This window comes from Archocentrus centrarchus, chromosome 13, assembly GCF_007364275.1.
Source record: "Archocentrus centrarchus isolate MPI-CPG fArcCen1 chromosome 13, fArcCen1, whole genome shotgun sequence".
NCBI classification, from domain to species: domain Eukaryota; kingdom Metazoa; phylum Chordata; class Actinopteri; order Cichliformes; family Cichlidae; genus Archocentrus; species Archocentrus centrarchus.
Genome location: NC_044358.1, coordinates 37,189,536 through 37,477,893, shown reverse-complemented (window position 1 = coordinate 37,477,893; position 288,358 = coordinate 37,189,536). Strand labels below are relative to the sequence as shown.

The following is a 288,358-nucleotide window of genomic DNA, read 5'->3' as shown; positions in this document are numbered from 1 at the left end:
TTAGGAGAGAGGGTACATAGAGACATATATACGAACTCACTCTATGATCATTATAGTAAGATTATCCTGCTGTGTGAAATATGAAGCAAGCAATCAGATGGTTGGCTAGAAAAAAAAATGGAGTTGGTAGGAAACTGCCAGCACTTCGAGCACATAAGCTTCTACACAACCACTTGATTTATATTTTATTCTTTGGTTTTGAACAAAGCCAGGAGGCCGTGTGAAACCCTGCTAGCTAAACTCATCCAGTAATTGAGTTAAGATGGACTATTCACTCTTCAAATTAAAAAGTTTCGAGCACTAAAAATAAAGTGAGGACTCTTTCAATAATAATGTTATTAAAATTTTTATTTCTTATTCAGTTAGCTTTATACAAATTGAGAGAAGTCCTAATTCAATTCTATAGGTTTGGGTTGGACCACCTTTGATATAAATTGTTAGGTTCACTTGTGCACAGTTTTTCAAGGCACTTGGCAGGTATGAGTGGCTGTAGGTTGGGATGAGTTCACTGTGGCAGACTTACCATCTGATGCAGGACTCATCTTGTCACTGAAGACAGTTCTTCATGAATGCCATGCTGAAGAGTTCATTTAGGATCAGTGAGACACTGCATTATGAATAAAAATCTAAGTTTCTAGCACTGTACTGTAAGCAGCCTAGTAACTGCACATTTGCAGCTGAGCTGTATGGTGTCTGAATTACCAGCCAGGATTGCCTTTTTTGAGGTACTATGAAGCACCATGGGTTTCACTCAAGCCTGAGCTGTGTCTGTACACGCCAAACACTAATAGAGTTGACATCAAAGATTTCTCTCCCACTGCGACAGCCTCGCAGATACTCTCTCTCTCTTTCTCTCTCACTCCCTCTCTTGCACCCCTGTACTCACCCTACTGCCCTCCTCCCTTTTTCCTCCTTCCCCCCTTTTTCTATCTCTCCTCTACTTCCCACCTCAGGTGGTGGTGTAGCATGGTGGAGTGTCACCTTGCTCAGCGCCCAGCAGCCTGTGGCTAGATGATGATTTATAGCAGAGGAAAGCTGGGGCTTGGGAGATGAAGTTGGTGGATGGCTTGGTTTAAAATCACTTGTGGCGGTGTATGAAAGCGAGGCATGATGAATGAATGTAGTTTTTGCACGCCAATCAAAATGATCTTTCTCTGAGTTAAAGTAGGTTTTAGATCCATCCAGAGGCCCTGGGCAGCTTTGCCGTCTAATGATCTTTTCATTCTACACTCCCGTGTATTCGAATGGAGATGCGCAGTAGACGATGCCAAACTGAAAAACCTTGAAGATACCCTCAAGAATCAGGCAAGAAAAACACCACAAACATCGAGTGGTTAGTGTTTTTGAAAAGTTAAAAATAAACAGATCATCCTTGGTACACTGGTATCTAACTCAGTTTCTGAGCAAACCTGCTGGAGGTCAAATGCAAATATCTCTTTGTTTTAACTGATACTTTGTCTTCAGACAATGAGCATCCCATAGTGTAGAATTAATTAAGGGAAAAAAAGCATCAGTAATAAGAATGAAGTCTCTCACATGCTGATGGGAGAAGATGAATTGATTTAAAAAAAAAAACAAAGCCCCAGTCTTTATTGATCTCCTTAAGACATTTGTCAGTAAGAATAAATGTACAGAGGCAGTGTAGATGTATAGAAATTAACAATTACTTATGTTTCATATACTATAGCATAAGCAGTCCATGAAGACAGTAATGATTTTCACCTGCTCAGGGTAACAAATAAAATAATTTCTCATTTAAATGCATGTTTTTTTTTTACTGATATCAGAAAGAGCCAAGTATTTCATGCCCAGTATGCTAATACAAAATCCACACCATGTTTATTTTATATGGACAAAATCACGCATATCTGTGGCTATGGGAACCTCCGTGATGTGTTGCTCCCAGTAAGGAAACACTCCCCATGGCTTACTGACTTGCAAAACATATTAAACAGCATGTGTCTCCAGGGCATTCACAGTAACAATGTGGATGGATTTCAGTTTTGTGTTCCATATTACAAAAAAACACCTGAGCACATCATACTTGATAGTAAATCTAAGAGTGTTTCTCAGCATACACTGTCTTTCACATGATTATCGTTTGGAGTAGCATGAATCATAAACCACTCCTTATGTATTTGAACTACAAACAGTATGAGTGAGCAACTTATATCAGCCAAAACTACTCAGCAGCCAGTTGTCCATACTGTATGCATACTGCATGAGTCACACTGTACAACAGCAAGTCACACAGACAGATTGCGCTTTGCTCTCCATCTGAGTCCATTCATATGTCAGTAATATCACAGCTCTGCTCTGACATTTCCCACTGAACATATTGTCAGACATGTAAAACTGGAAATCTAATGGTCAAAGTTACCACACTGTAACCATTTATCATAAATAAGAAACAAGTATTTGACGCAGTGTCTGCGTGATCAGATCCCATTCTTCAGCAATATTCTGCTGGCAGAAATACTTGACTAGGGCATCACACGTGTATGAATCCATTGCTGAAAATACTTCCTAACAAATCGATTTCTATCAGCATAATATTGGCATACAAAGCTGTTTTAGAAAATGACTAGCCCTTAAAAAAATAACCTTTAAAAATGCATTCATGCCACATTTTTCAACAATAAAATAATACCTGTCCTTTAAAGTGTAATGCTGCAAGGTAGAACCCAAGCTCTTTTAAAGGGGCACCACATAACATCTGACTGCGAAACCAGTGAACTGTACATCACAACATGAGTCTCTTCTCATCGCTGAGTTCAACGTTTATGAACCTCAGTGGCTTTGTTCTCGTTGAACTGAATCACTGCTAACAATTCCCAATTTGTTCACAAATACTGTCGTAAAGGCAATTTACAGTTCAGGACTGTGGCCTCGGAAAAGCTGCACAACTTCGGTTTTATTCATATTTTATCATATGGTGTTCCTTGAACCATTCTCCATCAGGATAGTTCAAAGCCCTACGACTGGCCCAGTTCCCTGCATGCGGCGACAATAGCGTCACCACGCAGTAATGAATCAAATTAAGTGGAATGTCAGCTAGGCTAACAGAGCTCTCCTTCTCCTCTCAGCACGAAAAGGAATAGCTTCATGGCGTCAATTTGTCTCTTCCCACCCTTGCTGGCACATATTTTTGCATTTCAACTAAAAAAAGCAGAAAAAAGTATTCTGCTGGCAAAGACATGAGAAGTAGAAGAGAGAAAAATCCAGTCCTGTTGGAAATATATTCTTTATTCATGCCTAACAAGGTAGACAGGGTAGACTGGGGTAGACCAAAGCCTTATTGGTTCAATGTAAATACATACAATAAAATAAATGATATCCCAAAGGAGATTTTGTATCATTACCCCTTTCCCTCTCATTCTTTCTACCTGCCTCTCTGCTGTGAAGATTAAAGTAAAGGTGATGTGAAGGCAGAGTGATACTTTACACTGACAGAGGTAGAGGAACAACACAACAATATGCTGATGATATGGTGATGAGCAAGACAGAAGATGAAAGTGTAAAAGAAGAAGACGGAGTGAAGGAAAGACAATGTTCAAATGAACAAATATAAACAGAGCCTTCTGTACAAATGTGTGAGTGGCTACTCTCATGTCTTTGGTATTCAATAAAACAAATGATCACATTTAGAAAAACCTAAAAAAGCCTCTGAGTGCAGGAACTAAACAAATCCCTTTGTTCCCACTTATTTGTTTGTCTTTTTAATATCAAGCCACCCTCTTTAATTTACATCAAGTGTTTCAAATGCTACTAAATGCTATTATGCTATTATATAGTTTGCGATGTAAAAGTTGAAGATAATTTGTTATTATGGACAATGTCAACAAAGCAATCCAGAAAATGTGTGTGAAGTCAAGTTGAAGCATAATGGATGTTGTCAGTCAAACAAAGCATGTTATGTTATGATGCTGAGGCGCATAGTGCGCAGAGGTCACCAACTTTCTGCAGAGTCAGTCGCTACAGATGTCCAAATTTCGTGTGGCCTTCAGATTAGCTCAAGAACAGTGGGTAGAGCACTTTGGGGAATGGGTTTCCATGGCTGAGCACCTGCATCCAAGCCTCACATCACCAAGCGCAATGCAAAGCATGCCACCACTTGACTCTAGAGCAGTGGAGAGGTGTTCTCTGGAGTGATGTATCACGCTTCTCTGTCTGCCAATCCGATGGATGAGTCTGGGTTTAGTGGTTGCCACAGGAATGGTACTTGTCTGACTGCATTCTGCCAAGTGTAAAGTTTGGTGGAGGGGGGGATTATGGTGTGGGGTTGTTTTTCAGGAGTTGGGTTCGGCCCCTTAGTTCCAGTGAAAGGAACTCTTAATGCTTCAACATACCAAGACATTTTGGACAATTTAATGCTCCCAACTTTGTGGCAACAGTTTGGGGATGGCCCCTTCCTGTTCCAACATGACTACGCACCTGTGCACAAAGCAAGATCCATGAAGACATGGATGAGTGAGTTTGGTGTGGAAGAACTTGACTGGCCTGCACAGAGTCCTGATTTCAACCCGATAGAACACCTTAGGGGCTAAATTAGTGCAAAGACTGTGAACCAGACCTTCTCGAGCAACATCAGTGTCTGACCTCACAAACATTCCCATAAACCTTGTGGAAAGCTTTCCCAGAAGAGTTGAGCTGTTATAGCTGCAAAGAATGGGTCAACATCATATTAAACCCAGTGGATTAAGAATAGGATGTCACTCAGGTTTATATGTATGTGAAAGCAAATACACGAGCAAATACATCTGGCAATATGAAAAAGTTTTAAAGATTGTATATGTATTCCTGGAATGATCTTTTGTTTTCCTTAAGAAAACAAAAGATCCTCACTTTACTAAAAGGTAGATTTGTTAGACATTGGACTGGTTTACAAATGAGTTTGGATACCAAATAGATATGCTTCAATGAATTCATTTGTATTTAAGGTGAGTAGATATATTTTGAGTAGGTGATATGAAAACCTCCAAACATGCTAAATAACCCTTAAAGATACCTGTAAGGCAACATTAAACAAAACAAGTATTAGAGCAGAGGAAGACATGAAGAATCTAGTTTCTAGTTTTGTCAAACCTGATTAGGACAGTTATAAACCAGCCAAGCTTGTAGTTTAAGCATACTAACACCAAGGAATAAAATAAGGACTGTAAGAAGAAAAAGATCAAATGCATTTTTTTCAATAATATTCAGTGCAACAACAGGGGCTAAATCCTGGATAGAAAAATCCCAGGTGTTCACAATCAGAGTGAGGTGGCAAAATGTTTAGAATGACAAAACAAAAAGGAAGACAGTGAGATTATCTGTCACCTTTCACTCTAGTTTTAATCCATGCTTTACAATATTGCTGCCCACAGCCAGAAGGCCATAAACCTGCTTGTTATGGCTGCGTGCTGTATTGTTATGGTTGTGTGGGTGGGATCGCTCTGTGGTCTCTCTCTCTCTCTCTCTCTCTCTCTCTCTCTCTCTCTCTCTCTCTCTCTCTCTCTCTCTCTTTCTCTCTCTCCCTCCACAGTTGGGGCGTCTCCCATCCTAATTAAGAACACAGGATATAAGGAGGCGGGGGTAGGAGGCACTGGTTCATGTGGAAGCTTTGATAGCGGTGGCGAGTGTCCTGTCTGTGGGTCGACCACAGATGTGCTTCGGTGTTCCGGAGAAGTGGGTTTATTTTAGTTAGTTGATTGTGGGTTTATTGTGTGTCTTTTCCCCTGGCAGGACAGGTGGCATCTCCCGTTTGGAGATTGTTTTGTGTTCTGGCTCTTTTTCTTGTAAATAAACAGTATTTATTTTACCGACGGTTTTGTTTTCCTTGTTTGTTTTCTTGATCGTATGTTGCTCCCTCGTCCCCTAGACCCACGAGATGTAACATACGGTTTGTGGGGGCTCATCCGGGATCCCTTCCTTAGGGGGGGATTATCTGGAGGTGTGGTGTGTTGTTGTGTGTTGCGTTGTGTGTTGGACTGCACAACTTCCTCATGACTCATGACTGTCTATAGGAATGATCAAACAGCACTAATACACTGTGAGCCATTTCTCTTCATTTCATATGAGTAAGTGTGTCCAAACTTTTGACTGTGTGTGTGTGTGTGTGTGTGTGTGTGTGTGTGTGTGTGTGTGTGTGTGTGTGTGTGTGTGTGTGTGTGTGTGTGTGTGTGTGTATATAAAATCACGATACTGAGACTATGAACATTGAATTTGCAAACATGCACAAATGCAACCATTTTCTCAATGGTGAAATGTGACTTCAGTTGTGTGTGACATCCTCCAGTGTACATCATCACTGACACTAAGCCGTGATTTTTTCATGGATATATTTCAAAACTGAGATTTGCCATTACAACAACGATCCCTGCTGTCAGTGTGAATGTGAATTTGTCAGTGTGTTCATTCTCTTGCTACCGCATTCTCACCACGAGGTCCGGCACCATTTACAAAAATCATGCTGCTCGAGTCATTGAATTTCAAGAGCTCTGTAAATGGGGAGAGAGAGTCTATTTGCATTGGCAGTCACAAACCAAAAGGTGTATCCAATGTCTTGAGGGCGCAGGGAGAAGATGAATAAGGGAAGCTGCATAGGACTGGCTCTATATATAGCAGGTAATCTGTCATCTCATTTTTGTCGTCTCCCTTCCGCTCATTTTTGCTTTGAGGAATCAGGGATTGATGTTCAGAAGATCAGAGGAAGTAAGAAGGGAATCTCGAAGGCTTGGAGAGAGGAGAATTAGGAGGGCCGGTGTGTACGCGTGTGCGTTTGTGTGCATGAGGAAAGAAGGCGCTTGCACTAAGCGACTGATGACTGCTGTTTTTGGAGACCCAGTTGCAGCTGGCCCAAGTCCAAGCCGAATAGTTCAACTCTCACAACTACAAGAAAGAAAGTAAAAAGGGAAACTGTACATCTAACAGTTTAGCTTCAAAAGATTTCCGCTGATTCCCATCCTACACTGCAAAAATTTCATTTCCTCTCAATCTGCAACACTACTGTTGCCTAGAGTCACATTTCTGAAGTGGATATTGTTTGAACGTCCTGTCAGTCCTGACAGGTTAGATTCCCTGGCAGAGACATAAGTAGAGACAAATATTGTTCACAAGCACACACAGACACACAAAGACACTCAAGAAAACACCCCTGGGAAAAAGCTGAGAGGCGTTATGAAGCTCATTTTGATAAGGTTCACTATGTGGTCACTTCAAAGCACAGATCTAGGAGTGGATAAAATAGGAGCAAAGGGATGGTGGGAGGAAAAAAAAAAAAAGAGAGAGGGGGAGTGAGGAAAAAGACATGAGGCGGGATAAAAAGGCAGGAGCAAACAGCGGTGGAATGAACCAGGGGAAGGCCGGGTAAGATTAAAGAAAACGCAGGGAGGGATTACTCTGCAAAAAGAAAGCGGGAGGCAGATTTGCATGGAAAGATAGCAGGACACACAAGGGTAAAGGCGCAAATACAAGCGCTTGATGTGCGTTCTCACGCGTGCGCGCACACACTCTGCATTCACACACCTGGGGAGTTGAATCTGGAACATTAGCGAGAGGTTTGGGAGGCCGAATCTTATTGCTCTACGCCAACTAAAGCAGCAACTTTTTGCTGAGAGAGAATACTCACACTGATGAGTAGCTAGCTATGGTACGGCCTGCAGGCACAGACTAATACATGTGGGAGAGAGCAGGATCATTAGACTAACCAAAGCATTCATAGACAGTAGATGGTTAGCTAGCTAGCTCCATCTAGAAACACTTCCCCTGAATAATTCACAGAGGTGTAAATAAAATATTATTCCAGTGGCCTTCACCTTAAAAAAAAAAAATTGAAACAAGAAAGCTGCCATGCTGAGTAATGAGTTCTTCTGTAGGAGATGAGTTCAGTTATGACAGCCAAGCAGATGCGTACATAAAAAAGACCTTACCTCAAAATTCAGTTATTCTCATTGATATTCAAAGAGGGGGTTGGGTTGCTTTATTTAAAACAGAATATTTCATCTATGTAGCTGCCTTTGATAATGACACTATAACATGCCATCTCTCCAGATTAAAAAAATAATAATAATAATAATAACGAGAAAGCAATGTTCTCCATCGGCAAGAGCCCAGCAACCGCATAGCTATCCTTTAATTTTCCCAGAGTATCAGAATGATAGCACAACATTTATTGCTTTTCTCCTGGAGCAAAGAGTGCAATATTTTTCTGCATAATGCATGAACATTACAACATGGCCCGAATCATGCCAAAAAACAAATAGCCTCATAATCGATGAGGCCGCGAGCAATTTGTGCGCATTAGATATCAGTCTTCCTCACATGTATAACACAATATTAGGACACGCTGCAACACGGGCAGATGGAGGTTGGCAAGGACAAGAAACCAAAGCACTGACACTGAGTCAGGAGAAGACGAATAGGCCACAGGTCTTTTCCACGTGTCCCACTGGGGCTACAGTGCTACACTGTGGTGATGTAGTCATCACCCTGTGTGCCAAAAACTACAGTTTAGATGAAGTAGAAATCGATACGTACTGCAGCCGATTCCTCACCGTGGCTTCTGTGATTATGACAATCACTCGTGGTGGAAGGAGTATGAATCATATTGCTTTCCTGGCTCAAGGCCTGTGCTTCTGGCACACAAAAACCTTCTCATTTCCAAAAGGTCAATCAATATAAAAACTGGCTCATCTCCCTCTGGTCAGCGTTGTATTTCTTAAATTACACAGTAATCAGTTTTTAATGGGTACCATGGGATATGAAACCCCCTAAGCACAAACAGGGGCAGACTGAGCAGCATTTTAAAACTGAGAATTATAATCTCACATATGAATTTCTTATCCTTATACTTCATGGAGTCATCAGTTGAGGATATTAACTTAGAAAAAGGCAGATGTCAGATGTCAGAGAACATTCTCTGTCACTACTTTATTTTAGGATCCTGTTTTCATATCTTTGCACTGCTCTTGACGTCCAAATGCCAAGGTTGAGAAACTAAAAAGATGTCCCGTGATTGAGCCCCCAGAGACTGATATCTAAGGACAGCTGCTCTTCCTCTTGCCTCTCTCCCTCTTCTTACACTCCTTGCCTTACTCCCTCTGTCAATCTCAGAAAAAACTTTTAACCCCACCCCCCCACTTCCAACCCCCAATAACCCCTCCCACCCCCCTGTCTACAAACTCACCAGATTTCCTCTCCATCTGCTGTCTGTCCTAATAAAGCCCTCTCCCTCTCCTCTCTTTTCTCAAATATTCTTTTTCATTTACTTACAATGACATGATGACTTACTTACAATAGCTCCACTGCGGCAAACAGTCAAGTTTTCATTGCCAGTAGACAGTCAGTCAGTCAGCCAGTGAGACAGAGAGGCGGGCCGTGTGTGTGTGTGTGTGTGTGTGTGTGTGTGTGTGTGTGTGTGTGTATGTTTGATATGTATCAGGAGGTTCCTCTCAGCTCCTATTACTCTGACACAACACGTTCAAAATTAGCCACCTGACACTAGCCACTGCCTGAACCTAAGGGCTTGACCTCGGGCTTATCCACAGTGTCTCCCTCACTTTGCAGGCACGGTGTAAAAATGCAATACCTGAGCAGCAGAAAAGCATCCAAATCTCCCTAAATTTATGTTTTTGCCACCTGTGCAGCAGAAACACAAAAGAGTGCAAATTCCTCATACAAACAGGTGTCTGTGCAACTGAAACAGCATATGCTAAGAGATTTCAGGTTACCCACCCAAGTACTAACTCAAGTTTCAGCATACAGTACAGTAAAAGCACAGCATTCAATAACCTTGTCAAAGGTGCAGACATGGCTTCACTAACTTTGTCATGGCCTATTTAACATTAAGTTCATACCAAATTGCTGCTCCCCTTTGAACCCAACTCACAGTTTATATCCCACTGCTCACAGATACTTAAAGGTGTGATGATTAATGTCTGTGTTGTTGGTGTTAATGAGCAGTGCCCTCTTTCTCCCAATCCTGGCTGGCATCTGCCCGCTTTACACAAGGAGAGAGAAAGTTGCTGGGCCTGGAGGGCAGAGTAAAGACAGCTCACACTGATTATCTGAAATACTAATACATAAATCCATCCAACTATCTCAGCTCACTGTTGGTTTCTGTGGTGAGTTTAAAGAAACAGTCTGACATTTAGTCACTTTTTTACAGCAGTTACACAAGCTGTCTCACACCAGTCATGTCATCCAGTCCAAACATGCTTGTGAGGCGCAATGTGTCCACCTTTGTGTCGACAAAATTCTTAAACCTACTATTTAACACGCTCTATCATTGTTTTTTTTTTTTTGTTTTTTTAACAAAACAACTACAAATTGCACCTTTGAGCGGGAATGTGCAATGCAGAAAGAAATATACTCCAATTGCAGACCACAGAGGACACAGATGACTTCTAGTACTGTATGTGGAAACAATGTTACTTGGAGCTACTGTGTGATGCCAACTATGAGACAGTGCAAGGACAGGTTAATTTAAAGTGGACATCTGATCACACACAGGCCTTTGGGTAATTAAGTGGCGTGAAGTGTTAATTCAAAATGGCATGTGTTTCAACTTTCAACTTTTAACAGGATTATAAAACACATTCTTTAGAAGAGGCATTTGAAAGGTAAGAAAAGGGGGAGTTACTTGTTGCCTCGGTTATAGTCACATTGTGGTAGCAGCTCTTTTTCAGTACAGTAGTGATTTGCTTGGAGAGGATTCCACTCATGCTGCACAGCTCTGACCCCTGTCAGTCTCATAAACACTGGCTTTAGAAAATTTAAGTACGTGTACGTGTGGAAAAGGCGAGGTCAGAGGGTCAGAGAGAGTGTGCGTGAGAGAGAATGAGTGGCAGCTTGTACAGTAAATCCCCCAGGACAGAGCAGATCAGAAACAAGGTGCGTTCCTCTAAATCACCGAACAGTCAGCAGTTCTACGCTGTTACTTACGGGAGCTTGTACTTTAAGATTCTTTGTCATGATAACCAAAACCTCTTCTTGTTATACCTGTGGGATTAAAGGAAGCTACAGTAGATTTGGAGCTCACTTTTAACTCTGTTTTAGTGTCCAAAACTCCTGGGGGGAGGGGGGGGGGGGGGGGTAGCTGCTAACCATGTCTGCCTACTACCCTGTCTTAACCAGGTAGCGCAGAGATGGATTTAGATCTTTAAAAAAACACGAGGGGGAAGCAAACAGTACATTTCTGGGCCCAGCAGCTAAACAATGAGCTCAAACTTTTTGTAAAATCCTGTTTGCCATCTACCATCGACTGGCTGTCATGGTCTTTGTGTGGGATTTATGCTTTCTGTTGTAATCCTCACAGCTCTGCTCTTACAATGCTGAGAGATTTTCTTTTCCATGCCTGCTCCTTCTGTGTGTTCTGGTTGGTCTGAGATATTCTTTGTTCTTTATCCAGTTGCTTTCTGTTTTATTTTGAAGGTTAAGAAGGTTATTTTGTTGAATCTTTTGGAATTTACTGTGTCCAGTGCCCTTTTTTTTTTTATTTTTTTTTATAGGAATTGTAAAGAGGAGCCTTTAGTCTTGTGACATTCACTGGGTCAACTAAGACTTTTACCCTTAACATGACACCAACTTTTTTTGCACTGTCACACTGATTTCACAGAGTTGCTTTAGGGTTTCACAAGTTATTTTCTTTTACTAAAGTCCATAATTGGTCATTGATGATGATATGTACCCACAGTCAGTTTGAGATCCTGGAGCAGGTCTCCTTGTTCCCTCAGTCGCATCTTTTAAATTCGAACAATGGGAGCCACCTCTTCATTCTTTCTGCAGTCCTATACTTCTCCTAGCCTCCCACTCTCGCCTAACTTCCCTGTTCTTCCATTGTCCTCGAACGATATTATATGAACTCTCATTACAGGGGTGGTAATAGACTCTTCAGCACCAAGATCCTCTTTATTATCTGTCAGCTGTGGACTACATCTCTAAGCTGATTAGCCAGAGCTGTCTTTTCAGCATTTCAATTAGGAGCGTTTTGAATAGTCAAGCAGCTTGCACGCCTTATATTCATTACTGACATTCTTAGAGCACTGTGCAATGTTCAAATCCAGTAATCCAAGAAACATATTGCAGCAGTGAGGATGAAAGAGCAACAGAAGAATGACATCATGGCAGATTTTAATATTGGTCTCACAGGCAAATGGCAAAAGTAGCTATTAACAGCAATCCAAAGCAATTTACAGCAGCAGAGACACTTGCAGTTTAGCATAAATGGCCCAGCTGGCAATCTTGTCATGCACACCCATATGCAAGCACACACACACACAAAAACAGTTTTTCATGTGCTTTAAATGACAAATATTTCCAGCTTTATCTTTACCATCATATATTTAGCTCTGTGCTACTGCCTGTCTGTTCCCACTGAAAACTGATAAAAACTGATAAATGTGTGAGTCTGAGTAGCATGACGACAGGCTAAAAACTGAAGTGTCCACTGTAAGCTGTAAACATTTATATGTCCAATTCTGCTGTTCAACCAGGTAAAGGGCCACAAAGGGGGGAAAATGAGAGAGGAGGAAGTGGAAGAGCAGGAAATTGAGGGAGAGGAACGGGAGGAAGAGGTTGTGACTCCTAGTACTAATGGATTTAGGTCAGATGACGAGAATATGATTTTGCTCTGTACGGTGTGTGCGTGTGTGTACACAAGTGGAGAGCTTGGTTTTGTGATGTCATTAACAGTCGAGCCAAAATATGATGATCTCGGGGTATTATCAGTATCTGTTTAAGGTATCCGGCTTTATCAAATACCCACTTGACACAGGAGTCACCATCATGTTTTATCATTCAGTCTCTGTCTGACTCTCTCACTTTCACACACATACACACACCACTCTCCCACTAATCCAGTCAAGGCATTGTTAATCCAGCTGTGTGCCGGTACAGAGATGTGCTGTACATGGCTGACAACCAAGTCACCAATGCTGATGTCATACCTGTGTGCGTTTTGGTCGCCTCAGTTGTCATTGCTGCTGTTGCGAGACACATGCGGCACGCTATTATGTGAATATATCACGAAGTGTAAACCTTGTACTCTGCTCTTTACATTACAGCACACTGAATTTCTCTCTGTAGAGATCCTGAGTGTCACAAATGCTCATGTCGGTGCGCTAAGTGAAATGTTGTTGTCATGTTCTCAGATGTATAATTTGACAAAGAGCTCAGTCTCGCTTAGAGCATCAGTCGGGAGAAGCGAGCAGAGAGAAAAGGGATGCAGTTGTACACACTTGAGGATTTCTGCAATAGTCATATACCATTTGTCACAGAACAGCGGAAGTGGAGTAGCTGGGAGTCAAGTGCCTTTTCCCTGGGCATGTTAGTGGTGCTTGTAGAGGAAGACAAGAGCCTTCCACATTTCAAATGAGGTTTTTCAAGCAAGTGGATTCTTTTTTTTACCGTTATGGTTTCAGTCAGGTCTCCTCCTCTAACCTTAAAACATCTAATATCTCTCACGCAAATGTACTTTTCTCATGTTTTATTCAACAAACAAGTTAAGTTGTATTAAAATAACACAAGAAGTGTTTCATCTCATCATCTTGACTCTGTCTGCTTGGTTCTCAGTTATGGTAAGTAGGTCTGTATTGTTGAAGTGTTCAAAAGATACCTCCACAGTCCCTACTTGATTGTTATAATTTAGTCAATCAGCTCTAAATGCTTAGTTTACAACAGTTACCGCATATGTTTGTCATCAACAATATAGTTGTGGCTCTGGCTGTAAACACAGCACTATCACCCAGTTGATCCATATGACTCAGAAAGTTTTATAGCTGCTCTGCTTTGGAGTACTCTGCAATTTCTGGAGGTTGACCAAAACTGCTTTTTCATTTATAGTTAAATTTGCATTCCTTTTCTTAAGTTGAAAGTGAAAGAGAATAGCACAGTCCCTAACGTGTTTGTTTACGCTACTTTAGGTCCCAGTCATGCAGGCCTAGAGACCATTTGGCACCATTTGTCACCACCAGTCATGAGGAAAAAAAATGTACATTCCCCAGCCAGTTGGCGAGTGGTCACTGGAAGTTGCTGACAGTCTCTATGAAACTGATTCCTAAAGCTCCATTCACACAGGCATAGAGACTGGTCAGTTACCCCCTTGTAACCCACGGCCACTAGGGAAAAGTGTGTATTCTGCAACTGGTTGGCAAGTGGTTGCTGGAGGTTGCTGGCATTTGCTAGCAGTCCCTACTGTAAAATCGGTTGCAAAGACGTATTTGGTGCTGTACCAAAAACCTCCTGGCGATTGCTTTGATCACTAGCAGGTTGCAGAGGTCCCAGTAGTTTTCATGGAAGAAGCAAACTTGTCTGCAAACACTTGCAAACTACTTTGCAAGCAGCGAAACTGAAGAGTGAGATTCAAAATGGAAACAGAAATCATTTGGCAAAAAGTTGTGCCTTACTGCTGCAACCAACTACTTTTACTTTGAAAGCAAACAATCTCCATTTCCAGTCTGCCACAAGCAAACTGCAGTTAACTGCTAGTAATCTAAGCAATCACAAGGAGCTTTCTGGTACAGCACCCGCTTTGCAACCAATTTCACGTGGCAACCAGCCATCAACCCGAGGTTGCCAGGGGTCATCGACCTGTGTGACTGACGCCCTATAGAGGAAACAACAGAACTGAGTATTTTCAGGTAGGCTAATGCAAAAGAAAAGGCACTGGAACCACATAATATTGACATATATTTTAAACTGAGCAATTTAAATGTACATGCATTGGACCATTGTAAATAAGAGATTTCATGCAAAATGTTTTTATTAGGTGATATACTGTAAGAGAATAACATTTTATATGCTACATGTAACCTTTTAACAGAGACATCTAAAAACTGTTTTATATAGCTTATGATTGAATGACTAAATTCACCATTATGTCCCACAATAAGCAGGAAATAAATAATAAATTGAGGCAATATTTACTGAATAGAGATGCCCTCCTATAATCATTGTTATTGCAGAACTTTGCTGCTTTCTTTGAGTGCTGTCCACTCTCATATTGTGGATTGGATTCAAGCACACTAACAGATTCGAGAATTAAATTTTTTTTCAACCCAAGCTTAATGTTATATTTTGTTGTTTTTGTCCTTTTATTTTCAGAGTTCCAATCAGGAAAAAAAAAGTTGGCTTAAAAGGCATATGAGCATGTAGTTATGAAGAAGTTAGGAAAGCCTTTATACATAAATTCAGTGGATTCACAAATAATTAATCTTTGGAGATGTTTTGCTGGAATAATGACGAAATAAATGTAGTACTTTACATTACTAATACAGTGGATTTTTAGGACTTTCTGATTAGAAACTAGAGGATGTAACGTGTTTTCATGGAAGCCCAGATTAGGATTTGACTGTCTGTGTGTGTGGGCACAGAAAGGGATAAATACGGGAAAGCAAAGGAGTGTGCAGACACACCCAAAGAGAATAAGACAGATGAAAAGCTACACTAAAAGGAAGCATGAAGAAGATTTGAAGAAAAAAAAAAGAGTATGGACAGAAAAAAAAGAATGAGTTGGAAAATTAAAAACACAAGAGAAAGAAGGAGCAGTCGGACTGGGATTGAGAGGACTTAGGACGTGGCTGAGATTGAAAGGCTGAATGTGAGAGGAAGAGGGTCAGCACAATTTAAAAAAAAAAACAGCTGGGAGAGATCACAGAGAAATGCTGAAAAAAAAAAAAAAAAGCGGAAATGTAATAGGAAAGAGTGACAGATAGACGGTGAGATACTGAGCACTAAAAATGTAGTAGAGGAGATAACAGATGGTGGGGATTATTCTGGACTAAATACTCTGTGATCTACAGAGGGAAGGCCACAGACATAAACCGTTACAGACTCCATCTGCCAGAAATAGACCAAAAGAGCTGTAGGTGCACTATCACAATAATGATCAAATACTGCCTGGATAGCAAAATCCAAAAACGGCTATATTTGTCATCATAAACAACACAATGAATCTCAGGAAAGATAAAATGCTGATGTTCTGTTATGCTCGTGTGCTTAGTGAAATCACTTGGGAGAAATGTCCTGCCGAGTGTCACAGAATCGGGCCTTTCAAGAAACTCAACAAAATTAAATTTAGAAACTGAAATAGCTGAATGGCAGTCACTTGAAGACCTAAAACATGTGCTAGGTTCACAGTTTTGCAGCAGGTGCTTATGTGCTGGAGCATTTCAAAATGTGTTTGTGTGTGATTATGACTGATACCATAAGACGCCGCTAATCCACATTTTATGTTCGCTGTGATTAGGGCAACAGTCTGCTGTGCTATGTGCATGCATGTGTGTGAGTGTGCAGTGAAAACAAAGACAAACTAGTCCACAAATCTCCCAAATAATGCTGTTATATCCATCCACACACAACCTGGAAACACACACAAATACAGATACAGCTTAATGCCTGCTAATCATCCCGTCTGCCCCTGTGCGCGGGAAGGGAATAAAAGAGCAAAGAAAGAGATCTGAAAGGAAGTTGAGCATTATTTTTACCTTTCCCGATGTGTAGATCAAACCTTGAACCTGCAAAAAAAAAGAGAGAGGAAAACATAATTACTGTTGTGTTTTGTGAGTGAGCATTAGTGTGGCTGAGCCAATCATACAGTGCACCACCACACTGATGAAGCAGTTTAAACAAAAAAATCTAAATTAGCATCTCTCTGCAGGCAGACAGAACCCACGCCGTGCACAGTTCCTCCTTGCATCTTTCTCAATATCCCTCTGCAACTGCCTCTTGAGCAAGGTTCCTGCACAGTAAGTAACTATAGTTTCAGCATTAGGATTGCAAGCATATTGACTTAGTCTATGTGTGCACAAGAGAGAGTCTGTGTCTGTGCATGTGTGTTATTGGCTAATTATCTACCCTGACACGGGGGCAGTTAATTAAATCCTTCCCCGGCAGTAGGCATAAAGTAATTATTGAGCATGGATGCATATCTACCAAAAAAAAGTCATCATTCACATGTGATATAACGCATGTCACGTGTTCACTGCTCCAACACACACATTTAAATGAACTTCCCTTGCAAGCCTGAGAACATGCTGGTAATCAAAATGCAAATCTGAAAGTTTTGCATCATCATCTCATCTTCTGAGTGTTTATACAAACCCCTTCCAATCACCATGAGCTGCTCTTCAATACAAACTGCCACCAAAGTAACATGTTTGTTTTTTTAGATTTTTTTTTTATGTGTTTTTTTGTGAGTGTGTTGACTCGCATGTGACAAGACAGCCAATATCATCTTTAATTGCTGTCGTCATCAAATTTGGCAGCAATCGGCCTATTTGATTTCTGATTTAAGCTGATCGCACCAGTTGGAAGCAACACACTTCCAACTGAGGAGAAGAGCGTCGTAGCAAAAAATCTAATGCCAAAGTCGCGAGGGGGTGAGGGCACATTCGGTATTTTGTCTCAGCTCTGTGGTAAGAGATTTCGTAAAGCATCCACAGAGGACATAACAGAAAGCACTTTGAAGGTATACTTGCATCTTCATTTTTAAACATATTATAGATTCACTCTATGTTTTCATAGACCTCCCAATGCCAATTTGTGCCAACCAACTGTGCAGGCAAAACGACACATTCCCCGCAATTCTCCAAATCACCCCAATTACTGGTTTCCATTCTGAAACTGATTGAACGAGCCTGTCATCGCGTCAGTGTGCAAAACAGATGCCCGCTACATCTGCTGTCGCATTGAGACGGTCCAGTGCTGGACTGATAAGTGGCGTTCTGCTAAGCTGCAGTGAGTGTTTGAGATCTTTACCTTCACTTAAAAGCGCTTTGAATGCTATAATCAGCGATAAAAGCTTTTCACTGACACAACATCTTCAGGGAGAGAAAAAAAAAAAAGGTTTTAACTGGGTATTTCTGTTCGCTTTGCTACTTTCTCGAAGCTTCTTATGTTTTCCAATTTCAAAGATTCACCGTCTTTTCTTTTCAGGCAAAGCACTGCTTCGCTGTCCCACACTGGAGCTGCATTCAAAGTATTCTGAAAAGCGGCAAACACTGGCAGTTACAATCTGTCCTCTGCTGAAAACCTTGATTCTCTCAAGCTGAACAGAGGCTGACCACCCAGGCTACAGGAGCCCTAGAAAACAAGAGCCACTTCTGTGGCATACAAATAAGCTTTACAGTCTTCTATGACACGCACACACGAACACAACAAGATGCCTAAGCTTTCCTGTACAGTTTCATGCATTGCTTAAATACATACAGGATTTAGGTTATTTTACCCATATAGGGGCCCCAGCTTGACTCCCTTTGTGGCTCATATAGCAAACAAATAACACCTCAATACTTCTCTTTTATGTTACCAATCCAAACATTCTGCAGAGAGCTGAGTTCTTATAATCTTGTAAACATAATGTCATGTATTTGGTCAATAGAAAACCATTTTGCACTGCCTGTATGTGTGAAGAGGTTTAAAAAAAAAAAACAAGAAAAACAAGCACACAGTAATAATCTTTCATATTTTCTGCATGAGCTGATGATGCGAGCAGAGGTGTGAGGCTGATGCTTCACACGGCTGATCCTTTACAGTTGCTGACATTCACAAGACCGTCAGCAGCAAGTCTTCACACTACCTGCCACATACGGCTGGAGTGTTCTGCACCTGGAGGCATAATCATTTCAGCAGTTGTTAAGGAGTGCTTGTTCAGATGGCGCAAAGGCTTGTGGGAAAATTGGAAGAGAACTGCTATTTTAACAGTTAATATTTTGCATTCAAATTTTGTGTAACAATAGATGTAAAAAAACAGCGCAGGACCATGAACCGATGAATGAAAGTTCAGTGATTAACGGTGCTCTTTTGTTTTCTGGCTGCCAGAAACAAAAGAGCCAAAATAAAAAATTTGATGTCGTGAGCAACAGGTGACAGTATAAACTGTAGTCCCCCTCTCTAAATGCCATCATTCACTCTGCAACAATGCGATAAGTCACCGTGCGAGTCCACTGCGAGCAGGTTGAATTTAATCTCAACCTCTGAGGCACTTGACAGAGAATTTCAAACCATTACCCGAGCTCAACAATCGCCAGCGGCTGCCAAGTACCTTCAAGGGAATGTCAGTTTCTATGGTAACGACACCACCACCAGTTGTAGACCCCATGAGTGAAAACTTCTTTAACGGCCACAGATCACAAACCTTTCTGGAAGTTTCTCTCGAGCACTGTGTTGACCTCTCTATCTCTAGTTGACTTTTTACTGTTAGCACTGTGTGTGTGTGTGTCCTGTGTTCAGCCGTGTTAGCTAATGCTCACTTGTAGCTCTTTAGTAGTTTCCCTCTGACTCTGAGAGGGCTTCATGGCACTGAACCAAAGGATGTAGAGTTTTTTAAAGTCAGCTGAGAAGCACAAAATTAAATCTTGCCTGTGCGTGATACCAAATACAGCGTAGTTTCTCAGATTGGATCACATTAAAAATGTGTCTATTAGCGTGTGTGCAAATATGAGTACTTCTGTTTAACCATGTGAGATGGCATGATATAGTTTATTTAATTACCTGAAGAAAGATGATGATTAAAACATAACCATTCTGCAATCTTGGTTTATATAGGAATATAAACAGAATACAACCAGTTAGCAACCAGTTGCATCAAGTCCCTGATTGCAGGAGAAAGTCTTGCAGACAAGTTGCGCTCATTGACTGACTGACTGACTGATTAATATTGCAATCTGTCTGTCTATAAATTAACCTTGCAAACCTTTAACAATCTGTCTGGGAGTGATTGCAGTCAGTCTCAGTCAGACTGCAACTGTTTGGAGACAGGCTGCCTCCCACCAGGCGACCACTCAAGGACTAGCCTACCAGCTGGTTACCACAACTACCTGCAATCTACCACTGAAAAAGAAATTCATTGCAATCACTGGACAACCATTTTTTTCTTCGTTGCAAGGATGTTGTGTGACGGACACAAAACAAAGTTTTACTTGAAGCATTTTACTGTTGAATTATGTGCTTAGACGCTCTGCAAATGAACATACAACAAATCTTCGCTGCATCATCATTTGGGGTTTTTTGTTTTGTTTTGTTTTTTCATATTTTCACCTATAATTTGGGAAATAAGCCCAAGGAAATATACCCCACTGACCTATTATCACCATGTGAGTTACAAATTTACTGTTGTTCTTCTTTGTAGCATAATGAAGGAAATTCACCAGGCTATTTATTCTTATTCTAAAAGCAAACTGGTACCAGTAAAACAAACCACTGTGGGGTGTCTTTAGTTTGATTGCTTCCCAAGGACATCACTATTGGCACAGTGAAAATAGAGATAAGAAGAGTAAGAATATACTTACTGCCGAGCATATACGCACAATTAAAATGTGATTTATTTAAATTGTCACAGTGGATCAAAGTATATGCCCTGAACTGGTGCAAAGGGTAAATATTAGCCTCTTGTAACCTAAAGCATCACATCCAATTATTATTAAGCTCATTTTTCTACCGTTAAAGATGTGTATTTGTTGTCTTAGTCTCCCTCACAAACAGTGTTTACCTCTGTCTTCTGAAGGCAACACGGAAGGTAGAGAGCTGCTCAGTGGACACTGAAGAAATGCAGCTTCAAGCAAACAGACATGTGCCTCCCAAAGGCAAACCTTCGCTCATATCTCCCGCTAGTGCTTGTAGCCAGGAGTTGATAAGCAGGTAGAGAGGAAGCCATGTTGGAGACAACATGCCCAAACAAACTCCCACAGGACGCAGAGCGCTTCTTGAAAGCATGCAAACCAGATCTTTAAAAAACACGTTTCTGGCATTCATTCACACATGATTTCATGACCCACAGTGTTCACCCTGATTCTCTCCCCTCCTGGGTTTTAATCAAGTTGTTTGTTTCAGAAAGACTTCATTAGTTTGTTTCTTTGATTGTGTAGCTGTGAATGCCTCCGAGTGAGCGCGTATGCTCATTTAGCATCAAGAAACACACATACTGTCCTTGAGAGTGCCTCAAACAATGTAAACAAGTAAAAAAAAAAAGCCCTCATGACTTCATCACATAGATGATTTTGTTACTGGGAATACAGGTCAGTGCGAGGCAGGTAACAGCGGAGAGGGTGTTAAGAGATGTTTTCCTTTATGGAGAATGATTTGTTTGTTTTACGTTCCAGCTCACAAGCCTCGCGGGCCCTAACCTACATTACAGCACAACGACTATTAATCATTGATGATCAGACCTTTTAATATCGCTCATATAAAATTTATCTACACGTGAATAAAACAAATGAAGACTTCTGTTCTAAAACACTGCATATTCATTTTTTGGAAATTATTACCTGCTGATTACCAAGCGCGTGTTCTGCACAAGTCCTGACCTAAGCAAGTCCTCGCCCGCTTGTTTTCGAGAGTAAAATGCAACAGCAGATTTTGCAAAAGAATTATGATTTCTAGTTAATGATCTTGCAATGCACATTAAGTTAATTACCCTCAGACACCTATCCTTTCTTTAAGGCTATTAACTGTTATGGAACTGTAAGCTGCAGTACTGTGCAAAGGTTTTTGAGCCAGAACTCATTTCTTTATATTTTGCTAGGAAAATGAGAAATGTTCCATGAAAATCCGTCCACATGTTTTACAAATGGCTGTGGACGCTCACTGTATAAGGAGCATTCTGCTGCCACTGATTCTGAGTCCAGTTTTTGTGGTAATTTGGCATGACCTCAGCTTTTCCTCCCTGTTTCTCTTCCTTAAGAATGGCTTCTTGACAGCCGCCCTTCCACTGAAACCATTTCTGATGAGGCTTCAGTGAACAGTAGATGGAGCAACTGAAGATGCATCACTGAGGTCCTGTGTCAGGTCTTTGCTTGATTTGTTTTCCTATTCTTAAGGACATGACTTCCAGATACTGTTCATCTGCTGTAGGCATATTGTTTGTCACAGGCAGCAAGCAACAAATACATATAGAATTTAAAATTGTCTATCATGTATAGACACAACACTGGAGTTAGGTCCCATTTAAATAATTTAACTGCACTGAATTGATTGAAAAAGCAGCCAATGTCCAAAGAAAAACTTTGAAAAGACCTTCAGAAAGGGGAACTTTGCTCAAGACCACTTAAAAAAAAAGCAAAATATAAAGAAATGAGGGATGGACTCATACTGTTGCACAGTACTGTAGTTGTGAACTGCTACAAGTTGGTTATTTTATATGCATATCAAACTACTTTTCACAGTTTGCACCTGTAAATCATTTTAAGACTGCCTTTAGGTGTGAAAACATAAGATTCCCCAGTAACAAGTTCTCAGTGAAACTTATCTAAGAAGCAGTGCTAACACATCTTTCAAACTTTATGAAGTACAGCCATTAATTTTCACCTTTAAGTTCAATGACAATCACTACACTTTCTCAAAACTAAACACTGCTTTTGACACTGGTTTGATAAGTATGATCGACTAGCCTTTCAGCATGTATCAACTTGAATGAATGACCTCTATGGAAACCTGAGTCTCACTGACTGCTTTCAGTACAATGCAATGAACACAATGTATTTTTAGTCAGACACGGCAGCTGTCTCATTTGGCATTTGTGATTATCAGAGACCATTTCTCTGATGTCCTTTTTAACCACTGACAAGAAGCCACTGTACCAGCACTGTGTGTTGTGTGCCATCAATCTTCAAACAATCTCTAGTCTTTGCTGTACTGTACTCAATATTGTCACTTGTAGAAAAAAAGGATCCAATTGTGTCCTCATGTATAAATACGGGCTGGCTCGGTGCCCATTTCAACTTTGACAGCTTTCAGAAAGTCGAGCAGTTCCAAGCAATTTTCAGACATCTCTGAAGTTCAGTTCAGATGATCATTAAACATGCACTGCCTAATCTCACATGCATGTCTGTGAGCATGCCAGGTTCTAAAGCAGGTTGTTCACTATTCAAAGGGTTGTGATACCCATATTGTAAAAATCCCTAGGAGACCCACTGTAATTAAAATGCAGGCATAGGAAGAATTTAGTCGCTCTGGTTTTAAAATGACAAAGACGCAAACAATGCAAGAAGAACTTAACGACTTTTTTGCTTTAAAGGAAATCTTAAGAATAACTACCTTACAACACTGGCATGAATGCACTCCCTTCTACTCTGCATCATTTATCACTTGCATTATTTATCATGTTTACATACTTAACTTTTGCGCTGTTGTTTGCCCAAATCTATTTTAGTTAACTACATTTACTTACAGTACAGTTAATGTGATGGGATCATATCTCTTTGAATGTACTATGGGTGGTGGGGAAATATTGATTATTGATCTCCAAATTTTGCACATTTAAAAATGGAAATCCCACAATCTCCATACTGCAAAAGCTAGTTGGTCTAATTTTCATGCAGCGTTTCACATCAGCAGGATCTCTTTTTTCTGACACATGCATCAAAGACATTTAAAATGTGAGAGATGGTAAGTTCAAATGTCTCATTTTTTTTTTAAAAAAGGGAAAAATAATGAGCCACCTCAGAAATCAAAGCCCTTACAAATTCCACATCTAAGGCCAACGCAGAATAATCATTTAATCCAGACAGTCATTACAACTGCAGAGAGAAACGTCTCGAGAGGTCAATTAACCCAATGAGTGAACTGAGAACTCCCGATGCAGGCATCAAATAAGCCAATATAGCAAAGACAACACCCACACACACACACACACACACACACACACACACACACACACACAGGCCAAGATAATAATGACATGACAAAGAAGCACTTGATAAAATCACATTGACACACAGTTTAATTCTCCCTGTCTCTTAAACATATGCTCTCCCTCTCTCTCTCTCTCTCTCTCTCACACACACACACACACACACACACACACACACACACACACACTGTACATATTACCAAGCAGGTTGTTATCCTTAAATCACAAGTCATCTTTTAATTGGAATAAGTGTGAAAGAAATAAAGGCAGTTAGAGTAGCTCAGTCTGGCAGAGACGCGTCAGAGCATGCGAGTGCTGGAACGAACTTCATATATTCACATATGTTTTAATCATAAGGTCATTTTACAGTCAGCCTGGAAGTGAGGTAGCCAGATTATTTTTGCATTCTCCATCAAAATCAGCCCTCCGTGGAAAGTTTTACGTGATTCACTGTTGGCTTAATTGGAAAGTAGACAAAGACATTGCCTTGATTTTGAGGAAGCAGACTTCCTTGATGTGACTGTATCCTGAAAGTGCCCAAATCAGTCAGTTTTGTCTGATTATGATGGCCCGAATGGTGTGTTTAAGTTCTTACATTAAGATTAAAAAAAAACTTTTGATCATAAAGTAGTTAAAATGTCTATTATTCATTCTGAAATGTGTTCACAGTTGCTAAAGTTCATGTCCACGATCAAAGAGATTCTAAATGTAGCTACCATTTAAAGGATATAACAAACTCTATGAATGTCGTTCCCCAAAAGGATCAACACTGGCAGGCTCATGCTAATGCTGTTTTATTCTGTGTGATTTGTGCTAGCCTTTCCTACAGGGCTCAATCCCAAACCCAAGTTCAGGCCATTGACAGTAACTCATTGTCTTCATCGTATATAACACCTTAACCACCGTGGAGCCATTTTCTGGGTTAGTGCATCGGTATACAACATGCTCATTTACAGTCTTCTTGAGGTTTTATCCACCTTCCCATTTCAAGTATGTGTGAGCTGCACGCAAGTGCTCACAGAAGTCTCAATGTTGCTTATGCAAGCACTTTACAACAGAATGCACATGTGCATGAAGAAGCATGCATTAAAAAAAAAAAAAACCTCCTGACATACACACTCACACACAAACACGCACGCACATATCCTTGCCCTTGCATGCACTGAAATCTTTGATTTGCATGAGCACAGGCAATTGTGCTGTTAGGACCTCTGGCTATTCAGGACTTTAAATTGGTCCCAGTGAGATGTAAGAGCACGGGGCTGACCTCTAACTCTCCACCTATGTGCCAAAGACTTAGAATCAGTCAGCCCGATCAATGGCCCAACAGCAGCCGATGTAGGGGCCTCGTTGTAGTGTATCAGCGGGAAGATGATGATAATGGACAAGGCCATCTGCTTGGTGGTTCTCCTCCGAGCACACGTTTGATTTTAGGGAAAATCTTTCCATTTGACGGTTAAATCGTCTTGGGAGCTGATTAAGGAATCGGAATTGGCCCAACTGTTGTTGTTTTTTATTATCTTTAAGGAGCCTTGTCTCGTTGCCTCTTTTGGGACACAATTAAATTGCTGATTCTATTAAAATAACTTTATTAAAACCTCACTAAAGATGACACTAGTGAAAATACAGTTGGAGCTCTGATAGTTACTGCTCATAATTACTTGTAAGATATCTGCAAAAGTTTGGTATATAAGTGAGCTAAACTCAATGCAATATAAGGCATATTGTGCACTGTACTGTGTTACACTCAGAAGTGATAGCCTACCTTCCTTCAGAAATCCTGTAGACACTGGTGAGTGTCCTACTTCAGCCACCTTTTGTCTGTGCATTGTTTATGACACACGACTATTGCAGGGCCCCCCGCTGTCTCCAAAGTCACCTGAGAACAGCGACAAGACTTCACACCTGACTGCTGAGCGGGCGACAGACATAATGGAAGTTATATTTGGCCTGTCCGTCTGACAAAAAAAGGATCAGCTGCAGAGGTTTGGAATTGGCTGAGGACACAACCAGGCCCAAAGCTGAGCTAAACTCATGAAAACGAGAGCGCAGAATAGACCTGCAGGCCGTGGGTGCAGCAGTAACCAGCATGACATTCTTGTCGTACCAAACTGTAATCATGAACTGAGTGTGTGCAGTTTAGTTTGAGTATTTGTTTTATTGAAGGACATAAGGAACTACACTGGACACAATTCATAAATATGAACTCATAATGTAAATTTGAGTAATAAAAGTGCCACGCAGCTTTTATTATAGTTAAAAATAGATCACTGCACATCATTGCATAGTCTCATCTTACATATAACTTTGGACTACCTCATAAGTATCTAAATCCAATCAGTGCAAAGCCCTCCATCAGTCATTCAGTCTTTCTGAATGGAGTCTTCCCACCTCATTCCAACAGACTGATTCCTCGCCGGCTGCTGAGATGCCAGTACAGATGGACTGAATCGGGATGAGGCCAACAGCAGTGTCTGTGGAGCTAAACTCTTGGCGAATTGTGCCAGCTAAGAACGGCACCACATTGGTGCCTGGCCGATGCGGTGCCGCTCGAGCCCTGGCAGGGAGAACAGGGGCCCCCTTGTTTGGCAGAGGCATGTTGATGGGAAACATAAAGCATTCACATGATAATGAGCAAGTGAATACATGTCGCTCGCACTGCCCTGTTTTCTCTCCCTCAGATACAGTGCATGTCTTTACACAGATGGGGGGGGGGGGCAAAGCACAGACACACACACACAAATCTACTGTACACTGACACAAACACACTAGTGTAGTCACACAAACATGAGCGCTCTATCACAAACCCCAGTGTCTGGTGCAGAACGGCCTGATTGCTGGCCTCATCACCAAGGAGACCAGCATTAAACAGGCGCCTGGCAGAGAGTGACTGGCATTTAGCATTTAGGACCCCACAAAGCTTTCAGGCAGAATATGCAGGCCCTTTTCTCAAAAGGGAGAGAGAGAGTGAGAGGCGAGATTATTCACATGGATGCACACAGAGAAATTAAAAAAAAAAAAAAGGGGGGGGGGGGGGGGGGGGGGGGGGTGGGGGGGTGGTGGGGGGGGGGGGGGGTGTGGGGGGGTGGGGGGGGGGGGGGTGGGGGTAAAAACACTATAACAATCACATTAAAGAGCAGAATGATTTGGGGGGGCAGCAACAGAGGTAAAGCGGACAGCGGGTTCCACCGATAGAAGAGGGACAACATGACTCGAGTGGGAAAGGCAGAAAATGAATCCGTCATTGAGGCTGAGAAGCATAAAGGCAGCCAGGAGGTGAGAAAGAAAGCTGTACACTGACAAGTGCTTTACAGCAGTGACTAAATAGCTGTTGAGAGTGATGCATCTGATATAAAGCATCTGAGCATTAAGAGGCACGTGTGATTTCAGCTGACGTCACAAACGAGGGATGCTATTAATACCTATGCCCACCTGAATCTCCAGCAGGCTAGGGAGAGAAATGTGGTGCAAATGAACTATAAAAATACAAAAAATTTCATTCACAACTCCCCAGGCCAGGAACCGAGAAAGGAAAGGATAAGAGGGAAATGAAGCAGTTGGGCTGTTGAGAGGCCCCTGCCCTATCAACAGAAAGCGGAAGATCGAGGGATAGCGCAAAGCAAATAAGGGTTAAAGGGTTTAACAGAGGGGAGTGGCAAGCTCCAGATGTTTTTGAGCTGAGGGGAACAGTGGAAGGAGTGGAAAAGAGAGGAGAAATTAATTTTGTCATGAATTAAACAGATAACAGAAGGTGTATGAGGTCATCATATCAGCCCCACCGCTGAATTAAGCTTACAGAGCTACTCCATTATAATTTTTTTATGCTTCCATGCCAGCAAAATCATATCTCTCACATGGCCTTGAGGGAATTTCTTCAAATTCTTCATTCTTAGACACAAGGATGAACTGATTAGATTTTGATGGTCAAAAGTTAAAGTTCACAAAGCTAATTTCAGCATAATTCATCACTCCTAGAAGGTTCAAAGTTCAAGTTCGGACAGGCGTGGACATGAACTGCAACATGGCTGGCACAAGGTGACAATGATGTTTTCCTATTTGGAGTTTTGCTTTTCTCCTCCAACTTTTGTTGTCTGTTCCTAATGGAACTTCGCTTCCGTTTCGTCACAGTTCTTCAACCTCATTCTCATTTTGTTTTCTTTCTCTCTAGTTTCTGCCTGTGACTCCCTTAGCCCCCAGATATAACATTTATATAATGCAAAGGAAGTCACAGGTTTTAAAACCACAAAGAACGTTATTATTGACAAAATGACAACTTATTCAAATAAAGCAACAAAATGTAACTATTTTTTTCCACCGCCCTTTTTATGAGGCAGCAATGCTACTGTTGAGGTTGGGTTAGAATTTTAGAAAATGTATCTATTTCAGGTGTAAACTGGTTTGTCTTTCTTTAGATTAGTGAAGCTTCACTGTCATTGTACAGCTGTACTACTTGAGTGTTGATGCTTTAGAACTGCTGCCATGATACTTTTTGAGGGGCAATAATGGGACCATTAAATGAAAATTAAGTTCTTATAAGTCACTGACTGAAACAAGTGTTTGCGGTTGTAAATTTATATTCTTGCGACTGCATTTCTAGACAACTAAACTAGAAAAAATATTGGGCCACACCTCTTAATATTTGAACTTAGATGTTTTCAGTCCCATTGCCAGAGGTATATAAAATCAAGCACCTAACCACGCAGTCTGCCTTTCTGAACATTTGTGAAAGAATGGAACATTATAAAGAGCTCACTGAATTCAAGCGTGGACAGGATGTCACTGATGCAGCAAGTCAGTTTGTGAAATTCGTTCCATCTGAGATAGTCCACAATCAGCTGTAAGTGGTATTATTGCAAAGTGGAAACGTTTAGGTGGCATTTAAGTATCTCGGGGTCTTGTTCATGAGTGAGGGGAGAAGGCAGCAGGAGATTGACAGATGAACTGGTGCAGTCTGCAGTGATGCAGACGCCGTACTAGTCTGAGAGCTGAGCGTCGATCTACGTCCCTACACTCACATATGGGCATGAGCTTTGGGTAATGACAGAAAGACTGAGATCCTGGATACAAGCGGCAGAAATTAGTTTTTCTCTGAAGGCTGGCTGGGCTCAGCCTTAGAGATAGGGTGATGAAATCAGTCATTCAGGAGAGGCACAAAGTAGAGCCGCTACTCCTCCACATCGAAAGGAGCCACTTGAGGTGGTTTGAGCATCTGACTTGGATGCCTCTTGGGTGTCTCCAGGTGAGGTGGGTAGACCCAGGGCACACTGGAGAGATCATATCTCTCGGCTGGCCTGGGAACACCGAGGTGTGAGCTGGATGAGCTAGAACAGAAGGTATCACGACTGTGCAACTTTCTCTGTTAAGCCAGGCTTTCTGCTTCATACAGTGCACACTCATATGAAAAGGGGCAATTCACAGGTCATATCACTCTTCTTCCACTCAAAGTGATCCCTATGAGTGCTGCCTACTCCAATTAGACATATTAGATGATGATGATAAAATGGAGACTGAAAATCTATATTTTTATCTATGTATGTTGCAAAAAAAAAAAAACAAGAAAGTAATGCTCCAGGAATCATTAATCTGGTGATTTTTGCAGTGGTAAACTAAACATTGTAACCCAAGTTAATTATTTTATTGCTGAGTGCTCTCTCAGTACTGCTGTTTATTTCTAATGCTACAGCTGCACATTAAAGCTCTGCAAATTTAAACTGGATCCACTGAAACATTAATGGTTACCATCCTGTAGCCTAATAAAGGAGACGTGGAAATTGCTTTGGTTGTTGGCAGATCAAAGAGAAATAAATTTTATTGATTTAACGGATATTCTTGATGTGTGTTCTGTGTTCTAGTAGCTGCAATTCCAGCAGTGGTAACCAACTTAACAGCAAACTACAATCAAGTAGAACAATGTTTATACATTTTCTGCATCACCAAATTAATACATGCACATTCCTGTGACAACCCAAGGCACAGTTTGCACTTCATTCGGTGGTTTTGGTAAGGAACGGCTTAACGAGTTACACATTCAAAGCATGTTCCCCCAGAGGAGAATCTGTATTCCACTTAAAACATGCTGTAAATAAGATTCAGTGAAAATGTGACACTTCCAGCTGATTTTAAACCAAAACTCAGAACATAACCTACTCCCGGCCAGGTTATGTGTATCACCACAATGATTTAGCCAGGTTAAAAGAGGGCGACTTTTTGACACAGAAAAATCTGACTTCAAGCTTGAGAACCTATTGGTAACCCATTAATCTGGCTTCACTGAACACCCCTCAAAACTCACAAAACAATTGAGTACTATACAGTATGGAAAATGGGGCTGCAGCTTGTACCTATCCTTCATTGTCCGACTCTCTTCATCTATCCCGAGTCCTGTTTCTCCTTCCTTACTGTCAGGTTCAGCCTCAGATTGGCTGCTAAACCAAATGTGAAATCTGCCGATGTTGCTGATTTGTTCTCTCAGATTTACTTTCACCTCAAGTCAACTGGTCCCCAAATACGCTCACTTAAAATTCCTTAACAGTTTAGCTCTTAACCCACTAACCCCATCCTCCCAGAGCCTGTGATGCTTTGATAACCAGCTATGAAACACTATATCATATATGGCTCCTCTCATCTGCAAGGCTAACTTACAGTATTAATTTTTCATCTTAACTCAAACAAGGATTAATTAAAAATGTAGTCATTTTTTTCCTCCCCTTGGTGCATGTCAGTGGCGTAATCTGTTACTGTTCTGGCTCTGCTATGCAAGCTGCGTTTACGAGTCTTTATCTAAAGAGCGTTTTACTGTAACAATGGTGAATAGAGTCTCATGCGGCTGTGCAGGCACGCTGATGACAGTTCCAATGGATCCTGCTATTTCACACGATGCTCATTTCAACAAAGAGTTTTTTTTGTTTTGTTTTTTTGTGCTCTAATACACAACACACATTTCCACATCTCTCTCATCACCCACTGGTACAGTAATAAGGAAAAGCTGCCTCTCTCTCTTCCTGTATCTGCCTCGCTCCATCTCAGTGCCAGTCCCAAAGCATTACTCAGCTCCATTCTGCTTATTTACAATGCACAAAAGAGTAAGCGCCAAACTCAAGCTATCAAAAAGTCAAATTCCAGTGGAGAAATCATTCTCTAAATATGGAGAAATCTTTCAGGAAAGGGACAACGCCCCGCCTTAACAAAGTACTCTCCAGCTGAGTACAGTGGAGTCATCGATCATCTCACATCATCGTTAAAATCCTGTTTCATCTCACAGCTTTAATAAAGGGAAAATGTCGACCGTTTACAGGCCAGAGAAGATGGATTACTTGATATTCTGCCATTGATTATGAGATGTTTATGAAAAGACAGAATGGGACTCACAAGTCCCTTTGAGGATGCTCTATCCTGCTGTCACTGACTGAGCCTGCCTTTGTTCCACAGTTTCTCTCTGCATTAGCATTATATACAGTGATTCTCTATCATCTCACTCCCTCAGCCATCTTTACTGACATCACGTCACTGCAGAGCAATGACAGTGAACTGTAATTGCACATCATTGTTGCTTTGCCATAATTACAGTTGTGATAGTGCACAGGGAGAAAATGACTTAATAGTCTCTGGGTAATTACCCCAATTGACTAGATGGCAGCTAATTGGATTGTTTGACATTGTGTGAATGTGTACATATTTGCATGTGTGAGTCTATGTGCGTGTATGTATATGTGAGCGCTTGACAAAAAAAACAAATAACCACAGGAGACTCCACTTGTGGGAACACAAAGAAGACAAAGTCATATAATCACCCTTTCCAAAGACTGGCATTACATACACAGTCACTTTTAATTGAGGAGTCTATTTGAAATTTTTTCTAATTACTTGGATCATTTCTTAAAAATTGATTGATTATTGCACATCATTCTGACCTTCATTTTAAATTCCTGCACTAAAACCTTAATTTCATGGTGCTAAGAGCATAGCTAAAAAAGTAGCTAATGACAATTTGAAAATAAAATCTGTCCTGATACTATGCTATTTTTATTTTCCTTAAAATTGTTGCCATCTACGCGCCTCACAAGGTTTAAGCATTACAGCCGTCTTTCGGTGTGCCACATGGTTCTTTCCCAAGACGAGACCAATACTAGAGTTTCAAACTCAGTATAATCAGATAATCAGGAAAATATTCAATACCACTTTTACCATGGCGAAAGAATAAAAAAATGTAAAAAGTATATATAATAAGGATTAGAATGGTTCATGCCAGCGTATTCAGTATACAACCCTGTTTATTTCCTGTGCATCTGGTGATCAAAAACACTCAACAATAATAACGCACAAAACATTTTCCTATTTTATCTCATAGCTAATCAACAATGCATAAGCACAATAATTTGTGTATATACACTCAGTATCATTTCAGGCTTCAATAGCAACCAGTGTTCCAGATCTTTATTACAGTCCATGTGTTCTCACACTTTAACTTAAACTTTTGGGTTTGTGCGTTTATATTTTTGTTGAGTACAGTCGTTAAGATAAGCTCCCACAGTTTCTGTTTAGGGGCTGGTAGACTTTTCTCAGCTTCAATCCAACAGATATTACCTTCAACAGGCAAAACAGGAGCAAACATGAGTTAATAAAACAGGGTGCAGTTCTGTACTGAGAATACTTTATAGAGATTACCCGAGATCTCTGATGCTTCTGAGGGTTTGTTCACCCTGCACACATTCGGAACCCTTCAATGGTTTCCAATTTGCACAAGATCTGATTTTAAACAGCATCTGCTGACATATAAATAGCCAAGAGTTCACTCACACAATCATATTTATCTGAGCTCACCATCCATTATGTACCCTGTCACGATTTTCCAATCACAGGCCTGGCTGGCAGGCTGTCATCGACAATCAGGAGGAAATTAGCAGGCAGCAGAGCATTTCCTACAAATCACCACACTAGATCTTGCAGGCCCTTTGGAAAGATAAACTATTGGAAATCTTCAAATCCCATCCACTGTTTGTCACAGAAAAAAAAAAACACTCTAGTCCACAGCTTCTTTTTTGGTGCTATATCATTACAATCACTTCCTGTCTGGTTTGTGATTAAATATATGGGCCTTTCCTCTGCCCCACAATGAACCTGTTATGGGTAATGAGACTTGTCAGAAATGTTTATGACCAAAACAGTAGCAAAACTGTAAAAAACTGAGCAAGAAACATGTATGGAAAGAGTCATTTGCTGTAAACGATAGCTGCAATTTTGTAACTGCCTGTCAGCATGCGTTCACATGCAAGGTCTCGCTGTGTGCCACTGAACTGATCAAATAAAGCCAAAGCTATCTATAATCTATAAGCCAGGGTCACAGAGCAAATGACAGACATAATCTGTAGCAAAGCCTGTCTTAGCAGATGATTTGGGCCTTTGCTCAATAGTTTACACATTGTTCCATATTCACAATCATCTCTTAGCAGGCAAGCTGGGTAGAGATCATCAGACACGGCTCATCAGAGGAGGTGAGCAAGTAAGCAAGTCGCGTCATCGTCAGTCACATAAAAGCAACATGGAGGGTTTCATTCAGTGCTTTTACAATTAAAACACATTAGGAAGTTACACGAGAACGCAACAAATCAAAGGTTTGTTAAATGATTAACCTGGAGTCCCAAATTACAGCTGCTTACAAATGAATGTAGTTCTGATTTGTCTGTTCGTTTCTCATTCCTTAGATTAGCTGAGAAAGTGAGAATGAACGCGATCAACATACACTTTGGTCAATTTGCAGTTACACCAAATCATTCACTGAAACAGACAGTTCCCTTAATATTACCACAGTAACATTTAGTGATATTTTCACAATGGAACCAAGTTTAAAGATTTTCCTTTGGTGTTCTCGCTCTCCTTTAACATTGTCTTTTGCCATCCTCCAATTAAACAGCCATTTCTTTTCTGTTTAGCCAGAAGATTGCCTCCAGCTTCATTTTCCATTAACACTCTCTGCTGTTATTCTTTTCGTCTTGAGCTATTTGCAGGGTGTTTTCAGAAAGCTTGTAATCTCCGCATACAGAGAAACGGGGGGGAAGGCTTTACCTCTCAGACGCACCAACCTTTAATGAGACACAGCATTAGCCTCGAGGTGACAAAATTCTCTTTTCTGAAAAAGATGGACAACTCTGTGTTGCATCGGGATCCCGTGTAAGTCTAACTACTGCACCAGTGGTATTAGGAGGTAAACCAGCCTAGCCAATCAGTCACTGTCACTTCTGTTATGTTTTGGATGCTCATTCGGTCTTGAGCGAGGATACCGTCAATCAAAAAGCCATTAACTTTTTTAAGGGTATCACAATGAAAACAGGGACCTTCTCAAAGACTGTTGGGGTTTTCTGTGATTCTACCGTTAACCATCTTCACAGCTGATGTCACGCGGGATACGCGTAAATATGGACCAACATTCTATTAAGGTGTTATATTTAAAGCTCCTGTAATAGCTGAGATCTACTCAAAAGGCTTTTTTGTAGTACAGTGGACAAATAGGGCACAAACAAACACAAACACACACACACACGCACACAAACTTACTGCGTCAATGGGGTATATGGCAATACTACTATCTGGCATTATCAGTTAAGTCTGGCAAAATACCCTCGTGATGTTAATGCGTGACAGAGAGTGTGTGTGTGTGGTGGTGGTGGTGGTTGTGGGTGGTGTGTGTGTGTCTGTCTGTTTGTGTGCATTCGTTGGTCTGTTTGCATGTGGCCTTGAGATAGTAATGGTGAATTCAGCTTCTCACATTCTTCGATTACCACTTGATAGTACAAACACAAAGCTGTAATCAGGGCACTGGCCAGTGTTTCCCTGCCCCCGCCATCAGTCCCAAGGCTATCAGAGAAGGCAACCAGATAAGACAGTAAAGACGAGGATTAAGGGTCGAAGTGGCATGGCAGCATATGGTGCCCCCTGATAAACATGCCCCTTATACTGCTGTTACACAAACACCACCTATGTGTTTTACACAACAAGCAGGACCCCACTGGATCTACGAAAAGAAATCCTCTCCTGCTTTTTATTTAAACTTTAAAGTTTACCGTGCAGTCTCAAAAACTTTCAGTGGGTAAGACACTGTCTTACCGAACTAAACTTCTCAGAATATGCTCACATGAAAATAGAAATGAGCTGCAGTCCCCACATTAAATGAAAAGACTAGTCTGCCTGATTGATTACAGAGCAAGACTCTAATAATATATGGTCCATGCAGACTCTTCCGCCCACTTTATTGCTGTTATATCATTTACAATAATTTTTTTGATAAATGTGTTACATTGCGTCTTAATTAGCGAAGCATAGATGTTTGACTTAAATAAATGATGAAGACCACTGAATAAAACTGGAAAAGCTATTGTAACTTGAAATTAATGGGTGGGCAAAAACTGTGCTTACAATCTAGTACTACACTGTACACACGAAAATTAAAGGAACACTTTTTAATAAGAGTGTAGCATCAAGTCAGTTAAACTTCTGGGATATTGATCTGGTCAGTTAAGTAGCAGAGAGGGTTAGTAATCAATTTCAGCTGCTTTGGTGTTCATGAAATTAACAACAGGTGCACTAGAGGGGCAACAATGAGACACCCCCAAAACAGGAATGGTTTTACAGGTGGAGGGCACTGACATTTTTCCCTCTTCATCTTTTCTGATGGTTTTTTTCACTAGTTTTGCATTTGGCTTGGTTCAGTGTCCCTACTGGAAGCATAAGGCAATACCTGGACCCCACAGAGGTTGCACAAGTAGTCCAACTCCTCCAGGATGGCAAACCAATACGTGCCATTACAGAAGGTTTGCTGTGTCTCCCAGCACAGTCTCAAGAGCATAAAGGAGATTTCAGGAGACACAGTTACTCTAGGAGAACTGGGCAGGGCCGTAGAAGGTCCCTAACACATCAGCAGGACCGGTATCTGCTCCTTTGTGCAAAAGGGAACAGGATAAGAACTGCCAGAGCCCTACAAAATGACCTCCAACAGGCCACTGATGTGAATGTCTGACCAAACAATCAGAAATAGACTTCATAAGGGTGTCCTGCTACAGTACAGTAGAGCTGTTCCACAATAATATTGGGAAAAAAATGAATGTGATGCAAATATGTCATATTGCAATATCATTGTTATAGCAATGCTATGTGTTTATGTTCCCTAGTATGAACAACAACAAGACAAGCCTGGGTGTGTCTGAGAGTAAGAGCTATGTGTCAGCGTCTGTGACAATTCAGTATCTAAACAGGAGTTATTTCAACTACAGCAACGCACAGAACTTTGCAAAATGTGCAGGATAACTGTTCCCACTAAAGATGGAAGCAACAAATGTGTTTCACCACTTTAGGCAAAAACAGACCGTCAAGTACTTCTGGGTACAAATGAGGAGACACTAGCAGCTGGTGATGTGCTATCCAAACATAAACAGCTCAACCGAGCATCGCTGGAGCGCTCGCTAGTTGCACCTCATATGACAGGAAGAGCAAACGTTGGACGGAAATTACTGATGTGGTTACATGGTGGCAAGCAGGACTTTAAAGAGCTAGATGAAAAGATATAACATCCTGGGTAGAGAATATTTTTCAGTTTTATTATGTGACAATATTGTGCAGGCTTCTGAAAAGTTACAAGGTTAAATTAATTTAGTTATTATTTAGGTAAAGTGTTAAGCAATTATGTTATAGATTTAATTAAAATTTTCTTCAAATATCATGATATAATGTTGAGGCCATTTCGCCCAACCCTAATCTACGGCCAGCTGTGAAACACAATGGAGGCTCTAACATGGTTTGGGGCTGCATTTCAGCCAGTGGTGTTAGGGGTATTGTCAAAAGCAATGTTGGCTAATCTTGATGGAATTAAACAAAAGGCAGAGCTCTGAATGTCTTTCAAGAACCCTGGAGAAATATTCCTGAAGACTACTTAAGGAAATGACAAGAAAGCTGCCTAAGAAACTTCAGGCTGTGTTGAAGAATAAAAGTGGTTGTACCAAATATTGACTTTTGTATGTTATTTTTGTATAATAAACTGCTGCACCCATTTTCAATTTTCCTAGCAAAATATAAAGAAATGAGGGGTGGCTTAATACTTTGGCACAGTACTGTACAACAAATACTCATGCCTTTATTTATAAAGGCTCTTAATAGTCTTTTACACTCTTACATGACTTTGTTGCTGTCTTTGGAAGTGATCAAAAGATTTGTGCTGCCTGTTTTTTATTAGCCTGAAAAATTCCCTTTCGCTCACTTTGCACCTGTAGTGTTGACTAACACGTACATTAATTTATAGCTAACCTAATTTTTACCCCATCAAAATTGTAAGTTTTAATTTAGTCTTGTTTGAGTCAATTCATTGCTTTAATTTTTAACACCTTTAAAATAATTTGTTTCACCCATTTAATTTTTCCATTATTTTTACCCACTTTTTATACTTAAGTCTTATTTGTGTCTCTTTGTGCCTACCATCTCTTTTATAAAAAAAAAATATTCCATCCATTTATTATATTTTTCAACTCTTCTACTAACAACCTTGGATTTTATTGGATGAGGCAGAAATAACATTCCAAAAAAATGAATGAAAAGAAAAGAATCAATGTTGTCAGATCTTGTAAAAGGTGTATGCTATTAAATAAGCTTTCAGCTTTGGTTGAAGTCTCTAAATTGTGCCATTTTAGCCAAATTAGGGTGTCTTTTTCTATCTATGCTGCAGCCAAACCCCTGGTATTCTCTCTGTCTGAAATCAATTCAAAATGCCTTTTTCTAGTCAAAAATATATTTACATCTTTTACTTATTGTTACTGCTGCGAGAATAAAATGCGTTCTTTAATGAGCTGTAGCTAGAAAGCTAATTAGCTAACTATCCTGCAAACTGCTGTGCACTTTTCCCCAATGACTCTTAGTTTGGTAGCTTGTTTACTGCATTAAGGATCAGGGCAGGATGTGTCTTCATGGTTTTAAATTAGATAAAGAAATGTGCTTAGCTGGAAAAAAAAAAGTCACATGGGTTCTTGGTCAAAGTCTGCAGCTCAGTGACTATATTACTCTATGTAAACTCAGTTTATAGTGACATAATACTCCCCATCAATGTATAAGGAATCAGATGAATTCATACAATTGCCATCATTAAAACAGAAAATATAACATTCTCCAACTGGTCTGAGTTCTTCCTGAAGGAAGCACCCAGTACATACGCATGCTGTCGCTGCCAATAAAACACACCATTTAATTTCAGCGGGATGCTTCAAATTGTATTTCAGGAATGTGATTAGATTTTGAACTGCTCATATTTTTAATCTGATTTCCAACCATCGTTGGGCAACAAAATGAACACAGATACATTACCTTTTTTTTTTTTTTTTTTAAATCAGAAGTTAAAATAAGTCCCCCGACAAAAAGGTTACAGTTTCTGTCCCTACCTGAAGACCCTCCAAGCATCAGCATTATCTGAAACTCACACAACATAATGCTAAATTGCATATGCTTACTGATTAATGCAGACATCGACCCTCGATCAAACAAACCAAATAAGCCACTGTTAACTTTGGGTAATTCCATATAGACTTCTCTCAGGCCTCAGGTGACTCTGCGTGTGCCTGAACATGTGTACGCTTTCATCCTCACATATGGGCGACTAACAGCTTTTCTGCATATGTTTGTGTTGGCATGTGCACGTTCTGCAAAAGTATGTCTGTGTTTGCGAGTGTATCTGAATGTGCGTATGTGCACACAGTGCATACAGTGTAAGTGTGTGCTCCCCATTTAGTCAAAGTCCCACCTGGTGCCCCCTCCTGTTCAACTGGATACAACAGAGACAATGTTAGGGTGAAGTCTGCTGTAACAATGCACAGATGGGATCTCTCTCTCTTGCTCGCTCCCTCTCTCCGTGCCACTCTCTCTATCTTTTTCCTCTCGCACAGTGTGCCTAATGCGCCATTCTTCCCGGCTATTCACATGCATCAGATTTGACATGCTCATTCGTTGTCTGGAAGGACAGAACAACCAGGGACCACTTTTCATTCTCATCCTTATCCCTGAAAAGTCATTTTGTGCATCGACAAAGTGTGTGGGAGGACAGAGCAATCGAGAGCAGGGAGAGAGAAATATTTGACTGTGAAAGACAGTCACGGAGAGAGATAGAGAGCGAAAAAAAAGAAAGGGAGTGAAATCGGACAGTGGAAGAGAAGGTAATGCAGAGCAAAAAGCAGGCACAAACACAGCGAGCAAAGCGAGAACAGAGCGAAACATAAAGAGGATATAGGTCACGATAAAGAGAGGAAGAGAAGCTGGACATTTTGGAACAATTTCATCCGAGTGAGCAAGAGGGAGCGTGTGGAAGCATAACACTACTGAGAGAATGAGGCTCTAAGGGCACTGTACAAAAGAGGGACTAATAATGGAACTACAGAGATCTGCTGCCTACAGCCTTTCCTACAGGGAACAGGCAGGCAGTTAACATACATTTACTGAGAGCCAAAGTGTGTCACACCCAAATCTCACCTTGCACTACAAGCAGGTCTCCTTTTTCTTTGTCCTTACTAAATGGCTAAACTGAAAGTAGTGGTTTATATAAGTGCGATGCTGATGCAGCACTGTTGACATTGATGGGTTTGGCTTTTTTTTGGAATAGTTGAGATTATTACCACTTGGTACTGCTGACTTATGGTTATATTTTACCCACCAAAGTACTTATTAAAATCCCAAACATACAAATATCAAAGTCTGCAGTGCAAAGAGCAGACCATCACCAGTAAACGTAGAATAGAACAGTTTAGCTAGCATGATTTTTGTGTTTTATTTTCTTTACTTTATCAGTACGACTGCTTCACTGAAAGCTTACCTAATCTATCACAGTCCATGTGGTCATTTTTAATCTGATATTTAAAAGAGATATGTTGCTATATTTCAGATCTGGCAACAATAAGTGCTGCCAGCATGCTCCCAGGATTGATTCCCAGAACACATTAAATCGAAACCTGTCTTTACCACCCTGCTGTCTTTTGAAGTGTGCTTCTTGATGATTCTGAGAGTACAGACGTTGAACTAAAGAAAAAGCACAAATATGGCAGCAGTGTTTTACCCCAACAGCTAGTTTATGAATTACCTATGGCAGTGAAAAGCCCTGGGCATATTTAATGCAGGAGAATCTGTCCAATTTTTTTTTTTTTTTTTTTTTTACTTTATTCCGCTCTGTTTTCTTTCCCTTTCCAGAAATCTGCATTTTCACCCCATTAGGAAAGTAGCAGCTGGGAGTGTCAGGACAACAGGCACATGACTTCAAGTTGAGTTCATCGGTTCACCCTGACCATGTTCCTCCCAAAGAAGCACATGAACTCATCGTGAAAGATAAAAGATCAAAGGGTTGTCACTCAACTACCATGGTGCTTTCAGGGGGGATTAAAAACATGATTAAGGAAATTTTCTTGACACAGAAAGAAAGAGCTGCGTATCCAGCAGCAAAACGCCTCCAAATGCTGATTGGTTTTCCATCTTTTTTAAACCACATCATATCAGAGACCTCTGACCCTTGGAAGCTTTTAAAAACTCAAGGAGAGCGGTGGTTTCTGTAGGTCCTGTCAGCCAAGTGTCTAACATTCAATATGGTGATTATGGAAAAGCGCAGACAACCCACTGACTGCAACACTATGCAATTTACAAAATTATATTAATCTAGTATATGAAATTATCCATAGAGTATTTTTGGAGCTTGCACAATTATCTGGTGTACAGAACTGAATGGAGCGTCGTGCACTCAAAGCAGGTCACAGGATCGGCACCAGCTCCCAGTGTGACACCAGCCAGTTCAGCCTCTGGGTTCATTCAAGTGCTGTAAGGTCAGTTAGTCTTTGTTTAGATCAATTAAAAATCAATTTCAAATTAGTGATGCAAGGCCACAGTACTCCAGGGAGTAGTTATAAATACCTATATAGTCCTTGCTTCAGAACACACTTGTTTAAAGCTCTGACCTACGGCTGGCTGGTACGTCGATTGGAATATCAGCACATTTTTAAATGAGATATAGGATGAGACAATAATGACTACATAAAGTCATGCCAGTATGTTAACTCGCTGCTCAACCCCTCCATCGGCATTTGTGAACCAGCTAGGACCCACTCATTATTGCTGTAGTGACTTTGTCACTGCAAGCAGCATTTTTTTTTAAGCAAGCAGGTTTTGTGCTGCGTGAGCGAAAGATACACCCTCATAATTTTGTCACCGCATGATCATTATGCATGTAACGATAGCGGCAATCACAGCAGAGTCGCTGTCTCTACCTTTTGTGTCTGGTGATTTTGTCAGTCGCAGAGCGGCGGTGTGTAAGTGGCCGGGAAGCGACTGGATGACAGCTTTATTGGGATTTTGGCAGCATTAACACAGAGCTTAATGTAAGCACAAAGAATAAGACAATAGGAAACAAATGTTAAAGCCTGACATCTGCTGACACCAGGCAGAACTGAGCTACGACACAAAAACATCATGGATAGACTGTGCTGATTTAAGGAGGCTTCCATAAATGCTCTATATCATCTATTGCCATGAACTACAAAACTAAAACGTGATTTTTGCTCTATATTGCCTCGCCTGTCCTCAAACCGCTCACTGCATCCTTCCAGTCAGCGTGCACTTTAAATGCAGCTCCTACTACTGTAAAGGAGCAGTGTGGCATGTGTTCTTGTACTTTGCTAATCACTATTGCTCTGAAATCTCTCAGATAAGAACTTTAAAAGCTTGTATTTAATAGAGTTTGGTGGTTCAAGGCGGGGGAAAAAAAATACTTTTTGAGAGCTGGTTATCACAATAACTTGTGCTTTCAGTACAAAGCCCTCAATTTAATTATGATAGGAACTCACATCAAGGAATTTTCAACTTATAGGAAGTTATTACACAACTAATATGGCTACATACATTATATGAACATAAATGTCCGCGAACATTTAGTGACATAGGTTGGTAGAACCGTGACAAGCCACACTTTCCTCCCATCATACAAAAGTAAAGCCCAAATATGGGTGCCGCCTTCTTGTGCTGCATAGCAGTGAGTGAGTATTGGAGAACTGTGAAGTCCTTAAATGATGTGAGTGGAACTAGTGAGCAATAGCAAGAGAACACAAGACCACATAAAACACTTGTATGGAAGTGACTTGATGTTATTGGTTACTCGGTATCTGAACAGATGCATCAAAAAGCTAACGATAATGTGACAGATGACACAAATTTGTAAACTCAAGCACACCCTGTAGTTTGTTAGGCAAAAATACCTCTCTTTAGCAATGTGTATGCTTCTTTCCCCTTTAATTACTTAATTTATCCCCTCGAATCCCCATTTTTGGAGTTTCTCGCAATCATTTCAGTTCAGTTTAAAACAGTTATATTTTGATCTTGATGTACAGAAGTCTTGAGCCACCCTTCATTTCTTTATATCTTGTTTAACAATGGTATTGAGCAGTAGTTTTGCAGGTTTTCTATAGGCCTTTCAAAGTTTTTCTTTGGACATTGGCAGCTTTTTCGCTCATTTTCAGTCCAGCCCTTGTACCTGACCATTTTCAGAGGAATGTTTTTTCTTTGTTTGTTGTTGTTTGTTTTGTTGTTTGTTTCTTGAACCACTTAACACTGAGCTATGAATCATTCAGACATAAAAAAGCACCTAACTCAAGGGATGAGCATGTTGTGGCTACATATAATAGAAAAGTTAGCAAAGAACCAATTTTAAATTGTATCTTTAGGCACTTTGTTACAAGCAACCTGTTGCAAAAACATTTGTTCCCATTTCTTTAGTTGAATTTATCGAAAATGCCAAAGATAACACAGTTTGACAGGCATAAAAATAGTATTTGTGCGCCAACATGATTATTCCCAAAGAGCTATTAGCCAAAAATTTATCTTGGTGTGGTCTCCATGGAAGGATATCAAGAAGCAGTTTTTAGGGGAAAAGGGAGAAAAGGCCGATGTATCCTAATTACACAAGAACTGGACTTATGCAGAAGAACAGGCCTTATGGTGTGATGAATCCAAATTTGAAATTTTTAGTTCAAATCATCATCAACATGTAAGGAGGAGGTCAGCAGAGAGGTACAACAGTGAGCGTCTACAACCATCTGTGAAACATGGTGGAGGCTCTGTCATGGTTTGGGGCAGCATTTCAGCCAGAGAACTTAACAAAACTGAGGGAATTAGGAACACAGAAAAGTACTATCAGCCATGGATTGGCCTCCCCAGACCCTGGACCTCAACATTATTGAAGCAGTGTGGGATCATTCAATTCAATTTTACTTATGTAACACCAAATCACAACAAACAGTCACCTCAAGGTGCTTTATATTGTAAGGTAAAGACCCTACAATAATTACAGAGAAAGCCTAACAGTCAAAACGACCCACTATGAGCAAGCAATTGGTGACAGTGGGAAGGAAAAACTCCCTTTTAACAGGAAGAAACCTCCAGGTTCAGGGAGGGGCAGCCATCTGCCAAGACCGGTTGGGGCTGAGGGGAGAGAGACAGGACATAAGACACACTGTGGAAGAGAGACAGAGATTAATAAAAACCCGTGATTAAATGTGGAGTGGTGTATAAACAGAGTGAAAAGAGGTGAATGAAAAAGAAATGCTCATCATCTTATGGGATCATAGAGAACAGAACAAAAGGCAGCTGATATCCAAAAAAAGAGCTTTTAATGTCCTTCAAAAAGCCTGGAGAACTATTCCTGAAGACTGTTAACTGACGAGAAAGCCTATATTGACTTACAGGCTTGTTAGAATTGTACAAACTCTGTTTTGCCTTATATGCTGTATTTCCATGTATGTTTGCACATATTTCAATAAACCGCTGAACCTATTTTAGCAAAATATAAAGAAATTAGAAGTGGCTCAAGACTTTGCATAGGACTGTACTTCAGATTTGTCTGTAAGCCATAATTTTTTCTAAGGATATTGTTTTGATATATATATATATATATATATATATATATATATATATATATATATATATATATATATATATATATATATATATATATATATATATATAATGTCAATTGTGGATTAAAAATAAAACAAAATTAGTCATTACTATTTTCTGTGTATTGACAAATTAAGCTCTACACAGGAAAAATGGGGTTAAGAGAGTTTTAAAAAGGCTTTTTTCAGTTTATTTCTGAATTGGTACAATTTAGCTAGTCACAAGGTTATTCACAATTTCACTCAATACAGCAGAGTGAAAATCTCCCTAATGAACCTACAAGACAATCTGATGGTCTGCAGCCGGGAGATTTGGGATTGGTGAAACAAACTGATGAAGTCATTACAGTCCAGGGGAAACCTTGATCCTTTGGGATCAACTGTAATTTATTTGCCTGGGGAATAAGAGGGTCCAAGCACAAATAGCCTGTCTGTTAGTACACACCTGTGAGAATAATGTGTGCATGGGAGCATTTCCTATTGCCATTGATCTGAGCTCATAAAGGCTTACAATGATAAACACAGCACCTATTCTTGGTTATAGAGATCAACTAAACGACCCTCAGGCACTCACTGACTGAAAGCTGCGATATATAACACACACAAGGAAGTAAATGGTGTGGGAGGGCTTGTGTAAATTATAAGTCAATTAATATGAATTGTTAGAGACATGAAAGTTTGAGTGAGCGATTTAAAAATAGGACAGCACCATTTTTAGCAGGTGTGGATAAATGAAGCAGGAAAAGGCTTTTTTTTTTTTTAAGACTTTTACTTACTACAACAAGCCTATGATGAAAAAGGATGGATTTGAAGTTGAGTGGCTGTTTTAAAACAGGTTTAAATAGTTTTTTTTTTTTTTTTTTTTTTTGATGATACTGATGTGTTGCCAGGAAGAATCCTTTGAAAGAGCCCGCAAAGACACAATGCTTATTCTGTTAGATCAAAGTCTGTGGAAAGCCCCAAATTGGGCCTGCAGTTTTCTGACTGGCATGCATGACTTTGCTCAGATTCACTGGATTTAAGAGACTCTTTTTTCCGCTTTCTTTGTACAAGCAGTGCTTTTGAGACAACAGTTCCATAAACTTAAAGCTGTTCTGTTTTTCAAAACACTTTTTTTTTTTTTTTATATATATATAGAGGTTTTAAAAAAAAGAAGTTGTAAAAGTGGTCACTGTACTGCTGTCCCTCCATGTTCCAAACAACTCCCGAGCAACTTATTTGACGACCAAGTCAGGGGCCCTGTCAAACCTCAAGAGCCAGCAAAGCAAAACTGCTCGTGTTGTAGTGCCCTGATAGAGAGGATCTTCAGGGCGTCATGACAAGAGGAAGACATCCGCTTTAAATATGTATAAGCCTTGGGTTCACCCACACACTCCAAAGGAAAACCAAGCTAAAAGACACTCTCATCCGAATGCCTCAACCTGTCACAGTATGTTACAGATGAAGGCGCTGTACACATAAAGCATGTAGATTAAATTATGGTTTGTGGTTTAGTCATGAATGACTTTTTTTCCCCAGCTTTTTGAATGATATCACCTCCTCTGCACCTGTAAACAAACAAACAAAGCCCTTTTGGAGGACCGCGGTGATTCACTTCCATCCTTGAGTCACAAAGCTGAGTTACCTTTTGAAAGATTCCTAAACTAACATCGCTTTTCACAATAACGAAATTGTCGCGCTTAATCCACGATTATCTTTGCGCTTAGAGCAATGATCTTGCGGCTGAAGCGCAGCTGAGATAAAAATGGTTACTGCTCAAAGTGCTGCAGTGTGTCAGAAAATCCAAGTTAAAAAGCTTCAAGACGCACAGTTTCTCTGCTCACAAGGATGCAGCTGTGACAAAGCCGCACATATGAACCTATATATCAAACCTAAAGCGAGATTGATAAGTGCTCTGCCTGCAAGAAGTGCTTCTGGTTTATTAAGCAACACACAATTTCCCAGACACCTTGTTCGTCATCTAACCCAAATGCAATTAAAAGCACTACTGATAGCACTGGTGCATTAACAACATCACCCTGCTTACTACATCCTCGTGATTCACTCGTGTTTCCCTCGTTTGCCACTCTGATTAGAGGTACAACCAACCCCGAAACCTCAGAGCTCCAAACCTCCAAATCTCTGTGAACTGACCACATCAGATGTTTGCCCCAGATGCTTGGCCAACTGCCTTGCAAGCAGAGGCAGCCTGTGGACTCTTTGGGGCCTAGTTTAATGTGTGCTTAAGAGACCATGGGACCAGGCAAATGCTGCTCTCTCTCTCCTCCAAATATCTGCCCATCATTTATTCATTCACACTCCCAGGATGGCCGCTGCTGCCATCATCTGAGGACCGCGTCGTCTGAAGTTCCCCGCGTCTCTGTCGCTCAAACACTGCGCACGCACGCACATGCACTTTGCGAGTGGTCCCAGAGGTCTTTTAATTTTTTGAGAGGCTATTTTTAGCGAGAAAAATAATCGAGGTGGAAAGTTCCATCTGTCCAACACTCTTGTTCCAGCTGCTCCTTTTTAGCAGCAGGCAGAAAGAGTGTGTGTGTGTGTGTGTTTATGTGTGTGTGTGTGTGTGTGTGTGTGTGTTGGGGGGGGGGGCTACTTATCAGATGAAAATGACACAGACGGCATTTTTTTTTTTTTAATCTGCATTAGCAGGAAGAGAGGCGTGTTCTAAGATAGGTACTAGCTAAATCACAGTCCCAAAGAAATAAATTAATAAATAAATAGGAAAAGATCACCTGTGGTTAAAAGGAAATGTTTACGTGCTGAGCTTGACACCACTACCTGCTCTTACTCTGCTACATGTCTGCATGTATGCTCAGGAGTGGAGTCGCAAAGCATCCTTTCTGTATTACCTCCTGTAAAAACAAGTTTTTCATTTTGGTGACTGACCAATACTGGCCTATCACAGCTCTTCGCTCCTCTCTCCTTGCCTTTAACTAGCAGCCAAGTAATCTTACAAAATAAAGCGGTGGTGATTCTAAGCAGCGACAGAAACATTCTGGTAAAGAGTGCTTAAAAACATGCAGTTTTTTCAGTTCTGATACTCACTGAAATATACTGCAATTACTGGTAAAAAAAAGAAAAAAATGTTGAGATTGAGATTGAGTACACAAGAGGAAAGAGGACTTAAACCCAGGAAAAGTGTGCCAAACTTTTGACTTAAACTTCAGCTTTGGGTCATAGACATGATGGCAGTCAGCAATGCAAGCAAAACACAAGTGGTCTACGAAAAAAGGCGAGGTCCAAAAAAATAGACCAAATATCCAAAAGCACAGTAAACATTTAGGGAACACAACACTCCAATCTGGCAAGTGGGGCGAGCTACACAGGAGGTTTTTATACTTGGAGGAATAATGAGCGGACTGAGAACAGGTGGTAAGGAAAACTGGCAGGAAAAGAACGAGGACCACAAAATGAAACTGGAAATGACTTGAACAGTAAATTATAACAATAATCTAAAATCAAAAAGATATAATTGTTTAGCACACTTTTTCATCCAAACAGATCATTGTCATCTGATCTGCAAATCTCCAAAACCACGCTGAGTGCTACTACAGGAAACCGAGTGAAAGTGAGTAGAGTAGATCTCACTTCAAGGACAGACTGAGTTAGAGAGTGAACTGGCAAACACGACAAAACACAACAACAAACACGACAGATAAACCACACTCGCGGTGTGATTTGATGCTGCAACTTTCAGCAGAGCCTCAAAAGGTTAACAAGCTCACAGAGTAAGTGGGAAGGAGAATTGGTCCAAGTTCTGCTTTGAAGCAGACATGAATGCCCTGTGAATGTCAACGAGCTTGAGGAACACACCACGTTGCCTCTATATAATGCTCGAACGCATCTTGTTCTCGCTCTTCATTCCAAACGTGAAGACAGCGGCCTACTCTGAGCACTTCTGTGTATTCACATTTGAAGCGCTCCATAGGAAGCACAGAGCAGGCAAGCAAAGCAAACAAAAGCAGCTGAAAAGTTCAGAGCCACCAGCTCTACTCGAATTCAATTTGCTGAATTGACTGAACCTCGGGACCGGTCCCTGCTACGCCCTCGAGGGGTGTTCTGGGTGCATCTTTAAATCAGGGCATCGTGAACAGAGCAGCTCTGTGTTGGTGTCCGTTGTGACAAATACTGAACTAATCAGTTTATTAGCACAGAGCCTCCGCTGTTGATTCTTCTAACTTTTAGAAACTTTCTTTAAATGATCCCAGCGCTGCAGATCCAGACCAACTCAACCTTTCTTGCCTGGAGTTGTAAGATAAATCCATTTCTAACTGAGAAGAGAGGATACAATATTTATGTGTAACTGGGGAGCGCTGATGGCTGAAGAGGACACGACATGTCCTCTAACTAACGCTGAAATACGAAGGGCCCTGCCACGAATTAGGCCATCCGTGACTGATGCCTGTCCGAGGAACTCGTGAATTTTACTTCCTTCTGTTGCTGTTTTCTGCTTTTTAAAACTTTCCCATCTTTCCTGCTTTTTTCTTTTTACCTCTTTAAACTGTTATGCATGCACAGCTACAGACATATACATGAGACAAAAGTACAAAAGAAAAAAAATACAAATTCAGGTCTCATAGTGTAATATGTGCAAAAGCAATCTGGCGTCTATTAACACTGATCTGATCATTCTAGAGACAATGTCTGACATGAAAAGGTTGAGGTCAATAAACACAGAAGCAACCACGAACAATACAGACTTCGCTGCATCAGAATTTATTTATAGCAACACTGGCAGCTCCCCAGCAAGACAGCAAGAGGAGAGAAGAAATGCTGTCCAGTTGTATCGTCAGAGAGATGCTGAACTCACGCTGCTCCTACAGTTACTTAACCTCCACTCAATGCAAAGGTAAGGTCTTTTGAGCCGGACGGACACGTGGAGTACTCTAGGTGTGTAACCTTGTGTGAAGCTGACAAGACACCACACATGCACTCACCGTAGAGGTTACACAGCCAAATAAGCAAGCAGCGGAGTGAAGCACCTGGGGAATCGGGGCTAAATTCAATCTCACACAATTGTTTGGTTCAAATTGACATGTCAGGCTGCCGTGTGTGTGTGTGTGTGTGCACTGCAAGGTTCAATGCAAATCCTGCATGAGGGTCTGTGGGGAATCAGTCAATATGCAAGCATGTCTGCTCTGACATTTTTTTTTTTTTAAATAAAGATGTGGAAGAACATTTTAATATCAGCAAAGCAGTTCATCCATCTTTAGTCACTGGGGACTTTGCATTAACACGTTTAGTCTATAAATGCTTATTTATGGGGGCTATTAATATTTTTCTTTAATGTAATTTAATCTTGTTAAAGATTAAATTACATTAAACCATTAAGATTAATTGCTTTCTCTCAGCTAAAGTTTTAATAGGACACACTTTTCACAATTTCAAGTTTTGTTTTTGTTTTTTTATAACAAAATATGGCAAACTCACTGAACTTGCAGGCACTCAGCAAGAACATTGCTAAATTACCGCAGGGATAGCACCACTGGACTAAGAAGTGAGGTAAGGTAAACAAAAACATGCATATATAACTGTTGTTTATTCACGCACACAATATAATTCCCATTGGAGAGCTATAGGCACATCCAGTGATTTTCCTTTGGGGATGCTTGTTCTCCTGTGCCGCCTGATCATCATACTTCTCGTTAATCGGGCGGATTACCAGCGCAACCCTCCACCGTCTGCTCCGTTTCTATTTTAGAACAGACACTACTGTACCACGTTTGAAAGTGTATCAGTGGCGGTGGCGTTGCTAAAAGAAAAAAAATATATATAACTATATCAGACCTCGGGTTGTGTAAGGTGGCCACAAGGAAATTCAGGCAGTGCGCGTATGGTTAAGATGTGCACAGTCAAAAGTGCTCTGTGGAGATGGCGACTAGCAAAAGGGAGAAAAGTCATCCTAAACCGCTTTTTTTTTTTTTTTTTTTTTTTTGTGGAAATGCCAGGGATTTGTCAGCGTGATCCAAACACACAGTATTAAGGAAGGGTAGGATCAAATGGCTCTTGGAGAGGCTGAGCCCGTGGGACAATTTAATTCTAGGTACATCTGTTTTTGTAGCACTGATGCACATATGCGGTACTAATGTCTTGCCCAAGTGACACAAAACCTGCATAAACATGTCCCTATTATTATTATTATTATTATTATTATTATTATTATTATAGAAACAGCTAAGTTTCCAAGTGTCATACAACTTACCCTCCATGCAGAAAATGACCATCCAGGCTATCCATAGATCTGAGTTATGGAACTTCACCATGGTTCGTGACTGTTCAGTAGCGACTCACTTTCAGTTTTGCCTCCTTTCTTTATGGAAGTCTTCGCTCACAGTTCCCTTAAAGAGAAGTAACTGTTCCTTATAATAACATGCAAGAAATCTGGGGATTTTACGCAGCGCACACCGACGGCATTTTCAAAACACTACGTGAAATGTCCAAACGTGACAGAAAAAATATCACAGAGCATTTCTATCCACCAGGCACTCCTCTTCACTTCGGATGCTTTTTTTTCACTAACTAGCCTTCCTCCCGTTCTTTGGTAGCCTTTCTGTGGACACTCCAAGACTATTTTCCTTCCCCGACCACTCCAATCAATTTACGCACGCTTGGAGAGAAAAAAAAATCTCCACCTCCTTATGTTCCAAAAATCTGTCCACTCTCGCTTAAAGTAACTTACAAACAGAGCTGAAACTGGCACTTTCCACGCCCGCTTGGTGAGTCTCTCCAACGCGTCTTGTTGCGCTCCATGGTTTTTCGTCTGTTCGGCTGCAGCTGAGTGGACCCGAGCGTAACTGGGAAAGCGTGGGGAAATGTGCCACTTCCGACCGGTGTTTTTCAAAGTAAACGAAAAAGCAGCAAGTGGGACGAACTCAAAAGAAAAAATTATAAAGTCAAATCTTGACAATGCGATTGTCACGAGATGTGAAAAGGGCAGGCGTGTCAGTGTCAGTCCTTCAGTCATGGCTGAATCACGTCATTATGTACAAATGAACTGTACAATCCACTGCATTCAAGAAGTCGGTACATTTTAGCACTGAGGTGTTGAAACAGGATTCCTATCAGATTATATTGGAGTGATATTTGAGGATAAAACACGAGTCTCTCGCCTCACCTTGAAAAGCCTCATATTATTGTGTTGCTATTTATCCAAACTAGAGAATAAGGAAGGTACCGTAGTATCCAGTGTAGTGAGCCTGAGGCACCCCACACGCCTGACCTCAATGAGCTTTTATTTTGTAGGTAACAATCCACTCGCTGTGTCTGTGCGGCTTGACGGCGCTCAGGAGCGCACGATTGAGACAAGCCCGGGCCTGGCTGTTGCTGGGAGACCGCTGACGCCAGACGAAAGAGAGACGTTCGCGCCCTCCTGCGGTGCGTCCACAAAAGTCACAGTAGAATAGAATATACCAGCTTATAATAGATTACAAAGCTTTGCATACTTGTGCAAGAAACACTTTCCTTTTCTGTCACAGTGATGACATTCATCCGCTTCATTGATCGCTGTTGCTGTATTGAACTCTGTGTTACTTTTAATAGTTTGTAATGTAAACTAGAAAAAGTATTTTCCAGAGAAAACGCAATGTGAATGCTGAGAGCTGAAAGATTTTGTCTGGAGCGCCTAGAAATGTGTTAAATACCTGAAACCTAACTTGCTGAACCAGCTTAATAGCGTTCGATTACAAAAATATCAGCCAGCTAAAGTGTGAGAAGTAATAGTACCTAAGTTGAACTTTATTTGCTGAAATTACTTTAAAAAAAATACAACAACAAATTGAAAAAAAATGGAGCTGAAGCACACAAAAATGAAGAAGTGAAATGAGAGAAACAAACCTAAAAAAAAAAAAAAAAAAAAACTTAATTTGAATCCACAAATTAAAAGCCGACTATTTTTAAATGCCCTTCTGTCCCAAACACACAGACACAAAATGCACACACAGATAGACACGTGCACACCTCCTGACCTGTTTACAAGTAAATATGCACGCACACACAGACTCATTCTATATCTGTGTATTTTTGCTGAAGGTATTTTTAAGTACACACACACACACACACACACACACACACACACACACACACACACACACACACACACAGACAAGGGAGTGATCATTAAGGCTGCAGCCTTATTGATTAGGTTATGGCTCATCATTAAGCAATATTAAATTCATACCTGCTGCTCAGGAATATTACTCAAATGTGAACAACATGGTTGCATTATGTTTTGTCCATGGTTCCCTTATGATTATAGTGATATCAGCAGAATCTCAAATGGGTGCATCATGTATTAATATTCCTGTACACACGAGCATAATATGATGATGTTAGTACCTTGTAAGTATGCAATATATATATGGCTTATTGTTATAGATTATATAAATTATGTTGTATTCACCCTTGTACAAGAGTGCAGTTTGTACTTTCTCTAATTTGTTTACCATGGAAATTTTTTGTGTCTATTGCAGGATGCCTACTACCATGAATTCAATAAAAAGAAGAAAATGGATGGATGGATGGATGGATGGATGGATGGATGGATGGATGGATATTATATCTTTAATAACCCGGGGGTGACAAAAAATATTTGGAAAAAAGTTTAGGGCAAGGCCTCCAAATTATGGCAACATACTTTTACAGGAGACAATGAGATGTCTGCTGAGGGGATTTCTATTGTGAAATGGGGCTGTAATGTTATTCTGATGTCTGAATATATTATATATTTGTATTAATCATGGGAGGATATGCTGGGTCTTGTTATTGAAGGACTCTCATACGAAATGTTTTGGTGCTTCTGACAAGCACAAAGTCAGAATAACTGTTTGCTTATAAAGCTATAGTTCATATATATCCTATATATATCCTAATATATCCTAAATATATCCTAATTTATATATATATCCTAATTTCCATTCAGGACACTTCCATCCATCTCAACAACAGTCCAGACACTCCAGTAGACTGGTGGTTAACATTTAATCACCTACCGATCTTTAAAAATGACAGTATTCAGCGTTTCAGGAACAGACGCACTCGGCCTACATCCTATTTTACAAGATAAATATAAGACGCCAATGGCATCACATCCTGAACTGAGAGAATTTTAAAATTGCCAACATCTTGTTTAACACTTGTTGGTCTTTAACTTCAGGTCTAGAACTGGATGCAAAAGGAACTAGGAGCTGTAATCATGCTGGTATAACAGGTAAGTGTGTATCTTTGTCATCAAGCTACAGATGGAGGACAGCGCAGGAAGAATGAACATCCCAACCCACTGTTGGCAACTCCTGGTATAACAAGTGCCCTTAGGAGGAAGGGCTTCCTGCTAGAGAGCCTGGTTCCTCCCAAGATTTCTTCTTACAATAGGAACTCTGTAAGAAGAACCTGAACTGTACTCTTAGGAGTTATCTATTGTGGTTTTAAATTAAATGTTGAGGTATAGGAAGTAAGTGTGTCCTAATTTTTTAAGAATTGTTATTGTAAAACAAAATCTCATCATCCTCTAATTTATGTACCAGCATAGCAGCATTTAGTTTTAAGTAAGTGAAAAATTATAAAAGGTGATAAAGTGGTCTTAAAGCAGCAGGAGAGTTTGTTTTTTTTTAATGGACAAATATAGCAGAATGAAATTGTATTAATGCTGTATTACAATAGTATTATGCCATTATTATATATATCTTATACATATATTCATATCGGTTTTTTATATGAAATTACACAATAGAACTCAGCTAATAACAGTTGCTTTCTACAATTTTAAGCCTGATTAATTGTATTACAACAGCATTTGACCATATTATTAGGTATCATTGTTTATACACATGCAATGTGTATAAATAAGTCTTGCGTTTGAAATAAATCTGTTTTTTTTTTCATGTAAATTTAAGTTGTGTTTTAATTTACTCTTCCATAAAAATACAAAAAGTTTTAATATTTTTACAAACTGACCCAGGTGGGCCAAGGGGACCTGGAAGTTATAGGTGTCTGCTTGGACACGGGGACCAACAAAATAGGCAAAATTGTTCAGGGGACAACCAGGAAACCCAAGGTGGAAATAGAGCAACACTGGGGGCTGGCCGGGTGGCCAGCAGTGGTGATGAAACAATAACGCAAACTAAGAGCACCAGAGTCCAGAAACAGAAAAACGGTTCTAGGGATCGACCATGAGAGAAACCCTCGGGTGGGTTGCCTGGAGCTCATGCTGAAAGAGGCGACAAAGCACCTCCGACCCAACATAACGAACTCTTGTGTGGCTGCCTTAATGGTTATGGCAAGTGATGTGCGGTGAGGTTTTTGACGTGGGGAGGCACTGACACTTGTCTGGAGTCAGATGTTCATATAAACCCAAAATAGAAACTTATATTTCAATTTCACTTATGCTTATGATTAATTATGCTTTAATCAACTCCATACTGTTCAACAATGATAGCAAGAAAAACAAAAAATTAATGTAACTTTTTTTTTTCAAGGTGAGTCGTGAGACTTTAAATAAAGAAAAAAAACATGTATACCTTTATTTGAAGATGAAGTCCATGCGCCTATCCTTGTCCATGAATATCTCCGTTACTCTGCACAGTACTGCTGCAGCACTGCCCCTTGTCTGTGCAGCACAGTGCTTGCCCCATCCCACCCGCCTATTTTCACCGTGCATTTTTGACTGATCACAAAGAATAAACATGTCACATTCATTCAGTATATTAGACAAACTGTAATGCACCAATTGGTCAGCTTTCGCTGATAAGGAAGTTTATGAAAGGGGCCCGTACGCTGAGACCCACGGTTAAGCCTGTTGTTCCCTCCTGGGATTTACCCACAGTTTTGAAGGCACTCTCAGAGCCACCTTTTGAGTGAGAGTGTATTGACATGAAGGTACTTTCACTCAAAATTGCCCTATTGCTGGCTTGGCATCAAGAGGATCAGTGAGTTGCATGTTTTCTCTATGCACACTTCCTATAGTTGTATTATTCATGATATATGCCACATACATTTACTTACATACATTTACTTCCCTGAGAAATTTGTCTGGAAAATAACATAACTGATTAAAAATACAGAAGTTTATAATGTTCCGTGTCATCATGAACTTTGTATTCTGACTGTACAATGAACCACACTGATGAAGACTACACAATGATAGAAATGGAGACTTCAGGGTCACCCTGTTGTTGAAATTCTCTGTTTTTCACATTCTGTTTTGTAAATGATGTAATCAAGACTGATATGCTGTGACTATATGAAAATGTAAGTTGAATTAGAATGTGCCAGTACTTCATGTCATCTCATGGCATGCAGTCTGACCCAGATATCTGAACTGTTTGAAATGGCTTTATTAAATTTAATAATTGGACTCCTTATTCCTGTTTGGTGTCAATTCCTGTTCGATGAAACGAACACGCAGAAACATAAAGGCTTTAACAGCAGCAACACACACTCTTATTATTAAAATTCCTTCACTATCTTCAGTTTTCCCCCGACTATAGTAGGGTGGTCCTGCATTCTAACCCGGCCGTTGTGTCTAAGGTTAGGGACTCTACCTATAGCTGCCCCACTCTTGAGCTATTAGCTTTTCACCCCTCACCATTTGTTGATGAGAGCCAGAAACGGCTTAATTCACTTTGTCCTGTCCGAGCATTACGCATTTATCTGGACAGGACAAAGGGGTTTAGGAAAAGCAACCAGCTCTTAGTGTCCTGGGCCCCTTGCACAAAGCGAAGCCTGTGTCCCACAAGTGGTTGTCACAGGTGGTTGAGGCTATTGTGATGGCGTATGAGAGCCAGGAACTGCAGCCTCCAGTACACCTGCGTGCACATTCCACCAGAGGAATGGCTACCTCATGGGCCCTGTTTAAGGGCGTTTCGGTTTGGGACATCTGCGCAGCTGCTAGTTGGGCATCCCCACACAATTTATTAGGTTTTACTGCCTTGATGTGACTGTGCCCTCACTAGCACACTCTGTCCTTAATGTGGGCTCTTAATGCATGCTAACCTTTTCTTGTTTAGAGTAAGTGTAGGTTGATCTGCCTGAGGTACAGGGATATAGGCTTTGGAGCATGCAATCCGGGAGTGGGCTATATCTCCCATAGTGAGATACCGAGGTTTGAAAGAGAACGTTTGGTTACTGGCATAACCCCGGTTCTCTGAAAACGGAGTGAGATATCTCACTGCACTGCCCTACTTGCATGGGCACATGGAATAAACATATTCATCTACGACCACTTCATGGGCCAATACATAAAACTAACGCCTGTGATGGAGTTAAGAAATTCAAATTAAATTGGCTAAAAATTCACAAAGTGCATAAATATGATGGGGTGGAACTGAAAAATTATAGACATAAATCATGCTGTTTTAACCAAGAACATGGCCATAATGTGAGAATTGGTCAGAAGAACAATGACAAATAGTACAGAAAAATCCAAACTGGAAGCCTTTCATGGAAAGGCACCTTTGTTGTTTTTGTTTTATGCCATTACTGATGTTTTGTTTTGTTTTTCTGAACAGAAATCAAGCCAGGAAAATGTGGCAAACAAGGGAAACCCTTCCCCGTCTCAGCAGAGGTAAACAAATAGATAACTTTTTAAATTTAATGCTGCCAGAGCTGCTTGTTGAGTGGTTTAGTTTGAATTACTTTTTTTTTTTTTACTATTGTATAGTGATTTCACTTTGCCTGTCTGTAATATTCTAATCTTACAGCCTTTTCACCACTTATAATCTAGTTGGCCATAAATATTGCAGTCCATTATTTATATAGCTTTAGAGATGAGTGTTGCAAATGTAGAAAATACAATATGTGATTTTTGTGGTACAAATTTGGGGATTCTATGAGAGTTATTATTTTTATGTGCAATATCCAGGATGTCGTCCTTGTTACAATGATTCAACTGTTGAAAATAGCATTTATACTTTCTTCCTCACCAGTGTTTCAGATGCTCCTGCTGCCACACCAGTTTCAGCCCCACCATAAAAGGTGGAAGAAACAAAAATAAAAGAAGAAGAAGAAATGGCTGATTCGTCTCTTCAGTTGCTGTCAGCTTTGGCTTGACAGAAAGCATCACATTTGCTAATTGTATTCTCTGTGACATTTGCTTGTTAGTTTAAAAAAAAAATTTTAATAACATTTTTTTCTTTCTCTAAAGAAGAGTGACTGCGATTCTGATGCAGAGACCAGGTCAGAAACTGCTCCCTATATTAAGTCTTACATTTTTACATATTTCTTTACACGTTTTCCGAAAATTAAAACTTGCCCACATGTTAGTATGATTTAACCTCAGTTAAGATTCAACTCAGTCAAACTACACTTGCTTCTGTCTTTAATTAGTGAGACCATTGCACCGCAGTCAACAAAGAAGCAATCCTGGTAGCCTTTTAAACTCTTCAAGATATGTTTTGTTTTTTTTGAAAGAATCACTGTCATCAGACATTAAAGATCAGGACTAAATAAGAGCATTTTAGCACAGTTTATTTCCCTGTCTTTCCTTATTGAACCATTCATTTCTTTCTACAGAAAAAAACCAGGTCAGTCCAGCATCCATACCTGAGACATCAAACCAAACAGACCCCAAAAATTCAGCAGATGGAACTAATTCCAGGTAAAGTGAATTTTAAACTGCAAAATTCTGCTGGGGTCCTTGTGGATGCCACTTACATACTTACTGTTCTTGTGAACATTTTTGTAGACTGAACACAACCTGCAATGCAAACCATTCGCTGGTTTACTGCTAATGTTAGCGAGATAATCTGCTTTCTTCTTTCTTCATCCAGCAGTGACCTTAAGGATTTCCTTTAAGAATACATTCGCCACCTACGCTCCTGAGTACAAGGACAGTCGAGAGAAAGTGAGTCAGCTGGTTGGAAATTTAGCTTTTTGCTCAAAGTTTGGATTGTTTATGTTCTGTTTAAAAACTCCTCCATGTGTTTCTGTGTTTTCAGGATGCTCATGAGTTCTTAACATTGCTGCTGCTGAACAACATCCAAGCGATGTCCCCTGAGCTGCAGAAGAATGGGTTTATCTCTAGACCTCATTATGGAAGGCTCTATTCTGGTCATGTTAGAGGCATTCCTGAAACTAAGATCACCAGTTCCCATACAATTGCATTATCACTGATTTTAACACAACTGTTTTGTTAGTGTTTGTGTGTGTGTGCAAATGTTGTGATTGTTTCTAACATGCAGCCTGTTGTCGCTGCACTGTTCTTCAGGACAAAGAGTTGGAGTTTAAGTGTGAGTGCAGAAGGACGACATCGGGACTGAAGTCGTCCTTTGCCAAGGTGAGTGACGTCACATCAGAACTAATCACCTGACCTGAGCAGTTTCCCAACTGTGGTCCATTGATCCAACATACTTCAGCAATCCTTTTCTTTGTTCTTCTGTTTCTGTTTGACCCTCATTCGTCTTTTTTTTGTATCTTTTTGTTTGTCAGAGTTCTCATCTTGCACATCAAGAGGTTTTGCTTCACTCCAACTTACAGACTGAAGAAGCTGTTTGACCCCGTCAGGCTGCAGAGGGAATTGATGGTGTCATCCAATCAGGTAAAAGCAGAACAACATCTCAGAGAACCACCTTAAACATCACGATGACGTGAGACTGTGTGAAACTAACTCTTTGTTCCTTCTCAGGGTGGTGGCTGATATAGTCTTGTTAGTGTCATCAGCCATTATGGAACCACACAGACGGGTAAGAAAATCGGACTTGTTACAGGCAGAGAAGTGTTGATATAATTATACTGTAGATTTAAGTGAAATTTAAATGTTTTAGCAGAACTCATCACTGCATTCATAGAAAAACTGGTTACAAGCTCTTTTTGCTTGTAACCTTATTAATAACTTATTTTTGAATGTCTTGGTCAGTGCTGTAATTCTTTCTTTTGTTTTATTTTGTCCCTAAAAAGCTGGGAGGTTAATTTTTAATGAAGGACTCTCATAAAAAAGCTTTTGATTTGGATTCATATTTTTTAATATCCTTTCAGGACACTACATCTCTAACTCCATCTATCCTGATAACAGTCCAGATGATCCAACAGATCGGTGGCTCACATTTAATGACAAACAAGTCTTTGAAATGACTGGATCCACCATTTGCGAGCATCAAAACCACTTGGCGTACATCCTATTTTATAAGTGCCAAAGTAAGAAGGCAGTGGCATGGCAGTCTGAACTGGGAGAATTTTTAAATATGCCAACACCTTGTTTACCACATGATTTTTGTCTCCGATCTCAGGTCTACAACTGGATGCACCAAGAACCAGCAGTGGTCATCATGCTGAGAAAGGAGAATAGGTCATCAAGCTACAGATGGAGGAAGAATGAACATCCTAAGCCACTGTCGCTGACTCCTGGAGCAACTATTGGTAACCTCATGCCTTAGGAGGAAGGGTTCCTCCCAGAGAACCTGGTTCCTCCCAAGATTTCTTCCTCCAAGAGAGAGTTTTTTTTCTTGCCACTGTCGCCCCACATTCACTGGTCAAGAGAAAAGACCATCTCATCAGCAGAGACATTATTAAAATCCCAGATAGGGTCCACGTCCTGCTGAAAAACTAGTTCTGCACTGATATAAGGCCCAACTTGTTTGTGTTACATTCCTACAAAAAGGGAAGTTAATACAAGCTAAAAAGAAATAACACTTCCCCTGTCCCCCAAAAAAGCATTTTACCCTTTTACTAAGTTTGTGTCCTCACCGATACAGCCGTTGTTCATGGGGGCATTTAGACCAACAAGTGCTAAGATAAAGTTAGAAAAGTTATTACAGAAATTACTAATTTCCAAATCAGTGCATCACCCGTAGAGATGGTTCTTCTCTTGACCAGTGTTTGGCTTGCTCTCTGGGAACAACAAAAATACTTATGTTAAAAAATATATAATTTTTATTTTACATAAGTATTCAAGTAAGTATAAAAATTTGTAAAATTTTATATTTAAAAAAACATAGAAATAATAATAATAATACAAATCAAAAATAAATTTTTTTAATGAAATTTGAAATGAGTCTCAGAAGTTTCAGGATTAACTATTTAATTGCTTAAAAATGGATTTACTTGTTGGAGCAACTCAGGTAAAAATGGTAACACAGATCAACTTTTAGAAAAATATTCCCTCTATCAGCTGCTGCAACTCCTCATGTATACAAACCAGACTCAGCTATCTACGTCCAGCATTATTTGGTCACAATGTTTCAGCAGCAAATAGCGAACAAAGTCACAACAATACCACTGCATTTTCTCCGAAATTACAAATATAAATATGCTAGTGTGTAATTTCACACCACCTGATTAGCATGTCCTGCACCATTGATGGGTTTTGATAAGACATCATTGATCAGTGATAACTTCATGGGGTGAAAACCATTAATTGTAGGATTTTAACAAGTATATTTGCTTCAAAAACCTTATTGTGTCGTGGTTCACAAAGAGAATTCAAACACAAGGCACACTGAAAGTGGTTTCACAAAGTTTAATAAACAAACTCCAGATTAATTCACCACAGCTGAAATAAACCAGATCTTCTTTTAGGCTCAAAGTAAAACTCAGAGAAGAACTGATCACAGGCAAGTAAGTCTTCTGAGATTTCTTTAATAAATCTATTTAAAGTTAAACACTAAAGCTATCTAAAGTTTCCATGAACTTGGCTTTAATGTCATGTCCATGTACGAATGCTGGGGGGAACTCTAGCTTCCTCTGGATTCTGTTGTTAGCCACCAAGCACAAAAGCACCTTTTTGGTTTGTGTGTAGCCATTTCCCTCATTGCTGGGTTTCAAAAATGGCCGGTTTGAGTCTTGGAAAGGAGTTGCTCTCATGACATCACCGCCTGGCCAATCAGTGGCCTGCATTCTATTGACATCACATTTTTTGATCAACTCAGCACACTTGGAACCCCAGCTGAGTACGTACTAAAAAAGTACCTGGTACCAAGTACTAGCACCTAATGGAAAACCCTAAAAACTGAGCCAAGTTGAGCTGAGTTGAACTGAGTAGAAAAGCGGCATTAGAGGACTAAAACGCAGGACACACTAAAGGCAGTTTGACAGACTCCAGTTTCCAGCTGTCTCATACTCAGATACTTGGTGAAACACAGTCTCTACATGTTTTGACTATAAAAGAAGATTCATCAAAATCTAGACTACTGGATTGTTAAAAGCTCACAAATACTAAGGCTGCTTATTGAGACTTAAAACAATAGATTTGTATGTGTGTGTGTTTGTGTTTTCTGTTTTCAGGACGCTAATAAGTTATTAACATTGCTGCTGAATCAGATCCAAACGATGTCCCCTGAGCTGCAGAAGAACGCAGCTCTCCTGGGCCAAAGCTACACCTGCCCAGTGGAAGACCATCTTGGCATGTCCTCATGGAAAATGTGAAGACATGCACGAGGTAAGCTGTGCAGTGTACAGGAGCACTCTGTCAGAAAGGCAGGGCCAGTTACAATATTACAATACACTTCTTTTTCACCTGCGTAATGCTGGAGTCAGTGTGGGACCAGTTCATTTTTGGTAGTGCCCAATAACCAGCACTCATTTTAGTTAGTCAGTGGTTACAACTTTGGGCCCAGCAAGTTTGCGTCACCAGTTTTGTCTTGGTGAACTTTGAAGCAAACATGACATAATGAAAGCTGGTGTATTTTCCACAGGAAACTCTGGTGGAAAGAATCTATGGGCTGCTTTTACCAGTTATAGAGTTTTTCTTGTAGTGGCCACTCTGATAGTTGCTTATTTTACTGGTGAAATCTTTGGGCCTTGCAATTGTGAGGCGCTATTTTTTGGGGGGGAGGGTGGAAATACAATCCTGATTGAGTGTCATGGCTTAAACAGCTTAAACATTCACGTCCATTTACACATAGTTAATGTTTTCCACATGTAAATGCTGAAGACATCCACATTTGGAGGGTCTGGCAGTGGCTTCCACCACCTTCTGTATGTCTCATAGGCACAGATTTTAGCAATTCAATCCACCTCTCGCCCTACAACACCTGGGATAGGCTCCAGGCCCCCCACAACCCTGAAAAGGATAAACGGAAGAGAATGGATGAATGGATGGATGGATGGTTGGATATCCTTAGAAGCTACTCCCTTAGGTTTGGGCAATAAAAGTACTTGATTATGTCAGGAAAAGATCATATAGTTTGGGTTAAAATATAACACCCACCACTTTTTTAAAGCTGCTTTTTCTCAGATGCCACTTTGAGGCTTCAAAAACACAAAGCATGCTTCCTATTAAAATATATGTTTTAAAGTCATGCTGACTTTCATGAAAAAAGGAATTCTTTGTGTTTGTGTACACGAATAAATTGATTGTGCTGAATATTGTGGTCTGACCTGGATTTTAATGTGTAGCTGTGGAGCCCAGACATCACACCCGAAGGATTTCACAAGTTTATCTCTAGACCTCGTTGTGGAAGGCTCCATTTTGGACATGTTAGAGGCATGCCTGAAGGTAAGATCACCAGTTCCCATAAAGTTGCATTATCACTGATCTATCACTGAACTTTTTGCTCCGTTTCCAAAAAGTATCACTTTCCACTTTATTCTCGTGTAAAAGGGAGGCCAAAATGCATCAAAATGAAACGGTGTCGTTTTCTGGAAAAAACACTCAGCTGTCATTTTACTGATGAGAAAGAGAAGCGGAAATGTCTGCAGTTGACAAGGTATGTTACAATCATCTTTAATAGTGAACAGTCATTGGTTATGCCATTGCTGTTTATTTAGGAGCATTTGGACCCGGAAATGACGTCAGACTTAAAGACCAGATTGTTTCTCACTTCCTGTTTAACTTTGGCAGTAGTAATAGTTTGTCTCAAACTTCACACACTTGTTCACTGACTGTACTGTAACAGTAGGATCTACCCCCCACCCACCTCCCATTTAGAGTTGCAACTTAGCCTAATCTCTTTGGATATACTCACTGGTGCAAGAATAACATGCAGACTCCCACTACAGTTTCCACTACAGACAAGAGAGTAGGGGAGACTGAGCAACTTGACCTGTGATGTCACCAAAAATGTTCCGAACTGCCATATTTGTCTGTTCAGAGCTGTCAAACTGCAGTGTTTATAATCAGCGCAAACCTACACAAAGGAGAGGGCAATTTAACGATTCATTCGGGTCATATTGTTCCCTTTTATCAATTATAAAGAATTGAAAAGAATAAAGAAAAACCTCAGGGAAAATTTAAATTTGTTGTATTTGTTGTCTGACTCCTCCGGTGTGAGTTTTGCAGAGATTTGAGGTCGCATTTGTAGTTTTTAACGAGTTTCATCTCGAGGGTATAAAGCTAATGCTAGCATGCTAAGTTAGTTTGTTTTAAAGTGATGTCTTGGAAATGTAGCTTCCAGTATATGTTTTTGTGTAATAGGTTTGTATAGCAAAGGCTGTTAGATGCCTGTTAATATGATTTTAGTGCAAAAGAGTGAAGTATTGAACTATTAATTCTTTTTTATATTGTATTTAAAAACACCAAATGGATCTTGGTTACAAATGAGGATTGTTTTCCTGATTTATTGCTTGATTTTATGTATTATTTTTGCTAAGTTGTATGTGTGTATATATGTGTATATATATATATATATATATATATATATATATATATATATATATATATATATATATATATTAGGGCTGCAACGATTCATCGATTAACTCGATTCTAAAAATTTATCGACACAAATTTACTGTGTCGATGCTTCGTTTAAACTCTGCAGCGCTCAGCTGTCTCGGTGTAAGCGGCGCTCCTCACTAGCATTAGCAGCATTAGTGCTGACGTTTTTTTGTGGGTTTATTGGGGGCTGGCAAACCAACATAGAACTGCATTACCGCCACCTACTGGACTGGAGTGTGAATCACTCACGTATACACAAGCACACATTCTAAAAAGCTCTCCGTCGCTGCGATGGATTTCATTTAACACAGAGTGGATCATCACTAGAGTTGCCACCTGTCTCGTAAAATACAGAACCCCGTATGTTACGGGACTCCGTGGAATACGGCTCCGTAACATGCCGTGTTCCGTACTTTACGGGACGGGTGGCAACTGTCGCTGACATGCATTTCCACGCCTCCACTGCTCTCCACTGTGTGTTGTGCTCGCTGAGAATTTCAGCTGCTATTTTTGTCTTTACTTCAGCTGTAGCTACCAGAACTGGTTTGCTAGCGAGCGCGGGCCATTAGCACTAGCGATGGTTCGGTACCGGAAGGCCCGCCCCCCAGGACCGAGGGGCTCCTTCAAAATATTTTTTATACTTTAATCCCTTATTAGTGACTAATTATAGACCTGCAGTAGAAATGTATTTTCGAGAATGCTTGTGAATACAAAGCATTACACCATTACTCACACATGTGCCATGGCTCCCGCAGCCACTAGTTTTTCAAAACACTCATAGCAGGCAGCGGTTTTAACTGCGCAAGCGCAAAGAGGCGAAGCTGTGACGGTGAGCTCAAGTAGTGAAAAAGGAAACGTTTTTCCAGCGTCCAAAACAGCAGCTTTTTCTTTTAGTAACCACCCTTAAATCTGTGAAACAGCTGGAGGTCCTTCATCAAGCACCTGATCAGCAAGTGTTAAGGTGAAGAAAAGAGAACTTTGTAGCTGCTCCATTCACCGCTGTTTGTTCACATGGTGAGAAACTGCATTACGGAAGTTAAAATATGCAGATAAACTGTTAATAAAAAAAAGTATTTCTTATCCGATTACTCGATTAATCGCTGGAATAATCGATAGAATACTCGATTACTAAAATAATCGTTTTATGCAGCCCTATACTGGACAATGAATAATATCAATGTGCAATGTCTGACATCTTATATCTTCTTTGTCTTGTTGTGTCTTTGCTTATTATTTATCTATTTATTCTTTGCTTGTATATTCCTGACTGTATATTTCTGATTGTATATTCTTGTATATTCTGTATATTTCTGACTGTATATTCTTGTATATTTCCGACTGACAATATTTCCAACTATATCTCTGCTTGTGTGACTATAATGTAAAAAGTGCTACTGGAACTTTAATTTCCCTGACAGAACCCTCCCAAAGGGATTAATAAAGTTTAATCTAATCTAATCTAATCTAATCTAATCTAATATATATATATATATATAAAATACTTTTTGTAACCTCAAACTGATGTTTAAAGGACCAGTTTGTTAATTTTTATTCATTACATTATTATGTTATTCTGAGTTACTGAATGTGCATAAGGCTTTCTAACATGGCCGGAGGAAAGCCGGGCCTAGCAGACACATGACACACCCAGCTTATGGATTTATGTATTCCTGTATTACAGTTGGCTGTCACTAAAAGATCCAGTTCTGTCTCCTGTCTCGTCATTTCACACCAGAACACAACGCAGATTTCAACAGGCATAATACACACACGGGTTACACCAGCCCTAGTTAAATATTTTTTAAAAATTGTATTAGAAATGAGAGAAGTCCAAGCAAACATGGAAAGCTAATGGTGGTCGAATGTTTCTTCTAAGTTGAACTGTGTTTAAGTAGTGAAAAACATACAGAATAGATAATAATAAGATTAATAAGAGTACTGTGAATGCTGAATCGACATTCATACAATATAGAAATAAAGATTTGGATAACAATAATGTGAACGCTCTAACAGCATTCACATTAAGAGTGCAACACAGAAGGAGTCTGTAATTAGACTCACTCAGGTGAGCACTTCACTGAGAAACAAACCCAGCAGTACAGGCTACAGAGGCAGAAATCAGTCTTCTTAATAGTTTTGCATGTAATTAAAAGAACACGGTAATGTGGAATCGATGGTGGTTTTGCAAAAGAAGAAAAACATATAAACATATTTTTTTCGCTAAAGAGCAGCGTTAGGGGAGATGAACTCACAGGCTAAAGGAGCACATCAGTGATTAAATAAGCTACCAAAGATACTGCATCAAACAACCTGCATTCAGGCGTCTAATTACTCTGATCCACTGATCTCACAGCTCATCTCTGCACTAAATGACTGCTTATATCTTTTCTACTTCATAGGAATCGTAGTCTTGTCAGTCTCAGAGCGTCAGAACATCAAAGAAGAAACATGAGTGAAGCATTTGTGAATTTTCTTCACTAATTAGATTTTTCAGGCTTTAGAAAAAGTCAGCGAAAGGCATGATGAGGCCAGCACCATATAGATACCTCTATCCTTTTTTAAAAATGTTTCTGCTCCAAAGTTGCTGGCAGGTGTTCACTGTTTACCACAGCAAACAAAACAGGTGCATATTAGAGCATCTTAAAAAATGCCCTGAGGCTTTCCCCTCACACTCTCTCTCTCCCTCTCTCTCCCTCTCTGCTTGAACTTTAAACTTTCCTCACGTGCACCCACTGCTCCCTTTTTGAAAAGGGCTCGCAGCCTTTGTGATATTCATGAAAGATTCTTCAGGGGCAACGCTGCACCCAGTGCAGTGGACCACATCTTGAAAGCTTGAAGTGTCATGAGTCGGGGCGGGCCATGTTGTTGGGAGTGTTTTCTGTCTTCCAGGTGGTTCATTGGGGAAGGCAGCTGTTCCCGGTTACTCATCAAGGTTAGGAGTATATAGGAGGGGCTGAGACGCTGACTCATCGCCAGATTGTTGTTCTGCTCTTCGTGTGATCCTCCCGAGTGAACCAGCCCTCGCTTCCCGGCTCTGGATTCCTACCTGTGATCGGCGTTTTCACCACCACACCGGAACCCCTTCACCCGGTCCAGCTCCTCCTGTCTTCCCCTGCCTGCCTGCCCCTCGGACCACCTCTCCCTGACTCACTCGCCAGCCTCATCCCCGACCTGACCGTTAAGGTTGAGAGCCCAATTCTCCGTACTTGCCAGAAAGCCCTCACTAACCCCTCTTGTCCCTGTCAGTATTATTTTCTATTAAAGACTCTGTACCGTTCACTGTTGCCTCTGCGTCTGAGTCCGTTTTCTGCCGGCCATCATGACAGAACAATCTGGCCAAACCGTGGACCCAGCAGACGTAACAGTCCTCCACACAGCGATCACGCGCCAGGGTGCGATCCTAGGTGAACATGATCAGGCTCTATCAGTTTTGGTACAACAGACCGGGCAAGTTTCTCGTCACCTACAGCAATTAGATATGTCTCTACAAAACATCCTGGCACGGCTTTCACTCACACCTGAAACACCTTTAGCAGCCGGGGCTGCGCCACCGGTTGCTCCACCCCCATCTCCCGCGTCTTCGGTAGCAGTGGCGGCTGAGGCGGTTCGCGACTTCTCCTCTCCCAACCCAGAGCCTTTCCGGGGGGAGTTAGGTCGCTGTCAGGATTTCCTTTTGCAATGTTCTCTTCTGTTTAAAGGCGCTCCGGGGCGGTTTGCCAATGACTACGGTAAGATTTTGCATCTTGTGAGTTTGTTGCGTGATCGCGCTTTAACCTGGGCGCGTGCGTATCTCTCTGCTAATCCTGTTGAATCTATTTCATTTGATAACTTCATCAGTGCCTTTAAGGCAGTTTTTGATCATCCTCTTCGGGAGGATGAGATTGCTCGTCGGCTTTTTGCACTCCGCCAGGGAGATAAGTCTGTGGCGGAGTTTTCCATTGACTTCCGCGTTTTGGCCGCTGAGTCCGGGTGGGACACAAGACCCCTAAAGGGAGCGTTTTACCAAGCCTTGGCTAGTCCCATTAAGGATGAATTGGCTACTCGCGATGAGCCCGCCACATTAGAGGAGCTGATCGCACTTGCGATAAGAATAGACAACCGCTTGCGGGAACGCGCGCGGGAACGCGGCTACAAGACACGATCACCACGCTCCCGGGTTTCCCTGTCGGATTCGCCCCGCGTTACCGCCTCCTGTTCCGCGGTGGAGGGGATGCCACTCCTCCCGGAGGAACCGGCTGGGGAACCCATGCAGCTAGGCCGGGCTAAATTAACCCCAGAGGAACGGCAACGCAGGCTGTCAGCGCGGCTCTGTATTTATTGTGGTTCACCGGGCCATTTTGTGGCAACCTGTCCTGTGCGGCCAAAAGACAGGGCCCGCCAATAGTCACGGGGATATTGGCGGGTGGTGTGCAGTCCATGACGACGTTCCCCCGCATGCAGCTTAAGGCCACCCTTAGTTTCAACCATGCGGATCTGCCTTTGTTAGCGTTGTTAGACACCGGTGCTGAGCAAAATCTGTTGGACTCTCAAGTAGTTAAGCAGCTAGATATCCCCACAGTTCTCCTCGATCAGCCTGTATCGGTCATTGCTTTAAACGGTCTTAAGCTCTCCTCCATTGCTCGCCAAACTGTCCCCATTCCTCTCACGCTTTCTGGCAACCACAGAGAATCTATCCAGTTTTTTGTTTTTGACTCCCCCCAAAACCCTCTAATCTTAGGTTACCCCTGGTTCGCTTCCCACAATCCCCATATTGATTGGCAACAGCGAAGAGTCTTGAGTTGGAGCCCCTTTTGTTCCTCTCATTGTTTAGGGTCAGCCATTTCCCCCGACTCTCCCATTCAACCTACGCAGGAGACCACTGTACCAGATTTAGCCTCAGTGCCCCCGGTTTATCACGATCTCGCCCCTGTGTTTAGCAAGGCCCGTGCACTGTCGCTCCCCCCTCACCGTCCTTACGACTGTGCTATTGACCTTCTCCCTGGAGCACCTCTTCCTTCCAGTCGGCTTTATCAGCTCTCCGGGCCTGAGCGGCAGGCCATGGAAAGTTACATTAAAGACTCCCTAAGTGCTGGTATCATCCGTCCCTCCTCGTCCCCTCTTGGGGCGGGGTTTCTCTTTGTGGACAAGAAGGATAAGACACTAAGACCTTGCATAGATTATAGGGGCCTGAATCTCATCACCATAAAGAACAAGTATCCTCTCCCTCTATTGAACTCGGCCTTTGACCCTCTTCATCATGCTACAGTGTTTACTAAGTTGGACCTGCGTAATGCATACCATTTAGTCCGAATTAGGGAGGGGGATGAATGGAAGACCGCATTTAACACTCCACTAGGACACTTCGAATATTTAGTAATGCCTTTTGGACTGACAAATGCACCAGCAGTGTTCCAGGCGTTGGTTAATGATGTGCTGCGGGATTTCTTGAACAAGTTTGTTTTTGTTTATTTGGATGACATCCTGATTTTCTCCAGGAACCTCGAGGAACACCGCGGGCATGTGCGGCAGGTGCTTCAGCGCCTCCTTGAAAACAAACTATTCGTCAAGGCAGAGAAATGTGAGTTTGACACTAACAGCATAGCCTTTCTGGGCTACATCATTGAGGAGGGACAAATAAAGACAGATCCAACCAAGGTCAAAGCTGTAGTAGAGTGGCCTACACCCACCTCTAGAAAGGAGTTGCAACGCTTTCTGGGCTTTGCTAACTTCTATCGACGGTTCATCCGCAATTACAGCCAGACTGCGCTGCCTCTAACTTCTCTCACCTCTGTTTCCAGGCCCTTTGTGTGGACTCATGAGGCTGACCGGGCCTTTCAGTGTTTGAAGGAGAGATTTTGCTCTGCACCAGAGCTTGTTCACCCTGACCCCGACAAACAGTTCATCGTTGAGGTGGACGCATCTGAATCAGGAGTGGGTGCTGTCCTCTCTCAACGTGCAGACCCTGGGGGTAAGCTGCACCCTTGTGCCTTTTTCTCCAAACGCTTAACTCCAGCTGAGAGGAACTACGACGTTGGCAACCGTGAGTTACTGGCTATTAAGTTGGCACTGGAACAGTGGAGACACCTATTGGAAGGAGCTGTGCACCCTTTTATAATTTGGACGGATCACCAAAATCTAACTTACCTCCGAACGGCAAAAAGACTGAATGCTAGACAGGCCCGGTGGCAGTTGTTTTTAGGGAGGTTCAATTTCTTGCTCTCATACCGTCCTGGTTCTCGCAATGCTAAACCTGACGCTCTCTCCCGTCAATTTTCCACAGACTCCAGCCCTTCGGTGCCCGAGCCCATTCTACCCCCCTCATGTGTGGTCGGGACACTCACCTGGGAGATCGAGAACCTTATCCACCAGGCACAAGAAGGGGAACCGGATCCAGGAACTGGGCCTCCGGGCCGGCTCTATGTGCCACAGTCTGCCCATTCTAAGGTAATACACTGGGTCCACACCGCCCGGTTTTCTTGCCATCCTGGTGTAAGTCGTACCATCTCTCAGCTTAGGAGACTGTTTTGGTGGCCCTCGCTTGAAAGAGATGCTCGGGCATATGTGTTGTCTTGCTCCATCTGTGCCAGCAGTAAGTCGAGAACTCAACCCTCGTCTGGTTACCTTCATCCTCTCCCCGTTCCGGGCCGGCCCTGGTCCCATATTGCACTAGACTTTGTCACCGGGCTTCCACCCTCAGCAGGCAACACAGTGATTCTCACTGTCATTGACCGGTTCTCAAAAGCGGCCCATTTTCTTCCCTTGCCTAAACTACCTACAGCACTGGAGACAGCGCAGTTAGTTGTCAACCATGTTTTTCGTCTACACGGCATACCAGTAGATATTGTGTCAGACCGAGGGCCACAGTTCTCTTCCCAAGTGTGGAAGGCATTTTGTAAGGCACTAGGAGCTTCAGCCAGCCTTTCCTCCGGCCATCACCCACAGACAAATGGCCAAACTGAGCGCGTTAATCAGGAGCTGGAGGCAGCGCTTCGTTGCGTCACTGCCTCTGAACCTACATCCTGGAGCACTCATCTTCCCTGGATTGAATACGCACACAACACCCACACCTCCTCTGCCACGGGATTTTCTCCATTTGAGGCATCATTAGGCTACCAACCCCCTCTGTTTCCCTCACAGGAGAGCGAGCTCAGTGTGCCTTCTGTCCAACTCCACCTCCGCCGCTGTCATCGGGTGTGGCGGAAGGCTAGAACGGCCCTCCTCCGTACGGCTGACCTAAACCGCCGCATTGCGGACCGCCGGCGCGCCCCGGCGCCCAGGTATCAAGTGGGTCAGAAGGTTTGGCTGTCTTCGCGGGACATTCCTTTAAAGGCCGCTACTCGGAAACTGGCACCCCGATTTCTCGGCCCCTTTAAGGTGGACAGGGTCATCAACCGGTCTGCAGTTCGCCTCCAGCTGCCCCCCTCCTTGCGGGTGCACCCGACATTCCACGTGTCCCAAGTGCGGCCGGTGTCCTCTAGTCCTCTGTGCCCTCCTGCCGTTCCCCCGCCTCCCGCCCGGTTTGTGGATGGGGACCCAGTCTTCACGGTCCGGCGGGTGCTGGATGTGCGTCGCCGGGGGCGGGGCTTCCAGTATTTGGTGGACTGGGCCGGTTATGGCCCGGAGGAGCGGTCATGGATTCCCCGCTCGTTCATTCTGGATCCATCTCTCCTCGCTGACTTCTACCGGCGTCGTCCTGGGGGGCCCGGGCGGCCGCCGAGTGGCGTCCGTTGAGGGGGGGGTGCTGTGATGAGTCGGGGCGGGCCATGTTGTTGGGAGTGTTTTCTGTCTTCCAGGTGGTTCATTGGGGAAGGCAGCTGTTCCCGGTTACTCATCAAGGTTAGGAGTATATAGGAGGGGCTGAGACGCTGACTCATCGCCAGATTGTTGTTCTGCTCTTCGTGTGATCCTCCCGAGTGAACCAGCCCTCGCTTCCCGGCTCTGGATTCCTACCTGTGATCGGCGTTTTCACCACCACACTGGAACCCCTTCACCCGGTCCAGCTCCTCCTGTCTTCCCCTGCCTGCCTGCCCCTCGGACCACCTCTCCCTGACTCACTCGCCAGCCTCATCCCCGACCTGACCGTTAAGGTTGAGAGCCCAATTCTCCGTACTTGCCAGAAAGCCCTCACTAACCCCTCTTGTCCCTGTCAGTATTATTTTCTATTAAAGACTCTGTACCGTTCACTGTTGCCTCTGCGTCTGGGTCCGTTTTCTGCCGGCCATCATGACATGAAGCGGTATACAGTGTTTGCCATCATACCTAAAAGAGTTCTCATTGTCACCCAAAGGCAGAATGAATCAGACTCTGTTATTGTTGTTTAACATGAAAAAAGAAATAATGCAAAACAAACACATTTAACATGAATCATTGCAGGGCTGTGTGAAAATTACTTGGAAAAACCTGCAAAAATGGCTCCCAGCAGTTTCTTAAAGACAAAAGATTTGCCATTTTCTTCTTTCACCTGCTTCCTTTAGGGGTCACCACAGCAGATCATCTGCTTCCTCTTACCTTATTCCTTGCTCTTCTTTCACACCAACCCTCCTCCTATTTTCCTTGACTACATCCATTGCCTGTGGTCTTCCTCTCTTCCTCCTGCCTGTAGGCTCTCTATTCAACATCCTTTATTTATCCACTGTACCTCCTCTACACATGTCCTAACCATCTCAGTCTTGCCTCTAACTTTTAATTCAATTTTATTCAAATTTATTCACATACCACCAAATCTCAACAAACAGTCGCCTGCTCTATATTTGTAAGGTAAAGACCCTACAATAAAAATGACCCCCTGTGAGCAAGCACATGGCAACAGTGGGACAGAAAAAGTCTCTTTTAACAGGAAGAAACTATTGCAAACCTATTGCAGCATAACTAAGGGAAGGTTCAGGGTCACCTGATCCAGTCCTAACCATAATCTTGATCAAAATGGAAAGTTTTAAGCTTAACCTTAAAAACAGAGAGTGTGTCTGTCTTTCGAATCCAGACTGGGAGCTGGTTGTTGCTGCAGCATTTTGGATCAGCTGAAGGCTTTTCAGGATAGCCTGATAATAATGAATTACAGTAGTCCAACCTAGTAAGTAATAAATGCATGAATTAACTTTTCAGCATCACTCTGTGACAGGATATTTCTAATTTTAGAAATGTTACACAAATGCAAGAAAGCAGTCCTGTATATTTGTTTAATATGTGCATTGAAGGTCAAAAATGACTCCAAGATTCCTCACAGTGTTACTGGAGGTCGAGGTAATACCACCTTGTATCCAAAGCACTCAACCTGAGCTCCCTCACTGATGTACTCATTTCTAATCTTGTCCATCCTGATCACTTCCATTGAGGTCTCGCTCCCTCTTCACTCTTCCTGTTATCCTTCTGTCACAAATCACCCCTGACACTCGTCTCCACCCACTCCACCCTACCTGCACTCTCTTCTTCACCTCTTTTGTGCACTGTCTGTTGCCATCTACCTTCACTACCTCTGCTCCTTACCTCTTCATTGTAACACCTGTCTCCCTCTCATTCACACACGTATTCTGTCTTGCTTACCGACCATCATTTATTTATTTTCTTCTCACCAGAGCATACCTCCAAATCTCCAAGTTCACTTTCACCTGCTCCCTACTCTCACTACAGACCACAATGTCATCTGCAAACATCATAGTGCACAGAGACTCCTGCCTAACATCATTTGTCTGTCACCAGTGCAAACAAGAAGGGGCTCAGAGCTGACCCCTGATCTAATCCCACCCCCAACTTGAACCCATTTGTCACTCCCACCACACACCTCTTCGTCCTCTTTATTGCTGCCCTAACTTACCCCTTAATAAGCCAATTCACTGTCATTCATCTGCTCTCCTCTCTCTGTCTTTACCATCATAAATGACAAAGAAATATTGCAGGTACTACTATTTGCAAAAGTCACTCCTGTTCTGAACACCAGAACAGTGGATTTTAAGACAAACAATCAAAATATGATTGAAGTGCAGACTTCAAACTTCAAACAAACAATTAACGCTTTTTACAAGCATTAACTGTTAAAGAATCACAGCCATTTTTATACGTAGTCATCAATTTTTAGGAGCTCAAAAGTAATTGGACAAACTAACATAATTTGAAATATCAGGGCTGTTTTCAATACTTGCATTAAAATTGTTGTCAATGTTTGTTTGAAGTCTAGAATCCATGGACATCACCAAATGCTGTGTTTCCTCCCTTGTGATGCTCTGCCTGACCTTGACTGCAGCTGGCTTCAGTTGCTGCTTGTTTGTGAGCCTGTGTGCATTCAGTTTTGTATTTAATAACTGAAAAGCTGCTCTGTTGGGCTGAGATCAGGTGACTGGCTTGTCCTTTGAAGACTGTTCTGTTTCTTTGCCTTGAGAAACTTGCTTTGGCAGTATGCTTTAGGTCGTTATCCATTTGCTCTATGAAGCAATGTCAGATCAGTTTACAGCATTTGGCTGAATCTGAGCACAGAGTACAGCCTTGTACCCTTCGCATTTCATCAGCAGTCACATCGTCAATAAATACTTGTGACCCGGTTCCACTGGCAGCCATACATGTTCATACTGTAACACTGCCTCCACCATGTTAGACAGATAATATGATATGCTTTGGATCATGACTTGTTTGTTTTTTCCATCTTTCTTTCCATTCCATCTTTCTAGTACAAGTTTGCTTCATCTCTCCAAGGAATGTTTTTTCCAGAACTGTGCAGGCTCTTTGAGATATTTCCTTGCAAAGTCTAATCTGGCCTTCTTGTTCTGGAGTGTAAACAGTGGTTTGCACCTTGTTGTAAACTCTTCATATTCCTGAAGGCATCTCTTGATTGTTGACCTTGACAATGATACACTGGCCTCCTCAAGCATGTTGTTCAGTTGGTAAGATGTTGTGAAGTTGTTTGGATATAAATCTGTCATCACACACTTTAGTCTTTCATTCTTGTTTAAGAATGTGTTCAGATTGTCAGTTAGGGGGTTCAGACTAATGATGTCGTCTCTCACTTGCACTGACATCTCTTTGGGCCTATTATTTAAAATGACAAAAAAGCTATAGCATACAATTTCAACTTCAGATATTATGTCAGCTTCATTTGTCATGAAATAACAAGAGAACAGACATCATCTGGCCATGAAAATGCTTTTAAGTCAATTGTCCCATTGATTTTGAACCTCTGAAAGTGGGGGACTGTGTATAAAAATGGCTGGAATTCCTAAACAGTTCATGCAAAATTTCCATAAAAAATACTTTTAAGGAGAGAGACATTTTTAACACAATTGATTTGGCTGATAGGTCAGAAATATTCCTGTAGCTCAGTCCACTCATTGCTCCGTTCATATTTTTACAGGTTAAAATAAGGTTTAAACATGATGGATAGGTAAAAATGAGTTTCTTCAGCAGCCACAAACAGATGTGCACTTGATGTATTATTGATTCCTTTCAGAAACTGCTCCATTTTTTTTTTTCTGTACCTCCATAAAAGATTCAAAAGACCTGAAGGAGATCTTCGATGCTAAATCTTGTACTACTCCTCTCCTGACAGACCTGGCTGGAGATCACGATAACTTTAATATTGATGTCTAGGAAATGAGTGATCCTTTGCTTTAGTTCTGCATCATGTCTTCTTTGAGTTGTTGTGCCCTTGTTGGCTGTGAGCATTCACCTTCTTCTGATCTTTTTATGGCTGAGTAGTTCTAGTTTATGAGTAGCTGAGCATTTCCATCTCCTGTCACTTTTGCTTCTACTCAGTTTTCTGAGATTTTCTAAGTCTTTCACCAAACATTACATACTTTTTAAAGAACAAACTGTTCAAACATTGTGCAAAATGAAATGCAACAACACAAAAAGAAGATGGGGGGGGGGGGGGATAAAGCAGCGTGCAAGCTGAAAGGGACAGATGCATGCATGTGAGCAGCATTTGGAGCGGCATCAGTGACTCTGATACACGCTTGTGTAGAACAAATGCTCAGTGCTTTACACTGTGACCGTGCCATCAAGGTTAAACTTGCTGAATACGTGTTGGTTAACACGTGCTCAAAGAAGCTGCTGCATGTTATCTTAGGCATACGGTAACATACTGTATTAGCTCAAACCTGCTTTGTCAGCTGCTTTGGACTGCAGCTGACTTTGCTAATATGCAACTTTGTGATTTATGAACAAGTAGACACTTTCTGCAAAGAGTTGGCATACGTAATTTGTTGGCATGTGTTTTTTTTTTTCCATATTAGACTTTTATTACAATTTTATATCACAGGTTATGTTACTGTTTCTGTGGTTTCAGTTTTACAAATATTAGCCAAATATTACTGACAAATATTACTGACAAATATTACTGAATTATGATCAGTTCATGACGCCATCATGTTGCAACTCATTTGTTTATCAAAAAAAAGCATTTTGACCATATCTTGATGAGGTCAACTGACCATCATCATTTTTTTTTTATTTTGACATGAATTAGTAGGTAAATAAATGTGTTATTAATGCCACTTAAGGTGCGGTACCTCAAAAATTTAAAAAGAATGATCAGAGTTACAAGTGTAGTGATTATATAATACACAAATGTGTGCTTAACAAATTTATTAGACTGTCAGAAAAACACATATTTTAGAAATCTGTAACAAAAATGTTTAAAACTAAAATTATATTGTTATTAGGCTGAAACAACTAAATATTTTGTATGGCAGTCTCTTCTGTTATTGAGTTCCAGATAGTTTCTAGCTGTTCCCAGAGTTTCTTTGGATGAAACTTTTGTGCGCTCTATCTTTGAATCCACTAAAATCAAATCTGTTCATTAAGATTCAAGTCCAGACTCTGACTTGGCCAGTCCATCCGTTCCAGCACTCCAGATTCCTTTTTCTTGGTCAAATAATCTCTGTAAAGCTTTGAAATATACTTGGGGTCATTGTCTTGTTGGCATATGAACCCATGATCAGTTTCAGTCTGGAAGGAATTCCATGATGCACCTTCTTGTTCATTCAATTCAGTTTTATTTATATAGCACCAAATGACAACAAACAGTCACCTCAAGGAGCTTTATATTGTAAGGTGAAGACCATAAAATAATACAGAGAAAACCCAACAATCAAATGACCCCCTATGAGCAAGCACTTCATGACAGTGGGAAGGAAAAATTCCCTTTTATCAGGAAGAAACCTCCAGTAGAACCAGGCTCAGGGAGGGGCAGTCATCTGCTGTGACCGGCTGGGGCTGAGGGGAGAGAGAGGACAAAAGACACACTGTGGAAGAGAGCCAGAGATTACGGTCTTTAAGATACGATGGGATCTGAGTATTCAAGACCTTGTATGTAAGAAGAAGGATTTTAAATTCAATTCTGTATTTAACAGGGAGCCAATGAAGAGAAGCTAGTGTGGGAGAAATATGCTCTCTCTTTCATGATAAAATAAAGCCTCATTCATATCCTCCTGCTTCTCAACAGCTGATTGTAAGGCACTCATAGGCTGCTGTCATCAAGCTTCTCCTGAGAGATAACTGAGTCTGAGAAGATTCTGCTTCTCAGACTCAGGCTGCAGATCCTCCACTGGTCCTTCACACACTCGTCTCAGGTGTCACTGTGGAGGCTGGAGCACTTCCCCTGCTCTTTTCAAACTCCAGTTCAGATAATGGATGACTAATGGTCGCCTGTGTTTCAGTGTTTCTTACATCAGTTGATATTTCTTCCACTCTCAGCATTATACTCACTTTCAGACTTCATAGATGACCGGAGAGCAAGGTGAGTACATCTCCACCCTGCGTTCCCCACTCTCTCCAACCACCGGTCAAGGAAATGTGATGCATCCTAACCCTGACCACACAGAGGAAATCTGCTGCTTCTCTGCAGGTGGGTTCAAGAAGCAACACAAGAATCTGAAGATGCACTTTTTTCATTTTAAGCCCATCCCTGAAAATTTGAGCCTTGTCACTGAGCATGTTTGGAGCGTCTAGTTTTGTCCCAATCAGTTCTGTCCCAGTGTGTGCATAGCACCTGCTTCCTGAACCGTACACCATGAAGCTGATGGGCGGAGCTTTTCCATATACATATATGTTCAAACATAAATACAGAAATCTGTCACAGCCTGATAACTCTAATTTGACAGACATTGGTTAAAAATTTAGCTTTTTCTAAGCATATGATATTATATACAAAGTATAACACAACATTTTGATATTAAATAGTGATGTAGACCTTTTTTAAAGTCATCTATTTTAATAGCTGGTAAACACACTAATAAAATGAAGCCTTTAACGTGATTAGTAACATCTATGCTCACTCTTAAAAGGTCCACTGGTGACCACACCAGTTTCCAGTAATCACTGGCCAATTTTTCTATGAAGATCATTTATAAACATATACTGTCACATGGCCAGCTGCACAAACAAGACAGGCACAAATTACTGCTATGATGTTGAAACTTGTGGCTAGAAATTTAGAGTAGTTGTTTAGGGATGCAGACACGGTCAAGATGACCTACTGAAGTTCTAATCGAGCATCAGAATGGGGAAGAAAGGTGATTTGAATTACTTTAAATGTGGTATAGTTGTTGGTGCCAGATGGGCTGGTCTATTTGGGCTGCTGATCTACTGGGATTTTCCCACACAACCACCTCTAGGGTTTACAGAGAATGAGAACATTTCCAGTGAGCAGCGGTTCCCTGGGTGAAAATGTCTTGTTGATGCCAGAGGAGAATGGCCAGACTGTTTTGAGCTGATAGGAAGGCAACATAACTCAGATAATCACTCTTCATAACCAAAGGGCTACAGATGGGCTACATCAGCACAAGACCACACCAGGAGCCACTCCTGACAGCTAAGAACAGGAACCCGAGGCTACAATTTGCATGGACTCATCAAAATTGGATAACAGCAGATTGAAAAACGTTGCCTGGTCTGATTAGTCTCAATTTGTGCTGCAAGATTCAGATTTTAGGGTCAGAATTTGGCATAAACATGAAAGCATGGAGGCATCCTGCCTTGTATCGACTCATGCTGGTGGTGTAATAGTGTGTGGGATATTTTCTTGCCACACTTTGGGCCTCTTAGTACCATTCGAGCATCATTTAAACTCCACAGCCTACCTGAGTATTGTTGCTGATCATGTTCCTCTCTTTATGACCACAGTGTAACCATTTTCTTCCAGCAGGATAACGCACCATGTCACAAGGCTCAAATCATGTGAAGCTGGCTTCTTGATCATGACAATGAGTTCACTGTCCTCGCCAGATCTTGATTCACCAGATCTCAATCCAATAGAGTTCTTTTGGGATGTGATGGAGTCGGAGATTCACGTCATGGATGTGCAGCTGAAAAATCTGCAGCAACTGTGTGATGCTATCATGTTTCCAGCACCTTATTGTAGTAAATGTAGTAAATGTGCACTGGGTAAAGGCTGCCGGTGTACTCCAATGAGGAGCCATAATGATAAAAGATCCCTAAGGTGAAGGGAAAGAAAATTAAATGGGCAGTAGGGTACAGTGTAAAAATGAGCCTGCAGTGAAGGCCTGCCCGCTACTGACCATTTGCCAAGGTGAAGTCAGCTTCACAGCTTGTACCCATCACCCACAGTTTTTGTATTAACAGACAAAAGCACGTGTATGAGTCATGAGACTCGAAAAAGACAGCCCCTCCAATTGAAATGAGGCTGCTGATTATTGTAGACTGCCGAATATTCATTTTTGATGTTGTGTGCCTCCTCTGTCCTCAGTTAACCCATCCACCCATCCATCCACCCATCCATCCATCCAGTGGTATCGAGGCCAATTTTTCAGATCACAGATGGGAGGAAAGAGAAAAGAGCCCCATGGTAACATTTTACTTCCTGTTTCTATTCTCCACTCCAGATCCCAATTTGAGGGAGCTGTAACACACAGCAGTGACACACTAGGAAAACTACTGCTTTAAATACATTTTATTTTAAATGAGAAAACCCTTACTTAAAAAAAAAAGAAACAAAAAGATCCGAGTCTGGTCCACCTCCACACTTCCTGATGGCATCACTCCTGTAAACCTGTGCAGGAACTACATCTGCCAAACACAGAAGAAGTTCCTGCAAAGTTTGTTTCAGTTGTAACCCTTTAATTCCACGAGTTATTTAGTTTTCTTTGTCTCCATTTCCCCCAATTATTCATAAAAGTCACCAGTTTATAAAAAAAAATAGTCCAGTGGTTCATTTGTTCTAGTCCAAACCTAATTTATTTTGAAGAAAAAAACTGTGACAATGACAGACAACAGCAATCTGTTTATTGTTATTTATTATAATAATATATAAATCTTGAAAATACTTTTCAGCTCTCATTTTCTGCTTTAGGTGGAAAGTACCGCCATCTTGTGGTGAAAAATTATAATAGACCGGGGGGGGGGGCAGGGAATCCTGCAGCTCTTCTGTTTGTTGTCAGAACATTAACTTCTAGGAATCCTGTTTTCTTACACACGACATTGACAGAAGGACCAGAAGAAAACCTCACGCACTCACTCAGACGTTAGACGACATTATAACTAACAGAGCAGTCCGGTCCCCCAGGAAGCGTCAGTTCTGAAATGACAAAGGGAATAATGCTGTTCACTGCTGAAAGGAAACATGATTTATGAAAGAACACTTTAACTGCCACAGCTGAGATATTTAATGTATGAATTCATGTCAGAATCGCAGTCATCACGATGACAGCCATTTTTGGCAGCAGGAATATTGTGCGGGTCTGAGTGCAGCATGACTCTCACAACTGACCCGTTTCTCTTCTCTCCCACTCTGCGCTTGACCTTTGCTTTAGTCATATGCATGCAAATCTTTTCATACAAATATGACCAACATGTGCTTTCTTAAACACTGAGCACTGACAGCTATTTAGAGGAGCCCCGTTATGTTCTGTGCCAACAATGCCAAAAGAATCAGAATTTTGACCGGACAGGTAGACCTACCTCTTCATCACTGCTGGAAGATGATGAACTGCTGTTGCCTGATTTGCCCTTCTCCTTCTTCTTTTTGACCTTCTTCTTTCCACCGTCTCCCTTACTTCCAGACCTGTCCTTGCTACTTTCCTAAAATGCCCAAAGTTTACACGAAATAGTTGCTTTTGTCATCAGTATTGTAGATAGTCAAATGAAAAATGAGTGTGTGGCGCAAAAGAGAAGAAAAAGCAGGTTTACAAGAGAACATTTCAGTTTTCATACGATCGTTTTTCTCGTCCTCTGTCATCGACACGCTTAAAATCGCTTAGATCAATCATATTCATACAGTTTTCATCCAGAACGCACACTTTTTTTCTGGAAACGCGACCGCGCACTACCCTGTCCTTCTTCTTGTTCTTGCTCCAGGGCCAACTAATTTCATCCTTCTGTGCGTCCTCCCTCTTTATCTTCTCTCCATCCTTACCCACAGCTGCAAATGACACAGAACTTCTCGAGCATATGGAATCACAGAAAGCTGCGAAACAGATTCAGAGTAAATGTGAGTTTACCTGATGACAGATCGAAACTCATTGTGGCTCCTGCTCGTGCGCCCGGTAAAACCGACTCCGTCCGCGCGCTCCTGTAACGTTTAGAAAATCTGGATTGAACGCACCTAAGTCACGTGATCCAACCACACCACGCCCCGCAAAACGTAGCTCGTTCTTGCTGAGGAGAGTGGGGTAAATTGGCCTCCAAGGCTTTCTGACAGATGATGTTCTTATTTATACGTATTTGATACATAACCATGTTCGCTGGCCTTTCCAGGGTGCACCCTCCATCTCGCTCTATGGCATCTGGAATAAGCTCCAGCAAGAAAATGGATGGATGGATGGATAAAAATAAATATTATTTGAAATATGTAAAATACCTTGTTTCAATATGTTTTAGCAAATACTGAGGGATCTTAGAAGAATCACAGTTTTGTTGCCTCAGTGGGTTTTTTTTTTCTTCGTACTTTTTAAGATAAGATAAGATAAGATAGATAAGATAGTGTTTATTTGTCACATGCACAGTTATACACAGTACAATGCACAGTGAAATGTATTTTGTACCTGCAACCATATTTATACACACACATATAAATAAGAAGAATAAAAATAAAAATAAGTAATTCACACTATACACTATACTCTATATACTATACACTATACACACTTTTACGTGGAATTATAGATTATTATAATATTAACATTGTGCAATGATAGTCCAGTTAGGGCTCAGAGTTGAGCAGACGGATGGCTTGTGGGTAAAAACTCTTCTTCAACCTTTCAGTCTTAGTCCTCAGGCAGCGGTAACGCCGGCCTGATGGGAGCAGGGAGAAGAGAGAGTGTCCGGGGTGGCTGGGCTGTTTTAGGATCTTCATGGCCCTCAGCCTGCACTGCTTGGTGTAAATGTCCTGCAGGTTGGGGAGGGTGGTTCTGATGGTCCGTTCAGCTGAACGAACCACCCTTTTTAGGGCCATGAAGTCCTGCTTGGTGCAGTTTCCCATCCAGGTGGTGATGCTCCCACGCATGATGCTCTCGATGGTGCAGGTGTAAAAGTTCCTGAGCACCTTGAGTGGGAGCTTGAAGTCTCTCAGCCGCCTGAGGAGGTAGAGACGCTGTCTGGCCTTCTTCACAGTGATGTTTATGTGATGAGTCCAGGACAGGTCCTGTGAGATGGTCACTCCCAGGTATTTGAAGGTGTCCACTCTTTCCACCTCAGCACCACTGATGACAAGTGGATGGTAGTCCCTCTGCTGCTTCCTGCTGAAGTCCACGATCAGTTCCTTCGTTTTGCTGACGTTGAGCAGGAGGTGGTTCTCCTGGCACCAGTTCTCAAGGCGGGAGACCTCTCTTAGGTTGTAAAATAAGTACTTTGTAAAAAAAAAAAAAAAAAGGGGTGAAACAGTGGTTGTGTGTACAGTACATAGGTGTGTTTTTCTGAGTTTAGGATTCTTTCTGAATCTACTGGAGTTTGGGTTCCTGCTTGTGCTGTACGTGTTCTAGTGTTTAAAGTTTGGGATTCCTGCTTTGAGTGAATGCTCTTTGAGTGAGAGTGAATTATTTTTGTCACGGCCCAGTTTTTTTGTTTGTTTGTTTTTTGGGGTTTTTTTGCCTTTACTGCAACTCTATAAGTTTCTTTTGTTGTGATCCTGTTTTTTGGGGTCATAAATTCATTGTTAACCTAGTATGCCGAGTGTTAGTGTTACTGTCTGTTTTTCATGGCGCTGTGGATGCCTGTTCACGGTTTACTGTTTGAGCAGTAACTGTGAATGCAGTTATTTCTGTTGCATTCTGTTTTTATTTACATTTTACCTAATCTACCCATTTTGCCCTTTTTTTTTTTTTTGGATTTGGGGTTATGTTCATATGGATTTAATATCACCAGGGTGGGTCAAATCAATGAAAATGGACATTTTAGGGAAACTGGAAATTGCAGAATGCTGAAACTGCACATGCCATGTATGGGTGTTTTTAACTTTATTATTTTTAATGCCACAGTGGTGAGAAAGTTAAAGGGAGACCTCGACACTTTCACAAGAACTGTCTTGTGTTCTCACCACATTTGCCGCAGAGAAGGGTCTCTGAGAATGTCGAAACGGTGAAACGGCGTAAAAGGTCAGTCATCATATGCTTTCTTTTTTTCTGAAACCCATATAGCTCGCGCCTGGCATGCCGCTGCAAGGAGCCGCACAAGCCTGCAGTCTGGGGAGCATCTGCGCGTGCAACAGCCGTGGCTGATTGTGACGTAAATTCGCTCCACCGTGATGACAGGGAACGGACACATATTGTGCACTAAACCCCTCTATAGGCTCCTCTTGTTTGTCAGTTTCTTTTTTATTGTTTTTTTTTTGCTTTGTTTTTAATGTTTTTGTTTATTATTATTATTCACATTAAGGCATGTATTTTGTCAGCGCTGGCTGCGATAATAAATGTTGAATTACTATTGATAATTATAGATGGAAGTTATGATTTTTTTTTTTTTTTTTAATTATATGGCAGTGAGGACAGTGTTTAAAGGTTGTAACTGGTTATATAATGAATCACAACAGCTCCAAAATGTTCTTGCCATTTTCCCTTTAAATAAAATATATTTAAATCATTATGGATGTTTTCATGTCTTAGGCCAAACAGGACATGATATTGTGTGATTGCAGATGCTATTCTCCAATAACAAGTGTTGTAAAGCCTAAAAAAAATAACATTTCCCTGCTGTCTGAGACATTTACTAAGGCTTAATTATCCATTTATTAGTGTCAGACAGGCTAAATATACATTTTAAATTAATCTGTAATTCAAAATTTATGAGGGAATGCTTGGCCCTGATCAAAATTGATTTGGACCATACTGTGAAGGTATGGAATATGAACAGTATGGGTCACATACTCACCTTTGTTACTGAAGGTGGCCTCCTGCAACCTATGTTTGGGTTCTCATTCTTACCCTCCACATACTGTGACAAGTGTTCTTAGTTACTTTTCATCACTCAAAGTATTTTATATTTCTACAAACAAAAACTTTATGGAATTTGGAAAATGACATTTACATTTTTAAAATTGGGGTACCCCATTATTGTCACCATAGTTTGCTCCATGTTGGAGCTCCTGTGTGTCATTCTAGGTGTAAAATTATGTAGCAGTATTATATTAATGATCCTTTGGGGCTCTAAAGTAAATACTGAAAACTGCTGTTGTGTCCACAGTCACAATCTATCCTCCAAAATGACAACACTCACCCCCACAGGGTGGGTTTATCAGAGACTACCTCCAGGATTTGGGAGTGGAGAGAATGAAATGGCCTGCCGGCAGTCCTGACCTTGACCCCACTGAACACTTGTGGGATCAGCTCGGACATGCTGTTTGTGCCAGAGCAACGAGGACAACCACATTGGCTGACTTGCAACAAATGCTGGTTGAAGATTGGGACGCAATCCCACAGCAGTGTGTGACCAAGCTGGTGACCAGCATGAGAAGCATTTTCCTCACAAATGTGACACCATTTAAGGGAAGATGAAGAGGCTTTCCAGCGGTGTAAGATTTATTGCCAAGAAGCATTGTTACAACAAGGAAATAATCAAACAAACACAAATTTCCCTACTTTTTGTGCAAAGTTTATAAAATATTCACATTGTTATTTACTGTCAATAGAAAAAAAAATAGTATAATATTGCTTATACTGAAATTAGCTTCTGTTATTCAATAGTAGGAAATGATAATATAAATAACAAGAGCAAACACAAGCAGCAAAAATCAATTTGTGCTCTTTTATTTCCCAAACCTTTAATGCATTGTGATTGTAAATTGACATTTCCTGCAGTGATTTTTTTTAAACATCTTTTCTCAGCATCCTCTCTAATCAACCAGGAAACACATTAAACATTTTGCATCATTTTGCATGTTGAAAATTTACTGCTCCTATATTGCTCAAAATAAATCACGACACCAGACAGAATCATTAAAGCATATCTCATGATCACACTTAAGCGCTTCCAATGTCATGCAAGCCATTTTTTGACTGGTAAGAAAGATCTATTACATCTTATCATTGGTAAGGCCTGAGGCCTGGCAGCAGATCCTTTAAGGTGGGGTAACTAGTGGGGTGTGTTTCTCCATCTCCAAACCTTTTTGGGCTCTTCATAAAGCTCTCCATGGGGCTGAGAGCTTTGTGAATGGAGGCCCCGTCTCCTGTACTCACTGAGGAGGTAAAGACAGACTGCTTGGAGACAGCTGAAGAACTTAAAGTATTCAGCTTCAAGCCAGGGGACGTAAAAGACACAGAGGGAGCATCACTTGGCGTGGAGCTGCTGCCACTAGCAGTAGAAAGTCCACCACCACCACCTGAGCCTCGCTCAACATCAAGGCGGTCCTGGAAATGATCACCAGCCCATGTGAGGAATAAATGAGAAAGTATGACGACTTTGCAAAAGCTCGTTTTGTTCTTATTGGTTTCACTTCCCAATAAGCAAAAACTCTCATCAGGAGAGAAACAATGAAATTCTGTTAATTTTCTTTCATATAATTTGATGATATTAGCATTTTATAAATAATTTACTTGTTAATCATTCTTCTCGCTCTCCTCCTTTTTATTTTCTTTGTTATTGTCATTGAAACTATCAGAGGAACTCAGACTGGAGCTTGAGTCCTGCTCAAATAGAAAACATTAAAAAATTCATCATCGTGCAATCATAATGACAAAAGGAGCACATATGCCCTTTTCTCCATCACACAGGATAAAATACCTTCTTCTTGTCTTTCTTCTTTTTCTTCTTCTTCTTGTGGTCATCACTACTAGAAGAAGAATCTGAAGAGGAACTGTAAATATGATGAGGTTACCTCATCATAACGCAGACAGGAACCAGAGCTTATGAATATACAAAGAAGCAGGAGGCTGTGCTGGATAAATTCAATATATTCGTTCTCCTTTACCTTTTTCTTGTCTTTCTTCTTCTTTTTCTTTTTCTTCTTCTTCTTCTCATCATTAGAAGAATCACTGGAGGAGTCAGAAGAAGAAGAATCCTGGACAAAAAGAAGGAACACATTTCATCTACAGGAATTACACGGTAGCATATGCTCCGGCTGTAAACATCTTCTTCCTTTCATCTTCGCTATCAGAGGAGGAAGAAGAGCTGGAATCCTGTGAAAGGGTTAAAGGACTCAGGTGGCCATCCTCAGTAGGGTCTGCACTCCTGCTGCTAGAGAGGAAGCATCAAAATCACCAAAACAATAACACTCTAATTGAAACTCTAACTGCCATTTGATCTGTTTAAGAGCTAGAGTGGCATACATACCAGCCAATGTAGAGGACACTTTGTCTTCTTCTGTGGTTTTAAGCTGCCACGGGAAAAGAAAGCAATGATTTTTTTTCTGTTTGTCATAGTTTTCTATATAAAAGCTGGGCGCAGTCACCATGATGTCACCACTCGTGTTTGCAGGCTCCCTTAAAGCATTCAGTCAGCTGTCACCACCTCATTTTTCACAAAATGGGGAGAAACCAAGAAAGCTGGACACTCATTTCCAGGCGTGCTGACAGGACACATGGAGGATCGCCAAACGCCGTCTCCTAGGCCTCATCTTTGCTAAACTGAGTCAATGAAATGAGCCTGTCCTCCATGTTTGTGGTGCTCTTTGGAACATTTTTAATGGAATTATCTGATAAATATTTTGGTTTGCTTTGTTCAAGCCCATCCAAGAGGTTTGTGCTGACTGTTGGTGAGCAAATTTTTTGTGTTTTATTAGAAGGTCAGTACCTTCATCACCTTGATGCTTTCTCTACCCTTATTACTTTTCTACCTTTATCACACACACACACACACACACACACAAAAAAACAGTTAAAAAAAAACTATATGAAAACCATTCGTGGTTCACTGCATTACCATCTCAGGAAACACGATGGAGAGAGCCACAAGCCTGACTTCTGTGCTGTTGGTGAAGGCCTCAGTGGCCTTACTCTCATTCTCAGTGCCCCACTTCATTGATGGAACACGATCCAGCGCTTGCTGCTCTCCCAGCACTCGTTTAAGGAGTGAAGGAGTCACACTCTGTGACTTGTGGACAGCTCCAAAATAGCTGGCAGTTAGTCTCCCTTTCCCAATCAAATGCCAGTTTAGGTCATCACGCTGGCCCTCTGTTGGTCCTGTGACACGGCCATTTGTGCCAGGATAGCCTCAGTTCCCTGATGCCCCACAGTTTTCATAATTTCAGGAACAAGCTTGTCCAAGTATGGAATTCTTTCTTCAGCTGTAGCGACCCGTGCAGTGATGGGTTTTATGTTAATAATCGGTTTTAATAAAATCATTTATGGGGCTGTATAACTAAACTTTATTCCAAAGCCAGCAGGTTTACACGGCAGATGTAAAGCACCAGAATCCTGCTTGAATATAAGAATGCTGAGTTAATATCTCCTGATCTGACTTTTTTTATTGGAAACAAATCAAAATCCCCATAGACGAGAACTGGTTCTTGGGGCTTGCGAGGAGAAGTGTGAGCCAGTCACTGCCAGATCAGGCAGGAGATGGCCACCTCAGTTCCACAGCACTGAAGACTAAGTTTTATTTATATATGAGAATTAATCTAAGAGGAAAATTTTTTTTTTACTGTGGCTTCCCAAGCATAACAGCACCCCCTCACTTCACATTGTCTGTCATGCTAGCCTTGTCTCCACAGGAGGAACACCTGCAGCTAGGCAGCAATGCTGCACTTGTCCTGTCTTGAATTATGAAGGATGTGATACTGAGAGTTGAAACAGCCATGACCACAGGGCAGATGTGCCCACGAGGAAAACCTTTTGCAGAAGTAGTACGTGTGAAAAATGAAATCATACACTGGAGGCCTCATGTTAGTGATGTTAATGGCATGTGACCGTGGCATGCCAGCAAACTTTCCATATTTTATATTCATATTAGTATCCTGAATCTTTAATTCCCACAAAGCTTATTTTCTGCAATAAATCTGTAGAAAGAAATCTACCCAGCTTTATCATCTTTTCTGACTCCAATAATGGGGCTCATAATCCAAAAAAAATGATGTCGATTAGACTTGAAACCAGCAACTGAGACCAAAAGCTCATAGTGAGGAAACAGAGCAAGGGAGCTGAAGGGACATTTTCTCTGATTTCTTTTCTTTTTAAGTAAGTAAGTAGAGGAGTCACTCATGGTTGGCATTAGCGAGAATAGGCTTAAGGTACTTCTGCACTGGCATCATATTTCAGAGCCATCTTTTGTATTCAGCTGTGGTGTTTGTGCATGCAGGTGTAGCGTGAAAGTGTATGTGTGAGTGAATGTTTCACCTCGCCGGCAACATTTTCATCTCCATCAGCACTCGGTTCTGGAATCTCACCACCCGAGGAAATGGAGAAAGTCCAACCATCAACACCATGCACATGTTTGGTTGCCATTTACATTAGTGGTACATGACCATCAATACAGACTAATACAGACAGTATGCAAGAAAAAGTAGAAACACTCACCTGCTGCTGAGTGACCAATATCACTCTCCTATTCATCCTGAAAGCCAGTGTGAGGGCACGCAACTGTACACACTGGGAGCTCGATCACACAGCAGCAAGACTGATGCTTTCACTGCAACTAAAGTCTCTGATTTGAGAGACTGTGTGTGTTTTGCAAGCATGTGTTTTAATTCTGGAGGTTTTAGTGCCTGCACCACATTTCAGGAAAATATCTTCTCATGCCATTCTCTGGCCCTAACATGACCAGACGTTACTATTCATGTTCTCAAGGGGTGTGTTCACTGTTGGGGGAATCCAGGCAATTATTTGCTACAGAGGGAACAAAAATGTTTTTATAGTCATGAACTAGCAAATAATGCAGACACTGCAGAAAGTTTCCTGTTGGCACATATTTTATGTGTTGTGCAGCATCAACAGTGACCTAAAAATCTTTTACATAATTTAGTAGGTTTAAGCTTTTTTGATAAAAAATACTTTTTTTCTCATCCTTCTTCTTTTCTTTTTATCCTTGTCGCTGTCAGAAGATGAAGGGCTGGAATCCTGCATTAATGAAAAAGAAATATTTCAGTTTGTTGTTCAAATAAAGAAAAGGGATTTTAAAATGTCTGCTACTGAGGAGAAACCTCTATGGCACGATGCGCACTTTTTAACTGTACATGTCTGCATAATGATTGTATACTTTGTAACAGTCATGTAAATGTAAGAGGTCAGAGGAGCTTTGGACCAATAACAAACATCCACATGGCTTTAACTTCTTCTTCTTCTTCTTTTCATCCTCACTGTCAGAAGAAGATGAAGAGCTATCTGAAGAAGATGAGCTGGAGTCCTGTATTTAAAACAAGAACTCACGAATAAATAAAAGTAAAATAGAGAGATTAGTCACTTGAAAACTGAGAAAAACAAACAATATCTTCTTTTTCCTGTATTTTTTCTTCCTCTTTTTCTTCTCGTCATCCTCACTGTCAGAAGAAGATGATGAAGAAGAGGAGCTGGAGTCCTGTGAAAGAAAAGAATATATTTAAATCAAAAAAATATATGCATCATTAATGAGTATTTACACAAAAGTAAAATCAGGAGATTAGTCACTTGAAAACTGAGAAGCACAAACAATACCTTCTTTTTCTTCTTTTTCTTCTCATCATCCTCGCTGTCAGAAGAAGATGAAGAAGAAGAGCCGAGTCCTGTGACAAAGGAATAAAAAGTATTCACATATAAATCTATTTCTGCCTTTGCAGAGTTAATACAGACATATCAGGCATGTGACAGTGGTGATGTACAAATCATGCCTTTGTCTTCCTTCTTCTTCTTTTCATCCTCGCTGTCAGAAGATGAACTATCAGATGTGGAGGAAGAAGAATCCTTGGACAGAGGAAGTACAACAGATATTAAATAGCATAAAAAGTGTTGTCCATATATTTATGCTTCATCATTGTCATTACATGGATGGTTTATTGCTTTCTCCTACTCTGGTTTAACAGCTGTTATTGTGAAATTTGTTGCTTTACATGTTTGGGTAACTTCCACATAACTTCTTCTTTTTCTTCTTCTTCTTCTTGTCATCCTCATCATCTGATAACCTGAAATCCTAAAACAAGTAAACAAAACCCACAAAGATAAGTTTGAAAGCAATGCAATGTATGAAATCATAGATTTAAGTACTTTCTCACCTGGCCCAGATCACCTGCAGGCTCTATTTGGCCATCAGGACCTGGTAAGCATAAATGCAACAAAATGCAAAGCATTAAATTTATCACTGTGGAAAAAAACACATATATTATGATGTAAACAGCTCATCCATTATGACCACAGAATGACAACTTGGGACTTACTGTGCATGATCTAGACAAAGTGAAGCAAGACATCAGCCACATGCTGGCTTTGTAAGCTGACCTCAGCGCTACTGTGCAAAAAAAAAGAAAAAAAATTCCTCAAATGCTGAAACTGTTTACAAAGTCAGCATGGAGAGGACTGACGTGCTCATCTCTCAGCTCGCTAAAAGACAGGATAAAAGTGCAGTTTTTAGATTCAATCTGCCTGCCATCCCACCCTAAATATTCTCCAAACCACATTGTTAGACAATATCCTCACCTAAGGTGACCTTCAGTCCCATCTGAGCTGATTTGAAATTGTGCTTTCAGCCAAGGTCTTTGTGAAGCTATTTCTCTGAAGAATTTACATAAACAAAACTGCAAAACTCCTGAAATGTTTTGACAGAAATTATTAATAATGCTGATCTACTCAAGATAATGACATTTTTCAAAGTTTTAAGAGCATCATCATCAGAAGGTAGCCACGTCTTCAGATTCTTTACATTAGAATCAAAGCTTCGAGATTAGCCATCAATCACTGCAATCTACTTGAAGGGGGGGGGGCTGTCATGTTAAAACTTTTGATTTCTAGGGTGTGCTGTTGTCTTTGTTTTTGAAATGTGCAGTATGAACAAAGCAAGACTGAAAGAGCTCTCTACAGCCTTCGAGGGGGGGGGGGGGGGGGTGTCTTTGGCTGCTTGAATCTAGCGAGAAGTTTATTTCATTTTTTTTAAAGACCCAGCAAATTAAGCCCATGGAGCAAAGAGCTTGTTGCAAGGCTCTCAATATCCCGAAAATTTCATCATAGGATCTGTAATGAAGTGCAGTTGTTTGTGTCAGAGTGCATGCATGTGGGTGTGCCAGGAAAAAGCTTTTGGCAGTTTATCAGCAAAACTACTGTTTACCAGTAAACACAGAGGCCAGGAACTAAGTGCTCTTTACAGATGCATCAGCAACATTTTGGTGCAGGCCTCTGTAGGGAGGAATCTCACGCTGACCAGTTTAAAATCTTCCAATATTAGAAGGCAGCCTGCAGCAAGCTATGAACTCTGTGCAATATCAAATACTGCTCGGAGATAATACGAAGCAATCAGTGTGAAAGACAAAGACGAGTCGGAAGTGAATGTTTCTTCCATGAAATATTCACATAAGGATATGTCACTGGTTGAGATTTTTGCTGAACAAATGATTGAAAAACCTTATTTTCCCTCGTGATGTCGTTCAAGCCCACCATCTTTATTTGTTGCCTGCATATACTTCATCAGCACATGCCAATCTGCAACTTACCTCACTATCACTGTCAGAGGAGCTACTGGAAGAAGAGGAGGAGGAGGAAGCTAAAGGCAGTCCAATGAAATATTAGTGTGTGACTTTTTTTTTCGTTTGGTGGCGACTTTTGTTTTTGGCCAGGCAGTGTATTTCACAACAGAAACTTAAGGCAGTGGCATGACATTCTGAACTGAGGGAATCTTAAAACACGCCAACACCTTGTTTACCACATGTGTTTGGTCTTCACTCTCAGGTCTAGAACTGCTTGTAACAGGAGCCAGGAGTGGTCATCACGCTGAGAAAGGAGAATTGGTTGTCAAGTTACAGATGGAGCAAGAATGAACATCCCAAAGCACTGTCACTGACTAAAAAGTAAAATATTCGAAAAAAAAACCTGTAAAAACTGAGAGAAGTAGCAGCAGAAATGGAAATCTAATGGTGGTTGAATGGGTTTTCTAAGTTGAACTGTGTTTAAGTGGTTAGACAGTGAAAAATGTACAGAATAGATAACAATAAAAAGAAATAAATAAAGATTCAGATATCAGTACTGTGAATGCTGAATCAACTGTCACACAATATATAAATAATAAAGTTTTGGATAACAATGATGTGAATGCAGGCAGCATGGTTGAATGGTGGTTAGCACTCTTGCCTCACAACTAGAAGGTCTGGAATCGAATCCATCTTGGCCCATGCCTCTCCCTGTGGAGATAGCGTTCACAGTCCAAAGACATGCAGTCAGGTTCATTGGTGATTCTAAATTGCTCATGGGCATAACTAGTTGCCTTTCTGTGTTAACCCTGCAACTGCAAACCTGTACTGGGTGTGCCTGCCTCTTGCCCTATGAGAGCTTGGATAGGCTCCAGCACCACACAATCCTGAACAGGATAAGTGGAAGAGAAAGGATGGATGGAGTGAGATTAAGAGTGTGGTGTCACTGGAACACTACACTTACTCAGGTGAGCTCTTCACTGAGAAACAAACACAGACTACAGAGCAACAAGGGGTTGTGCTATAGCTCCCCCTGGAAAAGTCATAGCACCCCCAAGAAAATAGCTTGTGTCTGTGTGTGTTGAGAACTGAAATAACAAATTATCCTTCATAGCACCCTCAGTAAAATGCTTAGCCCCCACTTAGCACCTGCAGAAAAAAATATTTCTGGAGCCGCCACTGATGATAGTCTTGTCAGAATATCAAAGGAGAAACATCATTTGTATGAGTGTGTGTGTTTTCAGGATGATCACGGGTTCTTAACATTGCTGATGAAGCAGATGCAGATGCTGACCCCTGACCGTTTGAAGAGGTATACAGTGTTTGGCATCATATCGACTGTAAAAGAGTTCTCAGTGTAACCCAAACACAGAATGAATCAAAGACTCTTTTATTGTTGTCTAACATGAAAAAAGAAACAATTAAAAACATGAATCATTGCACTTTCTTAAAGACAAAATATTGAAAAGATTTATCATCATTAATTATTTTTCACCTGCTTCCTTTCAGAGTCAAAGGATCATCTGCCTCCTCTTACTCTACCTTATCCTTTGTTCATGCCAGCCATCCTCTTATCTTCCTTCACTACACTCATTATCTGTGATCTTCCTCCTGACTGTAGGCTCCACACACCAACATCCTTTGTCCAGTATATCCACAGTTCTTCCTCTGCACATGTTCAAGCCATCTCCGTCTTGCCTAATTTCCACCCGTCCATCCATTCTCTTCCACTTATCCTGTTCAGGGTCGCGATGGGGCCGGAGCCTATCCCAGCTGTCATAGGGCGAGAGGCAGGGTACACCCTGTACAGGTCGCCAGGCTGTCGCAGGGCTAAAACAGAGAGACAGACAACCATTCATACTCATGGACAATTTAGAGTGACCGATTAACCTAACCCCAGAAACTTCTGACTGTGGGAGGAAACCCACGCAGACACAGGGAGAACACCCTCTTGCTGTGTGGAGTTTGCATGTGCATGAAGGTGGAATTGAACCCAGGGCTTCAAGATGTTATTCCAGCTGTGAGGCAGCAGTGCTAACCACAATTCATTATTATCAACCTGATAATAATGAATTGATATAGTAAATAATAAATTGAAGGGTAAATCCTGTTTAAAAAAAAAAGACTCCAAGATTCCCGATAGTGTTACAGGAGGTCAGGGTAATGCCACTTTGTCTTCAAAGCATTTAACACAAGCTCTCTCTGATGCACTTATTTCTAATCTTGTCCATCTTGGTCACTCCCAAAGAAAATCTCAACATCTTCAGCTCTCTCACCTCCAGCTCTGCCTTCTGTCTTTTTGTCAATGTCCCAACTATACATGTCTCACTACCATCGTGTGTACCTCTCCTTTCACTCTTGCTGCTATCCTTCTGTCCCAAATCACTCTTGACACTTGTCTCCGCCCACTCCACACCCCGGATGCACTCTCTTCTTTCCCTCTCTTGCACACTGTTCGTTGCTTTGGGTGGTTGATCCCAGGTATTTACATGTAAACTCATCCACCTTCATCGCCTCTGCTCCTTGCAGGTTCATCTTTATCCCTGTTTCCCTCTTATTCACACACATAGGGCAGGGATGGTAGGGACACGTCCCTACCAATATTTGCTCCCCAGGTGTAATTTGTAATTCATCCTCGAGCCTGCACTGGAAAACAACTCGACTCACGTCCCTACCAGTGTTAATAGCAAACCTTTTTAATGCAGTACATGTATGGGATCTGTCAGTGTGTTGTGGCAGTAAAACGTGAGCAAATTTATTAGGTCTAAATGACTTGGTCCTGTTTCTTCCTAGTCATGTCAGCTGGAATTACCTTTTTAATGCATTTATTTTATTATTTGTGTTTAATTTAAAATGTTTTTATTTATATTTGAATTTGTAAATTTTTAATGTTTTATTTATATATATTTTTTTAGATTATGTTTTTATTTTCAATCTAGTATTTATTTGTAAGAGCTTGTAGAAGTGCACTAGATTTCAAGATATTCACTATTTATTAGGAGGAATAAATGGTGTGTTTACAAAGACAGTGAGTAATTGTGTTAAATAATCCTGATTTCACTGACCAAAGAAATCGTGATTAGGATTTTTTTCCATAATCGAGCAGCCCTAACATTATGTCATTATCCATTTGCTCTATGAAGTGATGTCCCATCACTTAACAGCATTTGGCTGAATCTGAGCAGAGAGTACAGCCTTGTACAATTCACATTTCATCCCGCTACTTCTGTCAGCTGTCAGATCATCAATAAATGGTTGTGACCCGGTTCCAATGGCAGCCATACATGCCCATGGCATAACACTACCACCAGCATGTTAGACAGATAATTTGATATGCTTTATATCATGAGCTGTTTCTCTCCAACTCTCCCATCATTACAAGCTTATCTTTGTTTCACCTGCCCAAAGAATTTTTCTCCCAGAACTGTGCAGGCTCTGTGACTTTGAAAGGGAATCCTTTCTTGCAAAGTCGAATCTGGCCTTCTTGTTCTTGGGTGTAAACAGTGGTTTGCAAACTTTCTGTATTCCTGAAAGCATCTCTTGATTCTAGACCTTGACAGGGATACACTTGCCTCCTCAAGCATGTTGTTCAGTTGGTCAGATGTGAAGTTGTTTTTCTTAACCATTGAAATAAATCTGTCATCACACATGTCAGTTTCAGGTCTTTTATTATTGTTTAAGATTGTCTTAGATTGTCAGGGGCTTCGGCCTTATGATGTTCAAAATGAAAGAAGCTCTAAAATACAATTTCAACTTCAGATATTATGTCAGATGAATTTTTCATGAAATAACAAGAGAAGAGACATCATCTGGCCAGTCAAAAGTTAATTGTCCCATTGTTTTTGAACCTATGAAAATGGGGATAAATTGAATGCTAAAAAAAAATGGTTAAACTGTTCATGCAAAATTTCTATAGAGGCCCTTAAATTACAGCTGAAAGGCTGCACTTAAATTACATACTGGTTATTTGACTTAAAATCCATCATTGTGATGTACAGAGACAAAACTGAGGCAAAAAAAAGTCTGGATAAAACTGTATGTTAATAGCTCATGATAGCGCCCGTTGTGCTTTCAGTTTGGATATTTATCTAATTTGCCAGAACCTACAGAGAAATCCAAATGATCCAAGTAATATGTTAATTAGCTAAGAGAAGTTAAACAAGGAAAATAAGATATTGATATTCTTACAGGTTAAACTAAGGTTTAAACATGATGGATCGGTAAAAGTGAGTTTCTTCAGTAGCCACAAACAGATGCGTGCTTGATGTATAATTGATTCCAATCTGAAAGTACTTCTGTTTCTTTTCTTTATTTTGTACCTCCATAAAAGATTCAAAAGACCTGACGGAGATCTTCGATGCTAAATCTTGTACTACTCCTCTCCTGACAGCCCTGGCTGGAGTTCACGATAACTTAAATATTGATGTCAAGGAAACGAGTGAGCCTTTGCTGCATCATGTCTTCTTCGAGTTGTTGTGCTCTTGTTGGCTGCGAACATTCACCTTCTTCTTGCGATCTTTTTATGGCTGAGTAGTTCTAGTTTATGAGTAGCTGAGCATTTCTGTCTCCTGTCACTTTTGCATGTTTTTCTAAGTCTATTACCAAACGTTCCATTTCTTTTTAAGGAACACACTGTTCAAACTTTGTGCAAAATGAAACACAACAGCACAAAAAGTTGGTGAAGGGGGAGATAAAGCGGGCAGCAGTGTGTGAGCTGAAAGGGACAGGCACAACTTTGTGATGTGTGAACAAGCAGACACTTTCTGCAAATAGCTGGAATAAATTGTTGAAACTAGTGACTGGTTTCTGGAGTGTAAGGGGCTAGTTTGGGTATTGCGGTACCACCCTGGTTTACTTTGCTTTCATGCAGTACAGCTATACACAGAGGTTCAGCACAGGCTCGTGTCCACAGGCGTATGTGTATCACAAATGCAACCTGTGGTCTAGAAAAGGAAGTAAAATAATGGCTTTGATGCAGACAAACTGCAGTTTAATCGTGTTCCTTTAACTGAGGAATAAGTAGCATTCCAATCCACAACATCGTACATCATTCTGCTCTCTGGGTTGCAACTGTTTTAGAACTGATTATCAGGTAGTTTAAAATAAAACCCATGTTTATGAAAACTCTGGTGTCAGTCTTCACTTTATGTTGCGGCTTTTGAGACAGGTCATAACAAAGCATTTAAGATAGAGAAAGCAACACAACATTCTGATATTAAATAACAATGCAGACATTTTTAAAGAAATCAATTTACGACTTGTGCGTGTGTGTGTGTGTGCATGAGTGAACAACTGGTGCGTGTGTGTATGTGTGTATGTGTGTGTGCGTGCGTGTGTGTGGGTGTGTGGACAGCTGGGCCTCGGTTGGTGGCTTGCCGAGCCTTGGCACCTGTGGGACGTGGAGGGCAGGAGTTACCCGTCCCTACCGCTCCACGCTGCTCCCCACTGGTTGTCACTGTGGTGTGGGTGCCCGTGGGTCCCGGGGTGTGTGGCCAGATGTCTCGGCGTGGTTTTTGACCTGCTCCCTTGGCGGCTGTGGCCTGGGGGTGGCTTGGGCCTCTTTGGCGTGTGGGGGGGCTCTGCCGGGTGTCGGGCTGCTCTTGGGCGCTTGGGGCCTCGGGGGCTGCATGCTCGGCTCGTGCTGGGGGTGCCGGCCTGCCGGGGGGGGGGGGGGGGGGGGGGGGGGGCTGCTCGTCGCCTCTAGTTCTCTGGACTCTTGCCCTTTGACTGTTGGGACTCCGTCTGTGGTCTCCTTCCTTCCTCCTCTGGGGAGTGCACACGGTTGCCATCAGGATGTGTGGCCCCAGGTCTTCTGAGCTCCTGGGCTGTGGATGGCCTGGGTCCCCTGGGTCCTTCCCTATTTGCCTCTGGATCATGGGGGGCATGGTTGCGGTTTCTTGCCCTCATTATTGAGTACATTGCATGACAGAGGCGCATACACACACATTTCTACAAACAATAAAATTGTATGTGTGTGTATGGGTGTATGTATGGATGTGTGAGTGTGTGTGAGTATATTTACTTTTCTTCGATTTCCTTTTTTTTTTTTTCTTCCTTGTTGCCTGTCAGACTTGGCATAAATAACTAAATAAAAACATAAATAAATAAAAATACAAACATTAACAAGAATAGCTTATAGAAAACATATAGAGCTGTTCTTGTTAAAGCAAATATGTTTGGTACATCAGTGCATTCGGATCATCATTCCGATTGTGAAAAATGCCAGACATGACAGGCTAAAAAAAAAAAAAAAGAAATCAATTTATATAGCTGGTAAACACTCTAATAAGTTTAATTCTTTAACATGATTAATAACATTTGTTTACTCTTAAAAATGTCCACTGGTGACCACACAGGTTTCCAGTAATCACTGGCCATTGGGTACATTTTATTTATTAAGATCATCAAACCTATATTTTCAAATGGTCAAATGCATGAAAAAAAAAGACAGGCAAGAATTACTGCTGTGTTGTTGAAACAAAATAAAATGACAATCTGAGAAACAACCATGTCAGGATGGCAGGTGAGAGGAGTGTTTTGGTGCAGGAGCTGTATTTTTTTTTTATGCCCCAGTCTTTCCTTATTTGATGCATTTAAAGTTGACCACCTATGCTCAATTTAAACTCTATGTTTTTGTTCTTAGAGTAGCTTTGCATAATTCACTGTCCAAAATCTACATCTGGGTCTTGGTGCAGCCTTTCGGTTGACCTTCTGTCTTCTCCTAACACTTTAAGCGAACTTTACTTTGATTGGCTGCATTTCTCAAAGCTGTGGACCTGAGATAATCAGTGTAAAGTCTGAAACCTAGCATTTAGAACAGTCATTCAGACACGGTCAAGACAACCTGCTGATGTTCCAACCGAGCATCTGCGGAAGGAAGGTGATTTAAATGATTTTAAACACAGAACAATTGTTGATGCCAGACAGGCTGATCTGAATAACTGCTGATGTACTGGGATTTCCCCACACAACCATCTGCAGGGTTTACAGAGGAGAAAATATCAAGTGAGCAGCGGTTTTCTGGTTGGAAATGTCTTGCTGATGGCAGAGGAGAATGGCCAGACAGTTTTGAGCTGATAGGAAGCCAACAGTGACTCAGATCACCACTCAATATAACCAAAGGCCTACAGATGTGCAACAACTGCACAAGACCACACATGGAGCCACTCCTCTCAACTAACAACAGGAACCTGAGGTTGCGTGGCCTCATCCAAATTGCACAACAGAAGACTGAAAAATGTTGCCTGGTCTGATGAGTCTCGATTTGCAACATTCAGATGCTAGGGTCAGAATGTGGGATAAACACCATGAAAAGTATGGAGGCATCCTGTTTAAGGCAGGCCATTTTAACATAAAATCCAGTTCACCATACTTACATTCCAGATATCTGAAATTGATTTATGACTAGATGCACTAGTAAATTAAGATATCGCTAATTATATTTTGACTAGTCAAAATACCTAGTTGAGATATCTCTAACTCTGACTTGTTGAAATAACTTCAGAATTACCATTTACATTTATTCTGTCTATGCTGATGACAGAGTGGGTCAGGCTGATTAAAGTTACTCGTCATGCTCCACACTGACACATACTATCCTCCATGCATCGGATTAAAATAGAGGTTCCACTCTTTATTTACTCATTGCTTTCTTTCCTTACTCACGCATGCGCTAACTCAGAGCGATCATACTCAGAGTTGATGGACCCAACCCTGATCAGCTGTTCTGGAACGGGAAACTCAGAGTTGCAGAGCTGAGCAACTCTGAGTTTGTTAAACACGCTTCCTGGAATAGGGCCCTGTTCACTTAAATCCCATTACTGGAGTTTTAAATGTTCTGGATGTCATTTATGTCAGAGAGGTGATGCAGCTTCAGTTTTCTTCAATAAAGCAAAACCTAATGAAATAAAGAGGCACCGAATTAGCAGCTAAGGCAAAAATAGTCACAGGTTTATTTATTCTAGTCCAAATTAGTTATTTTACCAAAACAAAATGAGCAACAATGACACACATCAGCAATCTGTTATTTATTCTTATGATACATCCATCTTGAAAATAATGCTTTCGCAGGTGGAGAGTACCACCATCTTGTGGTGAAAAACTATAAAGGAGGGAATCCAGCAGGCCTTCTGTTTGTTGTCAGAACATCAGCTTCTAGGAATGAAGGGCAAGAAGAAAACCTGGCACTCTCACTCAGCCGAGATTTTAGAGAGACTACCAGAGCAGAGGTCCCCTGGGAAGCATCATTTCTGAAATGACAAAGGGAATGCCGTTTACTGCCGAAATGAAACATGATTTATGAAAGCACACTAACTGCCACAGCTGAAATATTTAATGAATGCAATTCTGGCAGACAGATTCAATCGCCACACCTTTTTTTTTGCCAGTGGGAATATTGTGAAATTTAGCGTGGCCACAACACGGCTGAGTCCAGCATGACGCTCACAATCTACCCGTTTCTCTTCTCCCCCACTCTGAGCTTGGCCTTGCTTTAGTCATATGCATATAAATAATTTCATACAAATATGATCAACAAGTTGTGTTTTCTTAAGACAGAAGTGTAGGAATTCAACCTCAAGCTGATAAGACTAGCAGGCTCAGTCGCCTAAGAGTGAATGTATCCACAGTGAATTCTAAAACGACAGGCGCGCACACACACACACACACACACACACACACACACACACACACACACACACACACACAAGAGGGTTGGGTGTGTCACATCTGATTAAACTGGAAGTGCTGGTAAAACTGGTTGTTGATGTTTCATATCCAATAAAGAGCTAGAGATTCATGCTACCGCTGAGCTCATTTTTGAGGTTTTTTTGTTGTTGTGGTGGTTGTTAAAACACAGGGACACTTTCACACTTAGCACTGACAGCCCTTTAGAGGTGAGCCGTTTATGTTCACTGTGCCAGCAGTGTAAAAAGAATCAACACAAGCCACTTTCTGAATTTGGATGACAAAGAGATGTCTAAGATTACAGGCAGACATACCTCATCATCACTGCTGGAAGATGAACTGTGGTTGCCTGATTTGTCCTTCTTGTGCTTATTCTTTTTGTCCTTCTTTTTACCATCCTTTTCCTTGTCCTTGTCCTTATGTCCAGACTTGTCCTTTTCCTTGTCCTTACTTCCGGACTTGTCCTTTTCCTTACTTCCGGACTTGTCCTTTTCCTTACTTCCGGACTTGTCCTTGCTTTCCTAAAAACCCAAAGTTTAAATATTGCCTTGTCATTATTATTGTAGTCAGTCAGATGTAAATGAAGAGTGAAGCGCAAAGCAGGCTTAGATTTTAATTTGTTTCGTTTTTCTCGTCATTGTCATCGCCACGCTTAAAAACATTTTAGGCATGCAGTCCTACCTTGTCCTTCTCTTTGTTCTTGCCCCATGGCCAACTTATTTCGTCCTTCTGTGCCTCATCCTTCGTTATCTTTTCTTCATCCTTACCCGCAGCTTAAAAAAAAAAAAAATCACAGAATATCTCAAGCATATGCCTGCATATAAAATTATTAAGCTGTGACATATAAGGGACTGCTACGAAACAAATTCACAGAAAATGTGAGTTTACCTGATGACAGATCGAAACTCATTGCGGCTCCTGCTCGTGTGTTTTCTTCCTTCCCCGACTCGGTAAAACGGACTGTCACTGCATTCCTGGAGCTTTCAGGAAATCTGGATTTCACCGCACCTAAGTCACCTGATCAGACCACGCCCGCAAACGCAACACCTGCGAGTGGGGTAAATTTGCCTCCAAGGCTTTCTGATTGATAGTATTATATTTGTTATTTACACGTATTTGATACATAACCATATTTGCTGGCATGTTCGGGGTGGACCCTCCATCGCGCTCTGTGGCATCTGGGATCATCTCCAGCCGTTCCCACTAAGCAAGAAAATACTTTAATGGATACATGAAAAATATACAAGACCAGACAGTTTTGACTGGTATTGTACATTATTTGAGATATGTAAAATACCTTGTTTCGATATTTTTGGCAGGATCTGGAGGATCTTAGTAGCCTCCAAATGTTTTGTTTGTTTGTTATTTAATTATTATTGGTTTGTACTTTGTAAAACTTTAGGTGAAACTATAGCTGTATTTCAGTACCGTGAATAGGTGCTTTGTTTCTGAGTTCTTTGTGAATTGCGTTATGGGTTCCTGGTTGTTCTTTACTTGTTCGTAATGTTCTTTTAGTGAGTGAATTCTTTTAGTTACAACAGAATTTTAATTTATTTTGCCTTTACTGCGTCTCCGTAAATTTCTCTCTTTTTTTTTAATCGTGTATTTCGGGATTAGTCTAGCATGCTGAGTTTTAGTTTTACTGCAGGCTCCTGTCTGCTTTTCATGGGCTGCGGACGCCTAATTATAATTTCCTGTTTCCCACGAACCCTTGATCCCTCTTTACATTTGGTTTGTATTTTGAGTTAGTTCTCCCAGCGTTTCGCCTCTGTTTTGTCTTTGTCCACCGGTGTCCCTCTGCCGCGTTCTTCATGAAAATATAAATCTCTTGTCTCTGTGTTCAATATTTTACAGCTGCTTACTTCCTGTTTTACTTTCATTTGTGATCTGTCAGTTTTGCTCACCTTTGTTACTGAAGCTGACCTCCCGCATCCTACGTTTGGGTCCTCATTCTTACACTCCGCGCTTTGTGACAAGTGTACTTAGTTACTTTTTAGCACTCAAAGTATTTGGAAAATTATGCTTACATTCTTTGAATATGGGGCACATTATTATTATTATAGCCACAGTGTGCACCATGGTGGAGCTGCTGTGTATCATTATGTAGGGGTATTTTATCAGTGATCACTGGGGGATCTGAAGTAAACATTCAAAGCTGCTGCTGGATATCCCTAGAAAACTATTACTAGAATAAAACTGCTAGACTACTGAGGTGGTGGCCATTATGTTAGACTGAATATCAATAAGACACAGTGTTAACATACAGGAGAACGCATCTGTATCACTCTGCATGGGCTAAAGAATAAACCATCTCCTTTTATGAAAAATATAGCATTTACAGTCAGTAGTTCAACATAGTTCAAAGTAAATTTAGCACAAAAAGTAAAGACATTTGTGTTTGGTAGATTATTTCTTTGTTGTAAGTCTGTTATTTCCACTTAAATGGTACCACACCTGTAAGGAAAACTATTCTCATGCTGGTCACCAGCTTAGTCGAGCATTCCTCTGCCAGCATTATTTCCAAGAATCATTGTTACAACAAAGAAATAAATTGACCAACACAAGTTCCTTACTTTTTGTGATAAATGTGTAAAATATTCCCACTGTAATTTACTGTCAACAGCTATATGGAAATGCTTATAATGAAAACAGCCTCTGATATTTAATGGTAGACAAACACAAACAGGAAACATTAATTTTTGCTCTTTTATTACCCAAACCTTTAGCATGTTGTGATTGTAAATTGACATTTCCTCCACCAGTGGGCTTCCATTTTAAATCCCAGCATCCTCTCTAACTGATTAGGAATCACAGAAAACATTTTGCATCATTTTGTAATTTGAAAATTTAGTGATCCTGTATTGCTCAAAAGAAATCATGAAACCAGGTAGAATAATTAAAGCAAAGCCTTTTTTTTTCAACTGTTAACTAAGATCTATGACATCTTATTATTGGTAAGGCCTGGGGCCCGACAGCAGATCCTTTGAGGACAGGTAACTAGTGGAGCGTGTCGCTCCATCTCCAAACCTCTTTGGGCTCCCCATCAGGCTCTCCATGGGGCTGAGAGCTCTGTGACTGGAGGCCCTGTGTCCTGTATTCGCTGAGGAGGTAAAGGGAGACGGCATGGAGACAGCTGAAGAACTTGGAGGATCCAGCTTCAAGGCGGGGGACGTAAAAGACACAGAGGGAGTGTCACTTGGCTTGGAGCTGCTGCCACTAGCAGCAGAAAGTTGACCACCACCCCCTGAATGGTCGATTTTTGGCTCACTGCTTTGCTCACCGTCAAGGCAGTCCTGGAAAATAACACCACCAGCTCACGTGAGGAATACATTACAACTTCACAAAAGGTGAATTGTTTGTGAGGCCAACAATGAATTAAAGTTTGCTGTGACACGTTCTCTCGTGAAAAAGCAAATCCTTTTGTTCTCGTTGGCATCGCTTTCGAATGAGTCAAAGAGAGAAACAATGAAACAATGAATTTTTCTTTCATATAATCTGATGATAGTAGCATCTTGTACATAATTTACCTGTTCCTCCTTCTGCTTTTTATTTTCTTTGTCACTGTAACAATCAGAGGAGCTTGAGTCCTGCTAAAATAAACATTAAAAACTCATCATCATAGAGTCGTAATACCAAAATGAGCAGACATGCTTTTTTTCTCCATCACACAGGATGAGCTACCTTCTTTTTATCCTTCTTCTTTTTATCCTTCTTCTTTTTATCCTTCTTCTTCTTGTCTTTCTTCTTTTTCTTTTTCTTCTTCTCGTAGTCGTCACTACTAGAAGAAGAATCCGAAGAAGAACTGGAATCCTGGGGTGTAAGTATGACAGCGAGGTTACCCCATCATTCATAACTCAGAGTTTATGAATATACAAGGAACAATTTTACCTTTTTCTTGTCTTTCTTCTTCTTTTTCCTCTTCTTATCCTTCTTCTTTTTCTTCTCATCATCATCATCACTAGAAGAATCACTGGAGGAGTCAGAAGAAGAAGAATCCTGGCCAAAAATAAGGCAAAGATTTAATTTGCAGGAATCACACAGTAGCATATCCTCCAGTTGTCTATGTTTTTACTTCATTTTTCACAGGTGCTTGGCTGTTGTGAATTATCTGATAAGCTTTTCAAAAATGTGGAACATTTTAGTCAAGATTCACAAACTTTAACTTTAAAGAACACTTTATGACTCATAAACCCAAAAACCTGCCCATTCGCACCTTCTTTTTCTTCTTCTTCTTATCTTTCTTTTTCTTCTTCTTCTTATCATTCTTTTTCTTCTTCTTCTTATCTTTCTTCTTCTTTTTCTAAAGAAAAAAAAAATACTTTCTAGATAAATTGTGCAGTCTTTTACTTTGGCTCCCTTTCATAAATTTGGATGCAACTAATACATTTTCAAATCATTATTATAATAATACAATTATATTCATAGGCTGTCTTCATCATCACTTTCAAAGGAAGAAGAGGGTGATAATGATGAAGAAGCAGTAGAATGCTAGAAAGTTCATCAGTCAGTAATAGAAATACATCCCTTTGTGATAAACTGTACATCTGGCACATATTTACCTTCTTTCTCTTCTTCTTTTCGTCTTCACTGTCAGAGGAGGAAGAAGAGCTGGAATCCTGTAAAAGGGTTAAAGGACTACAAATGCTGTTACTGCATTAGATAGGCATAGGCTAGGAAGTTTAAATCCATTCATGGTGCTCCCAGGAATATTTTTACCCTGTGTCAATATAGTAAATGTAAAAAGTAACAATCTTCAATACACAGGTTTGTACAGACACATGATAATTTACCTTTTTCTTCTTCAACTTCTTCTTGTCCTTCTCCTTCCGTCCTTCTCCCTGATGGCAATCCTCAGTGGCATCAGGTAATGTCTCCATTCCCCCTGCTATACAGTAAACATCAATACCACCAAAACAATGGCACTTTTCAGAAACTAATTTGCTCTGTTTAAGAGTTTGAGTGGCATACATACCAGCTAATGTAGCGGAGACTTTGCCTTCTTCTTCAGATTTAAGCTGTTGTGGGAAAAGAAAGCAATTATGTGTTTTTCTGTTTGGCATAGTTTTCTGTGTAAAAGCTTAGCCCCCATGATATTACAATGATGTTTTAGGCTCCCTTAAAGCCTGGAGCCATTGAGCCTTGTCACCATCTCTTTTCTCACAAAATAGAGAGAAACCAAGGTTACTGGACACTTTTGGAAGCAACTGTTCAATCCATCAAGCGGCTAAGTACAGAGCATGAAACATGAAGTCAATCTACGTTCGCATGTGCATTCTTCCAAAGGGTGGTTGGCCTTTGATGAATGGCGTGATTTGGGAGAGGCTCAGAGTAGAGCTGCTGCTCCTTCACATCAAAAGGAGCCAGTTGAGGTGGACCGGACATGTCCTAAATGAAGGAGGCCCCAGGGCAGACCCAGGACACGCTGGAGAGATTATATCTCCTGGCTGGAATGCCTCGCCGCTTAACACTAGAACATGTGAAGTGCACCCACAGTTTATTCATCAGCTGACAAGTTTTAGCTTCACCTTCTCCTCTAAATAAAGTAACTTATTAATATAGCAGCAGTCAAATGCTGAGGCTTCAAATTGTAGGGTCCTAGGGACGTCACAGTGACTGCATCCCTCTTTCTTTTACAGTCTACTCCTAAAACCAAGGAATAACACTTTGCATTTCCATTTGCTTTGTCTTGTTTTGTTTTTGTTTAGTGTGTCCACAGACACACACACACACACACACAAAAAAAAAAAACTGTAAGAAAAAAGTTGACTGTATTACCATCTTGGGAAGCATGTGGTTCTTGAAGAACTTCTCAAGATGCAACACGTTTGACTGCCAGTTATCATCTCGTTCTATGGGGATAATAACGTTGTCTTTTGTAGTCCAAACCACAAAGAAGCAGGTCTGCCTGTCAGTGAGGTGAAGCTGCCCCTGTACTTGGTGCCAGTATGGATGGTCCTTACGCAGGCTGTAAGTATCTCCTTCCTTAATGAGGCAGAAATCCTTGATTTGCAGGGCTTCTGCGATTGTCTTTTCCCTAGCACTATAGGGACACTTCACTTCCAGCACTGCAGAAGGCTCCACCAGACCATCTGGAGATGCTCCCAAAAGTCCTGATGGAGAGAGCCACAAGCCTGACTCCTTGACAGACTTCTTCCTTGTAGTGGTGAAGGCCTCAATGCCCTTAATCTCATTCTCAATCCCCCACTTCACAGCCGGCACATGATCAAGTGCTTGCTGCTCTCCCAGCACTCGTTTAAGGAGTGAACGAGTCACACGCTGTGACTTGAGGACAGCTCCAAAATTGCTGGCAGTTAGTCTCCCTTTCCTAAACAAATGCCAGTTTTTGTTGTTACGCTGACCAACTGTTGCATTCTGAATGCCCCTCTGTTGGTCCTGTGACACGGCCATTTTTGCCAGGATAGCCTCGGTTCCCTGATGCCCCACAGTTTTCACAATTTCAGGAACAAGCTTGTCCAAGTATGGGATACCTGGCATACTTGTTTCAGTGACCTGTGCAGCGATGAGATTTATGTTAATCACTTTTAATAAAACAATTTATGGGGCTGTATAATTAAACTTTATGCCAATGCCAGTGGGTTTACATACCAGATATAAAGCATAAGAAACCGTCTTGAATATAAGGAAGCTGAGCTAACATTTCGATCAGCTTTTATTAAAAAAAATGGAAATCCCCAAAAATGGGAATTGGTTGTTGGGGCTTGTGAGGAGAAATGTGAGCCAATCCCAAACCAGGAGAGAATTAAAGGAAAGAGAGTAAGTGTTACAGAGGTAAACAGGGAGGTGATGGCTAGAATCCCACTGCTGTTTGACAAGAGTGGAGCACTGAAACAGGGATGAACGAGACAGGGATGTGTGTTTATTTAATGCTACAGTGTCTGATATTCGAAGGGTCAAATACAAATCTCTCATCAGTTCATAGTAATTTGATGCTTACTGCAGAAGTGGTGATTTTTTTTTAAAACAAACTGAATAGTTCCGGCTTTATTTTTATATATATAAACACACACACACACACACACAGTATGTCTTCTGTCCTGTCTCTCTCCCCTCAGCCCCAACCAGTCCAGGCAGATGACTGCCCCTCCCTGAGCCTGGTTCTGCCTGAGGTTTCTTCCTGTTAAAAGGCAGTTTTTTCCTTCCCAGTGTTGCCGAATGCTTGCTCATAGGGGGTCGTTTTGAATGTTGAGTTTTTTCTGTAATTATTGTAGGGTCTTAACCCTACAATATGAAACACCTTGAGGTGACTGTTGTGATTTTGTGCTACATAAATAAAATTGAATTAAATAAAATGACCATCATGTTTACGTGGTTAAACTTGAAACTACCAACTGACACCAAAAAACTCATACTGAGGAGACAGAGCAAGTGAGCTGAAGGGTCATTTCGTCTGATTTGTTTTTGTAAGTAGAGAAGTCACTCAGGCTTGGCATTAGCAACAACAGGTTTAAATAACGGTTTCTCCCACAATCCAAAGTCATGCAATTAGTGAGATCAGGTTAATAGTGATTCTAATTTACCCATAAGTGTGAATATGAGTGTGAATGATTGTCTGTCTCTCTGTGTTAGCCCTGCAAAATGCTGGCAGCCTGTACAGGATGTACCCTGCCTCTCGCCTTATGATATTTGGGATAGGCTCCAAGTGTAAATGCATGCATGCAGGTGTAGAATGAGTGAATATTTAAACCTGCCAGCAACCTTTTTATCTTCCTCAGCACTCAGTTCCAGAATCTCACCACCTGAACAAATGGAGAAAGTCCAAATATACTGTATCAACTGTTTGTGGCGACAATGGCTGTCATTTACATTAGTGATACATAATCATCAATACAGCCAGAGTCATCAATAGACAGTAGGAAAGAACAAGTAGAAACACTCGCCTGCTGCTGACAGGCCAATGTTTGCTTGCTTTTCATCCTGAAAGAGCACATATCGTTAGGCTAAAGTAATCGTCACATAGTAAAAAATAATAAAGGTTAAGGTGGTAAGACTCATTTCCAAAAGGTGTGATGGTACATTTTTCAGAAGTGCAACTGGGCAGTGAATCACAGCAGATTGATGTCTTTGCTACAACTAAAGTCTAAAGAGAGACTGTGTGTATTTTGCAATATAAACTCATTCCTGGAGATTTTATTGCATGCGCCACAATTCAGGAAAATATCTACTCATACCCTTCTCTAATTTGACCAGAAGTTACTACTCAAGGGGTGTGTTTGCTGTGGGGGAATCTGTTTTTGCTACAGAGCACAGAGTACACAAATGTTTCTACAGTCATGACCTAACAAATAAGGCAGACACTGCAGAAAGTGTCCTGTTGTTATGTTATGTGCATAAACAATGGCCTAAAATTTACCATATAACTTAGTAGCTTTAAGCTTAAAAAAAAAAAACTTTTTACTTTTTTCTCATCCTTCTTCTTGTCCTTTTTCTTTTTATCTTTGTCGCTGTCAGAAGATAAAGAGCTGGAATCCTGAATTAATGTTAAAGATTTTCAGTTTGCTGTTCAAGTGAAGAAATGAGATTGTTGCATTGCTTATACATCAGGAGCTCTGGGCCACTAACAGACATTCACATTGCCTTACCTTCTTCTTCTTCTTATCTTCGCTGTCAGAAGAAGATGAAGATGAGGAGCTAGAGTCCTATGAAAGAAAAAAAAAAAAATATATATATATATACACACACACACATATAAATATACACATATATATATTACAATTGGTCATTTCAAAACTGAGAACCAACCAATACCTTCTTCTTCTTTTTGTCCTTTTTCTTCTTCTTCTTTTTCTTTTTATCATCATCACTGTCAGAAGAAGATGATGAAGAAGAGCTAGAGTCCTGTGAGAGAAAAGAATAAAATTTATATATATATATATATATATATATATATATATATATATATATATATATATATATATATATATATATATTTATTTATTTATTTATATAAAAACTGGGAACTATTTAAATTTGAGATTGCAAAGTTTTTAAGACACTATGGTTCCAATATTAAAAAAAGTCCAAGAAATCTGAAGAAAATAAAATCATCAGTGGAATTATGTTCTTCTTCAAAAAGAGTCCCTTAGACTTGTCAGATGATGAAAAAATAAATTTAGCCACTTTACAAAATAAGCTGCATAAAATTTACAAAACTCAGGTACAAGGAGCCTTTATAAGATCAAGATTAAAATGGTTAGAAGAAGGTGAGAGTAACTCCTCTTGTTTTGTTTTTTTTTTCAGTTGGAAAAGCATCGTGCTAAATCCAACACACTTCAAGAGTTAAACATAGAAGGGCAAGTATCCTCTGACCCAAAAATTATTGCTAACCATGTCTGCTCTTTTTACAGTAAACTTTATACTCTCAATCACCCAAATGGAAACCTTGAACATTTCTTGAATTCTGTTAATACACAACGTATACTTGACTCTGAACGTGAGAGTTGCGATTCTAATCTAACAATTAATTAAATACTTTTTTCTATAAATCATTTAAAAAAATAACAAATCCCCTGGGTCAGATGGATTAACAGGGGAATTCTACAAGCAATTTGGTGATCAGCTTGCTCCTTTTCTCGCCAAAGTTTTCTCACAGAGTTTTCTCCCCCCTACTTTAAATCATGGGATTATTACCCTCATACCTAAGCCCCAAAAAGACAAATTACTCATTGATAACTGGCATCCTATATGTCTCTTAAATAATGATTATAAAATTCTGGCATCAGTATTTGCAAAAATACTTAAATCAGTACTAAATACAGTTATTGGAGAAACACAATCTGGATTCATGCAAAATAGACACATTTCCAATAATATACGGCTCGTCCTTGATATTCTAGACGATTCAGAATTAATTACTGATAATAGTGTCATACTCTTCTTAGACTTTTACAAAGCATTTGATTCAATTAATCACAACTTTATCTTCAGCTGTCTTGATAAATTTGGATTTGGTCCGTTTTTCTGCAATACAATTAAAACATGGCACCTCCCCTAGGTTCAGTTTATATCGAGGAATCAGGCAAGGCTGCCCAATTTCCCCTTATCTCTTTCTTTTAGCCACTCAGATTCTTGCTGACTTCATTTCTGCAAATCAACTGAAAGGTATTTATGTTTTTGGTAAAGAAATCCGAATTAGTCAGTTAGCTGATGATACTACTCTTTTTTTAAGAGATAGCAGTCAAGTTTCCCCTACTTTAAGCTTAATCCACACTTTTTCTGATGTATCAGGGCTTCACTTGAATATAAACAAATGTGAACTTCTACTGGTTAAAGAATACGCTTTACAATCTGTCTGTAATATTCCTGTTTAAAAAAAAAAGTGTCACTTATTTAGGCATAATTATCTCTAAGAACAATTTGGAAAGGTGTTCATTTAATTTTACTCCCTTAATTGATAAAACCAAAAAAATGGCTTAATTTATGGCTCCAAAGTGATCTGAGCCTTAGAGGACGAGTATTATTATCTAAAGCGGAGGGAATATCACGGCTTACTTACTCTGCGCTCTCCTTGCATTTGGACACTCAAACTCTTAAATCTATTGACCAAATGTTATTCAAATTCTTATGGAAAAATCATATACATTACTTAAGAAAATCTGTGGTAATGAACTCTTATGAAAAAGGAGGATTAAATTTTCTGGATTTCACAAATAATACATTCAAAGTGAAATGGTTAAAGTCGTATCTAAAAAATTCCATCCTCCATCTGGAATATTTTCCCAAATTACATCTTCTCTAGCTTAGGGGGACTCAGTTTCCTCCTCCTCTGTAATTATAATGTAGAGAAAATACCAGTAAAACTCTCTGCATTTCACAAACAAGCACTTCTTTCATGGGCACTCATATATATTCTCCTCATAATTTCTTTATCTGGAATAACCAATATATCTTTTACAAAAACAAATCACTTTTTTACCCTAATTGGTTTAACAATAAAATCCTTCTGGTGGGTCAGCTGTTTAACAAAAATGGGTGTTTACTCAGTTACAGTGAGTTCAACCTCAAGTATAACTTTGATGTAACTTCTAAAGAGTACAATACTGTGTTTGATGCTGTAACTAATGAAATATGTGAACTATTTAGAAATAATGTTATTGATGAAGATACATCCTTGTTAAATGTAACTGATACCACTGTTGGTAAAGTCTGTTTTTCTTCTCCTTATAAGAATAACAAAATTATGCGTGCTGTTTCAACGAGATGTTGTCTCTGTACCTTCAGCTATATATATATATATATATATATATATATATATATATATATATATATATATATATTAAAATTGGTCACTTCAAAACTGCAAAACAAACAATCAATACCTTCTTCTTCTTCTTCTTCTTGTCCTTTTTCTTCTTCTTTTTCTTTTATCATCCTCACTGTCAGAAGAAGATGATGAAGAAGAGCTATCTGAAGAAGAGGAGCTGGAGTCCTGTAAAAGAAAAGAATAAAATTTACACACACACAACACACATACATATACATACACACACACACATATATAAATTCATCACTTCAAACTGCAAAACAAACAATCAATACCTTCTTCTTCTTCTTCTTCTTGTCCTTTTTCTTCTTCTTTTTCTTTTTATCATCCTCACTGTCAGAAGAAGATGATGAAGAAGAGCTGGAGTCCTGTGAAAGAAAAGAATAAAATTTTTCACACACACACACACACACACACACACATATATATATATATATATATATATATATATATATATATATATATATATATAGATATATATATATATATATATATAGATATAGATGTATATAGATATACATACATATATATATATATATACATACATATATATATATATACATATATATATATGTATATATATATATACATACATATATATATATATATACATATATATGTATATATATATATGTGTATATATATATACACATATATATATGTATATATATATATATATATATATATATGGAGCCTATCCCAGCTGTGTGTATATATATGAAACCATCATGAATGAAATTTTAAATAAAAGTAAAATAGGAAACTTAGTCATTTGAAAATTGAGAAACACAATACCTTCTTTTTCTTCTTCTTGTCCCTTTTCTTCTTTTTCTTTTTATCATTTTCACTGTCAGAAGATGATGATGATGATGATGATGACGAAGAGCTATCTGAAGAAGAGGAGCTGGAGTCCTGTGACCAATCCACAGGACAAAAGTATTCACATATAAATTTATTTCTGTCTTTCCAGAATTAATACACACATATCAGGCATGTGACACACATCATCCTCGTTCTCAGAAGACGAGCTATCAGATGAGGAAGAAGAATCCTTGGATGGAGGAAGCATAACAGACATTGGGATTGGGTATAGGAATTTCTTCTAGTCTGCTTGAACAGCTAGCTGTTATTGTACAATTTCCTGTTTTACACGTTTGGCAAAATTCCACATACCTTCTTCATCTTCTTGTCCTTCTTTTTCTTTTTCTTGTCATCTTCATCATCTGAAGAGCTGAAATCCTGAAACAAGTAAAGAAAAAACACAAAGTTTGACAGCAGTCCAAGGCATAAAATTATACATTTAAGTTCTTTATTACCTTGCCCAGGTCCTCTGTAGGCTTGATTTGGCCATCAGGACCTGTTAAGTTTAAATAGAACATAATCTAGTGTATTAATTTCATCACTGTGGGAAAATACACACACACATGTAAACAGCCAGTCTATTATGACCACAGAATTTGGGATTATAGGACCACTTGGGACATACTGAACACGCTCTATACAAAGTAAACCAAGACACCAGCCACAAGCTAGCTTTGTGAGCTGACTGCAGAGCGAGTGTGCAAAAAGCAAAAAAAGACAAATTAAATCAACTACTCACTGGGCATAATTGACAGACTCATCAAAGAGAGACTTTCAAATAATCCATCAGCAGAAGTCTAAAACCAGCTGCAATTGTGAAATATTGTGAATCACCTACCAGCCTGAACTATGACGACATTGTCATGGATATACTCTTTCCCCTCATCTTTTTTCTTCTTCTTTTTCTTCTTCTTCTTTTCATCCTGCAAGAAAATGTTGAATAGAAGCTCAGGCTCTGGCTTTCTTCTACAGCATATCTTTTGTCCCACACAGTCATGGCAGATGACCGCCCCTCCCTGAGCCTGGTTCTACCAGAGGTTTCTTCCTGTTGAAAGAGAGTTTTTCCTTCCCACTGTTGCCAAGTGTTTGCTCATACGGGGTCGTTTTGACTGTTGGGTTTTCTCTGTATTTATTGGGGGGTCTTTACCTTACAACATAAAGCTCCTTGAGCTGAATGTTTGTTGTGATTTGGTGTTATATAAATAAAATGAAATTGAAATTGATTAGTAATATGTGGGGTATTTTCGTTTTAAAAACAGATACATGACTTACAGTCACGACAGGCTGTGTGAGAAGCAAAATACATCAGTGTCACTGGGTGTGCTCCTCTCAGACTCAGCCTGTTGCTGCTATAATGCTTATATAGCGATTATATCACAGTAAAGCTCATCAGTTGGTCAGTCTCATTAGAAATGATCCAGTAGGTGGTAAACTGGTTGCTGCTTGGAAAAATACAACCTTGACGTATCTTTGACCTTTGTCTTTTTTTTTTTTAAATCTTAAAATCTTACAAGAGCAAAGTCACTTGCTTTTACACTCCTGTCATCATGTGCGGTCATCTAAATGTTAACACTGCAAAACTGGACTAGACTGGCATTGATAATCATTGCATACTCGTTAGTTTATTCTTTGAGCTATTTTGAATGCACAAAGTGTTGCCAAAGTTGGTATGGTAAAGACTGACACACTCATCCCTCAGCTTGCTAAAAGACAGGATAAAAGAGCTGTTTTTAGATCCCAGCCTAAATATTCTCTTGAACAGACCACATAGTTAGAGAATATCCTCACCTAAGGCGGTTGCATAATTAAGAGGGACCATCACCCCATCTGAGCAGATTTGAAAGCGCTTTGCACAGATTTTTTTCTGAAGGATTTATGTGAACAAAACTGCAAAACTCTTGAAGGGTAAATCAAGAGTGGTGCACATTCCTAATCGAGCATCAAGACAGCTATAAATAATTACTGCAAGCAGCGTTGTCATGACCAAGTCATGTGATGTCAGCACTTGGCGAATGACATAATCAAAGCGTGTTTGGCGCTGCATGGAAGCAATATTTTTCTGCTTTTGAAAAAGCAAACACAGCCCATGGAAACTATGAGGGAAAGCCTGGATTCTCCTAAAAACAGACTCTATTTATAAAGTGGATCTACTAGAGATAATGACATATGATTTCACACTTTGAAATCAAATCAGATAAGTCACATCAGAAAGTAGCCACATCTTCAGATTCATTATATTAGAATTGAGGGTTGCACATGAGCTATCAATCACTGTAGCCTGCTTAGGGAGGGACCTGCCTTGTTGAAGCTTCTGATTTCTAGGGTCTGCTGTTGTCTGTCTGGCATCAACACACCAAGTTCAAAAGAGGACTTAAGGACTTCAGAAGAAAAAAAATCTTTGGATGCTTGAGTCTACTAAGACCAAAAAAAAAAAAGCCTAGCAAATTAAGCCTAAGGAGCAAAGAGTTTCTTGCAAAAAACAAACAAAAAAAAGGTTTCTGAAAGATCCCCAAAGTGTCACCATCAGGTCTGCCGTTGAGTGCAGCTGCGTCAGAGTGCGTGCATGTGGGTGTGCCAGGAAAATGCTTTTGTCAGTTTATCAGCAAAACTGCTGTTTACCAGTAAACATAGAAGCATAGAAGCAACCAGGAACTAAACACTCTTTACAGATGCATCAGCACTGTAAAGTAGTACTCAGAGACGATATGAGGCAATCATTATGAAAGAGGAAGATGAGCTGGATGCAGAAGTTTCAGCATGATCCTAACTGCTCTAAGATGGTTATTCTGCCATGCTGATTATTGAAAAAGCTCATGTTCTTCGTGAGGTTGTTCAAACATACCATCAATATTTGTTGACTGCATTTACTTGTCCTTGATCAGCACACGCCAATCTCCAACTTACCTCACTATCACTGTCTGAGGAGCTACTAGAAGAAGAGGAGGAAGAGGAGGAGGAGGAGGACGAAGATGAAGAGCAACTGGAGCTCTGTTGGAAAAAAAAAACAGGAAAGTTAATGCTTAACTCTGTGTAGATCTTAAAACAAGTTTATATGCACAGTCACAGTTGTGTTGATGAAGGTATTCGTGAGAATGAATGAGTCCCTCCTAACACACCCAGGGTAGTTTTGTCATATGACAGCAGGTTTTGTGGTTGGTTGCATAAGGGAGAGTTCCTTCAGGCACTTGACAACATACACAAAGGAAAACTTCACAAGCAAGCAAACTATTCTAGCTATGTCATTAAACACTACAGGCAAAAAGTGACAGGTGAGCCACATGAAGAACAAATAGTTCCATTCCTCTCCTGTTTGACTGGTTCTCACTGGATGCAGCCTAAACTGTACTCCATTCCTCTGTAAGATTTCAGCTCCACCTGTGCTCCAATCAGAGTAACATCATAAATTAGCTGCAGTGGTATCCTGGGGGTGCGGTCACCTCAGGCCCTGGACCTGTGTTCCCTGGGCTGCAGGGGAGGTGTAGGGAACTGGGGTGCCTAGTGAGCCAGTAGCTAGCTGGCTCTCTTCCTCCGGGTGGTAGTCTTCTGCCTCCCGGTCTTATTTATCCCGACCCTTCCCCCCCTCCCACTCAGTTAAACATCACATTATGCACACGTAGGTTCTTGGGGGAGGGGGGCTCGTGCTGCAGTGAGTGGGGCCACCTCTTTGGCTCTGCTCGCTGTGCTGCGTGATGTCCCACTCCTCCTTTTTTAACTGCATTATACAGTTCACAACACATCATACTACATATAGGGCCTTGGGGGGCAGGTGTATCACACAGTGGTTAGTGGGTGGCACTGCTGAGGTAGCCCCACTTGTCTGTTCACTGCTGCTTACTCCTCAATTTTATTTACATTTTAGACATTGAGGGCCTTGGGGGGGGCAGTGTGGATGGGCGCTGTTATTCAGTGCTCATATTACATCTGTCCCTCCAATTTTAATAGCACTGCAGTTTTCACACAACCATACACACTCTTCTCAGTACATACACTCACATCTCCCCCCACACGCTGAGTGGGAGGAGGGGGCGGGCGGGTCTTCTCACACCCCAGTTTCATGCACCCCGCCTGGGATGGGGAATGGCTCGTTGTTCGGGGCTGGGTTGGCTGCTTCCCAGGGTTGCCGCTGGCTCTGTGCTGGTGCCCGCTCTACCACACTAGGTGTCCATGTGTGTTACATGTGTGTGAGCATGAGTGTGTGACTGGTGCATGTGGATGTGCATGTGTGTGTGTGTGTGTGCATGTGTGTGTATGAGTGAACGACTGGTGCGTGTGTGTGTGGACAGCTGGGCCTGGGTCTGTGGCTTGCCAAGCCCTGGCACCTGTGGGATGCGGAGGGCGGGAGTTACCCGTCCCTACCGCTCCACGCTGCTCCCCACTGGTCGTCACTGCCGCCCCTGGGGTGTGGACACCCGTGGGTCCTGGGGTGTGTGGCCAGATGTCTCGGCGTGGTTTTTGACCTGCTCCCTTGGCCTGGGGGTGGCTTGGGCCTCTTTGGCGTGTGGGGGGGCTCTGCCGGGTGTCGGGCTGCTCTTGGGCGCTTGGGGCCTCGGGGACCGTGTGCTCGGCTCGTGCTGGGGGTGCCGGCCTGCTGGGGGGTGGGCTGCTCGTCGCCTCTGGCTCTCTGGACTCTTGCCCTTTGACCATGGGGGCTCCGTCTGTGGTCTCCCTCCTTCCTCCTCTGGGGAGTGCACGCGGTTGCCATCAGGATGTGTGGCCTCAGGTCTTCTGAGCTCCTGGGCTGTGGATGGCCTGGGTCCCATTGGTCCTTCCCTATTTGCCTCTGGATCACGGGGGGCATGGTTGCAGTTTCTTGCCCTCATTATTGAGTACATTGCATGACAGAGGCGCATACACACACATTACTACAAACAATAAAATTGTGTGTATGTGTTTGTATATGTATGTGCATGTGGGTGTGTGTATGGATGTGAGTGTGAGTATATCGACTTTTCTTTGATTTCTTTCTTTTTTTTTTTTTCTTCCTTCTTTCCTTTTGCCGCCCCCACCCTTCTCCCCAGGACCTTTTGTTCTTGCCCCTTCCTTGTTGCCTGTCAGACTTGGCATAAATAACTAAATAAAAATATAAATAAATAAAAATACAAACATTAACAAGAATAGCCTATAGAAACTTATAGAGCTGTTCTTGTTAAAGCAAATATGTTTGGTACATCAGTGCATTCGGATCATCATTCCGATTGTGAAAAATGCCAGACATGACAGGCTAAAAAAAAACTAGCTGCAGAGTCGTCTTACTACATAACAGAAAAGACTGAACAAAATCCTATCATAGTCTGTCCCATCTTCATCAGTGGTCCTTTAATGAGCTCTGTGACACTTACTTTCTTCTTCTTCTTCTTCTTCTTCACCTTCTTCTTCTTTTTTTCTTTCTTGCCAATGCCCTCATCTTCACTGTCTGGAGAGCTATCAAAGGAATACAATTCCTGGTAAACACAAAAGAGAAAGTAGATCTATCATCTTTGTTGGGAAATTGAACATATGAACAGAACTGATATCTTGTCAGGTTGAGAAGTCACGTGGGGATGCATTCAAATGTTTGCTTTGTGTCTTCAGCTCGCCTCATCTCCTGCTCCTCCAGGTTTTTTAGATTGACTCTTGTCTCTTTTCTCAGCCTGATCTGCAGGCCCTGCTACCTCAGCAGGGGGTACTGCTGCAGGCTGGACACCTGGAGCTCCATCTGGAGCCAAAACAGTTCAGGAGAGAAGTGTTATGGATGTCCAAGTGAACGACATCAATTACTCTAATATTACACTTTTATAAATTCTGAATATCTCAGCTAGTGAGTTTTTTTGTATTTATAAACTTTTTGGAAGATGAAATAAAACGAGGGCACTGCATGCCCGCACTTCCTTGTTATGGAACTTCCTTAAATTGAGGAATTAAAAATCAGATACCAAGAGCCACCAAAGCTAAAAATTGTGCCTGCATACACTTTTTGGCCATAAATCCAGTGAATAATCTACTTACTAGCAACTGAGGAAAGTGCCACCACACCTTTCACGAACGTTATTTTTTTATTAACTTTAAAAAGCCTTTGCTTTCTATAAACACGTTCCACTAATATAACAAGACCCATGACAAGCAGAACGAATGGATCCGTTGCTTTCTTCCCGCAGTTATTAGTGTGCAGATTTATGAAGGGCCGCATAAAGAACATTTTAAATTGCGCATTATGAGAAAAAAAAAAGTCGAAATGTGAAGTTTGAAATTGTCAAACCACTCCCACGACTGCCACACTCTCTACAAAATACTTCGGTCAAACGAATTAGTGAAACACCTTGATCAGCTGTCGTATTATATCTTGTACGGTATGAGATCCCCTCTGTACTGCACCAAAGTGTAACCATCGATATCCTTGCAACTTGACACCTATTTCAGTTCGCAAAACTCCAGCCAACTCTAGAAAGTTTACTCATCACCGCAGTGTGTTCATGTGCCAAAAGAGAAATCATTTTCTTGTTACTAAAAAACAGTTTCTGAAGTACGAATGCACTGACTCATCTTCACTGCGGTCAAGTGAGCCGTCAATTCACTTACATATAGTATGCTGTAGAGAGTATAGCAGCCGTGGTAGTTGTTTGACTTGAATGGAAAACGTCTTTCTCCACATTTAGACTTTTTTCTCAAAATGCACAATATTTTTTTTTTTTCTTAATGTGGCCCTAGTACTCCTTCGTACAGATAAAAGAAATGCAAATTAGCAGAAAAATCAAACCGTCACTTATCGAACTATAAAAGAAAAAGGCATCCCATTAAGCAAACAGCAAACCTTTGGGAAGGGTGGAGTCCATCTCGGTCCTAATCTCTCAACTGGAACCCAGCTCAATGCGTACAAACCTACCTGATCAGATTTATAACAGCGTGGGTGTGGAGCTCAAGGGTGGGGTAAGAGGTAAGGTGTCGGGATGGCCAAAAGCGGGCACAAGTTTCAAAGTAAAGTTTTGAAAGCAGCTTTCTTGCGGCGCATTTTATTGTTAGCACGTATTTGCTTGAGAGGCTGGTTTAGCTGTGCAAACTGGCTACACTAGTTTTACGACTGGATTGCATTGCGTGCATGAATTTAAAAGTCGGACATCATTGCAGGAGAAAAGTAGCCAGTGCTCCGGTGACTTGCAGTCAGGGGAGACAGGTGAGGCAGTGCCTCAGCTGTCATCAAATAAAATATTAACAATGATAAGAGAAAACACATTTGACCACTTGAATGTTCTATAGAACTGTTTTATAAAACTGTTTTCTGAAGTATTTCAACACGTGAATGGTCAAAATCGCGGAATTTACACACTGCCTGTTCAAACACATGGAAGAATGTGGGGCTAGGCAGTGCAGTGCTGTGTCTCACCTCTGGTGGCGCTGTGTCACAAACGAAGCAGGCGGTTGGCACATGCCCGGTGCTGTCTCTCTTCATGTCGCCAATATACATGTTTGATTACACATGTGCTACACATGCTGATGTTCCACAGTCTGTCTAATAGTCCACTGAATGTATGTGACATCTAACAGGTCGAATTAGTGAATGATCAAAACAGGTTAACAATGCATGGCACCACAATTTAGGAAGTTATAAGTTAACTACATATTGTGCGCCCTTTTGCTGTTTATTTTTTTCCCCTTTGGTTTTTATCTCTGAGTGTATGCTTTTGTTTCTTTATGTTCTGTGGTTATTTGTTACTTTTGTAGATACGTTCTATCTGAAGTTGTGTAAGATCTTAATAGTTAAGCTATATTTGATATTTAATTTGATGATTTATACATTTTTGTCTAATAAAGCTCAAAAAAAAAAAAGGTATTTTGGGCAGGGTATCAGCAGTTCTGCCCTGATGGTCTGTCAGTTATGGTTGTTTGTGGATGAAGCTACAAACCAAAAATGTCACAGAAAAGACCTGTCCCTCTGGGGCAGAGAGGAAAAAGAGAAGATTACACATATCTCTACATATAAGTTACATTTTTGTGCAGATCTCTATCTCTCTCTCTCTCTCTCTCTCTCTCTCTATATATATATATATATATATATATATATATATATATATATATATATATATTTATATATATACACACACACACGCACACACACACACAGACTGAGGCCTTTCGTGGGTCCCCGAGCCTCGTGTTTGAGCCCCCTGACCGTTCTCCGTTTGTTCCTTCATCGTTTCCGTAGTTCAGCAGCTCAGTGAAGTCAGCTACAAAGACTACAGTCCTGACTTCCGGGAATCGTTTTAAATAAAGGGGAAAATGGAGTGCCGCAATACGGCTAGGTTAATAATAAAAAAAAATAATAAAATACTTTCGTTCAAACAATTTTAAAGTTTCATCTGAAATAAAACTAATGAAAAACGAAAAAGAAAAGAGAACGTGCTTATTTACCGATAAGGTCAATTCGAGCTGAGTCAGCAGTTCTACTTTGAAATTTCTACGGAAGTATTTATAAGTGTAACTTGACGTGTGTATGTTAAACGCTGGCGAAGGATGGAATTACGCTTTCTTTTATTAATTACGTTTTGGCGTGTTAAATCCTGAGCTTGTCTCGCCAGTTTGACTTTTTAATTTTGACAGTTTGACTCAGCTGACGGTCGCTTACTGCGGGGAAGACCGCGGCCGGTTACTTTGAGCCTCGTCCGCACGTCTCTCCGCTCCTCTGTCATGTTTCTTTACCCAACACGGTTTGTGTTTTGGGGGATTTTAAAGGGTCTCTCCTTCTTAGTCGGTCGCGCTGTAGTTGGAGGATCAAAGTTAAGCTATGAGTGCTAGTTAAACCTGAATGACTGAGTGGTCGTTATCATGCCGAGTGAAGCGGCGTCGCCTCCGCTGACAGTGACCGTGCTGGCAGCGCTGTGGGTCAGTTTGGGTCGATGCGGTGTTTTCGGATCTCCGGGGCAAGGATGTGATGATGGAAAGGTACAATCTCAATATCCTTGTGTCTGTTGGTGTACACGACACCCGCGTTTCAATTCATGTGGTTTATAATAAGTTGTTAGTGGTTAAAAGGCACTATTCCGTGTGTGTGTGTGTGTGTGTGTGTGTGTGTGTGTGTGTGTGTGTGTGTGTGATAGCTCTCTTTGGACAGGGACCTGCCTGCAGATGCTGTTAATTGGGACTGTGCTTTGTCTGCATGGCCAGAGTCTACTCAGGTAACCGTGGACAAATCATACACCGGTAATCTAACACATTACCACCATAGTCACAGCGGCTCAGACTGGGTGGAGTGAGCTGCATCACACCGGGTGGCAGGAAGTTCAAACAATGATAGGAACGAGATTGCTGTGATTAACCCTGTACATAGAGCAAATAAGCGCATAAAGCTACTTCGTCCTACAGCTTCACACTGCTGCATGTGGTTGTCAGTTGTTCAGGCTGCTTTGTTCCCAGTTTCCTGAATGTTTGGTTTAATTTCTGTTTACAGAGACTTCCGAGTATTGACACAGTGTATGATCCTGAGGTGAGTAAACACCGGGTAGTTTACTTAAGAATCTCATATCTGGAGTTTTTACACAACCTTTGGCCCTGCAAGCATAAAGCATTGCGTGAATGTCTCCTAAAATCTGAGTACAGGGGAATAGTGCTCCAAACACGCCAGATTCATAGTTCACAAATCTGAAGTCAGTCCATCCTTCTATTTTCTTAACCACTTTTCTCAGGTAGGGTCCTGAGGGAGCTGGAGCCTATCCCAGCTGACATGTGAATGAAATAGAAATGAAATCTTTAGCCTGCTGATGTGTTAATTGCTGAAGATTCAGTCTCAGTTAACTAAATTAGATTCTTTGCTCAGTAAAACTAATTTGTGTGAAATTTAGTAGAAGCTGACTTTGTACTTGTCTTGTGCGCTCAATGTTTTCACTTCAGCCGGCCAGGCAGATATGCATGGATAAACCCATCTCCTACTATCATCGCATTCCCAACAGGTGAGTGAACGGTTGGCCAAACAATCAATTCTTTTGTTACGAGCAGCTGACAAACACACAGATTGGTATTCCACTTTCCTTTAAGATTGTTTTACTGCATTAAAGCAATCCACGTACAGTCACTGGCCACTTTATTAGGCGCACTTTGGTAATACAGACTTGGAGCGCCTTTTGCCTTCTTTATGACACATCTCCAACAAGATGATGAAACATTTCTCAAAGCATGCCAAGAAAATATCCCCCACACCGTTACACCACCAGGGGCTTGAAACATTGATTCAAGGCAGGATGGATCCACGCTTTCATGTCGTTTACACCAAATTCTGACCGTACCATCTGAATGTCGCAGCAGAAATGGAGACTCAGAAGACCAGGCAGTGTTTTCCAGTCTTCTGTTGTGCAACTTTGGTGAGCTCGTGTTACTTGTAGCCTGAGTATCCTGTGCTTAACTGACAGGAGTTGCTCCTGTGCTGCTGTAGCTCACCTGCTTCAAGGTTTAACATGTTGTATGTTCAGAGATCAACTTCTGCATACATGTAACAAGTAGTCATTTGAGTTACAGTTGCCTTCACATGAGCTCAAAGTTCTCTGGCCATTCTCCTCAACGAGACCTTTCCACCCAGAGAACTGCCGCTCACTGGATAGTTTCTCTTTCTTTAGACCATTCTCTAGAAACCCTAGAGATAGTTGTGTGGGAAAATCCCACTAGATCAGCAGTTTGTGAAATACTAAAAACAGAAAGCCAGTCTGGCACCAACAACAATGCCACAGTTAAAGTCACTTGAATCACCTGACGCTTGGTTTAAACTAGCAGCTCACTTTGACCATGTCTACGTGCCTAAATGAACTGAGCTGCTGCCTCGTGTGAGTTCACAAAGCGGTTGAACATGTGTACCCAATGAAGTGGCTGGCGAGTGGATGTTAGGGCTTTTGAAGACATTAAAGCCGTGCTTCTGTATTTCTGCTGTAGTGGAGAGTACAGACCAGTAAGAGCAGAGAGTGGAGAGTACCTGTACTGCCCTCCTCAGCGGTGGCTCAATAACTTGCGGGTAAGTTGCACGATCACACGTTTGGTGCTTCCTCCGTCTTTGCATCTCCTGTCACATCACTTTGTCAGCTCAGTACTGTCATCAGAGAGATGTGTGTATATTCAGGATACTAGTGAAGAGACTGAGCTTTTTGTGTAGTAATTTCAGCACGTGTATTTTTCAGTACTCAAGTCACACACAGATTGGTCTTTATTTACCTTAGCAGTTCTTTATTTGTAGCAGGTGTTATAACTGAGTTGACCCTTTATATCCAAGTCCCTAGTCATGTTTAGGTATGATGCCCACCTCATAAATCTCTCACACACACACACACACACACTCTTGTATGCCCTGTTAAAGTCACTGTAGCAACCTGTTAATACTGAGAGGGAGGCATCTTCGGTTTGTCTGCAAAGCTGTTCTAACAGCAGCTGTGGACTGCTGATATGAACAGACTGATCCGTATTAGCGTTCCATCATTTAGGTACTGTAAAATCAAATTATCCTTGTGATGTGTTTGCCTTATTCTTCGCGCTGCAGCCCTGGCGATGTCTGACAGAAAGTAGAGAACAAATATAAACCTAGATTTTACATTGGCATATAGGCTTACTTGGAAATCTATTTTCCTTATTGGTGTTTATGAGGGACAGAAAAAGACTTTGGATGGTCCCTCAAAGCTAAAAATGAGATCTTATTATCTACCCGCTGAGGTCCATGGGATCTTCTGAGAACCCAGATGTAAACATGAAGGTACCACACTAAGCCCCAAATCCAGCTTTATATTACAGGCCTCTGACACTGTAAACATAATGAAACAAAGTACAGTTCATTATGGCTAAATGTGGATAGCATGTTAATGTCTGTGCATAAACCTGAAACTTCTTGGACATCCATCCATTTCTTTATTCAGTTCTGGGTGGCTGGAATAAAATCACTTGAGTATGATAAATCTTGATGAAAGTTGAGTGGAAAATGCTGTGGTGATGGTAGGTGATGGGGGAAGTTTTGGTCATGTGAACCTTTCTGTATTTTGTAGCATGGAGCTGCCGTTTTGCTCTACCATCCGTGCGCCCCGCTCCAAGAGCGTCACATCCTGTCCAGCTTGGCTCGCACCTGTCTGCCACACTACATCCTGACCCCACACCCACAGCTCAATAAACACATGGTAAGAAACACTTTTGCTTTCATTAACCTTTGATCTCATTGGAACATCTGGGACAATTAAAGATGTAATCTGATACCACTGTTTCAGAATTGAGCTTAAGGTCTTTGAGTGCTACAAAATGCAGAAACATTGCCTGCTGTTAGAAGATCTTTGGTGGTGTTGCCTTGTCATTAAACTGTCACTTGTTAGTGAAAATGTCTTTTTAAGAGCACTAACGAACATGCCGTGAATTACAAGATAAGCTTTTAGAATCTGGGAGAAAGGGAGTGACAGTGTCCTCTCTCTGCTCTGTGTTCAGCCTGTAGCTTTGGTGTCCTGGGGTCGCACCTTGGAGCTGTCCACCGCGGCCTCTTTAGACATCTGTGGTTGGCTGGAGATCACACAGACTTCAAGAAAAGAGTCTGATGGTGCGACTCCGATGAGGACGTACACCCTGCTGATGACCTGGTCAGCAGAGGCGCATCGGCTGGAAGAAACCACAAAAATGAAGGTTCACTTATGACTGAGCTGATTTTTTTTTTTTTTTTTTTTTTTTTTTTTTTTTTGTTAAATTATGATGTTTATTTAGATACAGCCAAGTAAAACCAATAAAAAACAGTAATTTCAGGAGTGTGGTATAACTAACATTGGAGTAACTGCTATCCCCAGGATTCCCTGAGGCAGTGTTGTAAGCAGACCATCTGTTCTCTGCTAAGTGGAGCCACAGAGGCACAACAAGAGCCCAGCATGAAGGTCGAACGCTCGAAACAAATGAAAGTGGGAAGCAAAAGCAGGCGGATGAGAGCTGCTTTTACAGACTTTAGAGATGGTCAGAATATCAGCAGCAAGCCTGGACCATCTGCAGAGTCTCTTCAAGTTAAAAGGAAACCCTTGGGTCTTTCTAGCCAAAGAGAAACTCCTCAGATCCAAAATCAAACTCAGAACCATGAACCCAGGCCCAAAGCTCCCTCTGGGTTAAATACATCTGAGACTGAGGATCAGAAAGGCAGGCTAATCCTACAGCCAGCACCACTGCAGCCCAGACCTGAACAATCTGACCTCAGAAGCCTGAACCACTTTGCTGTTTCTGGAAGTGGCGTGAGCAATAAACAAAACCATACTGACAGGCCTGAAGCCCAGACCCTCAGTTTTAAAGATGATGGTACAGTTAAACAGAAGGAAACAGACTCTGCTAAACACAACATCAAAGTGGACAACACTAAAGAGAAAAACCTTATTAAGGACCGCACAACTGATGGCAACATGAAGGAGAATGAAGTTGTAGATGTAAAAGAGAGAGAGCTGGAGCATACGCAGATCCACAGCGCCGTGCACTCTCACCACAAAAGCGAAAGCACTGCCTCAGACTCTGTGTTCAAACCCCAGTCAGAGGATCAGCCACAACAGCACCCACACCCACACAACAGCCGTGATTGCAACAGCTGCACACCAGGTGAACACTGTGACTGCACCAAGGCCTCTGAAGCTGAGGCCCAAGCTGCTGCTGTAGGTAACGGGTTGCAGAGGACCCCGAGGACGGACGAGGCGGTGTGGGCAGCTGCAGCGCTGGGCTTCCTGCTGGTTCTCCTTGCTCTGTCAGTGCTTCACACTCGCCTGTACCGCCACTGGAGGACCACGCCGAGCCTTTACTGGCATGACCCAAGCCAGGACTACGACAGTGTCGCAGGTAGGTGGTCATCAGGGATGATGACAAGAGCTTTTATTGATTACATTAACTAATGAGGTCTTCCTTGGATTATGCCCCAATAAAATTCCAGTGATTTCTGGAAAATAAACTTTTCCTGTTTAGGTGGAGCTTACAAGCCAGCCTTATTTCTGTTTTGTTTGTGTGTTTTTTTTTTTTTTTTTCCTCTTTTTCCAGATGTGATCCGCAGAAGGTTGCGAATTGCAAAGAGACGGCGGAAAAGGGGCAGGAGGCAGGAATGCGTTCTCCTGCCAAGTTCCTCTAGCTCCGATGAACACCCATAGAACAATCAAAGAAACATCCCCAAGACTGTCCACAGTGAACTCAAGTGGCGATGTGAAGAGGAGACCCGAGGGGGAAAAAAAAAAGAGACTCTTAAGCCTTAAATGTTTTTTATAAATAGTTTTATAGTAATTAGTTGCTTTTAACTGCGGTTTTTTTTTTTTTTTTGTATGTGAAATGTAAGTTGCTGTTGTAAGCAACAAAATCAGACATTAATTCTCTTTGAAAGAGGAGTGCCCAAGTTTCTAAACTCTGGAGGTACAGTGACGTTTTATGCTTGCTGAATACGAGCACGTGCTGCCCAGCCACGATGAAAATCAGGCAGTCACACCTGATCCAAACGCTGATAGAGAGAAGAGAGTGTTAGGCATAGATTTTCTAAATGACCTCAAATGTAGTTTTAGTATTTCTGCAGTTCACTATTTTTCCAGTTGAGGCATCAATAATAGATTAATCAGTTTAACTCGGGGGCAGCGGGGCCACACAGCAAGAAGACTCCATCTGGAGGGATGAGGACCCCTCTGTGTGGAGTTTGTGTGCTCTGACAGTTGGGGTGGGCTCCAGCACCACCAACACCACCACCCAACCCCAAACTGGATGAAGAATATCGCTCTGTTTTTCTGGAGAGTAAAGTGTTATCATGGAGGTGTAAAACTATGAGGGGTAGTCAGATTGTGTACTTAATATGGTACACAGCTCCATATTTATATTTTTCAGCTTGCTGATTTACACATCTGACAGTTTAAAATAATATTTGTAATGCAAAATAATGAAAAGGACAATAGATGCACTTTAAGTGTGAGATGATCAGGTTTTTTTTTTTTATCCCAGAAATACTGTACAGTATATTAAACGTGTTGCACTTGTGGCTGAATGTCAGTATGTTGAACTTTATGATGCAAATGACTTAAAGGCAGAAATATTGCCACACAATTGCAGTTTAGAGCAAACACCCATATATTAAAAAAAAAAAATTCAGGCAAACCCAGGACAATTAAATTGTTTTATTATTTTATTACAAATGTACAGCTTATGAGTTTCCATTACGATTGACCTTTTTAAGTCATTGTTTTCCCTACTTTATACAGTTTTTAATGTCTTCTGTTAAAAGATAACTCTCCCGTCTCCCAAACTGTTGAGCTGTGAAGAAACACCGGGACAGTGACAGCACAGGCAGCAGTGCCCCGTCACAGCTGAGAATCAGAAGTGTGTGTGTGTTTCATTCTGGCTGCTAGTTTAATGTTTGTACCTGTGCGTGGCTTGGTCCAACTGATAAGTTCAGGGTGAGTGATGTCAGAATGCATGTGCTAAATTCTGAACAGAATGAAGGCATATAAAGTTTGTAAAGTGTGACAAAACCGACGGAAGCAATAAACATTCACACTAGAGGCACCCTATGTAGTGTGCACTAACTCAGAGGACTCGGCCATGTGCGTTTGAGACCCGCCTCCTGATGGTTTGAGATGACTGTAGTGTTAAGCCCAAGTGCGCTTCAGACCATTCCCCATTCCCATATGCCAAATCCTATCCTGCACCCAATGTACTTGAACTAAGACCTTTGGGAGAGTGCAGTACATAATGTAGATCCTACTTCATCCAGCTGGTGTTTGAAAATAGTGCAACTAAGACCGAAGGAACCACTCAAATGAATCTGCTGTTCTCACGCTTCCCTTCCTGTGGATACGAGTAGGATCGTTAATATGTACAGTATGACTACATAGTAATACCACAGCGTAACCGTCTAACACTTAAACATCTACAAGTACATCAGGTGTCAAGTCTTAAGAGCTGAATGAAGATTTGGTGAACAGATGTCACGGCCTGAAGCCCATTTAGGCCAACGAATAGATAAATATCTCACAAACAAAACCTACAGCTTAATATAAAATATAGCATGAAAATATATGTTCATATATATATATATATATATTTATGGCTCTAGACTAAAACATGGGCAATCATGATTAAAGGGACAAGCTTTTCTGCTGGCCCCTGCGTGTGTCCGTATGTGTGGTAGTGTTTCTGTTGTATCAGCAGTCAGTACAAGATGACCGTAACTCAGCCAGTCATACAGGAGATGATGATGATGATGTGCAAAGGCATTCAATATCAAACAATGATAAAGTTCAAGAGTTTTCAACGCACAATCCAAATTTCCCCCGCAGAGACACGTGTGCAACTATGTCAAAGACAGAGTAACATGGACAGAAATCCCAAGTAGTGATCAGGGTAAAAAAAAAAAAAAAACATTAATAAAACACAAAATATTGGGGAAAACAAAAATGCAAAGAGAAATGAAGAAGTGGGGGTCAGGTGTCAGCTCAAAGTGTTTGGAGCCAATATGGATTTAAGATCTTGTAAAAAGGCAGCAAGACAAGATGAAAATTGAGATGCAACTGTAGTTTGATCTCATCCTTCAGTGTTTCAGGTGAGTAACTGATGATTACATAATGGAGCGAGGTGAGAGAAACCCTCTATTAATTAAAGCCACAAACACTTTGAGAAACCAGCTGCAGGACCATTGGTGAAGGTTTAGAGGAGAATCTTAACTAAAAAGAGGACAGTCCTCCTGGACTGTCCTCTTTTTAGACCGCATTTGTTCGGGATTGAGAGAAGTAGGCTAAACCGCGCAGTATTTTGTTCCCAATGCTGTCTGCCGGCGTTCAGAGGCGGATAGCTAAAAGTAACGACTTCTGTGGCCCAGATGAGCAGGCTGTGACAGAAAACTGCTCATGAGCTTGAAAGTGCTCGCCAGACAGTCTTGAAGGTAAAAATAACACTTGGCAAACTAAATCAAGTGCACCTCAGGAGGCTGTGTGCGTTCCAGGTTGCCAGATCTGGTGCTTTTCCACAGGTCCACTTTCAAAGCTCAACTCCAACACACCGGCATGTCCACTTAATTACACTCAACAGTTGCCAACAAGCATGCAAATAATAGCTGCTGTTTGATCGAAGCACCTATGACTGCTTTTTGAGCAGGACTGGGGCTTCATCCTCACACACAAACGAGATGTTCTTATTATTCTGCTTGGCACTGCAAAAAATGATTATGAGGGTGATTCTGAGATGATTCCACTGGCTCTGGTAGTGAGGCAAATAGTAAGATGAACCAAGGGATTCTGCTCTGACAGAAAAAACAAAAAACAAAAACAAATGCCCCCTCGTCACACCCTCACACCTTTGGCAACTGTTCAACCTCTTGGCCATAAGACGTAATATCACAAAATGAAGGGAAATTAAAAGCTCAACTGTCTCAGAAAAGGAGCGCTTTAGAAATGTCGAGGACCTTTTTCACAGGCTCATTTGTGTCTTGTGTGTGTGTGTGTGTGTGTGTGTGTGTGTGTGTGTGCATGTAGACTTAAATCCCAGTAAGAGGTTAACACACACTCCCAACTTTTCTCCATATTCCCCTAAATGAGAATCATATCTGAGACAATGAAATAAACATACATAAAATCAAAATGACAGTAAAATTATCAATACAAAAAAAACCAAAACAACAATAAGCAAGAAAATCAATAACAATAAATCACAATTATTCCAGTGTAAGGGTTTTGTTTCTGTAAGTCAGTAAAAAAGGTTTCTGTCCACAGGAGGTGCAAATCAAACTGATCTGCACATTCAAAAGGGGAGGAAAAAAAAAAGGAGAGAGGAAAGAAAGGAAAACATGCCAGATCATGCTGTGTACCACCAAAAGCAAGGGGAGGTGATGGGTTAGAAAAACGGCTGGGGCCCCTCCTGCAAATGCTAACCCAGGTAGAAGCGTGGGAATCAGATGGGTTTTGGGGGGGTGGGGGGGGTGTCCTTCTTTGCACCGGACGCTCATCCTGCCTGGGATGGCGTGGGGGGGGGGGATAGAGAGACCAGAGGGTCAAACGACAGAGAGAAAGAAAAGGAGGGGGGACGTCCTGACTCCTCACAGGACGGAGGGACGGAGATGGCGCGTAGGCTGTCGTGGCTGGTCTATCTACTTCTCTCTCGGAGCATACACTGCCTCCCTCCCAAACTGGGAGAGGGAGGGACGATGAGTGACAAGTGAGAATAAATAAAGCAGTCTATGACACGTATGCTCATCACAGTTTAAGCAGTTTATGATACACATCCGATTCCAACAGTTTGCTAAGGTTGCCGCAGGCTGTGGTTCTCATGTTGGAGCCTTCCTCTCATCCTTCCCTACTTTCACTTCCACACGTGTGGAATTTGTCTGTTCATCGTAGTCTTTATATCAAACATTCTCTCTTTGCTTTCATCCAATTCCTTTCCACGCATTTTCCAAACTTTTCTTCTCTTCCTCATGTCTGTCATGCTCCCCTGTCACTTCCCTCCCTCACCCTCCATTCTATAGTGTGATTATATCCCCCCGCCCCCCCCCGCCCCCACCCTTTCTTCCTCTTCTGGAAGCCCCTCCCATCCCTCTTAAACCACACATGCACTGATCCTCCCTCTCTTTTGTTGGGTCACTGTTTCTTCTCACGAGTGGTGATCGTGACCAGTTGCTTGGCAGCCTTGGCAATGTCGTAAGCGCACTGGATGACCTGCTGAGTGAGGAGTTGGTAGTCGACTGCAGGAGCCCCGGGCTCCGAAGGCGCCGCCTTACGGCACTCCACCTGCAGTCGGGAGGCACTGGAAGCCAACAGGCGGAGGGAACAGTGGACCGCATCCAGTGCTGGGCGCTGCAGGGAGATGGAGGCAATCGGAAAAAAAAATATGGATATAAAAATGTTATAAAAAAATAAAGACAAAGAGCGCAACACCCAGATAGAGGAAAAAGAGACAGTGTGAGAAAAAAAAAGCACAGAGCACTTACTTTGGGGAAGAGTGAAGCCATCTCTGTGACAGCAGAGTGGATCTTCTCAGAACACGGTACAAAACTGAAGAGAGAAATTATTCTTTAAAACAGTGATGGAGGCATACTGAAATAGCCCTTCTGTACAACTGTCAGTCCATAGACCTGACATGGTTAAAGACTGCTGTGATAAGGAGGGAGCTGATCCAAGAAGAAAATCTGGTTTAACCAGGAGTTGTCAAAGTTTTGGTGACTCAGGGAAAAAAAATGCACGCAGCAGACAGACTTCAAATAGGTGCTTATAGTGTGCCATTTTGGAGCAGTGCTGTATGTTGGTCATTGTCATTTCTGTACTGGCTTGTAGATTTTTAGTGAAGCTTCTTAAAACAAGCTGTATTTATCAATGCAAGGTTCAGTCTGCTATAAATAAAACGAATAAAGGAGTTGAAGCTGAAGAGAAATGCTCCCCTGCTCTCATATTACAGTAGTGCATTCTTTCCTTATTACACCTATCGTCACAGGCCCTTGGTAACCCTGGTGACTGCAAGTATGAGACTGCAAATACAAGCAGCGAAAGAGGGGTTCTTTTTACCCACAACGTTCTGGAGAGATTATATTTCTTATATGGCTTCCTCTAGTAAAAGCTGGAAAATATTGCTAGTGTAACAGCTTAGCGTGCTGCCACTGAAAAACTGACCTCGGATAAGCCGTGGAAAGCCGTGGACAGTTCCAAGCACCATTAAAAACATTCCCACTGTGCAGCTGTTGATTATCATGCATCAGAATTTATGATTTAAAAAATAAACAGAGGATACTGTCACTGGACGCTCCTTTGGATTAATCTGATGGCACCTGAACATTTTGGTGCACCCTGGTTACTCTTCTGTAAAAGTCATGAAAGGGAAACTTAGTGGACGGGACACAGCACCAGTAAAAACGCCATGTAGTCACATGATCTCCTGTGTCCATGAGTTGCTCAGTTCACTAGTGAATCCCTTTAACATGCCAACAGTAAAGCTTTTAAGACAGGTGTTTTTGGTGCATTTTCACTATTTCTAAACCAGAGATTTTATTTCAACTGTCAACCATATAATCTTTACAGTTTTTAAACATCATCATACTTCCTCTTCTGTTCTTTGCTCTCTGTCTTTCTTGCACAAATGTGTGATTCTGCCTCCCATAATCTTAACAGCACTTTGGTCAACATTCAATTGTTTTTGAACTGCTACATAAATACATTTGATCTGATTTGATATTGAGGCATTTTATGGAAGAGAAAAGGATTTCACTGCTGTTTTTCACCTACCTGTCGTGTTTGAACTCCTGAGCGGCCCTGAGCAGCTCCTGGATGTTCTTAGTCACCTGCTCAGTCTTCAGTATGACATCCTCCGTGCAGGGTAAGGTGGGGTCTGGCTCACCTGCCTCCCCACCCCCACCGCCTCCCTCCTCAGGCTCCCCACGACCTTCCTCTTCACTGCTGCGGCCCATGCTGGAAAGGGAAAACACATTAAAACACATCAATTACCACCTCGTATAGAGGACAGTAGGTGATGGTCACAGATGAGCATTTACAAAGCAAACACGGCCAAATGTCAACAACACCTTCTGTTTTTGTGTTATAAGAAAAACTCATTACATAAATACACTTCAAAATAAAATTCTTAGAAAAGTTGATGCTTTGTGTTAGAAAGTGTAAGAGAGTAAACCTAATAAAAACAAGACTCATCACCGATGGGGATACCTTAACTCCTTGTGGTTTTGGAGTCTATAGACCAGAAAGGTAAAACCCCCACGGACAAACGCTGGACGGACGGATGGGTTTACAACAATATCCTCCCACTTTATTTTGCGCATAAGGATAATAAAAACGGCAGATTTACATTTAAACACTCACCTTACTGAGGTGTCGTACATTTGTGTGTTGTCGTAGTCACTATCAGTGCCACTGCCGTGCTTCTCTGGTTTAGGGACCTTGAAGAAAAACACAGCAGCAACATTATAATTATCACACATCCCAGCTCACGCCTGAAGAGCTTAAGATGTACCTCCTCCCTCAAAATTCCAGTTTCTATTTGTTTCCACTTAAATGTGATGATTTTACGCCATATTTGCTGTTTGGATCTTTCTAACGGGATGTGAGGGAATCTCAGGATTAGAGTCAACTGTAACAGCCCCGTAAGAGACTGATTTTGATGACACAGTTTAAGCCAATAATCTCAACTTTCTGTATAAACTGAGTGCCGGATCACAAAAGGTCAGAAAAACCAAAACAACAGCAGCTCACCATGTATCTACCCATCTCTGCAGATCCAGACAGATACGGTGCCGGACTCCCTGTACTGCCCTTCCTTACCTGTGAGGACAAAGGGGAACACAAGGATGGAGAGAGGATAAGAAAGAGATGGAGGAACAAAAATGAGGCCAGAAAAAGATTAAGAAGAAATTGAAATATTAGCAGAAAGAGAGATGATGAAGTGAAAAAGGGAAATAAGAAGAGTGGGGGGGCAGAGAGAAGAAGTGTTTTTTAAAAACAGCAGGTAATAAGATGAACAAGCCACTGAGAGCAGCACTGAGCAACTCGGCAGCACGCCCATTATCTTAACAAGACTACATGCCTCGTTGCTTATCTAACAGCAAACAAACATACTGTCAACTAAACTAGTCTGTGATTGACTTGTACGCATCACACAGCATCTAAAAGGGAAAGAAAATACTACCCACATTTAACGCTAATGCTGATCTTTGAAAATATAATGCATAATAAGTAGATACATTGTGGGAGAACACTACAAGATGAAAGATGAAATGGCAAACAATGCAATGACAGACAGAATGCTTACATCCAGGGGATGCACGGCTGCACTGCAGTGAGCAAGGAACAGACGGGTGAAGAGACAGACAGACAGACAACAGACAAACAGGTAAATCTTTGTGTAAAGAAACGTTGAACTGGACACCGAATTAGTGCAGTGGTGAGTTGTTGTTGTGTCTGCATTCTGTATCTCTATTAACATGCTGTAAACTAAAGGCTGCTGAACTGCTCACCTGGTTGTCTGCAATATCAGAAACTTACACAAATACGCTGCTGGTTAAACCAAAATTCCTATTTGTTTGTGTGTGCTTCTGTGTGTGAGAGGGAAAGATCCCAGCATTTCCAGATTAAGCAGCTGTCCAGCAGCAGAGAGCAAACTGAGAGGTCAAATGGGCTGAAAAGGTCAAAGTGTGCAGAGCAGGCTAGACAGCAGAGTATCAGAGGCTTTGCCAGGCAGCAGAACAGATTAAACGATCCTTATTTTTTCCCCCCATCGTTCTCCTTCAGGTCACACTTATGCACTCCACCATTTATAAGATTTAAAAGCTCAACATTACAAATCTTTTTGGACACACGACAAAACTTTAAAATGGATTTGTGCACAACTGGATCTTTTGAAAAAGAAGGATTCAGGACTGAGATGCAAGGAGAAAGAAAGGGAAAACGGAAAGATCAGGATCAGACCATCACCTATTTATCAGGCCAAAGACAGGCAATCAGAGCCACCAAAACGAAGGTGGCAAGTGGAATGGGGACAGGGCCGTTCTAACTTACGCTGGCTGTGTTGAGGGGCTGCAGGCGAGGTGCCAGGGAGTCCAGGACTGGGGGACCATGGGCCGTGGGGCCGGGGGCTGCCCCTGGTTCGTACATTGAGAAGGCCTGGCGTTCCCTTCGGTGGGGATGGGAGTGGGGGGCGGCCGAGGAGGGCACCGAAAGCACCGGTGGGTCCCCTCCTGGCCCAAATCCACCCACTCCTCCTCGCATCCCAACCCCTGGCCAGTGACTTCCTGCTCCCCCACCTCCTCCTCCACCAGGTCCCCCTACCCCATGGCCAGCTGTTCCCCCAGCCTGCTGGCCCCCCCGTAGCACACTGTTCTCTGTCTGCATCCGGGTGATCTAAAGGAGAGGAGGAAGGCAGCAGGGAGGGATGAGAGAATGGAGGGAGGGATGGAGTGAGGGAGGAACATGGGAAGGTTGAAGGGAATGGGGGGGGGGGGGGGGGGGGGGGGGGGGGGGGGGGGGGGGGGGGGGGGGATTCAACTGAATTGTCAAAAAACAAGCATCCATATTCAGGCTCATACAGGGCTTCACACATTAAGTCAGTACTGATGGGGGATGCAATACACTCCAATAAGATGGGACTGGGTCCTAGGGAAGGGGTGGAGGTCTACAGTACATACCTGAAAATATACACGATTTGTGTTCAAGGGTCAATGAGGGGAAACTGAAGGCTCATCTGCACTGAGGTACTGATGCCTAGCACCTAATTTGACACATTTGTTATTTGCAGTGTGCTTTTTTTTTTTTTTTTGGAAGGTGCATATTTGCTTCAAATCTTCATCAGTGATGATCAACACATACATGAATAGCATAAGTCGACACTGGCAGCCACTAATGAACATATTAGGGAAATGACAATGATTCACAGGAAAACAAAAGATGCAACAATGACCACCACATTAAGCTCCATCAAAAAGAACAAATAATAAAATGAGAATGGGAACTCGTAGGACCTGAGCTTCATATGGGAATGACAGCAGCTTTACTTTCTATATAGCACTGGAAAGCTGTCACCAAATATATCTTCCGGCTCTGGAAGATAGCAGCGAAAGAAAATAACACCCTGTCAGGAAAAATCAGCTTGCAAAGATATTAATATATTCGACTGCCTCTCCATCATTATCTTCTTTCTGTCTGAATCAACTGCTCTGTCTCTTCTACCAATCTGCCGTGTTTTCTTCAGCACATCGTTACCTGTCAGATCTTTTACTTCTATTTCTTTGTTCATCTTTCTAAGAAACAACACAGTTTTTCTTGCATCTCTCTTCCCTGTCTGCAGTTGCCGATTCAAATTTTAAACCTTTATTTGTTTGACTAGTCACTGCCCATCCTCTCGTTCCACCCTCACTCCTCCTACCTCCTTCTGGAGCCGCCGGAGCTCCTCACTCAGGTTGTTGTTAACCTTCATCAGCTGCTGCACCTTAGCTTCTGAGGAGGCCAAAGCCTTCTTCACCTCCAGATACTCTTGCAGGGTGATGGGACCATCTGACAAGTCCGACGAGTCCATGCTCTGGATCGATGGGACATATGGGCAGATGGTCAAAAGGAGAGAAAGAGGCAGGTAGGCAAATTAAAAAAAAAAAAAGCACAGCCAATCCAAGGAAATTCACATCGTTATACTTCAATGAATTCTTTCAATGTTCTCTATTCAGTGAAAGTCATGCATTAACACCATTCCAAATATGGATGTAATTTATGCATTTTTTTTTTAAGCTGTGGAGAAACAGAGCCATGGCTGTGTGACAGGAAGAGGCCTGGCTTGAAGGCAGGATCACACACATATATGCAGACAGTAGACCTTTAGTTCTTGCTCTTTATACACTATTCCCCCTCACATCATGAAACCCTGCAGCCTGCTCAAATTCAGCCCTCTACCATTCCCTGGAACTAAACAATATAGCCTTTCTGCCTGCCATTCATACACCTCACTCCCCTGCTTCATACTAGTCCAGAGCATACTTCAGTGCAGTGAGCTCTATAAAATAACAAATCCATATGTTTCTTTAGATGAAAAGTCAAAGTAGCCGTAGGCCCTCCAGCTTGCCAGCGGTTTTACCCTGTGAGCAAAACAAGTTCACACAAAAAGAAGCTGGTCACTGGTTTAGCTTCATTTCTACCACTCCCACATCATTTTTCTTTCCTTTGTATCTTACTCTGTCTCCTTCTGTGTTTCCCTCCCATTACACATGCTCTCTCTGTGTATGAACAATGCCTACTCTGACAAGGACCCAAAATAGCTGATGATGTCACTCAGGAGCTATGTGGCAGCCATGACTGTGGCCACTTTCCACAAAGCATGCTGGGAGAAGCAGTCATTTAGGTCATTAAACTGTGAAAAAGCTTTGCTTAGTAATACAGACACAGAGGCAAAGGAAGCTTATGAAAATGGGAAACAACAAGTATGCAAGCAATACAAGTAAGTTAAAGGGAAAGACTCTATTTTATTAAAAATAAGCTATCTGGTTTTGTGTGTCCTTAAAGTGTCTTTAAGTTCTAGACCTTTGCACGGTTGCTCCGTTGTGTGTTGTTGTTGTTCTGTGTGGTAAGCTCGCTGTCTGTGTCTTCATCAGAAGCTACGCTGTCGTAGTCGTGCTGGTCGTCATCAATGCCCAGGTCCAGCGGGTCTGATAAGGAGGAAGAAAAAATGCGCTCATTTATTATAGTTTTCACTGATTATAATATAGCAACGTTCTCTCTTCTCTCAGTTGTTTTTCCTTTCTCCTGGGAATGCTCAAAATAAAACAGTGCTAACTGATTTTGACCAACCATTTTTTTTTCTTAGTGGAGTAGTAATGCATCGATATAAATCAATAAACGGGCATCTACACACCCTGCATATTTATCAGGTTCAGTGGCATTGCCTTAAAACTTTAAAGTCATCAGTGCTACTCTGTCAAGCCCTTCCTCCCAGGCTCACCAGTAGGGCTGAGACCTTTGCCCTGCTGTCTCCTTTTGGCGTCACTCAAGATGTCAATGATGAGGGTAGCAAACTCCCGGGCGTTGAAACGGGCGAGCTTCTGACGACCCTGAGAGAAGAACAAGCCAGGAGCTACTCAAACACATGCACGCACTGTCATCCAAGCCTAAAATGTATTTTTTTCAATCATGAGCTGAGTGTGAGACAAATACAATGGAGCCCATAGTCAGCGGTTTGGTGCCTGTGCAACTACTGTGGTCAGCTAGCATGTGCTGTGGAAAAACACAGTCATACTCTCAATGCACACAGGAACACAACATGTGCAGAGGAACATAAACTGTACAATTAGGTTAGCATCTTGGCATCTGCATAAGAACATAAAATTCCTACCGAAGTGTAAAACCACTCATAACACATCACACTGATTCACAAAATAAAGAAAAAACTTTGACTCTAAAGATGTGAGATTTTTCTGTTTTAACTATAAATAGCAGCGTCTGACCACAGTGAACTGCCCAATCAGGGGAAAGCAAACGTGGCGATGTGGGTGTCTTTCTTTCTGTGTGCGCGTACACTTGGGTTCAACAGTGTTTACATCAGAAACGAGCCACACAGATGACTATAAACTTTGTGAGTGGACTCGAGATTTCCCTCTCTCCCTCACAGAGAGTGTAGAGGGAAGGGGGGGGGGGGGGCACAGAGAAGGATTACGCTCTCACAGCTGAAGAACATCCGTTGCCAATTTCACACTCACTCTCGGGTCATCCCCCCCTCAAAAAAAAAACCAAAAACACAAACTGCCTATCTAAGATATAACTATTTTCTCTTTTTTCCCTCCAAATGTGTTTCTATTCAGTCATCACAAAAGTGTACGAGTATGTGTACATGTGTGTTTACCTGGTTGCGCGTTGCAGAGTATTCGGGATTGACTGGTAGGAAAGGGACTGCACTACGTTCTGTTACCAGAGTGCTGTGGTTCTGAGTTGTAAGCCACACTGGAGACAAAAACATAAAGCAAAAAAATAAAAAAAAATCTGTGAGCGCACATTCAAGCAACAAGGTCACCCACATCCAACGCACAGTCCACCCACCCACACATACACAGAGATATAAACAAAGCACAGGAAAGCTCTTACAACGCAGTTTTGTGCTGTGAGCCCGCCCGCTGTGTGCTGCTGGGGTGCGTCTATGAGTGTATCGCTGCTACTTACCTGCGTGCTTCTGTCAGAAAGCACTATTTGACTCTTGCCGACACTGAAGGAAAGGGAGAGAAGAAAAGGAAAAAGAAAGAGCCGAAGAGGAGGAGAGAGACTTAAGAATTTGCGAGGCACTTCCTCGCTCCAATTCTCCTCCTCCTTGACTCGCTACATTTGGCCTTCCTCTTCAACTGTTTTTCCCTTTTCTCCTCATTCCGTCCTTCAAGTTCATTTCCTTTCAGTGCTCATTTTCCTCCCATCATGTTCACTCCCTAAGCTTCACCTCAGAGTTTATATGTTTTCTAGTTTGTTCAACATCAATTTGTTCCACACAGGGAAAAACACACACACACACACAGACAGACTTATCTTACAGAGTAGAAAAGGAAGCGATAAGGCTCACCTGCATCGTTTTCTCTGCGATCCACCTCGTCGTAGACATCCATCGCTAGTTCCTCAAACAGCCGATTGTTGAGCTGTCACACACACACACACACACACACACACACACACACACACACAAATATCTTATTTTCTACGTTCCGTTCAAAAACTGTACAAAAGCAGCTCAGTCCACTGCTCCTGACTCTGACACCAATCTGTCCTGTACAATGAGCTATGCAAATTTCACAATTCAACTCACCGCTTGGAGCTTCTTCTTGGCAGCCTTGGCCAGTTCTGAGAGGTCGAGACTAAAAAAAATAAAATAAAATAAAATAAAAATAAAAAGACGCCAGTCAGACAGACATCATAAATAAACAGTGGAATAAAGAAACAGAGGGGGAAGGGACAGGGAGGGAGCTATGAGATGGAGATAAGAACAAGAGGTGAGGAGGTGGAGTTTTTCTAGAATGAGGAGGGAAGGTGGGTATATCTGGGGTGGGATCACTTGTTCTAATGGTGACTGCTGGTCAGGGGGCAACAAAAATATAAATATAAGTTGGCTTTCTCACTTTATGCTGCTGTAATCTCAGAGCTGTTAAGATTGTGACACAGTGAGATTGCAGAGATGAAAAGAGCAGTAAAGCGTTACAGACTTTAGATATGCTTAACTTAGTTTAGGACAAACTCTTGCTGTGGCCAGAGATGTCGCTAAGGATACACGCAAAAGTAAAATTTGAATATAACACTAGAGCCACTAGACATCTGGATCATCTACATCTGTCTGAAACAACACAGCTTTATATTCTAGAGATAACTGTTCGATGACATTCAAGAAATGGTAGATGCATTCTGGGATACAAGAGAGATGGAAGTGTACAGAGAGGAGACTGAAATCAAGAAAGAGATTCTGGGGAAAAAAACGAACAAGGAAAGTAAAGATACCTCTGTGTCGGGCACTTAGGACGAGCTCTGGCTCCACCAAGCACAGCAAAATGGAGAACAGAACACGAGTGAGAAGAAGGTAGAAACAGAGAAAGAGGGGGAAGAGAAGCCACATGAAAACAGCTTTAATTGTTGTTATCAAGAGGAACCATTCACCAGAACAGAACAGATGCAAGTGGAGTTAGATGACAGCACAGAAGTAAGACCCACTTCAGTAACAAACAGATTTGGAGGTGCAACGTGTACATTTGTGCAAATGTTTTTGAACTACAACTGAGGAAAACCCAGCTCCCATCAAATGTGTGAAAGATGCTGTGCTAAGAAATTTGCCGTGGCCCGACCACTTGTGCATCTTCCAAATCTACCCTGCAGTTCAGCATTACTTAACTAAGCATGCTTCGTGTATCTACCTCACCAGAGTTACCTGAATTTACAGTGATGGGCCAGGGTAATAAGGACTTCCTTTATCTAACTCCTTTGTGGGGGCTATGGTGCCACCCTGTGGTCAGAACACTAAATTATATCAATAAATACATGCCAGAGAGAGTGAAATGAAGCAGTCTCAGAAGTAAGACAAGTTAGGCAGCTGCAAGTTTACTAATACAATTTTGTTTTCGTGCAATTAAACCACAACAGACATGCACCTGTTTATAATCAACTTTAGACAAAATCAATCATGTGGTCCATACCTGTCTGCCATTTGAGGAATGATATAGTGGCCATTCTTGTGATCTGGAGGGAAGAAGAGGCTTCTTAAGTCTACCACAGTATGCCACTCAAGTCAACTGCTGTGCTTAAAGGCATGCAAGGAGAACAAAGACAGGTAAAGTGGTGCATTAGGTTACCTGGACGCCGACCGCAAAGGTAGAAGGCTAGCCTGTCCGTCAGCTCATACTGACACTCTACCAGACGCTCTGCTAACTCTATATGGCCCGCCTGCCTGGAACACGAACACGAACACGAACACACACACACACACACACACACACACACACACACACACACACACACACACACACACACACACACACACACACACACACACACACACACACACACACACACACACACACACACATTATTCTTTTTTTTGTGTTTTCTTTACCATTAGATGATTCAATTCCAGAGTTGAAAGGGTCTAAATGCAGTTTCTGTATGTGTGCTTTAAATGTCTTGTACCTAGCGTAGTCCATAGGTGTGCGTCCATTAATGTCAGGTGATCCGGGGTCTGCACCATATACCACTAGCAGCTCGGCCTGCAATATCTGACCTGCCTTGGCCGCAACGTGAAGCGGGGTAGTGCCCTTCTCCTGCAGGTGAAGATGGACACACACACATACACAATCACAAGAAGAACCCTGGCATAAAGAGGCCAGCTGAACAGCATGGCTAATTATGAGATGAAATGTGAGTCAGCATGTAGATTTTTCCTGACCGGGTGGAAGAAGTTGGCCTGAGCACCGAGGGACAGGAGCCGAAGACACGTCTCTAAACTTCCTGTCCGCACACTCGAATGAAGTTGCTAATAGAGGGGGGGGGGGGGGGGGGGGGTAAAGACGGGTAGAGAAGAGAGAGAGAAACCAGGAAAGTTAGAGGTGGAAAGATTAAACATCACAGAGAGATAAAAACAAACTGAATTCCCTTATTAGCCCAAAGAGGCACCACAGCGCTAGAGATGATTGTTGCATCCTGCCGTGTCATTCAGATCACTCCCTGCTGAGGTGGGGGTGGGGGGGTGGGTTTATAAGTGAGAGCATCTGTGTGTGTTTGCGCGAGCGCACAGGTACATGTTTATGTGCAACGTCTCCTACCGACACTCATAAATGGAACAACCTTTGTGCTCAGACACGCTGCTCCACAGTACGGCTGTGTCAGCACAGGCTAATTAACCTGAACTCATAACATCCTATCCCTCAGCTGAGTATAGAGTAACATTAGTGCACAGATTAAAGATAATACTGGTTTTCTATTATCATCCACACAAGTGCAGACTCCTTCACTTTAGTGGATAAAAGAAAGTGTGCTCACATATCTACAGAGGACAAAATGCAGTTTTGCCAAGTTAAATTATATCCTGCTTAATGTATGTGCTTGGAAAAAAGAAAAAAAAGAAAAAGAACGACACACATACGCGTCAGTGGCTGTGGAACACTTTTTTCTTACCTTACTGAGATCCTTAGTGGTGACGCCGTCATCATCGCGACAGGGCAGCTTGTGCACGAACGCAAGCATCTGATATTTGGCTCTGATGAACTCTGACTTGGTGGGACTGCACAGGAGGAGAGGGTAAAACGGTTAGCAAAAACCTGAGCCTCAAAGGGAAACCAGTTCATGTGAGAACAAAATATCTTGATGCAATCAATTCCATTACATTACACACACTTCTGATGGCCACTTTGGATTCTTGTGTTTGCAAAAACACCCTTCGGCATCGTGACTGCACACACACAACACACCCACCCCCGAGGGATTTGAAACCTAACTCAAGGAAAGGTGATTTTGCTTTGACTTCATTTTTGCTCTTTCACCCCCTCACTCTCATCAAATAAAAAAGTTAGACACCTTTCTGTGTGAGGTGCGAGGGAGAGGAGGGTTCCTTCACATTTTACTTCCTAATTGCAGACAGTGCTGTAATAACAGAGAAACATCCCCCCCAGCAGTAATAAATGATCTCCACGGTGAGCCAAACTGATGGGTTATGACTTGGTTCCTGCTTGTTTTACATAAATGGATAGAGAAATAAATCTGATGAACACTGCAGAGATGTTTAAGAGGCAGTTAAGAGGCACACTAAACTTCCATTTTCTGCTGAAAAGATATGAGCAAATATTTTTCCTGCGGGTCCCAATCTTATGACTGTCCCAAGCCATATTTCAACCCAAAATGCACTAATGTACTTAGGAATAAATACTGGGCGCAACTGTTCTTCACCACAAAAAGAAATAAATAATATGCTCACAAAGGGACAATAATTCCTCTGTGTCCTAATGTGTATTTTGAGCCTGTATGGCGTGGACTTACTGCACTTTGTCCTGGGGGTTTGGTTTCCTACGGCCACTCTGCACCTGAGCAGGATCCAGGAGACTGTGTTCCCATATGGAGTTGGCCCCGTTACTGGCCAAGGTCTGAACCATCTGAAACACAAACACACGCACACACAGAAGTGACTCGGTGATGGTTTGCTGTCACGAGTAGGTTTTATTAATGTCAGCGTATAAAACAGCGTTGGCAGAGTTTATCATACTGAAGAAAAACTGTGTTAACCTCCCAGCTAAACTGACTGGTAATGACACAAAATTAGATTTCAGCATCATGAAAAAAAAACAAGCATTATTCTCAACTGCGGGACGCTGGGAGCCTGTCTGCTGAAGGCATGACAACTACATCAACCTCTGCAGCGACTATTCTCTGAACCTTTACAAGCTTGAAAACAACTGAGATCCACAGACGTCCTGCTGTTAGAGGTGCAGAGGGCTCAACCCACCATCCTGCCAACATCTAAATGATCTTTTACGCTTACAGATGACAAAAAGTAACGGCAACTTTACATTTTACAGGAAGGGCAACGGGTCCTTGATCCTGAGCCACAATTCATTCCATATGATTGCTAAGTGCTGCACATCGATTATGTGTATGTGTGTATTTCTGCTCAGGTCACAAGACCAATATAACATTACATTCACTAACAGTAGCTAACGTTACACGAAAATAATGCTATTCTAGACCATTAAAATCACATTAGAGGGCTGTACCTCTTTCAGAAAGCAGAAGCCTTACTGTGGACTGCTGATGCTAATGTGCTCACGGTTCTATATGTTTTATAACATCACAGTGTTTGAGTTGTCATGCTATAAGTATGACTCCAGAGTATCACTGAGCCATGATTTCTGGACTGGCCAGAAAATCCCAAAGAATTTAGTTTATTGGCATAGTTCAGTATTATATCATTCACAGTCCAGTGATTTCAGTAATGATTTTCTAACATGTACAATGTGTTACAAAATCAAGCTCTATATTTCCTTCAGTAAAGCCGCAATACAACTCCCAATACACATTTGTGCTCTCCACTGGAATCAAAACTGGTTATAAAACCAGTAAAGCCAAAAACTCCCACACTCCTCATGCCTTCTTAATTACAGGATGAAGCTAAAGCAACACACTAAGCAGCTCAACCTGTATTTTGGTCATACTGAGACAAACACAGACATACAACACGAGCACAGAGAGACGTGCAGATCAAAGTTAAACTATGGTAAAATACGAAATAAACACAAACTGCAGTGAATGTGGATTTGCATCTTCTGAGCTGACTAAGATTTCTGCAGTACTGCTTCTTTCTAAGGCACTATTCTGGGTACTGTATATGCTTCCCCAGCCCTTCCCTATTTCTGCTTCCTTCACTCTTCATTTCTCAGCCTTACCTGCAGTAGGGAGGGAGGCCATCCGCTGTGCCTCAGGTGCTTGACTATGGAGATATGGCGGCCTAAACTGCGGTGGACCGAACAGCATTCATCGCAGATCAGGACCCCTCGATTGATACTGGTCCAGCCTGGATCTGACAGACAGAAAAAAGGTAGCAAACATGAGGGTGTTTGCAAGCATGCTGTGATTGATAATTACACTTTGCAGCTTCGTTAAGAATATTAAGTGCTTTTCATCCAGGCTACATGAACATATGCATAAATATACACACTGCATGATGTGGGTGGTCTAAATTACAGTTTACTAGACAACTATAATGTCATTTTTTTTTCCCCTGGAAGAGATGTACTCTACCCACACTGCTACTCTTTTTAGACTTCATTCAACATCAAGTCAAACATATGTTCCTTTTATAGGTCACAGTTTCTAAGCTCGGTAAGGAGTCTTTAATGAGATATTTGCAAAACCACAGAGTGGATAAAATAAAGATGAGTACCAAAATAAAGAGCAAACAAACAGTGATCCTTTATCACCACGACTCCAATTAAATTTGTAAGTCTTATACATTTCTCAACTTCATGAGCAGCTGTTTTGTGTAACGCACATTAAGAGCAAAGCAGGATGCATATGTCAGAAATGAATCAAAGAGTCATTTTAACAGAACTGTCTTGTAACTGAGAGGATTTTGGGAAAAAAAAAAAAAAAACTGTGTTGCTGAGAGGGAAGAGGTGATAAAGAACAAATTACAATTTTTGTAAATATAAGCTCTGAAAACTGACTTAACTTATGTAGAAATAAAGATGTGAAAGCACAACTATATGGATATAAAAAACCCCACACACAGAGAATCACAGCCAGAGGAGGGTTTGGTGTAAGAATTATTTGAAACCAGTCACTTCAGCACTGATCGCTGATTGTACACCCCGACCGACAGACTGTACGACTTTTAAGATCAATGCTGATATTTGGTAATTTCAAATTGCAATATTCCAATATATCAGCCGATATTTTTTTTCATTTTCTTTCAGACACGTGAAACCCAAAACAGATTTCCTTAACATTTGTTATGGGTAGTTATTTAGTTACACTTTGCCTGCCTCTGCTCGAATCAGTTGGCTAGTTGTGTTTGTTGTGTTCCAAACAGGTTTTACCAACAGGGCAGCTGCAGGCTGCCCACTTTTAAAATGTACGTGGTTCTGCAAATATACAAGTTAGCCCATTCACTCATAAACATCCTGGAACGAGACAAGTTGTACAAGCTGCCATCACCAAATGTCACTAGTTTATGATAGTGGCTTGTTTTTTTTCCATACAAAATTCTAGAGAAAACACTTTTGTTTAAGAGAAGGAACATATGCAGTGAGGAAGTGAGGGGAAGCAGCAAAGGCCAGTGCCAGTCCAAAGACACTCAAAGACCAAGTCTGGATCATGGTTCCACCCTCAGGACCCTGATGTGATGAGCGCCTCACAACTGCAATATCAAAAAAAACAATCCTCTGCACTCTTACATGCACACCATTCACACCCAGACGCACTGGTCTCACTCAGCCTGGGATAAAACTGTCTGGGTATTAGGGTATTAACGGAGCTAAAATAGTCCATCATCAGATGAACTGATGTGCTTACAGTCTTTTTGCCTGCACAAAAAAAAAAAAAAAAAAAAAAAAAGTAGCAGGAAAAGCAAAATGGCTTTGACAAAAGCTATAGCCTAGTTTGGAGCAGCAGCCCGTAGGCTGCAGCAGTTTAATTCCTTAATCTGTGTAATAAATATAAAAACTCCCACAGGCTAGGCTATCTGCTAAATCGATATGAGGCTACGTCATTAAGCTATTATAACTGGATAGAGTATTAGCAGTGCTGTGTTGGTGAACTCTGCAACATGACAAATGTTGTCTAAGGTTTGCCTAATTCATCAGTACTGTATCAACATTTGTTTTTATAAGTGTCTGGTAAGCCTGCACTAAAACATGTGCTAAGATGAGTGTTAGTGGTGGGTAAAATCTGGCACCATGTTGCACACATTTGCATACTTTGACCGTTAAACAGGTTGGTTTCAGGAGAAGAGCTTAGCACAGGCTGGTTTGTGCATCGCAACTCTGACTAACCATTTTTAATAAAGTGTTTAATTGTACTAAGTGTCAGTCTGCTGGTTTTACTCCACTAAGGTATTACTTCTAAATTTAACAAAACACAGCAACGAAAGCAAAGCCCGACAACGCTAACACGACATATGGACTCAGCCCCACTGTTCAACTGTTCTGAATGGTTGCACAAGAGTCTCAATTTCCTAAACAAATGCATCTGTGCTCAATAAAAGTGTTTACTATCGTGACGATGTGATTCATTGTTGCTATAAACTGTGCAGACTGCCATGGTGTGATGTTAAAGGCTCCTGAGGCTTGGCTAGGCATGAGATATCAGTTGTCCTTTGTGGCCATGCCATTGAGTTATCCCCCAGTATGACACAAAGCTGGGTAGTAGGGAGGTGGCCTGTCACCAGTGGCTAGGTCAGCATTTTGCAGAAAGCACTGCGTGCGTGCGTGTGTGTGCACGCATGTCACAAGGAGGGGCTGCATGCAGAGAGATGATGGTCGTAGAAGAAATGCACAGCTTGTAACAGGTACACAAACAAGCCATCTGCCAATGTGAATGACTTATTTTGGCTAGTAAATAAAATAATGCTTTAAAACTTTCTCTTTTCCTAAATAGGACTAATCTGCCATGGATACTTCACAGTAATTATTCTTCAAGTTAATATAGTATTCAAGGAATGGGGTTCAACTGAGTTTCATTAGTGTGTAAAAAGTAACTGAGGGGGACACACACAGAAAAGCCAAACAGATGCTGCGTTCATAACTCAGAAGGGGAAGAGGATCAAATGATAAATGAGAGGCAAGATGCAGAATACAAGGTTTTGAACACTGGACTATAGCATAGACACTTTGCACACCCATAGGCTATCAGGGGTAGCAGCTGTCATAAGGGCAGCTGCTGTGATACATGTACACATGAATGAGCACAAGCAAGGCACACAAGATCACCAATGATCAAGGGTTTCAAGCTACTACAGCAAGTGCATGTGGGGCTACATACAAAAGGTTTTATTGGCATTGCCTCTAAGTCACTTTCTAACAAACACAGATGGGGCCAAAGGAGGAGGGACACTAAACCACAACTACACTATATGGATGCTCACTGTAGTGGACAAAAGCTACACCCTGAACAGTATAGATTATTACCTTTTTTTTTTCTTTTTTTTTAAACTGTGTTTGACTAGATTAAAGATTCCCCTCTGGGCTGGCTTTAAATACATTTTCTTCTGTGAGACTACGGGTATTACTTATTTCAGACTCACAATGAATTGCTCTCTAATTCAGGATGGCTATAAAGTGAATTTTCTTCTCAGCATTAGTCACCGTTTTATTACTAAACTGTGTAATGGGCTGGGAAATAAGCAAGCTAAATAGACACTTTAGGTGAGTTAGGTTTCTGATATTTTACTCTAATTATTTTAAAAAACAAACAAACAAAAAAAAAACAAAAAACTACGAACTAGTAGCCGATGCTTTAGCTAAATCAGCTCAGCAATAACTTGGCGTTTAGCAAAAGTTAGCTAAAGTAGCTAGCGTCATAGCTAAGCTAGCAGTGTAAAAAGAACACAAACTCCAAAAGCCATGGGCAAGTGTTAACAACAGGGTAGAGGCCTTTTAATATAAATGTGGTATTACATGTTGGGACACTCGGGCTAATATGAAAACTTGATAACAGCCAGCTGCATAGTGACTCAAAATCGCCAGCTCGCTAGCCGAGCTAAGCTAACGCGCTCGGAAGTCTGTCCCGGTCACGAAAATCAAAACAAACGTCTCTCGGAGTGGGAAGGCAGCATAAATCTGACACTGCGATTTTCTACTGCCGCAGATAAACCGCTCGTTCTCGCATGTGGCCGTGGTCAAATAAATACACCTATCAAGTTGTTCAATGACTCGCATTAACGCTGAGCAGCTGTTAGCTAAAGATATTTCCCGTTGTGACAACACGCCTATTTTTTCAGTGTTTATTTTGGGCCTAAACGACGCTTTGCAGCCCTGGCCGTTTTCCTGCTCTGCAGACCCTCTGACAATGACAGCAACTTCGACCCTGTTCTCCCACCACGTCGCCCCATCGACGTATTGTTCCAGTCCTGTGGTCTGTTTTCATGTATTTGATTTTATTTTTCTCTGTCCCCCTACCTGGCGCACTGCAGTCAGCGCAGACTTCTGTTCTTTGTAGCTTTCTTGACATCTCGAAAGTGGCTGAAATCGAGAGATGGATGCCGGCGATGATGTGAATATTCGCCCGTCTTCCCCCCCGAGCTACAGACCGACGTCTGCCGTCAACCGATGCGGCCCCTGAATCCCCGGAAGCCGGGTGGTGTTGATCGGCTTTTCCCCGGCCAGCTGACGACTGAGCTTCCCGTTTTTTTTTTGTGTGTGTTTTTTTTTTTTTTTTTTCCAGTGGTGTGTTCGCCCACGTTCACTAATGAACTCCGAGGCTGGATCCAAGTTATGTGAACATAGTTAATCTGTTAGTATAAAAGATCTCATCTCGGAATATTACCCCAGTAAATCTGTTCCCTGCGTTGCCTTCAACTCACCGAGAGACGGCAGCTCGCTACCTGTCACTTTCCGCGCGCGCGCGCGCACACACACATTCCCACCCAACATCCCTCCAACCTAAGACAGGGATGGACAGGGAATGATGACCCTGATATCCTTAAAAGTGAGATATTTTCGACAGAGCAGGACTACAGCAAAGTCAACTACACACTGACTGAAAAGTTGCCAGATGTTAACCAGAAATATCATTGGCTCAGTAGTTTCAGCAGCAACATTAAAGTGAAACACGTTTGTTGCTATCATTGTTTTTTAATTTATCTGTTACACACCTGCTAACACAGTTTATGACACCAACAGAAAAATCTTTTATGAATTACATTTAAAAAAAAAGGCATAGGGCAAAAGCAATTAAAAGTTAGGCTTTAATTTAAAGTTTGATGAATTTTGTTTTTTGCTGGGCACTCCGATGCTCTCTATAGTACGCCCACATCGTGTTCAAAGGACTCGTGTGTGTGTGTGTGTGTGTGTGTGTGTGGGGGGGGGGGGGGGGGGGGGGGGCGTATGCTATGCGGGCCTGGTTCACTTTAAACACGCACATCATTTCGATTTCTTTTTCTTTTTCACGAGGCATGTGTTTTATCACAGCCCTGACAGCGGATTGGCTGAGTGTGCGCCCATTTCATTGCAGCTTGTCAATGCATCTTTCTCAGTCACCACCGGATGGGAGGAGAGGAGGAGGATAGATGCGTTAGAGTAGGCAGGGGAGAAAGAGAGCGAGGAAGAGAAAGCCAGAGGAGGAGGAACGGGTGGATAAGGAATAAAGGTGTAACCCAATCTATTGAGACAATCAAGGGAGGGCTTTTTTTCCCCTTTCTTTCTTTCTTTACTAAATGGTTTCATGTGGCTTTTTTATTCTAAGCAGAGCGAGCAGGGAATCATCCACTGTTTCTGACGCGTAAGGTTGTCCCTACACGCCTTTTGGGCATCACTACCGATGGAGGATGATAGGACTAATTGTATAGCGTGAATCTATGACAAAGTATTCTTACAATCCACAGTGAAGAAAGAGGAGGAGGAGGCAAACTATGATCCGAGGATGATTTCTGCTAAGAAAACTCCGGAGAAGAGTCGTTATCCTATCCACTATCTGGTGTGGCACAACAAACACCGACAACTGGAGAAGGAGCTTGGAACGAACGAGCAGGTGAGACGGGAGGGGGGGGGTCAAACACATTGTTATTTCCCAATATAGACATATTTTACAGGCGATTATAGGTATGTGGATCCATAGCTGTAAATGGTGGTGGAAAAGATGCCATCCACGGAGCACCTCATTTAAGAACCTGGCCAGTATTAGCGCAGTTAATTGTTATAGGGTGGAGGGTGACACTTGTAGACCATATTGTACCCGCGAATCTGCGCTATTTTCTTATTGCCTTTCATTTTTAAATCATAGTGTGACACAACAGGCTATACACACACAGGTACTGAAAATAACCCATCCTCCCAGTAATTGAAATATGTACAGGAAGTTGTGTCAGGAGTTTATTCCGGGAAAAAATATGGGGTTGCACTCTGTGTGTGTTTGTGTGTGTGTGTGTGTGTGCGTGCGTGCGCACGCGCGTGTGTAAGCAGCATTATTGTTACTCAAAAGTGTAGGCTTGCCACCTTCCCTCCAGCACCTAAACCATTTTTGAGTGGGTGAGACAATGCAGATACTGTAGCATGTGGGCGAACAGTTGCCAGCCACCACAGTAAATACAGTAATAGAATCATTAAGGTACACTATGGTCTCCAAAATGTGATATATGCAGTAATGGAGGCATATTTTTCACAGCGGTAAAAAAAAAAAGGGAGGGACCAGATAATACTGTGTGTCATGTGAACAGATTCTGGTGAATTCAAACTATTGTACAGAAAGACTTCCACATTATATAGAAGATGCGCTGCAGGTTACCAGCTTTGAGGGCTTGCATCATGCATCGTTCTCAAGCCATCACATTTCTACACATGTGTACAAACATTTACGCATGCCTACACATGCACACCCGGTACCTTCATGTGGTTATAAAATCATAACCTGGGAAGCCATTTCTTTAGACCAAAATTGTCAGCTATCAGTCCACCAGTTCCCTGTATTTACAGTAACACATTGTGGTAATGACATATACCATTTAAACCCTGACCATAATAATAACAAATTTAAAATACATGGCACACCTCACAGTTAAGAGGCTCTAAGAACAGACCTCTCATATTCAAGTCAGTGTGTTTCATGCATAGAGGGATTGGAAATGAATCGTGAGCTCTTGAGGCAGAGGAGACAAGAACTTTTCAAACCCTGAGAATTTTTATACTGTGCTAGTTGAGCACTTAATTAAAACTGGAAGGGCACTCAGAGAAAACTCTCCTCATTCACATCTAGTCACTAATCATGCAATTTTAAAGAATCTGAAACCAAAAATGGGCTGCCAACGTCGATGATTACACAAAATCTACGGAGAAAACATAGCTCACCAAGGTATGGCAAGTGTGTGTGTGAATGTGTGCAGGCAAGTGGGTGTTCACTCAAAATTGGTTTAGTTGCTAACCTGGGAAAGTGCCTCAGTCAAAGTATGTTTTCAAATGTCAAGACTGTTGGTTGTTTATTTGGGCTTATTAAATTCATACATTTAAAGCAAAAGTGTGGATCTTCAGCCAATGTGTGGTCTGCTGATTGGTCAGTCGCACACTCAGAAATGTCCTAACAAGTACTGGACGGATTCCCATTCAGTGTAGAGCAGATGTTCATGTTCCCCTGAGGATGAATCCCGGTGGGTTCAGTGTTTCTGGTAACAACTCAGTCCCAGTGCCACAGAAGGACTACAAGAATTTTATCCATTTCCTGAAACTGACATATCTGCCTTTAAAAAGGCCTCATTGTTGCAAATTGTGGAATTTATAGTGGCTGCTGTCAAGTGTTACAGGTGCATGCTGACCTGCTGGCACCCTTTTATGGAAGTAGCTTATTAATATTATACTGCTAACCTGTAATTATTAACTGTCTATGCATTACTGGCATAGTTTTTGACTTCCTCCCTTGTGCCTATAATTTGGTACCTGTAGGTACCAAATTATTACACTGTATTTATTATGATATTGTACCAGTATCTGAATTTTTTTTAATGAAGTATTAAATATTAACACATGGCTTGAGCTAATAGTTCACATCATGTTCTCTAAACAGAAACTTTTGGCTATGTTTGGTTCACACAGGCTCAATAAATTTGTCCTCATAGCCCCGCAGTAATTCATTTTTTCAGAAACCCTTGTATCCATAAATATTTTATAATGCAAATTTTATTCCTCTTCTGCTGTGCATTTGTATCCTGGATTTTTATATGACCCATTTTTTTTTTTCTTTTTAAACTAAGCCAACCAGACTGTCTGGTGCTTTATTTTTTACTGCATTAGGACAAACAAAGTGCTAAAAGTGCAGATGAACTTTAGTAAATAAGCACAACTGACCATCTTCAACTTGCAAGTTATTTTTATTGTCATTTGTTGCAGTTACAGTATACGGGGCCATCTCTGCCAGCTGTCATTATACACCCCAGGTTTATATGACATTTAAAACAGCTGTAAAATGTAATTCTGTTTCTTCTTCTTGTTTATATTAGAATGTGGCTTTCAAGCTCTTTAAGAGAATATGATGCCTTTTTTACCCCATATTCCTCGTGTTTTTCATGTCGGCACCAGGTGCGTTCCTTCGGAGTCTAAATCTCGAAGTGTGTGGTGACAGGTAGCAAATATAATCCATGTGGCAGTATGCCCACACGGATTATAATGTACAACCCAGCAAACATTTTCCTCACTTTATGAACTCATATCAACAATTTCAGCAATACAAATTAGTACCCCTCAACTCATTTGTTATAGATTATTTGGCACTCATTATACGGTGAACTCATAGAACCTGGCTCTGGCACATTTTGACGAAACATTTTTTTTGTGTGTGTAATAGCTGCAGGCAGTGATGGAGGTTGAATGATTCAGGAGCAATGAACAAGTTAACTGTAATTTAAATGTAAACTATTCATCTTTCCCCAAGCTTCTAAAATGCCTGCCTGAGTAAATCAGAGCACCAGTGCTACCTAGTATGGCCTACTTGGCCTGTCTGCTGTACATAAGCAGGACACTGTTTGAAATGTATTGGAGTGAACTTTGATTTTCATGCTCAGATATGGGATATTGCTAAAATGAAAATCAAGGCCACTAACCTACTTTTCTCACTGGCCTAGTGTGATGGTTTCCAGCTAGGTTAACCCAATGAGAGAAAACATGGAGGAGGAGGAAACAGAAGTGGCTGACAAAAAAAAATAATGTATGGAGGTAAACATGTAGGTTGCGGGCTATATTTTGTATGCATTGCACTTAGGAGTTCAGATCTGGTTAAAACCAATATTATCCAGTCACTTTATTACACTGTAGTAGAAAGAGCGATGGCTCTAGCTGCAGTAAGCCACCTGGATTCAGTGTAGCCAGAATTAGCAGTATGTTTCAAGATGGGTGTCTGGATTGTTCATGGAGATAATGACTGCATTTTTCAAGATCTGTGTGCCTGTTTGTTTTGTTAGATCGGATTGAACCCTAACCAGACATACAATTGATAAACCTGTTGATTTCTACAAGGAATATAGAAGTGATAAAGAATATTAGAGAGGCACATGCATAATCCCATTTCCCATAGCATCGTATGAGAGGCATTAGGATGTGTCATCATTATGCTGTTACACCCCAGATAACAAAGGCAGTATTTTACAGAACAGTGTAATATCACTGACCTCTGCGTTATTCTTCAGTAATCTATGATCAGACTTATCATTTCACCATGTGCATACATCAAATATCCGGCACAGTTTCTGTTCACAGTCTTATTTCCTTCCTGTAATGCAGTGATTGGATGGTGTAACATGAAAGTGTAGCATGTATATAGAGGTATCGTTTTTGTAACAGGTTAGGCAAGAGCAGGAATGGTAAAATAAATGCCAGCCGACCACAGATAATAACACAAATAGAAAGAAACAGATGGAAAATAAGAAGGAAAACAAGCAGTGGTGGGTAAAAAGGAAAAGAAAAAAGAGAGGATGAGAGATCCTGAGGTGAGAGTCTTAGCTGTTTTTACCACAGCTTCGTATTAAGGAGCGAACTAACAGCCAGCTGGGTAACGAGAGGTGGAATTGGAAATCAAGGAGGCAAACACTGACAGTCTGAACTGAGGAGCGGAGGCACAAACAAGGTAATGACAGGAGTGAAGACAGAGCGCAGAGAAGTGGAGAGGAGGTGGGGAGGAAATAATGACAGACTTTGACCATGAGCAGAGTCTGTCTGGGTTGCACACAGACGTAGAAGCGCAGCGTAATTGAAAAAGAACAGGGCCATGTAAGGAGTGATGGTCTATCTTAGGACAAAGCAAGGAAATGACAGAAAGATTCCTCTGCTGCTGTTTCTTGTCTTCTCTGCGTCCCCCCCCCCCCCCCCCCCCCCCCCCCCCCCCCCTCCCCCCTCAGAGCATGGTTTGATTATGATGCCCTTGGCGAGGTGCTAATGTTACATCAGCATTATAAAATCTCATGCTGGATTGGTAGCTTGAGGGGAATCGAGCCATAAATTGAGGCTCTCGGGTTCATTGCCTTCACTACAGGCCTGAATCTTTACACCGACCATCTGCTATCTGATTGCACCTGTCTACGAAGAGCTACTTCTCTTCCTCCTTCCCAAGTCACATTTCCCCCACTGCATAAAGTTTTCTTTATCCTCTGTCCCTGGTGCTTTCCATCCCTCTTTATCGCCAAGCATCCATCCATCAAACCCACTCCACCCCTCTTACTTTCTTCTGTGTAATAAAAATCCAATTCCAGATTTCAGTGCAGAAAAGCCACAAAGTGATACCATGGGGGCTGGGTTGGGTCATATTTAGTTAAGTTGCTGAAAGCGTTTAACAAATAAAGAGAGAGAGAGAGTGCAAAGAGAGCGCGTTAGCAATAATAAAATGAACTCTAGTGGTCTTTGTTAGGCAGACACGTAAAAGCAGGACTCACAATGCAGTATAGGTTCAATACTTGAACCTTCAGAGGATGCCATTCTGATGCTTCTCTCAATCATTTATTGTGTATCACCTCAAGAACTGGGAAAACATTACTTCTTCTGAACATCTAACTTGGATGTAAAATTGTTGTGTTAACTGATAGCAATAGTGACTGTTTTTCTTAATAAATTACATGGTGAATTTAGTTGTCAGGAATTTATGCTACTAAGCTCAAAAGAAAATAAAACTGGAGAGGCTCATCAGACTGCAACCTCCCCCTGCGGTAATCCATCTGTCTAAGCAACTAAGATTTCCCATCCCACTCCAGCTGCTTTATTAGGTACACCTATTCAACTGCACTTAATATCTATTCAGCCAATCATATGGCAGCAACTCAATGCATTTAGGCATGTAGACATGGTCAAGAAAACCTGGTGAATTCCAAACTGAGCATCAGAATGAGGAAGAAAGGAGTTTTTTTGGGTTTTTTTTACATTTTTGGCCACAGCAGCTTTTATCAACAGTGGAGGGAGACAGGAAATGGGGGAAAGATGCAGGGGAAGACACGAGGGCAAATTGGCAACAGGCCGGGACTCAAACCCATGCCACCTGCACCGCAACGCGGCATATGTATGTGGTCACCGGCTTTACCACTAAGCCACCCGGGCTCCCAAGAAAGGTGATTTAAGTGACTCTGAACTTGGTATGGTTGTTGGTGTGAGACTTCCCAGTACGAGTATTTTAGAAATCACTGACCTAGTGGGATTATTCTCAAATAACCACTTGTTAAAGCCGAGGTATGCAGAAGAGCATCTCTGAATGCATCTCTGAATGAGCATATCAAATCTTGAAGCAGATGGGCTACAACAGCAGAAGACCACACTGGGTGCCACGCCTGTCAGCTAAGAACAGGAAACTGAGGCTACAAATTTCATGGGCTCACCAAAATTGGACAATGGAAAATTGGAACAATCTTGCCTGGTCTGATGAGTCTTGATTTCTGCTGCAACATTCAGATGGTCAGAACTTGGCATAAACAACATGAAATGATGTAAATGTCTAGGGGATATTTTATTGGCAATTAGGTGTACCTAATTGTGTGGCCAGTGAGTGTATTGTGAACCATAGTAGAGAAAAGAATACTAAGCCTTAAGGCTGGTGTGCCAGTCAATCTACACCTGCTCTTACTGGCAGAGCTCCCAGGAGAATGCCTTCGGTTGCAATCACCACCTTTAAAAGATAATTGGATGGAAATATAACTTTATTTTTAAAGTTTAGACATAATATTTAGGGTTTTGCATGAACACAAGAGTTTCAGATTAAAGTGCACAACCATAAATATAAATGTAGTGACAGATGACAACACACCCAGACCTTTGGACTCCAGTGTGCAAATGTTTGAGCTTGTCTGAGTAATGATGCAGAACATTAAACCAAATCAGAACTGTGACATTTCTAAATGTATGGATTTGCCATGTTGCTTTGCAGCTTGGGTTCCAAGGTGCAATGCTAATTATGCTGTTTTCCATCAATTTTAGCAAAACCAAGGCACTTGAACTTGACAGGTACTAATGAATGATGCACACAAACAAAAAGCAAAAGAAAAAAGAAAATCTGCTTTCAATATGAGCAGAAGCTCATGCCACACCGAGTTTACCTGAGATTGCTACATAATTCACAAGCTCACACACACACACACACACACACACACACACACACACACACACACACACACACACACACACACACACACACAAAAGAAAGAAAGTGACAGCTGTGGTTGTTTCACTCCGGTAAGCGACATTATGTGATTATGTTCATTTATAACATATGCACTGACGCTCCCATTCAAGCAGATTTGGTCTGTGAGTATGCCTGCACCTTGCTGTTTCTCTGTCACTCTGCATGCATGTATTTCCCGGTGTTTTGGTAACGTGTGTCAGCTCAGTGCGACAAACAAGTGTCACCACCTTTAGATAACCATCACAGAGGCTTTCTGCTTGCTCCTGTTGCCACTCTGGCAGGTCCACTGACATCCCACACTGTTCGGGCTGTCTTGATTTCTGCCCGCGTCCTCCTGTCTGTCTGCAGATCTACCTGTTGAGATTATAGCTGACAATAAACAGGCTAAGTGCAGTGAAACAGAGAAACATTAGATATTGGTGAAATGTAGGTCACTGTCTTGACTTGATGATTTGGTTTTATTTTCACTGTTAGAAATCACAGCATGCACCAGTACAAGTGGAAATGAATTGTGACTGTTTTTAGAGGAGTGTGAGACTTCTGGAGAGGGTTTGCTCTTCTGTGGGGGCCCTCTGTTTTACTCACTATGTCACCTATCACACAGGATTTTTTAACCACCCTTTAATATATTTTGGAAGCGTTGCTACGATGAGAATGGATCAGGGTTTTGTGGCAGTCTAGCATTTCTCCAAGCCTCCTCTGGATTGAGAATCACAGAAGCAAGAAAGAGAGGAGGGGGAGGAAATGTTATTTTTACACTCCTCCTTCCCATCCCTCTGTTCTTATGCGCCCTGTGCACAAACATTTTGAGAAGGCTGCTGTATGTGAATATGCTCAGTTTGTGTGTGTATGTCTGTGTGTGTCTTTGGTGTTTGTATGAAAGATTGATGTTGGCCTAAGTACCTGCCAAGCTGCATCAGACCAGGCACACATGGGGCGAGGAAGAAAGGGGGAGAGAAAAAGAGGAGTGAGAGAAGGAGCAGATGCCACAGACAGAGATGCCTATCAATAATGCAACTTCCACTGAGCTCCCTATTGAGGGGAGGACAGGAACAAATGAAACAGAAGGGGTTAGCATAAAAAAAGCATAAAAATATAGAGTTTGATTAATAAGGAGCAGATATGGGTTAAGGACAAAGAGAGAGGAAGGAAAAAGAGAAATAGGCAAAATAATGAGTGGATGATGCAAAATTTTAAATAGAAACAAATGGAGAAAAGACAGACACAGATCTGCAAGAGAAAGTTTAAAAAAGGAGTAAAGGCCTTGGAGAAATACAGGAAGAACGCATGTAGAAAATGGAGGCATAGAAGAAAAATATGTGCTGACTCAAAATTGTATGCAAAGACATGCAGAGCTGCCATGGTGAGAAAAAGCAGAAATCCCTACATTTCATTACAAATGTATGAAGTTTTTAATCTTTCAACAGTGTCATCATAATGAGATTATTGTCTTGTTATAATGAAATTAAATGGTTTGACATGGTGCTGATGCTGACACTTCTTCTTTTATAAAAGACCAGGATCTGTGCACACAAGGAGCAAAGCGACATTTGCAAAAGCAACGGGTTAGACGGCAGTTCAAAAAGCAAGTGAGACTGGATGATTCTATGCAAATGGTCACACTCGTGTATTTCTTCAGTAGCAGCAGCAATAGTTTTTCAGATCTCCCATTACACCACATCCCAAAGCTGCTCCATTGGATTGAGCTCTGGTGACTGTGGAGACTGTTTGGGTACTTTAAACTCATTGTCATGTTCAAGAAAGCGATTTGACATAATTTGAGCTTTGTGACATGGCGTGTTATCCTGGTGGAAGCAGCAATCACAAGATGGGTGCACTGTGGTCATTAAAGGGATGGACATGGTCAGCAATAATACTCAGTTAGGCTGTGGCATTTAAACGGTGCTCAATTGTTACTAAGAACCTCAAAGTATGCCAAAAATTTATCCTCCACACCATTATGCCACCAGCAGCCTTAACTGTTGATACAAAGCAGGATGGGCCCATGCTTTCATGTTGTTCATATCAAATTCTGACCCTACCATCCAAATGTCGCAGCAGAAATGGAGATTCAGCAGATCAGACAACATTTTTCCAATTTTTGTCCAATTTTGGTGAGCCTGTGCAAATTTTTGCCTCCGTTTCCTGTTCTTAGCAAACAGTAGTAGGACAGGGTGTGGTCTTCTGCTACTGATGAAATGCTCTTCTGCATACTTTTGGTTATAACAAATGTTATTGTTACCTTCCTATCAGCCCAAAATAGTTTCATTCTCCTCTAACCTCTGGCATAAATGAGTTATTTTTCATGCAGAGAACTGCTGCAAACTGAATATTTTATGGCTTTGAATTTTCTGGGCCATTCTCTGTAAACCCTAGGGATGGTTGTGTGGGAAAATCCCAGTAGATCAGCAGTTTCTGAAAATCTTGGACCACATCATCTGGCACCAACAACCATGCCACATTCAAGTCACTTAAAATCCCCTTTCTTCCTCATTCTGATGCTCACTTCAGCAGGTCTTCTTAACCGTGTCTACATGCCTAAATACTTTGAGTTACTGCCACGGGTATATACTGTAGTGGATGTGTGTGTGGCAGTAGACAGCCTCTTTAACCTCTTTACAACCTCCAGGTCATGAGGTAGTTTTGGGATTAGGGTTCAGCTGATTGGGTTTCAGGGTCCTGGTGCTGACTTTTTTCCACAGAAAGCATTTTGGCAGGAAAACCACAGGTGTTGCAAATCACTTTAAATATGTCTGTATTCCTGTTTCATGTCAGTTAGCACCAAGGTCTATATTACGCATGCTGTCTCACTGTAAAGGCTTCTTGCTGTGAATGTTGCCTGCTGGGCTTACCGTGACAGCTTATTGTTTAAGGTACTGTCTCACCTTTAGTAAACTAACACATTTTACAATTAACTTCTGACATACCAAGCATTGCATGGCAGACCCATCATCACAAACTTTACATGACCATGCTATACCGTCCATTGTAATTTTATTATGAAGAATGGAAGCTCAGAGATAAGTAGGGATAGAATGTCCCTACTGTCACTATGGAACCACACAAGTCAGAGAGGAGCAATTAGATTGCCATGTGTGCGTGTGTGTATGCGTGTGTGTGTGTGTGTGTGTGTTCACTCAAGAAAGAAAAGCCCATTAGTAGTAAACAACTATTTTCTCTAGAGAATTCCTAGTTTGTAAATGGGGAGAGGAAATGTTCTTCATGATGATTTAGCTCAGACTGTGTGTGTGTGTGTGCGTGTGTGTGTGTCTTTGTTTTTCATCTGAACATTGTTCACATGTGAATGAGTAAATATGTCAGTAAGCCTGCGGGTCAGCATGTAGTCGTGGGAGAACATTAGTTCTAAGTGGACTTAAGTGTTGCTTCTGGGTTTATGTGTGTTGCGTGTTTGTGTGTCTGTGTGTGTGTGTGTGTGCGCGCACGCTCATCTACACTTGTCTTGGCCCTTGTCTTCTATCACTAAGGCTTTCTACTGTCATGATCATTACTTTAAACTCGCAGTTTGAATTATAGCTCTCTGTGTGCTCTGCTAACTCTGAGCACTGTCACAATTTATTCCTATCTCTGCTACTTCTGATGCAAATTGGGCCAAATGAGCTGTAGCAAATCTCTGCTGCTACAGAATGACACTGACGCTGTTTTCTCATACTGCTTGAAGGTGTCATCACAACAAATGTCTCACATATTGAATCATTTTGTGTTGAAAATTTGACATGGGCTAGGTGCTGCATTGCTGTGTTAGTTAGAAATTAAGGGGAGCTGATGATAAGGCGTTTCAGTCGATCTATAAATGGGGTGCTTGCCTCTTTTAAATATATGTTTGCCTTTTAGAAAGTCAATGAAAACTAGCAGTTAAGATGTAGAGAAACCATTTGATCAGAATATGTGTGTGGCAGCAAGTTTATTATGCTATCAGTCTAACTTATAAGGTACAAAAATAACAATAAGGCTAACTATTAAACACTAAGAGGCTGATGTGCACTGATTGCAGGGATTTGTCATGCTCACTCAGGCTGACTTGCAGTTACCAACATAATGGGTTTTGCAAATAATACTGTGTGCCTACTATAATGCATCACAGAGAAGTGCTGTAGGAAAACAAATGCAAAGGAGGAAGCTGAAGTGTAGTTTTCCATCCATCCATCCATCCATCCATCCATCCATCCATCCATCCATCCAATCCAGCTGAAAGGTGTAGTCTCTTTAACCTGTCCTGTGTCTACCCCAGGATCTTCTCCCTGTTGGACATGCACAGGCACCTCTGAAACACCTCCAACATGCCTCACCAAAAAGGCTTCAACTAGGTATCCTAGTCAGATGCCTAAACCACCTCAGTTGACTCCTTTCAATGCAGGGGAGCAGCAGCACTACTACTAGTGATCCCAGGAGCTATGTTGTCCAGGGTAATTTGCCCCTGGTTAGAATCTCCCAAGAAAAAACGGTACTAGGTGAGGGGCACAATTAAGTGCTATTCTGATGGCACATTCTGATCATGGTGCAGGCCTGGAAGGGCTCAGCCCAAATACCTAGAATAGACCACCCTCATGTGCAACCACCACCTGCAGGATGAGCCATGGAGACCCAGTGCGTGAGTGGCAGTCAGCAGCGGCTTTGGCCGTCCTATCTCTGGCTGCCAAAATTGTCTTAAGGGACATATATTCTTCTTTTCTCCTAGGAGAAAGGAATTATCTACATTAATGTTCAGAAGTTTGTTCTGTTGTTCCCTGTAATCCTATTATATATTCTATCCATTGTTTTTTTTGCTCTCTGACCTGTCTCCTTCTAAATTCCCCTGTTCGCCTGTAATCATCCCACTGGCATCTTGCCCTGACTTTATTTACCTCTGTTTCTGTCACCTTCCACCTTGCCAAATGTCTCTCTTATTAGCACCCTTCCTTCACCCATTTCTCTCCCTCTCCCTCTCTCTCAGTCTGTGTGCTGCATTTCAGCTGTTGTTCAGCTCTTGTATCCAGAGTAAATTAAATCAAGTATAGCAGTCAAATAAACTTAAACTGATAATCACCAAAATTACGCAGGGACACTTAAAGGGGGGAGCAGGTGTGAGACAGTACAAAGGCCTCATGAAAACAAAATGAAGATGAGAGTGCCCCCCTTTTCCCTTATCTCTTTTCTCTACTATCATCTGTGGTCTTGTCTCTGAGTTTTTTGTGCTTAGAAAAATATGTGTGTTGTTTCTTTAAAAAAACAAAACATCATTTTCATTTGGGGAAAATGGTTTTCACATGTATATTCCTTTATTTTGTTTCTCTCTCTTCCACGTGTTTATATGGCACACACCTTTATTTAGACTGCTCTCTGACTTTGACTGTTCTTCACATTTATGCTACATGAGCCCTCTGCAGTTTCCCATGAGACAGTGTTTGTGATAAAAACACGCACACATGCATGGCATAATATGGAAAATGGCTGCATTTGCATGATGCACAGCTCGTTATTCAGCACACGCAAACAAAGCTGACTGCTCTCTTTCTTCCACTACGTTCTCCTATGATACTCCACTCCTCGCACACTCCCTCTATTCCTCGGCCTACACAGCTCCTGAGGGACTCCCTCATGTTGTTGTCTCCCTTCTAACTCTCGTTTTCCTTCTGTTCTCTTTCCTCACCTCGCCCTGTGTCTTTGTTTGGTGTAGCCATCACTCACAAGAGCCATCATTACTCTTTTCTCTTTAGCTTGCTCTCTATCTTCCCCTGTCTTAGTTAAAGTTTTGCCGACAGGCTTTCGCTCACAACAGAAAATTTCTCTGCCCACGTTATTTGTGTCTTTCTCTTTATCTCCCACTCTTTCTCTTCTGGGTTGCTTATGGAAGAGCTGCGGAGAACACAGAGCTGTTAACCAAAGATGTGGCGATCGCACAGATAGAACTCCCATTAACAGGCTGAAACCATGGTATCATATTCTTATTATTGAGTTATGATTTACCAAACTCAATCCAGAACATATCAAAGCATTTTAAATTATCCTTGTGTTTTTGAAAACTTGTACGTAACTTTGTGTCTCTTTCTGTAGTCATACCCTCCTCCATGTTTTCTTCATTTCCCTTGCAAATAGGACAAACAGAACGCTGCAGTAACTGCTTTCTAGTGTAACCGCTGACTTTCTCTCTATGCTCACAGTGTGGGTTTCTCGGAAACTGCAGTTAGACTGAGCTAGACAGCTGCTACGTCATATTTTATTTGGACATTATCTAAGCGCCTATCATGGCATCTTTCTCATGTGTGCCTGATTCTTTAAAAAATTCCCTTGAATCATCTGCTTTTTTCCACTGCTAGGGCTCAATAAGGACTTTCCCAGGTTTTGTCTGCTCAGCTTCACAGTATTATTATTATTACATATAACTACACCATAACAACAAAACTCACAGTGTTTTTTTTTTTTTAACTCCTGGAAAGAATTTTTTCACAGCTTCCTTAACATCTTTATTAAAGCGCTGATTCTGAGACATGCTACCTTACCTCCAAGAGTAATCCTTAATTAAAATTCAAGGCCACAGCAGACTGTCAGAACTGACCTTGGATCTGCCAAGGCAGTAGATAATGGGGCGTCAGCAGCTCTGTTTAATTGGATGGCAGATCTAAGATCAGTGTGGTAGAAGTTGCTGAAGGGGCACATTGCAAGAAGAAAAGGGAACATTTCTGAGAGGGACGGGAGGTTTCATGCAGAGCAGTACATATGATTTAAATGTAAAACCCTGTGGTTGTGACAGGTTACCTGCCTGGGGTGTAAAAAAAAAAGTGCAGATTGTCATTTACCACTGTGTATTATTCCATATGTGCAAATTTGTGCAATTGTCTGACACTGGGGAAATGCTAAACCCTTTAAGTAGCCCTGTGAAGCTGCAGGTTTTTACTAAGCTCAGAGAAAAGACTACCACTTACAGCTGCAAGCAACAAACATAGCTAGCTCCTGTAATTGTTTGTTGTGTCAAACCAGGAATATGAAACACTCACTGGCAAGTCTCATTTCAGAATTTTTTTGTGCTCACTGTCATGTTGTAGAGCAGATTTAGTGCTGAAATGTGGAAAAGGTCTGATGTTTAGACTGCAGAATAAAACCTGTTTACCCTGATTTGCATTTTTGCATAAGGGAAGGCCTTTGAGACTCCATCTTAATCTAATTCTCAGTGTAAGATTTATTTATGCATTCATTTATGAAAACACATGCACACAGTATCAAACACTACAAGATTGAGTATTGGCAACCTTGGTCTATTCATTAAAATGTGTCAAGAAAGCAGTAAATGTGGGTTTTTTTTCATGATGCCAAGTTATTTCAGTAAGGAGAAAGAAAAATCATTTTCAGTTGAAAGAATTGAACATAATTTATTGAAGTACAGAGTTTGAATAATAAATTATTTGGCAATTCCAACAATCCAGCAATAGGACCCCCACGGGAGCCTAGATGCTGGTGGTGGCAGATGAAGGAGGTGAAGGCTTGGATGAGGGTATCTTACTGGCTACAATGAGGTGGAGATGGGGAGGAGGCAGGCTGAACAAATGAGAGTCTGAAAAGATGATTGGATCACTGAAGGCAGGAAAAAAAATTATTAGGCCAGAGGCAAAAGAGATGTAAAGAATAGCCTGGCAGCCTGAACACCCAGGAGTGCAGGGAGACAAGTGAATACAGATCCTCACTGAATGTAGGAATAAGCTGAATTTCTTGACTCGATAAAGCACGATGCAGGGCCAGTAACACTTCTTTCTTCAGTTTATTTGTTTGTTTGAAAGATGCACCAAATAGCAAAGGCAGCAGTGAGCTAGCATTACAAGCATCTAAAATTGGCAGTAGCTTTCTGCCACATGTTTCACATTTAAGGGTTTTAAAAGCCTCCTGCTTTTTAATTTTCTGTATCAAAGCATTGGTATGATTGATGTGAAAGATTAAAACTAATGTAGTATGGCTGCCTAATGAGCCCTTGTTGACATGCTTCTAAATTCAGAGTGGAGCTGAGAGCTGAAGCGCAGCCTCAAGCAGTAAAAGCTTACTAAGAAAAAAAAAGTGTATTTTTGGTGACAAGGAGGCTGTAGGTTATATATATTTTGCTTAATTGCACAGCAGGTTGAAAAGACACCTGCTTATTGCTGTGACTTGCCCACATCTTTTTCACCAAGACTCAAACTCGAACTCTGAAACTGAAGCTATGTTTCAAGTGTTCAAGAGCAGCAGACAGCATACACAAAATTGTGTGTGTGTGTGTGTGTGTGTGTGTGTGTGTGTGTGTGTGTGTGTGTGTGTGTGTGTGTGTGTGTGTGTGTGTGTGTGTGTGTGTGTGTGTGTGTGTCTAGAGGTCTGTTTAACAAAGCAGATAGTACTGTCTGTGTTTACCTGAACCCAACACATCCAGCCCAGAAAATAAGTAGAATACAGAAGCGTGGTGCCCAGCCATGTAGGAGTGGTGACAGATCAATTAGCACTTGTCACAGGCTCTGCCTGTATCTTTCTGCTGCTGCCATCATAGTTGTGTCTCTATTATATGTTTTTCTGTTGCCACTCCTCTGTCTGAGCCACAAGAGCCTTACACTGATACACAATTAACCCCAATTCCCTCTCATCCCGTTTTGTTTTCCCAACTCTTACACATCCTGCTTATTTTAGAATTTCTCTCATCGTTCTCCTGCATCTTTTTTCCCCCTTCTCCTCCTCCTCCTCCAATTTTTCTATGCAGACTGATTTAGAGTCTCTGGACCCTCGTGGTCGGACTCCTCTGCACCTCGCTGTCACACTGGGTCACCTGGACTGCGCCAGGGTCCTGCTGCAGCACGGGGCTGATGTTAGCAAGGAGAACCGCAATGGTTGGACCGGTGAGTGTGTGCACATGTTGTGTGAAGACAGTGGAGTTTATTTGTGGTAATGTGAGCAGTGCACGGCATAAATAGGCTGCATTTGGGAGGGTGCGGGTATGTGGGGGAAAGATGGCTGTGAAGAAGTATTGAATGAATTTTGCGATTCATGCCAATTTCTTATATCTTAAGATATTTTTTTTAACAACACCACTTCCCGCTGGATTTTTGTTTTCTTTTTTTTCTACAATTGCATCCTGTATTTGTTTGAAAAATAAAAACCAAAATCTCATCTCTGCTGGCACAGTCAGAATTTGGTTTCAGGTTCTTGCAATGGGAGGATAATGGAGTATAAAATCAGGTTGTTACCCTACAGCTCTTGTTTTTGCTGTCATCCCTCTCTTTGGTTGTGGCATAGTGTAGCTTGGTAATGAATTAAATGTAATCCAATAAATCTTTGTTATTTTAAGGAGTCAATATTGAGTATATTTCTTTTATCTCTTTACCTGCTTGCATGTCTGTTGGTGCCATCACAGTTGTCGGCCATGCCTTGTAGAGAGCATGTTTTGTATTGGCCATAGCACGCTAGTAAAATTTTGCTATTTCTGTCCATCAAGCCAGAAAAATAGAGCTGTTATTTTAGTTGTTACTAATGTTACTGACAGCCATTCTTGATTGCACCATTTGCCTATCGCCGTCAAACAATGGAGGGCATTATATCAGCGTGCTAACCAAGCAAACAAACATACTGCCTATGTGGTCATTTTGTCTTCTTTACAATGCCACACACACACACCAGAAAATATAATGTGTGTGTTAGCTCAATTCACAAGGTATACTGTTCTAAGGTTGTTCAGGTGTAGGACAGCTGATCAATGATGGGTGAGCCACAGTAATTGGTCATGCCAGCTTCTCCTTTGGCCCACTTCAGTTTCGGCAGTTCTCGCTGCCCTCTTAAATTGTTCATGTACATAAATTTTAGATGAAGGCTGAGTGATTGGCTCTGTTTTAGTCTCCGTCTCTCGCTCTCTCTCAGTTCTTCAGGAGGCGGTGAGCACCAGAGATCCGGAGCTGGTGCGTCTCGTGCTTCGTTACCGTGACTACCAGAGGACTGCCAAGAGACTGGCGGGCATCCCCGTCCTGCTGGAGAAACTGCGCCAAGTGGGATTTCACACAAACACACACACACACACACACACACACACACACACACACATGCTGTCATACACAGGTTCATGAACAGGGATGCGAATAAGTGTGCATATACTGTGTGCAGAATAGATATGCAAACTATACATCCATATCAGGGCTGTTTTGTCGAAAAATGCATTAATTTGAAATGTAAATGAATCTTTGACATCTTTTCTTTCCTGTGCAATTCTTTTTGAAAGTATTAATAACTTTGTTTAACAAGGGAAATACACTCAAAGGATATGTCTTCATGTTCCACAACACTCTGTCGCTCTCTAATCTGACTCATAGCTATTCCCTAAAGGCTTAAAGTGTGCCCTTTTGAAGGCTCAAAAGCATTGATGGACATGCTCAGGCTACCTGTACAGGAGGTTAATGGTCATAAGCCTGCAGCAGCAGATTGTGTTGTAGCTGCTGCACAAAACGGTGACAGAGGTGCAGGGATCTGCCTTCAAACAGTCTGCCTTCCTGTGTATCTGCTCCTGCTGGCTCCGTGATGCACACAATCATACATGCACTTCAGCATACTCTCATGACAGACACAACACCCTCACACTGTGAAAACAGCAAAGAGCACTGGCACTTGAACACACATGAACCCGCAAGCGTTACACACATCCCATCGTTTTTCATCTGCTGCTGCTCTTAGCCACATCATTGTCCTCTCCATCCCTCCATCCATCACTTCTATTATTAACACAGACACACAAACACCCCCCCCCCCCCCCCCCCCCCCCACACACACACACACACATACACATATCTCTTTTTCAGTCCCCTCATCTTTGGCACAGACAAGGAACCATCCCTGCTGCATTTGTTTGCTTTACCTCTTTTTCTTCTCCTGCACATTGGTATTCTCCTCTCCCTGTCTGTTAATCTTTAACTTCATCACTTTCCACAACTCTCCCTCTATAGCTTCCTCTTTATCGATGCTCAGTGTTTTCTCATTTTTCTTCCTTTCTCTCTCTCTGCTCTCCTCCTCCTCCTCCTCCTCCTCCACTGTCTAACCAGGCCCAAGACTTCTATGTGGAGATGAAATGGGAGTTTACCAGCTGGGGTGAGTCCAGTCCTTGTGTCCAATAATTCAGTAGAGCCAGTACTAACCAGTCAGACCTAATAATTTTATCTTCCTCTGAGGCTAAAGACACCTGTTTTCAATTGCATGTTAAAAAGCATTTGCTTTGTATACCCAGTATGAGTATCCATAGTAGATTTATGACACATTTTATGCTTTCTGTTGTAAACTGTACCATTCTTTCACCTGTAGCTGAGGAAATGTACATGTTTGAATGGCTTAAATTAAAGAAAGTAAAATACAAAAACTACGGTGGCCCCAAGAGATCAAATGCACTGCAGCTGTGACACCAGCAAATAGAAAAATGCTGCAAAAACACACAAAACAAAACTGAAGCTGAATAAAACACAACAGAAATTAAAAAAATAAAACACACAATGGAATTTGAATAAATCCGTTGCATTAATGTCTCCCCAAAAACACTTCCATTGTGTTTTATGTGCTTTTGCAGCATTTTTCTATTTGGTGTTTTCTAAAGTTGCAGTGTGTTTGACCTCGCAGAGCCTCCATAAAAAATAGAAAACTGAGACCTAAAGTAACATTTTGTACATATATCCATTAAAAACAGCATTAAGTCAAAGCATGTCTGTGTTCGCCTCTAGTGCCCCTGGTGTCTCGTATCTGCCCCAGTGACACATACAGAGTTTGGAAGAGTGGCCAGTGTCTCCGTGTTGATACCACCCTGATGGGATTTGAACAGATGACCTGGCAAAGAGGAAACCGGAGCTTCATTTTCAGGGGGCAAGGTGAGAGGCTGAACTCTATTCTTGCTCTGTGAGGTGCGTGCACTGTGCCAAAATGCAGTAACAGAAAATAACATTGACTAGTATTAATATTTAAAAATGTAGGTTAGACAAATGAAACTGGGAGAACAACAAAAGTACCAGTAGTTTTTGTGCTAAGCTAAGCTAACCTGCTGCTGGCTGTGGTGGCTTCATGCAGACCACAGAGACAAGAAGCTGGTGTTGATTTCATATGACTCTCTTAAACAAATACAATGATTGTGTTTCCAAAAGTGTTAAACTATTTATCTACAGGATGAGGCCAGATTTCCTCGGTCTTGTATACCCCTTTGTTTTCTTTTGTCCATTAAATCTCTTCTACTGGGATATTAAATGCATGAAGACAGCACTGTTTTTAATGGGCACAGAGAAATGCCGATAAACATGTAGTTGTATTTACCAGCCAAGGGAGCTTCATTTGACGTGAATATGATGGAGCAGGTGTGACTGTACCTTTCCATTGCTCACATAGGCTGATTGCAAAGCTCTTTCTCCCTCCTGTCTGCAGGCTCCAGCCCCCTGCAACCCTGAAATGGTTGGATGCATCCTTTCCCCCCCTCACTACCTTAAATTATCCCTCCTGTATTGACATTTTTTCACATAAAGATCTTCCTCTAAGTGTTTCTTTATCCTGGGCCATGTTTAATTTGCTCTTTCCTTTCCTCTCTCCATCTACTCCGACATCTGCAGCCTCTTCATTTTAATCCTTCCCTCTCTCACGCTCCTTTCTATGTGTTTTGGCATGTTTGCGTCTTGCAGCATCATGGACTTGTGGACTTCCTTACCGCTCTCTCTCGCACACTGAAATGACTCTAGTTTTTCTCTTCCCATCCCACCCTGTCTTTCTCTCAGACTCCAGTGCAGAGGTGATGGAGGTCGACCATGACAGGCAGCTGGTGTTCTGTGAGACCTTGTGCGTCTCGTCCCTTACAGCGCTCTCGCCGGGCAGGGGGAAGGGTGGTGCCTGCAGCAGCACCACTGCTGGGTTGGGTCTTCTGGGAGTAATGCAGCCCACTGATGAGCAGGTAGCAGCCAGGCTCTCTGCACCAGTGGTGACCACGCAGCTGGACACCCGCAACATCGCATTCGAGAGGTCAGAAGAAATATCACTATAGATTGAAAAAATAGACAGAATGTGTGGTGATAGGCTCTAAAAGGCACAGTCAAAATAACCCTGAAAGGTATGAAGCTCGTACACAGCTTTCATTTCAGTCAAAGGACTTGCTCTGTTAATCTGCTGCTTTTTTATGTTTTGTTTTGTTTTTCCATGTGGCGAAAAATCACTCTTTTGTTCTTAGAATTGAATTTCTGTCAGTGTTTTTCTGTTGCTGCCTCCTACACTGCAACCCACAGCTGAGTGGAACGAGTTCAGGCACGTTCTCTGGTGGCTGTCAAAATGCATTTCACAAAATGTAGAAAAATACAAACCAAAGCCACGGCAGTGGGAGGAAATGGACACAACAAAAAGTTGCATAGAACAAAGTAGTGAATTCCACTGAAGAGCACACATTTTTCTTGTACTGTATCTGGGAATATGCTCCTATCACAAAAGCAAAAATGCCCAAATAAATTTACAGGACTAAACCTGATGTGGAGGAACAAATTAGCTTCAGGGTGCCTGAGTCAAGCTCAGACTACCTTAAAAAAAAAAAAAAGTCAAATGCACTGGTGAACAAAAGGAAATGACTTGGAAAAGAGACAGGTTGGACATAAGGTGACTAGAAACAACACCGGGTGCAGAGATAAAAGAATTCGAAAGGAGGATAGAAGAGAGGGAGAGGTGGACCGAGCAGTGTCACGGAGGACAAAACTCATCCTATTCTGGTCAGGTGGAGAGACAAGACTGATGTGACAGAGAGGAAAGGAGAGGGGTAACAGAAGAGGGAGTTTTGTTTGGACAGAGAGGGATGGAGGGGAGAAAATGTAAAGAGAAGGATGAAACAAAAAATGATGGTGAAAAAATTTAGGGGATGGTAGTGAGGGACAGAAAAGGAGGGTGGGACAGGGAAGTATGGAGGAAGGCACGCAATGAGAAAAATGGAGGGAAAGATGAATGAGACACGAGGATATGGGCGGGAAAGCACAATACCGAAGCCAAGAGAAAGAGATATTTGATGGTTTTTGTGGCAGGAGGAGAAAGAGAGGAAGACAGTGATAGATAGGCGAGTAATGGAAAGGCAGCAGTGGCAGGAAGTGAATGTTAACAGATTAAAAGTGAGAAAGAAGACCGAGAAAAGAATGACTCAGAGAAGTGAGCAGAGGAGGAGAGGTTTGTGGTTTGGGGGGTAATCATCTCTCTGTCAAACCTGCACTTCACTGTCACCTCTGTGCATTTTCCTTGGTCAGCATTCCTGTCTACATGCCAGTAATCTATTTGTGATGCTTTACAGCAAACCGCTTTGTCAAGCATCCCAGACGGGACACCTACCTCCAGAGTTATTACGTCTTTATGCAGCCTTGCACACAAAAACTACAGCGCTGCAGTTTCACAGTTTTAGAGTTGGATTCACAAGTAAAATGGTTTCCAGAACCCTTGACAAGGACCTTGACAGTTGATATGTCCGTCTTTTGCCAGTTTAGTGCTAGATTTGTTAAACAAGGGCTACCAGAGGATGCAAAATGTTTAAATATTTAGGCTACAGGCTATTCCTGATCAGATTGTGAGGAGCAAGTCATATGTGACTTGCTAAGGAGCCATAAAGGTGCCACCATGTTCTCCTTCAAAGACATATTTTCATGTCACTTCCGTGTTGAGGATGCATCAGGACATGTTAGCATTTACGCTACAAAGGATGAGTAGTGAACTGGAAGTGGTTACAAGATTACGATGCGTGCTGGCGATCGTTTATGCTTGCGTTGACTGCTGGTCCTCTTGTGATCTGATTGGCCAAGACGCAGTTTTTTTAGTAGTTATAACCTTATTGACATCATTTAGCATGCTAACATTTTGCAAAGTACAGTTCAGGCTTGTGAGAATGCCAATATTTGCACAGTTTGGGACCTTAACCAAAGTAAAGGAAGAAATTCAATGTTCTGATGACTAGAACAGTTTATCCAACAATGATAGGAGACAGGCATGTGAGCTTTACCCTTAGAAGAATTCTCCCAAAGTTTATTTGTAAAAAAATTAATTAAATAAATATGATATCAGTAATAAACTTCAGATATATATAAGGGCTGAAATGAATGGAATAACCATCCTTGAAAAGTGAGTTTCTGTGCTTTGGTCCGTAAGGAGTTCAGTGACACGAATAGATCATGAAGATGTGATATGGCTCACTAACTTCTGGCAGGTTTGCTAATTGCGCACTGAACCGCTCATCTTCACTGGTGACAAACAAGGGCAATGAAAGCAGTGTTTTCAGGCTGCATTTTATGTGTAAAAGATGATTCTGGGTGCTTGCAGTCAATGGGGAGTTGGTTGATTTTACCCTCCGTGTTTTCAATGTTTAGATGCAACTGAATATTGCTTATAACTGCATTGAGATGAGAGAAAAGTGATCTGAGATGTGCTGTGTTGCAGGAATAAGACGGGCATCCTGGGATGGAGGAGTGAGAAGACTGAGATGGTGAATGGATATGAAGCGAAGGTAAAACAGCTCACTGATCACTCGCACTGTCCTGATAAACCACAGCTGCCAGAAGTCAGTTTGGTATTTCCTGAAGGTTCACTTAACTTGAAGGATTCAATTTCCACAATGAATAATCTCCAGAGTTATTTGATGCTTTAAAAATAAAAAAACATAAATCAAGATTCATGAGCACCTAAAACACCAGATGGCCTTTCAAATCAAGTTAAAAAAATAATACATTACCTTGTTACCTTGACCCCATTTGTTTTCTTTACCCCCTCGAGGGATCAATGGGAGGCAAGTGTCAGACTACCGGGCCATCTGTCACTGGTGGGTTTAAAAGCCCTTCAGATGCGCTCTACAGTAAAATGCTGCTGTCTGGAAGGCAACTATTTTCTGCTTCATTGATTTAGAGTTGCAAACATAAACAGACAACACTTACAGAGCTGCTCTACTCCTGGATGCTTTTAGTTCTTTATTTCAGTCGTGTGTCATCCAGTGTAAACTCAGTATCAGCAGCCTGTTCAATATTTAATCAGTACTTTATTTTTATGGTCACTATTGAGGAATTCTGTATTCTGCTGTGGACTCTAGAAGGAAACACATTGAACTGCAGACTAGCAACCAGGGTACAAAAAAAGGGGATTGTTTTGTTTTTTTGCTGGTATGGTGACAAGTTGATTTTGGAGTTATCACAGCTACACGTGTGCTGAAACAATGAGGACGTAAAGTCTGTCTGGGCAAAAAACAAGAGTTATGTCTCCTCTTTCAGGTGTATGCAGCCTCCAATGTTGAGCTGATTACCAGGACCAGAACTGATCATCTGTCAGACCAGAACAAGAACAAGATAAAAGGTAAGTTACTTCATCATGCCTTCGACCACTGAGGTGGTCTTTCTCTGCAGCTACATCACAGCTGGAGTGGCCAAATTTCTCCATTATCAACTCCACGCTGTTGTAACTCCCCTCCCCCAGCCCAAGTGCAGAGACTTGTCCGATAGAAGAGTCACCGATGAGTAGTCCCTCTCACCTGAGCGCGAGGAGATCACCCCGAGGCTGCGGCTAACAGCCCGTAAAGTTCTCTCGGTGGCTCCGTCTCATTTTCTGGTTCAGATCATAAATCAAACAGGATTAGCAGGTCTCTTTCCCTGGACTGTCGCTGTCAGCCAAGATCAACCATCACACACTCTTCTGAGAGGACTCCTCTCTCCCAGGTCACAATCCCCATCTGCACTCTGCTAATATGCAGGTGGAAAGTGTTCCTGGAAACGCTACACTGACTCCTGAATGAGTGACTCACTCCATTTGCCCTTTCCTTGTGCTACTTTTCATCATTTTGTTAATGCTGGAAAAAAAAAAGAACCCTTTAAGTGCTATCTATATATCCTAGGAGAGACACATACCTACTGTATCATCAGCAGCTGTAGACAGATTAGATGACCGAAGGCTGAAATGTAGATGACTGCTTTGAAAACCACACTACAATGATAGACCTTTGCTCTGCTTTTAGCACTCATTCAGTTTGTGGTTTGATAAAGACAACGACAGCACCAAATCCAAACCACACACTATCAAGCTGGTCACGTTTTCTTTCTTCTTTTTTTTTTTGCGCTCAGATCTAAATGAGCAGCAGCTGTTTTGCTTCATCAGTGTGGATCTTTTTAATCCCTTGATGTCTAATTTTCTCACTCAGTTTATTATTGCGAGGAACAGGATCCTGGAGTTTATTTTTTCAGATTTATATTTAGCTTGTTTTTTTGTTTTGTTTTTTGCACTTAACAGATTTTTGAAATCGACAGGACTCAGACCATTACATGAATTAGAATTGATTTGATTTTTGCAGCTTCTTTAGATGTTAATACGTTTGACTTGATGCCAAATCTTTATCCTCATATATCTTAATGTTAAGTAGACCTACATGGCCTACAAGGTCAGGCCCCATCTTATCTTAAAGACCTCATAGTACCATATCACCCCAATAGAGCACTTCACTCTCAGACTGCTGCCCTACTTGTGGTTCGTAGGATACTTAAAGAGTAGAATGGGAGGCAGAGCCTTCAACTTTCAGGCCCCTCTTCTCTGGAAGCTTAAAACTTTCTTTTTTGATCAAGCTTATAGTTAGAGCTGGATCAGGTGACCCTGAACCCTCCCTTAGTTATGCTGCAATAGATCTAGGCTGCTGGGGGGGGGGTGGTCCCGTGATGGACTGAGTGTCCTTCTTCATTCACCTCTTTTCACTCTGTTTATACACAACTCTGCATTTAATCATTAGTTATTATTAATCTCTGGCTCTTGTCCACAGTGTGTCTTTTGTTCTGTCTCCCTACCCTCACCTCCAAGCAGTCGCTGCAGATGGCTGCCCCTCCCTGAGCCTGGTTCTGCTGGAGTGCTTTGTTTGATAGTTGGGATTTTTCTGTTATTGAAGGGTCTTTATGTTACAGTATAAAGCACCTTGAGGTGACTGTTGTGATTTAGTGCTATATAGAAAAAATTGAATTGAACTGAATTGAATCAAGCTGATGCTTGTCTATAAATGGGCCTCGAAACTACATAAAACTGAAAATGTGTAAATTAATAATTTAAAAGCCCATATACTCATAGAAAGTTGCATATGTATGCAGGATACAAAGTGTTACATGGTGCTTTGAAGCACTGTTTCCTCCATAGTTAGTCAGATGAGCGGCTTATTTCTTTATTTATGTGGATGTGCAGACAGCGATGTCATAGAAACGATGAAACTCTGCTGCTCATGATTGGGGAGGGTTTCTTAATCAGCACCACCCAAAATGAAGTGACCTCATTTGTAAGTCCAGGTGGTGTGGTAATAAGTGTCACCCCACCCAAACTGCATTCTGAACAAGTTCACCGACAGTGTGTTGGTTACAAACACGCTCTTGTAAAACTAATATTTTTTGAGACTCTCTTTAGTTTCATATGATAATGAGCATCTTTTATGACTTATAAACAAATTGAAAGATGCCGGTGTTCACTCTTTGCAGAAAAGGGCTAAATTAGTACCAGTATATACAAGAGGGTGCCACTTAGACAGTTCTGGGTCATGGCACCCAGTTAGCCTAAAGGACAATTCCACCTCATCCCACATGCTGGCAGAGCTGGTTTGAAATGACAGGAGAGTTGGAACACGGGAACACTACAACAAATGCATGGTAATGTTTGACAAGCATGATGTCATGCCATGAGTTGGTTATTCTGGATTGTTGGTGGTGATGAAGATTGAGTGAATGCCTTGTGTGGTCATGTGAGAAAGTAATTCGGGGCTTGTCAGAGTTGGCGACATTACTGTTCATTGCATATGAGATTAGAATAGGAATTAGATGTTAGGACCTTGAATATTCTCAAGATTGTGGTATTGTTTTCTGATTTGTGACAAATATGATTTTTCCTACCATTACTGCTCTGTCTGTTTCCCATAATAATAATGGTTATCTCCAAAAATGATGCCCTCTCTCTTTTTATTGGAGCACTGAATGAAGTCGGCGTCTTGAAGTAGTGGTGCATTAAACTGCCATCTTCCGGGGATGAGATAAGGGACTGAACATTAATACGGGGGAAAAGGGGGAAACTGTCTATGATTTAATGAACTGTGGTCTCTAGGATACTAGGGCTGCAGAGCAGGAAAAGGTCAATTCAAGAGGTGGAAGAAGGAAAAGTAAGAACAATGTTGAGATTAAGGGTTTCTCATTGTCCAGCTGCGGTCTATAATTACTCATGTATCAAATTCTGCTGTAAGATCTACTGATATTCAGACTGGATTTCTTAGGCTGTAGAATTCTGCTTTTTTGCTTCGATTCAATTAAGTTGGCTCAGCTTGGTTTGGTTCATTTCATACAGGCTCCTAGTAGATGATAAGAGTACATTACAAAAGCTTGATATAATGCAATAAGCCTGAGCAGAGCATTATAGAGCAAAATAACACTAGGCAGGGGCGATAAATGAGCCCATACTGAGGGCTGTGCAGTGCATCTAAAGTCAATCTGTAAAACTAACGGGGCACTATGTATATTGTATGTATGTGTTGTGATTATATAAGTACATTTTTATAACTTGCTGTTGCTTCTGCTTCTGCTACTGCGCGCGCGTGTGTGTGTGTGTGTGTGTGTGTGTGTGTGTGTGTGTGTGTGTGTGTGTGTGTGTGTGTGTGTGTGTGTGTGTGTGAGCAGGTGGAAAGACCCCACTGCAGAACTTCCTCGGGATTGCCGAACAACACATGGGGCCTAACAACGGGGTGAGCAGGCGCTTGCTTTGCACGTCATCACGTTAAACATAAAAACAGTCAGCACCGTGACGGTCATTGCTGTTTTGAGGGGAAAATTTTGTCGGGGAAATACCCGCATGTATGAATCCTGACTGTCGAGTTGACTGTGTCAACAGCAGAGGCTCCACACTGCTCTCAAATGTTGATTATGTTTTTTAATTTGTTTCTGCTGCCGAGCACCCATGACTCATACCTCCCTGCTTCTCCTATTTCTGTGTTCTTGCTCTTCACTTGCTTCTTCTCACTGCCCCCCCAACCCCCCACCCCACCCCACCCACACACACACACACACACACACACACTCACACGCACGCTACTGTGTGCTCAGGGATATTTTGGGCAACAAACAAAATTAGTACATAAACAATGACTGGTCCTGGGCTTGTGGTGAGCACTGCAAAGACTTGGAGCAAAAGACCCAAAAACTCTGACTGTTTTGCCAAACTGTAAACTTTAAAGAGGCACTTTGTCTTCTGCTTCACAAGTCTTTGGTGGCCTGTACCATTAATGGGGTTCTACTTTTGGCAGGTTTACTGAAGCCATATGTGACAGTGAGACAGTTATTAGTGCAGCGAGCCATCCACTGTAATGATGACTAGTGAAATAAGAAAACTGCTTTATAATTTTTTTTCTCAACTTCTGACTTGAGCTCAAAGCCTTCAAAGAGTTGTTAAAAAATGCCAGTAGGTAAAAGGAGAGCCTTGAAATCTCCACACAGCAGAGAATAGCAAAGAAAGTGAGTTTGAAAAGCCTCTGGTATTGATTAATAATCCTTTGCATTCCTGCAGACTTAGTCGTTTTTCTACAACTGTAAAAGCTTCACTATCTCTAATATGGTGACATTTCACACCAGCATGTTTTTTTTAAAATTCATTTTATTCATTCCTCGCTTTGTCCAGGCTCTGGTGACCCAGATGTCGTCCCCTGTGGTGACGAACCCTGCCGCGCTGACGGCCGAGGAATACTTCAACCCCAGCTCGACGATGACTCAGAGGGACATCGGCCACCCGTGCCAGCTCACAACCAAGACACAGAGGTGCCACAGACCCACAGAAAAAACAAAAAAAACAGACAGGCAGCCATGCATAGAGCAAAGTCGCCCTCCAAACTGTCAAAGCTGACAAAATGATGGACAGAGAATAGCCCAGAGGAAAAATTGGTCGTCCACAACGGCTGGCTGCTGAGCTCCTGAGGTGAAGGGCAGTCAGATAACAGTGGCAGACAAACACTCATGTTTTTACAAAGCTGGTGGAGAGTCGAGCAATTAGTGGATTTCTGCAGTCTATCACTCAGCTCTGGCTGGATGACTCATGGCGCTCCAGTGTATTAACAAATGCAACCGAACAAAAAAATGAAATGAAAGAACACTTGCAGTGTCACTTAGGAAGAAAAAAGCAACAAAAAAAAGAAGGGTATATATGAACTCAATGAGGGAAGTATAATCAAATAAAAGAATCATTTGACTTGTTTTGTCTGTAACACAGCTGATTATTCCATTGCCCACTAATCGTTTTTCCGGTGTCGCTGTGTGCTTTGGTCTTTCTGACATTTCCAGAAGTCACTTTTATTCTTCTTCAGCAGGTAATGAAAAGTTGGACATCGGGAAGATGATGCGTCTGAGGTTGTAGAGCTGCCTCTCGATCTTGTGTTCATTCATTGGACAAATTAGAATATAAGAATCGATCGACCTCGGTCTGAACACGACTCAGCAGCTTGTGGACAGCCACTGTTAGCTGATGTGATCAATGTCTTTGCGCAGCTTCCTCTGGGCAAACATTTAACTGTCCAAGCAAGAGCATAAATTGCTTCAATTATGCTTTAGACAGAAATGCATTTGCTGATATTTATTAATCAACTCTTCCTTCCTTCCTTATTTTCCCATATGTGTGCTTGTTCCTAGGTTTAAAGCCAAGTTGTGGCTGTGTGAGTCCCATCCTCTTTCCCTGGCAGAACAAGTGGTGCCTATCATCGATCTCATGGCGATCTCGAACGCCCTGTTCGCTAAGCTGCGTGACTTCATCACTCTGCGTTTGCCGCCTGGCTTCCCTGTCAAGATTGGTGAGTACAGGGAGATTGAGATAGATGAAGGGAGGGAGGTTAAAATGTTGGCTGTTTAAATAAAGGGGGAGGGCAGGGGGCTGAAAGGCTTGGAAAAGGGACACAAAGATTAATGGAAAGAAGTTAAGACATGCAGTGAAAGGGAGTAAAAATGACCAAAAAGGCTATAAGATGTATCAATCATAAAAATAGAATAATAGATATAAAGGACACGTATGGTGATTGGATTATGGGGGTGAAACTTCTGTCCTCTCCCTGCAGAGATCCCTCTCTACCACATCCTAAATGCTAGGATCACCTTTAGCAACCTGAATGGCTGTGAGGAGGGAAGTGGTGTCCGTGCTGACAGTGAAGTGGTGGTGGAGGGGGATGGACAGAGGGACACCCCGAGGACAGACACCCCTTCTCCAGGCAGCGACTCCTCTAGCGTCTCCAGCTCTAGTTCCACCAGTAAGTGCCTCAGCTGTAGAGCTGCAGAATACTTTTTTCTGTTTTATAAATTCTTTGTGAGAACATGCAGCAGAGGCAGTTCACAGAGTCTACACATAACCAAAGGTAAAATCTATTGTGGGATTGCTAAGAAGGACCCACTTGCACAGAGTTTTACTGGCCCACCAAAAAAAAGGTGTCATGGTCTGGGGTCCTTTTGTCCCTGTGTGTTTTGTTTTGGCTTTATTTTGTCTGTTCTAGGGTTTTCTTTTGTTGTGGGGTTTGGTTATGTTTTGATTTTCTAGTTCCTTGTGTTTCCCGGTGTTCAGTGTCAGGTCTGTGTCTTTGTTCCCTTGTTTGACTTCCTGTTTTATTTTGATAGTCATCTGGTCTCTGTGTGTTGTGTTCTGTTTTACTTTCCCCTGTTCATTAGTGTTATTTTGTTCACCTGTGTTCTCACCTGTTTCCTCTTCCCTCATTATTCCCTGGTGTATTCAAGGTCTCAGTGTTGTTTAGTTCCTTGTTGTGTCCTTGTCTGCCTAACTGGGAATGTTGGCTTTTGCTGTGTGTTTTGTTTCTCAAGTTTTCTTGTGTAGCTGGCTCCCGTCCGGTTTTGACATGTTCAAGTTTATGAATAAAGTTTAAGTTAAACATTGTTCGAGTCTTGAGGGTGTTGCATTGGGGTCCTCCATCTTGCCTCACCTTGCCAGCTGTGACAAAAAGGTTAATTTTTATATTTTTAAAGATCAATGTAATTTATTAGATTTATATTTTGTATTAATAAATTAGTAAATCTGCAAAATAATGACACTAAAACTGTGTACACCACGTGCCCCCCTTCAGACACACCCCTGCATCCTGCAGGAATCCCTGCAACAGAACATCAAACAGCTGTTGAAATCCTGCAGCAAGTTTAAAGATCATAACAAACTAAATGCAACAGTTTGTCTGCATACAGACAGATTGTATTTTAACATCTATAACTTTACTGTACAGCACAAAAGTGGACATAGCTTCCGTGGCATCACCCATTGGTTTCTGAAGTCTTGTTTTGATGCCTCAAGATAAGTGCCCACCCCACAGATGTTACGAAGAGGGACCGGTCTGACTATGAAAGCACATGCAATTTATGACTGACAAGCTGTCAACCAAGGAGCATGTGGTTCCATACCAAAAATAATCCTTCATTTGAAAACATGGTATGACCAAGATTTATAAAATAAACATAATTTTTCATTCAGTATGACCCAAAACAAGTGACTGAGCCCATAAACGTGTGAGGAAGGTGTTTACAGAGACTTCTATAGGAGTGGAAGTCTTTTCGCAAGACTATTGCCATCTGGTGTCCTTCAGCTAGAGTGCAGGTTTTCAGGAATTTCTGCATCAGCTGCAGAAGCAAACAGCAGTGGTGACTAATACAGCCCTACCTTTAAACCTCAAAAATATCCAAATGGCTGAGTTATAAAAACATGGAACCAGCCTCAAGTGGCTTTTAAAGGAATTACAGTATTTGGCACTTCTGCTTAGGCTTCATTTTTCAGCCCTGCTTGGTGAGGACAGGCTTGTGTGGATTTGGCACTGAGTATCTCATAATGCATTTTGCAGTGGTGGAGGTGATAGGTAACAAGTGAAAATCACATTTTTTGAAATTCTAATATTGTCTCACAGAATGCAGTTTTTCTACACAGAGTGGATGTCATTTTACTGTCTAGTCAAATTGATTTCACAATCAAACAAACTGTCAGTCGAATGCATTTGCATTGGTCTAACTTTTGTCTAACTGATATTTGCTGGGTGTTAACTTGTTTCCAATATTGCACATATTTATGAACTCTCTCAGGCAGCTTTCTTCTCATTTATTTAAATAGTATTCAGGAAGGACATTCAAAGCTCTTCTTTGGATGTTGGCTGCCTTTTGTTCTGCTCTCTGTCAAGATGATCCCACACTGCTTCAATAATGTTGAGCTCTGGGGAGGCCAGTCCATGATTGATAGAGTTCCATTGTGTGGTTTTCTATCCAGGTATGCTTTTACTGCACTGGCAGTGTGTTTGGGATTATTGTCATGCTAAAAAATCTGAAGCTTTCCAGGTGATATTGCATGATGGTTCAAAATCTGACCATACTTTTCTGTGTTCATAACTTTTAACAAGAGCCCCAACACCACTGGTGGAAATGTATCCCCAAACCATGATAGAGCCTCCACCATGTTTTACAGATAGCTGTAAACACTCACTGTTGTATGTCTCTGCTGACCTCCTTCGTACATAATGACCATGATTTGAACCAAAAATTTGCCACTCATTTTCAGTCCAGTTCTTGTGTAATTTGGCATATTTCAGCCTTTCCTCCTGTTTCCCTTAAGAATGGCTTCTTGACAGCCACCCTTCCACTGGTGCATTTTTTATACTTTAGCTATTTGAAATCTGAATGATGTCAAATAGCTAAAGAAAATTCTAGAAAATGGTCAGGTACAAGGACTGGACTGAAAATGAGTGAAAAAGCAGCCAATGTCCAAAGAAAAACTTTGAAAGACCTTCAGAAAGTGGCTCAAGACTTATACACAGTAGACTTTATTATAGAGTACATATCAGACAGTCCTCAGATCAATTCACTGAACTTGTTTCTCCTCAGTGGGTGACGCATATAAATCTTAACTGCCCATTTTGGCTACATCTGTAACGCCTCTATAAGACTGAAACAGTGGACACTTCTAAATTGCACTGTATTCATTCAAATGCCCTATGCTTTTGATATTTACATTTACATGTACAGTAAATAGCACATGTTTGATTCCCTCCCAAAGATGTTTTGTCTTTCTTTTGCTCAGAAAATTCTTTTTTTTTCCCCCCCGCTCCTCTCCTTTAGTCTCCTTTACTGCCAGATAACACTCCTTCGCATCTCTTGCCCTTTGCCTTCCCCCCTGTGTGCTGCAGTGTCCTGTCGAGCCAGCGAGATTCCCCCATGTGTGTTTGAGGCCCCACCTGGATACACCATGCTAGGAGGCAAACAGAGAGACAGCATGAGAGAGGAGGAGGAAGACCTGCTGCAGTTTGCCATACAGCAGAGCTTGCTGGAAGCCGGCTCCGAATACGATCAGGTGGCCTGAATGTGAATGTGAATGTCATCTTCTGCCCTCAAACACCCATTTAGACAGCCTAAATCAGTGCTTAACTGGCTACTCGCTAGATCAAGCTAACCTTAGCTTCCTGAAACAAACATTGCACTACTAGATCATTTTTGATGCTGCTGTAGTGGTTGGAGTGTTTTCCCCAAATCATATAAAGACCAGGACAGAGCAGCTAATATTATCTTACATATGGTGATAGAACGTGTGTCAACACACTGGAAATGCTACCCAATGGATGAGCTAGACATAAACAGTGTAGGCGAACAAACTAGCTAATGGAAAAATTTGGATAATTAGTCAATGAATACACCAGATGACTGACATTTCTCAGGAGTTCACAGTTTGATAACTTGTGCAAAGAAGTTTTACATTTTATGTGGTGCAGACATCAGGTGCTGAACATTAATTTACTATAAAGTCTAATGCTTCTCAAATGGCATCCAATGTACACATCAACAGCTTTAAAGCCTAATGGAGAAGACTCAGCTGATCAAATTTCACATTCACCTCATAAAATCAATGAAATTCTTTCAGGTGTTACATTTACACAATGTTTGATGCACATATTAAAGGACTGCATTAATGATATACATATAGTTCATAGACTAGTCAATCCTGTGTCTACAATAACATTTATTTCTCAGGATGTTACCTTACAAGACTTCAAGTGATCTGTACTTTTTTGATAGTATTTTTGGTTGTGGGGATGCTTTCATTAGAACAACATGTACATGAAAGTCCAACCTCATCACAGCTGCCATTCATGCTTCCAAAGCTATGATTTGACCATGGCTGTTTGGAGGAAGGGGTGCAAGCAAATGGTTAGTGGTTGTGTTGAACATTTCTGAATATGAATTATTAATTTGAAGTATTAGTATTATTATACTTTGTTAGGCGCACCTTGCTAATAGTGGGTTGGACCCCCCTTTTGTCTTCAGAACTGCCTTAATTCTTCATGGCAAAGATTCAACAAGGTGCTGGAAACATTTCTCAGAGATTCTGGCACATACTGAGATGATAGCATCACACACAGTTGCTGCAGAGTTGTTGGCTGCACGTACATGATGTGAATCTCTCGCATCCCAAAAGAGAGATCTGGTGATTCAAGAGCTGATGAGTACAGTGAACTCATTGTCATGATCAAGAAGACAGTTTGACATGATTTGAGCTGTGTGACATGGCACGTTATCCTGCTGGAAGGAGCCATCAGAAGATGACTACATTGTGGCCATAAAAAGATAAACATAACCAGCAACAATAGTCAGGTAGGCTGCGATGTTTAAACAATGCTCATTTGGTACTAAGGGGCCTAAAGTGTGCCAAGAAAATATATTCCCTACACTATTACACCACCAGCAGCAGCGTGAACTGTTAATACAAGGCAAGAGCCATGTTCATGTTGTTTATGCCAAATTCTGACCCTACCATGTTGCAGCACAAATCAAAACTGATCAGACCAGGCAATGTTTTTCCAATTTTTGTCCAATTTTGGTGAGCCTTTGCAAATTTTAGCCTCAGTTTCCTGTTCTTAGCTGACAGGAGCAGGTCACAGTGTGGTCTTCTGCTACTGATGAGATGCTTTTCTGCATACTTTGGTTATAACAAGTTACTGCTTGGTTATTCTCCTCTGACCTCAATGAGGCATTTTTCAACCAGAGAACTGCTGATCACTGGATATTTTCTGTATTTCGGGCCATGCTCTGTAAACCCTAGAGATGGTTGTATTTGAAAATCCCACTAGATCAGGAGTTTCTGAAGTACTCAGACCAGCCTGATTGACACCAACAAGCGTGCCACACTTAAAGTCACTTAGATCCCCTTTCTTCCCCTTTCTGATGCTCAATTTGAAATTCAGCAGGTCGTCTTGACCATATCTACATGCTTAATTGCGAGTTGCTGCCATGTGATTGGCTGATTAAATATTTGTGTTAACAAGCACTTGTACATTCAACTAAATTCAATCCAATTTTAGTTATATAGCACCAAATCACAACAAATAGTTGCTCCAAGGTGCTTTATCTTGTAATGTAAAGACCCTACAATAATTACAGAGAAAAGTCAACAATCAAATGACCCCCTATGAGCAAGCACTTGGCAACAGCGGGAAGGAAAAACCTCCTTTTAACAGGAAGAAACCGCCAGCAGAACCAGGCTCAGGGAGGGGCAGTCATCTGCTGCAACTAGTTGGGGGCCAGGGGAAGGAGACATGCTGTGGAAGAGAGCCAGAGATTAATAACAACTACTGATTAAATGCAGAGTGGTGTACAAGCACAGCTTTATCAAAAATTCAGTTCAATTCAATTTTATTTATATAGCACCAAATAACCAAATAACAGTTGCCTCAAGGTGCTTTATATTGTAAGGTAAAGACCCTGCAATAATTACAAAATGAAGGTTTTAAGCCTAATTTTAGAAATAGAGAGGGTGTCTGTTTCCTGAATCCAAACTGGGAGCTGGTTCCAGAGAAGAGGGGCCTGAAAGCTGAAGGCTCTGCCTCCCATTCTACTCTTAAGTATCCTAGGAACCACAAGTAAGCCAGCAGTCTGAGAGCAAAGAGCTCTATTGGGGTGATATGGTACTATGAGCTCTTTCAAATAAAGATGGTACCTGATTATTCAAGACCTTGTATGTGAGAAGAAGTATTATAAATTCAATTCTGGATTTAACAGGGCCAATGAAGTGAAGCCAATATGGGAGAAATCTGCTCTCTCTTTCTAGTCCCTGTCAGTACTCTCGCTGCAGCATTTTGGATCAACTGAAGAACTTTTTAGGGAGCCTTTAGGATAACCTGATAATAATGAATTACAGTAGTCCAGCCTAGAAGTAATAAATGCATGAATTAGCTTTTCAGTGTCACACTGAGATAGGATGTTTCTAATTCTAGAGCTATGCCTTCTAATAATACTACCTAAGGGAAGCATGTATACTGTAAATAAAATTGGTCCTAGCACAGAACCCTGTGGAACTCCATAATTAACCTTAGTGTGTAAAGAAGACTCCCCATTTACATGAACAAATTTGAGTCTATTAGATAAATATGATTCAAACCACTGCAGTGCAGTACCTTTAATACCTATAGCATGCTCTAATCTTTTAATAAAATATTATGGTCAACAATATCGAAAGTTGCACTGAGATCTAGCAGGACAAGCACAGAGACGAGTCCACCATCAGAGGCTGTAAGAAGATCATTTGTAACCTTCACTAATGCTGTTTCTGTGCTGTAATGAATTCTGACTGAAACTCTTCAAATAAACTGTTCCTTTGCAGATGATCAGTTAGCTGTTTTACAACTACTCTTTCAAGAATTTTGAGATAAAAGGAAGGTTGGAGATTGGCCTATCTTGTGTGAATATATTTATATCTTTGTCAACCTCTGAGGTGCATCTCTGCTACAAAGAGGTTCTGTCTGGAAACAATAGAAAATGACTCACATGCTGCTATGTGCTTGTTGTTCTAATGAAAGGATCGCCAAAACATAAACTAATTTCAATTTATCTTGCTATGTGTTCCAAACATGTTGAATTTGATGTATCACACCAATTCTGTGGCTTTTTTAATAGTGGACAAACCAAGTGCATTAGGAGTTTTCTCATGCTGATATGGTGCTGATGCATTACAGTTATTAGTGACAGTAGAGTATTTGGTGTGTCTGTATCTATGAACAGGCACAGGTAGCAAGTGTGCGCCCCCCCCCCCCCCCCCCCCCCACCGTGCAAATGGCAGCAATAAATTTAACCATAAGTCAAGCAAGACCAGACAAATATACGCAGTGAAGTAGAGAAAAAGGCGACCAGTCTCAAAATAAAAACAATCAATACTGAAGCAAAATCAGTAAGTAGAATAAATTGCCTCTGATGTGTGGAGCACACTGCCTCAGGATCGGTGTTGTCGTAAAATCCCAGAGATCCGGGTCCTGATAGTCCTTGGCCTTCTTCCAGAAGTTACAGAAAGTGAGGTATAAATAGGCTCTGTGAGACAAGTCAGAGAACATCCTCTGAGTTTTCTTAGCTGAAATACACGAGGGGAAAGAGCAGAGGAGACAGGGGCATGGTTGCAGCAGAGGTTTTGTGCTTCAGTTTGTGCACTCATCTCCAGCAGCCTGCTGTACTGAGCACCTCCACTGCTGTGCTGAGAAAGGTGACACTTCTAATTAGTGCTGTGATACTGAAACAGGACAGGTGTTAAAGGATCACACCGCTGACACTGCATGTTTTACAGAATTAACCGCTGTACAAATCTAGCTTACACTGGATCCTGTCATCTTCTAAAAGAAATACCACCTTTTGTTCGCAGCTTCCATATATTTTTGTGACAATGCGAAACTGAATTTGAAATGTTGTGAAAGCTCATTTAAAGTTGAAGCCTGGGAGTTTTTTTTTTTTTAACTCTAATCACACAATGATAATTGAGAATGATTTTTATTTTGATGATTACTAATGGATTTTTTTCACCAAAAAACAGCAACGGAAGGAAATATCGGTTCACTTTGTGAACAGAAAGGCCCCAGCCAGCCACGAGGTTCAAATCCAGGGTTTTCTTGGTGTGAGGCGACAGTGCTAACCACTGCACCACCATGCTCAGTCCTGATTTGTTCAAAGTTTTCCAAATTTCAAAAACACAATTTAAAAAACAGCTTTATAAGTAAAATTATTTTAGTTTGTCGATTTTTGAGCCGCTGAAAATGGGGGAGTGTGCATAAACATGGCCGTAATTCCTAAACCATTCATGCAAAATTCACGGAAGACCCCTTAAGTTAAAACTGAGAGTCTGCACTATTGATTTAAATCCACTGTGGTGGTGCACAGAGGAGAAAGGTAAAAAAAAAAAAAAAAAGTCATTGTCTAAATACTTGAGCACCCAGTTTATATGACAGAAAAAAAGGGAGAGCATAACAGCAAATAAACCATCGCTCATAAATATTCACTGTGATGGGATTTTTCAAATAAACATGCACTCCTGAAATATAATTAGAGGCTACAGAGAGAGTATGAACAAGGTCAGATTAACCCACTCGAGTTTGTCACAAGTTGGGAAGCAGCTTTCAAACACAGGTTTAAAGTCAAATTTATCGTGAGCTGAAACAAATATTATTCAGGCAGGTAAAGAATAATCCACCTTTACCAAAGGCACGGGGAAGAAGAGAGGCGTGAAAGAGGGTTTGCAACTTTGTAACCTAAATAAAATGAGGCCCAAATTTCTCATGAGATTTCCTGATGCCATCTCTCTGGCCACTGGCTCCAGGTGAGAAATATAGTACTAAAGGTCCAAAACTAGATTTTAATGAAAGATCAAGATCAGGTATGACTGCAGAAACCAGCTTAGAGCTCAAGTTTCAAATCTCTGATAATGATGATAATGGCTAGTAATATATGTGGTAGGTGTGCATGTATTTTTTTTTAGTTCAGAAGAATGTGAGGACTAATGTTTAACAAGAGCTTCTTATCTTCATTAATCTCTAGTAGTATTAAAACTGGGTGTGTACTTAAGGAAGGACCCTGGCCAGGATCGATCTTTCATTTTATGAGCAAGCCAGCCGGCTGTCTCTTTACCATACATTAACAGGAAGCTGCCTACAGGGGACGAGGATGCATTTGTTTTCCATTTACCACTTCCTGCGGTGCTCGTTTTCTGACTTCCTGTGCCACCTCCTTTTTGTGTCTAGGTGACCATCTGGGAGGCGCTGACCAACAGCAAACCGGGGACTCACCCTCTGCCCTGCGACCCAAGTCGTGTCGAGAGGTCAGAATTAAACTCTGCTTTGTTTTTATGGAGCCTGCGTGTTTGAGCTAAACCCCTTTGTTATCAGGAGCCGCAAATAAAGTGGGATAAAAGCGTCCGTGAATTGAAGAGAGCAGGACTTTCAGTGTCAGCAGTGAGAGGGGAAAAAAAAAAGCTCCACATAAATCTCCTTGAGTGTCAGGATGAAGGCGATACATCCTGCCATCCCGCCACCGTATTGTCTCTGACTTCCTCTCAGCTCTGTTATGTATTGTTAATCTTCAGTGTCTTGCACTCCTCTGTGTATTCTTTTTTTCTGCGGTTCTTTCCTCCCATCCCTGATTCACATCCTGTATTCCTGTCCCATTCCCTGCTCTATTCTCTTATCCATCCTGCTATTCTCCTCATCTCCTATCTGCTGAGCACCACTGTGTGTGCATGTGTGTGTGTGTGTGTGTGTGTGTGTGTGTGTGTGTGTGTGTGTGTGTGTGCGTGCGTGCGTGTGTGTGTTTGCAGAGAGGGTCGTGGGAGGGGGGATGAGAGAGTTGAGAGTTTCCTGCTTTCTCAGTTGACAGTACTGTAGTTGACTTTAGCCTCTGTTATCTTTAGACTGTTTTTCTCTCTGCATGCCTTCCCTGTTTGCAAATGTGAGTGGCTGCATTCACAGACTGTCTTGTTCTCTTTTTCGCTTTGTGTTTTTTTTTTTCTAAGTCTTTCCATAGCAGTGTTTGCTCGTTCCAAAGTTCAGATGTGAGGCAAAACTGTTGGTCTTGTAGACTGCCAACAAGAGAAAACCTGAACTGCATAGCTTGTCTTGTCTTTTAACTAAATTCTCAATAAATTGCGACCCTAATTTTCCCCAAAAAGCTGGGATGATGTGTAAAATGTAAATAAAAACAGAATGCAATGATTTGCAGATCTCATGAACCCCAATTTTATTTACAATAGAACATAGAAGTCACGTCACATGTGAAAAAATAAGGTCATTTTGAGTTTGATGACAACAGGGTGTCCCAAAAAAGTTAGGGCAGAGCCATGCTTCTTTTAACAACAGTCCACAAACATCTGGGAACTGAGGAGAGCAGCTGCTGGACCTTTGGGAGAGGAATGTTGTCCCATGATCGAGGATTCTAGCTGATCAACAGTCCTTGTCATATTTTTCATTTCACGATGCACCAAAAGTTTTCATTTGAAGAAAGGTCTGCACTGCAGCCAGGCCAGTTCAGCACCTGGACTCCTCTACTATGAAGCCACGCTGTTGTAATGGATGCAGTTTAGTATTGTCCTGCTGGAATATGCAAGGCCTTCCTGGAATAAGACATCATGTGGAAGGGAGCGTATCTTGCTCTAAAAGCTGTGTTTAACTTTCAGCACTGATGGCGCCTTTCCAGATGTGCAAGCTGCCAATTCCATAGGCACTGATGCAGCCACATACCGTCAGAGTGCAAGCTTTGAACTGAGCACTGATAACAAGCAGGACGGCTCCTCTCCTCTTTAGGTATCCATGTTTTCCAGAAAGAATTTGAAATTTTAACACAGCAGTTTTCCACTTTGCCTCAGTTCATTTTAAATAATCCTTGGCCCAGAGAAGATGGTGGTGTTTTTGGATCACGTTCACATATGGCTTCTTCTTTGCATGATCGAGCTTTAACCTACATTGGTGGATGGCACGGTGAACTGTGTTCACAGACGGTGATTTTCTGGAAGTGTTTCTGAGCCCATGCAGTGATTTCCATGACAGAATCATGCCTGTTTTTAATGCGGTGCTGCATGAGGGCCCGAAGATCACGAGCATCCAATGCTGATTTTTGGCCTTGTCCAGTTTTTTGTAGAGTGGTGAGCCTCTGCTCGTTTTTACTTCTTAGAAACCATAAAATGCTGTTTTTATACTCAGTCATGTGACCTGTTGTCAGTTAACCTAGTTAATTGAAAAATGATCCTCTACTTGATACTCTTTAGTACCACTTAGTTTTCCTTTTGTTGCCTTCGTCCCATCTTTTTTGAGATGTGCTGCTGCCATCAAATTCAAAATATTTTAATATTTTTCATGAAATAGTAAAATGTCTCAGTATAAACATGTTTTGTGTTCTACTGTGAATAAAATGTGGATTTATTAGATTTGCAAATCACTGCGTTCTGTTTTTCATTTTCATTTTTCATGGAGTCCCAACTTTTTTGGGGGAATTTGTGCTGTACATAGAAATGATTGAATTTAAGCTAAATTTAAAAGAAAATGAATTATCTGTACACAGCTATCGTCTCTCCTCGGAGGATCAACATTATGATGATCCGTTTTACGCAAATTTTGGACATTGTGCAGAGTCGGGTCCAAGAGTTTGTGCTTCTTCTTCCCACACGTAGCTCTGTGATAGAAATCCTCCATTTGGTTCACACATCGACCCTGGCTGCACAGACCTTGCAGGAGGCAATAATCACTTTCTACAACAACAACAAAAAAATCATCAAATCTTTAAAATTTTAGAGGAAGAAGAAGATGTAACTTGGACTAGATGGGTCCAGGTTTACGCTCAGCAGGTTCCTGCTGATAAGCAAAATGTTGCAATGAAAGATGATCAGCAGTAAAGGGGATTTTCATAACCTGGCAACCCAAAAGCTCATTCTTATTAATGACTTATGAGTCACAGCAAAAGCATTGCTGAATTACTTTCAGCGTGTCTAACGTCTAAAGAAAACTTCCCAGGATGAGGTTCTTAAACCTGTGTTTCTCTGCCCAGGACACCCCAGCACAAGCCCCGCCCACCCACAAGCCTTTGCTCCACCCCCTCCAAAAAGAAGTCGACCACCTGCAGCTACGACGAGCAGCTGCGCATCGCCATGGAGATCTCAGCCCGGGAGCAGCAGGAGGCGGAGCTTCGACAGCAGCAGGAGGAGGAGGAGCTGCAGCGCATCATCCAGCTGTCGCTCATGGAGAAATGAGCCGCCGACCACCCCCCCACCAGGCGGGCCTGCCGGGGTGGGGTCTGGACTGAGGGGGCTTGGAAGGGAATAGGGCAACATTTTCTACTTAAAATCTTTAAGAACACTCTGCAGGTGGCTGGAAATAAAAAAAAATAAAATTAAAAAATCATCTTAGTGGTAACACCTGATCTAGTCCAGTCTGCCCGTCTCTCCCCTCGCCTCAGCCAGACCTTTCCCGTGAAGCCATACGGTTCTGTGGCTGTCCAGCTTCAGACAGCCAGAGAGGGACACACGTTTCCTCTGTCTGGTACCACACGGTACTCTCTTGACCAGTGCCAGTTTACAACCAACAATACATCCAATACTATTTAAGAGGAATTCCTCCTTGGATAAATGATTTCTGTTTGCGCGTGTGTGTCTAAAAACCAGCTCAACACACAAGGGTCAATAAGGTCACCTAAATGGCCCTAAATGTAGTGCATTAGGCCAACTCACTGCTCCAGCACCTACCACACGCTCACTGCTTCCTCCTGCCACTGAGGGTGGGCTTTTCAGTCCTAACTGTGCGTAAAGAGCTGCAGTGCGGAGAACACCTTCTTTATTAAAGGTTGGTCAGGTTTGAGCCGAATGTCGACAAATAATCCGACTAACTCAGATTTTAACGAAGATTTTTAAAATAATGGACTGCTATGTTTCTTGTTCTCTATCTTCTTCTTCTTCTTTTTGATTTGCACAAAATCCAGATGTACTGTACTTGTGGGTGGATCACGTATATGACTGTTAATGGATGTTGAGTTTGAGCACAAAGTAAACCCGGGCCGGGTCTAGTTTTAGCCTGACGCGGGCTTTTCAAGGAGCACAGTTATAATGGGACTCCCAGATGAGCACTCGGTGTACTAACTATACTGTATGTGAACTAGCGCGTTTATTAATAAAAAGCCAATAATGGGACCGAAACTAATGGTTTGTATGTGGATCGTGGATTAGAGAAGAGATTTTTCTGTAAATTTGCATCTTCTCACCTTACATGAGCTGATGGGGTTTTGTGTGTGTTTGTTTCTGTGTAGTCACAGCGCATTACAATATTTCAGCTTGGCCTGCACCCGCTGGGGCCGGGGTTCATTTCCTGCCTTGAGTCCTCCCGCGCTCTCTGATGGGACGCGTACCCTGGAAGAACCACTGTAAAGGCTTTCCACAGCAATTTGAAGTTGCATTGAGCAAAAAAAACCAAAACAAAACAACATGCTTAAAACCAAAATCAAGTGTAAAATCAGCCCCGACCCCAGAAAAAAGAAAAATAAATGAGTTTTTTTTTTTTTTAGATATGTAATATTGGAGGGAACCTAGCCCAACACTGAGGGGCGTGTTTTGTTGTGGAGGACGAGGAGGGCAGGGACAGCTGATGTTCTTTTATTTAAAGGAAGAAATGTAAAACTTTCACACTCCAATATCAGCACAAACTGAGGATATCACCTCTCTATCCTTCTCTCTGTAATTCATAGTTAAGCTTGCCTGGTTGAATTTAAAAAAAAAAAAAAAATGCTTTTTTTGTTTTCTTTTTTTTTACTTTTTAAAAAAATTGTTGCAAAAACAAAAAGCACGGTGTTTTCATGGTGTATGCTGGGAAGTGAATTGAGATGATTCAAATAAAGAAAATCTTTTGGAACAGCAACGTTACAAGTGTGTGTGTGTTTTTCTTAATCCTTTATAAATCCCTTGACCCCCACGCTGCAGCTTTCCACAGTTAAGTTAGTTTTCCGGTCCTCTCCGGTGGAGGACGGTGACAAAAGCAATTTATTTCACGCGAGATTGGGGTGTGCTGCAGCGTCTGTCAGTACCAGAGAGACCTCATCTGTTTTTAGCAGCTGCCACCTCCATCATCGTCCCTGTGACATGGATTCCCACAGCCTAAGTCAGATCTGTTTTTCTTTCCTTTTTTTTTTTTTCCCGTAGTTATTTTAGGCTTGAAAGGGAGAAAAGAAGGCAGCTTAGAGGCTTTAAAACTTCCAAGAAATAGCACTCAGAACAGAGGGAGAGAGTGAAAAAATTAGATATGTGAACCAGCAGTTTGCAACTTTTCTCCCCTGCATGACATTTTGAATAACACCAGGACTGTGGAGGTCCTGAGCTGCAAACGTGTGTGAAGCGAATTTGTAAAGAGCTGCTGATGTAAGTTGCGTTCAGAGCATCAGTATGCAAAGAGGAAGGATGCCAATCTCAGCCTGGATCCAACTTTCTTCTCTTCTGCTCCACTGATTTTTATTCCTCACATTTCCTTCCTCATAACACGCGTGCACACACACACAAACACACGTATTTTATTTGAAATCCTTCTGCTGTGTCTACTGAGGTGGATTTAATTGGTGAAAATGTCAAGGGATTTCTGCTTTCCTCTTGATTCACTTAAAACACCAAAGAGTCTTTTGGTCTTGCTATATGGAGCTTGTGAGTTTTGATGTCTTAGTTATCTCCAGCATCTTTTTTTTAAGGCAGGTTCAGGCCTTTAATGTCAGTCTGGGCCTCATTTATGTGTGTGTGTGTGTGTGTGTGTGTGTGTGTGTGTGTGTGTGTGTGTGTCTGTCTGTCTGTCTCAGCAGGGGCTCCGGTGGCCTACATCTCAGTATTTAATTACCCACACGAAACAGTGGGTAAAATGTCAGCCTGAAATAAGCTGCACTGAACACTGATGGAGATCATTTCCCACTGGAGTTGGCACTGACGTGTTTAAAGGATCAGTTACTTGTAGTTAAAAATGAAAGGTGAAAATGTCTTTCTATTAAAGATGTGCGCTTGTTTTTCACTCATTAGAAGAAGGAATATTTGAGCACAATAGAAAGTGGTAGTAGTAGTACTAGTTTAGTATTTAAGAATATAGGACCTCAAAGTCACCAAATTTTCCAGTTAACTGTAGGTCAGCCTGTCCAGTAGGTGGCGGTACATCTAAAAGCTGGATTAACGTTTTGTCTCTTCTTCTTCTTACAGTAAATGTAAGAGGTTGCAGTGAAGCATGCAAGTCTAAAACAGAGAAAAGGTAGAGTCGCTGCAGTTAAAACAAACTCACCACCTTTATTAACTGCTAAAGCAATGAAATTCTAATAATAAAAAACCCCCAAAAACAATGTATCAGCTTTCTCCTGGTTTAATTAAAAATCTGAATAAAGACATGTCTGCCAGCTTTGAAGACAAAACCACAGAGACAAGTCTACTGAGAACAGTGCAAAAGAATCCTCCCCGGGGTAAGAAACACATCTCAAATAATAAAAAAAAAACTCATCTAAACAGTAAAGTGCATATTTTGAGAAGAAAAAGCCCCTCTGGTTGGAGTTTTAGAAACTCTGAACAGGCAGCGAGGGTCACACATTAAAAAAAAGAAAAAAGGGACACTGATATAGTGAGTACATTATGCACCCTTCAGTCTTGGTTTGGACATTCATATCACTGTACAGACAAATCTGAACACATCCAGTGGTTTACATGCAAATATATATGCTCATCATTCATGTCTTGCATACTATACACATACAATAGAGGATACACAGGGGCTACAGCTGACCTGCTATGCATTCATACACATCATGCAGCCACTTTCACACATATGCACAGCTCCAGTTGCATCTATTCCAGTCCATTGCGCTGAGGTTACATGGTATTGTATAGCAGTGTGACGGCCCGCTGCTGCTTTTTCTCAGCAGATGCTCTGCGAGGACGTCTCGATGAGTGTCCTCTCCCCTGCTGACGGGACGCGGAGACTACGCTACTACTGCTATCTGGCTCCTCCCTCTCTCCTCTTTCACCTGTAGTGGAGGAGGAGAGGCAGTGGGGTGGAGGGGATGTGTCATCACAGGACAAACCTGTTCTTTCAGCACAGGACCTCTGTGCCAGCACTTTCTGCTTCTTCCAGGTGTCGTCCGGGTGAGACTGGGGCAAGGAGGAAGAGTCCCGTGAGTGCGACGATGCCGTTCTGTTGTGCGTCCTCAGGTCCAAGCTGCTGAGGTCATTGGCTGACAGCTCCAGGCAGTCCAGTTTAGCTAAGGAGGCCGATCTCTTCATGAGAGAAGGGGGGGTGAGGCCTGCCTGGCGGATGCGCGCCTCGAGCTCCATGGCTCTGTGCCATGCCGTTGGCTCTACCAAACTCTTCTGCTCTTGTCTCTCTGGGAGCTGCTGCCCCACTTTCAGACCTGGAGGGTTTTCTTCAAAACTCAACCCTTTATAACTTCCTGGCTCTGTGTCCATAGCGTCTCTCAGCCCCTGAGGCTGCCCCAGTTCCTGTGCTCGACTGTCTGCAGTATCCAGGCTGATGCCCTCGTGAAGAAAAGCCTGCAGCTCTCTTAGTGTCTGCTGAATCCTCTCCAGCTCCTGGCTGCCATGAGCCAGCCTCCTCTGGGCATCACAGCTGGGGCCACAGTCCTCTCGCCTGCCCTGAGAACTTTCATCCGTGTCTGACTCCTGCACTGTCACACCACCCAGAGTCATTTGGTTTGAACAGGCCTGCAGGTTTTGGCTATGGAGCTGGCCCTGTCTATGAGACTGGGCTGAGGTATCTTGAGATGATGCTGATAAGTGCTTACTGGAGGCCAGTGATGAGGTCACCGTATGGCTAACTGTGGATGTGTGCACACTGACAGGTATAGCACCAGAGACTTGGCTGATATTTAAATTTGGGGAGCATGAAGGGTCTTGGAGGTCATTTGTGCCTGAGGAATCAAGTCTTTTGTGTGACCCTGTGTGCTTCTCTTCGTCTTTGGACTTAGCATTAGCAGAAACAGCCACGTTCTCTCCCTGAGCGATCCTTTGTTCTGTAGCATGCAGGGGGGAGTGGAGAGGAGGGTGTTCAGTGATCGGAGAGGACACGGACAGTCTGACGGGCGGGTGTTCGGCGCTGGGGGAATGCAGCGGGGACCGCTGAGACGCCGCTATATCCAATTCCTGCCTCAGCTTCTGCTCCAGCTGTTTGGTGGCCCGCCGCACGGAGCCTGCTGGCCAGTCGCACGGCATAACGGAGGGAGACTGGGGGTGTGAAGGTGGAGTGGAAGAGCCGTGCGTGGCTTCGGAAGACTCCGCCTCTTCCTGATGTTCCGGTCGGGTGATCTGAGGGCTGTGAGAGAATGGAGGCAGTGACGAAGATGACGAGGAGGAAGGAGTCGGAAGAGAGGAGGCCGGGTGTGATATGGCTTCGATCTCAGTGACAATATGGCGGACTGATATTCCGTTGTCATGGTGAGGCTGGTCAGGGCTGGCTTTGTCAAAGCTGTCTTCAGACTCCTGAGAGACCAAGAGGTACAAAGACTTTATTAGCCACAGTCATGATGAGCTCTTCCTTTATTCCAAGCCATGACTGATAACATCACTAGTGTATAATATTTGAAAAATAAACCAGTTTACACCCTTTTAAACTCCACAAAATACTAATGAAAACTCTTTAGAGGAGAAGAAAATATTGTCTTGACTATTCTCTCATCTCCCAGCAGGTGTCACTGTGATCAGCTCAGTCTATCTGCTCCCACAGGCCCTCACATTCAGTCAGATTCCAGTTTACTTCCCCTCTAATTAGCACTGCAAATAATATCTGTAGTATTATGTTCTCTGCTAAAAATTTTAAACAAAAAAAAAAAATATCTTCATGGCTGATGATAATAAAGGTAACCCTAAAAAGCAGTGACGAACCTGAAGACCAAAACAGACTGAGGAAGCTGAATGGGGCCTTACCTGACTCGTCTCATTCCTCTGCTCCTCCTCATTTTCACAGACTTCTGTTTCTCTGTCATCTGACAGAGGCGTCTTTTGCTGTGCCTGCTCTGAAAGTGTCCGAATTCGACCATCTTGGGCCAGCCCCAGAAACTTCTCCCGGGCACTAAAGAAATCGATGCTGTCCGTGCTGTGGGTCGATGACCCGTCTGCCTCGCCGCGGCTGTCTAAGGTGCTGCCCATCTCTAACTCACTGGGGTTGTTGTTGTTGTCATCATCACCATCGCTGGGAGCGAGGGGCAGGAGCAGGGGCAGAGAGGTGGGAGACGCAGGGCTGAGCGGAGTTTGTCTGTCGCTTGTTAAATCAGACAGTGACTGGTTGATCATATCTGAGTCAGCAGATTCCAGAGTGAGAGGAGAGACTTCCTCTGAGCTGCTTCCATCAGGTAAATTGAGGAAAAGCTCCTCCGGCTTGCATTTGGCCACTGAGCTGGACAGATGTGTGGGGGCACCCCTGTGAGCACGCTGCAGTTCGGGGGTGGGAGGTAGGATGTGGAGCGATGGTGGTGGGTGTGGAAGAGCAACAGGCACAGTGACAGCCACGCTCGCCGAATTGTCCTGCTTTTCCTCTGGGACCACGGTGGCTGCTCGGGGTCTGGGGAGGGCAAACAGGCAGGGGTCTTCACAATCTGATCTGACCTCCTCCGCCTGAACCAGTGACTCACAAACTCCATTGGAGAGCAGGTGTGAGTCAGAGGTGTGCATGTCGTTTGATTTGGGAGAGTCTTTTGGTTCAGCGCCGAGTGCCTGCAGGACAGCCACGCCCAGAAAGTGATGCACGGAGGGGGAGGAGGTGTTGTTGTTGTGAGAGTCAGTGCGGCTCAAGGAGGGAGATGAAGGCTTAGAGTCCGGGCGATCTGACAAGTCACCGTCACTGTGGGAGCGCCATAGCTTATTATGTCTTTGTTTGCTGAAGAAGAAAAGCAAAAGAAGAGTTCGTTAGCTCCAAACTCCCTTTAAGGAAATTTTATGTATTTCTGTACCAGAGCACACCTTGCCAGCAGAATTCCCTGATACTCCTCCAGCTGCTTCATGAAGGAAGGGTTTGGCTTGGTGACGGTTCGTCTTTCCTTCACGTAGTCAAAGGCGGTGTCCAGGTTCCAGCCATATTCCTTCATAGCGTAGGCTATCACTGTGGACGCAGAGCGGCTCACGCCCATCTTACAGTGAACCAGACACTTGGCACCGGCTTTCCTAAAGGCAGAAGAGAAAGAGGCTGGGCTGCAGTCCATGAACTACAGTGAGAAATCAAGAGGGGCTTAAACTCTGTGTATGTCTGTGTGTGCAGAAGCCTACTTGGCCTTGGTGATGAACTTGTACGTGTCGTTCCAGTACTCTAACAGGTTGGTGGCCTCCTCGTCGTACACTCTGATGTTGTGGTACTCAAACATGCCCGGAAAAAAGTTGTCGATTTCCCTGGTCACATTCAGGATGTAGCGCACTCTACAGAAGAGACAGGAAGAGGCGCGTCTGAGTTTTTGGGGTTCAATGCAAATTTGATTAACCTAGAAAAAAGCTGCTCAGTGGACCTTATGTTCTCAAAGATGTAATGATGATAAATGAGTTGCTCATTTAAAGAGAAAATAAATTTAATACATCGATTGATCAGTGACTTTGTAGAGTTCACGAATGAACTTAAAAGTTAACTGAAGTGACTGATCTCTTACCCACTGTTCTGCAGCTCCTCTAGGTTAGAGGCGTTCCACTCTGAGCCCTAAAAAACAACACAGGTCCAGTCTATATTGCAGTGTGCACAAATATTTGCATTTACGTTTAGAAAGACAAAGATATAAAACAGAAAAATTACTTTAAAGATGATTTTCTGAGCACATTTCATGCAAATTATTACTGAACCTCAAGTCTGTCACGAGAACCCGTCACAGGTCAGTCGAATAAAAGCCCATATGTCTCACCAGAAAGACGTGTTCAAATATTTCCGTGGGGCTGTCCATCTGTCCCAGGATCACAATCATCTCGTTGTCTATGAACTCTTTAAACTCCCTCAGGTTGCACACCATCTGGATCTCCAGCTCTGTTCGGATCTGCCAAAGTTCAAACAATAAATGGGCTGATCATAGCTGATAACATGCAGAAAATTAAGGTTTAGGATGTTACAATGGTGAAAATTTGCACTTTGAAAGTATACCTTAACAAATATTAAAACTATAGACTGTGTCTTAAGCATTCTTTCTTGTTACCGTCATGGGGAGACAGAATGGTTGCGAAAAGAAGTCTGTACTCAAGTTTTTGACTAAACACTAGTGATGAGTGTATGCTGTTTATGGTGTTTAGCTCCAATTCTTAGTTAAAACAACATGACAGCATTTTTTGAAATTATTGTTCCATTTTAATAAAGGATGGTATGTTTTAGGATGTGGCTCATGATGGATTAGTTGCCACCATACAGTATGAGCGTGCAGCGCTCCTTCTTCATCACCGACAGTAAAAATGCTCATTTTGAAGCTTCAACAGAGGACTTCACAAGCCAATGCAGATGTCGTGGTGGGTACTAAATGTAAACTCCACTGCTCCTCACCTCCTTGGAGGTGACGTTCTCCAGGTCTTTCTGCATCATTATCTCCCTGAGGCGCATCTTGATCAGCCGTTCTGTGCGCTCCCTCTCTGTGGGCCTGCACGTTAAGACACAAAAACACCTTCAACACATTTTCTCTGGGCCAAAGTAAAATACTAATTTTGAAGACAAAGAACCACCTTCACAGTAACAGTAATGACCTTTACATTCTGTCCATTTTTTACTTTAGTCTCAATGACATTACTTATTCTCCGAGAGAATTGCGACTTTGTTTTGCGCTGCCATTGGGCCGCGCTCTCGGATTTTCTGTTCCCTCTCCAGTTTCTCAGAATCACACAAAGTCCTCCTTGTAGAATCGGCCTGTTGTGTTGTGCTGTGTTTCTAACCGCTCTGCTGGGGGACGCATTTAGCCTTTGGATGTCACACTGATGATACCAACAAGTGGCCTAATTGCCTCTCTGGGGAGAGCTCAGTTTGTCTGTGAACTCCTTCTTCTAGCATTGTCTAATTTTTTTTTTTCTAGTTTTGCTTCTAACGGATTCATCAGCGTAATAGTACACAGCAGTGTGGGTCAGCAGTCACAAAAAGGGGAAGTACAATGACCACAGGTGTGTAACTGCACACTTGAAAGCATCATCTGTGTTGGAAACAGGGAGCTTTGTTTACCTCAACCCTGAACATTTTACTGACCTCATGAGAATGAGCCCACAGGGTTGAGGAAAAAAAAAGAAAAAAGAAAAAAACTTTTTGCCCTTGCCAACTGAAACAGGTTATTTAATGACATGCACTAACACTTTTATCTCGCAACAAGCCTCCACTTGCCTGCAGACAGCCTGAGGGAGGGAAGTCCAGTCAGGCAAAAATACAGACAAATTACGTGGGGCAAATGACGACATAAGGAATGGAGCTAATGAGTAAATGAAGAATGGAAATTTCACATAACTTCCTTGAATTGCTTTCTTATAGATAAGCAAACAACAGGAATTCACCCCCATAAATCAAACGTACACAAATCAATGACTGATTTCCTGAATCTTGGCTCTGCATTTATACAGGGAAAAAGACTGCCATGTCAACAAACACTGACACGTCATGAGGCTTTGGCAGCCTTCCTGTGCGGGAAGACAAACAGGGACTTTCAGTGTTGGGCAGTGAGCATGACCAGGCCCAGATCATTCAGGGAGAGTGTGTGCAGTGCTTCTTGATTGTATAGTTTTAAGTGGCTTTCTTTCTGCTCTGACTGTTCTTCATTATTTCATCAACCAGCATCAGCTTTCCACCGCCGTCTTTTTACTCACCACCTGCTTCAGTCTGTCTCGCTCTGAGTCTACTTATGAGTCTGTCTGGACTCCACTTCTCCATAAGTAAATCAAGCCAGCTAAAGCCTTGGCTATTTTAGACATCAGAAGACCTCTAAAGAGTGTGTGTGTGTGTGTGTGAGAGAGAGAGAGAGAGAGAAGAGGGAGAGAGAGAGACCATCCAAATAGACAGAGCATGTGACTAATCAGCAGGGAGGGGAATTTCCCCGGTATCAGTGAAGACATAAATCCACCAGCCGAAATCACTGCTTGTATTTTTTTATGTTCTCATGTGGACGTGTTGATAGCGCAGGGCATTCATCACGTTGTGAATATGTTAATGATTAGGTACTTTTGCAAACATCAGCCACTCATGCTTTTGTTTTTGTCTCTCCTGGAAGGTTAGAGAGGGCATGTGGCCTCGTTCCATGCAGACTGCAATATTTTGCTTTTGAGACGCAGCAGCAGTTGTTGTTGTTTTTAACCTCTCATACAAACAGCTATAGTAAAGCACTTTTTTTCCCTCACACCTGTGTGCACAGTCACTGCTGTGAATTTCTGGGGAGCAGTATGTTGTTGCCCATGCTATGTTGCTAAAGCGCATGTGTGCACGTCAGGTGCACAGTTTATGCCACTGCTGCAATATAAAACTCTAAAATTTCTGAAAGGCTAACTATGAAGGGTATGCGCAGCTCTTCTAAAAGTATTTTGTAGTGCTACTCTATGGAAAACCATTTCTTTAACGCGGTCACTTCCCTACTCTACTCACAGGTCTGTGAAGAGTATGGGTGAATTGGCACGGTGCGACTCGACGTCCTGCATGGCGTTCCATTCGTTGATACACAACTGGCTGGATGAGACTCTGCTCTGGTAGTAGCAGACCCAGGTCAGGAACAGGCTGCCTGGGTAGTAGTTATGGCAGCGAGCCACCTCGCAAGCTTTGTGGAGCGACTGGAGGGCTGACCTAAGGGCAGACAGTTGAAAGGAAGGAGATTTTCGGTGAGCAATTGTCACTGGGGGGAATGAAAAATTGAAGGAAAAAAGAAACAGTACCAAACTTGGTCTTAAGTAAGGCTAAGAATTATGCGAAAGTGAAAAGGATGGATGTGTGATAATAACGTGAGAAATATAACAAGGAGGCATAGGTTGGAGTTATTAAGACCCATAACACTATCATTCTGAGGAAGAAGGATGTCAGGAGGGACAATAAAATGAAGATATGGCGAGGTGGTGCTGGCACGTGACGGGGATTAAGAAGGGACTGAAAGCAGAAACATGATAAGACAACAAAAGGCAGCGAAGAAGGAAGAAAAGAAAAACGGACAAACACACAAGGCTGGAGGTCAAAGTTAAAAGTGGAGTACAATGGATACATTGTTTTTAAGCCAGCAGCTTCACACAGCTGTCGTCCTGCTGAAAGAAATAAAGGTTGCTCACCACATGGCCTGGACAGACACTGGCTTGAAGACATGAACCCTGTTCACTGTCGACACACTGAAGCCACTGTGGAGACACAAACACACAAATCTCACAAACAAGTCAACAATATCAACATGTAGAAAAAGTAGTTGCCCCAGAGAGCATGTGTGGTATCTTACCCGTCTCCATCCAAGTGGATCATAGTGTCGCTCCAGAGAGGTAGAACCAGACCCACTGTGCAGCAGCTGAAAGAAAAGAGCAACACAGTAAACAACAACAAAACGAGATGTACTGGTTTGACATGACAGTAACTGTAAGGAGTCAGACATTCATGCTTACTTTCTCCTTTACACTGATTTGAAGTTCTCTGATTGTGTCAAATATACCACAGTTACAGTATGAGAATAATTTAATAAAAGACCAATAAAGTGTTTGCAATCTCTTTTGAGTTATTCTAAAAACACAGTAGGATAGAGACGGTGTACCTATCAGAGGAGACAAAGTCCATGCCGAGCACAATGCTCTCCTCTGTGTCCTGCCTGCCGTTGGTGGAGACCACCACCATGTAGCGGGTTACCTGAGGGTAGGCGCTCTCCAGACGCACAGCCTGCAAGAAAAGGGCGATGGAGAGAAGCAAACTGTAAAATCAGCTGTATAATGTCTTCTTTGGCTCTCTGCAGGAGATGTGAAAGCCTTGGAAATTATCTCTTGCCATTTGAGTGTTAGACTGCCTTTAGTTTAGATACTATGTAACACATGACTAGCATTAAAAACTCTCGATTGGGGATTTGAGATATGGTGGGGATTTATTATGCAGGGACAACTTAATGAAAATTTAACCATTTTTTCCCCCCCTAAATCTCTCTCTCATAGGCCCCTTTTATTAAACACGCAGCAGGGACATTAGGGGAAAGACAAGGATACTTATTACTCCAAACTCATTTTTAGAGTTCTGCATGTTTCATGTGAGGATGGTGGCATTGGTGCAGCTGGAAGAGCTGAGACTTCCATCGTCTAATTACGGTTTCTGTTTTTAAGATCGGTCCAAGTTTCAGTTGTTTACTTTTACTAGCAAATGCCTTAAATAGGCAGACCTTTGCCATTGTATTCATTTGTGTGTGCTTGTTACTAACCAGTCTGATTGTGTCTTCTGGGCGCAGCACAGTGAACATGGTCTGAAGATGCTTCTGGAGGTCACCTGAACAGAAACAATGTCAACACTCTCATTTAATGTCAGTTTATTTTCCAGTCTTGTTACTCAAAGCTTGATATAACACCAGATATAGTGTGTCCTTTCCCCCTGTGGCAGGTTTCCAGTGAATTCAAACCACAAGCTGTATCGGATTTCCCGTGACTTATTAGAAGGTTTTTTTTAATATCTATATAAATCTAGTAAACAAGCCCAACACTACTGAGTTTATCTGAACTGGTGTGAAACGGCTTCACAGAAGTTAACGCCAGTTGTTCCTAAAGATGCTGTAGAGGAATGTCCACTGGAAAACATTCTGTGCTATGTAATCTCAAGTTCCTGCACAGAGTTCATTTCCGAAGCTTTGGGTCAAAAAGGGAGTAAGAGGAAGTTTTAGGAGACGGTGCAGCTGTTGTTTGTGTGGGCGCTGTAAGTATGAGGCTTTACCTGTGTGCTTGTTCCTGCGCTGGCTGATTCGAGGTGCAGAGTTCTGCGTGGGGCTGTTACCCCTGGGAAGGAAGAGGGCTGCACCTTTAACCGTGAGGAAGCTCTCACTGATACTGGAAGAGAACAGAAAATGCAACATGAATAGAAGCCTAAACAGCAAAGTTATCTAATCATAACTGATACTTTTGTCAAACTTCATTTGCAATCACTTCCTTGCACACGCCGAATGGTCATGACAGACACAAGACGGGGACACAGAATAGACGGGTGCTGTTGTGAGCTTATGGCGGCGTCACAATGCTCCATTCAGCTCGCCTCTGGTCTGCAGGCTCCCCAAATCAGAACTCTCAGACTGATGCAAGTGAGACAACATCCAAGCCCCAATGTGAACTCAGAACACAATGTTCTCTGGTCCTCCACGCAGCTGGATTACACACACAAGACTTACTCACACTAACAGCTGCCAGGAGGGAGGGATAGGGGGGAACTGAGGGGGACCAGGGGTCTGAGAGGAAAGACAGAACGAGTCCCCTCCTACACAATGTTTAAGGAGAGATAAGAGCTGGCCAGCACACAACACTGCACTCCAAAGCAGGGTGAGTTAAACTGGGTTTTTGTTCCCTCTGAGACTCTTAATCTTATTAACTGTGACTGAGGTCATTGCATTGAGGAGAAAGATGCATTATAAAAACTGAGGTCAGTGTTTCAGCAGGATACCGAAAAAATGTGTTGTGCTTGCATGTGTGATTGAGTGTATTTCTGCTTAGATTGCCACAGTGGCACACTAACCCAAATCACACAAGACACCTATAAAACAGGTCGGAAGATCTACTCCTGTAGCAGCTTATGACTGTGTCAAATGACAACCATGGGATCACTAAAGCATAACCTTAATGATGCTGAGCAAGAAGTCTACCACTTGGCCAGCAGGGCGCTTGGCTGGTGGTGTTTAATGAGTGGATACCGAGAAAAGGAGAGGAAGAAAAGTACTACTGCTAAGTAAATGATGCTTTTAAAAAGTGTAATTAAGTTTGAAGTAGCTCTTGCAGACCAAGGAGAAATCCATCATCTTAACAAAAACACATTGGCTGTATTTCCTTTACAGGTTTTTGCCAAAAATGACACCACAAGTCAAGCTGGCAAGAATGCAACCTATCTGGAAACAGATGTGTGTGCAGCCACAATCATTAGAACCAGTAAAATATGTTAAAAGTTAAACAGAAAAACAAAAAAAACAAAAAAAGAAACCCACCCTTTTTGTGACTTTTTTTTATTTTTTTAAAGACACAGTAAATAAATCCATCCATCCATGCTCTTCTGCTTATCCTTTTCAGGGTCTCACATTCACACCTATGGTCAATTTAGAATCACCAATTAACCTAACCCCACTGTGCAGGTCTTTGGACTGTGGGAGGAAACCGGAGTGCCTGGAGAGAATCCACACAAACACGGGGAGAATGTGCAAACTCCACACAGAAAGGTCCCAGCCAGATGGTGGATTCAAACTCAGGGCCTTCTTGCTGCGAGGCAACAGCGGTAACCGCCATGCCACCATTCTGCTCAAGTAAATAAATATCAGTTTAAAAAAAGAAATGGGAAAAAAAAAACAAAAAAAAAACAATGCAGCTACAAAGTGTTACTAGAGGAAACTCTCTTCCAAGGACTTGTCCAACCTGTTCTGCTAAAAATAAGAGTGGCTAAACCGAGAAACTGACGTGCCGTAAAAATCACTGGGTTTAATCAATGGGTGGTGACGACATCAATGCTATGTATATCTTGTGAAGTCAAACAATCAAGCATTTGGCTGATATACTGATTTTGATGGCATGATGGGGCCAGCAGCAGCAGCAGCAAGTTTACACTCAATGAACTTCTGCAGTTCATCCAGTTCTACAGTTTCACACTCAAAAAAAAAAAAAAAAGGCCTGGTGCCGTGTGTCATGCAGGCTTCCTGTCATCCCTTTTTTGTCTGTAACTTCATCTCTTCATCCTACCAGCCATCCAACTGCCCTTCCTGAGTTTTGCTGAGACCGTAGATATAAAGAATCAGGAGAAAACATAGGAAAGAAAACAAAAACACTGCCTTGTGCTGGGCTCATTTCCCATAACCCATCCACCCTTGACCCAGCTGTTTCCTCTTACTCTCCCGCTCCGCTGCTTCCTCTTTTCTGCATTTCGCACAACTCTGTCCTACTTTTAAGTTTCTGTCATTCTGCTTGGTTCCTGCTGCATCATGCCCCATTTACACACGCCTTCCTGTGTGCTGTACTCAGGAATGACCATGTACAGTAGTGCTACTGTACAATGTCATGTAATGTAACACGGCTGTGCTTCCTAAGAATCTGGTGTGGAGGGTCACACATGCAAGCACTTGTATGCCTGCACACAGACACACTGAGAAAGGGTAATGTAAGCCTCATGGTTTGAGAGGTGGGGGGGGGGGGGGGGGGGGGGTGAATGACTCTCAAATACAGCTTCTAAAAATACAGTAGTCCTTTAAAAGTCTCAGCAGTCCATGAACTGTACATAGAAGCTTCTCTTTGACACTGGAGAGTTTTGACACTGAAGCCTTAATGTACTGCTGTGACACTGTAGTTGGACTAGTACTGAACTCAATTCAGTTTAATTCAATCTTTTATTTATATATATATATATATATATATATATATATATATATATATATATATATAGCACCATATCACAACAACAGTTGCCTCAAGGCACTTTGTAGTGCAAGGTAAAGACCCTCCAGTAATACAGAGAAAACCTCAGCAATCAGACGACCCCCTGTGAGCAAGCACTTGGTGACAGTGGGAAAGAAAAAAATCCATTTTAACAGGAAAAAACCTGCAGTAGAACCGGGCTCAGGGAGGGGCAGCCATCTGCCACGATTGGTTGGGGGTTGGGGGGGCTGGGAGGGAGATAAATACAATCAGGTTATGCCATTTAGAATACCATCACACACACCATGGTTGCACTGATTGAGCAAGAATTTGATTGCTTATCACAAAGAAGTGTTTCTGAATCAAAGATTTTAAATATTTACTGGTTCAAGCTTCTGAAAAATTGACACTTTGATAAACAGATTATTTTAAACTGTGGTTTAAGCTGTGGTCAAACTGTATTCGGACATTTTTCATGATTTGTGGTATTTTAGATAAAATGACTAATCCATGAATCAAGAGGGCAAATTGTGGATTCATTGGGGAAATAAACTGTTAGTTGCTGCACTATATCACACACAAGCAGTGTATGTTCAGACCTGCAGTGAATCCAATGTGTAAATCTGTGCATCAGTGGAACCCTCTCATTAAAGTATGATTCTCAACTCACGTTACACAGCTGCTTTTACGCTGAACTTATTTCAAATGATTGATTTGTAATGTGATACGGCACCACCAGACTGATAACACTAGCAGTCTGTAGGAGGGTGTGTGTTGAAATGAGAAGGATAAAAAAAAAAAAATTGCCAAGACAGCCAAAAATATGCACTTTCACACTGATTTAAAGGGCAGAGCTATCCACACAGAAGGACACAGCACATGGGGAAATGGAGGGCAACGGGTTCAGTTAAATTGGGCTCCGCAGAGTAGAGTGGACTGAACGATGGGAGGTAAAGAAAGAAGACCCAGTTAGAGCGTGTAGCTGAAAGTGGGGCGGGTCATCTTTTGGCATTAAGCCATCTCAGGCATTGGGCTGAAGTGAAGCTGTAGGTACTTGTTAGGGCAACAGTCACAGACACAATCATCACTATGTAAGGACCACTCCACATAGTGGGCAGATAACTGAGTGACCCCCTCCTCTAGCCTGTGCCCATATTAGTCACTCTCAGGAGGAGAGTGGGATAAATATAGGGCCTGCTCTATGGAGGGCAGGCCTGCTAAGGCCTTAGCAGTTTACAACAGAGATGGATACAGCCCATGGGAAAGACAGGTAATTAGCTGCTCTGTGTGTGTGTGTGTGTGTGTGTGTGTGTGTGTGTGTGTGTGTGTGTGTGTGTGTGTGTGTGTGTGTCCCCACATATCCACAGGTGCGAGTCAGGCCCTGATGCCTGGAAGCACAGCCATGGACGTGCAGTGATAAACAAGCAAAGAGAGAAGTGAAGTTCGTGTAGTGTCACGGTGACCTGGTGGAGCCACAAACCTCAAAGTCCTCATTCAAGTCTGGCTGAGGGCCTGTGTCACACGACATCTCAAGAGTTTACATGTTGTGCTCCACTAAAAATTTTAAATCAAAGCAAATTTCCACAAAGACGGTGCAAAAACAGACTGTTGGCCAAATCTGGAAACCCAAAATAGCTTTTGAGGGCTTCAGAAGAGGTCGGGAGTGATAAAGCGAAGGAGAGAATTCAGGTCAAACTAAACTCAATCTTACTTTATTTTGTTTGCCGGCACAGTCGGCTTGCTCCCCTGGCCCACTGGCTTCTGCAAGTTTGTAAGTAAGTACCACAAGTTTCACTATAGTTTCTTTGGTAATTTGATAGACACACCATGGTATGTGATGCTATTCTCAGAGGGATCCAGATTACATTTTTAACTTACAGTTACAGAAAGAAATAGCACAAAGTAATCTATTTTTAATGCGGTCGGGGAAAAATATAGCCAAGCAGTGGCTCAGTGAGGGGATACTGTACCCTGACACACTGAAGCACAGACAGAAGCTTGACTATAAACAGGATAAGCTGTGATTTACTGAAACTAATTATACAAACCTTAAGAAAACTATTTAATTTTAAATACATCACCCACACACAGCACAAGTAGGGCCCTTTATCCCTATTCAGCTGATACAGTCTCTTCCGCAAACACTCAAACATAACATCACTTTGTCACGTCTCAGTCTTATCTGTTTGCTTTGGAAAAATGTGTACAAGATGCAAACACACAAATAAAGAGGGTTTACCTGTATTTTTTTTTTTTTTTTTGTTAAACTGATGGGATAACAATAGTATTCCAGGCGTCATTTATCCTCAGGTAACACTTAAGTACAGCAACAGCCTTGAGGTTTGTAATTACTCACAGAAACCTGGTTAAACATTATCATCCTGCTGACATAAACAGACATGTACTTATGTACACAACCAATAAAATATATATAGATATAGATATATAAACACAGTTAAAAGTCTCCTGTGTTGTGCAATAAACCATTCTGAGTCCTATAAAGAAATGCTGATCACAACAAGCAACTGCATTTCAAACAAAGCCAGGAAGTCAGAAGATTCCCACATCTGCTGCTATTTACCAGACACGCGACTGCCAGTAAGCTCTGTGTGCCTGTCTCGCAGTAACTTCTTCCCATAAACCAACCTTGTGCAAACTCACATTAAAAAAAAAAACTATTTCCTTAAAGAGTGGGTGCAGCCCTAATAAAGACTAAATGTTCAGTTTACTCAATAACCTCTTGATCATGTGTAAACCAGCTGAAAAACAATGCAGTCGGGACATACGCTTTGCCCTTGACTTTCCTAAAAACCACAACATAAGGCCTGTTCTCATGCACATACTGACTCCATGAAAACATCCCACTGGCACTGAAACTAAATATGTTATTTTGTGAAAAACTGATTAATGCTGATTAATGCCGATTACATCAGCTTTTAATGTAGTTGAAGTAGTTTTGAAGTTTTGCATTGGCGCCCCCCCCCCCTTTCCCCAAATTTGCTAAGCTTATATGAGCCAGTTGGAGAGTTTAGAAATACTGAAACAGACTAGCCTTTGATCTGTCCTGAACAGGAGACTTGTCTTCACCACATCTACAAGTCAACTAAATCCTTTTACATCTCAAGCAAAACCAAGGCTTCACCCCACTTTGCCTTGATGTCTGCAGGCTCAGAGAGATAACAGATAAAACCACTGGAAGACGAGATAATCATATGTCAGTGACATCCCAACAAAGGGTTATACAATACTGAAAGAGGCTAAATGTATTGCCTCATTGGTATGATTATTTGGTTACCAAACATACAACGGTCCTAAGTGCTTAGGATTATATTAAAAGTGACAGTAAGTTGCTTATTTCTTAAATTAAGTGTCAGAAGCCAAGATGCAGGCCAATTTGCATCTGTCTCTATAAAATATTAACATACATTAAACCTCTGATATCAAACATAAGCTTCAGTTGTCTGTTCACCACATATTCTATACAAAAGAAAACCTTAAAACATTGCTTACATTTTCTTCTTTCTCAGCTTTATTTGGCTCATGTTCCTCAAAAGTGCTTCAATTCAGCAAAAGTCACGACACTAAACCACTCCCTGCCAAATTCTCTCTTATCATGGCGATCTATATTTCTCTCCATAATCTGGAATCCCTTAAGTCCACATCTATACCTATGAAGCAGGTTGGATGATTCACACAGTCTGCTGAACATTTATGCCTTACTAAGGTCACAGAAGGAATACTGTGATGAGTAAGACCCTGCTACGTCAGCAGGAAATACGGTCAACCCTGATATTACAAAACCTACAAATTGCATCAACTCACTAGAACACTCATTGTTACAGTAAATGATAAAACTCTGACAGAAAATGAAACACTGGTGACCCTTTAGTGCATACTTTAATGCTTCATTAACAGTCTCAAATTTCAGACTATTCTCCCAGTTTATTTCCACTTCGAAAAAAAAAAAGTTGTGCTCATCTGGGCTGTAGAAAGTTGAACGGACAGCCTGTTACTTCATAGCAGTGTTACTCTGTGTCCCAGTCCTGTACACTTGTTTTATATACACAAACACACACACACACGTATACAGTACTGTATATCGCCCCAGCCACATATTGTTGTTAAATATATGAAAGTGCCCACTGTAGTGTCGCTACTGTATTTACAACATGCCTCTCTTGTTTAACTTACAGCTGATTGATCTCATTTTTTGACACCACCGCGTCGTCGCTGAAGTAGGGTACCATCTTTGCCCCGCAGCAGGAGCAGAAGCTGACCGGCGACGAGCTGTCGGAGGCGGCCACCGTGCCGAGGGTCATGCCGTCGAGTGCGGCGCAGAGGGAGGAGAGAGGGGCAGGTGTTCTCAAGTCCGATGGAGAACTTTTACTCCAGTCACACCGTCATTGCAAACAGTCTTTTTTACGGTCGTGATACAACAGAAAGTGAGGAAATATTCCTCGAAATAGGCGCCGCAAAAAAAGTAAGAAGTTTCCAAATCGCAGCTCTGTTGCAATAAATAAAGCAGGACGATTAAAGCCGGCACAGCGTGTTCCTGCTCCCGCTCCCGTCAGCAGCGCCACTGTCCAGTATTTCCCCAAACAAGCGAAAAAGTAATTAAAAAAAAAAAAAAAAAGTCTCCGCAGCGTTTTCTAAAAATTATTCATCCCTGTCACAAGTGGTAATATCCTTTACCATGTACAGTACTGAGGCGTATGACTTGGGTCAAACTCTCGCTGGAGAAGTCATAGGAGGGCGGAGTTGGAGCCACGTGTTTTTGGGAAATATGGGGAAGCAGGACTGACGACACCAGCAGCACCGCTGCATCGACACTTTCTGAAGAAAAACAGTTCTTCATCCCAGCAGGTTTTCAACTATTATCTTCCTCCTCTCTGGCTGAAGACGCTACTGACTTTAGTGTTTGCTTAAAAGCTGGGAAACGACTTAATGGGCCATCCATAATAGATTAAACACAGAGTGATGCACTTAGTAATCCTAATATGTTAATGCTGCCAGATTCAAATGAGGTCTGATTAAGTGTCCTGGTACAACAGGGTCAATAGAGGATGTGTTCATTAATAAGCTAATGTAACAGAGGGAATCAAACAGTCAGCTCACTGTGAAGACTTGTCTCCTATCCAAACTTCCCTTCCAACACACAAACCATGTGGCTGGGTTACATAAGGAGCAACGATAAATGAGAAACAGGCTGAAGTTATCTGGGCTGAGCTGCTGCAGTATCTGGGTAAAGTGGAGCCTGGCTTGTCAAGAAAGTCTGGGTTAGCAGTGACTGTTCCCACGGACCTGATCTGAGGATATCAAGTATCAGCTGAGGTACTCCACGCTGTGAGGTGGGCATAGTGTTCATGCTTATTTTACAGCCTTTTTAAACATTTTATATTCAACTGACGCGCCAGCATGCTGGGCCCTATGCAAGCTGCAAACAATTTGAAAAACACCGTAAAACCACAACGTCCCACCTTTTTTTTTTTTTTTTTTAGTCACACCAGTGTGTGCCAAGTGCCTTAACTTCTAAACTAAAACATCTGTAGTAAATGACCTCTACCTCTGCACAATGGAGCTGAGCCTCACTATGTTTACAGAAGGCTGGATTCTGTTTTGAGTGTTTCCAAAGTAGTGCAGTTATCGGTAGGAAGTCTGAGAAATGGGGCACTATTAAGAATACTGTTACACAATACACCTTTGGCTAAGTGATCACAAACTTTCCAGCCTGTAGTTCTTACATCCTGTTAAAGTAGAAAACACTGACTGCACCTGGAAACTTGTAGGAGGTACTAGTGCATCTTAAAAAAAAAGTATATATTTTTTGTAATTTAATTTAAAAAGATAAACTTTCATATATTATATATTCATTACACATCAAGTTAAATATTTCAAGCCTTATTTGTTTTAATTTTAATGATTATGGCTTACAGCTCATGAAAATCAGAAATCCAGGGACAGCCCAGTTCAGCTTTTTCCAGTTCCAATCCCATTTCGATACCATGGCTGTGGGTGATCCAATACCAGTGTGAAATTAATAATCTGAGGGTACCACTTAGCTCACTAGGTTAAGCAGGCCACCCCTATGCCACAAGACCAATGCAGCAGCCTAGGTTCAAATCCACCACAGGTTATATGCTGTGCGTCCTCCCCCTGCTTGCTCTCCTACTTTCTTGTCATCTCTCGACTGCCCTCAAAAGCTTTATCTATATTGCTCACTGTGAAGAAGAGACTCAAACTCATTCTTTTATGTGTAACCTCAAATTAAACAGCTTTCCTAATTTTGTAAAATAAAATGTAACAAGTAAATACATCCAAGCATATAAATTCACTCAATTTTTGTTATTTATTAGTGAAATAATAAATGAAAACAGGCCTGGGATAAATATAGTGAAAAAATAAATAGTATAGGTGCAAACTGCTGTTATTTACAGTCATTGTAGCTTCTCCTTTTTCCTCTCTCTCCCTCTCTCTCTCTCACACACACACACACACACACACACACACACACACACACACACACACACACACACGTGGAGCTGACAGGAGACCGCTGAAGTAAAATAATATTTAACCACACTGACAACAACACGTTATGTTAACATAAGTACAATAAAAACTTACAACAAATGATACACCTAACCAACACCCTATCTTCTTAGATAAGGTCTTGGAAAACACGGCCGGAGTGAAAGTAAACGAGAGAGAAAAAGCATTGTTACTGATCTTTTCACACGTCAGCTCGCTTTGATCAGATTTTGCAGTTTAGTACAACACGTGCAAATATTAAAATAGAAGCTGTTGGCGCAGCAAAGTCAAAGACCGAACTGTTATCCCACTGCTGTTAGCTTCCCACTTCTGAACTGAATGGATTGGACCATGGAGCAGCTCAATTATCACCAATACTCAATCTGCCTTTTGGGGCCTGTATCAGACTGATATCCAATCCAAATATCGGATTGGTACATCCCAATCTGGAATAATTAGAATATTTCCAAAGATCAATCCAAAAAGTATTTACAAATTCTGTATAAATGCTTATGTGTTAAGTGACATTTGGTTGGGGTTCCTCTATCAATAATTACTGCATCAATGTGTCGTACCATGGAGGCGATCAGCTTGTAACGCTGCTGAGGTGTTATTGAGGCCAAGGTTGCTTCCATAGCAGCCTTCAGATTGTCTTTATTTTTGAGTTGGGCACTTCTCATCTTCCTCTTGGCAATACCTTATTGATACTCTCTGGGGTTCAGGTCAGGTGATTTGGTTGGCTAACCAAACACAGTAATAACATGGTCAGCAAACAATGGCTTGGTATTGTTTTTGGCACTGTAGGCAGGTGCTAAACCCTGCTAGATAAAGAAACTGGCATCTCCACATCAGATGGAAATACGAAGTGCTCTAAAATGTCCTGGTAGACGGCTACATTGACTTTGGACACAGTGAAATAACCATTAGCAATGCCGCCAGATAACTTGGCACCCAAATCATCACAGACTGCGGAAACTTCACATTGGACTTTGTTTTCCAAATGTTATCTGAAAGGAAGACTTTGGACTAACAGTCCAATTCTTTTTCTCCTTAGTCCAGGTAAAGACACTTCTGATGTCCCCCAAGATCTTGAATCAACTTTTCTTGACGATCCCCTCAAGACTGTGACCGTCCCTGTGCCTTGTGTACATTTTCCCCTCAGTCAGATTTCCATTAATATGATTCATTACAGCACTCCTTCAACAGCCAACCTTTTCGGCAACGATTTCTGTGACAGTCATCTGGACAACTGTCAAGTCAGTATTCTTCCCCACGATTGTCATTGCAGGTACTGAACAAGACAAAGAGATACACAGTACTTCTACTGTCTCAGTAGTAATTTACTCAAACTCCAAATTAAACAGTAATTTGAGGTACCGGATTTCTAATTTTCATGACCCCTAATCCATAATTTCCCTGCATGCCCATAGTGATCCCTGTCCAACAGCAAGATTATCTACAATGAGGACATGTGCAACAGAACTGGAACACTGAGCAATGGAGATGGTCTGGTTTGATGAATCATGCTGTCTGTAACATCATGTGGATAGCCAGGTATGTAAGTGCATTGATTCCTTGAGAAAGAGAAGGCAGCAGGATGCACCGTGGGAAAAAGGCAAGCTGACAGAGGCAGTGTGATGTTCCAACTTGCTTTGAAACACTGGATCCTGGCATTCATGTGAATGATACTTTGACGCAGTCCATCCACAGACAAACAATTGCAGACCACATACACACACCCCTTTCATGGCAATGCCCTCTTTCTGCAGAATAATTCACTGTGGACTCTGCAAAAATAGTTTCAGGAATGATCAGGGAACACAAGTTCAAGCTGTTGACTTGGTCTCCAAATTTCCCAGATTTCAAAGCAATCAAGATTTTGTAGGAAGGGCTGGATCCACCGAGATCCCACCTTGCAACTTACTTAAAGGATCTGATGCTAAAGTCCTTGATGCATGATATGATAAGACACCTTCAGAGGCATTGTTCTGGCAGAACTGGAGGGACTAACACAATATTAGGGAGCTAGGCTGTTCTGGCTGATTGGTGTATGTTCTAGGTCCATGAAGAAACCTCAGCAGTGACACATCTTCTCTGAAATGATTACGACATGTTATGGTCTGGTTGGTGCATCTTGTCTGACTGAGCTCCTCTTTTCACTTTTTTATGCAGTACTCAAACATATCTCATGCAACATTTCCCAAAACACAAATATAGTGATACCTTTGCAAGAAGTGAATGACAAACTCTTTAGTAAAGCTAAACTCTTAACACTGAATGTAAACACAGGCCAATGTAAGTGATATCTGAAGTAATTAAAAGCACAACCCTAACTTACTTCGGTCCAGCAGCAATGCTACAACACAGACAACATGGCCAACCTCCCAGCTGCCAGTGTGTGTACGTGCCGAGAGCTCTGATTAAAATTACGTATGAAACAAACACACCTACACTGGCCCTCCTGTCCTCACACTACACTTTGCTTCACCTCAGTGTCCCACTGACAACTCTTAGATCACAAGGCAGGTTGTGTGCTCAAGTGGTCTTGTCATGTGGTTCTGTTTAGTGTCATCGAATTTACCAGCACCCAGTGCTATCGGTCTGTGGCCTGGTAACCTGAGACCATGTTGTGGTGCATAGTTGAGATGTGAACAAGTTGCACAACTGTTTTCCGGCTAAACATCTTCCTTTATTACTTAAAAGGGAATTTCAAGCTTGAAAACAAACTAAAGAATGGCATGGCCTAGAACGCCTGAAGTTTAAATGTTTGCTGAATACTGAGCCCAGTCAGCTCTGAACAGCCGTGTAAGAAAGACAAATATGGTTCTGTTAAGATATTAAACAGTAAACCAAACATATACTTTAGATAAGGACAAGCTGCAAATAGGTGTGTTAATGAATTTAACCTTGAACTTATTTCTGTAAATGTAGCTGTAATGCTCTTATATTTGTAGTGTCATATCTTGGATTGCTAAGTCATATATGTTGTACTTAAAGAAACAGCTATGACTCTTCTGGATTTCCATTTTTCCAATTGTTACATCACAGAATTTTTGCTACGGAGGCTACATGACTGATCCAGTAAGAACTTTGTTCCTGAGAATCCTTTTCCTCTTAATGAAATTTTAGGTTCAAAAGAAAACTCACCAGGGCCTGCGTAGTTTTCCTGTTATTATAATCTAATCTCTCCATTTTACATTTGCACAATTCCCATTAAATTTGAAAAACTGAATTTGATGAACAACTCTCCACAAATTCTGCATTAAGAAAAAAAAAAAAAAAAAAAAAAATCAGATTTTGTGCATGCAGTATGTTTTGTGCCACATGGCAGAGTGTCTATGAATGAAATACTGCAAGTATAAAACTGTGCTCTGCAGTCTTTTTGTGGTGGTGGGAACATGCTGTATACGCCCACATAGTCACTAATCAAGCTCTCAATGTTTAAACAGCAGGTGTGCTGTAGGAAGACAGAAGGCAGGTGCGGTATACAGTGCAGGGTATAAATGACACATAACAGCTTATGAACTTGTTTCCACATGAGAAGCTGCTGTTTAAAGAGTTTGCAGTTAGCTTGGTGTTGATTACTGCACCTCGCCCTACTTGTTCCAAGAGCAGGCCTGATGAACCTGCTCTGCTTGTGTGCACCTGTTTGAGAGCTTCTGTGTGACGCAACAGCATGGATAGGCAACAGAAGAGTTACGCAATACAAGGAATGTCAATGGTCAAGGCAGCATTAATTATGAATATTAACAGTTTGGATAAACTTATTTTGCCATTCAGATTGTTTTAGGGTTTTTTTGTTTTCCAGGAAAGGTCTTGATTATTTTCGCACGTGTTAACACAGCAAGTATCTGTAGTACAAACCTCTGGGTGCTAAACTGGCCCTGCTCCAGTCCTGATCTGTCACCCATTATAAAGTTGCCACATTTTCAACAGAAAACATAGCGAAGCCAATCATGCGCTGATGAGAAGGAGAATATTGTTGTCTCTCGTCAGTTCTTAACAATTATAAAATGTCTTAATTGCAAACCTTTTTATTTCATTTACACTGATTTGATAATATCTTCAATTACATGTAGTGTTCAAACTATTCAGCTTTTATTTACATTCATAAAGCAGCCCAACCTTTTTTGGAAATGGGGCTGCAATACAATCGCCTGTTTTGCACGCAGTAAAAGGAAATGTTACGCAGCATGGACACAATGGAGACACGAGGTCAGGAGGAGGGCTGCTGAACAACAGCTGTCTTTCTTCACACAAGCTTTTCTCATCCTCAGCCTACTTTTGACTACAGTAGTCACAATACACTGACACAGCTCTAACTAAGGTGGCACTTGTGTTGAAACATGTGGCACTTAGTGGACTGCAAACCAAACAAGGAAGAGAACATTAAGCCATCACTGCAGACATCGCAAGTATGATTTCCTGATGCTTATGTGGGTTAAAAAATTTGGGTTGTGCACCTTAGCTTTCTGAGTGACAGCTGCAAGATTGAACAAGATTAATGAAGCAGGAAAGATCAGAGTTAATATCCCTGCAAAATGTTTTCTATATTAGGTTGCATTTCTTCTGTGCAAAACATCAACTTCTATACTGAACCCTACACAACACTGTAATGGATATTCTTGCACGGCAGAGTTAAAGTGAATGAATATTAAACCATTAAATGCATAGATGGTGTGTTTACTAGACTATTAAAAACAAATCTGACCAAACAGTGCATTTGGCAGTGTTGGCAGCTGTGGCATGATACCTGATATCCCTGCAAATGATCATTAAAAAGGATAGGAAGCACCTCTTTCATGCAAAAACCACAGTAAAACACAATTCACCAACATTTCTCAAGCACTAACAGATTTAGTTAGAAGAATAATAAACTTCAAATGATGGTTGGGTAACTCTGGGTAGGGAAAAAAAAAAAAAAATTTTTTTCTAACACTGTCCTTGACAGTCGGTGTCAGTCCTAAGGCAACGGTGTGTGGCAGAGATTCATTATTGCACTGCAGCAATATTATCCTTCACTGGTGTGGTGCAGTGGGTAGAGATAGCTGTTTCTATGTGTCTGTGTGAAAGAGATGTTGACTGAGAGAGAGAGAATATGAGAGCGAGAGATGCAGTGTGGGAGTCGGTAAATAGTCGACTGAATAAGCAAAAAAAAGGAAAAGAGACAAAAAAAACTGGAGAAGTGCAAGAAATGGCGATGGAGAGAAAAATATTACTGCAGTGCAAAGGCCAAAGCCCTTCTCAGTCTGAATGGCTCCGATGCAATGTTATTGGCCCACGCGGCTATGTGAAGGCATACGTAGGTTGGGGAAGTGCACAGTTAACTGAACCTCTGCTCTGATGCAAAACACATTGGGGGTCACTTAGCGAGGCCGTTGGCTGCACCCTGCATGACTGCAGTGACTCTGAAATGGCGAGCTAGCTAACAGAGCCAAATGGTAAATGTGTGCGTGTGTGTGTGTGTGTATATATATACGCTCATCAATGCCTATGACTTCACTTCTGCTTTGAGCTATTACCTAACAAATAATTGGGACCACATGTCCTCGTAGTCACTATCGGGCTGTGTTTACAGTAGAAATGATGTCACCATGTTTCAGTTTTCAAATATATGTGACAAACCCCAAAATTCTTTCATATATGTTCCACACTGGGATGAAGTCCGCTCTGTTCTGAGTTAACAGTATAGCTGCTCATCATAAGATACTTTTCCTGGACCTGACAAAGGGTTTGTCCATGAGGAAGTTGCGGTGCAATCCAGACGTAAACAACCCTGTTAAATGAATCTTAAATAATCATCTGTTCAGTTAGCACATTTCTATGATCTACCAGAATGTCCAAAAAAATGTTTCTTATTCAACACACATTACTAAACTGCACATAAAATCGGCTCAGGGCGCTGTTAAGAATTCCTGATATTATGCATTTTTTTATCCTGACGGTAAGTGCACATTAGCCCGCTGTATGAATGAGCTCAAGATTGAACACTCTGACCTTCCTAACGACTGCCAGAGCAGCAGGACCCTGAGCAGCTTTTTTCATGTGAATTTCATTTCACCGGCCGAGATCTCACTGGGGTCAATGTAGCGGAAAGGGGTTCGAGACATGCTTGAATTAAAATCAGTGTGATTTGGAGCCACGGTCAAAGCACAAAAGTAAAGAAAGTGAAGAAGAAGCAGTGGAGAAGCTCGGTCTCACTGAACTGCTTCTTAGCGCTGCTATTCAAAGACAAGAAAACACTAGTACAGACCGGCAGGTAGCTGTTTTTTTTTTTATTGACAGGCCTCCAGCTGAAATCTGTCATTATCTGGTGTTTCTGTCATGCCTCCAGACAGGACGCTCAGACCAGCCCTTCAATCTGCACTGACTGAACTGTCCATCTCAGGCTGAGCTCAACACAGCCGGAGTATATCTGTGCGGTTTAAGTGCAGTGCATCATCACCTGCTGTATTAAACAGCACCTACAGCAGTGACAGGAGCCAACATAAAAATATGAGTTATAACCAATAAAAGCTTGACATAGAAAATTAAATGACAGACACACTACTTAGATTGCACTTCAAAGTTTAGATTAGTCTACAAAAGGCCTTTACAAAGTCCATTAAAGACGGCAGGGCTGCACAGGCTTTGATGTTCCACTCCCTCTTTAATGACGGCACTAGTGTCTCCGACTGTAATGCAGGGAGAACATGTGAAGTGAGTGTGGTATCTTGCGTACCCTTGTCTCCAATGAAGAGAAAATGTCTGTGGTGAACAGCAGCTAGTAGCAGGCCAAACACAGCACAAAGCACGTTTCCAGGTTCTCCTCTGTAAAGTGAATTTCATTTCAATTGTGAACAGGGCCTTGGCACAGGATAATCACCTGAGTCACGGAAACAAAAAGACAATAACAGGAGTGACGTCCTCATCTTTTATGAAGACACAGGTACACACGTCAAAAGCAAATCAGCTACACCACAACCCTCGCTCAGAAAGATTCAAATTTAACCACAGCCTGCGACATGAGCGGGAACGACCAAATATTGACATAAAGTGCTCACAGAGGTGCCATTTGTTTATCCCAAACACACCCCAAACAAACAGGAGGGCTATTTTTGTTATATCAAAACACTCTTGTGTTACACAATGTAAACATATAAATCACTTTCAGCACCGTGGCGCGGTGCTTAGCACTGTTGCCTCACTGTAAGAAGGTCATGGGTTCAAATCCGCCATCTGGCTGGGGGCCTCGGGTTTGCAAGTTCTCCCCGGGTACTCCAGTTTGCTCCCACAGTCCAAAGACATGCAGCTTGTGGGGTTAGGTTTAATTGGTGATTCTAAATTTCCCATAGGTGTGAGTGTGAATGGTTGTTTGTCTCTCTGTGTTAGTACTGGTGACCCGTCCAGCCTCTCGCCCTATGGCAGCTAGATTAGGCTCCAGCCCCCCCCCCCGCGACCCTGAATTGGATAATGGGAAGAAAATGGATGGATGGACTTCCAAATTTAGAATGAATGGCAGGGTCTTGTTGTTTTAGCAGGATACTGTTCACTGTTAAAAGCAGAGGAAATTTGGCACTACAGTGCAGGAACCATACGAGTCACATTTAGGAATAAACAACAGGAAAACAATTTCATCCGATTCACATTGATACATTTCCTTTGATTATACCAAGACTAGAAAGAGTCGGTGACTTTTTTTTCTATTGTTCCTACACATGAAAATGCTGGTCTTTGAATAAAGTGTTGCTTTAAAAGTGTGTGTGTGTGTATAAATATAATGTAATGTCTCAAACTGGCAATAAAAAAATGTGCTTAAGCACTTTTGAGTTAAAAGTGGACAATACTGATGTACAGTCTCCCCCTAGTGGCCTGACATTCAGCCTACAGTTTGTATAGCTCCTGTTACCTGGCAGCATCTGAATGGAAAGATTAGTTCCAGGAAACTAGAAACAGAGTAAGACAAGAGAGAGGGTGGTCTCACCTCCTGAGATGGGAGCGACGGTCATCCTCGCCACTGCCCGACTCCTGGTGAAGCAAAAAAAAAAAAAAAGTTAACAAAGGGGAATATTTATTTAACCCTTTAATCACCTTCTCCTGATAGGAGCAGCTTGTATTTTAGAAAGAATAAACATGTAATGACCAAACAGACTTGAACAGGCATTTGCACCGCATGCTGCATCAATGAATCGTGCATTAAAGGAACGTTAAGCGGTTGGCAGTGAGGGCTTCTCCATAAAGCTTCTCATCTATGACTTTACTCACAAGACAGGGCCAGCACTTCAAGAGAGGCTCAGAGCAGGGACAGGGGATGAGGCTGAAACACACTGAGTGACCATGCCTCCAATACTCCCCACACCCTCGGGCGTTCTTTTCCCAAAATGCATCCAACGATCCTCCCCCACTACTGCAACCAGCACAGTTTGCCACACACACGTACACATTTTTAATCCCAGCCTTTTTCACTAATCCCTCACAAACTCAGGGAACTTTCTCTTTGGCATCAATCTGTCAATCCCGGGCTGCTACAGGCCAAAACACAAGAACATGCAATGTGGACAGACACGTGAAACTGAACTATAATAAAATGCTAATGCTGGCGGAGATGAATGATAATGGAAGATAATGATGAGTGGGTAAGAGAAGGCTGAGAGCTGGAGGCTGCAGGCTGGAGAAGTAGGATTTTCATTTGTTCTTGTGTCCACGACCACAGACGTGATTAAGCCTCCAGTAAAGAGGCATCTGGCTGAATGGGTGCTCTCTGCATCAGCAGCTTAACAGCCTGGATCCAAGGCAAAAATATCTTGACATAGGTGAAATAGGAGCGCACAGATGCATAGTCCACGTATATATACACACACACACACCTGACACAATGCTTCGCTCAGCAGATTTCAAAGGCAAATGTGATACCAGTGCACCCTCTGCAAAGCAATGCCATATATTTCTGTGTGTAGGTACTGTGAATTTGCGTTTAAAACAAAATAACATAATAATGTGGGTACGAGCTGTGGTTACCATTCTACTGCACAGATGTGTAGGGAGTGGCTGTATAGCCAATGAGAACAGGGGATTCATAGTGCTGCTAGGCAGATTACTGTACACTGCCACAGTGGGGGAGACTATTCCCTGCTGTGCTGTGTTAAAAGTAATGCTATCTGTATTAACACAGGGTCAGTCTTAAACCTTTGTTTGATCCTGCGTGGATCAGATGTTTAGAGGGCAAACATATAAGGAAAAGCTTCTAACTTGTATGCTCAAGTGGCATTCAAGCTGCGAGCCTCATGATTGTTGAGCTCTCTCATAGGAGTTTTATTCCCAATTCTTTCCCCATACAATACGGCCCCTTTTCTCAGGGTTCTGCCCTCTCAGCAGGATACATCTCACAAGAGTCCTCACATGGCTCCTTCCCATCAGAAATGGGTCTCATGACAAGCAGCTGGTAGCCTCAGCCTGCGACCCTTTCACCGCCTGGTTGATAAATTTGTTATCAACGAGAAGTCGTGCAATGCATCTCTCTGATTCAGCATAGGCTGGATTTTATTAGGGCATCCAAAATGTGCCAAGCACCATCCGATACAAATGTTTGTAACTGTTAATAGTGAGTTTAAAGATGTTTTTTTAAATAATTAACTTTTTTTTTTTTTTTTTTTTACACCAAATTCCTTCACCACCCTGATCTATTCAGGAGAACTGCACAGCAGTTCATGTGATTCTACATCAGGCTGCATGCCTTGTGCTATCCAGAAGTCAGGATCTTCAGCCTTTCTAGTATATACATATAATTGTTTTCAGAAAACAGCCTACCAGGGTAGTCAACATCAGTGCCCACAAATATCACTTAACACAAGGCAGAGGTCTTATCTGTGGCAGCCACAGCATCATCCTGCTCTCAAGATCTTGAAGCCAGCCGCTGGAAACCTCAGGCTGTCAGATGGGATAACAGGACTGCCCTCCTGCCTCCAACCGGCTCTGACAAGCCTGCCACACTAACCCGCTTTCCAGGCAGCTCCTTTCCCCTCACTGTCACTCAATTAAGGATGAATCCGTTTAAAGCTGCTGTGCTCCCCTCACTGGCATCCTATCCTATATTTCATATCACGGAATACACAAAAGTAATGATGTCCTTTATTACCAGTTCATGCTATGTTTAATAAATAAATCATTTAAATAAAAAAGAAAACGCTTTTGTTAGCTGGACTGCTCTGAAACGACTTTGGTTTCTTCGGGAGGAAGTGAGTTAGCAAATATAAGCTCCACCTGCTAGCTTTGCTGGTGCTAGTTTCAAAGAAAATTGAAAATTAAAAAAAACTTTTCACATTTAATATGAAACTGGGGCAGTAACCTGTACGTGGATAAATAACTTGAAACTCAAGCCTCCATCTCTTCACCTCAACGTCAGAGCTCACTTTGAGCTTACAGTAGGAGGCTAGCGGCTAGTAAAGTTAGCCACCCATGTTCGTGTAGGCTGAGTCCAAACTGGGCTAACGGGAGTATCACCGTGTCACACCAGCCGAAGTGAGGCAAACCAGTTCACAGATACTCACAGACACGCAGGGGCTGGAGGTAGTGCTCGGTGTCGGAGACCGCTGGACGGTAACCAGCGCCATCCCGACTGCAGCTGCTCGGACCTCGGTCACCTCGGAGAGTGAAACGCCGGAATACTGGACATTATTTTGGGGCAGAAACTACAGTGCACCGAGCTCCCGAGGTTATTTCTCTGGAGGTTGCTTAGTTGCACCGCTTCTGTCAAGTTGTAAACAATAATTAAACTTTTGTGGTATTTTTATTTTTCACAGTAAACGTCGTATTCAGAAACTGTTATACCAACTAAAAAACACAGCATTTAGTTATTTTCTAGAAAACCAAAAGTTCAATAGTCATCACTAAGACGTCTAATTATTAATGGGATACTTTTGCCAACTTGCAGACCCGTTTAGATAAGAATTAACACGCTCCTATATGGAGGGTCTGATTGTATACTTTTATTTTGATAGATAGACGTCAGAACTTCCTATGGAGGCTTGCCTAACATCCGTTAACTAGACATATTAGGTGGCCTTGCCGGTGCCATGCGCATGCGCCTTGTAAAACAGCTGTCAAATGGGCTGCTGGCTTCATGATAAATACATTGCAATTTATCTTAAGGTCAGTACGATTCGATAAATTAAAATAAAATTTCAAAGAGTATCAGTAAACTGTAGAGTTTATTATCTTTACCTACCATGTTGATACTCCGACTTAAACTGTAAACTTAATGTCTAGTAAGGCATTGGATTGTCACACTAATCATCTGTGTTCATGTGTTCCTGTGGGATCTGCTCCAGAGGACCTGACCTTACATCTCCGTGCTCCCACATTTTTATTTTCTTTTTTCTTTTAGGCTGTACACTTCCTCTGTAGTGTAGTGGTGTGAAAACAGGGGGAGGCACGTGTGTGTGTGTGTGTGTGTGTGTATGTGTGTGTGTGTGTGTGTGTGTGTGTGTGTGAAAGATGATGGTGAAGGGAGGGTCAGAGGGGGGTCATAAAGAGGAGGAAAGAAAGGTGAAGGATAAAAGAGGTTTAAAAACAGTGTTAAATCAGAAAGGCAGATTACCAAAAGAGCACAGATGTGTGACAAATTAAAATTAAAGGCAACATAAAGTGCCAGAATATAACAACTGAAGTGGTCTCACAGGTTTCTGAATTTCAGCTAGAGAATACCTGGGAACACCATTTAGACACCACCTTTAGATTTTACTCACTCATAGCAGATGTGCAAGGGTGGAGCAGGTGTTGGTAACAGGAAGGGGAAGGATGGGCGTGAAACTGAGGTCTCTGTGAGGACAGGAGGCTCATTTTGATTCACTTCATTGAATTATCTGGGTCATCGCCTCCATTTTTCACTCCCTTCTCAGCCTTCCTTCCCCTCCTCCATCCTTTCTCCTCCTTTCCTTTCCTTGATCATCCAATTAGATTGGCATCAGAAGCACAGGAGAAAGAGGCAAAAAAAAAGGGCAAGAAAATAACCTAGAATATAATTTAGAGGAGCGGCTTTGAAAAAAAAAAACTGTGATTGTATTGCACTTGATGAGCAGAAAAGGAAGTGGGTTAAAAATGTTAAGAGACTGGAAAAAACTGAAAGTGGATCAGAAAAAGGCAGAGGGAATACATAATTGAAATGATTGCAAATAAAGGAGTGACAGAGTGATTGATGACTTGTGCTTCTAACATCCCCCTGTCTTCATAGCCAGCCCTGCAGGGTAGGGTGTAGCCCATTAGGCCTTATACACACTGTGTGTGCGTGTGTGTGTGTGTGTGTGAGAGAGAGAGAGGGAGAGAGAGGCAGCTGTGCATATAAATCTACCTCTGTTTTGTTTTCAGTTGTATAGCAATATCGCAATTCTACTGGCTAAAGTGTGTTTCTTTCTGTGTGCACGTGTGTCACATGATCTCTTTCATCACTGAAAACAAATTCCCCACAACTGCAATCATGACAGTAAGGTGGCCAGTACAGCTGAAGATAGAATCGTAGAGGGGGCAAAAGATGAGGAGTGGAAACAGTTTACCACAACAGTTAAAGACACCGAGAAAGTGAGAGCGCAGGCACAAACGAGATTAGGCTTAGAGCAGAGGATGATTCCACCTCAGGGACTTAGTGTCAAGATAAAGACAATAGGACTAAAGACAGTCCTCCTTGTAATTAAAGCGCTGATCTCTGCAAGAGATCGGATCACAGTGTGTGTGTGTGTGTGTGTGTGTGTGTGTGTGTGTGTGTGTGTGTGTGTGTGTGTGTGTGTGTGTGTGTGTGTGTTTGTATAGTTGACTGTATGGATAGTAAAAGAACAAAATCATGAGGGAAGTCCCAATATTACCTAATTTCTACAGTTCAAGGTGATCAGTTATTACATAAAGTTTATATTCAGCATCATCCGTCTATTGACGGTGAATATTTACACATTTTAGTGCAGGTGCATCTAATAAACTGGGTAAATGCAATTAGCCTAAATGAAGATTTTCCCTTACCTCATAAATTCACACCCTCCTGTACTCCAAGGAGCCCCCCCCCCCAATCCCACCACTATCCCTGATGTCAGTGCCTTTAAAAAAAAATAAAGCTACTCTAATTCTGATGTCATGATGCTTTGAAACCAACAGGGGGTGATATGACCCCATTAAAAACAGTGGAAGTACAATCCACAGTTGATTAAAGACATGTTCTTATAAAATTAGAATTTTTTTTCTTGTTTGTAAGCTGCATTTATTTATTTTTTTTTAATTCACACTGCTGCTCACCTGTGTGAAGCTGAAGTACCCTTAAATTTGGGACAGCTGTTCTCACATAAAAACCAATGTGGCCATTTCTTTTGCCACATGTTATTACTAATGATCAGACCTGTCATTATTGTTATTAACGGTTTCTGATTTTCTCTGTTCCTCGGAGTGATTACGCACTGATGTTCAGTTTGCCTGAAAAACATTAGTGAGGGTTCTTGGTAGTGAGAGGGGGAGTCATAATGGATTCTTAAACATCAAAGAAGAAAAAAAAGAAAAGCAATTAATGAAACTGGCCTTTGACATTTTGTTGGAGCTTAGAGATCTTTTAGAGTCTGTCAGTGCGCCATTGAAAGGAGGCCCAGACTGCTCACTTTGCAAAGATAATCTCCTCTTCTGAAAGTAATCCAAAAATTTTATTTGACACTATTAATAATAATAATCCAATCTGCTCTTCTTCCCCACCATGTCTAATAAGTTCCTTACCTTTTTTTCTTTTTTTTGATAAGGTAATGACTCAGGGCTGGTATTCATCCTGAGACTTCTGGTCTAGTTCCAGCCTACCTCCATCTCTTATTGTTCTGGATTCCTTTCAACTGATCAGCTTACAAAATCTGATAGTGATGATCACTAAAACAAAGTAATCTTTCAGCCCTCTGGATGTTATACAGGTTTCCTTATTGCTAAAATTCTTGCCAGCCATTAGCCCTGCAGTGTTAATTCTTCACTGTCTGCAGGACGCTATTTTAAGCATGTAATAACTCAGACTGTTTGGAAGAAACCAAACTTGGACCCAGATGTTCTAAAAATGATAATAATAGGCTTATATCAAAGCTACTTTTTTGTATAAAGTTCTGAAGAGTTGTGTGCTAACAATTTACTGCTGCACTCAATATTTTTTAAAATTCAGTCTGGGTTTTGAAAAAGGTACTCCCCTGAAACTGCACTTTTGAGAGTTTCAAAATTTCTTATAATATCTTCAGATGTAGGCAGTTTGTTTAGTGTTTATGTCTCTGATAGCCTCTATTGAAAACTTTGTGTCTGAGCTGTCCTCACTGTGCTGTGTCCCACAGGGCGCTGTTCTGGGGCCTCTGTTGTTGCTTTATAGTTAATGCACTTGGGTCTTTGTCCTCAGTTGTGCTTCAGCTTACTGTATGAACGTGCATAACGTAGTGCCCCTCATCTTCAGCCACTGTGTTATGCAGCTCTCCAGGTCCTTTTTTTTTCCACCTGAGAAGTTTTATCAAATTGAAATCCATAGTTTCAAAAGAGGAGCTACAGATGCTCATGCATGCATTCATCACACTGGGAATATTTCACTTTTTTTCCCACCGCTCAGACAATGTCCCATTAGCTGGCCTTCTGTGGTGTTCATGTTAACCCTGAACACCACACAAGCGCAGGAGAGAGTGTTTCATCCTCTCCTGCGTTTGTGGCCAATTCTCTTCAATATCCCTGCTCAGCTTGATCATTTAGGAAGACTCACCTCTCACAGTTTCACCAAGGAAGCCAGGACCTAACAATAGCTGCTCTTACCCTTAAACTTTGCTATTGTCCCAGCTTGGTAATTCTATTCTGTGAAATAATGACAGTCAAGCACTGTGCAATTCTAAACAAAGCTGCTTATTACACCACACTATGAATAATTATGATCAACACATGTTTTGGAGAAATCCCTGTTTAACAAAGCAAGAAAAACTTTGAGCCTGTTGACGACAGCAGGCTGTGACTGTAATGAACAGGATGCTTCAGCAAATTAAAATTTTCCCCCTGGTTGTGTTAACATGTGCGAGGCTCTTTCAGGATAAGGCTGTAAGGATTTTTATTCAAAAAAAAAAAATGTTCAGCTTGTTAAAATTTTCAGCTGTTTTTTTGCTGAGTTGGCTTTCCTTTTTCCATAGTCTCGGAAAAAATCTGTTCCCACAGCACATTTGTTCCCGGTATACATGGGCAAATTTTCTTTCACCAAGATATGAAGTTGCGGATACACAACACATCATTCCTGCCAATAAACTAGTGCATCATGTGCCCTTGGAGCAAATGCATCAGTGAGGTATCTTTTGACCTCTCCGGTGCCATCGGCAATTACACTGTGGGTACAGTGGGTTACACTAACCCACCTGCCAAAAATTTCACACAAATGTTTGCTGTGGCTGCTGCTGCTGACTCTTAAGCTTTAAGCAAACTCTGGAAGTTTGCAGTGTCATCAGGTTTGCTCTACACTCTGTCAAACCTAAAAGCCACCTGTCGAAACCGGGGTGAAATGCACCAAGACCTCAATTAGCCGTGGTCATGTGAAGTGGGTGTTTTGAACCACACTTCTGAAAGGTGTTTCGAAACATCTGCACTTCATAAGCTGGACACAGCATCAAAGCGTCAGCATCGAGCAGCCCATCCCTAACCAGAATGTCTTGTGCTCTTCATAGTGAAACCTTCCAGTGATTTCTTAGTGTTTGTTGTAGTCCTCATGTGTTGATTATTTTGTGTGTGACTGTTCTTAGCTCTTGACCTGCTCCTCATATGGACTGTCACGCTGACTGGTATCCTGTTTATATCCTTGACCTGTGACCTATGACCTTTTTTGGTTAAAGATTTGAATTTTAAACTTATCTGTTCCTCCGTTTTTCTAATTTTCTGTCTCTCTCTCTCTGGATCCCTATATTATAACTTACATCATCCTCCAGTATATGAGCTTTTCTGTTGTCGCCCTCTTCATCTGATCCAGCTGATTTCATCTACTTGCTCATGCAGAGTGGTGGTGGAGGTGGAACACCTGATTCCCATTTTAATGCATCTAATACACGCTAAATGTTATAATAGCACATCCTCTTCATTCCCTCCCAAACTCTTTGTGACGGAAGTGCCATAAACAAAGAGAAAATGTGGTTGCATATTGCAGACAGATGTCTGAAAGTTTTAAGAAAGATCTGAGGCAGAGCAATCTAAACGAGTATTAAACTCAGTGTTTTTTCATTGTGTTCAAGGCTATTTTACACATCTCAAACACTTCCACTTCTACATATATTTTAATGCAAGTATAATAGAGCCAGTGCATTTCAGAGAGTCTATTAAGCATCACTTCCTTTGCTTGGTCCCTGTCTCCCTCATCTCCTCATCTATAATGAGAAGACAACAGATCAAGGGCCTCTCAGTGTATCTTGGCAACAATTATATGAACTAAGCACACAGGATAAGTGAGAAATGGAGGAAAGAGAGACATAGAGAAAGTGTGTCAGAGAGAGAGAGAGAGAGAGACAGAGAGAGAAGAGGGCCCACTGTGCAGAGATAAGATGGTATTCTCCCTTCGTGCAAAATGAGTTCATTAGGGGAGGGAGAGACAGTCATTGCAGGGAATGAAGGTGTCTGTGTGATAAAGGGTGGGAGCGACAGATTGGAGGGAAAAAAGAGTTTCATTTCCTGTTCTTCAGAGGCAGCGACGGTATCGTTGGATCAGCAGAGAGGCTGGGTAGAAGGGAAAAAAAATGGAGAGATGTGGAGAGGACAGGCCGAGTGTGCAAGAGAGGTAAATGCCAGGATTATTTGTCAGGGAAAAAAAAAAGAAAAAAGAGTGACCCTCTGGAAAAAATATAACTGAGGGGAGGCTGGCGAAAAGAGAGTTGAAAGATATGTCAAACTCTGCTACTCTGCGAGGAGTGGAAAGCCACTATGATGAAATGTTAGGGTGCAAATCGAATCTTGTGAGGGAGTTTTCAAATTGACAGCAGCCCTGAGCAGGTACAGAGACGTGTACACAAACTCAGAGCCCAGGCTCGCTCGCTCCAAATTCATGTGAGAAAGAGGAAAATAGGAAGATATGAGAGCTGGAAAAGAGATCAAATGAGCTGGAGGTCTTGATAGACACCTGATAGTGAGAGAGGCTGGCAGACGGGCAGCTCTGCAGATGCTGAGATGACAGGTACAGCGCGGTGGAGGGATACGCTGGCTGTGCTGCGCTGTTTAATATAGATCCACAGCGATAAGCTGAGCCACCGAATGCAGGATGTGTCCATCAGCCAGGGTGGAGGGAGTTCAGAGGAAATTGCCACAATAAAGCGTACACCCTCACACATCTAGGAGGAAAGCCTGGCACACAAGTTAGCGTGCAGATGCACTACCAGGGAGGTGCAATTATTTATTTATTTTTTAAAAAGAGTCCATTTTGAAGTTCATTTAAAGCCTGTCAGATGGAGCAGCTGATTTGTGCAAAAGCTGAAAAACATACGGACATAATCACACAAAAAGTTTCTGAGTTTCTGTTCCTTACTATATGCTGTACTCACTGCCTATGCACTGCATAACTGCTCATGTGATGCACATTCACAGCTCAGACGGGTGAACAACAGAACATCATCTCAGCGTTGCAGAAATCAAACACACATGCTTCCCATCACACTCTAGTGTGCACGTTTGTGTGCGTGTCTCTCTGTGAACACAAGACTGCTGGAGCTGCTGATTGCAGATTTCAGTTGCAGGATTAATCAGCGATGACAAGGAACTATCACCTCCTCCGTAAATGCACACACAGACACGCACAGTTTGATGGACACGCCCTGAGTATCCTGACGGGCTGGGACAGCCAGGGTTTAATGAGGCTCAGTGCAACAGATGACTTGCAGAGCCCTTTGATACTAATGCTGAACCTACAGACACTATGTTTTTTCACAAAACCTTATTACACTGTATTTTGTTTATCAACAATTTTATCACGTGTATCCTGGGTCTGAGCTATTACCTGATTATACTGTCAATATAATACAACCATAGTAGCAGTACATCCATGTTTTTTAGTACTTTTGATCTTGTATGGATGAAAATCGCCTCCTGTTTAATGTGAATTGTTATACAGTGATGTGAAAAAATAAAGTTTTGTGAAATACCCAGTACACCATTACTGCTACTGTGGGAGATAAGCAGCCAGGTGCTGCTAATCACATGTAACAGATTAGCTGATCATGTAAGGCAGCTTTAAAGTGAGATGAGCTAAAACAGCTTGTTTTCAGACAAATAAAGATCATTTTGAATTCAGCTACTTCTTCTTTCGACTGCTCCCTTTAGGGGTCACCACAGTGGATCATCGACCTCCATGGCATTCTATCCCTAGCATCCTCCTCTGTCACACCAACTCTACTCATGTCCTCTTTCCCTACATCCATGAATCTTGTATGTGGTCTTCCTCTTTTCATCCTGCCTGGCAGCTCTAATATATCCACTATTGCTCCTCTGTACATGTCCAAACCATCTCAGACTCACCTCTCTAACTTTGTCTCCAAAACTCTCAACCTGAACTGTCCCTCTCATATGCTAATTTCTAGTCCTGCCTGTATTTGTCCCTCCCAGTGAAAATCTTAGCATCTTCAGCTCTGCCACCTCCAGCTCTTCCTCCAGTTTTTTTTTTGTCAGTGTCACAGTCTCCAGACCACACAACACAGCAGGTCTCGCTACCATCTTGTAAACCTTTCCCTTCATCCTTTCTGCTCTCCTTCTGTCACAAATCATCCCTGGCACTCGTCTCCACTCACTCCACCCTGCCTGTACTCTCTTCTTCACCTTTCTTATGCACTGTCCATTGCTTTGGATGGTAGACCCCAGGTATTTAAACTCGTCCACCTTCGCTGTTACACTGTCTCCCTCTCATTCACACGTTTTCTGTCTTGTTTCTATTGCCTTTCATTCCTCTTCTCTCCAGAGCGTACCTCCACCTCTCCAGGCTGTCTTCCACCTGCTTCCTACTCTCACTACACACCACAATGTCATCTGCAAACATCATAGTCCATGGAGTTTCTCGCCTGATCTCATCTGTCAGCCTGTCCATCACCACTGCAAACAAGAAGGGGCTCAGAGGTGATGCCTGATATAGCCCCCCCCCCCAAACCCATCTGTCACTCCTACCATACATGCCAACTGTCTCACTGTCCTCATACATGTCCTGCACCACCCTCACATACTTCTCAGCCACTCCTGACTTCCTCATGCAGTACCACAGGTCCTCTCTTGGCACCCTATCATATGCTTTATCTAGCTCCACAAAGACATAGTGAAACTCCTTCTGACCTTCTCTATACTTCTCCATCAACACTCTCATTGCAAACATCACATCTGCAGTGCTCTTTCTCAGCATGAAGCCATACTGCTGCTCACTGATTATCACCTCTCTTCTTAAACTAGCTTCAATGACTCTTTCCCATAGCTTCATGGTATGGCTCTTTAACTTTATCCCTCTGTAGTTACTACAGCTCTGCACACCATCATTATTCTTGAAAATTGGTACCAGTGCACTTCTTCTCCATTCCTCAGGCATCCTCTCACTCTCCAAGATTGGGTTAAACAATCTGGTTAAAAAGTCCGCTGCGTTCTCTCCTAGACATCTCCATACCACCACTGGTATATCATCTGGATCAACCGGCTTTTCACTCTTCATCCTGTCCATAGCTGCCCTCACTTCCTCACTAATCCTCTGCACTTCCTGATTATGTTTGCATTATTTACAAGTAATAACTTTGAACTGTAAATAATGCAAACAAAATCTAAGAGAGTCCAAGAATAAAAAAAGAGCTGAAAATTAGCATAATAGACCCAATTAAATATTAAATTTAAGGCTCCAGCACCCCTTTGACCCTGAAAAGGATAAGCAGAAGAAGATGGATGGATGTTAATAAACTTATTATTCTGCAGATCTACACTATTGACCTGTAGTTTATTATTAGTGTTGTATTAGTCATGTACTTAACAGGTCAATTAATGAGAATCTTAATTATGATAAACATTAACCCCTCACTAAATAATCATGGACAACCTTCAGATTTTTTGCTACTTAGTGTACACTATCCAAATTAAAATCCATCAAATTATGAACAAGAGTGGACTGAAAAAGGCGTAAAACAATCAACTCACAGATGACAAGATGACAGGATTCATTATTTATTTCCATATATCTTTATTATCTGTTATTTCCCATATATTTATTTATATATATATATATATTTATTTATATATCTTTATTCTATACAGTTGTAGTCTCAATAGTCTTTTATTGACATACATGGATCGTACATAAGCTTGAGAGGTACGAGAGAGCGAGGCAAGAGAGAGTTTTAATTTCTTCATAAGATGTTTTGGCATTTAACAAGACAACAAGAGACCACATCACAGACACCCACCCACACATTTTTAGCACATTTGTAGTACACATACACGCCACTGCATGCACACATTAAGGGGCTGAACACCTCTAACCCGTACAACATACTACCCGAGGTGTATATACACACACACACACACACACACGCAGACGCAGACATTCACACGTCAAGGAGAGAAGGAGACAGGCATTCACACAATAGATTACATTAATACCAGACTGACTAGTAAATACACATGTACATGTACAGTACTCGCCATATTTTAATTCCTGCTCCTACATACACACACACACACACAGATATTCTCCAGAGCGCACGCACACACACACACGCACACACGAACACACAGATTCTGGATAGAAAGTAAACAGCAGTAGCGCTGACTTTCAGACCGTGATACTGGTAATGTTATTAGCTCTGATCCATATTTGGCTTCTATTACTGACAGTTACGCAGTATGACGACAAAGTGCAGAACATGGGTGTGATTAAACAAAGACCATCAGCACTGAGTCCAGTAAGGTGTGATGAAAGATGCAACGACAGCACTGCCACATTATAAAACAAACTCGTGTTATATTGCAGTTACAGAATGAATACAAGTGGTTACTTTCCACTGGTTATTATAACAGTCTTTCTTCTACATAACCACACACAGTTACAAACATACACATTCATATCACTACCAGACAGTGTTTCACAGTGTAGGAACCTCATTGCAGATCTGTCCTTCCTCCAAGATGCCACCAAATAAACACAAGCTGACATTCAACACAACCGAACGACAACAATATTGAAACGCCTTTAGAAACAAGAACAGAACAGATATCATATATTTGGCTTCAGTAACAGATGTAAAAGATACCTGAATTTTGCTACATATTAGAATGCATAACTTAACAGCATTAAATAAAAATACAACCATAAACAGTCAGAGTGGACTGTCGTGTAATTATCTGGCCTTTTCTGAGTTCATTGTACAGTATCTCCAAGTTGAGTACATGTTTTACTGTCTACATTAAACAGATTGTATCATACTTTATATAAAATTATTGTTAGAGCTCAGCAACCTGAAGAAAAACCCGGTCACTCTGTGACTCTGTTGATCCTTGTAGGTGGGACAGAAATAAGAAGATGACCACAGAAATTCTTCAAAACCAAAAAAACCAGCATGAGGATCCAATCTAAACCAAGCTAAACAAAGTTACGACAGCCTGGCTCCATCTAACGCCATCCAAATTCCTAGATCGTGGTTGGAACGAGTGTAGCAGATGCACGAAAAGAGGCAAAGACGGTAAAAGGTAGCCCCCTTGTCCTGTAGTTTTGCAGTATGTCCAGAAGAGGGCACTCCAGGTTGGTAGAGATGCACCTTCTTTTTGGTCAGGGTTTGGTCAGACTGCATTTGTGACGATAAAATCCCTGTGGTTGTCACTGCCGGGCACTGGGGTGATGCTTTTTAACAGACGCTGGGAAGAAAGACAAAAAGAGACAGAGGACAACAAAAAAAAAAAAAAACAGAAAAAAGTAAATCACAGTGATATATGCAGGAAGTATACCACTTTTTGTAGTGACAGTGTCATAATCAGGGTTGAATGATTTTATTATTGATTACCCTGCCAATAAAACATCAAGAAGTGTCTATTGTATGAAATACACACTGTCCAGATCTCAAAATGACATATTTAGATGTTTTGTTCTGACCTTTCAGATGGCCGAAAACCTTCAACATAACCACCTGTTTTGTTAAAGGCACATTTTGACCCCGGCTGGCCCCATCCGTCCTCCCAACTTACTTACATAGTCTACACAAAAATATAACTTGTGTTTGTCGATCTGTGTCAGTGTCATTGTGCACCCTGGCAGCAGAGTCAATACAGGGCGACAGCCACAGAAGGTCTGTCGAGCAGCCTCTTTGATGTCCTCCTCCCCCCTGTCAACCCTTCATGCAGGGTTTAACAAGATTTTAATATTAGTCATGACGATAACGATGCACACTTTTGCATTCACAGTGCATTATGCACATTACACAATGTTAAACAACCTCACAGGAGGAGGAATTGAAAATACTCGACATGCGTCTCTTGAATACATTTTGACGACTGATTCGTTTTGATGCCACAGCGCTGCTGATGGATGGGGTCCGGTCACCTTTCAGTTACAGCAACGTGACAGTCTACACATCCGCTGCAGAATGCGTGCGTGTGTGTTTGTATGCCTATTCTAGTTGCCTTTTTCTTGCTAATCTCTGGCCCGCGCCTCCTCCTTGCTCCTTTGATCCTGATCTCCAGTCATGTGTTCACAGGAGAGGGAAGAACCTGACAGCGCAGGGAAAAGAAAAGACCAGAAGCAATCCCTGTGGTTGGAGAAATATCAGTTGGTCAGGAGAGGAGACGGGATAGATGGAGAACGGGAGAGGGAGAGGAGGGAATGAGGAAGAACAATTCGATAATTCTGCACCTGTTTGAAGGTGCCCTTAGCGTTGAGCAGGTGGTAGACCATGTAAGAGGGCACGCAGATGAATGACGACACCCCAATGCAGTAGCCAAGGACAGTGGTCCAAGGTGGGTACAGATAATCAAACAACCTGACCTCTGGAGGGAAGGCCAGGAAGCTGATGATGATGAACTGAGAACGGAAGCAAATCAGAGATCAGACATAACAACAATTAAATATGACAGCTGCTCAAACTACTGCACCTTCAGGGGCTCATTCCAGCAACTGATACAACTTAGTGTATATGTGTAAATGTTGCACGTGCTACTGACCAACAGAAAGCAGGGGCAGATGGCCACCCAGCAGACCCTCCAGAAATAACCCGGGTAGAAACCAAGCATGACCTGGACGTCATTACAGAAACGGTTGGTGCCTGCGGTACGAACACAGACACACCTCAAAGTCAAATATCAGGAGTAATGTGAACTGCACCACAAAAAAAAGCTCAGAAGTACTTCATACTGCATACAGTCATAAATTTCCACCATCACCACAACAATCACCACTCACCATAGAACCAGGACACAGCAATGACTTCCAGCAGCACCACAGTGATGACTGCAGGGCCCGTGGCATACTCCTCAAACAGCTTCACTACAAATGCACCTCCCTGAGACACGACACAGACGTACGGAGGGCGAGTTATTTTTGAAAGGTCTTCCATAAATGACTTGTGCAACTTTAACTGAGCAGAAATCCATGGTGGTCACTGTCTTACTTTAATGAGGGATGGAGATAAATGGATTACTGCTCTAATCTGATTTCAGCTGGTTGTTAACTGTGACACATTGCACTGCATGCAAACAGCAGCAAAACTCAAGTTTCTTTTTCCAGTTGTGTGATCATATTTTTATAATCTTACAATCAAATGAATCAAATGAATTTGGGGAATTATGGAGAATGAATGTCTAAATGACAATTCAGTGGCTGAAAATGCACTCGGGTGCAAACTCCAGGAGTGTACTAACTGTAATAGAAAGCATTTAAAAAAGGTTATTCCCTTTTGATAGTAACCTTAATGTAATGTAATGATTCCCAAATATACTTACATATGTGAGTGTGGAGAGAGCCCCGAGGTAACACACACACACAAGGCCAAAGACAAACCACTCTCGTCTCTTAGCCAGGATATGAGGGAACTCATCTAGCATAGCTGTGATTACCCCCTCCAAGCCTGCAAACTGGGGACAAAAGATATAAGAAGAAGATGAAGCCGGGGCAGAAGGAAAAGGGAAAAAAGTTAGGGCAGCTGTATGTGCTGTATGGGAAACTTTCACATCTGTGCTTTGTGCTAAAAATCCGGTGTTTGAGTCCAGGAGCAACGATGTGTATGAGACAAACTACTGAACCAGCCCAGCACAAATTCAAGTATATTTTGCAGTAATATCCTCAGTCATAAAATCAAACAGCAAACCCGCAGCCGGTCCTACAGTGATTATCTGCTTGTGATAAGAGCCGTACGGGTATCTCCACCTGGCTGCCTCGGAGCAGATAAACAAAGGTTTATGGAGACAAGACCACCACACAGCAGTGATATGAAACCCCTATCACTTTGTTTTTGTCGAATATTATTCATAATGGAACAGAGAAGGCAAAAAAAAAAAATGCCCAGCAGCTTAATGGAGAAATAAGCACAACAGTGACATACTGCCTTTACAAGACGACATGAAACCACCTGAGAACTGGGAGCCAGGACACAACTGAATGTTTTAGATTAAAAATAAAAGTCGAGGGGCAGATGTAAAGATAAAATACTGACTGGTTTACCACTGACATGAGTCATCAGCAAACTAACCGTGCTATCCAGACCCAACATGATGATCATGAGGAAGAAGATGATGGCAAAGAAGGTGGCAGCAGGCATGTTGGCTATGGCTTCTGCATAAATGATGAACAATAGACTGGGACCTGGGGGGAAAAAAAGACTTTTTAAGTGAGACCTGAACTCTGGAACTTACACGGTGTCCAAAAACTTAGTGTTCAGTCATTTTCAGGGATGAATAAATTTCGGATAAGGAACTTCTTGCAGTGTGTTGGTGCGGGGTCCTACCTGCATCCTTTGCCACAGCGTCCACATTCTGGTGCCTCATCTCAGCCATGTAGCCCAGCACGGTAAAGATGACAAAGCCAGACAGAAAGCTGGTCAGACAGTTCACCGAGCTGGTGACCAGCGCGTCTCTGATCGAGGAAACAATATTAAGCAGGAAGATGACAAAATTAGGGATCCTATGCAAAGTATTTAGACTTGTGATGGTTCCATCAATAAAGATATCTCAATGTTCATACTGACACATATTTCAAGTAAAGGATTCAAGAGATTAAACATTTTTGCTGAGTAACAGGAAACACTGAGTAGCATTGTGACATTGAGTGAGCAGATGTCACTGATTTATTAACTCAGTAACAAAAGTTTTTACTTGTAGCAGTTGTTGTGAAATGGGTTGTAGCTGGCAAAGGCAAGGAGCACGCCGAACCCCGGACCCAGAGAGAAGAAGATCTGAGCTGCTGCATCGATCCACACCTTTGAGAGTGTGAGAGGTGACGACTAATAATGAATTATGAGACTGAAAGACGTGGGTTTAAAATCATTGAGGAGTAAGAGAAAAAAATGCAGGATCTGAGGCTGTTGTACATGTTAAGGATGGATCTTGTTACAACGAACCAGCAGACTTACAGTAGTGGTAAGCAGCTTCTCCCAGTCAGGTTTGAGATAGAAGACGACGCCCCTCCAGGCTCCTGGCAGGGTGGCCCCACGGATGAGCAACACCAGGAGAACCAAATAGGGAAAGGTAGCAGTCACCCAAACTACCTGATACAGAAAGGAAAAAACTTGATTTACTTTAATCTTAATAAATCTTTATGTCTTGTGCTGAAATCAAATGTTTTTAAGAGATAAGTATGTAGTATGTAGGTGCACATTCACATGCAGCCTGAATCTTTTTTTAAGCTCATTCAGTTTGTGGTGTTTACAAAATAAAACTATGCTCCTTTATCTGACTATTCTTGATATGTTTAAAAGGATTTATGGGAAAGAACTTTATGTTTAAAAGCGCTTCCATGTTGCCTTAGCTCGTTTCTGATATTCCTTCTTTCTAATCAACTTTTCCATACTCGATGATGAATGATAATGAGGGTAAAGAGATGACAGGAGGACCAGTGTTCTTTTCTCTGCCCATATGTCTCCATCCATCAATCCATCCATCTGCTCTAACTGACACCCCCATCAGCCACGCAGGCACCCCTTCAGTTACCTTTCCAGACGTCTTGACTCCTTTCCAGATGCTAAAATAAACGATGGTGAAGATGAAGAGCAGACATAGGGCCAGCTGCCAGCTGATAGAGCCCAGCTCGTGCAGACCTGGGGAGCGATGGACCTGCAACACCTGCCGGCTGGAGACAGAAATTTGAGATTTGAGGTTGGAAGAAATGTGAGAAGGAAAGACAAGAAAGTGAGAGAATGAAAACAAACATAAGGAGATGAATTGAGGAGAGAGGACAGCAGTCACAGTAATCAAGGTAAGGTGAAGGAGTACAGGAAATGGAAGAGGAGGAGAGTGAAGAGGAAGGTAAGGGTAAGGGTATCGTGGCGAATGGATAAAATGCAAGAACAATACAAAGATAGATTGGAGAGAAGGGATGTTGGAACATTAAGGAAAGAAGAGGAAAAGGAAAGAGCATGGACAGAAGGAAATGTGATATGAGGGGACCATGAAGGAGGAAAAAAACATTCGGAGGTTAAGACAAGATAATTACTATTTAAAATGGTTTTGACAATCTTAATAATAATTTGGGTTAAAAGGTAAAAATACAATACAGTATTGAGAAAGACGGAGTCAGAAAAACCGTACAGTCAGTGTGGGGTCACAGGTTAAGCAGCCAGGGCTCAAATGAAAAAAACTGAGACATGATTTATGTTAAAAACAGGAAATTCTGGCGCCAGACTGAGTTGGGGAATTTGTTACGTTTAAACCCGTATTAGGGAAAAGTCAACTGTGAATCTGTCTCAGTAGTTGGACTCAGAGTAGGAGCAGCTGATAAGAGTGAGCCAGTCGACTGCTCAGAGACCCAGAGCAGTCAAGAATAACAGAGACATTGTTTTTAAAAGACTTAATCACTGTAAAAACAGCACATTAAAACTGGGTTAACTCTTGGAGGGCATATATTTTGTTACTGATTAATATTGAGCATTGCTTTTCTTTAATACTTTATATTTTCCCACAACCCAATAATTCAAAAGCTTTTTCTCTCACCCTCTGCCTGCTCCTGTTCATAAAACAGTTACTTCTGTGTTACTTATGCACTCACACGAATCTCCAATCAGTGATTTATACTCTGAAACAGTCATAAACTCTCTCTGCACTGTCTTCACAACCATCGAAGGAAGTGGATTTTTAGGGAACAAGGTGATGGGAAATCTGTCCGGGCTCCTAAACGCCAAAAACAACCCTGGGATCGAAGTCATCCTCCCTCCTTCACTTGACGTCTCCCTCCTGCGTACAGCTCCCCCTACGCCTCTACATCTGACTTACATGCACTTACGTATAGAACTCCTCGGCAGGTGACGTAGAGGAGTTGGACCATGACACGTTGTGGTCTGAGGACATGTAACGATTACAGTTGGCTGTATTCCAGGGGTTGTTGCAGGTGGTCCAGGGTAAGGTGGGCCGGAATGATGATAGTAGGTAGTACAAGGCCCAGGCCATGATGGTGTTGTAGTAGAAGGCTATGTAGAGGGCTATGATACAGATGGCGAACCCTATCCCTAGATGAGTTGAAACAAAGAAATACTTATGCGACAGCAGTCAGTCACTGCCCACATCATCCACAGACATCAGTGTTTTTTTTTTTTTTTTTTCTAAGCTAATTCAAGTTCTTATTGGGTGAATACGTGACATTTCCAAACAACAACAATTTACATACTATCAAATTTCGGAGCATCTGGCATTTGGCATGAAAATGTGACAATTTCCATAACAGAGAGTCAGAACATCTCAGTAGATGTACAGGAAACCAGGGAGGCTCTTCAAGGGTGAGGGCAGGGAGGTTAAATGAGCTGTCTCTCAGCCTCTGATGATTTGAAACTGTCCCTCCTCATCTTTTTTGTTTGTTTTTTTTTTGTTCTCCCCCTTCCAATTTTCCTGTTCCCTCTCAAGTTTTCTTCTTCCGTGCTCTGTCCGAGCTGTTGCTTTTGACTTTCTCCCTCTGCTCTGTTTTCTCTCCGCTGTTACCTTTGAAGATGGGACAGATGTGTTTCCAGATGGAGATGCAGCCACTGCGATGAAACTGGCCGAGAGCTAGCTCCATGTAAAACAGAGGCACCCCTCCGAACACCGCCATCAACAGGTAGGGCAGCAAAAAGGCACCTGAAGGAAGACATTGGAGAAATGTGGGAAGGCATGCAACAAGAGGGACGTAAGAGAGGGGACCAAAATGAACATATGGATGTGGAAAAAGTGAAAAAGAAGAAAGAGCTATGCAAGAACAGCAAAAAGCACTCAAGAGAAATTGGACTCTTTCACGCACTATTTAAGGAAACTGTAAAAATCCTAAAAACCAAGTGCCATAGCTTATTATTTATGTTTCACTCTATTCAAAAACAACAATTTTACATTTATTGTGCTTTGTGGAGTTGTTTTGCTTAAATTCTATAATAAAGTATTTCTATCTTTATGGCTTTGTTATAAAATATGAAAGTAATAAAATTAAAGGCTTAACACAGATGGGCAGAAGAACATCAGGACGGCAGCCAGATTTCTGACTCTCCAAGCTTATGCCCAGTGTTTGATAACACATCTCTCTCCTTCTTGCTATCTGATCATAAACTTATTTCATGTGCATGTGTGCATTTGTGTATGCGGACGGGGCGGTGTGTACATGCGTGCTTGTTCCTCTTTGTGACATGAAAGCAAAGATAAGGGCTGATTGAGCAGCTGCCTGGGAGACAGGTTATTAAGCAAGGAGAAAGACGCTAAAAAAGAAAAAAAAAAAAAAACACAATTAATACTGTTGCCTCTATCGAGTGTGTCCCTGTCTTCATCTCTACCTCGCTCTATGAGACACACACACAGAACACAGGAAATTGCAAAGGTTTTATTATTGCAAATTCAATAAAAAGAGAGGCCATGTTTGCCACTAGGTGAGGATTGGGTAGTGAAAGAGCAGGGCAGACAATGCAGACTTTTGTGAACACATACCTTTTTGTACCTCCAATTGCGCAAGAAATGAGCTACATCAAAGCGCTTTGTTAACCGTGGCACTCCTTGTGGGCTTGCTTGAGCTATTCATACTAAAGCATTTATTTTCTCAGAAATTAGAAAGTACCACAAATAGTCTTAATCTACCTCAATCTTTAATAACGGAAAAGCTAGAGAGCAGTCAGCTAGCTTCAGTTGCTGCATACAGGCTATAATGTGAATTACAGTATATGCTGTAGTCAGTATGAAAGAGCCCTTTCTTCTTTCTAATCCTTCAAATCCTGTTTGCTTTAGCATGGGATCATACGTGCCCTCATCTCCATTCCACCGCACTTTTTATCTCGTCCTTCCACTTTGACACGTTTCTCCCCTCCAAACATATTTTGCTTCCTCACCTCCTCCATTTTGGTAGCAGATGTATGGGAAGCGCCAGACATTTCCCAGGTCCACAGCATAGCCGATCACAGACAGCAGGAAGTCCATCTTCTTGCTCCAGGTTTCTCTGGGCCTGTCCAAGCTTGTTTGTTGGACCATCAGAGTCCTTAGGCCTCCCAGAGGTGCTGAGGATCCGGTACCACCTCCGGGTCCCGAGGCTGTACCTGCAGCACACGCTGCAGTTCCTGGGCCCTCTCTGGGGCTCTGAGGGGTGGATGTTGTGTAGCCATTGGACACCTGCTGGCCAGAGCCAGATGTCATGCTCTTGGGTCCTCTGTCTGCGAGACCATCAGCAAGCATCAGTCTACCATTTTCCCGCTGTGCCCCATCCTCTTCTCCCCCCATGTCCTCTCTCGCTTTGTCCCTCTCTTCCTCATTCTCTCCTTTGTCCATTGTCAGCATGCTCATCATCATCATATCTTTTGTCTCCATTGGGTTGTGTTGATATTCGTGTTGGCAAGGTAGTTAGGGGTGGAGAGAGGTTCTCAGTGACAATGAAGGGAATGTGGTGCTGCTGTCTGATATGGTGCCCATTAGGGGAAGAGAAGCTTTAGGAGAGGGGTGCAGTGAGAGTTTGGGACAAGACTGGGGAAGACTGTCCTTCTCAGGCAGGTAAAGGAGACAAAGAACTGGAAAGCAAAGCTAAAAACAAAAAGACAAAGGGGCCTGAATGAGGGGAGGTGTGTACACGGGGAGAGAACTGAAATGTGTAAGGGTCTGTTGAGCAAGAGAGAGTAAGAGCGGGCTGCAGGACAGACAGAGGAGGGTATATGAGAGGAGAGATGTGTTTGAACAGGATGTGGCGAGCAGAAAAGTTACAAGAATCTTGGATCTAGTCCACAAACAGCTCGTCCTCTGAGGCCCACACTGATGGTGCAAACTGCAACACACAGAAGGAAAATACACAGATAAATCATGGGATAAGAGCTGATCCTTTTTTAATTACATTTTCAGTAAACCAAAATAAAATATAGGAGCCTTCAGGGCAGTTTGGGCTGTCTGAATGACACCATGACAATGGCTGTAATAAAACAAAACAAACAAAAAAACAGGATAGTGTCTTGTTTTACATGTTAATGAATAAGAAGATAAATCCGAGGAATAGAGGAAATTGAGGGGATTCGGCTGTGACATGTCGATTCACTTACTGGAGCCTTCTCCTTATGGTTCTCATTTTAAGCTATCAGTTGCGTAACTTGTTTTGATGCTTATCTGACAAAAGTAAACTGGGAAGAAATTAGAGAGTCTAAATACCAGCGCCTGCAGGATAGAGGCGCCGCATACATCTGAGGGCAGGAAACACACATACAAAAAAAAAAAAAAAAAAAGACCATCTGTGGACATGTGCTAGGAAAGATGTTCTCTAATTTTTATAGTGACTACAAACACTGAGATACAACATCAGTCAGATGCTCAGCAGGTTGTTCTTTGGCTGCTGTGGTGGTGAAATATGTTCAGCAGCTATACAGAAAAACTAAATTCAGGCAGCACAAGAATCAAGTTTGTCTCCTCAATTTCTAATGTAAATGTTAAATTTTAAATTACTCACAGTAAACACAATTCAACCAAAATAAAACTCAAAGTGCATTTTTTTTCTACAAATGCGTCAAAGTTGTTTTTATTTTTTGCATTGACAACAAATTCTAATTAAAAAAAAAATCAAAGATGCTTCCACATGAGCGACGGGTCAAACTACGACATCTGTTCAAAAGCAGATCAGGTCGTTTGCAGTGTTAGCTCAATTAGTAATGAACTGTAAAATGTGGGAAGACAATTTACGTGGAATGCCATTACCTTAATGAAGAACGAGTGTCCAGCAGTTGTACACGGCACGAAATTCATTCCTCCCTAACATCTGACTACCACACAACAAGACGCTGTCAGCTATGTGGACTCGAGCACTAGAACACTTCCATTACACTCAAACTTTTTTTTTTCCCCCCCTTGCAAACCACATTTTTAATTTCCAGGGAAAACAACCTTGATTTCTTCATCACAATAACTTCCATCTGAATCCTGTGCTTCAGGAGGAACCCACAGTGCTTCAGCCTGACAGATGCGCTGTGGGTTCCTCAGTGCGTTTTAAAAAAAAACTTGATGGAAATTTGGTTTTGACCTGCGGCAACATTAAAGATCCAAGAAGAAAATCATCACACACACACAAAAACCCCCCAAAAAACTCCTCAGCTACACTTCACTCATACAGAGCACACATTTTATCAGCTGCCACACAATCTCACAACAGGTCAAGAAAGTCAATGGCAAAGGTCTTGATGAAATACTATTTTATGTGCAGACAAACGTAATCACCAGCAAAACAAACAAAAAGACCAAAAAATGAACAGTTCATTGTTAAAGACTGAAAAATCAACACTGCAGACTGATGCAGTGATGTAAACTTAAAATACACTGCCCACAACAGGAGATTTTTTTTTCCTCTTGCCGTTTCGCTCAAGCCATTTTTAATAAAGAAAAAGACAGTAAGATGATAAAATCGAGATTTCAGCAATGATAGACTGAAAGAATACGAGATGTGAGAAAAATATCAATGAGATATTATAAAACAACCTTAATTAAAAACAGAAAGACTCTCTTGCTGAACTCTGCTTAAACAATTATGCCAATACTTCTGAGGTAAAAAAACCCCACAAAAAATCAAACCGCAACTCTAAAGTTACAGGTTTTCCCCCCAATCTGCGTGCAAACATTACCTTTCAGAGATGATTACAGAGGTCAAGGAGAGCATGTGGCGCCTAAGACGTATGTGAAGAGCAGCAGCAGGAACTTCTACCCAAAACTTAAAGAATCCCGTGGTATGGCAAAAACTTGCCAGAGAAACAGCGTGCCCTAGCACATCAGGACACCGTGTTTGCCCATTGAGCTCTCAAACCCCTCTCATTTCTCTCTCTCTCTCTCTCTCTCTCTCCCTCCCCCTCGTTGTCCCTCTCTCTCACTAATTTGCAACCACACACACACACACACACACACACACACGCACACACAGGCTGGGTTCGCAGAAGCACAGCCGTGCAGACATATGCACAGATGGATGCATTGATGCATGCAATCAAACAGAAGATAATAAAGACTCATTAGGCAAGCACAGACCTGCAGATCACAGTATCAAGTTTTGCTTTGATACAGTAATAATATAAACAGAAATAAAGAACTGGAGGACAGCTCCAATACAGCATAGTCATGGCAGAACTGTAATTAATGCACAAACACGGCCACACAGTGCAGACAGGGGAAGTCCTACCCTCAAGTAGTTATTTGGCAGCGTGGGGCTCTGCGTACTTGCTACTGTTTTACCTGCACACACACCCCAACGCACAAACTGTCAAACACTGGTAAAGCCCTGCTGTGCTGCAGTCCTCGTACTCTCCCCTTTTCCATTTTCATTTTTATTCTTTGCATTTTACAAGTTCTTCATGCGCACCTGCTCCGAAGAAATTAGGTCTTTGATGCTCTGACCTCAGTTTCACAGATTTTCAGCCGTGTTTTGTAACCAATTTGGTTGCACAGTTGATATCAAATATTTACAAAATTGTCTTTCTAGCAAATGCAATATTTGATTCATTTACAAGCTGACGTCTATCTTGTGTTTAAATTGCATTAGCAATCTTTGAAATTAAAAACTAAATCGCTTCACTTAAACACTCTACACACCACCTTAGAAAAGCAAGCTTGCCGCTGTAAGGTCAAGACTCTGAGTCTCTGAATCATCCTGCTTACTGTACATGGTGCAAGGCTGCAGGAGGACAGGCTGCCTGTAGCCCAGCCCGTTCTCTGTATCTATACTCCCCCAGGTTATTGCTGCAGTTTAAGCATTTTTGTCTATTTGAGCAACAGTTCAAAAGTATGATTAAATAAAGAAAAGACAAAGCTGCAACACAAAATTTATATTTATCATCTGAAATATTAAGTATTTTAGTTTAATCGTCCTTAGCTATTTAAATGCAACCATCTGAGAATTTTATAGAAGCATACTGTTTTAAACGTAACCTACCACCACTGTCATTGTTCACACACAGTCCAGACAGACACAAGCACAAGCACGCACAAACACTTTCTCACGCACACCCATGTAGCATAAACCATATCTGCGCTCACACAGTTGAGGTAGCGTGATACTTGTTATGATTTAGCTGTTATTTAAGCGTTAAATACATAATTATCTGATAATAGAAAGTTCCCCTCCTGGTGAACCACATTTACGTTAATAAGCATGTTATTTTTTTTCTTTTTCAAAAATCCCAGAGACCGTCTCAGTGAATCTTTTACTCAAAAACAACTCAGAGCTTTGGGCTCTGTGCCAGCTTTTAACAGCCTATAGTCTGGACCTTAGACGACAGGAATGTGTGAGTAAAAATAATGTGCAGTATGCTTTGGCAACTCTCAGGGGGTTTCCTGAATAATTTTGGACTCTAGACTGTAGAACACATTCAACACTATTAGCCAGCTTTCCTTTTGTGTTAAGATTTAATCTGCATGGAAGATACCTGACAGAAGTGAACAATAACAAGACCAAAACTGGAATTTAATCTACAAAATAACCTGTACCCAACAGCCAGTTTTTCTGACTAACTAAATCTATTGGAAATTATGAAAGTTTTGATAAAGAACTGCAGACTCCTGCCACTATCTGGCTGACATTTATACCTATATGGATTTGTCCATTCATCCATTTCCTTTCAGTTACAGTTGGGCTGGACCCTATCCCAGCTGCCATAGGGCAAGAGGCAGGGTGCACGCTATCACAGGGTTAACACAGACAGACAACCATTCACCGATGGCCAATTAAGAGTCACCATTTATTTTTATTATTTTTACAATGTGGCACTATAATTCCACTACTTTAGCTAGAAACAAGTCCTGCAATTAAATACATTTTCAAATTAAATAACACAGTCTCTAATATTTTGTTAGAACCGTTAATCATAACATTTGTCTTGCCTTTAACTCCATGGTAAGCATCAGCCCAGAAACCCACTGAACTCATGGTGTCACAGCTTTGATACTCTAATGTGAAGGTAAGTAAAACACAAACTGATAACTGTAAATACAATGAAGACCACATCAGCAAGAATAAAGTCCGTTATTTGCTGTTATAAAACCACAGCTTTCCTCACACGCTCACTCAGGATGCTACAAAATTTAAATTATGGATTTTGGCTTCACCTGTGACAATGTAAAATCTGTTTTGTCTTGTCAGGCACCCAAACACAGCACAAATGCACAACTGTCCCTCTCAGACTGTCACCATTAGCAGAGCCACACAAGTAAATGACTTTCTATAGTACATTCACCTGTTACTGTACTTTATGCTTGCTGTGTAATATATGGCTGACTGGGGTTTGCTTTAGTTTTTGCTGTACTTCTGCGATCCTGTTCTTGTTATTTACCAAACAGAAAAAAAAAACAAAAAAACAAAAAAAAAACCCAACACATTTCTAATTCACAACTCCCTGCCTTGATTTGTCTGCTTTTTTTGGCATCATCAACTCAACACATTTCCTCATCCCAGTCTGTACCTCTGACCTCTCGTATGTTTGAGCTTAAATTTGGAAATTGCAATCCAAGTCATCCAATAAAACAACAAGTGGTAATCTACGAGCTGACAGATTACACATTAAGCAGAATACGTCAGACACAAGCACAATGAAAACTGCTACAACGACTGAGACATTTGGACTGAGTCCTGTTTGCACCTGCAGTGACACCTCTGTTACAGTCAAGAGGAGTGAAATACAACAACAGGCAGAACTGCAGCTGTTTAAACAGCCCACACATTCTCTTTTATAGGTATATGTGCTTTGAACTTAATACTCCTAACCCTCTCTACAGCCTTTAATGCAAGTTGCAAAACATACAAATGTGGTCAGACTCCTCAAACTAAATTTTGGTCTATAAAAGTCTGTCTATCTAAATACTTCAGTTTGCTGCTGTGCTATAGGATTATAATATGTGCCTACAACTGATACATACTCCAAATTGCTGAATATGATGAGGCAAAACCATGCGGACATTCAGTTTTATTTCCTTTATAAGATATTGCCTAATTATTGTGCAGAGCCTGTCGAGATATCAAATGTTCTTTTAGGCAACCATGAGAAAAGAACCCCATACACACAGCAATATAATGACATGTGATGGTGATGGATCAATGAGACAGTGACACACAGAGGCTATGACCCATCTCTAAACTTTTTTTTAAACAATAAATAAATATGAAAAGTGAAAAGTAAAAAGCAGCCACTTGGCATGGCGGATAAGATGCATCACAATCTGTGATCACAATGTCACAGGTTAAATTCCAGCTGGGACACAGGTTACATACGGTACCTTCCACCTCTGTCTCTTCTTCACACTTTCCTGTCTGAGTCTTCGGTGTGATTTAGTTTCACAAAGGAAATAAGATAAAAACTAACAACAGGGATATAAGATAATAATACATGCTGTCACCAGGAAAAAAAGGCCCCTGTGGACTACTAGACTGCCAACACTTCCTGCCAAATAAATACTTTGCCAGCACAACTTAGGGGCTTGACTTCTTACTTATACCTCAATTGGTGACATAATCTCTCCCTCAGATGGTGGCACAGCCATTAAAGCAAAGGCAGCCCTGAAGGTGTCCAAGGACAGATTATCAGCCAGGTAAGGACAGCAAATTTGGCAAAAACAACTACAGGTAACAAGTACTGTAGACATTATGCAGTCATACTTTAAAAGTAAACACAAAAAAATACAAAAATGCCACTGTCAGATTCTGTCAGTTATTATTAGAAAATAAGAATGGTTTCTATCAATTTAATGCTTCCATAAACAGCAAATGAGCTTCATCAAGTTATGAAAGCAAATTTTTAATACTAATTCTTAAAAAGCAAGCTTGAAAATGTAACATGAAATACTAGCAATGGAACTGAAACAGTCCAGCTGGAGCAAAATATATATATTACTGTTATACTGTTAAATATATTTTGTACCTATGGGTTAAAACTAATGGAGTCGCACTCATAATCTGACTCACATTAGAAACGTACTGATGACACTGAACACAGCATCTTTGAGATGTTGCAGATATTTTCCAGGGAGGCTAAAAAAAAAAAAAAATGAGTGCCTCATTATTTATTTGATTACTGATTATTAAGGTTAAAGGCTATCCACGCTGGATATTCTTCACAGCTGTGAAAGGACTGACTAAACCCAGCTTCCCTTGGAGCTGAAAACTTGAATCTAAAACAGCGAGCTTCAACTTCAAAATTGGCAGAGTTATAATCTGTGGGTGGTTAATGTTTGTGTTAATTATTTGGGGATTTTCTCAAAAATGAGCAGCTTAATGCCCTCGAGGGAACAGCGGGAGCTGACCTGTTGAGTAATGCCACACATTATGACTGGAAAAGTTGCAACCCCACATTCTTCATTCAGTGTTACAAAACACCTGTCGAGGAGATTAAGAGCATGAAATAGAGAAGAATGCAAGAGGAGCTAAAAAAAATCATAGAGTCATTTCTATTCCTTGTTTTTCCCCCTTTGAAGAGAAGCTTTAATTTGGCTTACATCATGCCTTTCGTGAAAATATGAAGCCATTATCAATAATTACTTCCATATTCATTAATCCATAAAGTGAAAGTCTGTCACAACTCTGGCTGTTTCAAAAGTACAAATCCACATAAAAGAGATTAATAACAGAGATGAGGATGAACCCCTGATATCAGAGGTCCCAAAAGGAAATTAAACTACTCCCACCCAACGCTTACATAAAAATACAAAACAAACAAACAAAAAAAAACACGCCTCCCATCTCCCAAATCCCTCCTTGTGCTGCTGAACATTTACACACATGCACCAGGCCTACGTAAAGCTCTCACACACTCGTTGGATATGAATTTACAGCTGAGAATTGATTACGGTAAATCGCACATGTTGAACCTGCTGGTGAGGATTCCAGGCAGAGTAGTCTTACCTTGATATCGTTAGCAGGACAGCAGCGCGTTGCCCGTGGAGCATCTGGTCATCTGGATCCCCAAGACGTCGCCTACCAACGCCGACTAAACCCAATCACACAAATCACACATGCCTGGGCTTACAGCGGGCCGTTTTCTGCTCCGCCTGGCTTGAGACACAAACACTCGAGCATGCAAGTGCCAGCTCACACCCAAGCACACACGCTGAGCTTTAGAAAAGGATCCTCGACCCTAATCCAGAACTCCTCGGTGCATATTTATAAGGGTCAAAGAGGAATGAGAGGGGAGCATGTATACATTAATTAAGCTGCAAATGTTAAAAAAACAAACCCAGCATGATGAAACATCAACATTATGAAGTGAGTGTGTGTGTGTGAGAGATTTTTGGTATGTCCCAGGCTGTCTGTGCCCTGGTCTAACTAACCCATTTACAGCCACCTGCAACCTATCCTGCCAAGTGGACCAGTGCCAGGTACAGTAGTACAGTCAGTCTACGTGGCCTTTATTTTGTGTGAGAGACGTGAAATGAAAGAGATAAAAGGAGGCATCCTGAGTGGAGACAGAAAACACAGTCACAGACATGCTGATATTAAATTATAATCACCGTGTCCTCGTTCCTTCTGTCTCACCAACTCTCTCACACACACAAACTCTCCTCCTTGCTGAAGGCCGGTGTTGAACGTCATTCCAATCAGCATCAGCTGATGTACTAGGTTAATCCTCACTGCACACAAACCACACACAGGCGTGCAAACACACCCACCCACACACACACACACACACACACACATTACTAAACGAATGCAGTAATGAGACCGGTTGTGCGATGACCATTCCTGTATGGTTCAGCGATGGGCTAATTCTTCCTGTCAGACACAAACGGCTGCATGTGGAAACTATCATAAGACTAATTTTGATGTCAGGACTTGTATGCCTGGGTGCACAGGTTCAGAAGTTCACGGTCATGCTTTGTAACACACCTGAGAACAAGAAAACCTTCTAAAGAGGCAACAGGTTGCAGAAGGGGAAAGCACTCAGATAGCATTAACCTCTGCCAAGCCGAAATAGCTTTATTTCCAAAATACACTAATATTTATTGTTAAAGAGTATTGTCCTGACATGAACTACAGTTACTCAGGCTAAAAGCAGCTCCTCTGGTTTAACTGATCCAGTCCATTTAATGGTAACTTACGTAGCTTATCTACTCCGAGTCTTTAAATTGTACTACAAGCCTCATTTACTCAAATCACACACACATTCATGCAAGCACTTTCTTCTATACCTAAGCTTTTATCTGACATTCGCGCATGCAGACTGGAGTTCCTATGATTTTGTGTATTTTCTATGAGTAATCCCTTTGATTATATTGGTAAATAAACTGCAGTCAACATGATTGATGAATGGGTTTTATACATAACCCATTCATAAATGGGTTATATATAAAACCCATTTATGAATGGGTTATATTGTTTTGTATTTACTTACAAAACAGAAATGACCTGTTTTGTAAGTAAATATATGAGTCTGCATTATTGTACCTACACTATAATCAATCCATCTTTATTTAACTGTGATGTTGTATTTGTTGCAATTTCTGCTGCCTTCTTGGACAGATCGCTCTTGAAAAAAGAAAGACATTTTTAATGTCAACAACACTTTTTACTCAGACTAATAAAGGATATATATATATATATATATATATATATATATATATATATATATATATAAAAGTAACTTGCCAGAAACTGATTGCATCTTCTACCTCCTGACAGGAATGCTATTTCTGGCTTAAAATGTCTTTATGAGAGATTTGTTTGACACGTGTTTCACAGATTATAGGCCAGCAAGTAATTTATAACAGTTTAAAAATGGACTGTTGTTATTTTTTTTTGGCAAATCCTGGTGTTGCGCCAAAAGTGATGTGTGATGTTTCTATGTGTTTTTTATGCGTAATATCTATTATTATTATTAAATAGACTGCAGTCAACAGGATTTGTGAAGGGCTGATAGTAGCATTGTCCAAACTATTGACTGGTAATGTACATATAAAATAATGGCCTCTGTTGCAAGTATCTTTATCACTGCGTTATTGTACCAACATTATAATCAATCCAGTCCTTTTTGGCCACTTTAGTGCTTTTCTTTCTTTCTTTTTTCTTTTTTTTACCGAAAACCACTTTTTGGTACAACTCCCGGGAATAGACTCCGGGAAACTCCAGCTCAATTAAACACTGTTCCCACAGGGACACACAGGTGTGTTACACTCAGTAACGCTGACGTCAGAGACATCCACAGTGCGTTTCCTGCCATTAAAATCCCCATTCAGCTCTGCCAGTGTGACTCTTTCAATGTAATACGTGAAAGGAGGAAATAACTGATTACACACCAAGTTCAAAAGTTGAAAGCAGTGCCGGAGTTTGCAAATGAACCCCCTTGAGACTGAAAATATTCAGCAGCGTTTTATTTGACAGAACAACAATAAACACCAGTGCTTTAGCGTGGCTAGTTTTGCACAATAACTTCAGCAACAGCTTGCCAGTTAGCACCTGCATGCAAATATAAGCTATAAGCTAATAAGAAAAGAAGAAGAAAAAAGCACCCTTCAGATAACTGCCCACTATTATAAACACAAAGTGTTAAGTGAAAATTGCACAAACCGTTCATTTGTCTTCACAAAATGGTTGGTGAGTGTTGAAATCCTTTACTATCTATATCTCTCATCAAAGGGACAGCACTCTTTACCTGCCATCAGCAATTAGGTTACCTGTTGAACCTTGAAGCCTCCTGACTCCTGATAGGCTGTTTGATGTCCCGAAGCTCTGATTAACCAATGAAAATTTATCATTGCTGCATTAAAAAAAAAAAAAAAAAAAAAAAACTGGTACCAGGGATTCACACTTATCACTTCTCTGCATGCAGAGACCTCTGTAATAAAAGGACACAGACTGCTGTAATAACCTAATGAAGGCCTGCTGCATGTATAAAAAGTTTGGAGTAATGATATTAAAAATAATTTTTAATGCCAGTTCTGTCCTTTCAGCTTTACTTTTTGTAAAATGGATGGATCGCTACAATAACAATTACCCTCCCCTCCGCTCATGAATATATTGTGAAACCAGGAAACCTTCCAGCTAAGATTTCCACACCTCTCTAAATCAAACCCAGATAAAAGGCGAGTCCTCTGAGGGATGACTTCTAGGGAAAAAAATGCTGGGCATGTTATTAATATAGTCAGCGGTTAAATTCCATATCATCTATCAAGAAGGACTGTAGTGTACATATTTCCAAACTCCTCCACTGTTGCTATAATTCACATCTGACTTAATCGAGGGGGGGTGCAAGTCAACCTGCAGCCATCTGGCATTTATGAATGAGATAGATGGAAGAAAACTGAGGGGTAAGGAGAAGTGAAGAAGTGTAAAAAGGAAATATAATCTGCAGATGAAGGCCAGAAAACTGGAGTGCCAGACACAGGACATAACAGAGACACAGGCAGAGGAGGGAATAAAACGATTAGAAGTGAAAATAAATTAAAGAAACGTAGACTGAATGGTAGGAGGATGTAGGGGTAACGGTCTACGCTTAACCTTTGAGCGCACATTTCAAGGATTGTTATCCATTTGCTAATTTGTCTCCAGCATGCAGTGCAATGTGACAGGGAAAAATGCAGATGTGGCAACAGCTGTAGTTATTAAAACTGTAGCAAAAATAAGGCTTTATCGGCAAATCAGACATCCGTCACAATAACTACACTCATGTACCAGTTACGCCACCTTCAGCCATTCTGTGATCGTCATCCCAGGAGTTTTTCAAAACAGTTTTATGCCTTATCAGTGATCTGGATTAGGAAATCCTACATTGTGCAATCTACTAAGAACAGGTGATGTGTCTTACTTATCTGCTGTTTTTTTTTTTTCTTCTGGAAGAAATCACCCTGATCCAGAAGCAAACTTTTCAAAATCATCACATCCCCTAAATAAGACGTAACCCAGTGTATAAGAACATGGGGTCACCTTAAATTCTATTTCTTTTAAATAGCCAGACTCTGCAGCCAACCTGCAAGAAATAAATACAAAGAAATATACTATAAGTTTTACTGCATTTGCTTTATGAAATCCTGTCTGAATTCACTCGTCCCTTGCATCAGATTAATCCTTAAACACAAGCTGAAGGTATGATACAGATCTAAAAAACTGCTTTACATAATGAACTCTAATTTCATAATCTCTTTTGAAAAAAACTCAAAGGGCCTCTGAGCAACCAGCAGGGTGGATGGATGTTTTGTTTGTTTTTGGTGTTAGCAGCCACACTGCTGAGGATGATGAGTAGTAACTCATCTGACAGACCACCTGCTGGGAGGTCAAAGGTCCTCCTTAACTTGAAAGGTGTGTTTTAAAACAGGGAGAGCAGAGACTATACTGAGGAAAAATGACAAAACCTGCACAGGAAACGTGGATATTTTTTTTTTTAACCTGACTCTTTAATCTAGACATCCTGTGGTGAAATAAGTGTTTCACATGTACCAGTTGGGATGGAGTCAGATGGAAGATGCAACCCCCCCACCTCCCAAAAAAACATTAATGCACATTCACAACCACAGCTGGGTCAGTTTTTGTCATTTTAGCTGTTTCTGTAAATCCACAACATGTGGTAAAAGAAGTTCTTAACAGAACACCCTCAGGCTGTAAAAAGGAAAACAGGATCGCAGGAACATTAGGAGTGGTCAAATCAACAGTTTGGTACATTCTGAAAAGAAACCTGATGCAGAAAACTGGTGAATTGGCCATAAAAGGGTAGACTTCACGAGAGCAGGTAGCGATGGGTCACCACAAGCTGCAAATCGTCTATCAGCTTTGAGAAAAAGGGCAAAAAAGACTTTGCAAAAAACAAGCACCCCCCCCAAAAAAACAAAACAAAACAAAACAAAACAACAAACCCTAAAAGCTGTGGAACAGCACTGTTTTGACACATGGACCTAAGATTGACCAGTACCAGTACGACATGAAATTAAAAAAGGAGGCGGCTCACGATCAGCAAAAGTGCTTCTTGCTCAAGACAGAAGTGAAAGCAGAAAGACCCACAAACAACCTGCTGACATCTGCAGCAAAGAAGGACACCCAGTCCTTTGTGACGTCCGTGGGCTTCTGCCTGGACTTTTTGTGATCACGTCATACCGTACCCCCTAACATGGTGAAGTTTGCATCAAGTTGCCTCTAATTCTTAAAGGATTAATGCAATTTTTTGTTCAGTCTTTTGAATTTCAATTACATAATTTTCATTTCAAATCTGTTTCATACTGCGGCTAAATTATAAAAACTGTCACTGTCCAAAGATTTCCAGACCACTGTTTGCTATTCAGGCATCTGTTTATACTGTGTAGATTATAGAGACAGGAAGTTATGATAAGACTGCGTTACCAGTGTGTTTCTTTGAGTGCAACTCTATGAACTGCTGTTTTATCCTGGTGAAAGACATCTGCACATGAGTGGAATACATAAACCTCAATTAAAACATTCAAACAAGACTAACTGCCTTGCACAATATTTGCCAGCATCTAATCCAAATCCAGAGCTGAGATTGCAGATATGCACTGAATTGCTTTCTTGCGCAGTGTGTATGTAACAGAAAAAAACTGCAGCAGTCTGAGAAAATATACAAAAGACAAAAGCAGTCTGGTAAAAAAGAAAACAAAATCTTTATTATTTTTCTAGAAGTACAGGCTGTTTTGGAAGGAGGTGTCAGGGAAATGTTGGAGAGGTAAAAGCAGCTGAGGAATAGGGCGGAGTCAAATTGACCAGAGGGCGGGGCTAAAACCTGGATTTCTCTAGCTATGCCAGGGATCCCATCGGGTCCCAGGCAGGAAGTACGATGGGCTCCTTTTGCATCACTTCCAGGACCTCGTCGGAGAGGAACCTCTTGTCTACCACCACCTCGTACACATACTCAGAGAACCAATCATCTGTCATTATCAGGTAGCCTGCAGAGACAAAGAGAGACAGGACGACAGTTCAGCTGCTTGGTTTCCCCATGTGATGGCAGTACTCAGCAGAAGACAACAAAACAAAGGAACACCTCAGTTAAGTTCAGGTCGAGCATCAGACAGATCTGATGGTTCTAGTGTTCAAGTTCACCTAGCGATATATAGATTACTCGACTGTTTAAAACAGCAAATATCAGAAAATAAGAAACGTCAGAAAGATGGCTCAGGACTCTCCTTACTCACAGGCATGAATCCTGTCCAGGTTTTTAATATAGATGCAATGAAGGTATGTGATGCCTAGTTTATGCTGTCATTAAGATGCTATACAATTCTGTATATATTTATGTAAAAAAACAAAACATGTACCACTGTATCAGTGTTGTGTCATATATTTGATGATGATCGTAACTGGTATTGATGGGATCCTTTCCCCTGCAGGATATTATTTCACAGTTAATGTTGGTATTGCCCACTAAAGCATCTTCAATAGTTCTGAGCACAGTCCTGTGCACAAAGTTCAGTATGTCTCCTAAAACAGAATTTGAAGAAATGGTGAAAAGCAGGACATTTCAGTGGAGGAATAGCACAAAAAGGCTAGGCTAACTAGTCTGTGTTCGAGTGTTCCTTCAACTTTTGCATTTAACACCGAAGACTATGGCTGAACATGTTAGAAAACTGTACAACGGCACGTTCATCCGGCCACAGTTTCACCGACTCCCAACATCTGTCAATAGCAGCAGCAGCTACACCCAGAGCAAGCTGGATAAGAAGCCTACTCGCTTAGTGAGATGTAAAACTTCCATGATAATGGAAATTGTTGATTAGAACTCAGGAAATGAGGCCAGTTAGCATCATTCCTCAACAGCTCTTGTGTGAGATCACCAGCAGATAGAGTTCTATTTTTGAAATTTGTTGAAATCTGTTTTAGTATAAAATAACTGAGACAATGCTGCAAAGGGTCCACTTATTTATTTTCAAATAATTCTTGCAGGTAGACTGCACTCCATAAACACACACGGCTTAGTTTTATTAATCTAACGATACCGTGATTTTGAACCTGAACACGAACGATTACGCGTCGTTCATTGAAAGGGGAGGGGTAGAGAGGAAGAACAGTTCAACAGAGTGGTCAAATGTACTTTGTTGATGCATGCATGTTTCAAATCCTGCTAAGTGCTCTTTAGTATTAAACTATTGTTTAGCAGACAAAAGGGTGGCAGACAAGAAGGACCCCCACCCCTTATAATTCACACTGTCCCACCCTTAAGTACAGCATGCATTCAACACTTTGGCTATCAGCTCTGCACGCCCACCCTGATAAAACTAAACAATGTCCATTTCCCTGTCCCTGTGTGAATGCGTGTAGTTGTACAAGGTCAACATGACTGAATTCAGATTCTTATGAGTGTACCTTGAGGTTCCACTGATGGAAAGGATGTTGGGATAACCTGATCACTTTTTGGATGAGAACCGAGCCCCATACTGAAATGATTCATTAAAATCAAAGATGTCTGTGTGCGTCTTTCACATAAATAAAAGTGGCTAGAAGCTTTGTGAAACCAGAGGAGCTCAGACCTCGCACTGAACTGGCCCATATGGGAAGCTGGATTAGAATTGGAAACACGGAATTCAAGTTAATTTACTTTTCTTCCCTTCCTCATACCACCTTTTGCTCCAACTCTTCTTTTTCCCCTTCTCGTGTGTTCGGAATTGAGCAAACAAGAGCGTCCCTCCAACTGTCAAGTTGACTTATCAAAGACGTCAGGGTAACCGCAAGAACGTGCGCAGTTCAAAACAATGTATCGGAATGGCGTGTGTGCTGTGTATCCGTGTTCTTCCAAGTACGCAAATCTCACATGGCATATTGCCTGGTTCTCACTGCGGCAACCATGTGTGTATTGATGTGAGCTTCCTGGAACCCGCGTGTTGGGTGGCATAGTGTGTGTGTGAATGTTGGGTGTTATTTGTTTTTTGGGATAGGCTGAGTGTCCTGTCTCAGACCAGATGGGTGTAGTGTAAGCGAGCCACCTTGAGCTTCAGCTAGTTCCAACATAGGACAAGAGCCGGCCAAGAAGAACGGTGATTTTCATCCATTTTTTTTGTCAAAAAAGGGGAAGTGACAATACTTTAGATATATTTTCCCCATTTTTCAAATTCAAACAACTGAATTAAACGGCTGAATGCCTAAAAGCAAGACTAAGACTATATACACTGTGTGTGTACTTGCATAATGAGGGAATTTTACAGGGCAGCGGCTCAAAAACACAGCAAACTGTACACTTATCAGGAATGACAACTGCAGCATTTTGTTACACTGGCTGTTGAAAACCTTACGCCCGTGGCTCCCAAAGTCAAGAGTGCTGTAGCCCATTTAAAAACCTGTGAAATTTTTCTGGCTAAAACATCTCATTCTTGATCCATAGAGTTTAATATGGTGTGGGCCCACCCTTTGCAGCTATAACAGCTTCAACTCTTCTGGGAAGGCTTTCCACAAGGTTTAGGAGTGTGTTTATGGGAATTTTTGACCCTTCTTCCAGAAGCACATTCGTGAGGTCAGACACTGATGTTGGAGTGAAGGCCTGGCTCGCAGTCAGTGTTCTATCAGTTTGAGGTCAGGACGCTGTGCAGGCCAGTCAAGTTCTTCCACACCAAACTTGCTCATCCATGTCTTTATGGACCTCCTTTGTGCAGTGGTGTGCTTAAAACCACTGCATACAATGCTTTGCATTGCCACTGGTGATGTAAGGCTTCAATGCAGCTGCTCAGCCATGGAAACTCATTCCATGAAGCTCTCTGCACACTTTTCTTGAGCTAATCTGAAGGTCACATGACATGAAATTTGGAGGTCTGTAGTGATTGACTCTGTAGAAAGTCGCCTCAGCAAACACTGACCCTGCTCTGTGACTACTACTTTGTGGTTGAGTTCCTGTTGTTCCCAATCACTTCCACTTTGCCATTATACCAACTAACTGTTGACTGTGGAAAATTTAGTAGTGAGGAAATTTCAAACTGCACTTGTTGCACAGGTGGCATCCCATCACAGTACCACTCTGGAATTCACTGAGCTCCTGAGAGCGACCCATTCTTTCACAGATGTTTGTAAAAGCAGTCTGCATGCCTAATGTAGGTGCTTGGTTTATACAACTGTGGCCATGGAAGTGACTGGAACACCTGATGAATTCAATGATTTGGATGGCTGAGTGAATACTTTTGGCAGTATAGTGTATCAAGTACAGTAGAGGTTATTTCAGCTTTCCTGATTTTTCAGATATTGGGTCATAAATTACAGAACAAGTGAAAGATAATGGATGGATACACACATATGTGGCCCAAACAGTCTTAAATGGTGTAAAAGTATGAGTTGTAGAGTGAGCAGAGCCATAGCAACATCTGTTTGATGAATTAAAAATGGGGAAACAGAAAGTTAAACCTCTCATGAGAGATCCTTTTATGGTTAGGAGGAATATTAAAAAGATCTTAAGGGAGACATAAAAATCTTTGGAAAACTTACAAGCACTTCACTTTCTTTCTCTGCTCTTTCTTCCAATCACTATTCATCAATTTCTTCAATTCTTTGTCATTTTTCCAAAACTGTCTCCACATCTGGGTAGGCACAAGTAGTTAGAAATGTTCACGTCTCCTTTCTAACTACTTGTGCGTTCTTTTCTCCACTCAGCTTTTATCAAACAAACAAAGCCCCCAGATTCCCCCAGTGAACTCCACTTCTCAAACATTTGTTCTAAAAAGAAAAAAAAACCTTTATTAATTTGGCTGCGGAGGGGCTGGGGGCCCTGGCCTTCCCCCATCTGCTGGTGTTTATGGAATAAGATATGCATGAAATACATTTCATTTGACTGAGGGGTTTTCACATGTTTTCCCAACAGTCACCAAGGTTTGCGGGTTCAAGCAAATATTGAGGGCATGTGTGTGTGTGTGTGTGTGTGTCTCACTGTGTGTACATCTTGCACTGCATGTGTGTCACAGGACAATCCACAACTGACCTTAGATACTCTCCTAAAATCTGCAGTGGAATCTCAAGCTCAGAAACAGGGAGGTAAAGCGGAGAAGGGCCGAGGAAGATGAGAAACAATGAAGAAAAAAAATAAATAAATAGTGGGCATAGCAACAGTGATCTGGGGCAGTGGTGTGGAGTACCTGCTGTGTTGGGAGGGCTGTTGCATAAAGGAAGCCAAAACTACTTACTTAATGACAGACATCCTACAGTTTTCCCTGATGCTTCAAATGCTTTGACCAAGACTGACTTAGGTTATAAAAATGAATTTTAATTTGTGGTTTGAAAATAAAACAAAAAACAAGTGACCACTAAAAAATAAAATGTGGTTCAAAAGTTCACATTCTTCATTCGCTTCTGGTGTGTTAGAGAATAAAAGCTCTGTGTGTATGTCAACAGCTCAGGACCAAAATACACTTCACACTATATTTTACTACATTTCATTTTTGAAGCATTTCAGCTCCTCAGATTCTGTTTTTTTATGTTTCTAGTCTTAACTTACCTTTTAGGTTTCTAATAACTTAACGTGCATTTTAATGAGCTTTATAATCACTCGTGCACAGTGCTGGAGAGGCCATTAAGAGCATTTCCAGTGGGCTGCCAAACTGCTGGGCCTGTGATCCAATCATACTCATGGGATAATTTAACATAATCATGTCTTTAAAAACAGGCAACATGTTCCTCCATCCACAGCTGTGAACCCAGGTCAGCTGGTGTTAATGGATCGAGTGGATGTTACTCCTTCAGGGAACCCCCCCCCCCTGCAAGTCCTGTGTGGTTCGGCCCACACAATTCAGCTTTAGTAACTTCACTGTGGACTTGACTTGTGTCTTTATGTCCTTAAATGTCCTTTTCAAAAAGACAACCAAGTGTAAACTGGTGAGAGACAATGATCTGTCTAGTAGATGTAAGTGAATGTGATATTCCTGATCAAAATGTGCCCAGGAACAATGCAAGTTAAAGTTAAAAAAAAAAACTAAACAAAAACATTAAAACTCAGTCATTAAAGTCAACGGCCAAATTCAGAAACGGGCGGCCGTAGCTGGCAGGTGTCTCGAGTGATTGGAATGGACCTCTCAACCACGTTTCCGGTGTTGGCGTCTTTTGGAGCATTTTTACCGGAATTATCTGACAGATAGCTCAGCCTGCTGGGTGTTTCATTGCCCTGAGCAGCCTGTCAAAGAAGTTTGTGCTCCAGTTTTGGTGAATCAAATTCTATAATTTTATTTGTATGTTACTTCATATTAATTAGTGGATGCTGAGAAATACTTTATCATATTTGGGAAATTCTTTTGTTAGCTATCGCTGCCTGTGAGGAGCCCACATACAGTCAAAAGGAAGCCTGCTAGCTTTAGCTAATAGTTTGGCCCTTAAATATTCAGTGCTGAATTAAAAAAAAACATGCAAGGTCCCCTGTGCTTCTGTTCCTGTGAAAAAGGACAACCAATTACAAGTTCATAAAGCAGCAATCCAGGGGAATCACTGTCTTACCCTGTGTTTAATTTAAAGAATACAAACAGAAAGTTTATGGTTTATCACACCAGAGGGTTGACCAGAGGGTTGACAGCCGACAGTCAGTGTCACATTAAAGAAACCAGGCTTCTACTGTGAAGAAAGAGCGGTTTGCGTTACCTTTGTTGCCACGGTCATCGCCCCAGGAGTTTTCCACCCGCCACTTTTCATAGCCTTCTTTTCCATCCTGAGAAAGAGCGAGAGAACAAGAGCCAGACGATGGGAGATAACAGTGAGACAAGAGGAAAGAAAGTGTCCTGACAGCTGGGGTTACTTACAAGGGGGGAAACTGACAGCGCCACAAAAAACTGCAGCAGATTAAAGCAGTGTAAACACACAGCAACGACTTTCATACAATAAACTCTGGGAAATTCTGAGTGTGTGTATCCCTGTTGGACAGTTTGTATAAGTACTGCATGCATACATGAGTGTACCAAACACTCGAATACCTGTACTGCATGTTTATATGAGTGTACCTTGTCTGTGACAGCAGTGAGGATCATAGCATGGGTCATGAGAGAGTCGCCGTATATCAGCCTCTCTGCCTTTGAAAGGTTCTTCACTGAAATCCCAAAAACAAGCTCATGGTTGAACCTGTATGAAATGCACAAGAAGAAAAAAAAAATTCTCATCTGGTAACTCTGCTTCACCTGTACACTTATGACAAAAGACGGTTTAATAAATTCACTGGTAATTTATCATAGTCCACCAATTCTAAAATCTCTTTTTCACATGATGTAATGGCCCTAAAAAGGCCAAAAAACAAAAAAAACACTGCCTTCATAAGCTGGGATTTTACTTGTGCTTAAAAGCAAGCCCAGTGTTTCATTTCCACCTTGAGCATGTCTGCAAAAATGAGGCTACATTAAGCCTCAGCCTCATTCTGATTTTAATGTACTGTTACAAGAAGAGATCTGTCTGAAAGATGAGCTTCAGCACAAATTAAACCAGACATTCGGCACCATGCCGTTTTGGTTCAGTGGGCAAATTTAAGCCTGGCGCCAGCAACGCAGACACAGATGCTGCTGCTGCACCTGAAGGGCAAAGACAGGCACTTTTCCTGTGTGGGGAGACAGACACCTCAAAAAGGCACGTCATCTGGTCCGGTTAAGTAAAGATGTGGCACAAAGAAGAAAAAAAAAAAAAAAAGACATTTCTAAAGGTTTTTAAGCCATCTTAACAACAGTAAAATGACCATAAGTGCATGAAAACAGGTTTTGTATGCTGTAAGCATTCCTCCTGTCCCTCCAATCCCTTCAGTGTAAGGGAGAACAATCCAGTTTCTGTGTTTTGTATTCCAAAGTTTCTTAGGTTAAATAGTGGTTGGAGACTTTTTTAGTTTCCACTTTAACAATAAAATAACTGCACACTGGATATCCTTGAGGTATACTCACACATTCATGTCGTTAATGCCCAGCTTGCTGTGGAAATGTTTCCCAACGTCACAACCAAACCACACGGCCTAAGAGGGGTGGAAAGAGAAAACTAAATAGTCACAATTGCGCGCACATCTGTGTCTACAGTTGTGCCAACTTGTGCCCACTTACCTCTCCGTCCTTGATGGACTCAGCTGCAGCTTTTTTAAGTAGTTGGATGGGCTGGTTGTTGTACAGAGTGCTGCGACCTTCAACCATGTTACCCAGGAACTCCACACTGTACAGTTTTCCATAAGGATTCTGGGGTCGAGGGTCATTTACAAGGCAGACCTGAGGAGAGGGAGTAAATCATACAAGATCAGAAACACTACAGCTACACAAAGACCACAGAAACCTCACTTGCAGGCTCTGTCTGTGGTGTCCAAGGGGTCACGTACTTTGTCCTGAATGTTGTATAGGGGTTTCACATGATCCCTGTAGAACTGCTGAGGAGTGAGAGGTCCCATGCGATGGAAGTTCTTATCCTTGTCCCTGTACTCCCAGCAGATGGTCTCAGGAGGGCTACCTAGACAAACACTGGCCACTCGGAAAACCTGCACAGCACGCAGACAGTTAAAATAAAAGGTTTGGCTTTTAAACCAAATAAATCCATGTTGAATTTACAAGTCTATTTAGCATTTATAGGCAGTTGAAAGCAAACATGACAAGTTTTCAGAGTGAAAAAAGTAATGTATTAACTCCACATTTTAATAAGAGATTTCAATATATATGAGATTAAGACTCCTGCTATTTCACCTCAACTTGTAGAGAAGGGAACCACCAGTCTTACTTGAGTCTGCATTTTTATATTCCTAATTTGTGAACATCTGTTGTCCATCCCTGAATACACTCAATGAGTAAGACCACCTCTCCCAATTATTCCTTCTCCATTCTCTTCCATTTGCATCATGCATCCTTTGCCCTTCCACCATGTGTATCTTCATGTGTAAGTTCAGACTGAGTTCTTGTGGGCTAAATCAGGTTGTTTGGACTGGACCGTCTGTCAATCTGGCCCTCCTAACCCCTGATATAACTATCTCTGGAATTTCCCCCTTAAGCTTTTTCAGTTCTCCCATCCACTGTTCTTTTCCCAAGACCAAGCACATGCTTTTCCTATCAAATATGATTAAGAAGGGACTGAGAAATTAACCATTGTATCGAGGCCATTATTTGTGGTAGATAAAAAAAGGACCACAAGACAGTGATACATTAGTCTGGCAATGTATCAGTGTTGTGTGTGCGTATTAAAGCTAGGCCTGGAGAAATGTAGCTACCATTGCAGCATTTTCCTGGTCCTTAACACATTAAATATGCCATTATATAAAGATGTTAGTCCTTATTTTTTTTGGTAAGTGCAGTGTAGTGCTGTTACCCCAGTAAGGCTCTCACACTCATGCTCACACACGCTCACACACACACAAAAAGAAGCATAAATTCAGGCCTGTCTTGCACAAGCAAACCAATCCCTTTTTTTGTTACAGAAATGCGTAAAAATCACAAAAATACAGACACACACAAAAATACACACTTGCACTGAGTCAATAAAAAGCATCTGCTCAACCTCCCCCCTCCCCACACATCCAAACTACTTTGTTCCCAATTCAGCAACTTTATTTAGACTACTCTGTGGGCATGAGGACACACCAAGGTGTCCATCCACTTGTTGGGTCTTCTAAAGTCGCCCGCTGACCTTCACTCTTCTCTCTCAATTCCTCCATTTAGTCTCTCCTGGTAAATTTAAACATTTCCACTTGTTTTACAGTTTTCTTCTTTCGATGCCCCGACACATACAGCAAACGTTGCCCTCAATGCCGGTCAGCCTTGTAACTACTCATCGCACCTGGCAAGGCAAATAAAGTAGCTTTGAGGGCAAGCCTTAGCTGACAGAGAGAGGATCAATATTGAAACACCTGCTGCTTTAGTGACAGATATACATGATGGGGAAAGAGGAGCAGCAGAAAAAAATAAATAAATAAAAGGTGAGGGGGATACAGAGGGGTGGAAAGAAGAGGCAGCTAACAAAACAGTAACAAACACCGGGTTTTCTTTCTTATCTCAATGTAATGTGTCTGATTTGATAATGTAAGCTAGAATTTGATTTGCGTGACTCCCAAGTTGCATTTTTTAATTAGACTCTCAAAAACCACTTTGACGAGTTAAACTGTCTAAAGATTTGTGATTTCTATTTTGAGACAGTTTACAATGATTTGAGCCAAAGCCCTCAATTTTTTTCCTATACCCAACATGCGTTATTCATAAAAATCTGCAGAGCTCAACTCATGTTTAGATTCTAACTTCAACAGCCATGTCATTCATATCTTAATATTCTAAACATCTGAACTGTTAACAGGTTTCAGGAACCAGCTGTTGTAAGTGATTATGATGGAGTTTGTCAACATGCGGCTTTCTTTTCAACTCATCGGTCTCTAGCGGAAGACCCACCTCAGGTCTGTCTCCATTCTGTGACATAGTGAGTTTGCATGTCTTGGTACAAACAATGAGCTGAATGCACGCTATTGGGGCTAACCCTGGCTAACGTTTGATAGCATCTGCGCTCCAGTGTTGAAGACACTGCCTCAAGTTGGCTCAAGTCGAGATGCCAAGTAAAAGGTAAACAAAAACTCAAAGTAGTGATTTGAAAGCCATTTCAGCAATTAATATAATCGACATTTAACAATAATGCACTAAAGTTGGTACATAAACCTTCCCTTAGCAGCTGTTAAAAAAAAGAAAAAAAAAAAAACAAAAAACAGTGCACAGCAGATAAATGTAACTGTAAAAACTTCCATCTATCCATCCATTTACTTCCACTTATCCTTATTGTAAAAACTTGCTCCACATTTTTTTTAAGATACTACAGCAACAGATTTAAAAACAGTAATTGGCGGTTGAAAGTGTTCTCGGCTTGGCACGATTTGCCAAACTGAGGAAAAACATGCACCTCGTTGCTACTCTGAAGTAAATTTATAACTATTGTCTAGAAGCTGGACTTGTGAGTGTAAGCAAATGACACCATGCAAACAATTTGGATAAAAATGAGTGAGGTTTTGATTAAACTTCCATGTTTTGTAAACATGCAACACATATGGTCATTGTTAAATTCTAGCAATTGTGCATGAAAGAAAAAAAAAAAAATTCAAGAAATGTGGGTGGACAACTCCAAAGTGGCTATTCTGAGGCTGCAACGACTGCAGCCAGTAACAAAGACACATGTAGGAACCCACCACATCGAACAACAAATCAACTGAGCCAACAGCCTGGAGCGCGGGGGTGTGTGAGCTATGGCAAAGAGGTTTCCTCTGCGAGTTGATGGCTGTCTCATAAATTAGACTTGTCTTAAGAATCACTCTCTCTGTATTCAGAGCCAAGACCAGAGCCGCACATGGTGTTTCTGATTCCATGACGCAATGGAGCATGGAAAGGCTAGGGTGGTGGCGTGAGGGATACCATCTGTGTATGTTTCATGTGTGTGAAGTGCTGCATGTGCATGTACAGCTTCCAGTGATTGTGCCTTTATTTGTACCGTCTACTCGTCCATACAAGTGACAGAAGAGAAACCCCGACACACATCCGATACAGCGTGAAAGAAGAAGGCTGGCTTTGAAACTTAAAGTAATCCTCTCTGCCTCAACAACACTGCGTATGGATACTGTCATCCTAAAGTGTCACAGAGCACAGCAGTGATTTGCCCACTGTTTCTGCAGGTGCAGTATAAAGTGGGTTAAGCCCCCTTTGCCTGACCAGTGTTAACAAAAAGAATAGTCTTCACACACAAGGCGGTTCATTTAAATGAAGTACACCCTGGTGTACAGTAAGTGGAAGCAGAAGCACTGACCCAGGTTTTCTGTCACGGGACTGCGTGTGGGGCTGGGTGATGAAGACCAGGGCACAATCGCAGCCGCCACATAAGGTGAGTGGACAACATCACTTCCACACACACCCAAGTAGGACTGACATGGCACTTTAATCCTGAGAAACACATGAGCACACATTGATGCAAACACACATGTAGAGGTAACACTAGTTTCCCCACTCTCAAGAGTCCACAACAACAGATGTCTAGAGGTACACAGGGGTTCTCATGTCCACAGTCAGTGGACATGAGTCCACAAATCTCCATTGACTGATTACACCAGGTAACAAATTTCCACTGTTGCCTTGTCTTTGGGTTTGAACTGTTTTTTTTTTCTAGTTCTGTACATGTAAACAAAACAAAAATATTTTTGATCCCAAAACTTTGCTTTTGTGGTTCAGACAATGATTTTACAAATTTGTCATTTCCCATAGTTACTCCTGGGTTTCATCTAGGTTAGAGGTTTAGAGCTGTTTTCTCTTTGAAAATTGCCTATAAAAATGGTAAAAATGTTCAGTTAAAAGAAAAAAACAAAACTCATAACAAAAACTCAATTTGATCAAATCTTTAACTGTTCAGATCAAACAAAATTTCAAGAGATTAGAAAAATTTGCGGAGGTTTCAAAAATCTTCTCAAATATGGCACAATTTTCAACCAAACACTCCCAAGAAAATTTTAATTTGGGGCAAAAGCAAAGTTTAATGGACATTTTCTATTGTTTTACAATGAAAAGAGAAAGAAACACTTGCTTCTCAAAGACAAATATATTATTTAGTGTTATTTAAACACAGTCATTAAATTGGATAAGTGGATGGATGGAGATGAGAATCATTACATAATTTCAGGACATAGTGACAACATTCATCTTTCATATTTCTCACACACTGCAAGTGGAGTCTGCTTCCAGCAAAACAGAAAAAAATAAATAAATAAATTTAAACGACACCTCAAGACTTCAAGTTAATCATCTATACAAATACCTGATATGTCCAAACTGTAATGCTCATCTTGAACCCATTATATTTAAGTAAACTTTAAAATGTAAACAAGTTGATCAACATACAGCTGACATCTTAAATAATAACTAGATTTACACTTTTGGTATAACTTCATCTCAAAATACAATACAAAGGTTTAAGAGGCATTTATTTATTTATTGCATTATGAGCAGTGATTATCAGAATAATTTGGCACCCTTTTGTTTAAAATAAATAGATAAATGTGGTGCTTTGCAAAACAAACCACTTCCAGGTGGACATACAAACACACTGACAACCCTCTGCCCTCCCACTGTATCTGCATTTTTACTCTTGCACAACATATGTTTGTGGATATGCAAGTCGATGTGCTGATGGCTGGACATCCACTGAGGGACTGTTTAAACAAGCAAACAGCCAGCAGCACAATACCACCTAACAGCTGACAACAAAAGCTGCTTAACCAGGCCCAATTGTCTCGATGGAAGCTTGGTTGATGGATTGATTGCCCCACCCACATACACACAAAGCCTGAATAAAAGGTTCACACATACACAGTGCAACTCATCCAGCATTCAAAAACACACACTATGCCCCCATGACTGTAGGCCCTTAACACGTGTTAGACCCGTGACGTGGTGCATGCGTTTGTTTACATGTACCTGCACACCATTTCCCATTAACGTGGACTGCATTGTATTTTTCTCTTGGAGGTAAATGTGTGTTCACCGTTTAGCCTCAGATCACAAACTGTTCCATAAACAAGATCCCTATCTGCAACTTTGTGTTCACTCACCTGCACACTACCTCTCATGTGACAAACAAAATGTAGGCCAAAACACTGTCAGTGTATATGGTGCAGGACATTGGAGAAAGTAAGAAAAGCAGAAGATATGCTTACTGACTTTATAAAAAGCCCAGAATTAAAGAGTGCCAATAAGAAAAACAAACAAACAAGAAAAACAAAACAAATGTCATCATGCATTTGCATGACAAATGTTGGCATTTTGCAGATCCTGTTTTAGGGAAACCTGTCTTTAATTATTCATAAACAAGATGGTGTCGCTGTCATGAACCTGAAGCCAACATAAGCATGTTTGATTTTGTATTGTGTCTTTACCTCGTGTGCAAATGCAAGTTGCTGTCATATTTCTGCAATGTGCGCTACCGTGTTGAACTATACCACTGGGATATAGTAACAGCATTTGATAAAAATTTATCTTTAGGATTTAAAAATCTCCCATTAGATTTTGATACCTACCAACAAGATGTGAACTAGAAGTGAAACTTCTTACAAAGCAAAAGTAAAGTTTTATACAAAATACTGAGCACAACTGCCGCTAATGTTTAATCCATCCATGATTAGCCTTAAAGAAACACTGAATACATGCAGACTCCTTTGAGGGATCCCATCTGGCTGAACATTGCTCATCTTAGTTATGTATTATTTGACAGCTCCCTCTTCTGGTAAAAATGGAACAATGTTACATTTTGGAACATTTTCCATTTGCTTTCAGCATCTGAGCAGTGTGCCTTTAACAACAAACAAAACAAAATAACAAAAAAAATATATATTTACAGTAGCACATATTTAATTCACAACACATTTGTGCCACTGTACGTCTTATTCCCTGTTCCTAAAATTACTGCAGAAAACCAACTTCTGCTCTCTTTTACACACTTCTGCTTTTATTTCCACTGCTACATCAAATTCCCCCCAGTCACAAATCTGATCAATTAAAAATGAAAATGAGAACTGAGAACCTCACTCACACAACCCCCTCAAACCTGTGTCATTAAACCTGCATGATTTACAGGTATGCATCTATTGTGACTTTACTGCATGACCATTACGAAACCATTGATAAATGAAGGTTTATCGCAACTACTCTAGTCATGAAGCTGACTAGACAGCAATTTCAGTGATAACAAATAACGCATGACCAAGCCAGTCCCTTGCCCAAATATTGATACCAGGCTTTATAAAATTGTTGCAACCAGCAAACAAGAACCACATCATTCAACATCCCATGAGCTGCGAAAACCACTGACAACCACGAGGCAGATCCCTCACTTCATTCATGGATAATTAAGAATGAAAACAAAAAATTAACAGTAGGAAATTAGACTGTAATTTAAAAAAAAAAGAATGAGGTATAAACAGACAGCTGAAAGCAGCATTTCAAAGTGGAACCTCAGGTTTCACACAGCTCATCAGTAAAAACTGATTTTAGAACTCACAATGACTTTTTACATACTGCACTATCGGTTTGAAACACAATTTTTGGAGGTGGTGGGGTGTGTAGCTGGGAGGGCATGTGATGCTGACACTTGGAAAAACACCTCGATACTCAGTCAAGCAAACTCAGCCCGAATTTTGGGGAAGTAGCACACTTGGAGGAGTGACTTTTGGGAACCGCTCTAGAGGTCCTACACTTAGACAACAGTTCCTCCATTCAAACAAATTGTGTTCCTTAAAAAGTTTGCAGTGCTCTAAGAAAAACCTCATACCAAACAGAAAACAGCTGCACATGCTGTTTCAGCCTTACCTCCTCTATCATGGTGTCCATAGCGTCGGACAGTTCGGCTTTACTGGCATCACTGGCCACCATGTTCCTCAGTCTTAGGCAGTATTCCCTCAGCTGCAACACGCAGTGAGATCAAAGCAACAGTTAGCATGGGCTCATTGATTATGTGACTTACTGATGGAGCCAAATGTGAGCTTCATCTAGTTTAAACTGAAGGAAATGTGAAAATGTACCTTATGATTGAGGATGTCATTCATTCTGCGTGAGGCCTCTGAGCTGTGTGACTCTGGAAAGCATTTCTTTGGAATGACGCCATACTTCTCTGCAGACAGCATAGCATAAAACAACATTTTTTCATACCCGTCACATGGCTACTGCTCCACTAAACCTATAAAATGCCTCCAACTTTAAAGCAAGCACAGTTCATTTCGTAGTATAAAATTAACTAAGCTACAGCTGAATACTAGAATACACAAGGTACTCATTAACAACATGAACATTGTGCCATGATAAGAACTAACCAATGAGATTGACCAGCATGTCCCACTGCCCTCCATCATTAGTTGGATTGGAGAGAAGAAACTGGACCAGGCGTCCATCTACTGGCTCCTTCCTCTGTGCCGTCTCCACACAGGCGTGGAGGAAATAATAGCAACGTTCAATCTGAGAGAAAACAACACAGAGACTGTCAAAGTTGACAGTCGACCACATGAGACTTGAAAACAAGTATCAGGTTACCTGGAAATCAAAGTAAAATAAAAAAAAATAAAAAAAATGGGTGTATAAGGCAGGTTATTATCAGACTGTTTCAAATATTTAAAGACTTTCAGTCATCTAACTTAAGGAAACTTTTACAGTTTCCTTGTTTAGAACTACTACTACACTAGCTGAAACTCCTGTGCCTGGCACTTGCCACACACGCACACGCACACAAAAAAGAAAAAGTCTTTATGACAGGCGTACTGTCTAAAAATACACACAGCTAGAGAGAAAGGAATGACAGCAATCTGAACAAAAAAAAAAAAAAAAAAAAAAAAATAGAATCAGTAAGGAGTCACTGTGACGTCAGCCCGGGCGGAGCACTGACCACAACGCACAAAAGAGGGTTTTAGGTAGACAATGACTGTATAGTAGAACAGTGCTGCATAACACTACACCAGTGCACATGCATGCACAGTGTCCCAACTGCAAAACAACAAAAACATCCAGTTACCAGAACGTTGCATCACTAAAAACATATATTTAAAAAAAAAAAAAAAAAAAAAAAAGTGAAAAATCCCACAGTCATAACAGGTGTGTGGTTTTTACTGTATGCCTCACCTTGTCCCAGAAAAAGAGATAGGACTGACTAAACTCAAACTCCTCTATGTTAAACTTCTTCATGAAGGGCAGTCGCATGACGTTGAGGCACGAGAAGATCCAACATCTCCCTTGTGATTAAGAGAAAACAGATTTAGAAATATTGCCGTTCAGTAAAGGCTTAATGCGTAAGCAGCAACTGTTCTGCTTATGCCTCACAAGCACACAAGGATAGTTTTATTGCAGTACCACAACTAAACCAACTAATAGGGCTCTACCAAACCAACATTTCTAGGCCTGACACTTTTTTTTTTTTTCGGGGGGGGGGGGGGGGGGGGGGGGGGTCAATGATAAATGGTGGGTGGAACTTTAAGGTTTTAAATTTATTGCCATGTTGAACTAAATGGGCCACAATGGCTGTCAACAAAGGCCGATTCATGAATTCATCAGTTTCTAAACTGCAGTCTTTTCTAATGCAGTTGGCATGGATTGTCTTATAGATGCTTCAAGTCCATCATTTTGTTCTTATTTAATCTATTTTTTGAGGCAAGACTAACTTTTGTAGCCCACACTATACCCACCAACACATGAGTCACTGCAGTTGGATCACTCATGAATGTTGTGAGGCACTGAAATCCACATGCTAGAACAAGATTCAAGTCAAAAGACAGCAAACCTAGGATGAGTCAAGTGCAGTTACTACCAGGGGTTAATGATAAACTCTAGTAGTGCAGCACAAAGTAAAAGGGGAAAACAAATTGACAAAAACCACAAATGATGAGTTTGGTGTACTTTGTATAGACCTAAAGAAACTACAGCAACCAATTTCCCCCCACGCTCACCAAAAAAAAAGACTCACGTGACACCCAAAATGTGTCTGAACACATATGTATTGTACATATATACAGTGTATCACAAAAGTGAGTACACCCCTCACATTTCTGCAGATATTTAAGTATATCTTTTCATGGGACAACACTGACAAAATGACACTTTGACACAATGAAAAGTAGTCTGTGTGCAGCTTATATAACAGTGTAAATTTATTCTTCCCTCAAAATAACTCAATATACAGCCATTAATGTCTAAACCAGCGGCAGCAAAAGTGAGCACACCCCTAAGAGACTACACCCGTAAATGTCCAAATTGAGCACTGCTTGTCATTTCCCTTCCAAAATGTCATGTGACTCGTTAGTGTTACTAGGTCTCAGGTGTGCATAGGGAGCAGGTGTGTTCAATTTTGTAGTACAGCTCTCACACTCTCTCATACTGGTCACTGAAAGTTCCAACATGGCACCTCATGGCAAAGAACTTAAAAGACGAATTGTTGCGCTACATGAAGACTGTTATATAAGCTGCACACAGACTACTTTTCATTGTGTCATTTTGTCAGTGTTGTCCCATGAAAAGATATACTTAAATATATGCAAACACGTGAGGGGTGTACTCACTTTTGTGATACACTGTATGTGTTAAGTAAGTTTAATCCACCCTCTTTCTTTCAGCTGCCCCTTTTAGGGGTCGTCACACAGATCATCTTCCTTCATCTCATTTTATCTGTAGCATCCTCATCCTCCTCTGTCACACCAACCCTCTGCATTCCCTCCTTCACTACGTCCATGAACCTCCCCTGTTGTCGTCCAGGTGGGCCAAACTATTAATAATGCAATATACCGTGCCAGCTTCCTGTTCTTGGATTCCAGCACCAAACAGACTTACCAGAGTCACCAGCCTATGATTCTTTGTGGTGGCACTTGTCCACTGAATGAATGAGGGTGGAGTGACAGAGGTAAAATAACAGTAATAAAGAAAAATCTAACAAGGGGGGTATTGGCAAACAATTATACTGACACTGAATACTGATTGTTATGGCCCCTCCCACTCTGATTGCTCCTTCTCTGCATTTTCTTTCTAGTTGTGTGTAGGAGGTGGGTCCAGAGAGGTACTACACCTGTAAGCACTAAGAGGCAACTGCTATAAAAAGGGTAAGGTGTGCCAACCCGTTTTTTTCTCTCTCCTTCCCAGCAAACAGGAGTGTGTTTGGTTAGGGTTTTCATTAACTCTAATTCATGCACTCGTTACCTGTAGCTACACACTGACCACACTACTGATACAGCTGTTCCAGTATCCTTTATAGCAAGCTTAATTTAATTCAATAAAATTCTGGTTGTTTAAACTCATCTTAGTGCTCTTTGTCTGAACTCTGAGCCAGTTTATGTCACCAGATAAGCAAATTGCTGTCATAATACTAGCATTATTCTGAGACACATATTGTGATAGTATTGCACTATAAGCTACACTGTGATTCCCATCCTTGTGGTTAAAATCACAGTGGGTCCCATGACAATAATGGCATCGCAATATACTGATTCTGTAAATTATCAGCTGCAATGTTTCAACTGTTACAGAATCACTATCATGATCCTGTTATCATCATGGCCTATTGTATTTTGAGTTAACACTGTGGTTCCTACTTCTAACTATAATATATCAAACGTCTGGCCATGAATATCCATTTATGGTCAGTGAAGACACTGAATTTGTTGATTTCAGTGTCTTCAGCACCTGTTTGGATTGACCCAAGGGTACAGTGGTCCAAAGTAGTACACTGAAATGCAAATGTGGACTTTTTTTATGTGCTTGTTCATGTTGTTAAGAAAAATATTACGGCTAAATATTTTTGCACAGAAATTATTATTTATCACCGTCACACGAGGTGTGAACATTTCATTGCTTGAGGCGACTGGCGGTAAGCACAACAAAATACAGTGAAAACTAAAAATGGGAATCATTCCTGATTCAATGATGGCACAGTGGTTAGCACCATCACATCACAGCATGCCCCCATTTTTTGCTATGAGGACAGGGTTCTCCACATTCCACTAAATATCAATTGAAATACATCCATCAGGTAGAGCAAGTCCAACCAGATCTTCCGAGATACCATGGAGCAGTGGTTCCCAAAGTGTGGGCTGCGGTCCCCTGTTGAGCCACGAGTAGTAATAGAAATTCAGTTTGAAATTACTGACAAGTCTGCTTAGATACACATCTATATATATGCATATGGATTTTCTGGTTATTAAGTGGGCCCTAGCACTCTTGACTTTGGGAACCACTGCCATAGAGGATTGGCAATCTGAGGATCATGTTAGGACATCAGTCCTTTTAAGAATGTCAGGTCACTGGCTGGAGTACTAATAGCAGAAGGAGCAGTGAACCTGCATTGATGTACAGTGTTCCAGCAAATCCTGTAAAGTGTTTCAAGCCAGTGAGTTCCTTAACAATCAGTCAAAACTGGTTTGTGACCAAATCACATGTGCTATCCACCTGGCACTGTGAAGGGCACAAGACTGGAAGAACTTGAATCCCTCAGGGGGACAGTCACCCAAAAAAAAACAAAACAAAAAAAACCCAAAAAGAAACAAACAAACTGTCAGCTCAAGAAATCTGCAGAAGGTATCTTGAGGCTGAGCAGATTCTAGCTTCGTGGTGTTCAGATTTGTTTTGCTGTCCTTGGTTAACTGAGTTCATTTTTCCATGATATGTGTCAGAAAACAGGATTTTTTTTTTTTTTTTTTTATAACTCCCAGCTGTGTAGCATGTACAGCATTTCAAAATGGACAGGTCTCTGCATAAAAACAATGGTTATGTGACAATGATTAAACCTTCTGAAATTTTACTCCAATTATAACCAAACCCTAGTTTTCAGGAGGAACTGGGAAAAAAAAAAAAAAGCACATAATTTCAGGACTACCCTACCCAACTGCTTCAACCCTGCTAATACAAACACTTTATCTATGTATCCTGTGGAAAGTGCATGTGTATGTAGCTGAATTGCATTACGTCCTACCTGAGTTTTTCTGGTTGGTGATAGGCTTGCCCTCTGTGGGGATAGAGTGCTGGAAGATGTGCACAGTATCCTGTACAGTCTGCCGGTGAAGACAAACCTCCAACGGGTCGATGCAGGTTGACACATTCTGGGCCAACAGGTAACGTGGCTCGGACCGCATCCGCTTAACAAAGGTGGCTACCTTCTCCTGACTCAAACCTTCAGGAACAAGAAGTGGAAAGCAGCGAGCGTAAGGTTGAAGGAAAAAATTAAAGAAGGGATGGGGGGAAGCACAAATAAAGTTACCAAAGCTTGCACAGCTAGACATTCACACAGATTGTCTGTATCTGAAGGTGGAACTTCCTACTGTTCCTATTCCCATGACTCATCTGTGCGGTTCAGGCATACACACTTCCCACTTAAGAGCCATTGTTCGAGCACTCGTGCACTCAGATGTCAAAATGATGCCTGGAATACCAGATCGATAGTCATAAAACAAGAGCATATGCTTTATTGAATGCTACAACTGCCTGGTGCCTCACCACCACCACCACCCATCAGAGATTATAGTGGCATCTGTAAAAGATACTTAATACAATTAAGATTAGACTTCTGATAAATAATAAAGAATACTCTGGGTATATGGAAAAGCAGTAGCAGCAAAAGAGAACAAAAATAGAGAAAGCTTTCCAGTAGTACTACTATAAGTTGCCTTAGGAAGCTGAGGTCTGGTCAGAGTTGGCTGCTAGTCATCTGGCTCCATCTGGGAGAGGAACACACTGGAAAACCAGTCCAGTCCCACTGGATGGGGGAAGGAGGGGTGTACACATACACACACTTTGACAGAATCAAACTGGCACTAGTGTGTGGTTTGTTATTCCGTCAAATAATAGTGCAGAGTAATTAAACATTGAGAGGGACATTGCCTAGTCATGCATGCTGCCTAGAGTTCAAATCTCTCCCTCTCGCTCAGCTGCATTCTGTTATTTTCCATCAACACAAAGCTGAAATGCACTGACCACTGCAGATTAGGACAGTGTCAAACTTCATTAGCTGCCTTGTTATCAGAGAAGAAAAAAAGAAAAGAAGACAAGCAGAAGCCAGCCTAAGGCAAAGAGTATTCTGAGAGCGGGCCCCGCATGGGGTCCCATGTCAATGCAACCCTCTTTTCCTTAAGCCACAACACCTAAATGTTTTGACAATGATCGGTATGGATTGATGATGAGGAAATAGTAAGTGCCAAAAGGTCAGTCTGTAAGAGTATTAGCCAACGGCTTTAACCTTGCAGCAGCTTATTAGCTGATTGGTGGTGTGGGAGTAGCTACTGGAAAGGCTCAGTCCAAATGAAGCATCACTTAGTAAGTTGGTCAGGTTTTTAGTCAACAACTGAGGACATGAATGGTGAGGACAGACATGGTTGTTTTCTATGGAGAGGGGCCAAGCACAGGCAGCCAGGGTGACTTGCATATTTACACATCAGCGCTCACAACTGGCTTTATATTAGCTAAGCACTTTATTATGCCCATCACTAGTCCATGTGCAAAGGTCTAAACTAGAGCTGGAACACACACAGCCTAAAGGAGCAAACTTAGTAGAGTCACTTTAGCAGACAACTTCCCAATTTAAATGATTATTTTTAAATGCAGCAGTCTAAATGGGAACAGCTGGCTAAAACAGATGTTAGATCGAAGTTCAAAGTCAATCTCTGCCGCGAACAGAGGTGTACAACATGAAGTAGTTCTGCTCAGCTGATCTGTGTGGTTATTAAGATCTGCTGAAAGAGTTCTGAAACATAAATGAAACTGTTCTCCTTTCGGGGGTAAAAAGTAGCGTTTCCCCAAACAAAAACTCTCACTTCCATGAATCGATGCCAATTCAAAGAGCAAGACCGGCGTTTCCAAGACGAGTGAGCTGCTCTGGCTAACATTTCCAGTTCCTGGAAACACTTCTTAACGCCTAAGCAGAGAGGTAAGATTAATGTATTTAAGGCTGTGATGTTGGCACCGTGCTGACAACCCGCCGCGGGTGAACTGTCAACCTAGCTTGGCCGAGAGAGGGACGGCAGAAAGCCGCGCTAGCAGTCTGGAATGCTAACGCAATGAATGCTAACTTTAGCATAGGTTAGCTACGTCAGCTGTCATTCTCCAGCAGCCAAACGCGGGCTCCACTTATCCAGGCGGCCACAGACGCTTAAACGGGACAGACTGACACTCAACTTACCAGCTTCCATGTTGCCGAGGAGCTTGAGGAGTGTTAACTGTTGTCCTGGATAGTCGCCGGCTCTTTGTTTATCTCTTTCACCGACAGTCTGTCAGTGTGACCACAGGGTGCGCTCGTTTATGGACTCCCCGCTAGGTCTTTGACGTGGCGGCTGGGCGGGGTTTGAGAACTGTAGACTAAATGGTGAACATCCCCGTTCCAAACTCACAAATACATCATCAGCTGCCCATATTTTGCGCTTTATCGATTCAGGAATACCTAAATGTCCTGCGCAAATTTCACATAAAAAAAGCTGTTATCTATATGAAAAAAAAGTAGAAAAAACAAATCTTTTTTTCACTGTCTGCCAACATTTCCTGCTTGAAGTTTATAAAGAACTAATTTGATGTAAGCAGTTTTTTCCCCATTCATGTAAATCATGTTTCAGAGAAAGATATAAAACTGGGTGAACTCAAAGACCATTTTCAGCTTTTCTGGGTTTCTCAGAAAATTCTATGAATAATAAGCTGAGCTGTAAATGCAGGCTAAACACAGCTAAAGTAATAACACTTATTACTGCCCGTTTGTACCTTTTTTTTTCACCAAAAGTTACTGTAGCACTGTTCTTACGTTCCTCCACAGAGCGCAGTTAAACGAGCGCTCCCAAAAGTCAAAACGGACAGATTAACTACATACGAAACGTCCGGTTTTCAAAATAAGATCACACGTTGCTGTTTTTGAGCGATCAGGCGCGACCTAACAGAAAATTAGGAATGTGTAAATTTACATAACTTACATACAACTGTATTCTGTACCAGACTATTATTTGCTTAGTAACAATAATAATGTTAGGCTCCAAAAGTAACCAAAGTTTTTATATTTGCTTTATGCTGGGAATCCGCTCGCAGTTCCCGGTTGGGAATGTACTCAGTGTCGAAAATCCGTACCTGCTCTTTATCAGGAAAAAAATTTAATAGTTACAACTTCTCTCATCCTATTTACTGAGAGAATAGAAAGTGGTTTTAAGACATAGAGCCAATTCAGGTGTGTAGTTAGTGTCATTTGAGTCCCTGTGACAGAATAAAGTGTATTTTGTGTTAAAAAGAAACATTATTTATCCTGGATTATGGATTTTTACAATAATCACAAGTATCCTAACGTGCCATGTCTCTAGTCATGTTTGTTCAAGTTCAGTTACCAAAATAAGACAAAAAAAAAAAAATCAACACAATATATTTTTCATTGCTGTTGCATAAGTGTGTGTGTGTGTGTGTGTGTGTGTGTGTGTGTGGAGGGGGGGGGGGGGGGGGATACTGAAACTAAAGTGAATGAATGTGATTCTGTTGAGTTTGCTGATGCTATCAAGTATACCTTTGCCTTTTATTAAAATTCCCCTTTGATCCTGTTTTTATTGGTAAACTCCAAATAACCATCAGAGACCCAAGCATGCCTTAATCCAGGTCTCACAAATCAGGTCACTTGTACAGTGCAATTCACCATAATGTGTAAAAAAAAAAAGTCCCTGACCCAAAACCTGCACAGACATGACACAGATTTGCTAGTTTCTGTTGCGTTTTCTCTCTTTGTGTTGCAGTTCTTTGAAACCAGCCCCTTTCCTGTAGGAAAACTGATCTCCCTGTTCATGAAGTCATTACTTCCTGTAATTTAGTTTTTACACCTATGCGTGCATGTCGCTGCTTGTGTGGGTTAGCAGTTTGTTTCCTTCCCCTCTGCAGGATAAAGGAAAGGCAGGACAATGACTGAGGACAGGAAAAGAAAGTGAAAATTCTGGGAGCCCACTCGCTCACTTCACAACACTGACGGCATTTTGAACAAGCAGTGTCCATTTCCAGAAAGGTCTGACAGTGTTTCTCAAAGTGCCACTCAAACTCTAATAGGGGAAGTGATGAACACTGAGCAGAAGCACCACTGAACAGCGTTACAGTCAGACATGCGTGCCTATCTCCTCAGTGTCATCAGCTTCGTCTCTGTCTTCTGTGCTGGTAAGTAATCTGTTTTGACTTGTACAAATCTGAAATCTGACTCAAGCTGTCATCATATAAAGGAAAATTTCTTTCATTTTTAATTTGTCTTTGTTAAAGTGCTCAAGTGATCTCTCCATCTGCAGTATTTTCCAAAAACCTGCTGTTTCCCACGTGTTTGCCTTAGAAGCTGCGGTAATCACAGACATGCCCGAGTGTACTGAGCGTGTTTGGTTTTTGGAATGTTTGTTAAACTCTGTGCCTTTTAAATGTGGCCGCCACATGTGTGTTTTATTCTGTATGACGTGTGTTCACAGCATATGGAAATTAGGAGATGTGTGTGTGTTTCTTGATTGTTAATACACTTTGGGGGTTATAATCTAGCCAGATTCTGTTGACTGTAGTCTGGACGTAGACTGAAACTCTGCACTTCTGACAAATTGTTTATGCCAATTTGAAATAGGACACAGAAGCGCCAAATTTCCTTGCATACAGATTCCTGTTCAACTACAGTGAGTTAAATGAAAATCCCTTCTTTTAGGTCTCTGTGAGGAAGAATGCCAGATGAGTGTTTTGGCACAGCGCAGAACAATTAATGTGCCAAAAGGGGACAGCTTGTCTTTGTCCTGTGTAGTCCAGCACTGTGGACACAACTGGACGGGTGACTGGAAGTGGGGAAATTCAACAAATGAAGGAGGCAAAACTGTGAAAGAAAGCCAGAGACACCATTTGACCAACAAGGCAATCTCAGCCAATCAAACACAGCTGTCGTTAAACATCCAGAGCATCACCCAATCAGATGAAGGTTCCTATGGATGTATGGTTTTTTGGGCTAAAGGTGTAAGTGAAAAAGGACATCTCACACATGTGAACATCACCACAGGTATACAGAATCATGTATACTGACCAAATGTGCACCACTGTGTATCTGTGCATCTGCATTGTAGCCGGTAGGTCTGATTGCTTTTTGTGTGTCCTCCCCATCATATAGCTGTCCCCTCTACGAGGAATCTCCTGCACAGGGTTTTGATCTGTGCTAATGCCTTTCTCTGCCTTCCCATCATTCTGGGATTGGCACGCTGTCTGAGATTACAGGCCAAACGTCAGCCGCCTCACAGGCCACAGGTCATATATGAAGTTGCATACACAAACCAATCAAACGACTCAGCTCCACAACCTCCACCACGATGCCCGGTACCGCAGAAACGCAAAACCTCCCCTCGCAAAGGTATAATCCTGTATTCTTCCTGTTATCAGCCTGTGTTGAGGCAGCAATAAAGAAATAAACATCATACTTTTCAGAACTGCAGTTTTTACAGTGCTCTTTTTCTTTTTTGTATTTTTTGCAGGTCCTCCCAAAGCCTCACAGAAGCCTGACGTAAGTGAATGTCATGTTTTGAAGCAGTCTTTAGCGGCAGCCTTGAACATCATGATCTCACTGACAGGCTTACATGTCCTCAACAATTTTCCCTTTCACAATGCTGCAGGTGGTGTATGCAGCCATTTCCCAAGATGCACTGAAGCAACAGGGAACCACGAGAAAGCCTGACCAGTCTGCCACCATCTACTCATCGCTCAGGTTTAATGACTGCACAGTGGAAATGAATTGAGAATTGTATTATTTTTGTACCATTCTGCCCAATCTGGGACGACTTCATGAAACGCTGGATGTGGGAGCTTCTTTTTTTTTTTTCCTTCTTTTTTTTTTGCAGAACTGCATCTTTCAGATTTCCAGCTCTAGACTTTTGTCTGCATTATGAAATATGTGTCAGTTTACCACAAAATCAAGCACAGGTTTCCCCTCTGTTCTGTATTTGCTTTTTCTCCATTGAGATTGTTTTGAGTTGCGTAATTTTGGACAAATTGGCTGTGGTGAGCAGTTTTATCTAGAAACAATGTTTTCCACCAAAGTACAACCATATCATCTGACCAAAGCAAGCCAGCAGTAGTTAGTAGGACAACTGAGGTGATGGGGAACCCTGAAATAACCTGAGTTTAAATTTATGACCACCCATTCTGAGTGAGCCTTTCACCACAGACGCATGCTACTTTGCGAAGATGTACTTTGATGAAAGAACAAGTATTGATCTGCTCATATTGAGTTTTGTGGACTTTTTATTTTTTTTGCTTCAAGGTTATTAGGTTATGATTTCTGAATTTCTTGCCACCTTGAGCACCACAGGGTGTCATTTAGTGCCATTATATTTCAGAAAAAGCAGATATCGCTAAAGTTTTGTGAGTTTGCTGGTCTGGAGTGTTCAGGTGTGTGTTAACACAATGCTAAGGAGGAAAGACTTTCTAGAGCCAAATGTGAGGCAATGATCCCAAGCACAACAGCAAATCTACAACAGAAAGCAGCTGAGGTGCTGCAACGGGTCAGCCAAAGACTAGATCCCAACCTGGCTGAAATGCCGTGGTGGGACTTTAAGAGGGCTGTGAATAAAGGAACTTTAATGAACTGAAGCGACGCTGTAGAGAAGAATGGGTGGAAATCCCTCCACAATGATGTTTGAGACTGCATGTGGCTGGTGTAGGTATAAACCAGAAAACAGAGCCAAAAATTCTCCCACTTCAAGTAGTGTTACAGACACCAACTGCTGCACATAATAAGGAGATATCGCCTCCCTGAGCTGGAGTAAGCTTTGCGAGGCAATTGTTTTAAACTGTGAGCCCACATGTTTATGTACGTTACTCATTAAAGTAAGCACAAGAAAAGCGCCCGCGTGACCAGCTTGCATTCAACAAACAAAAGAAAAACAAACCATAATAAAAACAGCAACACACAAATATGACACAAAATACAACATTTTATTTTAGAATAAATTCTCAATGTCACATTACATAAACAAATACATATACCTTATTTTTCGCACTGTAAGGCGCACGTAAAATCCTTAAATTTTCTCAAAAATTGGCAGTGCGCCTTATAATCCGGTGCGCCTTATGTATGAATTCTTGTTGTGCTTACTGGCCTTGATTTTTATGTGGTACACTGCGTTCAAAAATCTGTCAAAATGTTTTAGTGCGACTTTGGTAAGGGACGCTTCACAAATATCGATATTTTCCAGAGCGTACAAAGCATACGACGGGGGGACACCCAGCGTACGCTTTTCAAATAGAAAATGCTGTCGGTCTGTGTAATTTGAGGGCTGCCGTCTGACCACCAATTTGTGCCTAATCTGAGGATCGGCGGCTGGCACTGTTGCCAACTTTTGTGTAACAAAACTCGCTGTCAGCTGTCTCAAATTCGCTAAAGGATGAATCGAGGTCCGAGGGTGTGTGGGCTGTCCCCCTCGGTGCCAAAGAGAGGTCCGGGCAATGCCACAGTGTATGAGGGGACGCAGTACGAGCTGGACACGGTGACAGCGGAGTTTTCAGGTTTCCGGTGTTGTGTCAAAGAGGGATTTCCTTTTTTTTTTTAAATGTTTTTTCTTTGCTTTATATATATATATATAAATATATATATATATATATATATATATATATATATATATATATATAGAGAGAGAGAGAGAGAGAGAGAGAGAGAGAGAGAGAGAGAGAGAGAGAGAGAGAGAGAGACAGGTGCACAGGATTTATGAAGGGCTTATATATGAAATGAAGAAATGACTTGTTCTTACCCTCATTAATAAAGAATATATTGTAGCGTCTGTTAAGACGTTGAAGAAGATAGTGAGAGATTGCCAGCAAAAGTTGCCCTTTTATTAACAATTAAACGGTTGCTGTGGGCTGCAACCAAAACAAAACAGTAGCAACAACGAGACTGACTCAGATAATGACGAGAGGGAACCCGGCATGCTTGATGCCGAAATCGCACAACTGTTTAACTCAGACACTGAAGATGAGGAATTTGATGGATTTGTGGAAGATGAATGATTGTGGGTATTTTTCTGTATCTGTTGCAACTGAACAATATTGTGAGTTATTGTGAATGAGTTGAATAAAGTTCGACTTAAATGATGCTTTTGTTTCGCTCTACATATGTTTTGTCATGCGCCTTATAACCCGGTACGCTTTATGCACCACAAAATAGGGTACATGTTTAGACATCTTTTAACTTAATATATTTCCTTTAATAATTTCACCGCATTAATTAGCGTACTCTGCAGTGACATTTTTACATGACATCAATGCAAAAGAAGTTTAATAACTTAAGCGTATTAACAAAGGAAAGGCTGCAGGGCGTTTTAGGTGATACCTGCTACAAACTATATGACATCTGAACTTCCCTGTGGAGGCTAAGCCAACACTTTAAGCCACTGAGGTGCTGCACACGGGCTAACCTAATTGACGCGCTGGTTACGGTGCCTGATGAATCAAAGTGAGTCATACTTGCCAGTTGAACACTTTGTCCATTTATTTATATCCACAATCATCGGTGTCCATTAAACTTGCGCATGTTTCCAAAAACACTTGAAACATTAACACCTGTAAGTCTCAAAGGTCCTTGCTGCTTCAGCGGTAAACTGTCTATCCTTCCAGGTGGAACACCTGACCAAACAAAGAACGCTCCTACCACATATAGTCAGGCCCACCAATTACCCAGTGATGTGTGATACCCAGTAAATATATTCATATTCTGCATCTACATTCCCCATAGGATTCCTATCCCTGCTTCCCTTACTCGAGGTAATCACTGAGGACAGCATGTGTTAGACAGCACACCAGTCTCTAGTCTGGATACATTAAAAAAAAGGTACTACTCAAGTTAGAACAGCTTCCTGGCAAGCTAAAAGGTGACTTTAATTACAGAGGACACTTGTAATTTGGGTGACCCCAGCTATTAAACCTTTTACACTCTTAGGCCAGCCTAAACTACAGGAACTGTTCCTGACACAGTAACATTACACAACATTCTTCCTAACACATACCATGTTTGGTTGTTTGGTCGCACTGGAAGCAAATATGTGTGTCTTTAAGCTTCATTTCCAGGCTAATGTTAGCTGAAGATTAGACCCATGGTCCTTTTGTGCCTGTGAGCACCTGACTTAGCAGTTTGTATTTTTAGGAGATTTTTGCAATACCTAAATACTTTAAAAAAAAAAAAAAGGCTCAAAGTTTACATTCAAAGTGTTCTTTCCCCACAAAGGTGGTTCAAAGGTTCATTATAACCTGAAGCATCTTTTTCAAGTCATCTTGATCACGCCCACTTCCTGGGAAACCCTTGAGACATTTGCGTTCTAAAGAGCCACAGCACATACACCCATACATCAAGCTAGCAAGTTTCAATGGGAGGTATCAGAAGGTGAAATGGTTTCACTGAGTGCAACATCTATTTTCATCAAATGTGGGTGTTGATCAGCTACCCACAACCTTGTCAGATTATCTTTGGCCTGGGAAGCAGTTCTACAGTGAATTTGTGGTTTTTTTATTTTATTTTATTTTTGATGACATAGGCGGTATGTTCTATAGTTATAACTAAAAAAATTATATGTATCCAAGATTATTGATTTTTACAATAATCACAAGTATCCTAAAGTGCCATGTCTCCAGTCATGTTTGTTCAAGTTCAGATGTCAAAATAACACATATGACATTTTCACTGCTGTTGTGCAAAGGGGGGGGGGGACATAGTGAAACTAAAGAAACTAGTTGCATTTTTTTCTCTTTGTGTTGCAGTTCTTTGAAACTAGCCCCTTTCCTGTGGTAAAATTGATCTCCCTGTTCATGAAGTCAATACTTCCTGTACTTTAGTTTTTACACCTATGCGTGCACGTTGCTGCTTGTGTGGGTTAGAAGTTTGTTTCCTTCACCTCTGCAGGATAAAGGAAAGGCAGGACAATTATCGAGGACAGGAAAAGAAAGTGAAAATTCTGGGAGCCCACTCGCTCACTTCAACACTGACAGCATTTTGAACAAGCAGTGTCCATTTCCAGAAAGGTCTGACAGTGTTTCTCAAAGTGCCACTCAAACTCTAATAGGGGAAGTGATGAACACTGAGCAGAAGCACCACTGAACAGCGTTACAGTCAGACATGCGTGCCTATCTCCTCAGTGTCATCATCTTCATCTCTATCTTCTGTGCTGGTAAGTAATCTGTTTTGACTTGTACAAATCTGAAATCTGACTCAAGCTGTCATCATCATAAAAGAAAATCTCTTTAATGTATGTTGTATTTGACTGGCTAAAGAATTTTTAATTTGTCTTTGTTAAAGTGCTCAAGTGATCTCTCCATCTGCAGTATTTTCCAAAAAACCTGCTGTTTCCCCCGTGTTTGCCTTAGAAGCTGCGGTAATCACAGACATGCTCGAGTGTACTGAGCGTGTTTGGTTTTTGAAATGTTTGTTAAACTCTGTGCCTTCATTTTAAATATGGCCGCAATATGTGTTTTATTCTGAATGATGTGTGTTCCCGGCATATGGAAATTAGCAACTGCACCAGGTTAAACAAAATTGTGTGTGTTTTTCTGGATTATGAATACATTTTAGTGGTTATAATCTAGCCAGGTTTTATCGACTGTAGTCTGAAAGTAGACTAAAACTCTGCACTTCTGACAATTTATTTATACTAATTTTAAATAGGACACAGATGCACCAAATTGTACCATTTTCCTTGCATACAGATTCTTCTCCCACTACAGTGAGTGCTGGAGTCTTGATTTTAGGGGTCCTCGAGTTTCTTTTTGGCCAAAATGAAGTGGTTTTAATTCTGCATAAAACTCAATTAAAATTAAAGTTTCCAAAAAAAAAAAAATAACTGGGATGAGCAGGGTCCAGTGCAGGCTGTTTATTAGCCATACCGGTTACACAAAACACAGCCAGTAACAGTAATAAGACAAGGATATACACACAGACAGAAGGTGAAACAAGAAAAGGAAAGGAAAGGAAAGAGAGAAACAAAAAGACATGGCCAGATGCAGAAACAGGAAGAGAAGAGAGATACATGTGTACATAAGTGAGACTGAGGACCCAGGCATAATATGAGAGTGAATATAACAGGCCTCAGTCTTAAACTACTAATGTAAAACATACAGTGTTCATTAATGCAGTGTATGTGACCACTATAATTATTAATGAATGATACTAAACATGATTACTATAAATACTGATACCAGAGCAATAAGAAATCTCCAACATGAGTTAAATGAAAATCCCTTCTTTTAGGTCTCTGTGAGGAAGAATGCCAGATGGGTGTTTTGGCACAGCGCAGAACAATTAATGTGCCAAAAGGGGACAGCTTGTCTTTGTCCTGTGTAGTCCAGCACTGTGGACACAACTGGACGGGTGACTGGAAGTGGGGAAATTCAGCAAATGAAGGAGGCAAAACTGTGAAAGAAAGCCAGAGACACCATTTGACCAACAAGGCAATCTCAGCCAATCAAACACAGCTGTCGTTAAACATCCAGAGCGTCACCCAATCAGATGAAGGTTCCTATGGATGCATGGTTTTTTGGGCTAAAGGTGTAAGTGAAAAAGGACATCTCACACATGTGAACATCACCACAGGTATACAGAATCATGTATACTGACCAAATGTGCACCACTGTGTATCTGTGCATCTGCATTGTAGCCGGTAGGTCTGATTGCTTTTCGTGTGTCCTCCCCATCATATAGCTGTCCCCTCTCTGAGTAATCTCCTGCACAGGGTTTTGATCTGTGCTAGTGCCTTTCTCTGCCTTCCCATCATTCTGGGATTGGCACGCTGTCTGAGATTACAGGCCAGATGTCAGCCACCTCACAGGCCACAGGTCATATATGAAGTTGCATACACAAACCAATCAAACGACTCAGCTCCACAACCTCCACCTGGATGCCCGGTACCACGAAAACGCAAAACCTCCCCTCGCAAAGGTATAATCCTGTATTCTTCCTTTTATCAGCCTGTGTTGAGGCAGCAATAAAGAAATAAACATACTTCTCAGAACTGCTGATTTTACAGTGCTCTTTTTCTTTTTTGTATTTTTTGCAGGTCCACCTGAAGCCCAGCTGAAGACCGACGTAAGTGACTGTCATGTTTTGAAGTCATCCTTAACAGTGCCTTTGCCGACAGGCTTACATGTCTTAATTTTTTTTCCCTTTCACAATGCTGCAGGTGGTGTATGCAGCCATTTCCCAAGATGCACTGAAGCAACAGGGAACCACGAGAAAGCCTGACCAGTCTGCCACCATCTACTCATCGCTCAGATTTAATGACTGCACAGTGGAAATGAATTGAGGATTGTATTATTTTTGTACCATTCTGCCCAATCTGTGATGACTTCATGAAACGCTGGATGTGGGAGCTTCTTTTTTTTTTCCTTTTTTTTTTTTTGCAGAACTGCATCTTTCAGATTTCCAGCTCTAGACTTTTGTCTGCATTATGAAATATGTGTCAATTACCACAAAATCAAGCACAGGTTTCCCCTCTGTTCTGTATTTGCTTTTCCTCCATTGAGATTGTTTTGAGTTGCGTAATTTTGGACAAATTGGCTGTGGTGAGCAGTTTTATCTAGAAACAATGTTTTCCACCAAAGTACAACCATATCATCTGACCAAAGCAAGCCAGCAGTAGTTAGCAGGACAACTGAGGTGATGGGGAAGCCTGAAATAACCTGAGTTTAAATTTATGACCACCCATTCTGAGTGAGCCTTTCACCACAGACGCACGTTACTTTGCGAAGATGTACTTTGATGAAAGAACAAGTATTGATCTGCTCATATTGAGTTTTGTGGATTTTTTAAATTTTTTTTTTTTTGCTTCAAGGTTATTAGGTTATGATTTCTGAATTTCTTGCCACTGTTGGATATTTTTATCATCTGGTATTGGTATTTTACTATATCATTTATTAGTACCTATATTAATCTGAATTAATGGTCACATTATATATTATTTGTCACCTATATTGTCACTCACACACTGGAACACTGCATGCTTTAGGTGAGTGGAAAGGACTGAGGCCCGATCAGCCAGGGCCTTGGGTTTTCTTCA

At 41.5% G+C, this 288,358-nt stretch overlaps 10 protein-coding genes and 3 long non-coding RNA genes across 17 annotated transcripts in view; 4 read left to right on the top strand and 9 right to left on the bottom strand.

The window, feature by feature from the left end:
- The window catches only part of igsf11 (immunoglobulin superfamily member 11), a 112,685-nt gene extending 62,387 nt beyond the window's left edge, over positions 1-50,298 (bottom strand). Inside the window, exons 1-2 of the mRNA XM_030744910.1 lie at positions 49,754-50,298; positions 16,464-16,493 (exon numbers count right to left, since the gene is read on the bottom strand). Of these exons, the coding sequence (XP_030600770.1) occupies positions 16,464-16,493; positions 49,754-49,814 (91 nt within the window). The 5' untranslated portion in view covers positions 49,815-50,298. The remainder of the gene's footprint in view (positions 1-16,463; positions 16,494-49,753) is intronic.
- A 29,216-nt stretch (positions 50,299-79,514) lies between these two features.
- On the bottom strand, positions 79,515-80,627 carry LOC115789986 (uncharacterized). Its single transcript, XR_004020754.1, has 3 exons — positions 80,554-80,627; positions 80,015-80,134; positions 79,515-79,631 (listed from the first exon to the last, which is right to left on the bottom strand). It is a non-coding gene; the product is annotated as an uncharacterized LOC115789986 (long non-coding RNA).
- An 18,446-nt stretch (positions 80,628-99,073) lies between these two features.
- Positions 99,074-100,748, bottom strand: LOC115791088 (splicing regulatory glutamine/lysine-rich protein 1-like). The gene is made up of 4 exons (XM_030745183.1): positions 100,635-100,748; positions 100,428-100,519; positions 100,061-100,267; positions 99,074-99,310 (listed from the first exon to the last, which is right to left on the bottom strand). Exons 1-4 carry the CDS (start codon positions 100,654-100,656, stop codon positions 99,305-99,307), a joined length of 327 nt encoding a protein of 108 aa, XP_030601043.1. The 5' UTR covers positions 100,657-100,748; the 3' UTR covers positions 99,074-99,304.
- Positions 100,749-102,665: 1,917 nt separating this feature from the next.
- Positions 102,666-108,395, bottom strand: LOC115790511 (uncharacterized). The gene is made up of 11 exons (XM_030744307.1): positions 108,347-108,395; positions 107,645-107,681; positions 107,463-107,503; positions 105,522-106,256; positions 104,719-104,761; positions 104,537-104,631; positions 104,306-104,362; positions 103,635-103,742; positions 103,428-103,556; positions 103,274-103,333; positions 102,666-103,039 (listed from the first exon to the last, which is right to left on the bottom strand). Exons 4-11 carry the CDS (start codon positions 106,239-106,241, stop codon positions 102,695-102,697), a joined length of 1,557 nt encoding a protein of 518 aa, XP_030600167.1. The 5' UTR covers positions 106,242-106,256; positions 107,463-107,503; positions 107,645-107,681; positions 108,347-108,395; the 3' UTR covers positions 102,666-102,694.
- Positions 108,396-108,552: 157 nt separating this feature from the next.
- On the bottom strand, positions 108,553-111,363 carry LOC115790914 (uncharacterized). The gene is made up of 3 exons (XR_004020826.1): positions 111,303-111,363; positions 111,083-111,192; positions 108,553-108,602 (listed from the first exon to the last, which is right to left on the bottom strand). It is a non-coding gene; the product is annotated as an uncharacterized LOC115790914 (long non-coding RNA).
- Positions 111,364-120,346: 8,983 nt separating this feature from the next.
- tp53i13 (tumor protein p53 inducible protein 13) lies at positions 120,347-127,240 on the top strand. The gene is made up of 9 exons (XM_030745377.1): positions 120,347-120,801; positions 120,957-121,034; positions 121,307-121,342; positions 121,747-121,805; positions 122,776-122,854; positions 123,870-123,998; positions 124,297-124,488; positions 124,647-125,664; positions 125,860-127,240. Exons 1-9 carry the CDS (start codon positions 120,685-120,687, stop codon positions 125,964-125,966), a joined length of 1,815 nt encoding a protein of 604 aa, XP_030601237.1. The 5' UTR covers positions 120,347-120,684; the 3' UTR covers positions 125,967-127,240.
- A 3,116-nt stretch (positions 127,241-130,356) lies between these two features.
- On the bottom strand, positions 130,357-148,831 carry git1 (G protein-coupled receptor kinase interacting ArfGAP 1). Of its 3 annotated transcripts, XM_030745372.1 has the most exons (21): positions 148,433-148,831; positions 144,203-144,336; positions 142,803-142,915; positions 141,945-142,050; positions 141,217-141,303; positions 140,961-141,091; positions 140,627-140,721; positions 140,471-140,513; positions 139,782-139,808; positions 139,099-139,147; positions 138,859-138,931; positions 138,157-138,254; positions 137,260-137,368; positions 136,842-136,966; positions 135,700-135,852; positions 134,337-134,678; positions 133,035-133,103; positions 132,645-132,721; positions 132,057-132,239; positions 130,772-130,835; positions 130,357-130,637 (listed from the first exon to the last, which is right to left on the bottom strand). In XM_030745372.1, the coding sequence occupies exons 1-21, from the start codon at positions 148,482-148,484 to the stop codon at positions 130,422-130,424; spliced, it is 2,346 nt and encodes a 781-aa protein (XP_030601232.1). In that variant the 5' UTR covers positions 148,485-148,831; the 3' UTR covers positions 130,357-130,421. The 3 variants fall into 3 exon arrangements, with proteins under 3 accessions (XP_030601232.1, XP_030601233.1, XP_030601234.1); XM_030745373.1 differs by lacking the exon at positions 139,782-139,808; XM_030745374.1 differs by lacking the exon at positions 134,337-134,678 and having other exon boundaries at positions 148,433-148,830.
- A 688-nt stretch (positions 148,832-149,519) lies between these two features.
- Positions 149,520-190,726, top strand: ankrd13b (ankyrin repeat domain 13B). Of its 2 annotated transcripts, XM_030745376.1 has the most exons (16): positions 149,520-149,753; positions 149,857-150,002; positions 165,316-165,451; positions 166,467-166,591; positions 167,636-167,681; positions 168,302-168,445; positions 169,334-169,574; positions 172,005-172,071; positions 172,826-172,907; positions 176,234-176,298; positions 177,228-177,364; positions 178,229-178,386; positions 178,648-178,836; positions 181,750-181,913; positions 187,609-187,685; positions 190,400-190,726. In XM_030745376.1, the coding sequence occupies exons 2-16, from the start codon at positions 149,895-149,897 to the stop codon at positions 190,599-190,601; spliced, it is 1,941 nt and encodes a 646-aa protein (XP_030601236.1). In that variant the 5' UTR covers positions 149,520-149,753; positions 149,857-149,894; the 3' UTR covers positions 190,602-190,726. The 2 variants fall into 2 exon arrangements, with proteins under 2 accessions (XP_030601236.1, XP_030601235.1); XM_030745375.1 differs by having other exon boundaries at positions 149,520-150,002.
- A 2,980-nt stretch (positions 190,727-193,706) lies between these two features.
- ssh2a (slingshot protein phosphatase 2a) lies at positions 193,707-223,115 on the bottom strand. 2 transcript variants are annotated; one of them, XM_030744668.1, is made up of 15 exons: positions 222,932-223,115; positions 220,369-220,412; positions 203,215-203,327; positions 202,712-202,776; positions 202,064-202,185; positions 201,758-201,823; positions 201,597-201,662; positions 200,929-201,123; positions 198,865-198,958; positions 198,242-198,370; positions 197,996-198,042; positions 197,625-197,771; positions 197,322-197,522; positions 196,290-197,238; positions 193,707-195,845 (listed from the first exon to the last, which is right to left on the bottom strand). In XM_030744668.1, the coding sequence occupies exons 1-15, from the start codon at positions 222,992-222,994 to the stop codon at positions 194,223-194,225; spliced, it is 3,924 nt and encodes a 1,307-aa protein (XP_030600528.1). In that variant the 5' UTR covers positions 222,995-223,115; the 3' UTR covers positions 193,707-194,222. The 2 variants fall into 2 exon arrangements, with proteins under 2 accessions (XP_030600528.1, XP_030600527.1); XM_030744667.1 differs by lacking the exons at positions 220,369-220,412; positions 222,932-223,115 and adding an exon at positions 210,069-210,564.
- Positions 223,116-232,571: 9,456 nt separating this feature from the next.
- On the bottom strand, positions 232,572-244,752 carry slc6a4a (solute carrier family 6 member 4a). Its single transcript, XM_030744382.1, has 14 exons — positions 244,610-244,752; positions 241,859-242,778; positions 240,498-240,632; positions 239,809-240,031; positions 238,521-238,659; positions 237,944-238,078; positions 237,687-237,790; positions 237,320-237,447; positions 237,065-237,177; positions 236,319-236,450; positions 235,780-235,879; positions 235,542-235,642; positions 235,234-235,401; positions 232,572-234,242 (listed from the first exon to the last, which is right to left on the bottom strand). The coding sequence occupies exons 2-14, from the start codon at positions 242,328-242,330 to the stop codon at positions 234,168-234,170; spliced, it is 2,025 nt and encodes a 674-aa protein (XP_030600242.1). The 5' UTR covers positions 242,331-242,778; positions 244,610-244,752; the 3' UTR covers positions 232,572-234,167.
- A 10,791-nt stretch (positions 244,753-255,543) lies between these two features.
- Positions 255,544-277,646, bottom strand: blmh (bleomycin hydrolase). The gene is made up of 12 exons (XM_030745195.1): positions 277,492-277,646; positions 275,293-275,490; positions 271,464-271,573; positions 270,665-270,806; positions 270,377-270,465; positions 270,165-270,257; positions 263,183-263,338; positions 262,917-263,075; positions 262,764-262,831; positions 261,846-261,963; positions 261,490-261,556; positions 255,544-255,842 (listed from the first exon to the last, which is right to left on the bottom strand). The coding sequence occupies exons 1-12, from the start codon at positions 277,499-277,501 to the stop codon at positions 255,694-255,696; spliced, it is 1,359 nt and encodes a 452-aa protein (XP_030601055.1). The 5' UTR covers positions 277,502-277,646; the 3' UTR covers positions 255,544-255,693.
- Positions 277,154-281,547, top strand: LOC115791097 (uncharacterized). Its single transcript, XM_030745196.1, has 6 exons — positions 277,154-277,239; positions 279,207-279,473; positions 279,994-280,335; positions 280,444-280,680; positions 280,802-280,830; positions 280,940-281,547. The coding sequence occupies exons 2-6, from the start codon at positions 279,422-279,424 to the stop codon at positions 281,060-281,062; spliced, it is 783 nt and encodes a 260-aa protein (XP_030601056.1). The 5' UTR covers positions 277,154-277,239; positions 279,207-279,421; the 3' UTR covers positions 281,063-281,547.
- Positions 281,548-287,158: 5,611 nt separating this feature from the next.
- LOC115790796 (uncharacterized) lies at positions 287,159-287,652 on the top strand. Its single transcript, XR_004020814.1, has 3 exons — positions 287,159-287,241; positions 287,360-287,388; positions 287,483-287,652. It is a non-coding gene; the product is annotated as an uncharacterized LOC115790796 (long non-coding RNA).
- Positions 287,653-288,358: the final 706 nt, after the last annotated feature.

Bases quoted from the DNA above. Each gene is read 5' to 3' on its own strand.
- LOC115791088 (XM_030745183.1), bottom strand. From the start codon at position 100,656: ATGAGTTTCGATCTGTCATCAG. The intron at 100,520-100,634 runs GTAAACTCACAT...TTTTTTTTTAAG, and splicing joins GAGTTTCGATCTGTCATCAG to CTGCGGGTAAGGATGAAGAA. The intron at 100,268-100,427 runs GTAGGACTGCAT...TTGGGTTTTTAG, and splicing joins AGAACAAAGAGAAGGACAAG to GAAAGCAAGGACAAGTCCGG.
- tp53i13 (XM_030745377.1), top strand. From the start codon at position 120,685: ATGCCGAGTGAAGCGGCGTCGCCTCCGCTGACAGTGACCGTGCTGGCA. The intron at 120,802-120,956 runs GTACAATCTCAA...TGTGTGTGATAG, and splicing joins AAGGATGTGATGATGGAAAG to CTCTCTTTGGACAGGGACCT. The intron at 121,035-121,306 runs GTAACCGTGGAC...TTCTGTTTACAG, and splicing joins CATGGCCAGAGTCTACTCAG to AGACTTCCGAGTATTGACAC.
- LOC115791097 (XM_030745196.1), top strand. From the start codon at position 279,422: ATGCGTGCCTATCTCCTCAGTGTCATCAGCTTCGTCTCTGTCTTCTGT. The intron at 279,474-279,993 runs GTAAGTAATCTG...CCCTTCTTTTAG, and splicing joins CGTCTCTGTCTTCTGTGCTG to GTCTCTGTGAGGAAGAATGC. The intron at 280,681-280,801 runs GTATAATCCTGT...TATTTTTTGCAG, and splicing joins CAAAACCTCCCCTCGCAAAG to GTCCTCCCAAAGCCTCACAG.
- git1 (XM_030745372.1), bottom strand. From the start codon at position 148,484: ATGTCAAGAAAGCTACAAAGAACAGAAGTCTGCGCTGACTGCAGTGCG. The intron at 142,916-144,202 runs GTAAGGCTGAGA...TTTGTGTTTCAG, and splicing joins GGCCTCCCTCCCTACTGCAG to ATGGTTCAGACCTTGGCCAG. The intron at 132,722-133,034 runs GTGAGCTGCTGT...TTTTTCTTCAAG, and splicing joins CAGAGATGGGTAGATACATG to GTCCCTAAACCAGAGAAGCA.
- ssh2a (XM_030744667.1), bottom strand. From the start codon at position 210,196: ATGACCCTCGGCACGGTGGCCGCCTCCGACAGCTCGTCGCCGGTCAGC. The intron at 201,663-201,757 runs GTAAGATACCAC...GTGTCTCCACAG, and splicing joins ATCCACTTGGATGGAGACGG to TGGCTTCAGTGTGTCGACAG. The intron at 198,959-200,928 runs GTGAGTAGAGTA...CTTAACGTGCAG, and splicing joins CCCATACTCTTCACAGACCT to GCCCACAGAGAGGGAGCGCA.
- slc6a4a (XM_030744382.1), bottom strand. From the start codon at position 242,330: ATGGAGACAAAAGATATGATGATGATGAGCATGCTGACAATGGACAAA. The intron at 240,633-241,858 runs GTGAGGAAGCAA...GTCTTCCTTCAG, and splicing joins CTGCTACCAAAATGGAGGAG to GTGCCTTTTTGCTGCCCTAC. The intron at 234,243-235,233 runs GTGCAGAATTAT...CTTTCTTCCCAG, and splicing joins CTAAGGGCACCTTCAAACAG to CGTCTGTTAAAAAGCATCAC.
- blmh (XM_030745195.1), bottom strand. The intron at 271,574-275,292 runs GTAGGACGTAAT...CTTAATCACAAG, and splicing joins CACCAACCAGAAAAACTCAG to GGAGATGTTGGATCTTCTCG. The intron at 261,557-261,845 runs GTACACTCATAT...GCTCTTTCTCAG, and splicing joins TCACTGCTGTCACAGACAAG to GATGGAAAAGAAGGCTATGA.
- ankrd13b (XM_030745376.1), top strand. From the start codon at position 149,895: ATGATTTCTGCTAAGAAAACTCCGGAGAAGAGTCGTTATCCTATCCAC. The intron at 167,682-168,301 runs GTGAGTCCAGTC...GTTCGCCTCTAG, and splicing joins ATGGGAGTTTACCAGCTGGG to TGCCCCTGGTGTCTCGTATC. The intron at 181,914-187,608 runs GTGGCCTGAATG...TTTTGTGTCTAG, and splicing joins CCGGCTCCGAATACGATCAG to GTGACCATCTGGGAGGCGCT.
- LOC115790511 (XM_030744307.1), bottom strand. From the start codon at position 106,241: ATGCCAGGTATCCCATACTTGGACAAGCTTGTTCCTGAAATTGTGAAA. The intron at 103,334-103,427 runs GTAGCTCATCCT...TTATTTTAGCAG, and splicing joins AGAAGAAGGATAAAAAGAAG to GACTCAAGCTCCTCTGATTG. The intron at 103,040-103,273 runs GTAAATTATGTA...GTTATTTTCCAG, and splicing joins AAAAGCAGAAGGAGGAACAG to GACTGCCTTGACGGTGAGCA.